This window comes from Peromyscus maniculatus, chromosome 6 (assembly GCF_049852395.1).
Source record: "Peromyscus maniculatus bairdii isolate BWxNUB_F1_BW_parent chromosome 6, HU_Pman_BW_mat_3.1, whole genome shotgun sequence".
Classification (NCBI taxonomy): Eukaryota; Metazoa; Chordata; class Mammalia; order Rodentia; family Cricetidae; genus Peromyscus; species Peromyscus maniculatus.
The window spans coordinates 64489792-64769892 of record NC_134857.1 but is presented as its reverse complement, the minus strand read 5'-3'; the positions used below and the strand labels follow the sequence as shown (position 1 = coordinate 64769892).

The 280101-nt window shown below is 46.3% G+C and overlaps 1 protein-coding gene and 3 long non-coding RNA genes across 13 annotated transcripts in view; 3 read left to right on the top strand and 1 right to left on the bottom strand.

Annotated features, from left to right (window-relative positions):
- LOC143273883 (uncharacterized) overlaps nt 1-1384 on the top strand; it is an 18825-nt gene extending 17441 nt beyond the window's left edge. For 2 of the 3 annotated variants that reach the window (XR_013052141.1, XR_013052143.1), the window contains exon 6: nt 882-1384. This is a non-coding gene — a long non-coding RNA (uncharacterized LOC143273883). The remainder of the gene's footprint in view (nt 1-881) is intronic. The other variant, XR_013052142.1, reaches the window with a different exon arrangement.
- On the bottom strand, nt 315-1614 carry LOC143273884 (uncharacterized). Its single transcript, XR_013052144.1, has 2 exons — nt 1470-1614; nt 315-931 (listed from the first exon to the last, which is right to left on the bottom strand). It is a non-coding gene; the product is annotated as an uncharacterized LOC143273884 (long non-coding RNA).
- Nucleotides 1615-2882: 1268 nt separating this feature from the next.
- LOC143273882 (uncharacterized) lies at nt 2883-27604 on the top strand. 2 transcript variants are annotated; one of them, XR_013052140.1, is made up of 3 exons: nt 2883-4229; nt 16486-16673; nt 24917-27604. It is a non-coding gene; the product is annotated as an uncharacterized LOC143273882 (long non-coding RNA). The 2 variants fall into 2 exon arrangements; XR_013052139.1 differs by lacking the exon at nt 2883-4229 and having other exon boundaries at nt 14726-16673.
- An 89982-nt stretch (nt 27605-117586) lies between these two features.
- Trim2 (tripartite motif containing 2) lies at nt 117587-273381 on the top strand. Of its 7 annotated transcripts, none has more exons than XM_076574319.1 (12): nt 117587-118046; nt 222772-222953; nt 228422-228659; nt 240591-240742; nt 241686-241866; nt 242742-243465; nt 258902-259005; nt 259356-259523; nt 264844-265012; nt 266114-266184; nt 270136-270276; nt 272714-273381. In XM_076574319.1, exons 1-12 carry the CDS (start codon nt 117957-117959, stop codon nt 272864-272866), a joined length of 2373 nt encoding a protein of 790 aa, XP_076430434.1. In that variant the 5' UTR covers nt 117587-117956; the 3' UTR covers nt 272867-273381. The 7 variants fall into 7 exon arrangements, with proteins under 7 accessions (XP_076430434.1, XP_076430438.1, XP_076430439.1 ...); XM_076574323.1 differs by having other exon boundaries at nt 117623-117880; XM_076574324.1 differs by lacking the exon at nt 117587-118046 and adding an exon at nt 118333-118525.
- The last annotated feature ends 6720 nt before the right edge of the window (nt 273382-280101 follow it).

Genomic DNA, 280101 nt, shown 5'->3' with positions numbered 1-280101 from the left:
TGGGTGGGCCCTGTATTCCTGTATTCTGTTTGGTAGCCTGTGGCTCCTGGGTGCCCCCTGGGTGGGCCCTGTATTCCTGTATTCTGTTTGGCAGCCTGTGGCCCCTGGGTGCCCCCTGGGTGGGCCCTGTATTCCTGTATTCTGTTTGGTAGCCTGTGGCCCCTGGGTGGCCCCTGGATGGGCCCTGTATCCTCTCTGGTAGCCTGTGGCTTCTGGAAGGCCCGATTAGCCCACTGAACACGTATCCTTGGGACTTTCTCTCAGCTGTTCTCAAGCTCTTGTCTCCACATGCCTGTTGCTATTTATTTACATCCTTGTTTTTTTTTTTTTTTTTTTGATGGTACTGGGATTGAACCTACTGCTTCCTACATGGTAAGTAATGCTTTACCACTGAACCACATCCCTCCCTTTACTTATTTTTTAACTTTTTATTTTGAGATATGGGTTCACCAAGCTGCCCAGGCTGTCCTTGAACTCAGGTAAGTTTTAAACCTGAGTTTCCTGTCTCAGGCTCCTGAGTAGCTAGGGGTTACAGGCTGGGCTTGTACTACCATGGCTTGGAGTATAGCTCCATGACAAGGTGCCTGTTGATCACGTGTGGAAGCCCCTGGCTTCTGTCCCCACCACTGACATACACATCTTGTCGTAGTTTTTTGTTTTGTTTTGTTTTCTTCTGAGTCATAAGACACATCCCGAGGTATGATTTACTGGGTCAAACGACATAATTATCTTTTTGGCTTTTGCTCTGGATTGCAAAGTCATTTTCAAAAGTAGCTTCTACAGCCGGTACCTCTGTGGGAGGCCAGTGGCTCATATCTCCCCACCCCACTCCTGCTACCATCCGACAGGGGACCGTTTCACCTGCTTCTTTTGGTTTCCAGGTCACCAAGAAAACAAGAAACATCTCATCCATCTTTAACATCATGGTATCCTAGTATGGAAAAGAAAACAAACAAACAAAACAAATACTAATTTAGCACATGGCCGAGTTTCCTGCAAGAATTATTTCTGAGACGTGGGTTCAGATTCCTTCTTCCCATATATGGCTCTCATCTCCAAGTCCAAAACTGCATCAACAAAGCCCTGTTTCTCCAAATCATGTAACATTGCCAAGTCGAGGGGGACTTGATGATATCTTTGGGCAGCCACTAGTAAGCCTAGGCCTCAGTTTACCAGTCTGTAAAATAGTGATAAACAGACTTCCCTTGCAGAATGTGTATAGGGATTGAGACTGTTTTCGAAGAGCCTAACAGAACTGCAATAATTAACAGCTGTTTTTGTTACTTGTAATTCTTCAGTCACTGTGTTTCATACAGTGAGGGGTCTCCGTGTACTCCTTGGTCTGGTTATTTTTTCTCATAAATTTGAATGATTTCTGCACATATTTTGGTTTTATGGTCTTTCATTACACGGTAGAGCTTTAAATATTTTTAAGATATTAATTTTATTTATATGAGTGTTTTGTTTACCTGTATGTATGTACACCACATGTGTGCAGTGCGCAGAGGTGAGAAGAGCGTGTCAGGTCCCCTGGAACCGGAGTTACAGGCCGTTGTGAACGACCACGTGGAGCTGGGAAGAGAACCTGGGTCCTCTATAAGAAAAGCACATGTTCTCAACCCCACCATCACTCCAGCCCAGGCTTTGAGTAGTTTAGGTTTATTTATTTATTTATTTATTTATTTTTGGTTTTTCGAAACAGGGTTTCTCTGTGTAGTTTTGGAGCCTGTCCTGGAACTCACTCTGTAGACCAGGCTGGCCTCGAACTCACAGAGATCCACCTATCTTTGCCTCCCAAATGCTGAGACTAAAGATGTGCTCCACCATGCCCGGCTTACAAAAGATTTTATGTTTAAATCTGTAGGGTTTTTTTTGTTTTTTGTTTTTTTTGTTTTTTTTTTGCTTTGAGATTTACTTAAACTGAAGCATCATTACAATCTGAGGCTTCCAAAGCAGACTTGCATTTTATTCTCATCAACACTCTGGAACATTTTCCAGTTGGCTGGTGCTTCGGCAGCCACTTTGATGTCTTTCCAGTTTCTGTTGTCTTTACCGTGACTTAGAAAATTAATTATTGTGCTTAGGAGTATAGCTTAATGGTAGAGGCTTTGCCCAACACACACAAGCCCCTGGGTTCTCTCCCTAGCACGGCACATGCCACACATTCGTTCTTCAGCCCACTAGCGTGAGATACGCCTCTAACTCTGGGAGTTTGCCCCTTGGCTGCCAATGTTGTGCGGATCTGCTTGAGCTGCTATAACAAAGCAGCAGAGACAGGTTGATTTAAACAATTCTCTGGTGGCTGTAGAGGGCAGAAATCGGAACTGAAGACTGGCAAGGCCTCGTTCACGGCCTCTTCCAACTTCTGGTGGCTCCAGGTGTCCTTGGCCTGTGGCCCTATCATGCTGATCTCTGCTTGTGGTCATGTTACATCCTCTGTGTCTCTCAAAAGTCCCTTTGCTTCTTTTTCAAGGGCACTTGGTGGTGGCATTTAGGGTCTGTTTTGAGTAATCCAGGTTAACCCCATCTCCAAATCCTTAATGTCGTTCCATCATGGACAAAGACACTGACAAGGAGGACCGGATCTCCTTGGGCAGCCATGATAGGATCCACTGTGGGCATTTGGAAAACAGCAGCAGCTCAGATCTTACCCTTCAGGGCAGAGAACAGCGTGCGTCCTGATGATACTCACACAAGGAGCCAAAACAGGGAGTGGTAGACAGCAGGCTCCACAGGGTGAGGTCTAGTCTGAGCTCTGACTTAGACCCTGGGAACCACTGAGGGGAGGCTTCCTGTCCACACAACCAGCACAAGGCTGAGCTCCACACTCAACATAAGTCTCTGGCTTTCTGTGTGGTGGCCGAAATGACTTAGTTAAACACCATTCTCTGCCTCCCTAGCAGAGGCCAGGCGATGAAGCTCCATGGAAGTCACGGACATGGTTTCTGGGAAAAGCCCCCCCACAGAGATAAGTGAGCAGCCTGGATCGCCTTTCCTCACCTTTCTTTCTCTCCTGTGTGAAATGGATGTGTTGGTGGGCGTTGGCTGTCGGCCCCTTATCAGCTCCCTCTTTATCAGTAGTCCTTTGCTCAAATATCACTTCTTCAGCGCTACCTTCTCTGACTGACATCGTATCTGAAGTTGCCTCCGGGATCTCGTCACACCTCCGCACGTAGCCTGGCTTAAGCCTGGGTCCTCGCTGTGCCTCTGACAATAGACTCTGTCTTCTTTCTCCCTCCCCCCTGGATGCTGTCTGAAGTACTTGCTGGAGTACGTGAGAGAGACCCCCGTTGCCTTGCTGGCTGCTGTTGCTGGGGGCATCCCTCGTCTGTGATGGGCGTTAAGTATGCAGGGGTGAGCTTGTGAGGAGCCAGGACAGGAACCAGGGAGAGGGCGCTGCTGTTGGAAGTGTTCTGTGGGGGAAATCCAGGAAGCTCAAGTCGAAATCCTCTCCGGCATCCTTTTCCCTCAGAGGGTAGGAGGCCCCACTGGCGCCCACGCCTGGGCAGAGTGAGCTCCAGTGGGCTGATCACCCAGAGCTGCACACCTGCCATCCTGTGCTGTGTGACTTCCGGCTCCTGAAACCCAGGGATCAAGACTTGACTTGGCCCCATGCTGGGCAGCGGTGGGTGGTCTGAGCAGCTGAGCCGCACCTCCTGAGCGCACCCCATCCCTCCCTGATTGCGGACAGCACACTTGCCTAGGTCTTTGTTCTCATTCCTGGGTCTCCACCGCCAGCCCGGGGTCTCCTTCACAGAGCCTTCTAGATGGCTCGGGTCACGTGAGTACTTTTTCTTTGTGCTAGCATGCCTCTTGTGTCGAGGTGTTGTTTGTCCGCTGTTTACTCAGCTCCTGGTGAGAGGTTCCTTTGTGCTGCTGATCACCGCGTTAATCACTGAGTCACAGAAAAGACGTCGTCTGGCTTCTGTAGGTCACATATTAACTACCAGACAGATGTTTCCAGAGCTGTAGTGATTGCCGAGGGTCACAAGGACAGTTCCGAGAAGTGAGCTGACACACACAAAGCAGCTTTCAGCGGCCACCCGGTGAGGAATCATCATCGCGGGCCAGCAGGGTGAGGGCTGTAGAGCCAAGGCTCGCACCCAGTGCAGTCTGCTAACCCTTCAGTGGGTTAGCATGCCCGTGGCCTGCTGCTCAGGACATCTCTCTGGCCCCAGGACTGAGGGGATGGAAGCCTCAGGGCAGAGAAACTGCCTCCTGCCAGGAAGGTGAGACTGAGCTCTGAGTGACTTGGAGACAGAGGGATGGACATTTGGACCATGGCGACATTACCCCAAGAGTCAGTTTCGGGTGGCCACCTGAGGAGCCAGGAATACCCCTCTCTTCCCACCTGTGGGTAGGTCAGCACAGGGCTTGCCTTGATCTGCAAACTGAGACCCACCCTTAACACAGACCAACCAGTGGGCTGCACCCTATTCCCACAAAGAAATGCGCAATCAGATCTCCACTTGACGTTGCCTCTTGCGCCACAATCCAAATAACCGCAAGGTTCCCCCTCTCTTCGGAGTCTGCTCCAGAGCCAGGGCCTGCCAGATATGGCCAAATGCAGTTAGCCCCTGGAATCCCACATGGCTCACAGGCACAAAGTATGTACATGGGTAACTCGCAAGCAGGATGATGATCCTTGGCATGATGGGTGTGCTGAATCAGCACGGATGACCCGTGTTGGGTGGCAGTGTGAGCATGCCATTGGAACTCCGAGATTGGCCTGACATCTCTGGCATTCAGTTAAACAAAAACTTTGGAGCAGCCTGGCCAGCTTGAGGTCGACCTGAAGGCATGCTGCTAGTTTTGTGATGATATATTTGTTTTAAATCACTGCTTGGCTCACGGGGCCCCCAGAAGACTTTGCTCGGCTCCAACTGCATGCATGGCTGTGTGCTCAGGGAATGCAATTTACTCTGGAGGTTAGCATAACACCACTAGACCACACACAAAGACGCCGTCCAGTGCAGACATCACCTGCTGTTTCAGCCGTGGGGGAACCCCCTCACCTCGGCTCAGGATGTGGGGAGCTGACTTGAAGGTCCTAGGACTCAGGATGCCCCTGCATATGGCTTTGTAGGCAAATTTGCATTTTTTTAAATAGTCAATATTGATTTTCAACTTGACAGGGTCTGGATCACCTAGGAGACAAGGCCATGAGTTAGATCTGTCCTAGATCTGGTTAGTGGAGGTGGGAAGGGCTGAGGTCCCAGGCTGACTAAAAACAAGAAGGCTCATGGCCACTAGCCTCCATTTCTCTCTTGTGGTATTGTGTTCCCCGAAATATTGTGCATGCTAATAAGCTTATCTGGGGTCAGAGACAGAACAGCCACACTATTAAACATAGAGGACAGGCAGTGGTAGCACACACCTTTAATCCTAGCATTCCAAAGGCAGAAATCCATGTGTTCAAGGATACAGACAAGCATGGTGACTCACACCTTTAATCCCAGAAAGCCCCAGAAAGCGAGCCTTTAATCCCAGGGAGTGGTGGCAGAAAGCAGAAAGATATATAAGGCGTGGAGACCAGAAACTAGAAGCATTTGGCTGGTTAACCATTTGGCCTGGTTAAGCTTTCAGGCTTCTAGCAGCCCAGTTCAGTTGAGAGTCATTGGGATGAGGACACAGAAGCTTCCAGTCTGAGGAAACAGGACCAGCTGAGAAGTTGGGCAGGTGAGGTTAGCTGTGGCTTGTTCTGTCTCTCTGATCTTCCAGAATTCACCCCGATACCTGGTCGGGGTTTGATCTTATTAATAAGAACTTTTTAAGATTCATGCTACACTCTCTGCCTCCTAACTGCAGATGTCATGTGACCAGCCACCTCACACTCCTGCACCAGGACTACCCACCATGATGGATTTGGTGGTTTCAATGAACGTGGTCCCCACAGGCCTGCAGGGAGTGGCACTGTTAGGAGGTGTGGCCTTGTTGGAGGAAGTGTGCCACTAGGGATGGGCTTTGAGGTTTCAGAGGCTCAAGCCAGGTCCCACGTCACTCTCTTTTCTTGCTGTCTGCCAACCCAGATACAGAACTCCAGCACCGCATCTGCTTGCCTGCCGCCATGTTTCTGCCATGATGACAATCGACTGAATTGTAAGGCGGCCTCTTCCAAGGTCCTGCAGTTGGTGTTTGCAATTTCATATTGTTGTTGTTGTTCTTTTAGAGAGCTCTTCCTGCATAGAGTAAGAGGTCTCCACACCTAGGTCTGTGCTTGCCCCCAGCATCCCCTCAGTGCCTCACCCAGTTCCCTATCTGCCTTGGCCGGGCCCAGGCAACCTTTCGGGGTGGCTTCCATCTGCTTCTGAGGTTGCTAGGTGTTCCCGGTCCCTTGGGGAGCACCACAGGGCAGCAAAGGGGCCAGCACTCTTGATTCACATGAGGGCCAGAAGCTAAGCCAGAGACCCTCTTAGGGTCTCTCTTGGCCCAACACCTCACAGACAACGGCGCAGAATCACTTCAGGGCCTCGGTGAGTAGAAGCCAAAGCGCCCAGCGTGCAGCCTTGGCGTGTGCGTGGAGGCTGTGGCTCCCTCTGCCTGCTCTGTTCCGGACGGTCCTGCTCTGTGGCTTCCCTCCTCCACCCAGGCTGTCTTCATTCTCAGAATGAAGATCAGCAGAGATGCCAAACGCCTGCTTGCCTCCTCCTAATGCACAGGGACACACCCCATCGTCACCTCATTCTCGCTGGGCCTTCTTGCCTCCAGGCCAACAGGGACACACACACACACACACACACACACACACACACACACACACACAAACACTGCTGCAGACACAGCTCTTCATCTCTGTGAGGGACTGCAGAACCGTGGGTGCATGGTACATAGGCCCTGGGGACAGTCACTCTATGAAGGATAAGACGAACCCCCACATAATAGCCACATTGTATGGCAATAATCCGGAAGGGCTGGTGAACGCAGGCCCAGGTGAGCTGGCTTCTCCAGCGGGGCAATTAATTCCCATTTGGATGGTGGATGGGAAAGTTTTATGAAGCAGGTGGCATTAAAACAATTTAATAGTTAGAACTGGCTGCTCCACCCTCCGGGAAGAACAGATATGGAGTGTCCTGGGTGTATGGCAAGGCTGGGGGAAGCTAGCGTCCTGGCAAGGAGGCTCGAATGGCTGGCATGGTAGGAAGACTGAGGACAGCTGCTCTCTCCCACTCCGGAGCAGAGGATTTCCGAGGTCTACGGGCGCGCCTGCCATGTTGGAGTACGCTCACTAGCCCTTGGCCCTGGGGTGGGTGAGAGCTGCTGGGCACATCTCTGTGTACCAACCACACTCCCTCCCTCTGGAAGTACATTTCCTTTCTTTCTAGAAGGGCCTCTAGCAGCTTGGCTTGCCTCTTCTGACTGTCGCAATGAACACCTGCCTGACTGAAAGAGGACATTGTTTCCCACCTGATCCGCCCACACCTGGGTGGGTGGGGTGGTGGGTCCCACATCAGGGAGCTCTGCCACCCAGCCTGGTGCCTCATGCCGGGAGCACTGAGCAACCTGCCCTGTGGAGGGAGGCGAGGGGCCCCCTGGACTCCAGAAACTGGGGTGATTGGCTAATGAAGCAGTGGGTGTGGCCCTGGCGAAGTAAACAACTCCCTGGGCATTGCAGATTCAGGCTGGGTTTCTTAAAGAGGCAATTATCTTAAAGAAAACTATCCTCAGAGTTTGTCCACCCCTTGCGGGGACAGAATGTCCACCGTGGGGAAAAATGTGGACGATTTCAGCTTGTTTATTTTTCCTGAGGCCCTGGAGCCGTCCACAATGTTAGTTATGGAAAACAACATCCTCCTAGCTGGTGCCCACGGGACAAAGGACTAAATCAAGTGTCCTGAGCAGGGAAGGGAGCGGCCCAGACCTGTCAGTGGGATGAGGGACAGGAAGCCAGCAGTTTCTGCCCTCCATGCCCTGGGACGGGCTGCTGGGGCAAGGCCTGGCCTTAGAAAGAAGGTGGAGAGGTAGCCCAGCTAGGCACAGCACTGAGGTTAGCTTCCAAGTTCAGCCAGTTGTCGAACTTCACACCTTCAGGCAGCATAAATCCCCAGGGGAAAGGAGGCTGGGAGCCTCACACTTTTGAGTGTGTGTGTGTGTGTGTGTGTGTGTGTGTGTGTGTGTGTGTGTCTGCAAGTGTGGTGAGGGGGAGACCCAGAGACTGCAGGCTAGTTAGTAATAGGAGTTGGGTCCTTGGGTATCTGGAAATTCCTGGCCACTCCAGTCTCCTGTTGATTTATCAGTGTTGCCTGCTGCCTCTGCCCTGCTATATAGAACCAGTGTCGTCTTGCTGGGGCTGGGGGTGAGGGTGGGGGAGCAAGGAGCTAGGAATTTGGAAGAGGCGAACTCTCAAAGAAAAAGAGCTTCGAACTTCAAACACTGACATTTTGTCAGACAACCCCTAAACTGCCTGCTCCCACACCCCCTTAGTTAAAGATGAACCAGAAGAGCCACAGAGCTGAAGGCTGAAGTAAATACAATTAGCTACTGGTCCAAAGCTAACAAGAGCTAAAAGGTAAGCTTGGCGTAATTCAGTCAGCTATTGCCCACATCTCAGACACCCATCTGTGGCCCAGGGAGGTGGAGCATGGTTTTTACACCCAAGGCTCACGTCATCCTGGGCCAAACACAACCTTCAGATCTGCGCCACTGAAAAGCTCAATAGAACACACTCACGGCCCTGCCCCTCTCCACGCCCCCGCGCCCCCTGCGCCCCACCCCACAGCTCCTCACCCCCCAGACCCCCGGCCCCCGCCCCCTTTCTCCTTCTTGCAAGGTGAACTACCTTTTCTTTGCACACTGGTTTCCTTAGACGTTCCCTTAACCTTTCTTCTGGTCTCTCGTTGGTCCTCTATCTGGAAAGGAGCTGGGGGGCCAGGCGCCCCTAACCTTAAGCCGCCTCACCCAAGGACAGAGGTGATTTTTCAGTCTCTGGTACTCGTGAGGACTCCCACCCTCACAGGCGTGAGGGACAGCAAATTTCTAGCCTCGTGTCATGTTTTGCCGTTTCTGGAGGCCTAACAGCAAATGCATAGACGCTGTGCCCATTACACGCCCCTGAGTGTGCATGCACCCGGCGTTGTCTGTCTGTGGGCCCCTGCCCGACCCTCTGTGCTGACCTGCAGCAGGCTGATATGGCCTAGCTCTGGCTCAGGCCGGAGACCTTTCTTTTCACTTCCTTTCCCCATTGCCCCCCTCTCCTCTTCCTCCTCCTGTCTGGCTTTTCCAACTTCCCTCAGCGAGGAGGGAAAAATGTGTCCTTGCCACTCACAGGTGGCTTCTGAACCCCAAGCAGGGTAAAGACATTTTCTCCTCAAAGCCCTTTAAAAGAGTGGCCCCCAGCAGAGCAAGGGAGGTGGAGAAGGAGTAAGGTAGGTAAGGTGCCGTGGATATCGCTCTATATAAATAAAACACTGATGGCCAATGACCAGGCAGGAAGTATAGGCAGGACAAAGAGAGAGGAGAATTGGGGAAACAGGAAGAAGGAGGGGGAGACACTGCAGCCACCGCCAGGACAAGCAGCATGTAAAGACGCCGGTAAGCCACCAGCCATGTGGCAAGGTATAGATTTATAAAAATGGGTTAATTTAAGATATAAGAATAGTTAGCAAGAAGCCTGCCACGGCCATACAGTTTATAAGTGATATAAGCGTCTGAGTGATTATTTTATAAGTGGATTGTGGGACTGCGGGGCTTGGGGAACCTGGAGAGAAGCTCTCCAGCAACAGTAAGGTACTGCATGGACCTCAGAGGGTGGGGCCCAGTGCCCAGGTCCTCCCGTGCATCCACGTCTCCAATGGAGTGCAGCCTCACTCACGCCTCTCTCCTTGAGTCACTGGGATCATCTGGTGACCTCACACCTAGTGCTTGGCTCTAGATGACCTGGTTTTTCTGAAAAACTTCCACCGGTCTGCACTTGTACCTGACTCTGTGGGCGGAGAGCAGAGGATGATGGGAACAGGAAGCCGTGTCTATCCACCCGTGTCTGTGCTCTGCCTGCCACTTAGGGTTTGTTTGGGGATATGGAGGACACATTTGGTGCACCACAGCGCCAGATAACCTGGCATTTTCCGATATTATTTCCTCATGATCTCGGGGAGGGGGAGGGGGACACAAAAGTTACAGAACCACAGCCCATTTCATTCTCCAAATGCTAGTGAGTGCCTTGCTCCCAGGTGCTCTGAAGGAGAATTGAGAGGAGACAGCGGCCTAACTGAGGTTTCAGAGGCTTCCTGAGCCAGCACCGGGCAAGCCTACAGTCCCACTCTTTGAATCAGAGGGGATCAAGGTCTTTGTTTCCATGTGAACAGGCAACTTATTCTGGAGCCTAGCGGTCCAGAGTGAAAGACGGTGCTGAAAACGTCTAACTCCCCAATCTGAAGCACCTGGGTCTGCCAGGAGGCAGAGACAGGGATACTCAGGGTCCCAGACGGCAGCGCTTACAGAACTATTTTGATATTTTGGTCCCTGCATGCCACATGGTGTCAGCTCTGGTCATGAGAGCGCCTCTCCTGCTGGCCACATGCAGCCGTAATGACAATCGGCTGTCATAATGCGCATGCGAGCACTGTGTAAATATTTGTGGGATATGCTAACACCAATTGTTTTTCCCTTTCTGCCATCACAGTGTTCTGGGGCCTCAGGAGATCTGCTAGGTGGGGAGCTTCTCAAACAGCAGGAGAAGCACTGAGGTTTGTTTTTTTTTTTCAACCACTTATAACTGAAGGAAACCTTTTTTTTTTTTATGCATAGTTTAGCATTAGAGGAGAATGTTTAAAAAATATCAACCAACTCACATTCACAGCAAGAATTCCAAGTCCAGGGATTGGAGAGATGGCTCAGAGGTTAAGAGCACTGGCTGCTCTTCCAGGGGTCCTGAGTTCAATTCCCAGCAACCACATGGTGGCTCACAACCATCTGTAATGAGATGTCCTCTTCTGGCCTGCAGGCAAACATTGTATACATAATAAATTAATCTTTAAAAAAAAAAAAAAATCCAAGTCCAAAGCAAGGGCCCGAATGCATTCTGTTTTCTCTGGGGCAGAGGTTCTCAAACTCAGAACTCTTCGTGTTTTCAATTATTGAGGAGTCTTTCGTGTTTGAGGGTGGATTAGACAAACCTGGCCCTGTTCTTCCTACTGAGCACAGCTGACAGCCCTGGCACCATATAGAAAACAGGCTGGGTTACTCTCAACGGTAGAGCATTGCTAACCTGTAGGAGACCCTGGGTTCAATTCCCAGTTCGGAAAGTACATTTCAACATCCAAGGACCAACAACATAAATTTTGGGGTTTACTTTTTGCATTGTGTCTTAACTTTGAAGAAAGTATTGACTCAGAAACACCAGTGGCCACAGACAAGAAAAAAAAAAAAAACTTCTAATGAAGCCCCTCTATCTAGCCAAGGCCAAGAAAAGGATATCTTAACCAGACAGAAAAATGTTTAAACAATAACTATTCTACTCTAATCCCAAACCATGGCACTGTGAAAACCCACACCAGCACAGGCTGAGTCAGGAGTCAAGATTTCTCCCCTCATGCAGTGGCAGCACCCTACAGTGACACACACAAACACACCCGTGTGTAAGTGGAGATCACGTGTGGCATGTAAACTTCTACCCATCGACCTGGCAAGGGAGAAGCTGGGACTGTCCTTCCTCTTTGTGGCGCATCCCAGAAAGCTCACTAATGCGTCACGGCATCCACTCTTGCTCAGGGGTAACAATACTCTCGGCTCAGTGTCACTGGAGACAGAACTCATGTCCCTCCCTGTGGGAATGAGGATCATCTGAACTTGGCCTTCACTAAAGCTCCCCTGGAAACTTGATGTCTTATTACTGCCTGTGACTGATGAAGTGAAACTCTCCCTTATTCCTTGCCAGAGAAATCCAGTCAAAGGCATAAAATCCAGAGTCTCATAACATAATGGGAAAGAAAAGCTCAAGCTCAACTCGAGAGGATCCAGGTTATTCTCACTACAGCCACCTTGGTCATGACTGCCATTTTACCTGCCAGGGGAACCCAACACACATCTCAAACTGGACAGGACAAAAAAATGGTTTTGGTGAAAGTTCAGGCAACTTTCTGGCTTGCTGCTGCCCATTTTGTGCAGTTGAACATACAACCCGTTTTTCCTGCCTTAAGGTGCGAGGGTCCAGGAGTCCGCAGTCAACCCTGGATTTGTGTGTCTCTCTCCTTCACCTCACAGCCTCTTCTGCCTCTGGCTGTGTTTCTCATCGTCCATGCATGGCGCGTTAGCTACTTTTCTCACTGCTGTGATAAAATGCCTGACCAAAAGCAAATTTGAGGAGGAAAGGCTGATGCTGGCTCAAGGTGTGAGAACGGATGCAGTCTAGCGTGTCAGGGAAGCATGGAGGCGGGAGTTTCCAGAGTAGGACGTTGAGAGAGAGGAGTCCCTGGCTTCACTTGCTTGCTCCTTTTCACTCAGTCCGGGACCCCCAGCCCACGAGGTGATGTCATCCACGTTCGGGGTGGATCTTGCTCCTCAGTTAAACTTCTCTGGAAACACCATGATGGGCATATCCGGGAATGTGTCGCCCTGGGGATTCTAAACCAAATCGAGTTGTCAGTGAAGATTGACCAACAGAATATTTTCCAAAGAATTAAACCTCTCGGCATGTAAATCTGGGAGAATGATGAGACATAAAAGAGGCATCTTTTTATACTGAAGCTGGTAAAGTGATGCCACCAGCAAACATACGTGTGTGAAAATCAACAACAAATATCCCGGAGTAAATGGCTTCAGAGGTACACAAAGAGACACAGACTCTTCCAGCCGCAACAGGACCCATAGGCGTATGAACTCACAGAGGCCGTGACAGGATTCACAAGGCCTGGTCAAGTCAAAATCCCAGCACCGGGGACGTGGAAGTGAACACAAAGTTCTGCTCCTACCCAAGAGGCTGTTTTCAATGGGTGTCTGCTGGGGAAGGGAATGTCAGTGTTTGTGGTTTTGTTTTCTACTGGAATCTCACTGGGTAGTCAACCATATTCCAGGGAAGTCCCCATGCCCAGGAGTGGTTGGCCAGCACAAAATGGACTCCATAGTGTGTGTGTGTGTGTGTGTGTGTGTGTGTGTGTGTGTGTGTGTACATGTGTGTGCTAGCTTTTGGTATTTCCTTATTGATTTTTTTCTTTCCTTTTTTTAGTTTGTTTATGTGTTTTGATTTTCATTTTTTGTTCTTTGTGTTTTTGTTGTTTTCCCTGAATATATTTTTTGAGAGGAAAAGGAAGTTGAGTGGGTAAGGGGGATAAGAAGGAACTGGGAGGAGGATATGATCAAAACAGATTGTATAAAATGTTTGAATAAAAAAAGCTAGAAGTAAAGTAAAACCAACAATCTAACAAATGTTCACATAACCAAATAGAGGGAGGAAAACAGAACTGAAAATGATAGACATGTCAATAGTTACATCGACTGTAAATGATCCAAATACATCACCTAAAGGATTAGCAGTTGCTAGAATGGATAAAGACACATGGTCCAACTGTATGTTTTCTATAAGAACCTCCTCGCTTCGAACAGAGACAGACTGAAAGGAGAAAAATAGAACTATAGAGGCAATGTAAATATTAATTCTAAAAAAGAAAGAGAAAATAAATGGCCATGTTAATATCATATAGCACAGATCTCAATATCTAAAATAAAAAGGACCTTTAGAACGACAAAAGAGAGTCTCCCCCAAGAGGACACAGCCCTCCTAAAAGGCTTGCATCCAACAGCAGAGGGACAAGATGTGTGAAGCAAGGCCCGGTCAACCTGAAAAGAAAATGTGCAACTTCACACTGAGAGCCGTTGACTTCAGTATCCCTCAGCCATGGATAGAACAACCGGACACAATACCAGCAAGACTGCAGCACTCAGCACCATCAATGCAGGGGGTCTCCTCATAGGACACCCTCCCCCACAAACAACAAAGTATACCTGCTCGTCAAATACCACAGAACACACACCAACACTGATCACTTTCTGCGCTGTAAATAAAATAAAATAAAATAAAATAAAATAAAATAAAATAAAATAAAATAAAATAAAATAAAATAAAATAAAAAACCCTCAACAAATGTACAGGAGTTTGTACACACAGAGGATAGCCTCTGACCAGAAGGCAAGCAGAAACCAAGACCGGGTAGTCACTTGTAAAGTGAGCAGCAGGCTTCTAGATGGTCTGTGAGTCAAGAGGGCGTCCCAAAGGACCTGACAGTCCATGGAAACAAATGAAAATACAGACATCCCAGCCTGTGGGCTGAGAAGGCAGCTCTGAGAAAGAGGAATGAAAGTGCTTTCTTTGAAAACTTAGAAAAAGACCAAAACACACCCACCAAAACACTCACAAGAACGAGGGAACTAAAGAGCGAGCAAAAATCATGGAAGTGAAAACAGAGAGCTCTGTGTTCAAGTCAGGAGACTTTGGTAATGAAGAGCTGGGTCTTTGCAAAGGTCCCACAGTTGATAGGCAGCTGGTAAGATGACAATGGAGGAGGTGGAGAGGCTGGCATCAAGGAAGACCGGAGGGCTGGAGCCACAGGTTCTGCAGGCTGCGGCAGAGGTCAGCAAGGGAGGGGGAGGATGTGAAGAGAAAAGGAGGGAAGGGTGGGGAAGAGGAGGTGAGGATAGGAGAGGGGCGGAGGAGAAGGAAGCAGAGGGGAGGTAAAGGAGGAGAAGAGAGGGAGCTGGGGAGAGAGGAAGGGAAGGACAGAAGGAGAGAGGGCTGGGATGGAAGTATAGAGGAAAGGGGGCAGGCCGAGGATGTGGCATGGCAGTGTTCAAGTCCTTAGTGTGGACGATCGTGCCCTCTCCCTACCTGTTCAGTGCTGTGCTGGAATTCCTAGGCAGTGACGAGACAGAGGAGAGAAATGGACACTATGCAGACTTCATAGGCAGAAGAGCAACTGTAACTGCAGATGACATGGTTGTCTACACAGAAACTCCCAAGGAGGCCATCAAATCCCAGAGTCCATCAAATCCCGGAGTCCATCAAATCCCGGAGTCCATCCTGCAGACAGTAGGGCACAGCCTGTGGAACAGGTTGGTCATTCCTAATCTGAAAATCCCAAACCAAAACTGTTTGACTACTGATATAAAGTCACAAGTAGGAAACGTACACCATAGGACACTGTTCCGTACACAACACTACTGAAAATATTGTGTGAGGTTCACACAAAGGAATCTCGTGTTTTGATTTGGGGCCCATCCTCAGGGTGTCTTATTAAACACATACAAATACTCCAAAATCCTAAATAAAACATAAACTACAAGGTGCTTCAGGGTTTGAGGATTTAAGATGTAAAATAAGAGATATCTAACCTGTATTTCCATGTACGGTTCATAAGCATGTAACCACCAAAACTAAAGACATGCTACCCTTTAAATATCTCAGGTTGAGATTAAGTTTAAAACCTTAAAACCAGTGTAGGATTTATATACTGAGAACCTCAGTGTATTGAAGAGGGAAAAAAAGAGAATAAATGGAGAGATATACTGTCATCAAGGATTAGAAGACCAAAAACAAAGGGGTAAACTCTCTATAAATTTATTCACCAATTAGCACAATGCCTGTTGTGGCAATCTCTTTCTGGGCATGACATAGCTGTTGTTGTCTTGAAATCAGATCAGCTGTGATTGAAGTACATGGTAGAAACAGAGTCAATGAAGGCCACTCTGATGGGGTCTCAGGTGGAAACAGAGAACGTGTTTTCGGATGTGGAGAGAAGGCAACCTGTGTAACAAGATGTCAGTGGATTGGCTGACCTGTGCTCTGGGGTTTTGTAGAAGGTAGAAGTCACCGGTGGCAAAAAACCTGAATATTGAGCAGAGGAGATTTCAGAGTACAGTGTTGAAGGTGTGGCTTGGCTCACTCAGGAAAATGTGCAAGGGGCAGTGAACTAAAGAAGGAGAGAGGAACCAGAGCTTGAAGCCTACTTGCGTTGAATACCTACAGGTCTGTATAAGCAGAGATGCTGCTGGCTTGAAATGAATGGGACAGAGACAAGGATGGACTGAAGGACAGATGTTAGATGTTTGGGATTTGACAGAGAAGATGATCTACTGACAAGCACGTACTATTCCCAAACATGTATTGTTCTCCAAAAACAAAGAATGATGATCCTGAAGGCCATAGGAGATCAATAGGAGGACACATTGCTTTCCACAGACCAGAGTTCTTGCCCTCCACATTGGTTTCTGTGGACTGGGGTCCCCACCCACTCACATTGGTTCCACAAAGTAGAAGTCTCTCCCACACAGATTGTCTTCCATAGACTAGAGTCTCCCTTGCACATTGGCTTCCACAGAACAGAAGTCTCTGCCAGAGCCTTGGGCATGACTCAGCAGCCTGACAGGGTCGTGAGATGCCTGCCTGAGTCTATGGGTCAATGCTCTGAAGAGCTCAAGGGCCAGCTACCCGCAGATCCCAAGTCTGAAGACACAAGATCCTTTTTTTTTACACCTGGTCACCTCTTTCCTCCTTTCTAGTTTCTCCCCCTTGAGATGAGGAATGTCTGCCCTATGGCCATCCCAGCATACATAACTTGTCTGCTTCAAAGGCTCACAGCCAGAAAGGAATTTTACCTGGGGATGAATTATACCTTGAGCCTCATCCATATCTGATGATACTAACATAAGACTTTGAAATTCAGCTTTGGAGTCAAGACTGGAATGAGGTAAGTCTCTGGACTGGTGGGGTGGAATGAATATATTTTGCATGCAAGGATAGATTGAGGAGGAGCAAGCGTGGGGTGCTTTGGAATGAAATTGTGGGTGTCCCATCCCCAAATCAGTTGTTGAAATGAAGGCATTTGGAGGTAATCTGGTTTAGGTGAGGACAGAAGTCATGTGTGGGACTGGTGTTCATAGGAAGGGGTATAAGTGAGTTTGCTCTCTAGTTGTTTTTTTACTCTTTGGGGGCCCACCACCAGCTCCCAAATACACAGAGATTTATTCTTACTTATGAATGCCTGGCCTTAGCCTGGCTTGTTCTAGCCAGATTTTCTAACTTAAATTATCCCATTTCTCTTTAACTATGTTTTGCCTCTGGGCTTTTTACCTTTCTTTATTCTATATATCTTTCTTCTCTTCTTACTCAGTGGCTGACTGTGTGGCTGGGTGGCTGGCTTCTGAAGTCCTCCTCTCCTTCTCCTTTTCTTGCCCCTCCCTCTTCTTTAGATTTCTCCTCTTATTTATTCTCTCTACCCTCCAGCCCCACCTGCTTCTTTCTCTTGCCCTGCTATTGGCCGTTCAGCTCTTTATTAGACAAATCAGGTGTTTTAGATAGACAAAGTAACACAGCTTCACAGAGTTAAACAAATACCATATTTAAAAAATGCAGTGCATCTTTGAATCATTAAACAAATACTCCACAGCATAAACAAATGTAGCGCATCTTAAACTAATATTCTGCAACATTGCTCTTTCCATTCTTACCATGTGAGACACAGAGACAAGGCAACAATCCACAAGCTAGGGAGAGGGTCCCCTCTAGAAGTCACTCTGAGCTGGGCAGTGGTGGCATATGACTTTAATCCCAACACTCAGGAGGGAGGTAGAGGCAGGCAGATCTCTGGTCTGCAGAGTGAGTTCCAGGACAGCCAGGGCTATGCAATGAAACCCTGTCTCAAAAAAACCCATAGAAGAAAGGGGGAAAAAAAGTCACTCTGTTGACACTACAGGTGCTCTTGGACTTTTAGTCTCTAGAAATGTGAGAAAACAAATTTCGCTTGGAAGGGAGGAAGGAAAAGAAGAAAGAAAATGGGTATGGTAGCTTAATTTTTATTTGTCAAAACATGGTGACAACCCACCTGTCCCCCAATGAGTGACTATCTAAACAAGCTGTGGCCTATCCATAGCACGGGGTACGATGATAGAGCAGTGGAATAGGATGAGCTATTGACATGCAAAACCCTGGATGAATCTCCAGACAGTTCTGCTGAGGGAGAAAGGCCCACTCCAGAAGGTTTCATGTGGCATGGTTTTATTCTTGTAACATCCTGAAGTGATAAAATTATAGAACTAGAGAGCTGGAGAAGGGAGGGGGGTGAGGAAGGAGAGCAAACAGCTATGTTGTAGCCATAAGGGTGACAGGATGGCTCTTCGTGGTGATGGGAAGGTTCCGAATTCTGCATGTGGTACCTCATGATAGTTTTGTATGATGGCACCACATTTGCTGAGGAAGCTGAGTAAAGGGTACTGGATAGCCTCTTGGGCTGTTTCTCAGAACTACATGACACTACAACAATCACCTGCTTATAACAGGAGGCAATAAAGCGCATGCTTACATTTGTTTTATATCTACGGATATTCAGTGTATCAAAAGCTAAAAGACAAAAGTGTTTACTTAATTCATTTGAAAGTATAACACAAGTAGATAGCATGCATATAAAATAACTTCCCAAACAAAGGAAAACAAGCAAGAGATGTGGCAGCGTTTTCTGTCTTTCCGACCTAAGGCCTGACTTAGTTGAGGTGAGTAGGATTCTCTTGGTAGCGTCTGTATCCTATCTTTTGTGATACAGATTGTTTTTTGTTGAAGTTTATAGAGATAAGAAACCAACCTCACAATGGACGGTGGTAGCTCATGCCTTTAATCCCAGCACTCGGGATTTAAAAAAATAAATAAATAAAACCAACCAACCTCACGTGGATATATACTTTGGAAAATAGAAGAATGTTTATTAGCCTTTTTAGATACTCACAGATTTTATATGTATGTATGTACGTACGTACACACACACACACACACACACACACACACACACACACACACACTCCTTAGAAGTGACAACTTCGTTGAAGGGACAGTTCTCTTCCTTGAGGAGTCACAAACTGCAATCTGAAACTTCTATCGAAACTTCCATGTATGATCTATCAAAGTCCCTTTGTCTTCTGACTTTCAGTCTTGTGGAACCCCTGAAGCAGTGTGGGACTACCCGGGGTTCCTGGGCTGTTCTTTTGGAACCGTTGCTCTGGAGTTCTCAGCTGAAGACCTTCAGGTGCAGGGGTTGTTCAATGCATTGACGTTGTTCATGGATTCCCCCAAACCCTTTCCAAACACAGCCTGAGCCCGAGCACACGAAATGACTGGGTACAGCAGCTGCACCGCCCCCTTGGGGAGGGTTCCAACAAGGGTTGGCTCTCTGATACCCCCCACGAGGCCCACACCAGTCTGTGTGGTGCTAAAGTGTATCTTCAAAGAGGTGAGGCCCGGGTCACCAGCACACAAGCCCACGAGGTGACAGGTCGGGGCCTGTGAAAAGAAACTTTATTCCCTCCGTCAACCGAAGATGTTGAATGGTTGAAATGGTTGTGCAGGGAGGCAGAGTGGGGGCTGGGTGCCAGAAACCCCACCGCTTCCCCATCCACATCCCCCACAGAGCAATGAAAGGCCTCTTCAGCTCCCCACACTCAGCTTTTCTCTTGACGGGGCACAATGGCTCCCTGCGAAGCCACGCCAATGGACTAGGGATCTCGTTCCCTTTCACGGTGAATAGTATCCCAGGAGAGCTCACTGCCACAAGTTATTATCGTAGGCGATGAACGAGCCGGGGTGTGTGTGTGTGTGTGACAAAACCAGACACCAGTTCAAGCAGGGAGCCCAACGGCAGGTTTCGCAATCCCTTCGCTTTGTTGCCGGTAATGGTCAGCCGCGCAAATCTGGAAGACGGTGAAATGAGGATGCCTGGCCTTTTCCCCCTGCTGTTTTGAGACCCTGCATCCCTGTGTGGCCCAAGCTGTTTCAAACTCATGATCCTCCTGCCTTAGCCACCTAAGTAGTAGTGGAATTACCCACCCACCCTACCCCAGCTCCCAAACACGCACCGTGTTCTGGTGGTAAGGGAGGCGCAGTGGGTTTTATTGTTCGGAAACAGTCTCGGTGAAGCTGAGCTAGGATTGCAAAGCTCCCACAGAGATCGATGGCAGCAGGCTTTCGTTTGTAATTATTATAGCCAATCGGTGTGTTATAATCATAGCCAATCGGTGTGTTATAATCATAGCCAATCGGTGTGTTATAATCATAGCCAATCGCTGTGACTTGGCTTTCTGGAGTTTGTCCTGAGGGAGGCTAGGTAGTGTGTTTACCTGTGAACAACCCTTGGAGTCTGGCCCTTTCTGTTGTCTCCTGATGTTGCCACAGCTAACGCGCAGGATTTCTGACTGCCTGCTTGTTGCGTAACATTCAGCTAATGAGCACGGCCTTGCAGTTAGATAAGAACTCGGCGTTCCAGGCTGTTCTAGAATTCCACAGAACATGTCTGGGATTCCACAAGGGGGAAAATTCAGTCGTGTGCAATGCCGCTTTTTCTGGGTCTCCTACGTTATTCTTAGTTTCATTTGTCACAACTAAGGTTTCTGGGGTTTAACGGATTCTATAATACCTCTTCTCCCTTTCCTTGGAATCTGACTTCAGGACCGTGTTCGCTGCTTTTCTCTTTGTTGCCATTCGCCTGACACAAGTCCCTAAGGAAGCTAGGATTGATTTTGGCCCGCAGTTTGAGGGGACCCAGTTCACCATGGTGGGGAGTCGGGGTGTCTGGTCACGTTGCCTCCTGAGTCAGGAAGGAGAGCAGGTGAATGTTGGTGCTTTACCTTCTCCTTTCTGTCCAGTCTGGGAGCCCAGAGAGGGCATGATGCTGTCCACATTTAGGATAGGTCATCTCTGTCGGTAAACCTTTCTGTGGGTCTCCTAGGTGACTCTAAATGGTAATGAAGACTGACCACTACAAAGCCCAGGCAGCTGAGGTGAGCCACACAGTAAAAATGATCTGAAAGCCAGTTCTACAATCCAGAAATTGTCCTCTGGGTATTGTGTCAGGCCAGATGCCAAACGTTCCAGTCCCTTGAGACATCTTAGAAATTGCCGCATGGACTGTGATTCTAGCTACAGACAACTATGGGCATGTGATTGTTATCCTCCTTATCTTCTCCCCATTCTCATAGGTTTGGGGAGTGTACGCATGCTTTAGAATGCTTTTAGTTAAATTACAGACTAAATACATAGCACCAGGAAACAATAAACACTCCTGCATAACAAAACATTTCCAAGCTCCAGCTGGTGGTCTCCTTAACGGCAGCAATTATACAGTGCTTGGGTTTGCTATAATGAGGCTTGATTTGTGTTTGGGAATCCCTGAGCTATATGTGAATGAAGGATTTTACTGCTTCCATGGTTTATGACTGTTTCCAAGAGGGATATAAATCTCAGCAAGTAGATTCCAGCTCAGGTTAATATCATTCATTCATTTTTTCCCCACTCAAAATTACAACTACTATAAAATATATACTACGCTAGGCTACAAAAACATACTTATTTACCTGTGGTTCTGTAGAAAATGATGCTTTAATACACACTTCTGCATTCCTTATTAAATGCCAGGCACTGCTTTCTATGGTTTCCCATATATCACATCATTGAATCTACTAAAAACCCCATACTGTGGTGGCATTGATTAGTCACTGCCAAGAGTTTACAGTCTTTCAAAGGAGACAGATACCTGGAAAGATAAATATATCCTGGTGCAGTGGCACACATCTACAATTTTGGTACTTGGGAGCCCTAGGCAAGAGATCCAAGAGTTACAGGCCAGCCTGGGATAAATAGTGAAATCTCATCCTTAAAAGGCAATGTTAAGGTCAGGGAGATTGGCCAGGAGGTAAATAAGTTCGATTCCCAGAATCCATATTGCAGAAGTGGAGAATTGGTATCTCCAAGTTGTCCTCTGATATCCACATGTGTGCCGTGGCACATAATACACACACACACACACACACACACACACACACACACACACACACATACTAAATAAATAAACACAGAACAGGGCGATAAAGTCATGCTGGAACAGATCCAAGAGAATTATGAAAACACAAGAAATACAATTTGACTTCCTGCTACTGCCTAGGCTCCTGACTTCTCAGGATTAAGATTGGGTTAAGAAACACTTGAATCAAGCCATTATTCCTTTTATTGATAATCACTTAAATTTGCATGGTTTGAAAACATTCTTGAGAATTCTAACAGATAATAGATCATCCAATATATACAACTGAGCTCAGCATATTTCTAAATAGTAGACTATTACATTAAGCTTTAAGATATGTTTACTTTCTTCTGAAAATGGGGACCGTCTGGCTTCTTCCTTATCTATTGTTTAAATGTGTGTGGAGCCATGAACTTTCCTCTTGGAGAACCGAAAACCCGTGACACTGGCTGGCCATCAAGCAGACCCGGGTGGCAGGGTGGACACCTCCGCCGAAGCTTGCGATGTGGCTGGCACTCAGAGTTCAGACCCCAGACATGTTTCTCTGACTTGACGGTGTTTGTAGAACCCTTTGAAATTTGTTGAAAAATGGGGAAACGCCACATTAAAACAGGTAGAATTGCTACGTATCGCAGTGTGTGTCATTAATTTCAGCACTTGGGAAACAGAAGCTGGATCTCTCTGAGTTTGAAGCCAGCCTGATCTACACAGTAAGTTCTGCCTAGCCAGGGCTAAGGAGAGCCTGTCAAGGGCAAACGCCAAACCAACAAATAACAAACATCACAAAACAAACAAACAAAAACCATGGAAGATTCTTGTGAACACTGAAACTTCTAGCTTCTCTTAGGAAAATGGAGTTAATGACTGCCAGTGTTACAGGTTTCACTAAGATCTGGTGATTTACAGAACAGCTGCCTCCTTAGGGTGTACCTACGTGGTGGTGAATGGATCAGTGGCTGGTAACCAGAGAGGGGACATGAGAAGTAAAGTGGACGGTTGAAGAGGAGGGTGTGTGTGTGTGTGTGTGTGTGTGTGTGTGTGTGTGTGTGTGTGTGTGTAACCGATTCTATGAGGCGTTGAGTGTAAATTTTGAGTCAAGAGAGGTAGAGATTTGCTTGGAGTGGTCAAAATGGGTCAGACTTGTCAGACTTTGCACTTAAGGGCAAGGATCGTGATCTCATTATACAAGTGGTGAGCATGCACTCGGGTTTTAAGCGGGTGAGTCACGTGGCCAAATTTCTATTCCAGCCCGATCATTCTGGTAGCTGGTGGAGGAAGGCCAGCGCATCCAGCCTGCAGGCCGGGTGTCTAGCGGAAGCTCTGTTGTGATTATCTGAGGGGGTGTTTGCGCTCTGGCAGTGACAGTGGACATGGAAAGAAAAATACAAGCTTGGGAGGGACAAGAGAGTGTTGACAAGGCTCAGGGCTGGCAGCACATGTCAGGGAATGGCAGGAGATGAGGATTACACCCACAATTCTAGTCCTTGTCGGTAGGAGGGCCACCGATGGTGGGAGATCCCAGAGGGAAACGAAGGATGTGGAAGAGAGCGTTGGCTGTTGGGTGTTGACTCTGGGTGTCTGGGTGGACGGCAGTGAGGCAGAGGAATCAATCACCAGGACTCAAAGGGAATGACTGTTGGGAGGCAAAGCTTTGGCCGTGACTGGCATGTCAGTGGCTGTCAAACCCGTGAGGACGGTTAGTCCCCCAAAGAGAATATCAGCGAGGAGGGAGCAGAAAGCCAAGGACAGAAGCCAGGGTCACAGCTAGGGCTGCAAAGGCTCTCTGGCTACAACCACGCTCAGCTCAGACCACAGTGTGCTTCCTGCTTTCAGTACCAGGGAGGAGGCTCTCTCTCTCTTCCTCAGCGCTTTCTTCTTCACACCACCCTTCCTGCTCTGAGTCCTTTCTTGCTTTGCGACTTCATCTTTCACCCTTAGGGTTCCTATTACTATAAAATGCACCACATGGAAAATACGGCTACATACACTTTAACATAAGAATAAGACAAATATACTGCAGCCGGTGTATAGAATGGTCCCAATTATATGCCTGACTCATAACCTGGTGGCTTCTCGCCTCCCTCCTCCCACAGGTAATGTACATTATCCTCCATCTGGCTTTGTGTCTGCCTTTTCTGGAGCCTTTGCATTAACGGTATGAAGCTGTGTTCCTTCCCGCCGTCTTTTGTTGCTGGTGTCTTTCAGTGTTACGCCTCTGAGGATCGTTTGGCTATTCGTACAGCACAGCTCACTTCAAATTGCTCTTTAGTCCCCTGGGTACCACAGTGTCCAGTTCTCCTGCTGACACACACTTGGCACGCCCAGGCTCTGGTCACAGTGGCTGTTGTCTTCAGGAGCACTCTTGTCCGGGTGCTAGGTGAGCGTCGGCACCTGCCAGTGAAATGGCCGACTGTGGCTGAAACGCTGGTGTCCCCAGTAGCTGTAAAATTCAAAATCCTCCTGAAGTCATGTTTCTGTGACTTAAAAACAGCATTGCTGTTTTAGAGACATCTATGTTCAGGGTTTGGCAAGATGGCTCATTGGGCAAAGGTACTCATCACATGACTCTGGAGAACTAAGTTCGGTTCCCAGGACCCACAGAAAGGTGGGTGGGAGACAGTTGACACTACAAAATGTTCACATGTGGGCCATGGCACTCTTGATCTCCTATAAATAAATAAATAAATAAATAAATAAATAAATAAAGTTTAATCTATTAAAATCTATGTCCATTAAATAAGTGTTAAACAGGAAAACACCACCCATTGTTCTAATACTCTACAATTTTAAAAAAGTGATCATTTCAGCAGCCTCCTTTTGTGTTTTTACTTTGTCCTCCCACAGTATTTCCCCCTTTAATTAATTTTCCATGTTTCCTTTCACAGATTTACCCTAATGGCCAAAATGCTCTTCTTTCTCTTTTTTAGGATGTTTTCTTTTTCTGCTCCTATCCATTTTCCAATGGCTAATCTCCTTTAACACTCTGTTACATTGTTGAGAGACGGCCACCCAGATCCCATGAAATTCCCCATAGGTGTGTGTGGGTCGTAGTGAAAGTCTGGCATCAGCTGGGTGGGAGGCGTGGTGCCAGAGGCCTCTGGAAAATCCCTTGGATTTCTTTGCAGTGTGAATTTTTTTTTTCTTTTTAATAGTGTCAACTGTGTGATTGGCCTTTGGGGACCAGCGGATACCAAGTCTGTTGACCTCTCTGTCTGTTTCCTGAGGGGAGGCAGATTGCACCTGGACAACTCAGTGTTTCCCTGGGGTTATTAATGGAAACCAAAGAATCATTTTTAAATAGAAACCCTGGCACAGGATCGTGTCCCTGACCAGGCCTTCAGTCTGCTTGCCACTCCCTGCTGAAACCACATGCAATGGCTGACCCAGAAAGAGCAGACCAGAGCTCCCAAGACCTGGCCACAAAGGAAAACCCTCCCCCAAAAAGGGGTCCAGGAGGGATGCACAGATGGCGTAGACCCACTGAGTGCCTCTGAGGCCAGAGATGCTTGGATTTGGGCCTGGTGCCTCTGGGCTGATTGTTGTATCTCCCTGTGGCCTCCGACAATTAGTTTCTGAAGGTCTCTGGAGGTCGATGAATGGAGAGGTGCCCTGGGCAGTGACTCCTTCAGGCTTGTTGCCAGGCTCCTTCTCTAGGCCCCCAATCCAGAATCAGAAGAAAAGAGTTTAAAAGGCTGCTGCCTGGGTGGCATCCCGGTAATTCTTAAGTGCTGAAGCAGGCATGTGGCCTGGGTGTCAGGCTCTTCAAAGCTTTCCAGATGATTCTAACAATGAGGCCAAAGCCTAGAGACTACCCACGGACTGGCTCAGCTATCAAGAAATCCTCTGCTGTCTCCTGCTGTGCTACCATTGACTGAAGCCCACCCACCCTGGACCAGGCTCGGTGCTCAGCTCTGAACACGTTCATTTCACATTGGTCCAACCTTAGGTAAGGAAACAAAGGCTTGGAGAGGTAGAGGGACAGCCAAGTTCAGGTTTGAATTCCAAGGCTCTGATGCCCATGTCCGCCTGTGCGCACATCGTCACTGAGATGCCCTGTAATTAAAAATGTGACAGCAATTCAGATTTTTGAAAACTGAGGTGACAAACAGGCAGCAAGTCCACCTCACCCCAATCCACAGGATGCCTTGCATTTTATCTTCTCTTGCTGTTCATTTTCTTCTGTGGTGGAGATGGAATTGTGCCCGGAGACCGGCGAGACTTAGATGGGAGGGAAAGGGCTTGGAAAAAGAAGAAAGGGTGCTTGGGATCTGCTGCTTCCCTTCTTGGGTGCCTGCTGGTCCCAGGGGACTCTTTGGATTGGAGCTCCTTCACAGCTTTCAATTGCCTTAGGATAGGTCGCATGTACTTACAAAAGCACAAAACAAACAAACCAAAAAAACCCCCAATCACTAAGAGTTTCAACTTTTCTTACCTTCACTTTAACAAGAGCTTAAGGATATGTCTGTTGTCAGAGTCACACATTAGCAAGTCGTATTTAAGGAGAATTAAAAAGTCAAGCCACCGCTGGGAGAGACGTTTGCAAAAGACGGACGTGATAAAGGACTAGTGTCCAAAGTATACGAAGAACTCGCAAACTGAACCGTAAGAAAACAAACAACCCAATTAAAAAAGGAACAAGGAACAGACAGCTCCCCAAAGGAGACACCCGGATGACAAGCGAGCAAACGAGACAGGCTCCACAGTCATGTGTCACCAGGGACACAAACATTAAAGTGTGGAGATACCACGGCGTGCCTGCTAGAACAGCCCAGATCCAGAACACTGACAGCAACGGATGCTGGCCAGGGTGTGAACAACAGGTTTATCATTCATTGTTGTAGGAATGCAAAAATGACTTTGCTGTTATCATTTTCTTTGAGTCAGAGTGTCGTGTAGTCCAGGCTGGCTTTGTAGCTGAGGCTGTCCTTTAACTGATCCTCTTGCCTCCACCCCCAGCCCTCACCCAAGTGCTATGATTACAGGCATGCACCACCATGCCCAGCTAAACACCACTATTTCAATAAACATGTACAGGCCTCAGCAAGTAAGCAAAAGGGTCCACAGGATAAGCAGGAATGTGAAATGGTTGGACTGCTTTGGAAAACAGTTTGACAAATTCTTAAAAAAATAAAATAAACATTAAACATATTCTCACCATATGACCTGGAAATCACACACTTTAGTTTTTAACCCAAAGTAATTGAAAACTCAACTGCTTACGGAAACCTGCATGTAATGTTTGTAGGGATTTATTCTCAATTGTCAAAATGTGGCAATAGTCATGCTATACTTTGTTAGGTGAATGGTGAAAGAAACTTTGGTCCACCCAGATGATGGGAGGCTGTTCAATGTTGCAAAGATATGAGGTTGAGGCTTTATGACATGAAAAGACACAAGGAACCTTCCAACACATCCAAGGAAAGACGCCATCTTCACATGCTCCAGTCTCCCATGATGTCAGTGAGCCGATGGTCTGCAGACAACATCATGGGCATGTCAGGGGACCAATGATTGCTAGGGTTGGAGAGGAGAAAGGGGCACATGGGCAGATCACAGAGAATGCTGAGACAGTGAAGCCACCATGTACGACAGATGTGACAACAGGGGACACATTATGCATTTGTCCAAACCTCAACACCAGAAGTGAGCCTGAAACTGTGGGCTCCGAGCAGTCACGACATGTCAGCCTAGGTCCCTCAAGTGTAATAAACGTACTGTTCCAGAGGGGACGTTGATAGGGAAGGGGCGTGTTTGTGGGAGCGGGAGAAATGTGGGGAATGCACCTTCTCTCCGTTTTGCTGTGGACCTAAAACTAAAACAACAGATTTTTAAAAATTGAACTGTGTAGTGGAATCTCTATTCGTAATTGTGTTTTCATTTTTTGGTGTGTGTGGTAGGACTGGGGGGTGGGGGGGAGAACTAGGCATTAGGAGCATGGTCCCTTTTTGTCTCTCTGTTCCCAGCTACCATACACAAGCAGCTTCCTCTGCCCTGTGCTCTCTCTTGGACTTACTGCCTCACTACAGACCCAAATGCTGTCAGGCAAATGACCAGGGACTGTGAGCCAAAATCAGCTTTTTCTCCTGGATTGCCTCGGGTACTCTGTTACAGTAGCGGAAAGCTGACACACACGCGCTGGACAAGCACAGGCACTTGTCCTCACGCTCTCCCAGCGTCACTGCCCTTTCTCGGTCCCGGGATCCTGACCCTGCAGCTGCCCCAGTGGCCACCCCTACCCAGTTCTGGACCAGCTCCTGGGAGTGGACTTACAACCGGTTGTAGGCGGTTCTGGTGTTCCTAGATGCCTTGACCTAGAACAAATTACTTCACTTCTCTAACTCTGTGTTTCCTCTGCTGTGTCATGAGGATAATAACAGTGCTGCTTCCTGTATGGAGGGCTATTGCGCATTCAGTGGGAAATGAATGTCAAACCCTGCTACAGTTAGCTATTGATAACTATGATTATGGTGAGCACGGTGATGACTCACAGCCCCACCCCGCCAGGATGCTTGGAGGACTTCCTATGGTAGTGTCCAGGGGAGAGTCCTGCCTCAGGTCCAGTCTAGATCCTAACTGCACACTGGCAACATGGGTGTCACATCCTGGATCCTCGATGACATGCTTGTGCTTGGAGGACTTCCTGTGGTAGTGTCCAGGGGAGAGCCCTGCCTCAGGCCCAGTCTGGATCCTAACACTGCACACTGGCAACATGGGTGTCACATCCTGGCATCCTCGCTGACATGCTCTGTTTCTCCCGCTGATCTGAAGAACTCAGCGCCATTGCTGGCACCATCTCACTGTATTTCTTTTCCTTATTTCTATAGCTTAAAAGCACGTGCTGCTCCAAGGTGCCTTGCTCTCTCACCAGACTGGCTCAGGATGCCCATTGATGCCTCTGACCAATACCTTGGCTCCAGCAGGGGGGAAGTGCCCCGATTTGAGATAGGATGCAGACTACCTTCTGATCTCCGTATGCCCCGACCCCAACTCAAAACTCCACGGAATCTGGCCTTGTCTTTGGCCTCATCCTCACTACACTGGAGATTCACGATGGAAGGCAAGGCAGCTCACAGGTGGCCTCTGCAAACTGTGGAATTTGCCTGTGTAGACAACTGCCCAAGATGAGTTACATCCATAAAGCTGAAGGTTGCGTGAATAAAGCTGCATTTCCTGAGCCTCCCCCACCACATTTCTCCAGAAAATTTCTCCACTCTTCCTTCTAAACTTTCCTGTGTATTGACATAGGACTGAGACACATTCCCAGCTCAGAGTTTGTTTTGTTTTATTTTTTTCCTTTTATCCTCTGGAGCCTCCCCCCTTCTTGGCTCCCAGGTATGGTGGCACATTCCTATAATCCCAGCACTCAGGAGGCAGAGGCAGGAATCTCTGAGTTCCACAACAGCCTGGTCTATATAATGAGTTCTAGGCCAGTCAGAGCAACACAGTGAGACCATATCTAGAAAACAAATAAACAAATTGTACTAGTTCACGTTTTATTGATGTGATAAAACATTCTGTCCAAAAGCAACTTGGGGAGGAAAAGGTTTGTGGCTTACACTTCCACATCACACGCCATCATTCAGGCAAGTCAGGGCAGGAACTGAAGCAGGGCAGGAACCTGGAGGCAGGAGCTGACAGGGAGGCATGGAGGGGTGCTGCTGACTGGCCTGCTCCCTACAGCTTACTCAGTCTGCTTTTTATACATCCCAGGATCACCAGCCCAGGATAGCAATCCCTGCTATGACTGGGCCCTGTTGAGCACCCCTTATCAATAGTTAATTGAGACACTTACAGGCCAATCCGATGGAGGCATTTTCTCAATTGAAGTTCATTCTTCCCATGTGATTCCAGCTTGGGTCAAGTTGATTAAAAAACAAACAAACAAACAAACAAAAACAACAACTTAACCAGCGTACAAACAATGTCAAGTTGAGAAAAAAATTTAAAATTTAAAGAAAACAACTAACCAGAACACATAAACAAAAACCAAAAGAATATTTTTGTTTTTAAATTTCCTACCTCAAAGATTTAGGTTACATATAAGATACATAATGAGGAACACAGATTTCAAGACTATAATCCAGTGAAATGTTGCACTTCTCACACACATGCATATCTATATATAAACACACACATATACATGCATACATGAGCTACATATACAATCTTACCTCTCAGGTAAGATACAAACACTTCCAGTATCCCATAAGCTCTCCCATGCTCCTTCTCTGCTAATGTCATATCACCTCACACACAACTTTGATAACTTTATCAACACAGGTTGTGTTTTTGTTTTTGTTTTTTCCTGTTTTTAAAACCACATTAGTGGAACCAGGTAATACACAGTCACATGCGTATGACCTAGTACATGTCTATGCAGGTCTTCATGTTGTGTATACCAGTGAGTTTCAATTGCTATATGTTAGTCTGGTGTATGAATATTCCATTTTTAATTTTACTACTGATAGGCATTTGGGCAATTTGCAGTATGGGGCTGTTTGGAATTAACTTGTTACGGACATTCATGTACATGATTCATGTACACTCACTTCTCTTGGCTGTAACCCCAGTGATATAATTGACAGCTCCCAGGGCACACATAGGTTAACTACAGCAGATATTGCCAAAAAGTGTTCCAAAATCTTGTACTAATGTATACTCCCACCAGAAAGGTGAGTGGATGATTACTCAATGTCCTTGTCAACACTTCCTCTTGTTACCCTTGATTTTAGTCATTTGGGTGGGTGTGTAATAGTATTTCGTTGTTATTTTAATTTGTATCTCCTGATGAATAGTGTGTTAAGTGACTTTTATATGCCATTGGCCACTTGGAGATCTTGTTCAGCAAGGTCCCTGCTCAAATGCTTTACTCACTGAAAGAGAACAGATTGTTAGATCTGTGCCACTGGTCTCTGCTTTTACTGCATACCCCAGGCACTAACCCATTTCCGGGTGTGAGCATCTCTCCTCTGTGACATGCCTCTTCCCTCTCTTAATGCTCTCAGTAAAAAAGAGGCTTTTTAAATTTTAATGTAGTCTAGTTGATAATATTTTTTCAGTGCTAGCATTGAAACCAGAGACTTGTGCCTGGTAGGCAAGAGCTCTACCGTGAGCCATACCTATCCCCATAATTGGCTTAACTCTCTGGTAGCTTTTAAATTTTTTCTTTGCATCTGTCCAAAGGTTTCAATATCATATGTCTGCATGAGAGGCTTTTTTGTCATTGATGATCCAGTTCACAACACAGAGATTCTTTCAAGTTGAACACACTTATTCTTCAGCTCTGAAGGTTCTCAGCTAGCTGACCATTGTCTCCCTTCTATTCTCTCTCTTGGAGCTTTAGAGCTGGTTATTGTAGATTCCTGGTCTCTCACATTTTCTTTTATACTTGTTATCCCTCCTCTGTGGGCTACATGTTGGATGTTTTCCTTCAGTTTGTTTGTTTGTTTGTTTAAAGTGTGCATTGTGCGTGTGTGCACATGAGCATGTATGTGCATGCGTGTGTGTGTGTGTGTGTGTGTGTGTGTGTGTGTGTGTGTGTGTATGTGTGTGTGTGATGAAGTAGCCACAGAAACAGAGAATGATTTAGACGCAGAAGCCAAGAGAAGCTCCCTGGAGGAGCAGCAATGACCATGGACCACTGCAAAGGGGAGAAAAGACTAGGTATAAACATGGGCTCCTGTCCCGAGTCCCCCTGAGGTGATGACGGAGTCCTCAACTTGCAAGAGAGGAGGGGATGGTGGTGTGAAGCAAAGCAGAGGACGCCACTTCCTGAGTGAAAATCTGGCAGGGACACAGGGACCAAATGACACTGATTACAGAGAAGACGCTGGAGTGCGGACCTCAGCCTGGAGCTAAGACCTTATCTCTCTGCCTGCCCACCTGTCCTTCTGTCCTTCCCACCTGTCCTTCTGTCCTGCTTGCCCCCGTCATTCTGGGGATTCTAAAGCAGTTATTTTCTCACTGGGTAAGTTCTTTTGCAACAGGATAATTTTCTCCAGTCTTTTTCCTGTTGGTTTAATTTGGGCTTCATTAACCCCCGAGAGTTCTGATTTTGAGTCTGGGTCTTAGCTTCTAGATGAATTGGATAAGGAAAGATGAAAGAAAATCCGCCCGTTCTGTACAAGCAAGAGCGGGGGTGTGATGCTTAATTTTGGCCGTCTTCACCTCAAGTGAAGAATTGTGGGCGTGTCCATGGGGCATTTTCTCAATTGTTAACAAATGTAGGAGGGCCCAACCCATCGTGGGCAGTACCATTCCTAGGCAGCTGGGTCTGGACAGTGCAAGCAAGGTGGCTGAAAGGGAGCTTGAGAACAAGTCTCTAAGCAGCATTCCTCCACAGTTTCTGCTTCACTTCCTGCCCCAAATTCCCTCAGTGATGGACCATCACTTGGAAGTGTAAGATGAAATGATCCCTTTCCTCCCCGCACCCTCCCCCCCCCCCCCCCCCCCGGTGTTTTTGATCATTTTATCACAGCAACAGAAAAGCAAAGTAGGATGTGTGGTAAAATGTGAGCCATAGAGAATATGAGAAGGGGGGTGGGGAGAGGCGGGACTCGGCCAAACAGGAAAGCAGAGAAGACAGAGAGAAGAGGGACGGGGTAGAGAGGTGGAGAGCACATGCCAAGAGGGACAGGTTAACTAAAGGAGGTGCCACAGGACCTGACCCTTGAGCCTCAGAACGATACTGCTGTGGTCAATGCCCCCCACGGCAGCAGGTCTCTGCAGACCCTCGACACTCCCTGCCAGTCCAGGCTGCTACTGACCATCCTCCTTAACCTTAGGGGTATCTAGTCATTATTGTGAGCTTCGGGGCAGTAGAGTGACTTCAGGATCCCTCATCCAAAAGAGGTTCTTGGGTCTCCAGTGTGTGAATTATCACTGACTTTCTCTTCCTTGGACTGAGAGCCCTTGGGTTCATCTCCCCCCAACCCCGACATTGACCTTTGGTAGGGTCCTTCATAAGGGACAAGCCCTGAACACAAGGGGCAATCCTTCCCCAGAATCACATAGTGGATCCAGTTTCAGGTCTTCAGCTGTGTCTACAGAGTTGGTGAATGGGAGGAACGCCACCGACATGGCTGTCAGAGACGGTGGCTACTGCAGTGAAGAGGACATAGGGTCTCTTTGAGTCAACAACAGCTTTTGTGACTTGGTCCTTGAGTGGGTGGAGTGTCGAAAGCCCAGCTGGCAGTCAGAATCCTTAGCTACAGCTGAGCTGCAAAAACAACAGAGAACAACAGACAGCTGAGCACCCCGCCTAGGCCGCTGGCCTCAAAGGCACCCTCAAAGGTTCAGGGGAGAAAGCCCGCATGTGAGCTCTCTGGAGAACAGCCTCTGGGGAGCTTTGCATTCATGGGGTCCAGACAGAAGTGCTGAGTCTCCCCTAAAGTAAGTGTTTGGCTGAAATGAATGCATAGAAAGCTCTAGGAAGGGCCTTGCGCCTCTCCTCTGCTTCTGCTGGTGGACTAAAGGATTCTCAATAGAAACTGTGGGGGCAGAGCAGCAGGGGAGAGGGAACGGGGCCTTTGTTGAATCCTCTCCACCAAAGGAGGGATGCATTTATTTAAATTGCCACCTGTGAGCCTGGAGAGGTGGCTCAGCGGTTAAGAGCACTGGCTGCCCTTCTAGAGGACCTTGGGTTTGATTCCTAGCAGCCATATAGTGGCTCACAACTGTCTTAACCCCAGTTGTGGGGGATCCCAGGCCCTCTCCTGGCCTGCTGGGGCATCAGACACATACATGGCTCAAAGACATACATGCATACACATAGAACAATAAAATGACTCAAAACACTGAATTGCCGTTTGCTCTTTACGACCTTGCCAAGGATCCATCTCCTCCAGGCAGTTTCCTTGGTCCTCTGCACTTCTGACCCTCCCTCCCATCCCGTGGTGCCCTCCTCTGCATTCCCGGATCCTGAGCACAATATCTATTACCACCAAACCACACTGTGCTGTGATTGGTGGTTCTGCTGTTACTCTCTGCCAACTGATCATCAGTATCCCTAGGCAGGTCTTACCGTTTGACTTCATGCTCCAGCTTCTATCGGGTGGTCCAGCACGTGCAAGTAACCATTGGACTTCATTGTTCTTAGAAATGTTGGGATAGCTTATTTTGATACTAAGAAAATTGATTATCTTAAAAAGTCTCTACAGGTTAAGAATTCTTTATATGTAGGATCACATGTGTGGTTTAATGTGCCTGACACCTTGTCCATCATTACTGGAATCCCACAAGCTGGGCAGGCATGTCTAAAGCTAGCCAGGAACCCCAGGGCATTAGCGAGGAGAAAACCTGCCCAGCCTCTGCCTGTGCAGCTAGCTTGCAGATATCTCCCACTAAACTAGACATGGGCCGTGATGCTTAGTTCTCATCAGTTTGACGCAAACCTAGACACACTTGGGAAGAGAGAATCTCAACTGAGAAATTGCCTCTGACGACTTAGCCTGGAGGCAAGTCTGCCAGGCAGTTTCTTGATGGATGGTTGATGTGGAAGAGCCCTGTGCCCACTGTGGATGAAGCGACTCCTGGGCCAGTGTTCCTGGGTGGTGTAAGAAAGCAGGCTGAGTGAGCCGTGGAAGGCAAGCCAGTAAGCAGCACTCCTCCATGGCCTCTGCTTCAGTTCCTGCCTCCAGGTTCCTGCCTGAGTTCCTGTCATGACTTCCCTTCATGGTGGACCATATTCTGTAAGGTGAATTAAACTCTTTCCTCCCCGGGTTAGTTTTGGTCATGGTGTGCGTCACAGGAATAGAAAGCAACAAGGATAGGAGCTCTTCACTCTGGAAATGTTTCTTACTGGGGAGTTTCTCCTGGATAGCTCCCCTCTGAGAGTCTAGAACCATCTAAACAGAACACCAGGGGGGTTGAAATTGCCGTTAAATAGAAGATCTTGAGATGTTTCCCGACACCTTCTTCCTCTCAGAGCTGCAGGGCATGGAGTCTTGGCAGAGGTGCCCACCGTGGGCCCTTTGATCCCCACACTGGGCAAGGCACCCTCCTCACAAGTGGTGGCTGCTACTGTCAGTCACACCCCCTTTCTTTTCATTTTGGAAGTGGGGAGAAGCACTCGCATGTTACCATTATCCAAGTTAACACCTTGCACTGGAGGCAAGGGCTGGGCTGGGCTAATAACTTAGAGGAGGCCAGGCGGCCTGATGAGTAGCCACCACAGACAGGACTGTCAGTCAGGCCACGCTACCTCCCACTTCGTGATTTCACTCAGCATCTGACTGTTCAGAATTGCCTTCAAAGCTTCTGGTTTATGTGTCCCAGTTGCCAGCGCCCCTCCAAGAAGGACGTGAGGTAGGACAGCCTCGGTTCCCCAAGGACTCTTTCCTTCTCTTTGAAGAAAACAAGGAACAGGTAACATAAATGAATAAAGAAATAAATACAATAAACCAGGAAAAACGGGATAAGTTGCCAGATAAACCACACATTTCCAGTTAAATCTGAATTTCAGATAAGCAAATAGTTATTTTTTTAACATACTTATGTCTCAACAATTGTCTAGGATATGCTTACATTAAATATTAATTATGGTTATATAAATCTGCATAACTATACACTTAAAAATAGTTAAGGTGGGCCAGGGAGATAGCTCAGCAGGTAAAGGCCAGGCCCTCTCTGACAGCTTGAGTTTGATCCCTGGAACCATGTGGTGGAGGGAGAGAATTGACTCCTGTTAGTTATCCTCTGACCTCTGCATGGGTGCTGTGACACACACACTCACACACACACACACACCTTACACACACCACACACACACACACACACACACACACACACACACACCTTACATACACACACACACACACACACACACACTAAATATGTAATGAATTCTAACTAAAAGCAGTTAGGATGGTTTTTAAAGGCTGTGCGTGACATCTGAGAGACTGGGTGCCCCGAGTCTCTGTGTGCCAACCCTGATGGCTGTCGAAGGGAAGGCAGGATGTCCCTTCCTAGTATTTCCTCCCTGCCAGTATTATACACATAGTCAGACTCTTCTGGATTTGAAAATTGGAATCAGGCTCCTCCTGAGAGAGAGGATGAGCCCCAGAGTCTAGGAGGAAGATGAGATTCTGGATCCAGAGCCCGGGAAGCCACAGATCCTGCGGAGGGGCCCACTGGGGTGCCTCATAGGCCCACAGAGGCTGCCCTCCAGGGAGGGAAGAGAGACTGAATCCCAGGTGCTGACAGATCTGTAGGATGGGCCCTGGCAGAAGCCAGGAATCAACAGCCTGGATATAGCTGTCACCACCTCCTTGCCTGCTGGCAGTCACACCCATCTCAGGGCTGCAAAGCCATGCTTAGGTGCTCTTGAAACTGAAGCAACCCTCAGCCACACAGAGAAAGTCTGTGCTTAGCCAAAATACCAGAGTGAGCGACTATGTTTTCCTGTTGACTCTAGGATAGACCATAGGCTCTCTGTCATTAGTGAAGTCCCCTCATGCATTGAGAACAGGCTTCTATTTAGAAAGGGAAGACTAACAGAAGGATTGTCAAGGCACCCCGAGGAAGGGCAGGGATGGTAAAAGCAAGTTTGTTTTCTGTGAAGGGGAAGGGCTGGAGACATCTGCAGGGAGCGGAGTTGACTCTGTGTGTGTGTGCGTGCATGTGTGTGTGTGTGTGTGTGTGTGTGTGTATGTGTGGTATGCAGTGTGTGTACATGTGTATGTGTATGTGTGGTGTGTGTGTGTGTAAGTGTGTATGTGGTGTGTGTGTGTGTGTGTGTGTGTGTGTGTGTGTGTGTGTGTGTGTGTGAGACAACCACCTCTCTCCTTCCTGGATGTTCAGAACCAGTCTTTGTACCACAGAAACACACAGTCACATTGTAAAGGTGAGATAAGTCTGCTGGGAGCTTCATGTGTGGATAAGGCATGCTGTGCACTGAAAGCCTGGTCCTGTGTAAGGTGGTGATGTCGTGGGAACACCAAGGAATGAGTCTTGGAAACCACAGTCATCAGGCTGTGGTCTGTGATACTGTGGCACAGATCAAAAAGGAACTTGTTTAGGTGGCTGACAGGTGAATGCTGGTGGGCAGAGCTGTGATCGTTGTCCGAGTTAGCCACGTTGAGGATTTATATGAAAAAACACACTTAATACTTTTATGTTGCTCATTTCTGAAATAATAAAAATCTTTATACCTATAAGTAAACATCTCATTTCAACAAGGTCTTGATCCAGTACATAGTAGGTGCCTCCAATGCACAGTAGGTGTTTATCTACTTGGTTGCCTGTCAGAGCAATTTAAGGGAGAAAGATTTGTTTTGCCTCACAACATACTTTGATCCATTATGGTAGCAAGAGTTTGGAGCAGAACTACTTACATGGCACTGGACCAGGAACAGGAGAATGGGACCAGACAGGGAGTCACATGGTCCTTCCCCTGTGACCCACCTCCACCAGCTAGGCCCCTCAACTTCCCAAAACAGCACCAGAAGCTGGGAACCAGATTCAAATACGGGAGCCTGTGAGGATCACTTCAGATTAAAACCATAATCTAGTGTTTGTTGAATGACTAAAGGAAATAAGACAGAGAGGTCAAGTACTCACAAGAAAAACCAAACAAACACACAAACAAAAACCAGCCAAAATCCATTCCCAGGGTTGTTATTTTTCTCCTTTGAAGTTTGGGTTTTCATTTTCTGCCATGTTCAACTATGGCATGGAATAGTAAATGATAGATTATAGAAACAAACTCTTCATACATTTCGAATTGCGTTGTACTGTACTGAGTGGAAGGAGGAGGTCTGGTACTGGCCTGATGTACCATGCAGGGTGGGAGCGGTCCCTGTCGGGGTGCACGCTGCAGGTGCTACCTGCCTGCGAGCCACTGGCAGCCCCTCCATCAGCCAGACGGCCTGGTTTCTGAGTACCTGTGCCCGGGGCATCCTCAATTTACCCCAGGATGACCCAAAGCACACAACTAGTAGGGCCAGTGGCCCAGATCTGACCAAGAGAGACTGGGAAGTGGAAGTGCTAAGGCACGATAAGATTTTAAACAAACATCATTTTAGACAGGTTTCACTGTGTGGTTCTGGCTGACCTGGAGCTTGCTCTGTAGACCAGGCTGGCCTTGAATCCAGAGATCCTCCTGCCTCTGCCGCCTGAGTGCTGGGATTAAAGACATTTGCTACCAAGTCCTTATCATAATAAGGTATTGGAGGGGGGGAGACTATAACTATTGTTATATTATTTTCTTACTTTCATTTCTTTTGTAATAAAATATCCTGATGCCGGGCGGTGGTGGCCTATGCCTTTAATCCCAGCACTCGGGAGGCAGAGCCAGGCAGATCTCTCAGGAGTTTGAGGCCAGCCTGGTCTACAGAGTGAGATCCAGGATAGGCACAAAACTACACCTAGAAACCCTGTCTTGAAAAACCAAAAAAAAAAAAAAAAAAAAAAAAAAAAAAAAAAAAGGCTGAAATAAAATACCCTGACAAAAAGCAGCTCTGGGGAGAAAGAGGTTTCTTTCAACTCACAGTTCCAGGTTATAGCCCTTCATTGTGGGAGAGTCAAGGCAAAAACTTCACACAGCTGGTCATATCATATCATAGTCAAGAGCAGAGGATATGCATACACGCTCACCTGCTTGTGCTCAGTTCCATTTCTCCACACTTACACAGTTCTGGACCCCCTGCCTAGGGAATAGTACCTACCGTCCACACTGGGCTTGGTCATCCCACATCAATTAACTTAATCCAGACAACGCTGTGAAGACATGCCACATGTGACCCGATGCAGACAATCCCTCACTGAGCCTCTTCCAGGTGATTCTAGGATGCATCAAATGGACATCTAAACATGGCAACTGTCAGCATCGTTTTACCTTATCAGTTATTGTTGTTTATCCCAATACGTATTTACATGGGAAAATAGCGTACACGGGGTTGGTACCCTCTGTGGTTCCAGCCGTCTGCTGGGACCATGCCCCCAGAACAAAGAGGACGACTGTAATTTCAGGAAAATCTTACCACACAGGCCAGTGCTTCACATCCTTTCAAAGCAAAATGCACTGATCAGCACTGAGCTAAACCAGCTGCCCCTCCTCCCAGAAGTTGGTGAAACAGAACTGCCCAGATTTTCCTGGTGTGTGTGTGTGTGTGTGTGTGTGTGTGTGTGTGTGTGTGTGTGTGTGTGTGTGTGCTGGGGTGAGGGATGAGTTCAAGAAAGTGATTTCAAGGAAAGCTCCCAGCCCCGTTCCCAGCTGTCTCGTGGCTCTCTGCCCCAGGCCTACAGTGGCATCGGCTCCCCTGTGGGCAGCCTGGTTCTGCAGCTGGCCTCCTGCCCTGCTCTCCCCGAAGCAGGTTCTCACAGGGATTACTGCCCGCAGGGCAGCTTTCTCCCTTCCTCGGCTGGCCGTGAGAGCCACAGCCTGGCTGCCCTCTGCATCCTCTTCAGAAAGCCCCACCTGTCTCTGGCCCACCCAACCTGCAGGGCTCCACAAAGCTTTCTGGAGTGGAGGCTAGGGAAACTGAGGTAGTGGCTGGCCCCAGGACTGACCTCTGGAGGCTGGGCCCTGCAACTGGGGCCTTGGTCCATCCTTCTGCTGTCCCTGACGCGGCAGCTACTTTGGGTCCATCCAGCCGGGGGAAGGTATTGCTGATGCCCAGCAGAACCCCTGACCTGGACCCCTCTAAGACAAACATGCATCCAGTCGAGACCTGAGCCATGAGGAAGACACCCAAAGATGGACACAGAAGATCTTGGCCGCGTTTACTGGCATGCAGGGGATAGCACCAGATACTCTGTGGGGCAGTAGGTACTCGCTACTTAGGCTGATGTGGAAGGGACTGTGGTCATTGAGGCATTTTACTGCTGTATAGGGAGATGAGATAGGAAACAGAGCCCTGCTCAGCGGCTTTCAGCTTTACCTGGGCTCTTGTTTGTATGCGTGTGTGTGTGTGTGTGTGTGTGTGTGTGTGTGTGTGTGTGTGTGTGTTCTCAAGCTTAAACTTTCAGAGTTATATAACCCTTCCCCTTGGCTAGCCACCAAACCTCCAGATTAGCTGGAGGTTCCCTGTGCGAGTTGGCAGTTGGCATGGGCTGAGCCGTGTGACCATGGCGCTTCCTGGGACTGATAGGGGCTGCTCTCTAAGGAAGGGCCTGTGTTGTGGGTCAGAAGAGAAGAGCTAGCAGGCAGAGCTTGATTCCTGACCTGGAAGAATTCAGATCAATGGTCATTGCCAGTTCTGTAGCAGGAGCCATCTAAAGTTAAGAATTGTATCTTTTTTTTTCTTCTGGAAAAAAAAAAGTCCTATGCATTGATTGAGACGTCTACACTAGTAGGAACTACTTAAAAGAAAGTAAAATATTCCGGTTATTCAAGGTCTCATGTGAATGGTGGCTTCAACACTGGTCAGGAGCTCTGTGGTTCCTGGAAGCCTCCTTCCTCCTCTACCGACCTCCTTCCAGCCGCTGATGACTATCAGCACTCTGGTTCTTTCTGTCCGGTGTTCCACATGGTGAGAGGCAGTGTGGTGAGAGATGATGTGCCCACCAGACATTCCAAACCTCTGTGTGTGTGATGATTCATGTCATCGTGGCCAAGGTGTCCAGATGTTTGGTTTTAAGCTTATTCTGGATGTGTCTATAAAGATGAATTTGGGCTGTTTTATTTCATTTTGTTCAGGGTGATACTAACATGTTGGTCTTGGTGTAAAAATCTGTTTATTATTTATAGGATGGGTGAGCCTCTTCCAGTCAGTCGATGGCCTTAGTGGAACAAAGATATAAGAAGAAATTCTGCCTGAAGACTGCTTTGGGGTTGTGAGACTTTTCCAAGGGAAATGTGAACAAGGGTCTATTCGCCCTAGATAAATGCCCCCAAAGGGAGTGGCACTCTTGGGAGGTGTGGCTTTGTTGGAGGAAATGTGTCACTGTGGAGGCGGGCTTTGAGGTCTCGTATATGCTCAAGCTTTGCTCAGCGTGATACAGAGTCTTCTTTTCTGTTGCTGCTTTCTGATCAAGATGTAGCCAGCACCATGTCTGCCTGCACGCTGCCATGCTTTCCGCCATGATGATAATGGACTGAATCTCTGAAGCCGTAAGCGAGCCACCTCAATTAAATGTTTTCCTTACAAGAGTTGCAGGGGTCATGGTGTCTCTAAATAACAATCGAAATCCTAACTAAGACAGATGGACATTTCATTTTTAATTTGGGTGCAGATTGTGTTTTATTCTGTCCTGGAGAGTTTCACTTCAGCATCAGCACGTGGAAGCGTCTACTTCCCCCAACACTCGCCAACACTGGCCTGGGAGATTCTTTTTAAACTTTGCCAATCTGATGAACCGGTACACATGGGAGTCTTTATCTGTTTTTTTTTTTTTTTTAAAGATTTATTTATTTATTATGTATACAGAAGAGGGCATCAGATCTCGTTACAGATGGTTGTGAGCCACCATGTGGTTGCTGGGAATTGAACTCAGGACCTCAGTGCTCTTAACCTCTGAGCCATGTCTCCAGTCCTATCTGTGGTTTTTGATGACTTGGGAAATTGGGCACGGTTCTTATATTCATTGGCCACCTCTCCTCTTGTATCCTTGTTCTGAAAGGGTATTATTATTTCATTTCTCACTTTCGAAAGGACTTTAAGTCTTAAAAAAAAAAAAACTAACATGTATTTTTATTTTCACTTATTTTTTGGCAGTATTGGGAGTGACCCAAGGTCTTGTGCCTGCTAGGCAAGTGACATACCACTGAGCTGTACCCTGAGACCTTACCCTTCCATAATATACAGTTCAGCACTGAGGGACACACTCCCATTACCCCTCTGTAAATGCAGTTAAATCATGGGGATAGACTCACATTATTGTGAAACCAGTCCTTAGGACATATTCCATCCTGCCAAACTAAAACTATAAACTGAACAATAGCTGCCCAGTCCTTTCCTCTATCCCTGGCGAGCACCATTCTCCTTCTGGCTCAGAACCTGACTCCTCTAGAATTGCATCTGAGTAGAACCAGGCAGTATTCATATATTTTAAGGCTGAATCTTTTCACTTAGCACAATTTCCTCAGGTTTACCCATGCTGTGGTATCAGAAATCATTCCCTCTTTTTTAAAGGGTGAATAATGTGTGTGTGTGTGTGTGTGTGTGTGTGTGTGTGTGTGTGTGTGTGTGTGTGCACTCAAGTGCATGTGCATGACACTGTGCTCATATGGACGTCATAGCACAACCCTCTTGAATGGGTTCTCTCCTTCCACTGTGTGGGTCCTGAGGATCTACCTCGGGGTGTCAGGGCTGGCAGCAAGCCCCTTTACCCAGTGAGCCATCTCACCAGCCCACACATCGTTTTAGTATTCATGTAAGCTTTCTATTGAGTGTATCTTGGAATGTAATTACTGAGTTATAGGTATGTGTATGTAGTTTTCTGAAGTTATAGGGTTTGCATGGCTTCCCAAACTGTATGGGACTCCTAGTTATTCCTCATATCTATTCACAATGAACTGTTCTATGACTGGGCATTTTGCACTGGAGTGTGGATGAAGTTTGTGTGCTTCTGACTCGACTAGGGATGGAGCTGAGCCTGTTTCAGATGCATGTTGGCTGTGTGTATATTCTTTGGTGGTATGCATGCTAAAGTTTTTTTTTATTTTTTTAAATAGCTTTCCCCATTTTTTCTTGGCAATTTGAAGGACCTCTCCTCCCTGAATGAGTCCTTTGTCAGAACCACAAGCGGACAGTCCCTTCTGTCATCACGGCTATCGCTCCACTCTTACAGTGGTTTCTTCCAGGGAGCAGACATTCTTCCTTTTGATGGATTCTAATTTGCGATTGTTTTCTGACGGTTTTCATGTACATCCCCCACTATTGCTAGGACACTGGCCCACGTTGCCGTTTGAAAACATGATCACTTTCCCTTTCATGTCTTAGCTCTACAATCCATGTGGATTTCTATTTATTTAGTTTGCGTGTATGCATGTGTATGCAGGTGCAGACCATGGCGTGCACTTGTGGAGGTCAGCCCCCTCCTTCCACCATGTGAGGCCTGGAGATCCAACCCAGGTCTTCAGGCCTGGCCGCAGGAGCCTTTACCTGCTAAGCCTCTTTCGGGCCCTAGAGGAATTGAAAACAAAATGTTGTTGAGACGGAGGGTCTTGCTAGGTTGCCCAGGCTGGCCTCTGACTTCTAGACTCTAGGGACCCTCCTGCCTCAGGCTCTGTAGTAGCTCATTCTGTAGGTGTGCACCATGACCAGTTTCGAGTTTACTGTTGTTTGTTTGTTTTTAATGGTTTTGGAGACGAGATGAAGAGGCTGTGTTTGTTTGTTTGTTTGTTTGTTTGTTTGTTTGTTTCCTTTTGATTTCTTACCATCCAGTGTTTTCACACCACCCTGCTTATCATCAGCCAAGGGGCCTGGCTGGTTTCTGCAGTCTCTAATCCGTTCTAGTCCCCTTTCTCAGGGTTGTCCCATCTCAGGCTGTTCCCACAGACAACTTTCTAAGGGTCAGCCTGTCACTTTCCTGGGAACCACCAAGGAAACCAAGAAAAACAAAGCTGGGCACACCTGCTAGGGATGATTCTTGAGGTCTGCAAGGAATCTGTGCATCAGTTTGGGGAGAAACTGATATTTTCCCCATATTATATCCTCCTATGGTTCAGAAAATCCTTTGATTTTAAATTTTCTTTTTTTTTTTTTTTTTTTTTTGGTTTTTCCGAGACAGGGTTTCTCTTGTGTAGCTTTGCGCCTTTCCTGGATCTCACTTGGTAGCCCAGGCTGGCCTCGAACTCACAGAGATCCGCCTGCCTCTGCCTCCCGAGTGCTGGGATTAAAGGCGTGCGCCACCACCGCCCGGCTGATTTTAAATTTTCTTTACTATTTCCAAATAGTGTTTGTTGCTCTCTCTATTGCTTCATAATGCTTGGTTAGGTTTATTCCTAAATATTTTATTTTAAAGTGTATCTGTAAATGTTATCAACTTTTAAATTTAATTTCCCAATGATTAGTTATGACTATTAAGAAAGAAAACTGATTGACTTCCTAGCAAGAAAGTTATTGTTGCCCAGATTTAGGGTGGGCCTTCCCACCTCAAAAGATCCAATGGAGACCATCCCTCAAAAGTACGCCCAGCTGTTTGGGTTCTAGTCAAGCTTACAACCATGATTAGCCATCACACCTGGTATTTGCAAAAATGGCAGAAGCTCTAAGTGATGTCAGTGTTTCCAAGGATGATTTGCTCAGCATCTTCTGGGTAGAGGGAGAAAGGCTCCACAGTGGTTTGAGTGAGAATGTCCTCCACAGGCTCACATATCTGAACACTTGGTCCCCAGCTGGTGGCGCTGTTTGGGGAGGTTATGGAAACTTTAGGAGGTGGAGCCTTGCTGAAGGAAGCATATTACTAAGGAACAGGCTTTGAAGTTATAGCCTGGCCCCACTTCCTATTCTTTTTCTCTACTTCCTGTCAGCTTCCTGCTCCCGCCTCCATGCTTCCTCCTCTTCCTTGCCATGATGACCTCCACCCCTCTAGGACTGTAAACTGAAATAAACCCTTTCTTCCCCAAGTTGTCTTTGGTCATGGTATTTTTAATCACACAATAGGTAAGGAACCAACACAAGCTCATATAATCTAATTCAGGATTCATCTGTGTCTAGTTGGGTTGGTCTTTGCAAAGTCTTGTCCACTTCTGATTTGTCCTCACTCTAAAGTCTAACCCCCTCTGAGACCCAGTGAAAACCCAGATCTTCACACTGCTCCTTCCTTAGCAGCCCTGGCCTCCAGCTTTGGTCTTAGATCCAGTGAGACTGTCAGCGACTCTGCCCCTGCCCAGAGCCTGCCCAGAGCCTGCCCAGACCCCGCCCAGACCCCGCCCTGACCCTCCACTGCCACTTCCTGCTTAGCCTCCTCACCTTCAAGGCCTATACTGTTTAAAACATCTGCAAGTAAAAAGCCGCTCAGACTTTCGGGCTGAATTCTCTTCCTTTTTTTAGGTTCTGATATGGCTTCAAGTTCTGCCTACCATGGGACCCTTGAACACAATGTCTGCCTTCTCAGCCCATGAGATGCTGAAAGCTAAATCCAGCCAGTCTATCTTTCGACGTTCATGCTCCTTCTGATGAGCAATGTCCATGGAGAGGCACACTTGTGGGAATCCTGAGCTCCTCAAACCTCTTGTTCTGACGTCTGCATTTCCGGTTTTACTGCTCTCTGATACCTTCAAATAGGAGTCCATCTTATTTTTACTTATTTGTTTATATTTATTTAGAAACAAGTTCTCATGATGTAGCCCTGGCTGACTGACCTCAAACTCACAGAGAAGCACAACATCCTATAATTCTAACTCCAGGGAATCTGATGCCCTCTTCTGATGCCAGGCACAGATGTGGTGCACAGACAAACACACAAAAACCAAAACCAAACCAAACCAAACCAAAAAAAAAAAAAAAAAAAAAAAAAACCACCCAACAACAACAACAAAAATCACACACCAAAAAACAAACAACAAAAATAACAATAATTAAATTTTTTTAAAATCTTGATTCAATTTGAAAGTATTTAATTAAGAATATTTGCATCTATGTTCTTCAGGAATATTGATCCATAGGGTTCTTTTTTGTTGTGTCCTCATCTGGTTTTGGTGTCAGGATCGGGCTGGCTTCCGAGAGTGAGTTTAGTAATGGCCCTTCCCTTACCATAGTCTGAGGAGACTTGGTGTGTTAATTCCTTAAAAGTCCGTGGGATTCAGCTGTGAATCTGTCTGGTCCTGGCTTCTCTTTACTGGGAGACTGTAACTGCTCCAATAACATGACTGGGTGTAGGTCTCTTTGAGCTGTTGACATCGTCTTGGTCTAGTGACGATAGGCCGTAAATGGCCAGAGATTTCTCCAGGGTCTTCCAACTGTTGTCCAGTGGTGCTCTGGATTTTGTATCTGTTGAAGTGGTGCGGTTTTCATCTCTCTCTCCTTCTATTCGCTGGTTCACATAAGTGTGTTTGGCGATCTTACTCATCTTTTCAAGGAATCAACTCTTGGTTTCAAGACACTCTCTCACAGACATGGCCACAGGCCAATCTGATCTGGGCAATGCCTTCACTGGGTTCCTTCTTCCCAAGTGACTGTAGATTGTGTCAAGCTGACAAAGATAATTAAACAGGACAACTTCTGCGTAGCCTACAGCCAACTGCTTCTTAACGTTCTCTCTAATTTCATCTTCTTTTTTTTTTTTTTTTTCCAAGACAGGGTTTCTCTGTGTAGCTTTGCGCCTTTCCTGGGACTCACTTGGTAGTCCAGGCTGGCCTCGAACTCACAGAGATCTGCCTGACTCTGCCTCCTGAGTGCTGGGATTAAAGGCGTGCACCACCACCGCCCAGCTCTAATTTCATTTTCTGCTGCATGACTTTTCCTTGGGTCTTTGCCCTCTCCAGCAAGGTCCGTGCTCCGTGCTCCTCATCTGTTTTCCCTCTGCTCGCCCAACGTAGCCATTCCTTGCATCTCCCTTCCTCCTCTCCTTTCTCCTTCCCTCTTGGATTCCACGTTTCCACTTACACAATCACCTTAAGGAAAACAACACCCCAAGTATATCTCCTCTTCCATGTCCATTCCTGACTCAGAAGTCTCGCTGCTCCCTTGGATTTCCCACCACCATCTCCAGCTAACCTGCCTCAAACAAGTTCACCCCAGATCTTTGCTGGCTGTACCCTGCCTGTTAAATGCCCAAGAAGCTCCCTTTAACTCCAGCCTGGAGGGCTGTGGTCTTTATCGTCTCCTTTCCCATCCCCTTTTCCATCAAGTCAAACACTGTTTTGTCAGTCTCTAGAACATGCTTTCCATGTGCCCTTCTCTCAACAGTACCCACTTTAAAAAAAAAAAAAAATCTATTTATGCTTTTTTAATTTATCTGTCTGTCTGTGTGTATGTGTGAAAGTATGTGCACACATGTGTGTGAATATCCATCCACAGAGGCCAGAAGAGAGCGTTACATCACCCTGAAACTGGAGTTACAGGTGGATGTGAGTGCTGGGAACTGAACTTGGGTCCTAGGCAGGAGAACCTGGCACTCTTAACCACGGCATCATTTTGCCAAGCTCCCTCCCACTACCACCGTCAAGTTACTGCTTTGACCGACCATCAGATGTCTTGGTTCTTTTTTTAAAACCATGTACTCGTGTGTGTGTGTGTGTGTGTGTGTGTGTGTGTGTGTGTGTGTGTGTGTGTGTAGGGGGTAGAGGGGTGTGTGTACATGTTCATGTCACAGAGTATGTATGGAGGTCGGAAGACAACTTCCGGGAGCCACCTCTCTCTGTTTTACCACATATGTCCAGGAACTGAGCTCAGGTCACTGAGCTCAGGCTCAGTGGTAGGTACCTTTACGCACGTTGCCATCTTGTTGGTTCTTGTTTCTACATCTTTCAGTTTATTTGCCTCATTGCCGCTAGGCTGATGTTGCGTAGTGTCCATCAACTGAAGGACTAAGCTGGCTTTAGTAATGCTACCTGCTGGTTAGTCTTAGATTGTTGACCATGAAATTCAGAGCTCCTAACTGAATCCAAGGCCTTTGACTCTGGCCTGAGAATCTGGACCCTCTGGCTTCAATTCATTCACATACCCTGTGTCTCAGCTACACACAAGCTGTGTCCTGCAACACAATAGTGACCTTCAGGAAGTGAATACTGTCCCTTGATAAAAATGCTCTGTGGTAATTGAATTTAACCAAAGGCAAGCAGTTTTCTTGCACAACTTCTCAAAGCCTTTACTATTCTGATGTATATATAGAGAGAGCCTTCAACTGAGAGGAAAATTATATGCTATTTCTCAACACTGTTTGAACACGAATCCCATTTAAGGGGTCACCACTTATCTCACAAGATGCCAGTGTTCCAAGGAACACATTTTCAGACGAGCAAACACAGATATCTCTTTATTCCCCAAACGCTCACATTCTCACACAGTCCTCTCAGATCAGGGCTGTGTTTCTCCATCAAGGTTGCCCTTCAGGGGACATTTAGCAATCTTTCTGGCTAGCACAGTGGGGACACCACCTAGAGTGTTGGAGCCAGGGTGGCTGCAGATTCTAGAATATTCATAAAAAGTCCCCACAGCCTGCTCTCTTCCCAGGGACCCTTGCTGTGTGAACAGGTGTGGTCCTTACAGCCCATTCCACCAACTCGCAATTCTCATTGTGTGGTGGCATTTTTTGTGGGACTATGAAAATACCCTTTTAAGATTTTGTAACATTTTCCTGGTGTTTTCATTTTGGATGATACAGTGGCCATAGCTTATATTTTGCCAATGCTACTCGGCACATGTTAGAAATGTCAGAATTATTTAGTCCGAATTATCCAGTGTCCACTGAACTTGGAGGTGTCTTTGCAACACATTTCTTTTCTTGAGCCTTGTGCCCACATTGGAGAGTTCCTCAGGCCAAGAGGAAGCGTGAGCCATTCCAAAGTTCTGGATCTCACCTCAGTTAGCCAGGAGCAAGCAGAGAGGCACCTCACACCAGGCTCCAGAAGAATTCTTATAAAGAGAATACCAGCAATGGGACATTAGCATTTTAATTAACAATTTTAATGGCTTCCCCCAAATAATCCCCCTGATTTGGAAGGATTAAATCCCATTTGACAAAACCATTGATGCATGTGGAGAGAAGTCTCATGTGCTGCTCATTGCTACAGCAGGACGTGGGGGGGGAGGGGTCTGCAAGGTGCACACACAGCTGGTGGGAACTGCTGTCCCCAGGCCAGTGAGAACAGCCCTGACCTGCAGCCAGGCTCTTAAAACCAGCAACAAGAAGTTGGGTGTCATGTCAGGCCTCCCGAGGTGATGGAGAGGAAAACACTCTACACCCACCCTTAGCCGCAACGAACTGACAGCTTCGTTTCCTTGTGCACTTCATTGTCTCCCTGTCTACCTCCCTCCATCTCTTTCTGTCTCCTGATTCCCCAACACACCCCAAGCTGTTAGTGATTCGGTATATTTAGATGGTGCCCAATTTATAATCCAAATATCACCAAAGAAGACACAGCAGGAAAGTATCCCTGTTAATGAGTTGAAAGCATCGATAGTATTAAAATGTCCGTACTACACAAAGTGATCTGCAAACTCAGTGTCATTGTTGACAGAAATCCTTACCATCACGCCTTCAAAACGATGGTTTTCTTTTTTTTTTTTTAATTTGATTTTTTATGTGTTTTAATCTTGTGTAAGTCTACATGTGGGTATATGAACATGAATGCAGGTGCCCTCAGAAGCCAGAGACTTTGGGTCCCTGGGAGGTGGAATTATAGACAGCTGTGAGCAACCTGTTGTTGATGCTAAGAACTAAACTCAGGTCCTCTGGAAGAGCAGCAAATGAGCCATCTTTCCACTGAGCCATCTTTCCAGGCTCTAGTTTTTTTTTTTTTTAATTTAATTAAACATATTTTGGGTGTATTGTGTACATGTGCATATGTGTGTGAACACCTGCTTGCTTCAGTTTTTGCAAAGGTCAGAGGTCAACTTTCAGGAACTGGTGCTGCAGAATGTCTTTCTGTACACTGTGAATATGTGTTGCTCTCATTGGTTGATAAATAAAGCTGTTTGGCCAATGGCAAGGCAGAATAAAGTTAGGTGGCACATTCAAACTGAAGATGGAGATGAAGAAGGGTGGGGTCAGAGGAGATGCTATCGAGCCACCCAAGAAGGAAGATGTGAAAATACCTGTAAGCCACAAAGTCACTTGACAAAACATAGATTAATGGAAATGGGCTGAGTTGAGTTGTAAGAGCTAGCTAGCAAGAAGCTTGAGCCATAGGCCGTACAGTTTGTAATTAATATAAGCCTCTGTGTTTACTTTTTAAGCAGCTGTGGGACCACAGATGGGAGAGATCCGTCCAGAGAAAACTCCAGCTACATTTGGTGCCCATACGTGGTGGCAAGAGTTTCCACTTAACACCTGAGAGAACTTAAGAAGAGATTTTAGAACAGTGCTAAAAACAGCTTCCTAGTTGTGTCTCTCACACATGACTCGGCGATGCCTCAGAGTGAGGCCTTGAGCTACAGCATGGCAGGTTCTGGGCGTGTGGGCTTGACCTACATATTACAATTTTAAATGAGTTGCATAAACATAATACCCTAAACGAGAGTAGAAATAAACATACAGTATAATAAAATTAACTTTAAATTTGTATCACTAAGCCAAAAACTATACTAATGTAAGATATGTAAGATTAATAGTTGTTTTTTTGATTAGATTCAATAATCTACCCTTTTGTATTATCATTTCTATAAGTTGGTTCTCATCTTCCTCTTTGCTGGAGGCAGAAACTCTTGTTTGTGTGTGACTGCACTCGTTACCTCAGGCTAGCTGGCAGGCAAACTTCCAGGAGGGGTGGTTCCCCTGTCCCAGCCTCCCGCCTCACCAGAGGAGTGCGGGGATACACATGTGTGCTCCTGAATCCAGCTGTTACACATAGCTTCTGGAGATCCCAAACTCTTACCCACGAGCCACCTTTCTGGCCCCCACGTTTTCAACACTGATTTCCCATGCATTACTAGCTGGTGTCCCCACAGTTCTCTGTCAGTGAAACCCGGTCTCCTCCGTTTGCTGCACTGTTAACTCAGCCACTTTGGGGGTATGAACTCACAGCCTTTTTTTGTTGTTGTTGTTGCTTAATTGTGAAACAAATGTTTATTGGAATTTTTCAAATTAGTTGTACTTCATGTAGTTGTAATTCATGGTAAGTTCTCAGGACTAGAGTTTTTCAGTGACTTCAAACTTCAGGTCTTCAAATCTGAAGGTAGGAGAAGTATTGACATCTCCTTTGTCAACCATGTCTTTAAGCTTTGAAAGCTCTGCTCAGCCCTGCTGCTCCTCTGGGCCAGTACCAGCAGGTCCTCTGATATGTGCCTTTGATTTGGACTCTCGTATCCCATCCAGGATGAGTTTCTCCACAGAATCAATTCCTTATTGAACACTACTGCTGTCACACCAATGCTCCTCTGCAAATGCTCTGAGATGGCCCACCACAGGACAGAGGGGCCCTCAGAGCCTCAGAAGACCATGGTGTCCTGCGCTGCTTGCCCTGGGTCCCCATCGGCCACAGGCGCCGCCGCAATTCTAGACTTTTGTTTGTAATGGCTTGTGACTCACTTTTTCCCTCTCCATTTTGGTGTTTAAGTTGTTCCAGGATTGGCTAGTAGGAGCCCCCTGCTCTGTTCCTGGTCCTTGTCCCCTACCGAGTTTAGAGCTCTCACTCACTGTATGACAGAGCAATACGTTTAGAAAAAGAAAGGAAGAAAAGTGAAGGGCTTGAGAGGGGTGGAGAGATACAAGGAGGGGCCCCGTGAGGAGAAGGACAGCGCAGGGGCAGACCCGGGGATCTTCTGTGAGAAGTGCCCATCTCCCGTGACTTAGACCAGAGTGCTGCATGTGAGAGACCATGGGGACTCCTGTGCTCTGAGACCTCTCTTGACAGTTATAAATGACAGAGACACAACCCAAGAGGAGCTGAGGAGTGGAGAGGGAAATGTCCCTCAGTTTTGGGCATCCGTTCAAGCATCTAGACACAGCTTCATTTAAAACGATTCCATATTTTTCAATTGTATATACATGTCTGTGTATACTGCACACATAAAAATATATGTATATAATATATATTATATATGGATATCACACACACACACACACACACACACACACACACACACACACACACACTTGGTCAAGTGTATGTTTTCATTCTTTGTATGCACCGTCCCCCCCCAACCCCAGCTCTGCTTGCCTCTCTATTCTGTGTTGACCTGGTTTGGGCCAACCTCTTTCCCCAAGGAGGCAAGAGGGCCTCCTGAGCCATTCGACATTAACCATACTATTTTCTAACAACTCCAACAAAAAGAAACCTCTTTACCGTGGCTGGGACAAAGGTCCTGCCATGTCTCTGACTGGCTCAGAGTGTTTCTGTGCCCGGCTGGGTAGCACTGGCTGGGTAGCACTCTCGTCAACCAGGCCTGGGCCATGAACTCTCCCGTAGAACAGGAAGTGTGGGTGAAGCCTGCCAAAACACACAGGCTGGAAGCACAGAGATGGCTGGCTCCCCCAGGAACTCTGGGGTGCACTTAACCACCATGAGAAAAGAAAATTTGGAAAGCTGACGGAAAACCTCATCCATTCATGACCACTCTGAAGTGGGCTGATTAACCAAGGTGCAGCCATTTTGTCAGGAAAGCCCTTCTGGGGTGATTGATTGTTTGTAATCTAAGAAATAAAACTTGCCTGAAGAGCAGAGGAAAGAGCCAGCCACAGAGTTAGCCACAGAGGTCAGGCAGTGGTGGCCCACACCTTCAATCCTAGCCCTCAGGAGGCAGAGGCAGAGAGCAGTCTGGATTTCTGTGAGTTCAAGGCCACACTGGGCTACACGAGATTAATCCAGCCTAAAAGAGAAACAGAGCCAGGCAGTGGTGGCACACACCTTTAATTCCAGAACTTGGGATCACACACCTTTAATCCCAGCACTAGGATGGTTGAGATAGGAAGTGATATGGCTGGGCAGAGAAAGGAATATAAGGCTGGAGGAGACAGGAACTCGGGCTCTCACTTTCAGGCTGAGGAGTCCGTGAGGTAGGAGGTGGTGGCTGTGGCTTGCTCTGCTTCTCTGATCTTTCAGCTTTCGCCCTGATATCTGGCTCCGGGTTTTTATTATAAGACCGATTAGGATTCGTGCACCACCCTCCCTCCCTCTGCACAAGCCCCTTTACAAGGAAGAAGTCCCCGAAGCTCCTTGGAGACTGAGGCCTCTGTCCATCTGTCCTTGCTGCTGGCCTGGGACAGAGGACAGACGGCTGGGGAGCACAGAGAATGAGTGTCGGCCCAGCCCTTCTTCCTTAGGAGGCCTTCCATCAGGACCGGCTCCCCATTTCATCATTCTCCCCTCAGCCTGGCAGGTCCCACAGGGACACGTCTGTCACAGTGTTGTGTTACGTCATGTCAGATGGCAATCGAAGGAGCTGTTAACTTAAGCTGACGGAGAGCTGTGGCAATCTGCTTATCTGGCTGCCACCCTCGCTGAGTAAAGGGCCATTATCGGAATTATTCACACAGTGTTACAGCAGTTGGAAGTCTACAGATTACTCATCACATCACCCTCACTTTAGTCACTCGGCACAAATGGGACCTCAAAGGAGACTCCCCTCCCCTCTCGCCCCATGAGAGGCCACCCTTCCCCCCCACCCCACACCCACCCAACAGGAATGTAACATCACGTCAGGTCAATCTCCGGTGTGCCTGTTCCATGCCCGGGATCTACCTTCTGTGTTCCTTCCGCAGGTGTGAGCCGTCATGCATGAGACCCCTGTTGAGATGCCTTCCAATTAGACCCTTTTTTGGAATGGTCCTGCCCATACTGGTGCCCAGTGGTCCAAAGCTAGTCAACTGACCTAGAAAATTCAGAGCCGTTTTCCGAAAGGGCTGCCTATTTCACACAAGGGGTGCAAAGGAGAAAACAGGGTTCGCAGGTCGAGGATCTTCCGAGAGTCCATAGACCCCTCCCCAGCTTGCTCACACGAAGCCAACCGTGATCTCCACCCTGGACACACCCCTCCAACGCCTCCTCTGCCAACAAGCCTCCACCTGCAAGGCAAACACACTCAAGAGTTCACCCGACACACGTACCTTCCCATGCAAACCCAACAAAATTGATGGCAGAAACTGTGGGAAAGAGGCAGGAAGAGAGACTGTGGTTAAGAAGGTGGGTTCGCAGGCGTGGGCTTCTTCATTGCCACCATCCAATAATAACATGAAAGAATAACACGGACTGAACTTGAGGGCAAGCAGGGCAGGAGGAAGATCGAGGATTAGCGCGGATGGTGGGAAGTCTCTTTAATCTGTTTACTGACTTATTCTCAAGACGTGTCTCCAAGGGCAGCTCTGTCCTACGTGAAACAATGCTTCAGAACCAAGCAGCGACTCTCACTCCCCCTCTGGGTTTGACTGCCCCAGAAAACAGCGCCTTCGAAGACGTCTTTCTTCTGGGGGCCTCTGATTTGTCCCAGATTCTCTCATGGGCTCAGGGGTGGACATCTTTATGCACGTGTGACATTCTCCTGTGTGTGTCTCTGCATCCCAACTTCCCCCGATGATAAAGATAAAAATCCTAATCTGAATAGGGCCTACCCCGATGACCTCATTTTGACTTGATTACATCTGTAAAGATCAGATATCCAAATAAACTCGCTTTCTGAGATACTGAGGCACAGTGGACATCAATCTGGATCAAGGGGGTGTGAGTATGGCCCAGATCCACCCATGATTCTCTGGTTTCCCCGCCACCCATCCAGTGTGTTTCTGCCCCCCCAGGCAGTGCCCTAGTACTAATACATCATCATTTTTCCTTCAAGCCTTTTCAGTGGCTGAGTATATCTGACAGACTGTGCCATCTATGGCTTATGCAAAGATCCGGAAATTGGAGGCATGAGACCAAAGGCTTGGTCTTTCTCTCCCTCAAGATCTTGAAGCTATTGGCTGCTGAAGGCTAGAAGGAATTCTGAACCCCTCAGGGTGATGGAGTGTCCCAGCAGGGCTTCTTCTTTCTCCAGGTCTCCTCAGTCCAATTCTGAGTAGTCTGAGGCTATGACAACCTGCTTGCCCTACAAGGATGCTTGTATTAGCAGCTTTCTGACACAGTGACAAAATACCCCAAATAAGCAAGTTACGAGGAGGAAGATTTATTCGATTGGTGGTTTCAACCTCCAGTCCCTTGGCACCATGCTTTTGGTCCCGTGGCAAGGCAGGAAATCATGGTGAACTGCTGATGGTGTAGGAGGCTGCTCCCACTGGGGACAGAAAGCAGAGAGAGGGAGAGACAAGAAGTGGCCCCAGGTCCTACTATCCCCCTCGAGGGCATCATGTCTTTGATGACCTACCTTTCTCCTACTAGGCCCCACCTCCCGGAAGTTCCACTGTCTTTTGGTAGCAGCATAGGCTGGGCCAAGCTGCTCGCACATGGAACTAGGGGATCATTCCGGATGGGAACCCCACGGCACAGCTGTGGGACGGCAGGTATCCTTGAGTATGACTCTCCTTTGGCTGTTTCCTGCCTATTTCCGTTCCAAAGAGCATCATGAGACTGTGGTGCCCTGCTAGCTGAAGTCCAGTGACCTCCGCCTTTTGAAGCAGTGCACTGATGCGCCTGTCTTTGGGCTTTGCCACTGGGGTATGTGGGTGACCCCGCTTGCTTTAATTACTGTCCACCAAGCAAGTGAGCGATGGGGGGGGGGCTTCCCTCTCTTCTCCCCTTCCTGGTCCCTAACGAGGAAAACCAAGTCCGTTGGTGCTGAGAAGCCTCCTCCCCTGCTCCACAGCGCCCCCACTTTGCACCCCTAAGCCCCCACCCTCCACCCCCAGCCGTGAGCGAACCTTTTGAGCTGGTTCCTGTTTCATCTTCTTCCTGTTAATTAACATGAAGTACCTGCTGCTGAGAAGTGCCAGGCTATTTAGTTCAGAGCAGACAAGTCTAAACACAGGCCGGCCGACTGCAGGAGAAAGGAGAGGAGAGACTCCTGGACGCGGGTTCCAACACTGCGGGGAAGCGGGTGTCGGCTGATAGCGCGCAGGGCTCAGGGTCTGAGTGATCATCCTTGTCGGGCGGCCTCACCAGTGTACAAACTAGAGGCTCTCCGTGGGTGGAAGGTCTTCTAGAAGCATTGCTTGCCCTCAGTCCCTTGTCCCGGCCTCCCCTTCTCTTCCCGAAGCACCCACAGAAGCTCTAGCCTTTGGCTCATGTAGGTTTTACAGAACGGTCACCGTGACAACAGCATTTTCTCCTAGCAAGCAGGACTTTCCAGAGTGAGGGTATGCCCTTCGCACCTTGTGGGGACCTAGGAACAGTGCGGAGCTGGAAGGGAGTGGGCAGAGGGGAGGCTCATGCAGCTGGGACCAGGGACAAAGGGACCCCCAGAGAAGGACTTCACTTTCTTGGGAATTCTGCCCGGAGGACAGCCTTGCTCTGTGGCTACTGATCAAAAAATGTCAACTTGAGGTCGCTTTAGTCACTGCCATCTGCCAAAGAGGACAAAGGCCATTCTGTGGTCAGGAGCCCAAGGCAAGAGGCTGGATGTGGAGAGGGGGAAGTGTGTGATGCATACCCTCATAAAAAAAAAAAAAAATGGTCTTCAGTGATGGAGCCGGTTTTCCCTGAGAAGAGGAACCTGGTGGGACGGATCTTAATGTGTCTCTGCTTTACTGCATCACAGTCATGGGAAGAAAACCGTGTATAAATCAGGATTTCTTGGGTACATTTGCCTGCTAAGAAGCCTCACGACTGACTGGGAGGGTGACACTCAACCATTCAATGATTCTTTGTTTCATGCTGAGAAAGTCCTCAGAGGGGGGTTACCTCTGGGCTTCCTATTAGCTGCTGATAGAAAATTCAGAGGTGTAGGTCCCCGGTAGAGCCCCACTTAGTGTGCCCAAGGCCCTGGATTAAAATGCCAGCACCCGCAAAATGAAACAAACACACGGATGAGTACTTTCAATCAACCAGTAGTAAGGCACTCCAGAAATCTGCATATTCTGAGACTTGCCTATGTCTGCTTCCCTGGCCACACAGCCTGGCTCCCTGGAGCCTCCAAATCACAAAACCAGTTTCCTGTGTGCAAGGCATTTGCATCTGAGGCGAAGATTTATAGGAGACGGCCACCAGATGGTGTCTTGGTTCTCCCCAAGCTGTGTTCCACTTGCTTTGTTCTCTTCCTGAGAGCAGACATTATGACACTTCTTTGGGAAGAACAGTCAATTCCAGGGGAGGTGGTGGGACCCGCGGAGCCACAAGTTATCATTTTATTTAACCAGCCTGACGAGACGCCAGGCTCATAAACACAGGAAAGCCACGGCCGTTGGCCAGGAGTTAATGGAAGAGCAGATTTCTTCACACAGTGGGACGTATCCATTAAAGCCCTATCGGCTCCCGACATGCAAGCCTGACTCAGGGCTAATTGCTCCCCACTGGCATGTCGACGCTGGATTCAGAGTTCACTTACAGCTCTGAGAGTCTGGGCAAACCCTCTGAGGAGGGACCGAGGACTCCTCAATCTTTATATAAACCTCAGTGGCTTTCAAAACACATGTTTTTATTTTCTTTCTTCCTTTTTCTTTTAAGACAGGATTTCACTGGGTAGCCTGTGGTAGATTTGAACTCCCAGCTGTCCCCCTGCCTCAACCTTTTCTGGTACTGGGACTGTAGGCATGTGCCACAATGCCCAGGTTAATCATTTCAATTTTTAAAAATTGCTTTTCAACAGCTGACAGGACTTGTTTCTCTTTCTGTATAAAACGGGAATTTAAGTTGGGAAACTGTCACAGAAGAGCTTGCTGACTGGGACAATGGACTACCTCCTGTTCTTCTCAAAGTCAGAAGTTAGCCCAGAGTCCAGGCCCAATTTCTCACTCTGCCTGTGGGGGAGGGGGAGTTGGGGGGGACGACGGCGTTACTGAAGGGGGGCAGTGTTACTGAAGGAGAGAGTGACCAGATGGGCTCCCAGATGCTCCCAGATGTTCTCAGATGATTATGAGTCTATACTACAGTAGGGGCAGGGGTAACAATGACCTTGCAGTTTGAGATTCTGTCCTCTCCTGGAGAAACAGTTCCGTTTGCCTCCTCGGACTTGACGTTCTCTCCTTGGAAGTCCATGACGTGTGGTTGTTACACCAGCTTTATTAACATGTACTCACACGCTTCTTAGACAAATGTTAAGATGGAAGAATCTTGGTCTCCACCATTTCCCCTTCACTTCCCAAGTCTCCACGCATCAAAGTCCCGTTTCCACTCTCCAAGGTCTGTCTCAGAGCACGGAGACGTGACAGGCATAGTTAGTGTGACCAGCACATCTCTTACTCTAGCCTTAGGTAAGAGTCATTCACGAGGGCAACTCTGTGGCTTCTCAGGCATGCTCATTGTGAGCCCAGCTGTACTCTCCAGCTGGTTCTCCTTGAAAAGCCCAGCTAGAGGCTCAAAGCCTCAGTCTGTAGGAAGGCCACTGTCACAACCACATGTCTATGTGGGCAAGCCACGCCCAGTTTATCTTCAGACATGGGCAGGAGGCTGTCGGTCCGAGGCTTCCGCCAGAGTCTTAGAAAGGGGATTTGAGCGGGCAACCACGGTCTCTTGCATTGATTAAGAAAATCCATGCTGGTGTGGCAAGTATCTACTTCTTTTAATTCTTTTGCGTGCCCGTTCTATCTCTTTGCAAGTGAAGAGCTCACTGGATCCACCCCACAAGGGGACCCAGGGTCTCCTGTCAATTGACCAGCGGCTATGGCAATACTGAGCCCTTCAGAGTCAACCCTATCGGCTAAGCTCTTGGCTCTGCCACGTGGAAGCTGTGTGGGTTTGCACCATGTACCACTGGGAACAAATTTCCATTTCATTCCCACGCCAGTCAGGCAGGGATGAGGGGAAATTGGGCTTCCCCCTGGAGCGCCGGCAAGCTGTGGTACGACTGGCTGTGCGCCATCTGCTGGTAGGCGGAGGTAAACCGACTCTTCAGGAGAAAATCAGGTGCTCTGATTTTCTTGGAAGGAAATTCAGAGTTTAAAGGGATGACAGATTTGACTGAGTTCTCACAGTAGTAGAGTCTGGAGGTTAAGAGCAAGAATCCTGGCGTCTCCGAGTCTAAATCCTGCCTTGGCAGTCAAGAATGAGTGTAACCTTGGGCAAATTTCGAAACTTCTCACTAATCAGTTTTCTTATCTATCAATTGAGGAGCATAATGCTCACTACCTCAGGGTTTTAAAGAAGATTAAATTAGGCAGTGCATGTGGAAGTGCTTAGCACTGTGTCTGACCCCATATGAGGCATACGGCTAGATCATTCTTTGTCCTGCCGCTGTTGACTTGTATTGACAATTTTTTCTTAGGGATGACGGGATTCAAATTAGTTGTTTAGGTTTCACAATTAGAGTGAGGCACCCCAGACAGCATGGAAGAAGATAACACCAGGGAGACAGGTGCTTGGCTTTAATGAAAGGGCTTTTGGGAGCCATCATGGGTCAAAGTCCTTGCCGTGGACTAAATGGGCTGAATGAGAGAAGAAAGGGGACCTGAGCATGGGGCTTGTGTCCCAGAATAAAGAGGCTGCTGAGGGACAGAAAGTCTCACCTGACGTCACCTACACATGTCCCAAGAGACCTGCTGGAACCCGAGAGTCCAGACTCTTCTGTGGCTTCCTCTGGTTTTGGAATAATGACATTTAGAAAGACCGCTTTCTTAGATCTATGAAGACTATTTTTCCTAAGGAAGCTTGAATATTCCCAGTCCTTTGTGACCTGGCCAGGAATTCTGTTGGCCTGAAGTCTGGAAGCAGACACCAGCCTGCTTCACCTCCCCTTCTCCAGTTCACTAGGAGACATTCTGAGCGGCTGACCCAGGCCGAGGAATAAGAGCCTAAGCCAAGCACCCACAGATGCCAGCCTCACAGGGCACAGAGCAGGGCAAGAATGGGTCTGAGGGGGAAATGGAGACAATCACGCACATCTGATAGTTCTGTGTGGGTGTGCAGAGGAAGTTGGCAGACAAATATTATCTGTACTCAGTTTGAAGATGTTCTTTATGGCCTCATGTGATGCTTGCATTTTACTGGTACTATTTTCTTTTTTATTTGTTTTGGGTTTGGGGGTTTCATGTAGCCCAAGCTGGTCTCAAATTTTCTATACAACTGAAGTTAGCCTTGAACTCTTGATCTCTTTGCTTCTCCCTTCAGAATGTTGGTGGTTATAGGCATGCACTACCATAACCAATTGGGCACTGTTTTTTAACTCTCTCTCTCTCTCTCTCTCTCTCTCTCTCTCTCTCTCTCACACACACACACACACACACACACACACACACACACACACTTTTTTAAAAAAAAATCCTTCTTCCTGCTCTTAGGGTGTGTATGACACAGTTTTTAATATGCTTGGAGTTTTAGACACTTAGGTGGAAATGGACAGGGAGACAAGTGTGCCTTGGAGACCATTTCCTGCAGCCCACCCCCCACAGCACTGCGCCCTTCAGCAGGCGTCCTTCTGTAGAGCACTGGGGAAGGAGAGAAGAAAACAGAGGTAAAACGGGTTTTCAGAGAGGGCAAGAAGACAGCTAGCTCCATGGGTCTACTGTGGCAGCACAGGTAATTTCCTTCACTCCTCTCTTTTTTTTCCCAGGCCGTGGATGTACTCATTTAATCCATTAGTGTTGTTGGGTATACCGTCTGGACCAGGTACCATGCCAAGTGCTGACAAGCAGCTCATAGGCTTGCCTGAGAGGTCCCACAGTCTGTGCTGCCCTGGTACTATCCACACCAAGCAGTTCACACCCCACAGTGACGCCACCTTTCTGGCACAGGCCTGTCTGGACCACAGAGAGTCCCAAGCCGGGTCCTGAAAAGTCAGGGACGCCTCTGCACTGACTGATTCAGAGGCACAGTTGGAAGACAAGAAAGCCTTAGATGAAGTAGAGGAGGGGGGGTGAGACCCAGGTAGCCAAAGGGCATCTTGGGAAAAGAGGAGGACTCAGGGTCTGATTCTGGGGGACAAGGCAAGGCATATGTACAGAAGGCTGGGAGAAGCAGGCGGTGCCATACTGGAAAGGACGTATGGACAGACGGCCCCTCTTCAGCTTTATTCTAAAGGGTACAGGGCAGTGTCAAGTTTTTCCATGAAGAAGTAACCTAAAAACACCAAAACATTTTAGATTTATTTGTACGTATATGGGAGGTTTTGCCTGCATGTATATGCACCGTGTGTATGCCTACAGTGTGCATGCCTACTGTGTGCATGCCTGCTGTGTCCCTGTCCTGAAGAGGGTGTCAGACTCCCTGGAGCTGGAGATAGGTGATGGTGAGCCACTGCATGGGTGCTGAGAGTCGAGCCTGGGTCCTTTAGAAAGGCAACAAGTGCGCTTGTCTCCAGCAAACAGCAGTTTCAGCCCAGTCACGGCGTAGATTAGTCACAGCGGCAGTAAGATAGCTAGCTGGTGGCGGAGAAAAGAAGCAGAGGCTTCTGGCAGTAAGCTGCAAAATCAGTGACCAAGGCCTGACCTGGTGTCAGTAGCAGAGGAGATAATAAGGGGCATCAGCTTCTCTAAAGCGAGGCCCGGGGAAGATGGCATCCAGGAATGTCACTTTCGGCATCTGCCCCAGGTCACTGGATTTTTCAATTTGCACTGTGCAAATTGAAAAATTGCATAGGCCATCCAGTTCAGCATGGGCAGGGCAAGAGCTCCCTCTCAGCGGCCACTTGCTGTGGAGCGTAGGGCTTCTCCTCTCTGTACACAAATTCATAATTGGTATTAGAGAGTGACAGGGGGCTGGGGGAGGGGTGGTTGCTCTCAGCAACACTGAATGCAACCAGACCGTGCTGGGACACATTGTAGCAGCAGCAGCAGCCTGGGAAGATGGGCTCCCAGGATCTAAAGTGGAATCGGCAAGGTGTTTCAATAGGGTATTCCATATGCCTAGGTGCCTTTTCTATTTATTTGTTACACTGGGGGTTGAACTTATGGCTACATGTATGCTGGGATAGTGCTCTTTTAAAAAAAAAAAAAAAGAAAAAAGAAAAGAAAGAAAAAGCAAAAGAAAGAATTTCATTTTGAGCCAAGCTCTTTCTGAGTGGCCCAGGCTGGCCTTGAACTTACAATTCTCCTGCCTCCACAGTTGCTACTACTTCGGGCACGCACCCCTGCACCTGGCTCCCGACGCTTTTCAGTCTGAGCGCCCTGCCCATCATTGCCTTACTCAGGTGAAGGGGGCTCTGGTTCCGCCGTTTCCCCACCTTCCACCTTTGGTCAGATGACTCTGCTGCTACATTCCTCCTGGGAGCTGGTGTGGAAGAGGCAAAAGGGAAGCATGCCCCGCAAACCCACTCAGCCAGCTCACCGGGTTTCTTCCCGACTGGCTGCCTGTCAAGTTGCTTAGCTGTGCTTTAAATACAAGGCCTTGCAACAGCAGCGAGACCTCCTCCGTTGACAGGAAGAACTTTCCCTACCTGGGCTGTGGCTGCTGATCATTTCCTTCTGGAAATTCTCCCCAAATGATGAGTCTCAGGTGGATGACTTATGGGGTACTTACAGGCTGGATTATGGAGGGTTCCCCCACCGGCAAACAGAGAAGTAGGTAAAGACTGGCCCAGGCCTCTCAACCTGCAAAGCCTGTTTTGCAGTTACCAATGGTAAGATTAAAGCATATGGCTGAGAATTCTGACAGTGTCTAGTTTTGTTGTTGGTTTTTTTTTTTTTAAGCCAGACAACAAAATAGCTTAAATGCAATATAAATTTCCTTGCAGGATGTAGAAAACACGAAAAAACATCGAAGGAGAAACTGGACATCAAAACAGCCTGTGTCAGACTCCTAACTGCACAAGCAGAGCACTGTTTTAGAGAGATTTAACAGCAGTTACCGGATGATCCTAATGAAAGCAATTCAAGGCCCGTGCTTTGGAAGTGAACGTTTCCGGGTTCTTAAAGCTTGCCTTTGGAGTTTGTAGAACCTATCTAGGGAAGGAGCCATGGGGTTCTCTGGGAAGGAGCAGGGTTCTCTGTGTGATACACTCTACAGCCCAGTGGAGATTTGCAAGTCAGACCTCATTTGCATCTAATTCTCAGGATGGAAGTCACAACAGATTACTTCAAGGTGAAAAATTCTAAAGACGCTTGGAAATTTCTTCCATTACACCAGGACAAAGAAAACAAAGCAAGGAACTAAAGGGGGACTGAAAACTTAGTCATGTGAATGTGCAGAGCCTAACACATTTACAGCAGTTCCAGAGAGGGACTGTCATGCACTGCCCTAGCAAGCCCCTTCGGGGCTGGGCTAGTTTGATTCAATATGTTAATGGATGTTAGATGGACTCATTTCAGACCTGGTCCCCAGCTCCTAGCTACCCCATCCAGCTGGGCACATAAGACACTGTGACACCAAGAATGGTACATTCCTTTAATCCTAGCCTCCAGGGTGGTTGAGGCAAGAGGATAAAGTTGGAGGCCAGCCTGGGCGACATTGCACAGTCCTGTCTCCAAAGGGAAAAGAAAAAAAGGGACAGTGACATAAGTAACATATTGTTGTAGATGGACAATGTGGCTTTCACTTCATTGCTCCAAGACAGTTACATGTGCTCCGTCCGTTACATCTGGATTTCAGCTAGCAGGTGAGGAGAGGGTGTGTAGACAGCATGCCCTACACTTGACGGTTGCATTTCCAGTGCATCCCTTAGCCAGAAACTGGGTTGCCTGGTCTCATCTAGTTATAGAAAATGTTAGGAAATGCGACTTTTCTTCTGGTCAGTGTGGCTTCAAACACCTTCATAAATATATGAATCTCCATGACTACATAAATAAGCACTAACCATGGCCATGGACACAACAAATGATAGCATTGGCCTCCCTTGGGCATCTGCAAGGTGTTTCAACATTTGCCTTAGAGACAGCTGGCTTGAGATTCCAGGATCTGTGATTCTAAGTACAGGAAACTGTTCAGGTGGGGATTCTTTTCACCAACACAATTCCAGCTGAGGGGAACTGCTGTGGGATGTCTTTGGGTATGCTGTGAATATGTGTTGTTCCCAATGGCTAGTAAATAAAGTTCTTTTGGCCTATGGCAAGGCAGCTTAGAGGCAGGTGGGAAATCTAAGCAGAAAGACAGGAAGAAGGCAGGGAGAGATGCCAGCCCGCCACCCAAGGAACAACATGCCAGCAGAGTGGCAAAGCCACAGAACACATGGCAAAACATAGATTAATAGAAATGGGTTAATTTAAGATATAAGAGCTAGCTAGTAAGAAGTTTGAGCCATAGGTCATCCAGTTCATAATTGATATAACCCTCTGTGTGCTTATTTTGGTCTGAGTGGCTGTGGACCAGGCGGGACACAAGAAAACCTCAGACTAAGGGGACAAATGAGCCTGTGGTTGGAAAGAGCAATATAGCCCTGGCTCCTCCAAGTAGAGGTAGGAGAGCATCCCCCTGCTCTGTCCCCAGGTCCCTGTGGGGCCCTGGCCTTTTTTCCTGTTGACCTAGAGGCATGGAACCCTATTCCTAGCTGTCTCCTCCGGACACCCACACCCACCATCCCCCGCCCCGCCCCAGCCTCCCTCTCTCCAAACCACTTGCTGACTTGCTCAGTCTGAGTTCTCTGTTTTTGTGTGGTAAGGTTCTTCTGCTGTCATTTGAGACAGCGTCTCATGATAACCTGAAATTCACTATATAACCAAGGCTGGCCTTGAACTTACAATCTTCCTGCCTTGGCCAGAAGGCTGGGGTTATAGGAATGTACACCACACCACACTGGGCTCTGAGCTAGATAGTCTGAAGCTCAGTTTTTAAGTTATTTATTATTAGTGTGTGTGTGTGTGTGTGTGTGTGTGTGTGTGTGTGTGTGTACACGTCCCCCCCCCCCAGTGTGGGAGGCGAGCATGGATGTAGAGGTCAGGGGACAGCTTTGGGCACTCAGCTGTCTTCACCTTCATTGGCTTCCAGGGGTCAAATTCGGCTCCCCAAGATGGCTCTGCAAACACCATTACCTGCTAAATTATCTCATTGGTCCCTACTCAAACAAACCAACAAAATTTAAAAACCCATTTTTGTCTTTGGACAAGGTTTCCCTAGGGCCTTGGGTTCCTGTGCTCAAGTGATTTCCAACCTCAGGCTCTCCAGTACCAGGGCTACTGGCATGTTACCATAGCCGGTGTCTCAGGGTTTTTATCACTGTGATGAAACACCAGGACCAAAAGCAGCTTGGAGAGGAGAGCGTTTATTTCTCTTTCACTTCCAAGTCACACTCCACCAAGGGAAGCCAAGGAGGCAGGAGCTGAACGGTCCCTGTTTACTGGCTTGCTCAACCTGCTTTTCTTATAGAACCTAGGACCAGCAGCCCAGGGATGGCTCCACCCACAATGCACTGGGCCTTCCCACATAAATCACTAAATAAGACAATGCCCCACAGGCTTGCCTACAGCCTGATCTTACAGAGGCATTTTCTCAATGGGGGTTCCCCGTCTCTCAATGACGCTGGCTGTGTCAAGTTGACATAAAACTAGCCAGGACACTTTTCTCTTGCTACTGCCACAAGACTATACTTGAAACCCTTGTGATTTTTATTAAAAATCACAGCAGACATGAAGGAAGGAAGAGAGGGAGGGAGGGAGGAAGGAAGAGAGGGAGGGAGGGAGGGAGGAAGGAAGAAAGAGAGGGAGGGAGGGAGGAAGGAAGGAAGGAAAAAAAGGAAAGGAAAGGAAAGAGGTAAGGGTCAGATGCACACAATGAAGGAAAAGCATGAGGCTCCAAACACCTCAGGGCACAGAGCAGCCATGCTCTCAAGAACACTAGCCGGCAGCCCTCCAGCTCAGGCCCTCCTGCTTGGCTCCCTGGGCCTCTAGAATGATTAGCAGGGCCTGTACTTACTGAAGTTGGGAGTGGTGTCTCTGGGGCCATCTGAGTGGCAGCCTGTCCTAACCATAAGGACCAGGCTTCTCAGGGGATTTCAGATGACTAGTTTAACGTCACAAAGTGGCTTCTTTGGACCTCCATGGGCAGACACTCTTACAGAGGCTGGAATTTAAAGAGGGAAGGAGGGACCCAGAACAGAAGGACACATTGACAGACAGCAAAGGATCACCTACCCAAATGGACAGTCCCTTCTGCCCACATAACCCTAGCAGGCAGGGCTGGGTCAGAGCAGGAGACGTTGGGTCATTCAGGGGAGGGGTCTCTCTTCCAGAAGATCTTTGTCAGCTTGGTAAGCAGAGCCCAGGTCACTTCAGGGCCCCTCTGCCAGGACCAGGGGGCCATGCACATGCCTCTTCTGTGCTCTCTCTGTGGTGGCCCCCTGCTACAGATTCTAGGGCTTCTGTCCCCCAAGGCTGCCTGTCACTCAGTGAGGAGCAGCCTGCAGAAGGTTACATTTTTCAAATTCCCAAGAGAAGCCAAAGACCGGGGATGGCAGTGTAACTCTCTGAATTATAAACACAGGCACCTGTTCCAAGTGTGGAAGCACAGCATGGACCCTCGGAGGCAAAAGGTGAAGGAGCCAGGCCCTGCCCGTCCTCAGGCTTGAGAGAAAAGCTCCGAAGCTGAAGTGGGTGGGGGTGTGGGAAGGATCGAGCCCTACCCATCCCCCTGCCCCCCCACCTTCCCTGGGTCTCCTGTGAGCAGGAAGGCTGGGATGAGTTGACAGGGAAGGGTGAGGCCAGTGGGGATGTGGTACTCACCCAGCTTCTCCAGCAGTCGGGACTTCCGGTCTGGAGGTTTGTCGCGGGAACGGACACTGGCAGTGGGTTCAGTACACCAGGCTTCCTGCCTGGCATTCTAACCCTTGTAACCTTGGCAGCCACTTCATTAGATCAGTCCTGCTATATGACCCCCCCCCCCATCTTACAGATGAGTGAACTGAGCACAGAGAGGTTGAATCACTTGCCCAAGGTCACACAGCCAATGGCAGAGCATGGTTCCAGATGCTATCTGTGCTCTTTAGTGCTAATCCTGAGAAAAACAGGACTCTCAGCTTTGGAGGTTAACTGTGGGAATCCTGGAGAAAGAGGAACCAGAAGGTTGGAGAGAGATGTAACATGCCCTGATTTTTTTTTTTTAAACAAAAAGTTTATATTAAAATGTTAGTACAAGCAGAATGGTGGTGGCACACATCTTTACTCCTAGCACTCAGGAGGCAGAGGCAGACAGATCTCTGAGTTCGAGGCCAGCCTGAGCAAGTTCCAGGACAGCCAGGGCTACACAGAGAAACCCTGTCTCAAAAAACAAAATATGTGTGTGCGTGTGTGCGTGTGTGCGTACTCTCCACCTTACTTGCCAAGTAGAGACCCCCACCCCCACTCCCACCCCAAGTATGACCTGTTCACTCTTCATTTCCTCCTCACCTGTGTGGACTTTTTTTTTTTTTTTTTTTTTTAGATTTATTTATCATGTATACAGTGTTCTACCTGTATGTCTGCCTGCAGGCCAGAAGAGGGCACCAGACCTCATTGCAGATGGTTGTGAGTCACCATGTGGTTGCTGGGAATTGAACTCTGGACCTTTGGAAGAACAAGCAGTGCTCTGAGCACTGAGCCATCTGAGCCTCTGAGCCATCTCTCCAGCCCCCGGACATATATTTTTATTGTTGTTGTTGTCATATCCATGGTACCCACAAGTACCATGTCATACGGATGAGTAAGTTCCAAAAATTTATATAAATGGCACTATGTTTAATGTGACCCTCAGAAACATCTGTTGTTTTCTTTTTAACCTTGTGTCTCTGAGCCCGAGAGATTGATCTGTGCGGGCACACATAGCTCATGTTCATTATTTTTATTTTGCTTTTGGTGTTGTGGAGGTTTTGGTTTTTTTGAGATGAGGGTGTTGGAGTAGAATGTGCTCAAACTCCAGATGTGCACACACGATCCATTCCAGCCTCAGCTTCCAGCGAGCTGGCAGTGTGCACTACTGAACTCCACTTCCGCCTTCCATTCATCTTTTTTATTTGTTTGTTTGTTTAGTGCAAGGGATGGAGCCCAGGGCCTTGTGCAAGCGTGCTTGGCAGGCGTTGTACCGCTGAGCTTCATGTTCAGTCCTGCCCATATCACTGGAGCATAATATCTAATCAAGAAGGCCCACAGATCCGCAAGTTCAGCTCAGGGACTTTGTGGGATGCTTACACTAGTAAACCACCTCACAGCCTAAGGAAATAACTGGAGGTGGAGGTGTGTCTCTGGGGATAGAGGGATCTCCTGGACTCACCAGGGCCTCCGGTCAGTTCCCCCAGCATTGCACAAACTGGGAGTCACAGCACATGCCTGCAATCCCAGAACTCTGGAGGCAGAGGTAGGAGGAGAGGAAGTTCAGTGTCACCCTGAGGGACTGGAAGGTAGGTTCCCTGATAGGCAGACAGATAGGGAAAGGAGCCTTGACTGGGTAATAAAGGCGGTGAACTTCCAAGATGGCCGGCTTCTTCCTCCCCCTCCTAACCTGAGACAAAAACCTGACTGCTTAAAACAAAGGACGGGTGGGCTCTCCTCCCCAGCCCCATGCCTGTGGACAAGAATGTGTTTACGAAAGTTGTGGACACACCAGCCTCCCCGTCTTTGTCCAAACTGACGAACCCTAACCTGGGGGAGGGAGCCCCTCAAAGACCCTTCAAACCCAGCACCTCCAGGAGAGAGCAGGCTTGGCTTCCCGAGTCCCCATCCTGCTTTACAGAGGGTCTTTCTCCGTGTGTGTGTGTGTGTGTGTGTGTGTGTGTGTGTGTGTGTGTGTGCCTTCCTGTGTGTTTCTTCACCTCTAATTCAAGCTTTTCTCCAAACTTCCTCCCACCTCTGTCCCCCAACCCTCTCCCTCCAACCCCTGTACACCCTCCACCCCGCCCACCCCACCTCTGTTACCTGTTTCCTGGAGATTTCCCTTGCCTTTTAATTCTTGAGCTGGCAGAGAAAATGAACCTCATCAAGATCCCTAAATGGTAACAATCCTTGGCTACAGAGCAAGGTGAAGACCAACCTGGGCTACATGAGACCCTGTCTGAAAACCAAGACCAAAAAAATAAGATAAAATAAAATAAAAATAAAAGTAAGTCTAAGCCTAATGCCATTCTAAAACAACTTTGCAGCTCTAATGAAATGAAATGGATATTCACCAACAGACCAACTCCAGGATTTAGAGACCTCCCTCATAGACTACCTCACGGTCGTCCGTTTTCATCCCGAAACAGTATTCCACGATACGAGCACACTGCACTGTTAAATCCCTTTACTTGCTGGTGGACTCTGAGGGGTTTGCACTTTCTTCACAGTGCTGCAGGGGTGCACACCCAGGGCTCACAGAGGGTGGGTGTGCCATCGCTGGCCTTACACAGCCTTATCCGGGGCTCACCCGTTCTGCCTGCAAAGCAGGATGTGAAAGTCGCTCTCCTCCATGGCCTCATGGGGCTCCGAAGTGGAAGGTTTGCTGTGTGTCTCCTAACCTGAGGAGTGGGAAATGTCACTGATGAGGTGGAGCATCTCTTTATGGGATTTTTCAGGGTTCCTCTTTTCTGAATCTGTTAGTCATGTCTGTCAGGTTTTTTTTTTTTTTTTTTTTGGGTTGTCTCCATGTTTACTGATTTTTAAGGACTTCTCTATATGTTCTAGACACGTTTCCTATATCAGACTTTTATGCCTCAGTTTTCAAAAGAAGATTCGTGTTATGGACTAGAGGCTTACTGAGTGTGATATAAACTTCTAGTGAGATTCTAGAACAGGTCAGTAGGTAGATGATTTCTGGCAACTGAGCATGAAGTCGTGACCATTGGGAGGAATCTAGATTACCAAAAACAAGTCGTGCCAGACTCTCTAGCTTGTCTTGGCCAGGCTCCAGTTGCCAGCCACCACCATTTGAGTGACATGCGTGAATTATGAGCCACACAATGCTGCATGTGCATCATTTCATGTGGCCGGGGAGATTAACATGGCCACCACCCTCACTGTACAGAGCAAAGGAGTGCCCTTGGCTGGCTCAGCAGTGAATGTGGAGGGTTCCTGGGGCTTCAGAACACGGAGAGCTGAGGTGTTTGTGGTGGGATTTTTGTGAGGCCATAACTCTGGCCTTGCCATAGAGGAAATGTTGAATTGTAGACATTAGATAGATCAGTTACTACTACTCTGTCCCATGAATCCCTCAGGAATTTTCTGGAGACTTTCCCTAGGGCTGGGTACTGACCCACTGAACAGCCTCATTGATTTCTCTAAAAGGGACAGAGGTGGCATGCAAATCATTTGTAAGTGGCTTGAAAGTGAATTTGGAGAATAACATCTGATAACCTAGATTTAACCTAGATGAGAATTTCTGGAGCTACATCGAAAGGGTCCAATTCATTACCTCATCTCCCCTTCCCCATCACCAAAACCCCTGCTAGGGAGGAGGTGAGAGGGGCAGGCAGCCCTAGGAGGCTCAGGAAAGGCTGGGGCATCCCCACCAAGCGGGAAGTGGGAGACAGAAGCTGACCAGGCCAGGTGCAGAGCCAGAGGAGCATCTGTGTTCAAGGCCAGCAGGAACTGGGGAGCTGGAGGAAAGAGGAACCCCTGGAAAGGGAGCTGGGCTGGTCACGGCCCATGTAAGATGCCCCACGTGTACCAGGACAGGCTTGTCCAGCAATCCCTTATATGAGACAGAGCAGAGAACACTTCTATAATTTCATCCTGATTCCTTCCACTACATGTCAGAAGGACAGTCAAGGGTGGTGCCGCAGAAGCACAAAGTCCCACGGGAGGCAAGGAGTCAGGCGGCTGGTGAGGATGAGGTTAACTGAAAGGTGAGGCTAAGGGAGGGAGTTTCACATTTACTCTGAGCCAAAGTAAGGCGCAGAAGTTTCCTAACTGTTTCTCACACGGGGAGGGGGAAGGGAGCGTTGGAAAAGTGTGTCAGAGCCGACTTTCCTTCCCGTTGCCTTCAAGTCACAAAAGTGATGAGTTTCGTTGTCATTTTGGGAAAACGCAGCCAAGAAGGAAGAAAACGAAGTTTTTCCACGTGTGTCTGTTGCTGGAGAGCTTCTCTCCAGGTTCCCCAAGCCCCGCAGTCCCACAATCCACTTATAAAATAATCACTCAGACGCTTATATCACTTATAAACTGTATGGCCGTGGCAGGCTTCTTGCTAACTGTTCTTTTATCTTAAATTAACTCATTTCTATAAATCTATACCTTGCCACGTGGCTGGTGGCTTACCGGCGTCTTCACATGCTGCTTGTCCTGGCGGTGGCTGCAGTGTCTCTCCTTCAGCCTCCCGCTTCCCAGAATTCTCCTCTCTCCTTGTCCCACCTACTTCCTGCCTGGTCACTGGCCATCAGTGTTTTATTTATATAGAATGATATCCACAGCATGTGTCCAACACCATGCAGTTGGTGCTTTGTGATCTGCTGTTGTCCAAATGCTTGCGTGATCCCTAAACTCACACTGAAACCCAACAGCAAGGGGGCGCTATTGAAGTAGCCCTTGGGAGCTTCGTGGGGCAAGAAGGTAGTACCCTCACCAGGGATAGGCGCCCTTATAAAAGACATGGAGTGTTTCTCTTCTGCCGCAGCAGAACCCAGGAGGAAGATGGCTGTCCAAACCAGGAAGTAGCTCTCACCAGGTATGGATAGGTGGACCTTGAATTTCTTCGGTTCTCAAAACTGTGAGAAACAAATTTCAGTTGTTCAGCAGCCTCTCAGCCCGTGGTGCCTCATTAGAGTCGCGTGAGTGAGCCCAACACTGTCTCTTATGGAGACTCACCCACATTCTTCAGCCTTATAAGGTGCCATGGCTGTTCAGCATTCCATCACGAGTCTGTTTTATAATTTATATAGCAGACCCATGTTGTTCAACATACACGAATATAAATCCTGAGATTCAATCTGGACATTATTCTCGACAGACAAGTGCCCGGGCTTCAGCTCTGCCCCGAGGTCCTCCGTCTGGAGCCATAAAGTCATCTGCATGCTGCAGCAGTCAAGTCCCCAGGTGCTGGGAGCAGGTGTGCCAGGTGACAGGGCTCCATCAGCTTGCTCAGCTGTCAGAGGGAGTGGTCCCCTGCGGCCAGCCACAGCGAGGCTGTGTGCTGGGCCATTCCACCCCTCAGTTCCACCCGCATTTCCAGGCAGTTGTCCTCACGCTTAGACGGTACCCCGGGGTACCACTGTCCCAGTGCCCCAGTCCTCAGAAGAATGCCGTGCCTTTGGTGTCTTCTCTGCTCGTCCCTTTCGTGTTTGTGTTAACAGAAACAAACTCACCCCCAGGACAGTGCTTGCCTAAGCACACCCTCTCCAAGGGCTGTTTCCAAATTCTATTTTTTCTGGCTTTATTATTTCATTCTGGCTTTATTATTTCATTTTCTTACTTTTGGGTGCCAGGTATGGGACCCAGGCCCTTCTACACACTAAACACTTGGCTTTACCGCTTGGCTACCTCGGCCTTTTTCCCCTTAACACCCACGGCTTATTGAAGCTGTGTGGTCTAGCTCTGGCCTGCTGGTCCTAGCCTTTCTCCTTTACCAACAGCTTGTCATTTCCCTCTATTAAAAACAAACAAGTCTGGATCTGGCTGCTCAGGCTGACACATTTCTCCTTAATGTTTTCACACCCACGTGAAGAGGTCCGTTCACCCCAGAGCGTCTCTCTTCCTGGGTTAGTTTCTTAGGGGCTGCTCAAAGAAATCCCTTCAAATTGGGCGCCTTAAAAATCTGTTCTTTCACAGTTGTATAGGCTGGAAGGCCAAAATCAAGACATGTGCCGTCCTGCTGGCAACATGGGGAGAATCTTGCCTTGTCTCATCCACACGGCCTGGGCTGTGGCTCAGGAATGCCTGTCTCTTCAGGGGCCTTCTCTTATGGGCCTTGCCTTTTTGTCCTAAGGACTTTAATATACAATGTGACGATATAATATTAGCATGTAAGGAAGCTGAACTAGAAGGATGATGATTCCAAGGCCAAGGATACATAGTGGTACTGTGTCTCCAAAGACTGGGTACGGGTTGAGGGGGTTGGGGGCAGATTTAGAACTGATTTCATTTAGAAGCTGTTGGCTAGCTTTCTGTCACTGGGACAAGACACCTGAGATAACCAATCACCTTAAAGGGGACAGGGCTTCAGTCCGTGCCTCTTGGCCTACTGCTTTGGGCCTGCACTGAGGCCGCACCTCATGGATGGAGTGTGTGGAGGAGGCCTGTTCTTGTCATAGCAGCTGGGATGTAAAAAGAGAGAGAGAAAGGTACCGGGGTACCAACATCCCCTTCAAGGGCACAACTCCAATGACCACACTCCCCTCCACCATACCCTGCCTAGATTAGACCACCTTCTGATAGTACCACAGGCTGAAGAACAAGCCTTTCGCACGCAGGCCTCTGAGCAACACTCAAGATCCAAACGGTAGCAAAGGCCCACCTGGACAGTCCAGGAAGACGGCGTTTCCAGATCTTTCACTTAATTCTATCTGCAAACACCCCTTCAGAGCCACAGTTCCGAGGTCTAGACACGTGCTGTAGGTGGTGCCGTTCAGCCCACTTTGTGCTTTCTTTATCCCACTCCCCTCCTCAGCCACTCCAGTCTCACGCCATCATTGTCCTGCCACAGTTATCATCTCCCCTGTCTTAGTTAGGGTCTCTATTGCTGTGAAGAGACACCATGACCATGGCAACTCTTAGAAAGGAAAACATTTAATCGAGGTAGTGGCTTACAGTTTCAGAGGATCAGTCCATTATCGTCATGTCAGGGAGTATGTCGGCATGCAGGCAGACATGGTGCTGGCTCCATCTTGATCAGAAGGCAACAGGAAATGGACTGTCTCACTGGGCATGGCTTGAGCATATATGAGGCCTCAAAGCCCGCCCCCACAGTGACACACTTCCTCCAACAAGACCACACCTACTCCAATAAGGCCACACCTCCTAATAGGGTGGTTTTCTTTCAAACCACCGCATCCCCCATCTCTAAAATTTCAGTCTCAAGCATCCTTCCATCACTACCTTCCTCCCTCCCGGTTCTCCTGTATTCTAGGTGAAATGAATGATAAGCGGTGCTGGTGGCAGTGCTGGTTACCACCTGGGAAGGTCACAGTCACGACAGAACCCGGTATTAGTTTCAGAGCTTTATGGGGGCGGGGGCAAGAGAGAGGGAAGCACATGCAGAGAGAGAGAAGATGGTGGGGGAAGAGAGAGCAGACAGAGAGAGAGGGTGGGGTCTGAGTCACAACTCTTTAAGGCGCAGATGGGCTTACAGAGCCATGCCACGCATACGCAGATTATGTGACCACGCTGCGCATACGTGGTCACTAATGCACACTGAGGACGTAAGACGCAAGACCCTTTGCGTAACTCCTGAACTGCGCATGTGTGGTCATGCTGCTGGGGTGAGGGCAGAATCCTAACACTAGGACCCTATCCCAAGAGCTCCGATGGGTCGACATCACTGCCTTTGGGGAACCCATCTCCCCCTCCCTCCTCAGTGTACTCTTTACCCATTCTGACTACCAGATCCACTTCTGTGGCTGCTGCCTGGTGGACTCCCTCACTCCCTCGCTTCCCAAAGTCCTAATCACTGAAGGTCAACCAACCACACATACATAGTGAGACCCTGTCAAAAACCAAAGCCAAAGCCCACAACAACAGCAACACCATTGTGTTGGGGGGACGAGGGAAATGTCTCTCTGGGTAAATTGCTTGCCTTGCAAGCATGAAGACCAGTGTTGAGACCTCATAGCATACCTTTTTTTTTTTTTACAGGGCAGCCAGCGGTGTATGACTGTGATCGCAGAACTGGGGGTATAGACAGGTCGATCCCTACAACTTGCTGGCCAACCAGATGAGCCTAATCAGTGAGTTCCAGGCTAGTGAGAAGCCCTGTCTCCAAAAACAAGGTGGATGAAGCCCAAGGTTGACCTCTGGCCTGTACATGTACCCATACACTCATGTACCCCCACACACACCAACGTGCACACAACCATTCACATTTAAAACTTTTTTCAATGCAAAGGGCACATTTCTAGTTTTATCATAATTTAAGACCCTGATTTAAAAGTGTTTTAACAGTTTCTGGCCACTGACAAAATGCCCAAGAGAAGGAACTGCATGCAGTAGGGGCAAAGACTGATTTGGACTTGCAGCCTCAGAGTTTTTAGTACCTGGTCCCTTGTCCCATTGCTTATTGGGCCTGTGGTGGAGCAGTGATCTCGGGGAAAGTGCTTCCAGCTGCCCTTGAGGAAATTGACCATGACAGGTCACGTGATTGGGTGAGTGACTTCACTTCAAATTCATGACAAGCCTCCAATGGATGTGACCTAAGTGCTCAGGTATTTCCATTATGGGTCTCTTTTCCTGTCAAAGGGTTCATACTTTTCCCTCCCATCCCCCCACAAAGATGACTGGTGGCCTGCTTCACACACAGTTGGGAAAATATACGCCATCAAGGTGCAACTCAATTCCCTTCCCACCTGCACACCTACTGACACATTCACACCTCCACCTGTCTAGTCACACTACAAGCATTCTGGTCTTTGAAAATCCATCCCTCAAAATGACAGCCCAGGTGAGTGGCAACCACGACAGGGCCATCGACGCCCTGGATTCATGCCCACGACGACGATGCCTGCTACAGGGTAAGCATGAAATGTTTGCCAAATTAAGAATATTCTTCTTCCATGTACGTCTTTTCATTCTGCCATCAATATCTTCTCTACGGGGTTATTGTTACTAACATATCAATATGTGGAATATAAACAAAGTCTGCCTATATTTGCCCCAGCCCATCCTCCTCCTCCTCCCAAGCTCTACATTACTTCAGAGCAAAGTTCTCCAGACTAGTGTAGAGCATGCTGCCGTTACCTCTCTCCTGCATGAGCTTCCCACACTTTTTGTCTGCCCTTTGGTTCCATGTCTGGCTTCACCGTTCCTCTAAAGTTCCTTTGCCGTGGTTATCCATGACCTCCACGTTGTCAAACCTGATTTCATTCAAGGTTGCCACCTCTAAGGCGAAACACAGCTGGCCACTCCTTTCCTCCAAGCTTTCTTCTCACTGGTCTGTGAGTCAACAAATGCCATGATTCTCCTCCTGTCCCAGCAAACACTTGTAAGCAGCCCTCATCACTAGGTCACCCTCCCCAGGGATCTCCACACCAACCCACATTCTCCCCTAGTCATTTGTTCTTGGAGTTTACATCCCTGGCTTTAAAGGCCATCCACTTGCTGAACACATGTTAATTCACTCCTTCAGTTGAATATTTCTGACCTCCCGACTTTCAAACCATCCAAATATGGGTTTGGTACCTTCCCTGGATATTTCAGAAGCAACTCAAACTTAACATTTCTTTAAAGTTACCATTGATCCCCACCCCTCACACCAAAACACTCCCTCTCTCAGGCTTCAGGATGGTGCACTTATCTCCATTTCAATATGTCTCAAGGCCACCAAGTAGCTTCATCCTTCAGGAGTGTTGTGTCAATCCCAACAGCCAGAATAAGACCATTACCACAATTTGAGCAGAATTTGAAGCAAGTTTGATTTTTATGGGGGTGCCTTCTAGTCAGGTTAAAGAGAGTAGCCGTGAATCCACCTCTTGGCCCCCTTTTAAGGAGTAAAATCAGGAGTAGGTTTACAGAAGGAAGACAACGGGGCAATAGGAAATGAAAAAAAGAAAAAACTTAAAAAACATCACGTGATCACCTGCCATGTGATTAGGAGGGGTCAGGGAGAGTCAGGGAGGGTCAGGGTCAGGATCTTCTCAAAAAACAAATCAAGGTCATGGGTTGGGGAAGGTCAGGTTCTGGGAAACAGCTACTCAGTTCTCACAGTAAATAGAAGCTTATTTTTAACAATACAGCATGATGGCTTCTGTCTTCAAAACGGAGTCAGGCAGGTCCCTCAGTTGCTGGAGATAAATGCCTCAAACAGAAGGTGCTGACTGCTTCTAAGAGTGCCAGTGCCCTTCGGTATCTATGGAGGCCGACACCCAAGGCCACAGGTGCTCAGTCCTGTATATAACAGTATTTATTTGCACAAAACCTATGCAATACCTCATGTACTTTAATCGTCTTTGAGTCACTTATAATGCTCAACATACTGATAAGCAAATAATGACCATGCTGTGCTACTTAGGGAATAATGATAGGAAAGTGTGTGTACATGTTTAGTACAGATGGAATTTTAGTTTTCAAGTGCTTTTAACCCACAGTTGGTAGAACCTAGAGATGCTGATGCCAGGGTATGAAGGGCCATAGTCTATCGGGGTCTCCACACCAATCCAAAGGAGTCTTTGAAGTTCCTGACTTTGTCAGATCCAAAGCTATGTGAGGTTCCCTCTGTGTCCATGCTTTCCCTCACACGAGTCTTTTCCCAGCTGGGGTCCTCACACAAGTCGGCGACACCTGGGAGATTCAGGCACAGACACTGAATGAATAGATTCCAGGAAGTCAGAGGACCCTGGAGACAGAACTACTGAAGCCAAAGGGCTCCCTGAGGCCAGAACTCAGCCCAAGCCCTGCCCAGCACCACTGAGGATTCCACCCATGCCAGACTCTCAACAGGGCCACTGCCTGCCCGTCAGCCTCCTTGTGCCTGGCTCTGTCACTGAGTCAAGCTTAAACTCTTGGTCATCTTTCTGCTACTGTGACAAAAGTATCTGAAATAGTCAACTGGAGAGGAAGAAAGTGTTGGAATTCTCCTCACTCCAGCTACACGACTGCACACTCGCAGTTCAGGGTCTTGTGTCTTACGTCATCAGTGTGAGCGGTGTGGTCACTGCGCCTTAAAAGCCAGACGCAGACCCCACCCCACCCCCCTCTCTCTGCTCTCTCTCTGTTCCCTCTCCCCCCACCCCACCATCTTTCTCTCTCTCTTTCCTCCCCAGGCCTGGTCCTTTTATCCCCACCTCCCTCTTCCTCCCAATAAAGCTCTCTGTAACTAGGTAGTCGTGGTTGTGGCTCATGACCTTTCCGCCAGTAACCAGCGCCACCACCACCACCATTTATCAGACCTTTCAGAAAGATTGTGTGTTTATTTTCAAATCCGAGCAGTGCTTTTAGTTATAGAGAGCGATCGGTTCATTATGGAATCCTCATACACAGATACCATCATGCTTGTCCTTATTCACCCTCCCCTTCCCCACAGTACCTCCTCCCCACTTGCTGGACCCCTTCCCTCCCTCAAATAGTCTCTTCTTTGCTCTCACACCACATATTTTCAAGTATACTTTCTATTTTTTAAGTTATGTGCTTATGTGTGCATGCACACATGAGAGCAGTGCACTCAGAGTCCAGAGGGTGGCGCCAGACCTCCCCTGCAGCTGGAATGGTAGGAGGTTACGAGCCCTCCACATGGTACTGCAAACCATGCTTGAGTTCTCTGCAAGAGCAAGCAATATGCATTTGTAATCTGTGAGCCCTGTTTCCAGTCTCCATCTCCCTTTCTTATCATCCCATTTAGACTCCTCATCTCTCAAGTCCCCTTTCTATTTTCATGTTCTAATCACATATAAGTACATGTACATGCATAGACATATTTCCACACACATGACAAAGTTGAATCAAGATTCTGTATAAAAGAGAAATGTGACATTTTTCTTTGAATGTGGCTTATTTTACTTAACATAGTATAGTTGTTAAGGCAGGAGAGAAGGTCTTTTTAATATCTTTCTTTTTAAAAAATTTTCTATGTGTTCTGGCTATTTTTATGTCAACTACAGTCATCTGAGGGTAGGGAACCTCAGTTGAGAAATTGTCTCCATAAGCTCAGGCCATAGGCAAGCCTACAGAGCAATTTCTTAATTAGTGATGGAGGAGGTCCCAGCTCATTGTGGGTGGTGCCATACCTGGGCTGGTGGTCCTGGGTTCTGTAAGAAAATAAGCTGAGCAAACTGTGATGAGCAAGCCAGTAAGCAGTACCCCTCCGTGGCCTCTGCATCAGCTCCTGCCTCCAGGATCCTGCCCTGCTTGAGTTCCTGACCTGACTTGCCTGAATAATGATGTGTGATGTGGAAATGTAAGCCACAAACCTTTTCTTTCCCTATTTGCTTTTGGACAGAATGTTTTATCACATCAATAAAAAGTGAACTATGACAGTTTGTTAATTTGTTTTCTAGATATGGTCTCACTGTGTTGCTCTGACTGGCTACAAGAACAAGAAGCCAGATGGTCACACAATGCATCCACAGTCAGGAATCAGAGGCTAGGTTACAGCCTCAAGGCCCCACCCTCTGTGGTCCCACCCTCCTGAAGGCGGCCTAACCTTCCCAAACAGTGCTACCAGCAGAGGACCAAGTGTTGAAATACATGAGCCTATGGAGCAGATTTCATAAGAAAATCACCACAGATGTGGCATGTGAACAGACATGGAACACAGCTTGTACATGGAGAAGAAACATGCAGACTAAGGTTTAATTGTGTTGGTTCAGAGCCTGGCTGGGAGTCTGTCCTACCTACCATCTTTTTGTCCTGCTCAGCAAGCTCTGCATTCTGTGTTCATGTTGGAGCTTTCTTTTAATGTTCTGATAATGAACTCAAGGTCAACATTTTGTCCCTTTTTAATCAGAGGCTGCGAGTACATGGCAAACGTCAGTCAGTGATAGGGCATCACTATGTCATTGTGAAAAACAACCAGGAAGTTTCTCCAATGGATTCTGCCCTGTTTTCTCCCTCTGCCCACCCTGGGTGAGGGAAGGGCCTGGTCCCCCCCCCCCCCCCCCCCCCCCCCCCCCCCGCCAAGCATTGCATTACCACCTCCACCCCTGGCCTCGACAGTGGAAACTCCCGCTACCATTTCTACCTGCACAGGTAGTCTGCTTTCAACTTGGCAATTAGTCCAGTATTTCTTTCCACAGGCAGGCGGTGAACCCTGCCCTAGTTTCTGTGGGCTCGTGTTCACCAGCTGTAGAACTGGACCTTCTCTACCCGGCTCTTCAGAGGTATTTAGCAAAGGTGGTGAGATGATGTGGCTGCTGTTCTGGTGTCCTCGGCAGCCACTGGCATGGGCAGCTTCACACGGGCATGTTAGAACAGCTCTGCCACGAGTTCCCCTTCCTCTCTCCACCTCCACCGACGGAATCAGCATCTCTGGCAGCAGATGCCAGGAAAGAGCATCCAGATGACACCAAGCTGAAGAGCCAGCCCACAGGAGCCAGGGAGTAAGGGCAGTCATAAGACTGGAAGGTGCAGGTCTTGGTCCACACACTGCAGGGCAAGTGGCGAGGAGGTGGATACAGTGGGCAGGGAGAGGTGGGTGGGGTTCTTATCTGCTCCACAAGTGGATGATGACTGTTACGTGCAAAATCCATGCCAGAAAACAGTTATGAAATTCTCAACCAGGCCGGGTGGTGGTGGTGGCGGCGGCGGCGGCGGCGGCGGCAGCACACGCCTTTAATCCCAGCACTCAGGAGGCAGAGGCAGGCGGATCTCTGTGAGTTCAAGGCCAGCCTGGGCTACAGAGTGAGTTCCAGGAAAGGCGCAAGCTACACAGAGAAACCCTGTCTCGAAAAACCAAAAAAAAAAAAAAAAAGAAAGAAAAAAAAAAAGAAATTCTCAACCAAAACTGTTAGCTAAATAAATGTTAAACAGAGGTAGGGAAAAGGCATATGTGTGTACCTGTGTGTATATGTGTGTGCCATAGTATGGGTGTGTGTATGTGAGTGTGGTGCCCACAAAGGCCAGAAGAGGGCATTAGATCCCCTGAAGCTGGAGTCGTAAGTGGTTGTAAGCCACTTGATGTGGATGCTTGGAAATGAACTTAGGTCCTCTGTAAGAGCAGCATTTGTAATAATTTTAATTTGTTGGTTACTAATGAACTAGAACACATTTTCATTAAAAATTTAGACATATTTATGTGTATATATATTAATTTATTTTTGTGTATGTATAAGAGAAAGGGATCTTACTAGGTAGCCTAAATTGGTGACTTCATGTGTGTACCACCATACCTGGCTGGTGTTTTCATTTGTAAAAAGCCATACATCTTTCCACCTCTGGGAACTGTTAACTCCATTTTCTTTGCTCTTGATGAGGAGTCCATTCCTGCTACAGATTTTTTTGTTTGATAGACTTTTTTCAAAATTCTTGATGGCACCCTCCATAATCCCATAACGCTTATATTCTGCATGCCTGAAAAACCAGTACCATGTGGGTGATGCCAAATTCTGCTACCATCACAAGAAATAGTGTGGTGGTTTGAAAGAAAACGGCCCCCAAAGGGAATGGCACTATTGGGAGGTGTGGCCTCGTTGGAGTCGGTGTGATCTTGTTGGAGTCAGTGTGATCTTGTTGGAGGAAGTGTATCACTGTGGAGGCAGGCTTTGAGTTCTCCTGTATACTTAAGCCATGTCCAATGAGACAGAACACTTCCTGTTACCCACAAGATACAGGACTCTCAGCTCCAGCATCATGTCTGCCTGCACGCCACCATGTCTCACCATGATGATAATGAACTGAACCTCTCAAAATGTAAACAAGCCACCCAATTAAATGTTTTTCTTTATAAGACCTGCCGTGGCCATGGTGTCTCTTCACAGCATAGAAACCCAAAGTAAGACCAATAGTCAGGCCTCTTGGGCTACAGCTGTAGCCCAAGGGAAAGGCAAAGCCAAACAAACAAGACACATCTGGGCAGCCCATTTCTAGCACTCCTCACCAGCACTCCTGTCCTGGAGCCTTGGATTGTAGATGTAACCAACCGTCTTATTAAATAAGAAACACAGAAACAATGTAAAAGAGAAAGCCGAGAGGTCAGAGCTCAGAGCTAAAATCTCACCCTTCCTCCTGCTGTCCCAGCTTCGCGAAAAGAGACCTACTTCCTCTCGGTTCGTATTTTTAAAGTATGTTGTTCTGCCTTCTCATTGGTTGTAAACCCAAACACATGACTGCCTCGTCACTGTCTGAATGTACAGCCCCCTAGGTCTTAAAGGCATATGTCTCCAATGCTGGCTGTATCCCTGAACACACAGAGATCTTATGGGATTAAAGGCGTGTGCCACCACCGCCACACTCTTGCTATGGCTCTAATAGCTCTGACCCTGAACACACAGATATCTATGGGATTAAAGGCGTGTGCCACCACCGCCACACTCTTGCTATGGCTCTAATAGCTCTGACCCCCAGACAACTTTATTTATTAACATACAATCAAATTAATATTTCAGTACAAATCAAAATAATATTTCAATACAATTAGATTACCACCACATTTCCCCTTTTCTATTTTAATAAAAAAAAAAGCAAAAGGTTATGACTAACAAAAGAAAAACTATATACAAAAGTACAATAACTATATACAATATATACAAGTAATAAATACCTAAACAGGTATTTGACGAATCAGAGAAAATAATTCCATTATCTATCCTATTTTGATAATTCCAAGATGTATCTAATGTACTTTCTATCCTAATTAATTTTCAACTATAATTAACTAATCTTCAACCATAACTAACTAATCTTCAACTCCCTCAGAGACCCAAGAAGGGAATAATATTAGCTAACAAAAATAAAAACAGGAAGTGCATGCAAGCAACTTCCAAAAAAATTTTGTGAGTTGACAGAAACAGCCAGCTGCCTGGGCAGTCACCTGAGGTTTCTCCGCAGTGTTGGGGCATCATCTTCAGCCTATAGGCTTAGTGTATCTGACAGACTCATTTGTGAAGTAGGATGTACACAAGGTCAACAGTTCAACCTCACATTGGGTGAGAGCAGTCCACGTACCAGAAACACCTGAATTCCACTAGTGTCCTGTCATGATTCAGGATTTTAAATTCTGGAAATTGTTGACAGTTTTTTAATTCAGCTGTCCATTCTTCTTGGCTGTGTATATATGGCTTCATCTCAGCATCCCCTTCTTCTCCACATCCCTCTATTAAATGCCAGTCTACTTTTGAGAGGCATGAGCTTTCAGCTGCTGTTCCATTGTACAACAGAATCCATCGGCCCTCTGCCTGTTAAGCTGCCTTCGAAGAAAAGGGCACCGTACCTTTTCCGGATGCGAAGGCCACTTCAGGGATGGGGCCATATTGTCCTGGCCTCAGAAGATGCCTTTTGATAAAGCCATAACCACACTTGTTTTGGCAAGAATCAGTAGTCCCTTGTTTCGTGATCTGTCTGTCCATTTTGTCCTGTTGATTCGAGGATACTTTGTTGTCCAGTGGCTAACTTTTGCCAGAATGAAAGTTGACTCCATATGCAGTTTCTTCAATGCCCATATTTTCTCTAAAGTAGATTGGTACTGCCAGGAGCCGACATGTCTCAAAAAAGAAAAATTTTCTAAGTTATTAAAACATTTTAAATGCCATATTCTGTAGATCTCTGAAGGGTTTGAAGATGACCTGTCTAAAACATCTCTGCTCAATTTTTAAAACATATCCAATATGACTACAAGTTCTATGATAATGTCTAACTACTAGCTTTCATTTCTTTATATCCTAATAGTTGATAATAATAACATTCAAGGATCAGAAATTTGCATTACATTGTTAAATGGATGGAATAAATACAATTAGAAATATACATATAGCATTTTCTAACAATATCAGTTTCAAATTTGTGTACAATATAAAACAATTCAATCCAATGTAAAGTATTTAAAACTAGTAATTGTCTTTCTCTTTTCTTTCTTTTTTTTTTCTTTCTTTCTTTCTTTCTTTCTTTCTTTCCTTCTTTCTTTCTTTCTTTCTTTTTTTTTTTTTTTTAAACAAGAACCTTAAATCTAATCTCCTTTGCTTAGCCTTTTTCCTAACCCTTGACAATAACTTGTAACCAACCCCCCTAAATACTGAAAATTATCCCAGACCCAGAACCCATTAAAAAGACCAAAAAACCACCTGCCCCACACCACCTCTTTGGGAATGTGGGCGTCGTATTCTTAAAATTGCTTCCTGCTGGGTATGGGCGAAGTTTTCTTTATCCTGAAAGAAAAATTTTAGGTTAATTGTCAAATTCTAAGAGAGGTAACTATATCCTTCACTATCCAGTCTGTGTATAATGCCAAAGTTCAGGGTTTATCTCAAGTCCTTATTCAAGTAGTCTTTGAGACTGGATCATCTCAGCTAGTCATCTCAAAATTGCTCTGAGCACCTTGTAGTTCAAAGCTGATCTGTGGATGATGTTTGTCAGCTTAATGATATTATTATTGTCCACGTGGAATTGTTGTTGTTGTGGGGCCCCATCTTCTTTCTGGAGACTTCAGTTGATATTAGGCCTGGCCGTGATTTCCTGCAGAAAACTGATAAGAGACTCGAACACAAAAACATATATATGCAGCTAGCCTTTTTTCTAGAATTAGTTAGTACTCTATGTGACCATTCATATCTTAACAAAGTTTAAAATGTATATATATATATATTAATCTTGTAAATTTTGATATAAAATTTATACTTTGAGAAAAGTTTAAAGAATCAGAATAGAATCAAAGAGTTGAGATTAGTAATAGAATAGTCCCTTAATTAATTTTGCTTTTGTCCTGTACCATAGCAGAAGATGGCTCTTATTCTGGCATGATACAGGGAGTCTGCATTTTCCTTTTAACAACATGCTTGATTTTAAAGAAGGAGAGAGCCATTCTCCAACTCCAAAGTCAGCTTTAAATTTTAATTGAACTGGGACTGTTAGAAGACCAATAGTGTTAAATCTTTAGAGAAAAGCAGAAACAAACATTTAGGAAGACATAAAATTTTTTTTTTTTTTTAGATAATATATACCCATACACCGTTTCACTCTGTTTCTTGGGATAGATGATTTGTCCCTTTTCTTCAGTTGTCTCATTTGTCCAGTGTTCTTCAGATTCCTTAACCTTCATTCTCCTAAAAGACAAAAACAAAAACTTTTCCCCAAGACTAATTTTGGGGATGTTCCTTTTTGGCAAGTTATTATCTGATGAAATGAAAAGGCATGTTTTATTGATACAAGTTAGTTTAAATTGGATGTTCATGCTGGTTGATGAACTATCACCTCCTCTAATTAAGAGGTCTCTCTTGTTCAAATCGAACCTTTATCAATTTTGATGGTACCCACAGCTTATCTTCTCCTGTAGAAACAAAAGCAAAACCACGTCCCCAATGTAATACATACCCTGGTTTCCATTCTGAGGTCAGCACATCCTTAAAGTATATAGGCTGATTTAATTCTGTAGTTTTTTCTATTATCCAATGTCTCTCTGCAGCTGTTGTTCCTTTCTCATTGGCATTCAGAAAATTCAAAGTTAGAAGAGCATTATGCAGTCTATTTCTGGGGGTTTTTGTTACCCATTTCTGTTTATTTAGCATATCCTTTAGAGTTCTGTTTGATCTTTCTATAACTGCTTGACCTGTAGGATTATGTGGTATGCCTGTAATATGCTTTATATTGTAATAAGCAAAAAACTGTTTCATTTTAACAGAGACATATGATGGAGCATTGTCAGTTTTGATTTGTGCAGGTATACCCATGATGGCCATAACTTCTAGCAAATGAGTGATTACAGAATCAGCTTTTTCAGAACTCAAAGCAGTTGCCCATTGAAATCCTGAATAAGTATCGATAGTGTGGTGTACATATTTCAATTTTCCAAATTCTGCAAAGTGAAACACGTCCATCTGCCAGATTTCATTTCTCTGAGTACCCTTTGGGTTACATCCTGCTGGTAATGGCGTCTGATTGTAGAAGGAACAAGTAGGACATTTCTTTATTATTTCTTTGGCTTGTTGCCAGGTTATGGAAAAATCCTTTTTTAAACCTTTACTATTAACGTGATGTTTTTTATGAAATTCTGAGGCCTCCAGCACATTTCCTATCAATAATTTATCAATCTCTTCATTGCCTTGTGCTAGAGGGCCTGGCAGACCAGTATGGGATCGAATGTGAGTTATATATAAAGGATAATTCCTTTTCCTGATTGTATCTTGTAATTGAATAAATAGTGAAGTTAATTCTGAAGCATCAGGGATAAATTCTGCAGTCTCAATATGTAACACCACTCTTTCAGCATACTGAGAGTCAGTTACTATGTTGAGAGGTTCTGAAAAATCCATTAATACCAACAAAATAGCATACAATTCTGATTTTTGCACTGAATTATACGGACTTTGAACCACTTTACTTAAATTTTCTGATTTGTAACCTGCCTTTCCTTCTTTGTTGGCATCTGTATAAAATGTACGAACTCCAGATATGGGTTTTTGCCGTACAATTCGAGGCAAGATCCATTCAGCTCTCTTTATAAGATCAATTCTATTGCTTTTGGGATATTTGCTGTTAATTTCTCCCAAAAAATTACTGCAAGCTCTTTGCCAAGGTTCACTTTCTGTCCATAATTTTTCAATGTCCTCCTTAGTTAATGGTACGACAATTTCTGCTGGGTCTATGCCTGCTAATTGACGAAGTCTCAATTTTCCTTTGTAAATCAAGTCAGAGATTTTTTCCACATAAGTTTTTAATTTTTTATTTGGTTTATTTGGTAAAAATATCCATTCCAATATAATATCTTCCCTCTGCATTAATATTCCAGTAGGAGAACGCCTAGAAGGTAAGATAACCAAAATGCAATCCAGCTTTGGATCAATACGATTCACGTGTCCTTCATGCACTTTCTTTTCTACCAATGCTAATTCTTTCTCAGCTTCAGGTGATAATTCTCTTGGACTATTTAAGTCCTTGTCACCTTCTAAGGTTTTGAACAAATTAGTCAGTTCATCATTTTTTACCCCAACAATAGTTCGTAGATGAGAAATATCTCCAAATAATCTTTGAAAGTCATTAAGAGTCTGTAGTCTATCTCTCCGAATTTGCACCTTTTGGGGTCTAATTTTTTGTAGCTCTATTTTATATCCTAAATAATTAATAGAATCTCCTCTTTGTATCTTTTCAGGAGCAATTTGTAATCCCCAGCGAGGCAAAATTTTCTTTACTTCTTCAAACATTATTTCTAAAGTATCTGCATTTGAGTCAGCTAGTAAAATATCGTCCATATAATGATAAATTATAGATTTAGGAAATTTTTTACGTATCACTTCCAATGGCTGTTGTACAAAATATTGGCACAGAGTTGGGCTATTCAACATTCCCTGTGGGAGGACCCTCCATTGAAATCTTTTAACCGGTTGAGAATTATTATAAGTAGGCACTGTAAAAGCAAATCTTTCTCTGTCTTTTTCTTGTAAGGGTATTGAAAAGAAACAGTCTTTTAAATCAATAACTATGAGAGGCCATCCTTTTGGTAACAGAGTAGGCAAAGGCATCCCAGATTGTAGAGAACCCATTGGCTGAATTACTTTGTTAATTGCCCTAAGGTCTGTTACCATTCTCCATTTACCAGATTTCTTTTTAATAACAAATACAGGAGAATTCCAAGGGCTGGTTGATTCTTCAATATGCTGAGCATTTAACTGTTCTTCTACCAGCTCTTCTAAAGCCTGGAGTTTCTCTGTTGTTAAAGGCCATTGCTGGACCCATACAGGCTTGTCTGTTAACCATTTTAAAGGTAGAGCTGTTGGTGTCTTTGGAAGATCATCAGTTATTGTGCCCTGTTCTTGTATAATATGGATGGCTGGTGACCACTCATTAGAACAATATCTTCTAATATTTCTCTCAGTAACATGTGCTAGTTTATGATTTGTTTCTGAGATTGGAGGGATGTTAATCTGAGTATTCCATTGTTGCAACAAGTCTCGACCCCACAGGTTCATAGTTATGTTAGCCACATATGGTTTTAATTTTCCTCTCTGTCCTTCTGGACCTATACATTCGAGCCATCTTGCACTCTGTTTCACCTGAGATAATGTCCCAATTCCTAACAGTTGAACGTTTACCTCCTGAAGAGGCCAAGTTGGATGCCAAAATTCTGGTGCAATTATGGTAACGTCCGCACCTGTGTCTACCAGACCAGACAACAAAACACCATTTATTTTTATCGTTAATTTTGGTCTTTGTTCATTAATAGAAGTTTGCCAAAAAATTTTCTTTATGTTTTCTCCTGAATTTTCTATTCTCTCTGTTTCATCATTCTGACCAGCATGATTTATTCCAATAGGCATTTGGTTATTTAATCGCTCTCCAGAGCAGGCATTTCCTCTATGGCTGCCGGAAAGGTTTGAACTGGATTTGCACTGGGGGCCTGCCTGAGGCCCCTCTGGGAGTTTCCCGAAGACTGAGGCAAAGGATTACCCTGTCTGTCCTTTGTTGATCTACATTCGTTGGTCCAGTGTTTTCCCTTACCACACCTTCTGCATACTCCAGAAGGAAGGGGCATTCTGTTGCCATTGTTCCTTGAAGAAACATTGTTTCTGGAAATGGCCTGTCTACAGTCCCTTTTCAAATGTCCTTGCTTTCCACATCCAAAACATCTAACACTCCTCAAACCTTTTGAAATTACTTCTCCTACCCATGTATCATCATGCTCATCAGCTTCAACATTAATTGTTTCTCTAATCCAATCTTCCATAGGTGCAGATCTTGCCCTTAATGGCCTGATTATTCTTTTGCATGCTGCATTCGCATTCTCAAAGGCCAAAGATTCAATTATTGCCTTACCAGCTTCTGAATCCGAGACCGTTCTCTTTACTGCTGAAGCCAGTCTTTGTAAAAAATCTGTAAAAGACTCTTTTGGGCCTTGCTTCACCTTTGTAAATGACTCAGATTTTTTTCCTGGTTCCTCAACTTTGTCCCATGCATTCAAGGCTGCCGTTCGACATAAAATTAGGGTTTGGACATCATATAAACATTGTGCTTGTGCTGAAGCATATTGGCCTTCCCCCATAAGCTGATCCTGGCAAACTTGTACTCCTTTATCCCTCCATTGTTTTTCTATGTTTTTAGCCTCCTCCTTAAACCAAGTCAGAAATTGAAGTCTCTGGCTGGGTTCCAGAATACCTTGTGCGAGGTCCCGCCAGTCCTGTGGTACTATCCTATTATATGTTGACCAAGTGTTTAACATTTGCTTTACATATGGGGAATGCATGCCATAAGATACTATTGCCTCCTTAAACCTTTTTAAATCCAACATTTCAATTGGAGCCCAAGTATTTTGTGTAGCCATTTGATCAGGCATCTGCTGTACTGTTACAGGATAAATTAAGGGTGACTGTGTGAAAACAGGCTTTCTTTCTGCAACCTTATGATCCCGACTTGAAACAACTTCACTGTTAATTTCTTCTGTCTGAATTTTTACAGGTTTAACAAGTTCTTCTAACGCTGTTATCCTGGCACTTAAATTGACTATCTTTTTAAATATTAAAATGTGGATTATTATAGTGATGAGGTGCATAATTCCACCAATACTAATATTATATAGTTGTTCCATTGCCAGACTGCCTAAAATTTCGAACAAAAACCAATTTTCTTCCAATGTACACATAAAACCCATTTGTTTTTTAATGTGGAAAAAATTCTCTTTTAGATAGTTTCCTTTAAAATATCTGATATATTATGACTTACCAAATCTGCGTAGAACAGTAGAAATCCGAGGGGATTTTCAAAGCAGCCACCTAGTGTCCCAGGTGTAAATCCAGAGAGAGAGAGAGAGAGAGAGAGAGAGAGAGAGAGAGAGAGAGAGAGAGAGAGGAAAGAGAGAACGCACAAGAAAGCGTAGCCGGCTAAAGCTTAAATGCAGCCACGTGTTCCCTCTTGTGCCGAGTCAAGGCTTGGGTCTGGCTTCCTTAAGCTCCGACCACGTGCGTTGGCTTTACAGGCAGGGCCCTGTTCGGCAGGGCAGGTCTGAGTTGTTTGTAGCACCGGCTTTAGGCAAGCTGCTCACAGACCTAGGCCCGGGCTAGAAGTTGCTACCCGGACTAGGACGCCAGCAGCTCGGACTAAGAAGCCGATCGCCACCGGCCGCCGTGTGCCGCCGCTGCCGCCGCCGCCGCCGCCGCCGCGGGCCGCCTGCCGCCCTTGCGGGAAAGCGGACCTGCCGCCAAGCCAAGCAGTTTTTAATGGATTCTTGTCACGTTGGGCGCCAGATGTAGATGTAACCAACCGTCTTATTAAATAAGAAACACAGAAACAATGTAAAAGAGAAAGCCGAGAGGTCAGAGCTCAGAGCTAAAATCTCACCCTTCCTCCTGCTGTCCCAGCTTCGCGAAAAGAGACCTACTTCCTCTCGGTTCGTATTTTTAAAGTATGTTGTTCTGCCTTCTCATTGGTTGTAAACCCAAACACATGACTGCCTCGTCACTGTCTGAATGTACAGCCCCCTAGGTCTTAAAGGCATATGTCTCCAATGCTGGCTGTATCCCTGAACACACAGAGATCTTATGGGATTAAAGGCGTGTGCCACCACCGCCACACTCTTGCTATGGCTCTAATAGCTCTGACCCTGAACACACAGATATCTATGGGATTAAAGGCGTGTGCCACCACCGCCACACTCTTGCTATGGCTCTAATAGCTCTGACCCCCAGACAACTTTATTTATTAACATACAATCAAATTAATATTTCAGTACAAATCAAAATAATATTTCAATACAATTAGATTACCACCACATTGGATAGGTGAGCTCTCGGTTCCTGAATGTCCTCACGGCACTTTCCTACTGCCCCGGGGGGCACACTGTCTTCTTAATGCCACTCATCTCTTTAGCAACTCCTGCCGCTTTGTTTGCGTTTGTTTACTCCACCTTCCCTGACCAAAACTCTCCACTCCTGCTCTGCTCCTTCACTTCCAATTCCCACTGTAAACATGGATAAAAGTAGCCAGCGACAACCATGCTACACCCTGAAGGCTGAGTTGCCGTCAAAGATCCTCCACCCAATCCATTGCTTTTGAACTTGTAAGCCTCCATCAAAGTTTCAGGACACATGTAGAACATACACAAACCCTTTGCCAGAATGCAGCATGGCCCCGATTCCCAGTTTTAATTAGAGCGTTTGTTCCTATCTGAGATCTCATTAGCACAGTCCTTACTGTCTACATGTCTCCTGGCATTATGGTATTCTGAACTCTCATCAGAACGGCCCCTTAAGACATTAATGACATTCTAGGGCATCTGCACACTCTTCCACATTCCTCCCACAAATCAGTTCCAAAGCTGAAGAACCAGATAGTCAGGTTTTGTCACAACTCCACCTCTGTTATCAGTTTTGTGTGCTAGGTACCTTAATGTTGTAATGAGCACAGTCCTGACAGATACAATGTAGGGGGAAAGGGTTTATCTGGGATGTCTTAGTTAGGGTTCTATTGCTGTGGAGAGACACCATGACCACAGCAACTCTTTAGAGGAAAAACCTTTAATTGGGCCTGGCTTACAATTCAGAGGTTTAGTCCATCATCATCACAACAGAAAGCATGGTGGCATGAAGACAGGCATGGTGCTGGAGAGGAGCTGAGAGTCCTACATCTGGATTCACAGGCAGACGGAAGAGAGAGTGACATTGGGCCCGGCTTGAGCATCTGAAACCTCAAAGCCCGCCCCCAGTGACACACTTCCTCCAACTAGGTCACACCTACTCCATCAAGGCCACACCTTCTAGTTGTGGCCTTCCCTAGGAGTCTGTGAGAGCCATTTCCATTCAAACCACTGCATGGGCTTCTGATTTCAGGGGGTTTCAGTCCATCATAGGCAAGGCATGGCAGAGGGGCTCAGTCCCCAGGAGTGGGAGCATGTGGCAGAGGCTTTATACAACATAGCCGTGAGGAAGCACAGAGCGTGGGGACTCAGCTGGCTGGTTTTACATCAGCTAACACAAGACAGTCATTTTGGAAGCAAGAACCTCAATGGAAAAAAATGTCCCCTCCACATTGGCCTGTGGGCAAGCCTGTGGTACATTTTCTTGATTGTTGATTGATGTGGGAAAGTCCAGCTCACTGTGGACGACACTACCCCTAGGCTGGTGGTCCTGGGTTCTATAAGAGAGCAGGCTGAGCGAGCCAGTGAGCAGCACTCCTCCATGGCCTCTGCATCAGCTCCTGCCTCCAGGCTCTTGGCCTTGAGTTCCTGCTCTGACTTTCCTGGATGAGAGGCCACAAGCTGTAAGAGGAAGTAAGTCCCTTCCTCCCCAAGTCACTGTTGGTCATGGTGTTTTATGACAGCCATAGAAGGCTAAGAGAGGGCGGGTATAATCCTAAAAGTCCTGCCCAGTTCCACCGCCTCCCAAAACAGCATCGCCAGTTGGGGAGCAAGCATTCAAATCACGAGGGCTGGGAGACATTTCAGAGCCAAACCATAACATAGGTTATTCAACCAAAGCTGTCTACCACCTAGTTTCTTCTCTTCAGCATGCCTGCTGAGCTTACCACGTAACCTGTGCTCTCCAGAGCCACACACAGGAATGAACACAGCACCCTGGAGACAGGGATTTCGAATGCAGATCCTTCTGGTATGTGTCCTCACTCCATGGAATGGAAAAAAACCAGCACCAAGAAACACTGACCTCCAGTACAATTGGCCACATCAGAAAAAGGAGGGCCCAAATGTGTCTTGATAGATAAGCTTATAGACATAGAAAATAATTGGTGAGTTTTGACCTTGACAGTATATATATTTTTTCAACCACTCTGGAGACATTTCTAGTCTGTGATCTAAGTTCTACAGTAGGTTAATTTTATGGCAATTACAGAGGAATCCATTTTCCATTTTCCCTAGCTTTCTAGGTTCACCTAGGAATTATTGACCTGAGAAAGTGGGAAGAGAGAGGGTTTTCATTGTGTTTAGGTTTTTTTTTTTTTTTTTTTTTTTTTTAATGTGTTGCCTGGTATGGGTCACTCTTACAGGTTGTAATCTCCTAGAATAGGAGAATTCCCCAAATCTGAAGTAGCCTAGAGTGTCACAATGCTAAAAGCTTTAACTCTTCCGGTTTAAAGGTGAGGTCATGGAAAGGTACGGTGGTTTTGACCCAGAAGTCTCCTTTATAGCTAAATATCAAGTGGAAGCTGGCATCGCTCCATGAAGATATGAGTGAAACCTGGAGCCCGTAGGCTGTGAATTCCTTGAGTGCTTGGAACACACCTCAGCACATAGTCAGTACCCAATAAATGCTTCTAGAATGAAGGAATGGGAATGGACAAGCCCAGAGCACCAGCCAGGAGCCTTCCACCCAAGATCCTCATCGTGAACCCCCGTTCTTGAGGAAGTGACTCAGAGCTGCTATCTGATGGTGGGTGAGAAAGTATGTGTCTCTATCGGCAGGGTGCAGAGCCAAGCGGAGCTCACCACCGGGAAACCATGTGTGCTTTCATGAGGGCAGAGCTGACTATACAGACATGCTGGTCATCTGCCATCTTTGGATGCTGGGCTGTCTTGGCACCAAGGCCTTCCAGGTAGCTTGAATTTCGAACTTCATCACTGAACCAAGTAATTTTTATGTGCCTACTGTGTGCAGCCGGTACAATGAAAATGAGGTGCTGGCTTGCATGGATGGGAGACGGAGTGAGAGAAATAACACTCAGTGGGAACTGTTCTAGGACCGGCAGTGTGTGGCCGGGTCCACAAAGCGGCACATAACTCAGAGCGGGAGGTCAGGGAGAACTTTCTAGAAGAGGCGAGAAGTGAATCAGAAATTAGGGAGTTCAGATTCACTGTCGAGTTGTAAAGCTGAACACCTCTTCCCAGCCCCCCTCCACATGGCTCCATAGTCTCTGATGGGCGTTGGAGTCACAGGGTGTGGCTGGCGGTTAGTTTTATGTGTCACCTTGGCTAAGCCGTGGTACATATGGTGCCCTGTTGCTTGGTCAAATGCCAGACTAGCTATTGCCCCGAAGGCAATTTTTAGATATGATTCACTTCTCTCTTTTCTCTCAGTGCTGGGGACTGAATCCGGGGCTTCATTCACCCCAAGCCTGGGCTCCATCACTGACCTGCAGCCCCACCCCCTAGCTGACATTAAGCCAGGAGGCTGTGAGTAAAGCAGATTGCTCCATAAACGGTGGGCCTCGTTCAGAATGATGAGACTGAAGCACCCCCAAGGCTGGGGGTGGGAACCCCCTCCCATGACAGTGGGGAATCTTGCCTGAGTGTCCAGCCATGCCTACACATTTCAGACTTGCTAGCCCTACCCTACGGTGTCAGGAGCTACCCCCTCCCCCACTCACACACACTCCACACATCCTGTTGGCTATTACTCTGTAGGGTCCTGATACAAAGGGCGTTTTATTTTACCAGTGGGGTTAGTGGGCCCGAGTCCTAGCTGTGTGCCTTCAAAAAAGGACATGGACCTGGACATGGTGGCGCACGTCTTTAATTTCAGCACTCTGGAGGCAGAGGCCTGATTTACACAGCAAGATCCAGGCCAGCCAGAGCTACACAATGAGACCTTGTCTCCAAATAAAATCAAAATTCGAAAGGATATGGACCGCAGGACCACTGCGGGGGAAATTAACCCTTTCTGTCTTCTCTTCTGCTGTGCGGGCGGCAGGAATTGTGCATGCTAGGTTAGCGCTCTATCCCTGAGTGCCACACTGCCCTGCCCACGTCTCATTCCCAGCCTTCTTTTGCTCTGTTAGTTCATGAACTCTGGGGCATCATCAGGGCCCAGGATATCCTGGCAGATTTTGGAGTATCTGCTCCTCAGGTAACCTTCTTCCACCCCAATGACCAATATTCTTACTCCCAACTCCCCTGAACCTCCAATCTGAGCTATCACGTGGTTACTCCTGACAGCCCCACCTCTTGGGTTATCAGAGTCAGTAACTCCTGCTGGAATACACTGACTACCCTTGGTGGCTCCATGGTCACTTGCTAGATAGACCCCAAAGCACATGGAATATTTTTTACAAAGTGATTCTTTTTTATCCTATGTGCATTGGTGTTTGGCTTGCCTGTATGTCTGTGTGAGGATGTCGGTTCCCCTGGAACTGGAGTTATAGACAGATGTGAGCTGTCATGTGAGTGCTGGGAACTGAACCTGGGTCCCCCGGAGGAACAGACAGTATTCTTAACCACTGAGCCATCTCTCCAGCCCCTGCACATGCAGCATTTTAGTAGTATGAACTTGCATTTTGAATCTCCAAAAACTTGGGACTAAAGGTTAGCACCCCTCTAGTTATCAAGAGTTTTGGGCTGATCACCAGCATGTTTTTCCTTCTCCTTCTTCCTCTTCTTCTTCCCCTTCCTCCTCCTCTTCCTCTTCTTCTTCCTTAATGGGTGTGAGTGTTTTGTCCACATATATGTCTGTGCATTACGTGTGTTCCTGAGGAGACCGGAACAGGGCATCAGTTCCCCTGGAACTAGAGCTACAGGTGGCTGTGAGCCATCATGTGGGTGCTGGAGATTGAACCTGGGTCCTCTGCAAGAGCAAAAAGCGCTCTTAGCTGCTGGGCCCTCTCTCCGGCCTCCAGCAAGCTTCCTGTCACAGTGTGTCTGATTTCCACCATGATTCCCCATCCCTGCTCCCGACTGGAGGTTTTTCATCTCGTCTCCTTGGTTTCTGGTGTAAGGACTGGAACACAGCGGAGGCTTTTGAAGTGTGTGCAGAATGCCAGCAGCAGATCAGGGTAAGGGTGATGAGGATGAATCCTTGACACATCCTTGGCCTCACTCTAGGTGTGTGTGCCGTAGATCACTTACACACGTACTCTCTGTGCTCACCACAGTCTTAGACATGCCCACCATTGCTCCCATTTTTCAAGGGTCATTTTCCTTAATTTTTAAAATAAGGATCAGTTTTATAATCATACACAGTGAGAACAAAGCAACTTCAAACTTGTGCTCCTGTGCCCCACAGAGCACCCAACAAGCCTGTGGGGGGCGGAAGACTCGGCTCATGGCTTCATTTTCCCAGTGTCTTCACGGTTGGAATGGTAAGGGATCGATACCCCATCCTTGGCATTCTGAAGAGAGCACCAATTGAGTTGTGAGCTTGGGGGTGGGCCTCCGACCTGCCTTGGGTGACTCAGAGACTCAGTTTCCTTGTTTATAAAAGGGCTAAGCTAGGTGACCAGTGGCATCTCTCTCTCTCTCTCTCTGTCACCTAAATGCCATTGAGGTTGTGGGTGGTTATTTTGACCCTTTTGCCCGGGCTGTTGAGTCTATTTGCAAGCCCTCTGCCATGGTTTCCATAAGCCATTGGTTGCTTCAAATCCCTCTGAGACGCCAAAGGAAGTGAAGGGTCTCAAGGACCAAACGCACCTTTGCTCACAGCTTCTTTCCATGACCTCAGTGTCTCAGATCCTATAGCCTGCCCAACCACAAGGACCCCAGATGGAAACTCATGAGCTACACTGTGACAAGAAGTAACTGAAGTGAGCCTGGCCTGGTGGCACACACCTTTAATCCCAGCACTTTGGGAGGCAGAGGCAGGAGGATCTCTGTGAGTTCGAGACCAGCCTGGTCTACAAATCGAGTTCCAGGACAACCAGAGCTACACAGAGAAACTCTGTCTGGAAAAACAAAACCAACCAACCAAACAACAACAACAAAATTAGTGAAGTGATTGAAAGCTGTGCTCAGGGGAACAGCATGGCTCTGTAGGGGGTGTATTGGGGTCTGTGGGCCTAAGCTTAGTCCCCTGGTTTAAAAGACAGGGAACCAAGGCAGCCCCATTTGGCAGGTAGCTGGTGTGAGGAGTGATACCTGGGCACCCACTGATGTGTCCCTCCTAATTGTTCTTGGAGGAACCCTCCTGGAAGAGGGGAGGTAGGGACACCTGAGTCCTGGATCAAGCCCTCACAGACCCTCACCTGAGCCATTATCCCCATCAAGGAGGATGCCCCAACCTGGTACCCAGATGCAAGGAGCCTTTTCCCAACGCCCTGGCGGCTCAAAGGGAGACTCACTTCATTCAATACTTTAGGTCTCCTGGGCCAAGAGATACCCATGTAGATAAAACTCCAGGAACTCGAAAGCTCTTAAGGTAATTATGTCTAAAAATATCCCCTGGAAAGGCGTGCTGAATTAAATGTAACACTATGAAAGAAACCCTAAGAAAACCCGGCAGCAAAGCTTTGGCAAACAAGAAGACATGGTTATTTGCCTCCGGTTCTGGGTTTTTATCAGGCACTGTCACGCATCATTGCAGCTCACCAAAGCTCCTGCCTTCTGCTTTGGTACACGGGGGGCCCCTTAGCCCCACCTAAGCTGCCTCCAGGGAGCGCTGCTGTTTGCTGCACGAAAGAAACACAGAACTAGGAAACTGTCAATAGCAGAATCTTCAAACCCCGTAAGTAAACAAGAGCCTTGAGTGTCCCAGCATGAGTTTCCTGGCGTGAGTGTGCTCCTGTAGGGAGGTCTTGCTGGCACCGTGTTCCTGGATGCTTGCTGTTTCTTAAAATTGGACCGTGAAAGCTGTCTGATTAAGTTTGGGTAGGGCTACTCGAGCGGACTAGGTGTGTCTTCATTGGTAAACAAGAATAAACCAAACAACAGGAAGCTGGGCACAGTGCTGGGAGAAGCGGGGATGTTATCGCCACCAAATAGGAATAGTGTCAGGATTGAACGCCTTTTCTGAGAAAATGTGTGTCATTCTGAGAAAAAGAAAACTCGGCAAATCTGAATGCAGAATCTACAGACGACATCAGGGTGAATCATCACACCAGGCAAACAGTATCTTTGAAATAAACTTTCAAGTTTTTATTTTGTTTCACATTTAACTTAGTTGCAAGTAGGCATGCGCATTCTGGGGGTCGAATGATCTTTACAATGTCCTATTTAGCCCATCTGTAGCAAGCTGGGACGGAATCACGAAGGTTCCTGAGGTAGCACCGAATATTGGTTTTCTTTCGTGGTTTGAAATTTTCCTTTTCCCTCCTCATTTGGGGTGACTTTTGTTCTTGGCTGCTCAGCTGTGGCCCAGATGCTCCCTTGAGCACCCTGGAGAAAGAGTGACCTCTTGTGGTCAATGCACTAATTGCCGATTCAGGAAGTAGTCTGCTTTCCCAAAAGGCCTTATTATATTTGAATATTCTTGGCAGAGAACTCAAAAGAAAATTTGATGCTCTCTGAACTCAATGACACATTTTTATGTTAAAAGATAAGATGGCTTACTTTAGAATTTTCAATGTGATTCTACAGGGCCAGAGAGTCTATTACTTAATAGTGTTCCCTAAGAAGTTACGGGTTTTCTTTATAGCCCAAACTTCATTTTTAAAAGCTAATGATTGCTGGGGGGTGGGGCAGAGCTCTGTGGTAGACCTCGTATCTGACACGCATGGCACCCTGGGATGGATTGCTAGCACCATAACCCCCCATTACGCACACACCACACACCACATACCACATTTAATGCCTTTCCTTCTGGTCTGCAGAGAGAGTTCTAGACAGCCAGGGCTACACAGGGAAACCCTGTCTCGAAAAAAACTAAAGGAGGAGGAGGAGGAAGAGAGAAAGAAAGTAGGAACAAGATGAATAGCAGGCCTGTGGGTCATTTACTTTCCGTAAAGTTAGCGGGATCTTTCAAATCCCTATAGGGTAAGTTAATGCTTATAAATGCCAAGTCATATTACTGTTTTATGCAGTGGTAATGTGTCATGAAGTACCCAAGGCAATGTCCTTTGCAGTCCTAACGCCGCTGATCAAAGATGAGGTGTGTCTCTCGCGATGTCTCCAGAGTGAAAGCCGCAGAAGTGATGCTGTGAGTTAGCTGTTTGACACTCAGGGAGATGGCAGGAGGCTTACGCTTTCCTCAGGCTTATTGGTGAGCGGTCGTGAGCAAAACCCAGGCTCACCAGCCACCAACCTAAGCCTTTGGCCAGACCCTAGAAGTGGGTAAGCGTGGCAGGAACCAGATGAGACCACCTGAGTCTGGCGTTGGGTACCACGTCTTATATTAACTGTTCAGCATTGCCCGTCACCAACCACCCGATCCACTTTTGTTTCTCATCTCTTTTATTTTCACTGTAAGATACATCCTAGAAATCCCCCAATGTAGAATGTGGTAAGTGATCACACGGTGAATGCATGTGTAACAGAAAAAGTAACCATCGTTACTAAAATGCCGGAAGCCCCTCTACTGCATGGTCAACTTCAACCGCCCCCTCCCCAGACAGGATCTCTCCTGACTTGAACTGCAGCCACTTCCTGGGTCTCTATCGTTGGTCACCCACACATGCCAGTGCTATAGTTCAGCTTGTACCACTCCGCTCCCTACAACTGCATCAGGTCTCCTTGGGGTTGGTTGAACTTCAGCCTTCCTTTTTTATTTTTTTTTTTACTATGATTCGAACCCAGGGCTGCACACAGGTTGGGTGTGCACCCTGCTATATCCCCAAAACCCCTTTCACTTTTTATTTTGAGATAGCATCTTTTCAAGTTGCCCAGGTCTTAAGTCTTCCTGCTTCAGCCTTCCCAAGTGCTAAGATCACAGGAATGTGTCACCATGTATCTCTTGAGAACATCTCAGTGTCTGTGGGTCACTGGCCAACTGCTCTGTGTAATAGCCGTTCCTCTGTACTTAGTCATTCTCTGCACCTAGTGGGGACACACACACACACACACACACACACACACACACACACACACACACACACACACACACACACACACACACATTCAATTAGACGGACCACAGGCTGGATCAGACGCTTGTTTGATCCCCATGCAGACACTAGATGGCGCCATGTCCTTCCACACTGCCCAGGTTGTCTCTGAAGTCATCAACTGTGGCTGCTCAAAGGCTGGATTCCTTCATCAGTCCCCGAGGTCTTCAGAAGGGTGACATCTGAATTACACCATTTGGAGACTGGGGATATAGTTTTGGTGGTAGATCACTTATCTAGCATGCATGGGGCCCTGGGGTCAATCCTCAGCACTAGAGAAAAAAAATTCGGACTTTACATTTAAAAAAAATTCATTAGGCTATGTTTTTCAGTTGATATGTAAAAACATTAAAATTGCACATATTTCTGGGCTTCTGTGAGCTCTCTCCCTTTATTTCTCATTACCAACAGAGTACTTTTACAAAGTGTGGACCCTCATGTGGACATGAACTCAGTGATACAGGTCATGGAGAGAGCTTGGTCTTCTTGTTAACGCTATGTAGTTTTCAAGAAAATGGATCCATCGCCGTGGTGGCGTGGGAGCACAGAGGTCCCTTGTCATGTTAGCCTTCAAGCAGAGCAGTTTTGATACTTACTGAATCTGCCTGCACACAACTGCTCCAAACAGCACATAAAGATGACGGTGGGTGAAGCCTAGGCCTGTGACCTGAGAAGACAGATCCTGTTTTGTGTCCCTGGAAGTGGAGCCTGTGTGAGAATCCTGTAACTTGGACAATGCCACCTTAGAAAGCCCACACACGGGCAAGATGGCCACCAGTCCCAGGGCATCTGAGCTGGAGTCCAATCCACCATTTGTTCTTCCTAGGTCGCAGATACTGAGGCCATTCCCAGCAGGCCCAGTGTGGAGCTCTGAAGTATGGAATTCATAACCGTTTTCACTGGACACAGAGCCTTGGGGGGGGGGGACTGCTACAGGGGTCAGCTAATCAGACTCCTTCATGTTACCCTCGGAAGATGACCCGTGAGACTATGATACTCTGTGGAACGCACACATTTCAGAATAGCCCGTTGCCGGCAGTCACTCTGTATTGTGACACTCCAGTTGTTCCTTATTTGGGTAATGGAGTCTCTGGAGATCGGTTCTGGGTCCTTTTCATGTCATTTTGGTAGTCTTTCATAGCTCACATGTATTTGGTGTGGCAGGGTGGTCCAGCCTCATCTTACACTGGGATTTAGCCGAAGATCCAAGGATTGCTGTGTTGTCTGAGAGATTGCTTCCAGCCTCCTCAGCAGACAGACCAGGTGTGCTAACGCCTTGTGATTTCACACTGAGAATTCCAGTTGAACTCAGGACTCACATTTGACTTAACCTTCCTGTCATCTGTCTGCGTTCCCTTGGACACTGGACATGGCTAACATTTCTCTGGCACACTTACAATCTCTATGGCATTACTCTTCTGCATTTATTCTCTTTTTCCCTTAAGAACTTTCCATGGACTTTGACCTTATCATCCAATGATCCTTTGTCAAGCAACATTAGTTTCTTGTATATTTTAGAAGGGGGCACAGTCGCTTTCTCTCCTCACAAAGCTCTCTGGATCTCTCTCACCCCCCCCCCCATTTCCTACCATTTTGCTTGATGCTGACCATGTCCCCCCATTGTGAGCTGTGGCTGTTACGCCTGGTCTGTCTTGTGGCAGCTGGTCCCTCCCCCAGCTGGATTGCTCCGGCTCCTTCTGATTGTTCTCTGGGTGTTTCTGAGCTTGAGGTGAACCTCTGGACTGCACCCATCACTAGACAGTTCTGTCCCTCTGGACTGCTGCCTCAGCTTGCCGAGGAGCCCACTGACCAGCTACTTTGAGATCTGTTCACACGGCGCCGAGGGAGCTGTTTTTGCTTTTTTTTTTTTTTTTTTTTTTTTTTTTTTTTAGTGAAAACGGCTTAACTTCCAGGCTTATTGTATAAGTACTCATAGGTTTGGGGATTTGCCTAGTTTTATTTATTTATTTGTCTGTTTATTTTTAATGCTGGGAATGAAATCGAGGCCTCACACAAACAAAACAAATAGCTTTACCACTGAGTTACATCCCAACCCCATTTTTTTTTTTTTTTTCTGTTTTCAAGAGGGCTGCCAGCAAGGCCGTCTACCCGGAATCCTTCTCAGACCACTGACGGTGAAATCAGTTCTCCTCATTTGTCTTGCGGGTTAGTTGCGTGGTGCAGATTCGGCGTCAGATGCCTCGCAGGTCTTCCTCTCTCCCTGGCAGTTGGGTCTGACGGCCATGGAGCTCTGGGTTAGCTCCTTCACGTCAGGTGTCAGCTGTCCCCAAGACTGATGGCTCAGCAGGTCCACTCGAGGCTCTGCCCACAAGGTGGACCGTGGTGAAGTCACTCATGGCTCCTCCTGCCCAGCGCTTTTACACCACCCGCTCTGCAAACGCCTAGACTACATGTTCTGAGAACTTACATCAGGTGCACTTTTCACAGATTCCAAGGGAAAGGATTGAAAAAAGAAAGGCCAAGTGGGTACCGTTCGTCAGGCCCTGCCAAGGCACGCCGCTAAGCAAACACTCCACGTGCAGCAGAGTTAGGGCAAGAGGTTATTGGGGGAGGGGGAGGGTGAAAGAACGAAGGCTGTGTCGGAGTGGGGACCTGAGAGAGGCAGACAGACAGACAGACAGACAGAGACACAGAGGGAACGGGGAGGAGACAAGAGAGAAGAAGAGAGGAAAGAAGAGGCAACAGATCGAGCTGTGCCTGGCGGGCACTTTTAAGGGGTGCACGCGCCGTGTAGCTGACGGTGGAAAGGTACCTGGCCGCCGGTGATGATGTAACTGCTTCCGTGGCAGAGGCAGGCTGCTGCTGGTGAAAACGAACACCAAGATCTCCCTTGGAGTCCCCTGGGGATAGGATGCCATGGACTCTAAACTCTGCATAAGCTCACCCTCTGTAGAACAGGAGAAGCCCCCGTAGGGACCCATCTGCCCTGAGCACACCATCTTAGTTAGGGTTCTATTGCTGTGGAGAGACACCATGACCATGGGCAACTCTTATAAAGAAAAAACATTCAGTAAGGGCCAGATTACAGTTTCAGAGGTTTAGTCTACTGTCATCATGGTGGGAAGCATGGTGGCATGGAGGCAGACATGGTACTGAAGAGGCAGCTGAGAGTTCTACCTGTGGATCTGCAGGCAGCAGGAAGAGACAGTGAGCCATTAGGCCTGGCTTGAGCATCTGACACCTTAAAGCCCATCCCCAGTGATACACTTCCTCCAAGAAGGCCACACCTACTCCAGCAAGGCCACACCTAATAGGTTTTCTGCCCACCCCATCACCATCCCCATAACAGGTTTTTCCACCAATGCAGTAAGCCAGATCGAGCCAAATTGAAAAAGTATAAGAACAGGTTTATTTGAGCAAAGCAACTCCCGGGTAGGGTCTCCAGTCCCAGAGATCAAGGCTGGAGAAGACGCAACCACAGACAAAAGCAGGGGGACTTTATAGGTTGTAGGTGAGGCCTGACGATGTGTCCACCACAAGCTGGGTTTGTGCCCAAGTATGGTCAAAAGCTGAGCGCTTAGGTGGGCACTTGGGCGGCTGGCAGCTTCAGGGGAGGAAGCCGTAGTAGTGGCCAAGAATGTACTACTGAGCTTTTTGGTGCCTTTCCTTTGTTTGAAGACTCTCTGAATGGGTGGGGTTTGGAGAGAGAGACAGGAATGGGGCTTTCTGGATCATGCAGGTGAGCTGGAGGTTCCAACCACAAGGCCACACCTCCAACAGTGCCACTCCCTGTGAGTCTGTGGGGGCCATTTTCATTCAAACCACCGCATACCCTAAGTTATAATTACTTACTCAATGAGCATTGAATAAGTGCCAGCTGTATATCTGACACTGTGCTGGGTGTTAGAAAAAATAAGACTGAATACAGCCTTCTCTCTCCTCCCTGGGTGTAGAGGACATTAGCAGCTGTCTTAGTTTGGTTTCTATTGATGTGAAAAAAAACACCATGACCACAGTCACTCTTATAAATGAAACATTTAATTGAAGGCCTTGCTGGAGTAGGTGTGGCCTTGTTGGAGGAAGTGTATCACTGGGGATAGGCTTTAAGGTTTCAGATGCTCAAGCCAGGCCTAATGGCTCACCATCTCTTCCTGCTGCCTGCAGATCCACAGGTAGAACTCTCAGCTACCTCTTCAGTACCATGTCTGCCTCCATGCCACCATGCTTCCCACCATGATGACAATAGACTAAGCCTCTGAAACTGTAATCTGGCCCTGACTGAATGTTTTTTCTTTATAAGAGTTTTTTTTTTTAGTGTAAACGGCTCTGGCTGTCATGGGAAAGCCCTAAGGTGCTCAAACCTCTCCTACTCAGAATACGTTTTCCTTGGGAAATACTGCAGGGTTTCAAATATATGGAGGTCCTAGACATATATTTGTCTGTTCTCCCCTTCTACCTTATTTGATTTATTATTATTATTATTATTATTATTATTATTATTATTATTATTATTATTAAAGACAGGATCTTCACTGGCTAGCCTTGGCTGGCTTGGAACTTGCTATGTAGACTGGGCTGTCCTGGAACTCTTAAGATTAACCTCTGCCTGTCTCCTGAGCACTGGGATTAAAGGTGTGCATTACCACACCTGGCTCTCATTTGAGATTTTAAAGAGTGGAAAAAATAAGGAACATGGACTGTGAGTGCAACTAAAAACACCAGACAGATGGTTTAAAACTGGAGTCTACAGAGGGGAAATGCCAAGTAGGTGTTTCTGGAATCCTAACGAGTTTTTGGGCCAGTGCAGAAATGTCTTCTCTGATGGCCAGTGCAGTGGCTGAAGCAGGGAATGCATTGGCCCTTTGCATGGGGCACCTAATGTCGAATTACATCAGAAGTCCACCGAGCCCCACAGAGCCACAGAGAGAAAAGCATGGCATGCTTGCACAGGCAGAACTGTGTTTTGCAGTAACTAACCCATGTGTCTTCTTGGAGTAGACAGAGGAGAGCTGGACTGCGTAGCAAAGGGAGAGAGGGTCCATCTTGGACCGTCATCAGCTAGGGTACCAGAGGATCTGCTTGTTCTGGTCAGCACAGCATTGCTGAAGTGCTGAGAGCCAGCCCTCTCCATGTCCAAATGCCTGGACCAGCCGTGTTGGGGCAGAAGAGCCTGAGCGGCACTCGGGGTTGCAGAGTCTCCCCCCTTCCTATTGTCACTGGGCCCGGTCTCAAAGTCTTAAACGGGGCTGGGGAGGTGGCGTAGTGGGTACAGCACTTGCTGTACAAGCGTGAGGACCTGGGTTCAGATCCCGAGAATACACATAATGCCACATGCACAAGCATGTGTCTGTAACCCCAGTACGAAGTGGGAGACAGAGACAAGATCCCCAGAGGCCCATGGCAGGCTAGCCTCATGGATACAAAGACAAACAAAATACCCCATCTCAGACAAGGTTGAAGGTGAGGAAAGACATCTGAGGTTGTCCGCTGACCTCCGAACATACACCCACACTCACACACATAAAGACACACATATTATATGTGCATGCACACATTATATGTGCATGCACACACACAAAGCTTAAAAACATAAAGTTTAAACAGGCATGGTAGCATGTGCCTATAGTGGCAGCTACCCGAGACAGTGAGGCAAGAGGATTATTCTGGAATTTGAGGTCAACATAGAAGGTAAGTAAGTAAACAAACAACAAACAAACAAAGATATGGACACCTTTGAGGTCTGGCCCTCTACAATTCTGCTTCTCCTGGCTCCTGGCTCCTGCCCCTTCTCCGAACCCCAAACGCTGAGAAACTGCACATGACTCAAGGTTTTGAGAAGATGGCTAAATAGAGTGTTGTCTTAACTAGCCCAAACTGCCAATTACAGATTAAAACAAACAAACAAACAAACCTGAGGAGGGCCTGGTAACTGGAGTCTTTCTAAATTGAATTCGGCTTAGTATGTCCTTGGGGAGCTGTAGAGCTTTACAGACTGTTTCAACAGAGGAAGGAGAAGGAGAAATCTCTGAGGATGCTTTCCTCCATGGTGTTATTGAGTTTTAAAAGGACTCTTTTCTTCAGGATGGACTCAGGAGCATGGGAGAGACTAACCTCAAAATTTTTTAGTCTGAGCCAGATGTGGTACCAGCAGTAGGGAAGATGGGTAGGAGAAACCATGACCTCCAGTCTAGCCTAGGCTACATAATAAGTTTGAGGTCAATCTGAGATACATGATCAGACCCTGCCTCAAAAACAATCACAGCTGTATCAAAAATTCAGAGAGGCAGAAAGTGAGTGAGGAAGGGGGCAGATATTCTTTAGTCTGAGTTACTGGGAGATGGACAGATGGTGGGTGGGAAGGGTAAAATGTCAGTAAGACCTCAAATGTGCAGACCTACAGGGCTGTTCTCTTGCTGAAGCAGCTGGATGGTTCCTGAGGGAAGAGGCCTCTGAAGTTACCTCGGCAGGCACTGGGTCACTGCACTGTGGGACAAGCCACACCATCAGCTCTAGCTGTAAGCCTCTGCAGATCCAGTGCCAAATGAAAGGAAGAAGAGCCCTCAGGCTGGCATCTCTGTGCCCTGAGAACAGCTCTGGGTTTCCTCTGTCTGGGCACACGCAGTCTTCACCTGCGCAGACAGCCCTAGTCCTGAAGTGACAGCTGTACGATGCCTCAAGGACTTTAAAGAAAAGCCACCGCTGGTGGAAACTCTCCTTTCTCTCTTGTTTCCTGCAGGGCAAGTTCAATCCTTCTCTCTTCCACACGCACGCTCCTAAGTGCCATACTGGGACATAGTTTGAGCAATGAAGTATGAAATGTGCCACAAAGAGTCTTGGGTAAACTCTAAATGTATCTTTCACTCCAAGTCTGAATGTACAAGCTAACATTCAGCACGGAAAGGATGGGGGTGTGTGGGGGGGAGTATGTGGAAGGACTTGGGTGGGAAGGCATGGGTTTTAACTGACAGGAGAGGGAGAAGAACAGCATCAATGTGCAAAGCAACTTTCCCATCTCTGCAGTTCCTGTGTCCAGCCCCAGAGATGAGAAGGGGACACCCAGGACAGCGGTTCAGTTACTGAAGGACCTTTTCATGACCTCTGGTTGGATGGGGGAAAGGTCATAGGATGGATTCCTGGGTGATTTCAACTGAAGCATCAGAACATGGAAAGCTCACTCGGAACACAGACCTTGCCATCAGATCGAGCTCGGTCACACTCGGACTGTGTGACCTCTTGGCCCCTCGGGACTCCAGTCTCTGTGTCTTCCCAGTGGAACTGAACAAGTTCCTGTACTGCCTGAAGATGGAGTGAGGCAATTTATGCCACAGTGCTGAATGCAGAGTAAGTGCTCACAGCCCACAAAGCATGTTCACTATGGTCATTTGAGACACATCACGTGCTGGGGTATGGGGGAGGGAACCACTCACTTCCACTCATGACTGATGCTGGATTTGTGTCAAAACCACTGCCTGATGAAATGTGCCTGAAGTGTGGCACGTCTCCATCCAAGGATTTACTCTTGAGCCACTGGTGTGTAGGGTTTGAATATGAGCTGTTCCCTCACAGGCTCATTTGTTTGAGCATTTGGTCCTCAGCTGGTGGTACTGTTTCAGGACTTTGTGGAATCTTTAGGAAATGGAGCCTAGGTAGGCACAGGACCTTGAGGCAGGGCTAAGGGGGTTAAGCCCAACCCAGGTTCCTGGTCAGCATCTCCTCCCCCTACACTGCCTTCCATGGAATTGGCCTTATCCTTGGGTTCCACCAGGCAGCCCTGACCCTTGCTAGCAGCCCGGGGTGAGGATCTCCATGCATTACAAATGGCTGTGCAATTCTAGAATTTGTATCCCCGTACACATTACTTAGGGTAAAAGCCACTGGCTGCTGGGAGATAAACAGGCTTATTTTCCCCAAAGCCCCAGCATACATCTGCTCCTGGCTGCGGCCTCTGATTTGATTAGTGCCAGTCTTTAAAGGATACAGTGGGAGTGACGGTGGTTTGAAACTGTTAAGACCTCCTCTTGGGACTTGGGATAAATTCAATCCCACCCAAGTCAAATTGCCTCTGAAAACGTCAGGTCTCATTTCAAGAAGTATAGATATAGGATTACAAATAGCAGTGGACAGTATGTTATATATTAAAGTGGTCACCAGATGGGCTGGGGGTATATCTCAGAGGCTGAGCACTTGCCTAGGATACATACAGCCTTGGATTTAAGTCCCAGTCTTGCAAAATTATTCTTTTTTAAGTAGCAAATACATGGTTTGTGGCTACAGGTTTGTGTACTGTTCATGATGGGCAGAGCAATAAATGTCTGTCTCTCCTGTGATCGCCCCCCACCCCCTCACCCCCACCCCCCACCCCCTACCCCCCACCAAGAGATCTTAATAAGTAGGAAGGAGGGATCTGGGTACTTGCTCCTGACCTGGAAGGGAAGTGGGTATGGTGTCTGTAGATAAATAACTGAAGACCAAGTTCAAATAAATAGTGAGTCTAATTAGTTCCTTAGGAGAAAAATACCCACTGCCTTTCACCTCATGCCTCTCTCAGAGTCCACCCACAGCCTGCCCCTCTGCATTCTTTGGCTTCTGTTAACATCCAGCCTGATCCCAAAGGGCTTTGCCTCTGATACTCACACTCTTTTTTCTTTCTTTCTTTCTTTTTTTTTTTTTTTCCCAAGACAAGGTTTCTCTGTGTAACAGCTCTGGCTGTCCTGGGACTTACTCTGTAGACCAGGCTGACTTCGAACTCACAGAGATCCACCTGCTTCTGCCTTCTGTCTACTGAGATTAAAGGTGTGAGCCACCACTTCCTGGCCCCTCACACTCTTAAAATGGCTAAATGAATCACGTGTGCTTTAAAAGGACTACCTGGGATTTCAAGGATTCAAGGATTAGCTTGAATGGAGCAGTGTCCTGAGTCTGCAGGGCCAGAGAAGACTGGAAATGGAAGGAGATGGGCCAGCCAGCCAGCCAGCCAGCAACTCCCAGCACAGCTCCAGCTTCTCTGTCTCCTCCCACTTGGTGGCCCCCTAGTCTGCACTGGGCATCCATCCCAGATAGGAGCAGTTAGAATAAGCAGTTCCTGTATTGTAGTGGAGCAAAAAAGGTTCCTAACTGTCCAACTTTCAATTCTATGTAATGATTATCTAAATTATTCTATTATTAATAAAAACTTAGTCAGATATGGGCTTAAAATCTAATTGATCAGAGAAGTGGTGGAGAAGAAACCAGTGATCTCCTCTCTCCTTCTCCCACCCAAAGGCCTACCAATCTTTCTAACCCTTCCCTACCACTTCCTGCATCTCTCTATATGTCCTGGGTCCTCCAAAACCTCTATGGCCAATTCTGGTCAGCTAGTAGCTAGTCCTACCTGCTGATTCAAGGTAAACTTTATTGGCAGTCTCGAGAGTATCAGAGCATGATCAAAATACCCCCACAACATTTCCCCCTTTTTGTCTAAATAAGAAGGGAAGGTTTTAACTCTAACACAGTAAAACTATATACAATAAGAAATACATTCACAATGTTCAGTCCATTTACATTTGGCAAATTCAGAGAAAATACTCCATTATTTATCCTATCTTAGTGAGTCAAAAATTTTGTACCTAATTCACTTTCTATCCTAACTTGCATTACCAATCCAAAACTATCTTTTTAGACCTCAAAACATTTTCTTAGATAAACAACTTAATCTTTTATGTCTCTCAACGTTATACACTTTATACCTCTTTTGTGAGTTTCTTTCCTGAATTTGGTAACACTGAAAACTGTAACTATAAATGTCTGTCTTCAACACCATCAGAGACTTAAGAAGGATATAATATTACTTGAAAAAATAGGAAATGCAGAGCAAGTAACTTCCAAAACGATTGAAACAACAGAGACATCTGGCTGCCTGGACAGTCACCCAAGTCACCGACTCTGCAACATTGGGGATCCATCTTTGACCTACAGACCTAGACTATCTGACAGACCTTGTTGTGATGCAGGGAATTTTGATTTTCTTTCCTTTTCTTTTCTTTCTTTTTCTGCTTTTAGTTTTTGTGTTTCTCTATGCAGCCCTGTCTGTTCTAGAACTGGCTCTGTAGACCATGCTGACCTTGAATTCACAAAAAATCCTGCTTCTGCCTCCTTAGTGCTGGGATTAAAGGCATGCATCACCACTGCCCAGCTTTGATGCAGGAAACCTTGAAGGACTATCACACCTTGTCTTGGCAAAGCTCAGCAGTCACCTTATTTTGAGTCCTGCTTGTCCAATTTGGACAGTGTGCTATCAGCAGTTGAGGCAAGGGCAGTTTCTTGTCCAGTGGCTAACTTTGCCACAATGAAAACCAGTTCTATATGGAGGTTCTTTGATACCCATCATCTTTTTTTGAAATTTCAAATAAGTATCTGTAGTATGGTACACATACTTTAATTTTCCAAATTCTGAAAAAGGAAACACATCCATTTGTCAAATTTCATTTCTCTGAGTACCCTTTGGGTTACTTCCTGAAGGTGGTGGAGTTTGGTTATACAATGAACAAGTAAGACGTTTCCATATAATTTCCTTGGCCTGTTGCTAAATGATAAAAAAAAAAAAAAAAAAAAAAAAAAAAAAAAAAAAAAAAAAAAAAAAAAAAAAAAAACTTTCTTCAAACCTTTGTCATTAACATGTGGTTTCATATGAAATTCTGAGACTTCTAGCACATTTCCTACCAATAGCTGATCAATTTCATCATTACCTTGTGCTAGAGGGCCTGTTAGGCCCATGTGGGATCAGATATATCTATATCTATATCTATATCTATATCTATATCTATATCTATATCTATATCTATATCTATATCTATATGTATGTATATGTGTGTGTGTGTGTGTGTGTGTGTGTGTGTGTGTGTTATAAGGGATGATATCTATTTCTGATTATTTCTTGTAATTGAATAAATAACAAAGTTAATTTTGAATCATCTGAAAGAAGTTTAGTAGTTACAATATGTAAAACAACTCTTTCTGCATATCGAGAGTCAGTAATTATATTAAGATGTTCTAGAAAATCTAATAATACCATGAAAATAGCATATAATTTTGACTTTTGAACAGAATCATTGTAGATGTATCCAACAGTCTTATTAAATAAGAAACACAGAAACAATGTAAAAGAGAAAGCCGAGAGGTCAGAGCTCAGAGCTAAAATCTCACCCTTCCTCCTGCGGTGTCCCAGCTTCCCGAAAAAGAGCTATATCCTGTCTGTTCGTCTATTTATAGTATTTTGTTCTGCCTTCTCATTGGTTGTAAACCCAAACACGTGACTGCCTCGTCACTGTCTGAATGTACAGCCCCCTAGGTCTTAAAGGCATATGTCTCCACTGCTGGCTGTATCCCTGAACACACAGAGGTCTATGGGATTAAAGGCATGTGCCACCACCGCCACACTCTTGCTATGGCTCTAATAGCTCTGACCCCCGGGCAACTTTATTTATTAACATACAATCAAAATCACATTTCAGTACAATTAGATTACCACCACAAATCATAATGGTTTTGAGCCACTTTACTTAAATTTTTTGACTGCTTTTCCTGATTTACTTGCATCAGTATAGAATGTAGGGGCTCCAGAAATTGGTGTTCCTCATACAATGTGAAAAAGGATCCAATTAGTTCTTTCTATAAACTGAAGTCTTTTGCTTTTGGGATATTTGTTGCTAATCTCTCCTAAGAAATTACTGCAGGCTCTTTGTCAATGTTCATTTTCTGCCCATAATGAGGCAATTGCAGCATTAGTATATGATACCAAGATTTCTGCTGGGTCTATTCCTGTTAACTGACAAAGTCTCAATTTTCCATTCAGAACCAATTCAGAAAACTTTTCTACATTGGTCTTTAATTTTTTTGCTCTGTTTGTGTGGTGGAACTATCCATTCTAAGATATTATCATCTCTCTGTACAAGAATTTCTGTAGAAGAATGTGTAGAAGGTAGTATAACCAGAATACAATCAAGCTCCGGATCCAAACAATCCACATGTGCATCCTATTATTTCTCTTCTACCAAAGCCAATTCTCTCTCAGCCTCAGACTATTTAAGTCCTTATCAGTTTGAAATAAATTACTTAGTTCTTGAGTAGGTCATGGTCAGTTAATACCTCACAGCAACTTTTTAAAGTCATTAAAAGTTCATAATTGATCTCTCCTGATTTGCACTTTTTGTGGTTGAATTTTTTTAAATCTATTTTAGATCCTAGGTAATTAATAGAATCTTCTCTTTAAACTTTTTAGGAGCAATTTGTAATCCCCAAGAAAGCAAAATTTTCTTTACTTCTTCAAATATTTTTTAAGATATCTGCATCTGAATCAGCTAGTAAGATATCATACATATAATGGTGAATTATAGATTGAGGAACTGTTTACAAATTCTTTCCAATGGCTGTTATACAAAATATTGACACAAGATGGGCTGTTTAACATCCTTTGTGGAAGAATTTTCCACTGATACCTTTTAATAGGCTGGGCATTGTGAAGGCAAATTTTTCTCTATGCTGTTCTTGTAAAGGTACAGTATAAAAAAAAAGCAGTCTTTTAAATCAATCACTATAATAGACCATCATTTGGGTAATAGAGAAGGCAAGGGAATTTCAGGCTGTAAAGAGCCCATTGGTGGGGCTGGAGAGATGGCTCAGAGGTTAAGAGCAGTGACTGCTCTTCCAGAGGTCCTGAGTTCAATTCCCAGCAACCACATGGTGGCTCAAAACCATCTGTAGTTAGATCTGGTGCCCTCTTCTGGCCTGCCTTCATAATGCAGGTAGGATACTTATATACAAAATAAATAAATCTTTATAAAAAAAAAGAGCCCATTGGCTGGATCACCTTATTTATGGCTCTTAAATCTGTTAACATTCTCCATTTTTCCAGATTTGTTTTTAATGACCAAGGACTGGTCAATTCTTCAATATGTTGACTAACTAGCCACTCCTGTACCAGCTGTTCTAAGGCCTGTAATTTTTTTAATGTCAAAGGCCATTGTTGCACCTACACAGGTTTGTCAGTTAACCATTTTAAAGATAGGGCTATTGGTACCCTTGAAAAACCACCAGCTGCTATTCCCTGCTCATATACAACCTGAACAGTCTGTGACTGTTCTTGATAATACCTTTTAATATTTCTCTCAGAAGCATTATTTATTTTATGGTTTGTTTCTGAGATTGGAGAAATGTTAATCTGTGTTTTTCATTGCTGCAACAAATCATCTCCCCATAAATTCATTGCTATGTTAGCCACATATGATTTTAATTGTCCTTTCTGTCCTTTTGGCCCTGTACACTTGATCCATCTTGCACTTTGTTTTACCTGAGATAAAGTTGCAATCCCAAGAAGCTGAACATTTACCTCCTGAAGAAGCCAATCTGGATGCCAAGATTTTGGTGTACCAGTAACTTATTGTTACATCTGCACCTATGTCTACCAAACCCTCTATTTCAGTGACATTTATATGTATTTTTAACTTTGGTCTCTAATCACTTACAGCAGTTTGCCAAAATACTGTTTTCAGTCATTCTTATATAGTAACTGGATAAACTAAGGTCAGTTTTCTAATAACCTTGGACTGTCCCTCTTCAGTTTGATCACACAGTGGTGTTGTAGGTTCTGGTCTAAATTCCTCTGTCTGTGTCTGAATACTTTTCTTATTTCATTGCTGGGGGATGTCGTTCTGTATGCTGTGAATATATGTTGTTCACATTGGTTAATAAATAAACTGCTTTGGCCTATGGCAAAGGCAGGAAAGGAGAGAGACAGGAAAGGGAAAGGCAGGGTCTGGAGACAAATGCCTTCCTGCTGTTTAGAGAGCAGCATGTAATGGCACACAGGAACATGTGGTGATACATAGATTAATAGTTATGAGTTAATTTAAGATATAAGATATAGCTAGCAAGAAGCCTGAGCCATTGGCCATACAATTTGTAATTGATATAAGCCTCTGTGTGTTTACTTGGGTCTGGGCAGCTGTAGGACCAGGCAGGACACAGGAAAACTTCCAGCTACATTTCATTAGTAAGTCCCTCTAGGGCTTGCATCTTATCAATCAAATTTTTTATTATTTTCAGTAGTAAGTCTTTTTAAGGATTGTATCTTTTTTTTTTTTTTTTTTTTTTTTGGTTTTTCGAGACAGGGTTTCTCCGTGTAGCTTTGCGCCTTTCCTGGAGCTCACTTGGTAGCCCAGGCTGGCCTCGAACTCACAGAGATCCGCCTGGCTCTGCCTTCCGAGTGCTGGGATTAAAGGCGTGCGCCACCAACGCCTGGCTAGGATTGTATCTTATCTGTCAAATTTTTATATTTGGCACAGTTATCAAACCACTTTTTTAAGGATCAAATATGAATTACCAAACTGATAATAATTACAATCAGTATTATGTCAATCTCAGCTAAGTGTGTTATCCCCTCATTTATTTTTTCCATTTTCAAGCCAGCCATAGTAGCACTAAACAGGTTCCTAACTTTATCCTGTATTATGATATTTCCAATTCTTTTTTTATTTTTGGTTTTTTGAGACAGGGTTTCTCTGTGTAGTTTTGGTGCCTGTCCTGGATCTCACGCTGTAGACCAGGTTGTCCCCGAACTCCCAGAGATCTGCCTGCCTCTGCCTCCCAAGTGCTGGGAATCATTGCCACCACCCCCCCGCCCCTTTTTCTTTGTAAACCTAATTCTCCTTTAAGAATTCCAGTTTCTCACCAGATGTGCTGCTGATGAAAGCGAAGGTAGGGTTTGTGAGGGTGACCAGCTGTGCTGGTGGTGCTCAGCTGGGGGAGGGGTGCAGCTATCTGTTGCTGCTCAGCATGGCCGGGCAGAGGACGTACACGGTGCATGGCCAGGCCCCTCAGCAGCTTGAGGTGGTGGCAGCCACAGTAAAAGTCCAAGTCCTGATCCAGTGCGAATGGGTGTCGAGGAAGCCAAGCTGGCCTGGGTTGGTACTCTGGGGAGGAGGTCCAGGGAAAGCCCACATGGCGGGAAGTGAGGGAACAGGCCTGGGGTGGGCAGCTAACCCCAGCTGCATTTGGAGCTGGGGCTGGGCAGCAGCTGTAGAAAGACTACAGTAGAAAAACCCTGGACTCGCACAGAGGGCCTGTGGGGAAGGAGACAAAGCCAGCCGGGCAGAGAGGTGGTGGGTTTACCTTGGCATGGTTTAATAATGCCACTCCTTGGGTGCCAGATGTAACAATTATCTAAGTTATTCTATTATTAATAAAAACTTGGGAGTCAGCTATGGGATTAAAAGCTGATTGATCAGAGAAGCAGAGGAGAAGCGACCAGTGACCTCCTCTCTCTCCCCTTCCTTGATTCAAATGGCTTGCCAATTTTTCTTACCTCTCCCTACTACTTCCTGTGTCTCTCTACATGTCCTGGGTCCTCCAGAACCTCTATGGCTGATTCTGGTCAGCTATTAACTAGCTCCAGCCCCTGATTCAGGGTAAACTTTATTGGCAGTCTCAGGAGTTTCAAAGTGTGATCAAAATATCCCATAACAAATCTAGTCTAGAAAATATTCTGGTAATGGAGTTGAAGGTGACCACAGATGAGCTGGAGAGAGGATATGGGCCATATTTTCCAGGTTTCATGATTGCTTTGTGACAGGGCGTGTTTATTCAGCAAACATTCATCAGCACTGAACACATTCCCAGCCCTAGAATACAGTAATAATCACAGGATGCATGATGTATTGGTGTGGATGTGACTTGGGGTGTCTAGAACAGAGAGGCTAGGCAGTTACCAAGTGGCCATGCAACACCCTTAAACATGCAGGCAGGGCCTGGAGGTGCAGGACAGGGCAGAGCATTTGTCTAGCATGTGCTGGGCCCCAGCTTCCATGCAATAGCAGAGAGCTTTAGAGAGAATTAGGGAATGGGCAGGGGGAGGGAGGAAGGAGGGAGGGAGGGAGGGAGGGAGGGAGGCAGGGAGGGAGGGAGGGAGGGACATACAGATACATGTAGACACAATTAGGAAAGTCTTAGCTGGAGCCACACCTGGAACTGGGTGGTAGAGTGCCTGCCTACCAGGCCTGGATTCTGTATTTAGCTTGGGGTGGGGAGGAGAGGGAGGAAGGAAGAAAGACAGATTAATTTTGTGGATTGTGTGTGAGGAGAAACTCCTGCTATATGAATAAAACAACTTAAATTGATGGATAAAGTATACAAAAAATAATTGCGTCTGTTTTGTTAAGATTTGCTATGGGCTGGAGATCCTCGCTGTCTTAATTGCTTTTCTGTTGCTGTGATAAGACACCAGGACCAAAGTAACTTGTAAAAGAAAGGACTTATTGAGGGCTTATAGTTTTGGAGGGTAGGAGTCTATGACCATTACGGCAGGAAGCATGAGAGCAGGCAGCAAGGCGTGGCACTAGAGCAGTGGCTGAGAGCTTATATCTTGATCCACAAACAGGAGGCAGAGAGAGAGAGCTAACTGGGAATGATGTGAGCTTTTGAACCTCAAAGCCCACCCCTAGTGGGACACACCTCCTCCAACAAGGCCACACCCCCTAATCCTTCCCAAACAGTCCCACCAACTCGGGACTAAGTATTCAAGTATATGAGCCTATGGGGGGCATTCTTATTAAAACCAGCACACTCACCAAAACAGCTCTTGAAATTCATGAGATGGTAAGAGGCAGGACCTTTAAAGGGTGATGAAGTCATGCCAGCAGACCTTCAATTCATGGGTTAAATTGTTAATAGGGAAATGGTTGTCTCAACAGTGGGTTGGTTACAAAACCAATTTGGCTCTGTCTTTCAGTGTGTCCCTCTCACAGCTGTCCACCCTCTGTCACCGTCCATATTACCAAGGAACACCTCATCAGATGCAGCCCTTCAGCTTTGGTCTTTTCAGCCTTTGGAACCATAAATAAACTAAATAAGCTAAATCGACCTGCATTTTTGTAAATTGCCCTGTCTTCGGTATTTGGTCATAGCAACAGAAAATCGTCCAAGACTAGTATGCTACATACAATGATTTTTTGTTTTGACTGGACAATTCAGTGAGTATCTGCAATGTTCAGAGTCATGTAACTGGCACCAGAATCGGCACATACAGCATGCTTCCCTCACTGCACAGAAATCTCTCCCCACCTCCTCCAGCCCATGGCAACCTCTGTTCTGTTTCCTGATATTACAGTCTTGCCCTTTCTAGAGTTTCTTAGAAGTTAAGGAATGCATCCCATAGTAGCCTTCCATGTCAGGGTCCCGTCACTGGACACAATGCCTAGTGTCTCTCCATGCTTTGTCTATGTCAAGCACACGGTCCTCTCTGTTGCTGAGTGTACCTGCACTGATACCACATGTGTTCTCTTGATTCATCTCTGATGGGCATTTGAGCTCCTACTGGCTTTTAGTGGTCATGAACGAAGTTGACACAAGTAACAGCCTACAAGTCTTTGAGTCGGCATGTATATCATTTTATTCACCCAGGATAGTATCTAGGAGCAGAATGGCTGGGTCATGTGGTATGGTAGCAGAATTCTAAGAATGACGACTCTCTCTCTTTTTTTTTTAGATTTATTTATTTATTATGTATACAGTGTTCTGTCTGCACATATCCCGGGAAGCCAGAAGAGGGCACCAGATCTTATTACAGACGGTTGTGAGCCACCATATGGTTGCAGGGAATTGAACTCAGGACCTTTGAAGAAGAAGCCATGCTCTTAATCTCTGAGCCATCTCTCCAGCCCCCAAAAGTTCTTTTTTCCCCCCCCCGGAGCTGAGGACCGAACCCAGGGCCTTGGGCTTGCTAGGCAAGCGCTCTACCACTGAGCTAAATCCCCAACCCAAGAATAACTCTTCAAGACCCCAGGTTTCAGCTTACTCCTTCCCTTCATAGTGAGGGTAAACATGATGAGACACTCCTTCTTCAGTTGTAATATCTCACAAAGCAAATGGAAAATGGTCTGAGTGGACCTGTGGTGCCTTAAGCCCCAAAGGAAGCCATACACATGAAGCAGGGGGTGTACTGACGTGTTTTCTGTTGCTATATCAATATATTTGAGGCTGAGGGCTTTACGAAGCAGGAAAGATACTTGGCTCCGTGCATGTGGCATGAAGCTCTAGCCTCTCCAGTGTGTAGACAGCCATTGTTGGACTACCTAGCCCATGTTACATAAGAAAATCCAATAAATCCCCTTTGTAATACAAACGCCCATTCTATCGGTTCTGTTCTTTGGAGAACCCTGACTAATATGATGACTATTTTCTGTCAGTACTTTGAAAATATTCTCCTGGCTTCTGCCTCACTGTTGTATGGATTGGTCACTTATAAAGAAAAAAATGTCAACGGTCATCCAATTTTCTCATTTTTCTAGATGTCTAATCTGTGGACTTTATTGCACTGTCTGACTTTAGGCAGAACATTGCTAACACTCACTTGCTCTTCTGTACGGGCGTTTGTGTAGCCTTCGCCCAGGAAGCTGCTTTCCAGTTGACTCTTCTCATGCTGTCTTACTTCCGTCACAGAGTGCCTACATGTGGCTTGACGAGTTTAAGCTTCTTACCCAAATCTCAAGATGGTAAATGCACATTCAGGTTTTTAATAAGTGGGGTAAGCTTTCCTAGGCCCTAGCTTTCTCAGACAATGAGTGAAATTTTGTAGCCACGCGCTCCTCACAGCCGGAGTTCTTGAATGTCTGCGCATGACATCATTCTTGGTTAACTATTACCTCCACGAGGGATTCCCTCTGTTTCCAACATACTTAGGGGCTTTTACTTATTCCAGCCTGGGGCCAGTTCGTGCTGGGAAATCCCTTTTAAGCATCTTAAACAGATTGAAAGAAATACACTAAAAAAACTATGGAGTTTGTTATACAGGCAAGTGTAAACTTGCTTGGTAAAGAGGGGTGCAGCGACAGTCCCCAGTCTGTGACACCCAGGCTCTTGAGGTTCAGCCGGCATCCCCCTAATATCTCTGTTTTCTTATCCCTGCCCTCCCAACCAGTCCCTAGCACAGCCCTGAATCCGTATTTAAAGCAGCATCCATTGACATTATTCCTGGCACACCCAGAGCTGGGTCGCTGTTGTCAGGGCAACAGCGTGTCTGCAGGGAGCACCAGCTCTCCAGGGTTTCCAAGGCAACCACTCCGCAGAGTGGAAGCAGGTGCAGCGCCCAGAGTAGAGCCCTGGGGCGGAGCCAGCTGGGGTGAGGACCCTTGGGGGATCGAGAGGAGTGGCCGCTAGGCTGTGGTGTGCTCTGATCGGCCTTGTGCTTGCTCTAAAACATCACTTTCCGTGGAATATTCGGCTTTGATGGTGCACTTGCAAAACCGAACCGCCGATTCCTCCCGGCTTGGTGTACCCAGCTTGTCTCCAGCAGCCGCTTGCGCTTTGGAAATGGTCCAAGTGGATGAACTGCAGCGGAACATCCCCACACAGTAAGGTCCTGTTGAACAGAGTCTAGGAACAGACGAGGGAATTGATGTGCGCCACTAAAACGTGAGGCGTAGTTGCATGGGCTTGTTGCGCATCGCCCAAGTGCCCAGGACGTCCGTCCCACCAAGGCCCCGGAGTCAAGTAGGAAACCCGGCTGGAGGAAGCCGCGTAAGGTCCTTTCCATTTGAGATGCAGGTTAGCTCACCTGCCCAGTACTCGCCTCTGGTTTGGTTTATTCGCCTGGTTTCCTGAAAGAAACGCTGCCAAGTGCATAGGCAGGAAGAGAGGTTTCTGGAGGGTTCCTTGACATTTAACCTTGGCGTGGTGGGTCCCTGTGCGATCTTTCCTAGGGCTGAGACTGGGAGACCGCGGTGCAAGGCGCCAACTTGGTCCCCGCGCCTGTCATCTGCGGCTCCTCGGGGGTGTGGGGGGGTGTGGGGGGGAGGGGCGGGCTGTCTGACACAGTTATTAAACCCGGCAGCTGCGTTGGCGGCACCGGGGAGCATTTTGGGGGAGCTCGCGGAAAATAAGGGGCTGCCAGCTGGCCGTCTGCTCGTCCCTTCTCGCTGCCTGAAAGGCGGCCCGCAGAGCTTCCTCGTGGTTCGATTGGGGACTAGAGTTCGGGCGCTTTGGCAAACACTTGAAACGTGAGTACAGGCCACCTCGGCGGTGGCAGGCGACGGGCTGGGAATGCTTCCGGCTTGGCGACAGGACCGGCTGCGGTGGGAGGGTGGATGGATGGGGGGCGGGGGCGAGCACACTCTCGACGCACGTCGCCACGCCTCGTCCGGAGGGACTTGAGCTCCGGGTTGGTAGCATATCGCGCGTGAGGACCGCTCCTATATGTGGACCCAACACAAAAGAAACTTAGGCCTAGGCAGCCGAGGTGCAAAGTCCTGGTCAGCCACTTGGGAAATTTCGCAGGAAGCCTTACACTGTAGGGTTGGCTCACAGCAATGAGACATAGCTTACGCTGTCCCGTCCGTGGGGACCTTTGTGCACTGTGCAGGGAGTCCCTGAAGCCACCTAGCTGCGCGGCATGCTCACTGCCCCTGGGTCTGGGTCCAGGTAGGATTTCAGAGTAGTGAGAGGCTCCAAGCTGTTCCCTTCCCTGCACGTGATGTTTGTTCCTCGGGGCAGGCTTTTTGTTTGTTTGTCTTTTTTGGAAAGACCCCAATTTCCTCCTTTCTCCACAAACTATGAATGTTGTAAAGGGTATGATAGGTTTTGTTTGATGTTGCCATTGCTTGTTAGAAGAAATCTTGGCGTTCTTTTTTATCTTTAAAAAAATCTTGGCTTGTTTTTTATATTTAATTTGGGCAAGATTTTCAACTTTACAGACCTGGCAGCATGCAAGGCCTCTCTGTGGTCTCTGAATGTCTTGAGGAATCTGGCTTTCCCCGAGGTGTTCTGAAAAGTGATCAACTCAGTCCAGTGGCTCCTAAATGCCATGTCCAGAGACCGGGCTGCCCTTTGATGTTTGGCTCAGAAACCTGCGCTCTTATATTTTTGGTTGTGAGCCTAGCCTTTAATGGCTGAGCCATCTCTCTAGCACTCGGGATCTCTGTGAGTTCGAGGCCAGCCTGGGCTACCAAGTGAGTTCCAGGAAAGGTGCAAAGCTACACAGAGAAACCCTCTCTCCAGAAAGAAAAGAAAAAAGAAAAGAAACCTGCGCTCTTGTCTGGTCCAGTCTCCTGCTGCCTCCTGCGGTCTCTGTGCAAAGTTTGTTTCTGTGTGATTTCTCCTTCCTTCCTTCCTTCCTTCCTTCCTTCCTTCCTTCCTTCCTTCCTTCCTTCCTTTTTCTTTTTTTCTTTTTTCTTTTTCTTTTTTCTTTTTTTTGCGGGGTGGGGGAGTATTGAGACAGGGTTTCTCTGTGTAGCTTTGCACCTTTCCTGGAACTCACTCTGTAGCTCAGGCTGGCCTCAAACTCACAGAGATCCGAATGCCTCTGCCTCCTGAGTGCTGAGATTAAAGGCCTGCGCCACCCCCTTACCCTAGAAGGTACCACAGATCCAAGACCAGTACAGGTTGGGGATGCCAGCCATGATCAAGTGCTGGAACTTTCCAGGTTACATCTCCTCAGGCATAACCCGGCCACGGAAAACAACTTTCAGCTCAGCTTAACACATAGGCTAAGGTTTGGGCAGATCTTCCAATTCTGTTTTCCCTGAGTAGCTCCTGTCAGCCTGACCTTTCAGGGTTGTTTTAATAAGAGCAAGCAGGACAGGTGCAAGCAGAATGGGGGGTGGGGGTGGGGGGTAGTTAACACTCAGAAAACCAGCAACCAAATATGGCTTGGAAACTCAACTGATTAGAAATTAGTTCTCATTTATAAGGAACTAAAACTGTTATGGATGCACATGTGGACCCTCCAATCTTACACATGGGATTTGGGGCCCTGACTCCAAATCAGAGCTGGTATTTGGTGCTTGAGTTCTCAGTAAATCTTGATTTTCATCCCATGGTGTGGTTTCAGTTCCTTGTTAATAAAAATCAGATTATGACCAAGTTAAAGTGTTGTGAAAAACAACTGATGTAGTTCTGAGATACTAAGTGTGACATGGATCCAGAAATAAGCCTTTCTATTAACTTCTGCAGTAGAATAAAAGGATGCTGTTCCCAGTGTCTCCTGATCTTTACAGGAAATGTGGAAAAATGAGTGGGGTATTGAGAATGGGACAGCCAAAACAGTGGAACAGAGACCCCAAAAAACCAAGGCTGTTTTAGGGAGAGAAAGAAAATAATTTAGCTATGGCCAAATGGGGTTAGAGAGAAGGGAGGGAGAAAAACCAGATTTTGATTGTATCTAACCAAGAGATTCTAAAATGGTGCTGTTCACCGCCTAGGAGCATCTAGAAGAAAATAAGTGGTCACCCACTTTTCATGCCCTAGACATTCTTAACCCTTTCAGGCCTAGCCACCCTTAGCCTTGGCTTCAAACCTTGGGCCTTTAAGGTCATTTCCCAGGCTCAGATTTTAACTCACCTGGTCTGTTGCTGCAGGGGCAGACAGGGAGCAGAAGTATGCAGAGAAGCCATGGCCTGATGGGGTTAACTGTGAGGACAGCAGGAGCCCATTTTCAGGCTAGCCGGCTCTGTGGGAGGGAGCCAGGAGTCTAGCTTTCAATTTGTTAATAGGAAACCACCAGATCTTTAAAGGTTGGCCACTAATTAAAACATCTAAAAGCACGTTGTGCTTGCCAGACAGGATGCCTCTGCTAGAGCTGGCTTACAATCCGGATTGGGCAACCTCACCAGACCTTGCCTTTCCAGAAAAGGGCGCCAGGGGACCAAGGTAGGGTGGGGTGGGCTATCTGTTGCCCCAGGACCCCTAGCTTCACTTCTTGAAGTTTATGCTCTTTCTTTCTTTCTTTGAAAGAAGGACTAAGCTTTTTTGTCCACCCTTCCTTCCTGGAGCTGCAGGTGGAGCATCGGGCACATGCCGGCCTTGTTCCTTGTGAAGGCCCAACACTTTGTGGCCTGTGGTCTCTGGATTATTGAAATGAAGAAACATCCTCTAGTTTGGCTGTGAATTAAAGGAGGTTGGTCTGCAGAAACAGACCATACCTGTCTCCTCCCCAAATTCAACCCCACAGAGTTCCCTGGCAGCTTCCTTTGGAGGTGGAAATGGTCAATGGGGACTGGGAAATGAAGGGACAGTATCAACGGGTCATCCTTGCTGTCTGCTGTGCTGGAGAGCGGGCGTATGGGAAGGGGGGGGGGTGGTAAGAAAACATAGGCTGTCTTATGTATATAAGTAGTACTGACAGGAGCATAAGACCTATTCTCAGTTTACATATATCTTCAATTCCCTTCTCTAAGCCACACAGGCAATGAAAAGTGTTGTATCTGCATTAGTAAAGAGGAAGCATCCAGCGTCGCTCTTCACAGTCTTTGTTGGGTGCAGAAATGACTCAGGGGACCGATCTACAAGATTGTCTTGTTTGCATTCTCCCTACCTCGTCTTTGGGACATGGCTCTTGTGTTTTGACTTGGTTCTGTGTGGCTTTTGTTCGGGGTGTTTTGACGTATATTAACCATACATATTTATGGGGAACAATTTAATGTTGTGTACATATTTATCTTGTGTAATGATCCAGTGGGGTAATTAGCATACTAAAGTTTCAAGCACTAGTAATTTCTCCGTGACAAGACCATTTGAAACCCTGTCTTCTAGTTATTTTAAAACGGGATGCGTCTTGTGAGCCGCAGGCATCCTGCTGTGTGAACACCAGGATTTGGGACTCTCATCTGCATGCAGTTTTAGGCCGGTGGCAAAGCTCACCCTGTTCTCGTCCCCCTCCTCCCTCAGCCTCCGGGAACCAAGGCCTGCTCTTGACCTCTGTGACATCAGGTCTTCGGCTCCACTTATGAGTGAGGTCATCCAGTGCTTTTCTTTCTGTGTGTGGCTTGTTTCCTCAATGCAATGTCTTCCAGGTCCAACGTGCTGCAAATGACAGGGTTTTGCTCTTTTTATGCCCACATGGCACCCCACTGTACACGTGTAGCGCATATTCTTCATCCATTCGTTCATTTGTGGATGAGCACTTGGGTTGATTCCATAGCTTGGTGACTCTGCAAAGTTTTGTAATGGGCACGGGCCAAAGGTATTCCCTGGCCATGCTGATTCCATCTCCCTTCACTATCTATGGTGGTAGAACTTCCAGATCACACACAGTTTGGGTTTCAGTTTTTGAGGAATGCTGTCCTGTTTCCCACCACAGCTACACTCATTTCCATTGCCACCGATTGTATCCAAAGGTGCTGGATTCTCACAGCCTCACCGGTCATGGTTTCTTGACTTTTTGATCGCAGACGTGTGAGCCCGGGTGAGTTGATATCCTCTTGTGGTTCTGATTTAGATTCTCTGGTGATCAATGCTTGAGCGTCCCCCTGCCCCCCATTACTCCTTGGTTATTTGTATGTCTCAGTGACCTAGCTTTAACTGACTTGCCATCTTGGTCATAACTACCATTTTGCTTACCAAGTGGCCCTGGCACACATTCTAAACCCTTCAAGAAAAAACAAAGCCATTTAAAAAGTCAACTAAATGTTTTATGCAATGCCTAGACTAGTTTTTTTTTTTTTTTAACCAATGTTGGTCATGTCGATAATTTTTGAAGAAAGCCAGCTATATCCAGCTGCTCTGTCTAGCTTAGTATAACAGACCCCACCCTGCCCTGCCCCCCTCCCCCCCACCTCAGGATCACAGGACCCTCTTCTCTTGCTGATGCCAAAGCTCACCTTTGTTTGTAAGTCTCTAGTAAACTGCACCTTGTACAACTTTGGACAGTTCCTCCCATCCTTTCTCCCACTTCTCAACGTCTTTGCAGCTGGTTCCTTTTTTTTTTTTTTTTTTAATAATCTTTTTTTAAAAATATTTATTTATGAGCCGGGCGGTGGTGGCGCACGCCTTTAATCCCAGCACTCGGGAGGCAGAGGCAGGCGAATCTCCGTGAGTTCGAGGCCAGCCTGGGCTACCAAGTGAGTTCCAGGAAAGGCGCAAAGCTACACAGAGAAACCCTGTCTCGAAAAACCAAAAAAAAAAAAAAAAAAAAAAAAAATTTATTTATTATGTAGAGTGTTCTGCCTGCATGTGTCCCTGAAGACCAGAAGGGGGCACCAGATCTCATTACAGGTGGTTGTGAGCCACCATGTGGTTGCTGGGAATTGAACTTAGGACCTCTGGAAGAACAGTCAGTGCTCTTAACTGCTTGAGCCATCTCTCCAGCCTCCTACAGCTGGTTCTTATACCTGAAATGTGTATTTTTTTCTGAGAAGTGATGTGTCTGGTCAAAATTTTTTGGTCCATTTTAAAATCAGATTCTTTGTTTCTTGTCATGAGATGCTGAAGCTTCCTTATACATTCTGGATTCTAACCCCATGTCAGATGGAGAGTCGGTAAATATTGTCCTCTGCAGTTGGTCCCATCACACTATTGATGTCTACAGATGATGTATGGTCCCATCACACTATTGATGTCTACAGATGATGTAGAGCCTTTTAGTTTGGTCTGTTTGGACTTTTGTTTTCCATGAGTACTTCTGAGGTCTTATCCAGAAAAATCCTCACCCAAGTCGTTCACTTGAAGTACATCTCTATTTTGTGCCTTCATAGTTTTGTGCCTTACCATTAAGTCTAAAAAGACTCGTGGGTTTTTTTGTTGCTGTTGTTCAGTGTTGTGAATCAAATCCAGGGCCTGCACACACTAGGCAAGTGTTTATCATTAAATGACACATTTTAGCCCCTTTTAAATCACTTTAAGTTGATTTTTGTAACTTGTACGATATGGGGAGGGGTCAAGTTTCAATCATTCTTCTACACATAGATATTGAGTTTTCTCAGCACCGTTGTCTTAGCCACTGTTCTATGGTTGTGAAGAGACCATGACCAAGGCAACTTTTATAAAGAAAGTATTTAATTAGGGGCTTTACAGTTTCAGAGGGCTAGTCCATTTTTATCATGGTGGGGAGCATGACAGCATGCAGGTACATTGCTGGAGAAATAGCAGAGAGATTTGTTTACATCCTGATCTGGAGGAAACAGGCAGAGAGAGACAGAGACAGAGACAGAGACTGGGCCTGGTGTGGACTTTTGAAACCTTAAAGCCCACATCCAATGACACACCTCCTCCAGCAAGGCCACACCTCCTAGTCCATCCCAAACAGTTCCACTCCCTGATGACTCAGCATTCAAACATATTAGGGCCATTTTCATTCAAACCACCACAAGTGAACTAAAGAGGCAGGCCTTTCCCTGGTATGTTGGCACCTTTGGTGCAAGGGCTGCTGGATGTTGGGAGGCAGACACTGACTGAGGACACGGTTTTGTTGATAGCAGAACACGTTCTTCTCTCTAGCAATTGTCCCTGCCATTGCGCTGAGATGATGATACCTTGAGAGCCATTTGGGGTGACACTGAGACCTGTCTGAGCAAAATGACAGAGACTCCATGCAGAAGGCATGAGCACGTGCCACGGTCTGAGACACAGAAGGCAGTCTTGTCCATCAATGAAACCAGAAGTCTTTTAGTCCTTCCTATTTTCACATCCCACGGGCTCTGGTACAAGCAAAGCCACAGTGATGTGATGCAGGGGCCATGTTTCCCCCATTGGTGGCAAAAGCTCCTGACATGTCTGAGTCCCTTCATCTGAGCTCATCAAAGTCAAAAAATCAAGGCTGACCACCCAGTGTTTTCACTATTGTTGAGACAGGCAGGAGTTCTGAAGCTAGAAGCTAGAAGCCTCCCACAGAGAAGGGAAAGAAGTAGCACCCAAGTGTCTGGTTGGATTCTTTTTGAGGAAACTCTGAAGTCTGTCTTGGAAGGGTAGATTCCACAGCAGCCTTGACACGGAGGTGGCCAGGATGCCCTGGCCTGGCATACCCATCCTCTCTTGGTGACGGCATCAAAAAATGCTTGACTCTTTTCCTGGAACTGTAGATTATCACATTCCACCCTGCCAGCCTCTGCCAACCTGGACCAGTTCCCAAGGATGAGAGGATGTTTGCTGGAGTGCTGACACTTGTTTGATGTCTGCCAATGCCCACATCTAACCACCAAGCAGCCTCGGGCTCTACCCAGAGTTCCTCTCTCTCTACACTCCGGTCAAACATGAGACCATCCTGCAGAGTGTATGTGGGGACCAGCTTTTCCTGACGCCCTGCCTTTCTTCCTGTGACAGCTCAGGCTGCTTTTTAAGCTCCACTTGCTGCCCCAGGTCCTAGGACATCAACTTCTGTCCTTCTCTGGCTTGACAAGTTTCCTGTCAAGAATCTATTTATATAATCACCATGTAATTTTCCTGAAGGTAGTCTGTCTGGTTGCCTTTCTATTCTAGACCATTCCTGTTGGCTCCTAGTGTTTTAACATATTTGATACTGTTTGAAAGGTTTACGTTAGGATGGAAGGAGAAAGAGAGGAAGAAGAGGAGGAGGAGGAGGAGGAGGAAAAAGAGACGAGAGGCTAAGTTATTCTCCTCAACTTACTCATGGTAGTAGCAGAAAAATCATTATGCAACTGTGTATCCATGACTAATATGGGTAAGGCCAATATTATGAGCTATAATTGGATTTTTAAAATAGTAATCCCATGAAAATGTTATTTTATTAATTATTATCATTAGTAATTACATTATTTTTTTGCTGCTCTGGAGATAAAACCCAGGGCCTGGCACATGCTAGGCAAGTGCCACTGAGTTACATTCCAGCATCATTTTTTTTTTTTTTTCTTTTGGAGACAGGGTTTCACTGTGTAGCCTTGGTTGGCCTGGAGTTTACTATGTAGACCAAGCTGGTCTTGAACTCATAGAGATCTGCTACCTCAGCCTCCCAAGTGCTGAGCTTAAAGACGTGCACTGCTATGCCCAGACCCATTTTATTGTAAAGTGGATTATTCTCATTATTATATAGTGACAAGCTAGAAATGAAATTACCTGTTAATATATAGTTATATATAATAGTCAACAAGAATACAGAAAAAATAACTCTATTAAGGATTAATTACTCTGTTTCTCCCACAAGGATTTTTTTTTTTTTTAGGAAGCATTTTGCAGTTTTTAAAAATTAACTCTTACCAATCATGTTTAGGAGGAAGATTCATGCACAAAAGCCAGACACAGAATAAACAATGACTACGCTATCAAGTACTGCTAGACTGTCAGGTGCCAGGGCAGGTGTTAGCCAGTCCATGCCAAGCCTGGGAAGCAAGGACTGGTACCTGCCCACAGTCAGGTAACTGAGTGGTGGTGCCTGGGCTCCAAGGACTTGTCTCTAACTGGAGAGGGAGGCAGAGGTGGTACCCAGCTGTGGAGGGTCAGGAGGCTGAAGGAGCTGGAGTTTGGGCTCAGACAACAGGGAAGAACATAGGTTGGGTCTCTGAGGCGGGTGATGGGGGGCTGTGGCAGGTGGGTGGAGAGCAATTTGCTGGAGACACTGAGCCCCAGTGTCCTCCTGAAAATGACACAGTCACTGCAGGCTGTTTTAAGGGCTAGGACAATTGCTGTAAAGGGTCCAGCGTGGCTCACGGGGCACAGGTGACTATATGAGTATTGTCATCAGAACAAAGACAAGATGAGACACTGCCAGATTTCACTATGGAAAAATGAGGATTTGGAACTTCCTATCACAGTGGTCATGCACCAAGGGCCACCTGTGCTCAGTAAGAAGTGAGGCTTTCTTACATTCAAAGCTCTCTGAATTTGACAAATTCCTATTAAGACCCTTTGAGTGTCTGCCTGGGTTAATGTCCTCTCTCTTGTCTCTAGAATTCAAATGTTAATACTTCAAAAATTCATTAAAATGCAAACGCATTGTAAGAGGTTTTCTTCTGTATAAATAAATGATAAGTATTTGAGGAAATAAGTATGTTTAGCTTGATTTAAGCACTACATACAGTATATACACATATCACAGCCTCATGTGGTATCCCATTAATGTGCTCAATTGTGTGTTTTTATGCACCAATTGTAAAATAACTTCCATTTAATTTTTAAAATAAACTAGAGCTCTTTCCTTTTAATGTCATCTGTTACAATCGTCTGTTAGCATTCTTCAGCACACCTCCTGTTCTCCCCACTCAAAGGAACGTCATGTCTGCCTACACCCTGCCTGCCTTTTTGTTCTTTTTGCTAGTGTGCTGGTGTGTATTTTGAAGAATGCCATCACTGTTGTAATATAGTTTGAGGATAGAGAAGATACATTTAAATTCTGAGTCTGCACTGCAGACCCAGAACCTGCTAATGCGCTGTTGCTTGCTTGTTAGTTTTCGTGATGTCATAAGGTAGTGGTTCTCAGCCCTCCTAATGTTGCAGCCCTTTAACACAGTTCCTCATGTTATGGTGACTGCTGTGAGCCGCAGAAATGTGAAGCAGGAATTCAGCTGACTATGGCAAAGCTAGTACCTGGAAGAGCAGGGCTCTTCCAGAGGATACAGCCAAGCCTCAAGGAGTCTTGGTGATATTGGCTTTTGAATATATTAGCTGTGTCCTACAATGAATTTCTTGTGGGCTACTGTAGCTTTCCCATTTGATTATTCATTGCGCACAGTTTTCCCCTATTGGGGTATTTGGATAACATCCCAGGCTTTTGTTCTCCTGTTTAGCATTAGACCCAGAAGTTTGTCTTTCTGTAATTATCTCCATTAGCAAGTATCCAGCTAGGGTGTTCTCCAGACAAAAGCGTTTTATCTGAGATACTTCTCAAACATCCAAGGACTGACTGCAGATAGATAAGCATTCAGACCACCTGCTAGTCTCCTGAAGTAAGGTAAATATACATACTGAGACAACCCCCAAGGCCAGGCAGATGTTAGGTACAATGCTTTGTTCTTGTGCAAATTAAGCTTAAACCCTCCTTTCTCCCATAGCCCAAGTCCCCCTTTGACAATTAACTCAGAACAAAAGGGTTTTTACACACCAGGTACATCAAGCTGTGACACAGGCTGCCTAGCCACCGAGTTCACCTCCCCCACCCTACCAGAAAATGGCACAGCTTGGACGGATTTCAGCACCAAGGGAAAAAAAGGCAGTTTTATTTTTGCTCAGTGACTTATAGAATCTTAACATTTTACCTAACCACGCCTAAGACTATAGTTTGAGCACATAAATTCCTTTTTTTTTTTTTTTTGATCTGTTAACTAAATTTAACCCTTAGTTGATTCATTCCCCATGAGTTCCCTTTCCTTTGGGGTTGCTGTGACAGCTGGCAGTTATTGCTCTTTGTGTAGATCTTATCACCTCTCTGTTTGACCCTGAAAGAATTCAAGCCTGGTGGTAACCTTGCCTTGGCCAGAGCATTGCTGATGGCATGGGTATATGACTGAAACCCTCAGAGACTTGGAGGAGAATTAAGATGGGGAAGAATTAAGATGGGAGGAATTAAGATAGGAAGAACTAGATGGGAAATTACGAGATGGGCAGAACTAAGATGGGAAGAGCTAAGAAGGGAGAATTAAGATAGAAATATCAGCCAAGAAAGGAGCCAAGAATGAGAGCAGAAAAGAAGCAGTGTAGAGAGAGAACTGACTCAGCATAAAGTGAACGGACAAAAGAGTCTCGTGTACACAGATTCAGTCAAGAATCTCTCAGCTTAATTAATTCGCCGCTGGTTCCATCTCTTCTGGAACTCTGGGGAAAGACTATAGAGGGGCTGGACCCCTCTGTAGTCGTTGTTAGGTGACCCCCCCCAACCATAAAATCATTTTCTCTGCTACTTTACAACTGTAGTTTTGCTACTTTTCAGAATCATAATGTAAATATCTGTGTTTTCCTGTAGTCTTAGGTGACCCCTGTGGAAGGTTAAGTCGACCCCTCCAAGGGGCGGGGGTCTCAACCCACAGGTCTCAACCCACTGTCATAAGGGACCCACGAGCCTTGCACATGCCGGGAAGCAATCTGCCACTGGCACCATAGCTCTGCTTTTTGAAATGTAACAAATATTTGGGCCTGAGAGATGGCTCCTCAGTAAAGGGCTTGGTTTGCAAACCTGAGAACCTAAATTCAATCCCCAGAATTCCAACAAGAAGCCAAGTATAATGATGCTTGCTGGTAATCCCCGGAGGAAGAAATGGGAATCCCTGAGACTCACTGGCCAGCCAGCCTGGCCTACTTGGCAAACTCCAAGCCAGTAAGAGATGTAGTCTCAAAATAAAAGTGGATGGCGTTCCTGAAGATGACACCTGAGGTTGTTCTGTTGTCTGGCCTCTGAACACACACACACACACACACACACACACACACACACACACACACACACAGCCATATGCATATCTGCACACACATGGAAGAAACATCCAGTCAAAGTACTTCCTGTCTCCGAAAGTAAGAGTCCTTCAGAGGTGGGAGATTGGTTTGAAAGGGTTTCTTTAAACCCGTGTGTCTGGCTCCCGAGACAGATTGTGTGTCCACTATGTGGTCTGTAGTGTACACACATCCCATTTGCATTTCTGGGAAGCTAACAGTGCTGTGAGTACAAGGCCGTATGTTGTCCACAAAGGGTCACATCTGCTCGCTGCTACTATGAGAGGGGAATTTTGTGAAAATCCAGAGGTGGAATCCCCAGGATCGTCTGTTTCCCTGTAATACTAATAATAATATTATCCCTGCATGTGTTCCTATATGCCACGTGTTTACCTTTGGAGTAAAAACTACAGTTTCCCTACACCTTTGGTGGTGTGTTGTTTCCGCCCTGATTCTTCTGTTCACACCTTTCCGGAGCTGCCCAGTGAGTGCATCTTAGAATGTGAGTCCAGCGCAGTCCCTGCATGGTGATTCTGAATACCTTTCTCATGGCCTTTTTAAATATTCTTCTGAAAAATATCTCCCAGCTCTTTCCCTCCCCTGGCCTATCATACCCTTTGAGTTGGTCTTGATTGACATAAGGGGAGGAAGCTGCCTCTGCATTCTGGTATTTCGTGGGGATTTGCCCCAATTCCAATGTTTCATAATTAGCCAATTTGACCATTTGGCCCTTTTCAATATGCAAACCCACACTTTTCTGAAAGTTTGTGGGGAAACACCCAGCTTCCCCCCTGCATTTCCTCTGCCCTCCCTGCTGGGACTCCAGCCCACTGAAAATCCACACATGTGCTCCCCCTGTGAGTTTCTTCTGTGCTATGCCACGAGAATTTCTAAAGTGCTCTCCCCGCGATCTGAGAATACCCGGTCTCTGTTTCACAGATGCGATAGCTCTGTGCCGTGAAGATAGTAGAGTGACTTCATCTTTCCCCTTTGTTTCTGTGTCTCCGACTTTCCTCTGTGGTTTTAGTTTTGACTCGGCCTTTTTCTTTTCTCTGTGCCCGGAGAGCTACACTGGTAGACTTTGTAGGGTGACCTGGCAATCAACCAGGTTTTCTTTTAGTGACCCCAAAAGGCAGTGTGGGAAGGATTTTTTTCTCTAATGAGACCATTTGGTTTCTTCTAAGTGTGAAAAGCAACTCGGTGCTGGGTATGACTCAGTGGAGGAGGCTTGCCCAGCACATGGAGGCCCTGGTCCCTCCTCCTCCTCCTCCTCACTTCAGGGCAGGGGAAGGGGATGCCTTCGGAGAAGTCTTCTTGTTTGGGTAAATAAAACAGATTTTGCGGTCTTGTTTGTTTGTTTTTTGAGACAGGGTTTCTCTGTATAGCCCTGGCCATCTTGGAGTTTGTTCTGTAGACCAGTCTGGCCTTGAACTCACAGAGATCCAGCTGCCTCTACCTCCTGAGTGCTGGGGTTAAAGTACACTACCATGCCTGGTTTGATTTTGGGTCCATGCCTTTAATCCTAGCACTCCAGAGGCAGAGGCAGGCAGATCTCTGTGAGTTCGAGACCAGCCTAGTCTACAGAACTAGTTCCTGGACAGCCAAGGTTACCCAAAGAAACCTTGTCTTAAAAACAAAACCAAACACAAACAAAATAGAGCACAAAGGGAGCAGGTCCAGACACACAGTGTGACCATAATTTTAACCGAAGTCTTCCAGAGTTAAACTCTGCTGAGAGTCTGCAGATTAAATTTCTCTTCTAAAGTGAAAACTATTTTTTCAAGTTTTTCTTTTCTGTTTATACTCTGGTGTTTGTACACATCTGCATTTGTGAGTGTGTGTGTGTGTGTGTGTGTGTGTGTGTGTGTGTGTGTGTGTGTGTAGGGGGCATACATTTGTGTGCATGTGCATGCAGGTGAATTCACATGAAGCTCGAAGCTGATATCAGGAATCATCTCTGATGGCTCTTCCATTCCACCTTATTCAGTGAGTCAGGGTCTCTCAGTCAAGTCCAGAGCTCACCTGTGTGGTTAGTCTGTCTGGCTAACTTACTCTGGAGATCCCCTGTCTCTGCCTTTTGAGTTTCAGATGGGCCACTAGGGCCCATCTGTTCTGAGGATCTGAACTCCAGTCTCGACACTCCTATGACAAGTGAGCAATCTCTCCAGCATCAGTTTTCATTGCACTTGCTTATACACACACACACACACACACACACACACACACACACACACACACACACTTCTGGTACCTTTGTATGCACATTTTTCTTCTCTTTAAAATGTTAATGTATGTACAGCTAACCATGTTTCTTTATTTTAAAAATCATCATAGATAAACCGAGAAATAACTAAGTGTCACCACAAATGGCAAATGACACTTGTCCGTAATACTCCGCATTGTCCCGACACCTTCTGTCTCTGTCACCGCTTTTGAGACAGAATGTCGGTCATCAAGCAGCTTTCAAAAGCAGGATTGAAGGGCATGGCAGCTCACACCTACGAACCCGACATTCAAGGAACAGAGGCAGGGTGGCCGATGAAAGTTCCAGGCCAACCAGGTGACATAGTGAAGCCCTGTCTCAAGAAAACAAACAACAGAGACTATAAAGGTCTGCTCCAGAGGCTTCTGCCAGACTGGCCCCTTCCAGGGGTGGTACCCACAAGAGTCTCTCTCTCACTGTTGTGTAGGTTTGACCAAAGTCTGTCCTCTCTTCATTACTTTTCCTCAGCATTTGTGTCTGCAGATCCTCCCTCCTAGAGTCTCTTTTCTCCCATGGGATTCAGGCTCTACTCACCCCCAATGCAAGAAGTGCGGAGAGGGACCCAGCTCACTCTCAGTATCCACGCTAAGCTGCAAACACATCTCTAGGGAAAGACCCCACTGCAAAGTCAACTGTGCAAATGAGCAAGACTTCTAGCAAACAGTGTTTCTTTGCTTTGGGGGTAGACAGTTCTGATTTTTTTGTGACGGAAAACTTCGTTCAGAATTCTTCTCCATATCACAGTTTGTCATTGTACCATGCTAAGTCCCCGCACAGTCCTCAATGAGTTGTTTGTTGAGAGCGCCTTCCCTTCTGATTGCCAAGTCTGAGAACAACGCATTTCTTCAGCAGGCCAGTCACGTGTGCGTGTGTTCCTTTGTGCTTTCATTGGCCTGGTTGTACGCGGTAAAAGAGCACATTCTTAAAACCCAGAATTGACCGTGAGGAATAAAAAGCCAGAGGATCCAGTTACGCTCTTCATCTTCCTAGACACTGTGTTGTCCTTGAGCTGCCAAGCCCAGGCTTTCAACTGACCGAGATCTTCTGGGTAGTAAAGAATAGACCCGGGATCTGAACCGAAACCTGCTGCTGCAACGTCTATATTCCTGATATCACTATACAGCTTAATTCCACCACGTGCATTCGTCAGGCCCTACAATAAAGTAGTGTGTGTGTGTGTGTGTGTGTGTGTGTGTGTGTGTGTGTGTGTGTGTCTGGGAGTAGACCCAGGACTTCACCAGTCCTAGGTGAGTATTCTTCCACTGAGCTACACCACAGCTCTGTGCAAGGATTTTTGCTAGCATTTATTTTTAGTATTGATTTACCTACGTCAGGGAACTAGTTAAATGAATTATGCTATATCCACAAAAGAGCAAGCTGTGCAATCACACACATACAGGCTGGAGATACAGTATCAAATATTTTCATAAGGAAAGTTATCTGCGATACTCTATTCATAGGAGGCAGACAAATCATCAATTGTGTATATTATTTTATCCTATCAGAGACTGTTTTCACAATGTATTTGTCAAGAAAACAGCTGGTGTGATAGTAATTTGCTATTATTTCTGTGTGATGACGTGATAGGTGATAATTAAAATTTTTTCAAAGAGCATTTGTTTTTTAATTAAAAATGCATAAATGGCTATACATTAGTCTTAATAATATACATATTAGGTAATCGTGATGTTTGCTTGTTTGCTTGCTTGTGACACAGTCTCATTATGCAGTCCAGGCTGACCTTAAACTCCAGATCTTCCTTTCTCAGCTTCCCCAGGGCTGAGATTGCAGGCATGTGCCAACATGTCCGTCTTAATATTCATAATTTATTGAGATTACACTATAGGCTTTGAAATAGCTCAGTGTTAATTCTTCCATTTTTTATAGCCAGTTTAATGCACTGAAAAGTACAAAATAGTCTTTCTCAGACTCTCTATATAATGATTTATAACGGCTGATTTAACTGCATTGTTAAAATGTTTTTAAGGACTGGAGAGATAGGGAATGGCCCAGCAGTTAAATAAAAGCACTGGCTGTACAATAGTGAGAACTGGAGTGTGTACGCCAGCCTCCGCATAACAAGCTGGATGTTCCACGTATGCCTGGAACCCCAGCTCTAAGGCGGGAAAAACAGAAGGATTTCTGTAGCTTGTTGGCTTCCAGCCTAGCTGGTGAAACAGGTTTAGGAAGAGACCCTGCCTCAAAGGACTAAGGGGAGAGTGATAGAGGACATTTGATGGCCTCCCTGGCCTCTGTATGCATGTACAGGTATGCACACTCATACACACACATGCGTAGCATGTACACACACAGAGAGACACACACAAAATTTTAAAGCATTGCCTTTTCCAGCTCTAATCTAGAACTAATTAAAAAATGCCTTAAGAGAGTTTCACTGATACAAATCCTAGAGCAGTAGAAGCATCTCATTCTCTTTACAAAGTCAGTATGTATTGAAAAGAGGTTGTTACTCGGGCACAGCTCAGGCTGATATGACCAGGTAGCTTCTTGAAAGAAATCGATCCCGGTGACCGCCTGCCTCAGAGGATGCACACTTGCACACCACACTTTAATGCATACATAGCATACATCCTGTTGTGTACCTAATGAGCCCAGGGAGACCCCAGGATGGGTTAGCAGGCTCTCCAGTGAAAACTTTACATTAGGCTCTGCTTACCACACTTGACCTGCAAGTGGATTTTGATTTAATTCCATTTGTCTATTTGGGGTAGAATTCTGTTGGTGACCATTTGAGACTGCTTTTATTTCCTGCCTCCACTTCCTAGTGGTAGCCATTTTTCAACCTGTTATTTTCCTTGTGTTATTTTTAAGTTTTATAGAGCATATGGTTGTATTTCTGTGTGCGTAATGTCTATGTGAATATATGTGGATTTATGTGATGTTTTGTGTGATTTCTAGACCACAACATTTATGAAGATTTTCAAAATTTGTTCAGGTCCACCGGTGTGTGTGTTGCACATGCATGCACACATGTATGTATGCACATGTGAGTATAGGTGCCCAGGGAGTCCAGAGAAGGCATTAGATCCCGAAAGCTGAAGTTACAGACAGTTATCAGTCACCTGATGTGAGTGCTGAGAACTAAACACGGGTCCTCTGGAACAAGAGCAAACACTCTGAACCATTGACTCATCTCACCAGCTTGTGTTTATTAAGATTTTAATGTCAAGGAAATCCACTCTGCTCAGAATGCCAACTCTGGGAAGTACTTCTCTAGTTTCCAGATAGCCTACAAGTGCTCCTTATTTACATTTTCAGTGATGTTCAAATGTCCATACATGACATCCGTCATGACCAGATATAGTACTTGTGAACTGTGTGCATTTCCCACTATCTTACAGTACTTGTTGTGTACAAATCCCGGGTTTGGCCATCCACACAATCAAGGACAGTCTGACTTCATCTGCATCTGCAGATCACAAGTGTGTGTGCTGTGGCGCTGTCCATGGAGGGACCCATAGTGACTGCAGCTGGCGAGTAGATGGCACACTTCCAGCCCCTGAGTAACAAAGTGAATGGCTTAATTGTCGGGGGTAACAATGTTAGGTTTTTAAGTGAAGAAGCAAAATGGGAAAGAGGAGGAGGAGGTGAGGGAGGAGGAGGAGAAAGGTTGAGGAAGAGGAAGAAGACAAAACAGGACCAGGCTTAACGCAGTGAGAAAGTAACTTATTCCTAGTGGAATAAACCATTTAAAACTTTCCAATTTTAGTCACCAACTAATGTTGGAGGGAAAAAAAACACATTTAGAAAAATCAGTAGGATGATATGGTGCTCTTTGAGCACTGTGCTGGATCGTTTTATGCTAACCTAACACAAGTTAAAAGTCATCTGAGAGGATGGAACCTCAACTAAGAAAATGCCTCCTAGAGGCTGGTGGAGCGGTTCACACTTTTAATCCCAGCACTTGGGAGGCAGAGGCAGGCAGATCTCAGAGTTCAAGGCCAGCCTGGTCTACAGAATGAGTTTCAGGACAACCAGGGCTACACAGAGAAGCCTTGTCTCAAGCCCCTCCATCCTCCTACCCCCCAAAAAAGCTTCCATAAGATCTGGTTGTAGGCAAACCTGTAAGGCATTTTCTTAATTAGTGATTGATGGGGGAAAGGCCCCGCCCATTGTTGGTGGTCCTGGGTTCTGTAAGAAAGCAGGCTGAGGAGCAAGCCAGTCACCGACACCCCTCCATGGACTTTGCATCGGCTCTTGTCTCCAGGTTCCTGCCCCGCTTGAGTCCCTGTCCTGACCTCCTTTGATGATGAACTGCGGTGTGGACGCATAAGCTGAGTAAACCCTTTCCTCCCCAGCTTGCTTTTGGTCGTGGTGTTTGATCCCAGCCGTGGAAACCCTAAGACAAGCCCTAAATGAGACAAATAAACAGGCCCCTCCTGGTGAGCCCCAGGCTGATGGAGAGGACACATGTGTGTGGGCACATGTGTGTGAGGGGGAACTACTTCCAAGCATCTGCCACGTCGGGGCTGGTTTTTCACACCACTAAACACAGGCTGGCAGGCGCCAAGCAACTGCCTTTTGGCTACTGAACACACCCACCTCAGAGCAAACTGGCAGGAAGTTGTGGGGGTTTTATTCCTCCCAGGAAATCTGGCTGGGATCAGGGAGAGCCTATGAACCCTACTTAGGGTCCTCATATGGCTGTACAGGTCAGCCCCACACAGCAGAACCTAGCCCAAGTCACAGGGACAGCTGTCCCTCATTTCTGTCCAGAGCAATGAAACAGGGGTCACTTTTCTTTCTTTTTTAATCCATGGTGTGTGTGTGTGTGTGTGTGTGTGTGTGTGTGTGTGTGTGTGTGTGTGTGAGTGTGTGTGAAGACCAGGGGTCAACGATGTGTGCTTTTCTCAATTGCTCTCCACATTATTTCTTGAGACCGGGTCTCTCACTGCACCTGGAGATCGGTGATTCCGCTAGACTAACTGGCCAGAAAACCCTAGAGATCTTCCTGTCTCCTCCTTCCAGCTCTGGGATTACAGGCACACGCCTCTGTGTGAGTGCTGGGGATCTGAACTCAGGTTCTCATGCTTGTTTAGAAAACACTTTACCAACTTCGTCATCTTTCCAGCACCCTTTTCTTTTGAGGTCCTGGGGATCCAGCATACGGCCTTGCACATGCTGAGAGAGCCTGTTTACCACTGAGTTACACCTAACCAGTCGGGGACATCTTCCTCTAATGACATAAAGGGCTGCTGGTGCGCTGTCCAAATAGCAGGAATGTCAGCTGTAATTACTATCAGTAGCTAGGTAGGACTACGTTAGGCCTATTTGGTCTTTTCTTTTGTATATAACATTCATAATTAGTCTGTAAAGTGAGTGCCGATGCTGTGGTTTGAATAAGCATCTCCCTAAGGCCCCTGTGTTGGTCTTCAGCCCACAGCACTGCTGGGCCATCCAGGTCCCCACGAGGAGAGTAGTTTTGTTCTATCATGTGTTTCCTGCTACGAGGTGCTGCTGCCTTACCATAGCCCACACCTTTCAGGGCTAAGGAACCATGGACGGAACCACCTGGTCCCCTCCCCCCCCCCCTTCTCAGCAGCTTTCCTTGTGGTGCTGGGGGTTGAACCCAGAGCTTTGTGCATGCTTGGCACAGATGTGTATGGAATGTGTTTGGCCCAGCCTGTGCCGGAAGACACAGGGAATCTCAGGGTCCAATCTGCAAGGGGGTGATGAGTGGCCTTAAGATAGTGAGGGAGACTAGATGGACAGTGCTCTTTAGATGGGGCAGTGAGGGAGAAATTACAGGCAACATCTGGACCTGAGGAGTGAGGATCGGGAGAGAAGGGAGCCTGGGAGAGGGGCAGTGAGGGCACAGTGTAGAGACAGGGCACGCTGGTGACTTAGAGCCAAGCCATTGTACCAAGGCAGGAGGAGGTCAGAGGGCTTGTGGGTTTGGCATGCACAGGAGCGGGAGGAGGGTGGATTTTAACCTGGACACAGTGCACAGTCATGACTGTCATGCTGTGAGCCAGTTGCAGCCAGTGCTTAAAAGCCCCATGCCAGTTTGGCCCGTCACCACCCTCCCTGCGCTGTGCTGGCAGATGAGCAAGCCTTAGGGGTGCTGGAAGGATGAGGAAGGTGGGGCACTGAGGATTCTAATTCCCAGTTCAAATCCGAGGGAAAGAAATGTAGGGGGCTGGCACTCCACCACACCTGTTCTCTAGCTTCCAGGCTGAGCAAGCCGGGCTGGAAGCTGGCTCCCGTTCTGAGAGCGCTAGCAGCCTCAGGGTCTAAGGCACCCCAGCTCCAGCTGCATGGAACCTCCCAGCCTCCTGTTGCTCTCTTGACTCCAGGTCTCAGAGAAAACGGGGAGCTGCTTGTAGTTCCTTTTCTCCCCTTACCCTTCCGGCGACTGGTCCTAGCACTCAGTGTGAAGATGCAGCACTGCGCACGCACGGAGGAAGAGTGGCCAGCACTCAATGATAGAACACTTGCCTGGCATGCATGAGGCCCGGAGTTCCAACCGAACATAGCCCCTCCCCCCAAAATGATATTTGAGACATGACAAATGTATGTATGATCTTGATTAGATCCTGGACTGGCAAGGACATTGTTGGGACAATTGGACTATGAACTGTAGATTAGGTAACAGATTGTGCCATAAAATTCCAGGGTTCAATAACCAGTGTGTGGGAACTCTTGTCCTTATTCTTAGGGATATAGTGTAGACAGTTCCTTGTAAAGTGGAGGAGAGTGAGGTTGGGGGAGGGAGGGAGACTGTTGACAGAACGTTATTCTCTGGTTTGTTTGTTGTTATTTTGCTGTAATTTTAAGCCTTTTTTATGCTCTCAATTACATTAGTCAAGGCTCAGTGAAGCTGGGACAGAAAGTTTCCAATGGCTGCTTAGTCAGTAGTAAAATTTGTTTCTCTCTCAAACAAGAGGAATGCAAAGGTGGATGGAGAGTCTGCTCCATCTCTTCAGCCACTGGCTTCCACCTCTCTTTTGTACAGACCAACAGGAAAAGGAGGCCTGCAGAAAGTGGGGGAGGAGCAAAATGGTTCCTGATGTTAGAAGACATGTTTCCTCAAAACTGTCACTTTATATTTTCTCCGACACTCTTGGGCCAAAATAGCCCCAGAGCCGAAGGTAGCTGCAAGGGAATCAGGCAATGATGTCTTTATTCTGCACAGTCCTGACCAGCATACTTAAATGTCAGTAGTTCCACAGTGCTCAGCGTGAAAGAAGCCCCTGGCTTCACACCCCAGTACCACAAAAAAAGGGAAGGGAACTAGCAGGCAATTAACAGTCTCTACCCAGCCAAGCCCCACAGGAAGACAGCTTTTACCTGGCAGCCTCAACCTCAACAAGGCTTCTCACCCTAGAGCTCTGCTGGGCATCAGACTGACTCAACCTCATTCATGCTGCTCAGTTACTGCTGTGGGTGATGGGCACCCATGGGGTGTATTCTACAGTCCTGCCGTTTCAGGCAGACTACACTCCCACACCACTGACCAGGCCAAACTCCATGGACCAGCCACTTTATTTGTTAAAGATTAATCTGTCATCTGGCATTTATTCAAGAAGACAAGCTATTTTTAAAAACTGAGGTGAAACCGAGTTTAAAAAAAAAAAAAAAAAAAAAAAAAGGCTCCAGGGCCTTCTGGCGGCTTCCAGGCTCCGGGAAGAGGAGAAACAGTCATTGTACAATTGATAGAGGGCACAGAGGCCTATTTTGTAGAAAGATAGATATGCTAATAGCAGTCTTTCTGTTCCCTTGAGATGCTAACTTCCAGGCAGGCAGTAATCTATTTTATTGAAAGGGTATCATTTTTGGAGTAGTGAAAAGAAAGGAAAAAAGATCCTTGGTCAAAGAAATTTGAGAATCTTACACCATACACACCCCTTTCTTGGCAGGTCCTGATACAAAGACATGTTAAAGGTCCCGAGAAGTCCTGCTGTAAAGAATTCTTTTTGGTTTCCCAGGCTCAGTCCACAACTCTCTCTTCAATATCATCATCTATTTGCTTCTGACCAAAGAGCTTACCTTGGGAAACACTGTGTCTCAGAGTCCACACTTTAGTGCCTTCAGAGAATCCTCAAACACTGATTCTGGCCTCTTCTCCTTTTGAGTTTTATGGAAAATGGAGTCCCTTCTAGCACAGTGAAAAGGTTTTGTTCACATGCTGAACACAGACTTTTCAGTCTCGTCGAGGAAGGGTTTGACACCTGGAAAGTGGTTTTTGTTTTGTTTTGTTTTTAAGATTTATTTTATGTGCCTCGGTGTTTTGCTTCCATGTATGTAAGTACCTCACGTGCATGCCTGATGCCCTTAGAGGTCAGAAGAGGTGTCAGATCCTCTGAAACTGGAATTACAGGTATTTGTAAGCCAGTATGTGAATGCTGAGAACTCAACTCATGTCTGCTGTAACCACTGAGCCATCTCTCCAGCCTGCACCTGAGAGTTTTTAAAGGAATATTTATGTGTGGCAGGACTTGGCAGCAGTATCTGGACTGTGACTCTTAGGTCATCCAAGCTCTCTGCAGCACTCAGAATAGGGACCTCAATGAAGTCATCCAGATGTGCTGGGTCAAGGATACTTCTTCAGGTCAATCTTGTGAGGTTTTTGTTGCTGATTCCCTATGGCTAACTTGGAGAGGACGGTAGCCTGGAGCTCCTCTATCCCATGAGCAAGTCTAAGAACACCCCAGAGTTGCATGTAAGTGGGCGAGGAGATGACAGTTACCTTCAATTTCCATCTGAACCCATCTATGAATAAGATGGGTCTGCTCTGTCTTCAGAGAGCTATAAGATAACAAGGCAACCTGGCCTCCGTGGAGCTGGTTAACCAACTGCAGTGATTTGTGCCCAAGAAATTAAGAGTCTCACTAACTCCACCCATTTGGGGCCCATTTTTAGTAATTTTGCTTTAGGGTAATGTGCGGTCTTTTGTGCAGCACACAGCACAGTTCACATGCTGCCTCATTAACTTTCACCTTCCCTAGGATAAGGGCTGTTATTCCCACCAGGACCCCGAGGCTCTAGGCAGCCTGGGGCTACGCAGCTAATTGGCACATGGCCAGGAGCACAGCCCCGACTTCCTGGTGTTGGATCTCAGCTGCTAGGGCTGAGAGCCTTCAAAAGGCAAACTTTGGAAATTGTGGTCTCACCCAGAGATATTATAAAAGTGCCCCTTTGGAACCCCTAATCCCACTCCCCTGCCAGCAAGGGCCTAACCACTGAACCATCTCCCTAGCCCCCGAGTTACGCGCTCAGGAAAGCTCGGTCGTGTAGTCCATGTTGACTGAAGTATGACTATGTGACTGTGCATATTGAGTGTCTACTTGTCCAGGCAGAGTCCTGAATGGTAGGGAAGCCTTTGTGGGTTCTAGTTACAGTTTGGGGGATGAGAGGATAGTTCCTGAGAATAAGGAATAAGTAAGTGGCCACGAGACTGCCAGGGTCAAGATCATGTGACTGTTGATCTTCTCGGCTGTGAGAGACCCTACACGACTACCTCCCAGTTTTGGGGTAGCTCTGGATTTCTGCTGTGTGTTGGCTGCTTTTGAATCACCAGGATCCAAACACTGGACAGAAGCAAGAAAGGAAGGGCTGACTTTGGTTTTCAGTCTGTTGTGGTGGGATTAAGTTATGATGAGCTGGAGGAGGAGGAGGAGGAGGAGGAGGAGGAGGAGGAGGAGGAGGAGGAGGAGGAGGAGGAGGAGGCACAGCTCCTGTGCATGGGAACAGTTGGTGGGGTCATGGTGGCAGGCATGTGCAGTGGGGGCTCCTCACATGACTGTGGGTCAGGAAGTGCAAAGCAGGATTGAAGGAGGAGCCAGCTATAACCTTGGGAGTCCTGCCCCTTAGGCACCTTCTCCCGCCAGACAGGCCTCACCTCCTGAAGGTTCCACAACCTCTCTAAACAGGGCTACTGGCTGGGGAACAACGTTCAAAACATTAGCTGGTGGGGGGACATTTTAGATTTGACCCTGAGAAACCTTCTCCTAGGCACAGAGACAAGACAGGGCGCGCTGCAGCCGGAGCATAGCACACAGAGCGGAAGGGGCATGTGGACTCAGCATCCAGCTCAGACACGGCAGTTGCTCCAATGGGTGTCATCTTGACTTGGCGTCCTCAAGCGCCTGTTCCCGCTCAGTGCTTCTCCTATCCAGATGTCCCCAGGTGACTCTGGAAAAGGTCTTGTAAAGAGTATGTAGGGCCTTTCCCTGAGAGCCTGGTGACTTCGTGCTTTGCTTGTTAGAAATGCTGCATCCTCTAGGAAGTGAGTGGTGCGGCTGACTCCTAATTAGCAGCTTTGCCTCCTCGTCTCGCATGGCCTCTGCGTCTTTGAAGGAGAAACAGGAAAAGGGGCTGAGAGTGGCCATTGGCTACCTGGGTCCACAGAGGGCTCTCGGCAGTCCATTTTACAGGCAAGGAAGCTGGAACCTCTCGATGGATCATAAGTGGCAGGAGAAGGTGAGGAAGAGGGTCTTTGACTCCGAAGCTAAATGGGAAGGGGTGGTGGTGCCATGCAGGGGATGGGCACCTCCCAAAGCCACAGTGGTTAGTATGGGCCCTGTAGATGCTGGAGAAGTTTTGCGGTTGTAGAACTTGGACATGGTGGGTAAAGACATGGGTCCACCCCAGGCTTCCTAAGGCTTAACTGTCCACATGGGTCAGGAGAGGTGTGTTATGTCGTCACAAAGGTGGGAGACTGTAGCTAGAGTTTTCCTGCCTGGCCCACAGTCAGGACAAATCTTTGTCACCCGCCAGTCCCACAGCCGCTCAGACCCAACCAAGTAAACACAGAGACTTATATTGCATACAAACTGTATGGCCGTGGCAGGCTTCTTGCTAACTGTTCTTATAGCTTAAATTAATCCATTTCCATAAATCTATACCTTGCCATGTGGCTGGTGGCTTACCGGGTCTTCACATGCTGCTTGTCCTGGCGGTGGCTGGCAGTGACTCCCCCTCAGCCTTCTGCTTCCCAGAATTCTCCTCTCTCCTTGTCCCACCTACTTCCTGCCTGGCCACTGGCCAATCAGTGTTTTATTTATTGACCAATCAGAGCAACAGATTTGACATACAGACCATCCCACCTGGAGGCCATTGCCCTGGTTCAAGGGCACCTGCCTCATGTAGCGTGATGGCGGCCTCCTCATTTATAAGCGGTATATATCCCCTAGGATTGTTATCAGGATTAGTGAGTTGATTCACATGAAAAGAACAGCAGCAGAGCTGGGAGTGTAGCTCTGTGACCAGGAACTTGCCAGGCATTCATGAAGTTCTGGATTTAATGGTCAGCACCACGAAATAATAATAATAATAATAATAATAATAATAATAATAATAATAATAATAATAAAGTAAGATAAAACAGCAATAGAAACCCGCCTGTGGCAGGCATCCATCAGCCTTAACATTTAGTAGAAAGAGATTGTTTTCAGTATTTAGGATGTGTACAAATATAGAATATTCATTGTATGACCTTCTGTGTGTCTTCTCAAATCTACTAGATGTCTCAGAATAGTTTAATTCTTGGGGTTACAAAGAAAATCTTGTCACTTACATTCTGCCCAGGCATACTGTCCTCCTCTTGTTCCGCGTCTCCATGGTGCTCTGCTGTAGGCCGCCACACGGCTTCCTTCCCTCTGCCTGGGGTACACTTCCTCCTCCCCATGTGCCTGTACCCTCTGACCACTGGAGTCAGCCTCACTGTACCCTTTACCCAGTTAACTGGAGTGATCTGTTCAGAGCAGACTGGGATCTGGTCTAGTGTCTAATTTCACAGGGAGCTTGTTCCTGATGAATTTTCTCTATCTAGCACAATGTGGGATCAGGTCTTAGAACAAAGCTGGTCCCGAGAGCCAAGCAGGTAGTACCCCAAAGCCTTATTCTGGGATGTGCAGAGGCTGGGTGAGGACTGGGGACACCAGATCAGAGCAACTGAGTTTGCACCAGGAATCATCTGAGGGGCAGGACATCAGTTTCATCTGCAGGCGAGGAAAAGCCAAGGGTGCCCAGCCAAAGTCCTAGAGTAGGGACCAGTGGGAACACACTGCGCAGGTGTAGATCTGAGGCCCATAGGCACCCCACAGTCCTGTCTTCTGGTTCCAGCCCCACCACCCAGGCCCTCTTAAATTGGGCTAGTTTCTTCACCTGTGAGTTGGCCCTTCTGGGTGGTGAAATGAAAACAACAACCTTGCCCACTTCACAACGATTACAGGAGAAGGGCTGGAGAAATGGTTCAGCCGTTAGTTAGGAGCACGCGCTCATGAAGAGGCCCCAGGTCCTGTTCCCAGCATCTGTATGGGGGCTCACAACCACCTGTTACTCCAGTTCCCCAAATTCCCCAAATCTGGTGCCCTCTCCTGACCTCTGTGGGCCCCAAGCATGTAAGTGGTACACACACACACACACACACACACACACACACACACACACACACACACACACAGAGAGAGAGAGAGAGAGAGAGAGAGAGAGAGAGAGAATACTCATAAACGTAAAACAAATTAAAATTGTTAAATATGTAGCAGATATTTTGCCTGTATGTATGTCTGTGCACCACATTCATGCCTGGTGCCCAAAGGGTCCAGAAGAGGGCATCAGATTCCATTGGACGGGAGTCAGGCAGTTGTGAGCTGCCATGTGGGTACTGGGAATTGAACCTGGATCCTCTGGAAGGGCCGCCAGTGCTCATAACCACCAAGCCATGTCTCCAGTCCCACAAACAAATCTTTGTAAGAGAGAGAGGTTACAGGAAAGTCAGGGTGTACACACCAGTGAGCAAGAATGTGACGTCAATGGGGGCAACCAGGGAGCCAAGCTTCATCAGGATGGATTTCAGGAGAGACATGGGGGGTCAGGGACCTTCACCTTGGGAAGGATGCCAGCTCGGGAGACAGGCATATCTGAGTCAGCTAGGGCTGCCTTGGCCAGGCACTGCAGGCAAGGTGACCTAACAACAGATGTTTACACTCTCAGAGTTCTGGCAGCTGAAGTCTGAGGTCTGGGCTCCTGTGGGCTTCCTGGAGAGGATACTCTTTCTGGGCTTACAGTGGCCACATTCTACCTTCTCATGGTGTGCTCACAGAGCCTTTCCTCTGGTGTTTCCTGCTCATGGGGGTGGGGGAGGAAGGGAGGGCTAAAGGGAGGGAAGAGGGGAGATGGGGAAGGCAGAGACCAAAGGAAAAGGGGCAAGCTCTCTGGTGTCCCTTCTGACAGTAATCCCACTGGACTCGAGTCTCGTCCTTCAGACCTCACTGAACTTAATGACTTCTGATCTCTAAATACAGCCTCACCAGGACTTAGGGTTTTGATGTGCATGATGGGAACAAAAACATCCAGTCCTTAGCAAGGAGGAAGAGGAGGATGAAGAGCCGCAGACCCTGACTTGAGAATCTCACATGTTTCTGTTCGCTGCAGTGGCCTTTTGGCTCCGTTTCTAAGCTTACTTAAAACAAAAATAACCTTGACCATAGAGACTTTAAAACCTCCCTGGTTTGACAGTACCCAGCATAGCCTCCTGCAATCTCCATACAACCTGGAGGGTTCAGCCTCAGAGAGGACAGTCGGCCGCAGAGGGGGGTATGGGGAGGTGAGGGGATTGGGGGGTGTTTCCCAGCATCAGCACCTCCCTTTTCTATCTGCAGTGATATTGGCACCTGTGACCTGCTCAGCTATGTCTTCCAGTTTGAAAGGAGCCAGGCCAGGGCAAGGAACGTAGCTCAGTGGTAGAGCAACTGCCCGACTCACGAAAGACCTCAAGTGCCATCCTCAGCACCGCAGAAAAAGAGCCAAGGCAAAGCTTTATTGAAGAGCTAATTATCCAGCGGCAGGCACTGGGTTTCTGCTTCATCCCCGGCAGTGTACTTAGTGGTAGGGACCATCCTAGGATGAGTTATGTCAGTCAAAGGGGGTGCACCTCCACTCTCAAAAGATTCATAAGGACTTGGAGAAACAACGGATACTTGCACGCACGCACAGACGCACAGACACACATGCACAAGCACCCGGGAAACTTCACAAGGAGAACCAGAGAATCAGAAGATGATTTCAGGACTCCTAGGAGCCAGTTAACCATAGCCAGGATTGATTCCTCTCAGGATGAGTCCAGTGACGAACACTGGGTCTTGTTAGGCAGGCACTGATTGGGAGGTTGTGAAGGCGCACAGATAGTTGTTATTAAACTTGATCTTTCTTATGTGCAGAGGTACAGGAAACTGCCAGACTAGTGGTCCTGAGAAAGCAGTGATTCTGTCATCTGTGGATATCTAGCAACATCTGGAGGTATTTGGGACTATCAAGAGTGATGGGCCCAGTGGGAAGTGCTATAGAAATTGAGAAAGTAGAAGCCAGAGACACGGCTTACATCCTACAATGCCCACAGCAGCCTCAAACACAGGATTATTCATCCCAGAATGTCAACAGTGCAGAGGGAGAGAAACCCAGCTGCCGTCTGAGGGGGCATCTGGAGCATGGCAGGGTATGGGAACTGGGTCTTTTCATGTCCTTGGGTCTCAGTTTATCTGCTTGTGATGTAATGATCTCTTAGGTTACATTTGGCTTTACCATTGTGGGATTGAGTAACTAGAGAGAGCAACACGAGGCTGTGAATGTCTCTAGGCAGCTTTTCAAAGAAAGCAGAGGGTTTTCAAGGGCTTTCAGGTCACAGTTCTAAACGTCAGGCCAATCTGTGGAAACGAACCACTTCACCGTGTGCCCAGAGCTGGAAGGACCTTGCCCTTGGGTGCTGCCACTCAGGGAGAAGTCTTACCAGAGCTCCAGGGACAGAATCTCCTAAAGTTACCCGGGACCTCAGATCCCAGCCAGCACTCCTGGGAGCCTCTTGCCAATTATTGTCTGGGCTGCCAAGTCCTCCAAAAAGTACAGCTTCCCCAAACCTGAGCTGAGCCGTTATTCCATGTCCTCAAGCCACACCTTCTCCTCTGTCTTAATAGCCAAAGGACTGTTCTTCCAGATGGGAGTGAAGGGCTTGATGGGAGAGGAGGGGCCGGAGCAAGCTTCGCCTGCACAGGGAAGATGGCTAAAGGAAGCATAAACCACCAGTGGTGTAAGAACAGAGTGATGACATCATACTCACTGATACTCTCCAGTAAAAAGTAGTTTCCAGTGTAATCCCCTCACCACAGAACAGCAGGAGGTGCTTATGTACTATAAAAGAAAATCCAATGTTGAAAACGCAAATCATGTTCATAGAACATATGTCGAGGAAGAGAAACCTCCGTATGAAGAGAACACCAAAGATCTGTCATTGTATCATATGGTACATACATGTGATGATTTTGCATATCAGTGTGTTGAACAATATTTTCATGAAATGTCAGATATTTGTTCAACTGTATGTACAGTTACAGAGCGCTAAGACAGCTAACCTTGATCTCTGGTCTTCATACAAACGCACAGATGCACATACATGCATATGTACCTGTGCACACACATGCACATACATGCATATGTACCTGTGCACACACATGCACATGCAAAGTACACACAGAGAGACTAGAACAATGCAAAATAATTTCCCCTGTAAACCAGGGGCTCTAAAGTGGAGAAAAATTAGGTGCAAAGCAAAGTTAAATCCACCATGAAGGACTGACTTGAGGAGTGATCAGTAACTCTTTTATGACTCTAAAACTATTACCTACCTTGAGGGCTTCCTTGGATCTTTGAAAAGGGTGTCTGTGTGTCTGTCTTAACTCAGATGGAGGGGTGCTCTCTCCCCACCCAATGACAAGGGAGACACCAAGAGGGCCACCGAGAGATCTTGGTTTTCATTCTGGAGATTGGCAGAACACGTGACTGCCAAGAGAGGAAAAAAAGGGGGATTGGAGAAGCTGGTTCAGGAGCCATCTTGTCATCCAGCTGTGAGCAAGAAGACAGAGTTTAGCAGAGGCCAAGCAATCCTCCTCTGAGGGGCCATTCGGGGCCAACTCAAGGGTCGCACTCAAGGGGGCTGTAGAGAGGGTGACTGGATCTGACAGAAGAAATCCTAACAAGGCAGACTCCTGGAGGGCCAGACACCGAGGGTCAATGTCAGCCAGAGAAATGGAGAGCACATCACTGGTATTTCAATAGGAGGTTCAGAGCAGGGCCATCTCAAAGGCCCCAGAGATCTTCAGGAGGCTATATGCCAACCTCAGACACATCGGCCAGGTTCTGAACAAACAAACATCCTGTTATCTCCGTTCCCAAGGACATGACAGTCACCTCCCTTCCTTGAGCCAACTGGAGAAGGAAGGAAACCCTGAGCAATGGGAAGAGGAAGCAGACTGTAAGAAAGAGAAGAGGTCAGCCTTTCCCTCTCTCTCCCTCCAGGCTGTAATCCTACAAGAGCTGGAGGAAGAAGCTCCAATCAGATGAGAGGGGGAGGAAGCTCTTATTAGCCCGGATAGAATGTTCTACATCTCCTGGACGGCTCCAGAACTTACAGAGAATCGAGTACAATCATTTTCAGCCCGCACTTCCTAAGTGTTGACAAATAGAGACCACACAATACACATTGCCATCATGTCCATCACGCCCGCCTCTCTCCCTTCAGAACCACTGTCCTGTGTCTTCTGCCACCGCTGGTTGCTTTGCTTTTGACAGACTCTATTCATGTTGCCCTGACTGGCCTTGAACTTCCAGACTCAAGAGATCCTTCTGTCTTAGCCTCTCAGGGACCCAGGGCTACAGGTATACTCCATCACGCCTTACTTACTTGTGGGGCTAAGGATGGAGCCCAAGGTTCTGTGAAAGCTCATCAAGCACTGTACCATGGACATATGCAGGCAGCCAGTTAGCATTGGCTTGGGTTTTCTCTAGTTGCAACTAAACAGTGCACCTTCCTGTGGCTGGCTCCTTCCCTCGGCTTGCTTTGGAGCTGTGTTCCTAGTGTGTGTATCAGTAGCTTAGCTTTATTCCTGAGTGTGGCTGTATGAGAGTTGTTTTGCATTAGCCTCTCCCTTCTAGATTTGGGCTATTATTAACACATCTAAGGACTATCTAGCTGTGTTTTCATTTATCCTAATTAAGTGGATAGGAGAGACATTCCTAGGACTCAGGATGTTTGCCTTTATAAAACACTGTACAAGTGTCGTTCCTTCAGTGGGTGTGCCATGCTGTATTCCCTGGCCATATGGAAGAATCCCAGTGACCCACAGCTTTGCCAACTCCTGGCACTGTTGGGTTTTTAAGTTTTAGCCATGTCATGGATGTGTAGTGGCACCTGATTTTTATAAGTAATGATTAATACACATCTTATCATTTGTCTCTTTGGCTGTTTCTATGTTTTCTTTTATGAAATACTCTTTCAAATATTGCCCTCCCCTTTTGAGACAGGGTCTCCCTATGTAGCTCTGGCTGTCTTGGGACTCACGATATAGACCAGGCTGGCCTCAAACTCACAGAGATCCACTTGCCTCTGCTGGTATTAAAGGCATGTGCCACATCACACCCAGCAGCCCCTTTCTTCAAATTTTTCTTAATGAATAATATGATTCTGAATGGCACCAATAGATTTCTCAGTCTGTGACTTGCCTTTTCATTTTTTTTTTTTTTTTTTGGCCAGTACCTTTAATGAGCAAACATCTAATTTTATTAAAGTCCTATTTATCAGTTTCTTTCTTTGATTGCTTTGTTTTGATTGTAGGAATCTTTTAAAGTGCTGAAATGAGATTCTGCTTTTAGAGCTTAAATGTTTAGAAGACTTTTAGAAACCTAAATAGACTTAAAATCCTAGGGCTCCGCCTAGGATCCTATCCGAGGGCAAAGACCGGCAGCCCGCAGCCTGCTTTGAAGAGGTTCAGTGAGATAAACGTGCTTTGCAGCTGCATTTGCACGCTTACCCCTTTCTGTAATACCACACGCATCTGGGACACATATCAGCCCATCAGCCTTCTCTCCACCTCCTTGCCCAGTTTCCATGATGGAGGTAACCTGGCACTCGAAGGCATTCATGGTGTGGTGGTTTGAAAGAAAATGGCCCCCAAAGGGCGTGGAACTATTAGGAGCTGTGGCTTTGGAGTAGCTGTGGCCTTGTTGGAGGAAGTGTATCACTGTGGAGGCGGGTTATGAGGATTCATATATGCTCAAGCCATGCCCAGTGAGACAAATCACTTCCTGTTTCCTGTGAGCCAAGATGTAAGAACTCTCCGCTCCTTCTCCAGCACCATGTCTGCCTGCATGCTGCCTTACTTCCCGCCATGATGATAATGGACTAAAACTCTGAAACTGTAAGTGAGCCACCACAATTAAACGTTTTCCTTATTAAGAGTTGCTGTGGCCATGGTGTCTCTTCGCACGGTATGGAGTGATTGGCATCCCGCCTTTGTGTTCAGAGTCTATGGCCAGCCTTGGAAGGTAGAGAGACTATTCTTTTCAGTGCATTTCTGTGTTCTGCATTCACAGAGGGAAACTGGCTTAATGGAAGAGCCCCCAGAAAAGGCAGAGTTTCATTTCTGAAACTCCAAGTTTTATAACCAGGAAACCCAAACTCTCTTCCTGAGCTGGCCCTGCCCTTCAGTCCCACCACCTGTCACTCCTCCACACTCACTTTATTTATAGTCACTCCCTCATATGTGACTGCATTTGTGCTGGAATTGAAAATTGTGCCATTTTCTCTAACCAGAGTATTGCTTGCTTCTTGTGATACCCAGTAAGACCCTTGTATAGAAGCTGGTATGGTTTGATTCTGAAATTTCCCACAGGGTCATGTTGAGAATGTCTGTTACCCAACCTGCTAGTGCTTTGATGGAGGTTCGGGGTGGGGTGGGAGATTGTGGGGCATTTGGGAGGTGGTACTTGGCTGACCAAAGATGGTCACTGGAGGAATCACTGGAGCTTGCTAACTGTCAGCCTAGCTCCAGGTTCAGTGAGAGGAGAGTGATAGAACAGGCATCCTCCTCTGGCCTCCAATCACCCCTGACTAGAGCCAGAGAAAAATTATCTTAGCTTGGGTAGACCATGAGCAGGCTCACACAAGCAGAACCATGGTTCCAGGGTGGAAAGGGTCATCCCAGACGAGAAGAAAAAGCTAAATTCAACAGCCACCACCCACGGGATGCTTCGAAACACAACACAGACACATGAAGTCCTAGAATTAATCTCAGCACCAGGGAATAGCAACAAAACAAACTCAAAATCTACCATACTGAGAGGCATGGAAAGTCCTAGGTGGAAAACATCTCGATGAGAAATGCATGGCTGCACAAGTGAGGGTCGTGGGCATTGGGTGGGAATCAATGCTCTCTGCTCTTAGCGGTGTGGGCAGACTGCGGCTGTGTGTCCAGCTGCAGGGAGAACCCGCTGACTAACTCCCCTGCCTTCTCTTCCTTCCCATTTCCTCTGTCCCTTCCAGCCTCTTCCTCCTTCCCTTTCTTATAATGTTTTGGTAATGCTTTTCTTATTTTTCCATCAGTTGGTTTGCGTCTTCATAGCACAGACAGACAGACAGACAGGTGGAGGATTATTTTATTCACATGTTCCTTGGCTTCAGTAGTTTCTGAGACCCAGGGTCACACAGTCTGTCGTGGAGGAGGTAGCAAGCCTCTCCAGGTGGAAGATTTCTCCCACAAACATACCTGACGTCATCACGCTGCAGATCAGGCCTAATTGCTTCCAGTTTGTCCTACAAGGAAATCGGGAGAGCAGAGAACACCCCTCCCTTTTACTGAGTACACTGTTACTTTACATTTTAGATATAAACATTGACTTTTCAAAAACTTTCATTTTTCTTCTTATTCATCTCCTTCCCCCTGTTTTCTGCCACCCCCTTCCGCTGGTCCCCTACTCCCAGATAGTCCCCAGTTCTGCTTCCGTGCCACATGGATTACTTTTCGTTCCCTTTTTTCCTCCTTCTCCACTCCCTTAAGCTCTCTTTCTCCCCTTTCAATGGCTCCCCTTGTACTTTTATCACACACAGACACACAGACACACAGACACAGACAGACACACACACAGACACAGACACACACACACACATGCCCCCCACAGAGAAAAAGGAAAAGAGAACCAGAGACAGACAGACAGACAGACAGACAGACAGACACACACACACACACACACACACACACACACAGAAATTCATGTCTAGTCCACAAATGAGAGAAAATACGTGGTATTCCTCTTTCTTACTTTGGTTCATTCTGCTCAATGCAACAATCTCTGGTTCCATCCTTTTCCTGTAAATGTCATGACTTGATTTTCCGTGGTGGCTGAATAACTTCCACTGCACATATGTACCACATTTTCTTTATCCCTCCAGGTGTGGGTGGGCATCTAGAGTCGTTCTATCCTGATTGTGAATAGTGCAGCAATAACCATGGATGCACGAATGTCTCTGTGGTGTGTTAATTTGGGGAACATGCTCAGTAGTTCTATTTTTAGGTTTTTGAGGAACTCCACACTGAGGACCACAGAGGCTGCATCACTTTGTGTTCCCATCAGGATGCACCAAGGCTCCTCTTTCTCACATCCTTACCAGCATTTGTTGTTATTCTTGATGACAGCCATCCCGATTGGGTGAGATGGAATTGGCATTTTCCTAAGGATTTCTGAATATTTATTGGTCATTTGTACCTCTTCTTTTGAAAACTATTCTGTTCATTGGCTATTTATAGATTGGATGATTTTGGAAGTTTTTGTGTTTAATTTTTATAGCTCTTTATGTACTCTAGATACTAATCCCATCTACTATATAGTTAACATTTTTTTCCCCAACATTGTACTTAGTGTTGACAAATGAACTTCTCTTAATCCTCATGACAGTCATATGAGGTAGAACCATTGTTGTGCTGAAATTGTGGCCAAACCAACAGGCACAGCACCAGATCAACAGCTGATATGGGGCAGCTATCCTTCATCTTCGCTCTCAAACTTCACCAGGCTGCCTACTGTCGATTACATAACTGAAGTGTACTCAGCACACACACAAGACTGGACAGATTTGGGTTCCAGCAACCACAGAGAGCCTTCTGGATGTTGAAGAAGAGGTAGAGGATTCCATCCAACTGTAGGAGAGATGGCATGGGAGACTTGAAAGCAGTCAAAGAAATAAAAAGAGGAATGTGCGCAAGGCAGCAGGGACATAGGGTCAGATACACAGAGAGAGGCTCAGGGGAGGCTGACTGCGCAGGCCGACTGAGCTAAATTAAAATTTAACCAGTGGCTCAGAAGGACTCCTCTTCATGTCATTCAGGAGCCAGCTTTGGACCAATGGTGTAAGCCAAACAAGGAATTGTGGGTTGGGCCAACACAAATGAAAGCTGGAGGAGAGGAAGGGCAAAAGCAAAGAGGGAAAGCTGGAGAGAAACAGATTCCCAGGAAATTAGCATCATCTTGAGTTATCAAATGACTTAACAAAACTCCTTTGAGAAGTAAATAAACAAATCCATATACTCATGTACTAGAACACCACTCGGCCATAAAGACAAGGCTATTTAATATACCAAAAAACACAGATCAATCTTCAGAATAATCAGGTGGGATACAAAAAGCCAAACATAAAATCATGCTCTTTTTAATTGGTCAAGGAAAGCTCTGACTATGGATAATTAAAACTCGCCCAGCTTAGACAAGAGAGGTTCCATTCACATACAATGAATAGGATTGGTGTCCCTGTAAAAGACAACCAAGGGGCAGGAGAGATGGCCCAGTGAAAGCTTTTGCAAGCTCAATTCCCAGCACGCATGTAGGATAGCGCATAATTGCCTGTAACTCCAACTCCAAGGGATCCAACACCACGTCTGGCCTCCCATGGGCACTGCATTCATGTGCACAGGAACCCCCCTACACACACACACACACACACACACTCACAACACACATGTCCATACATGACTTTAAAAATACCCAAGATCCCCTTTGCTCTTCTGCCACGTGAAGTCACAAGAAGAAAGCTGTCAGTTAAAGCAGCTCCCAGCAGTCATGGAACCTGCCAGAACCAGCTTCCTAAAGCAGAAGAAATTCATGTTGAGCTGGGCATGGTGATGCACACCTTTAATCCCAGCACTTGGGAGACAGAGGCAGGAGGATCTTTTTGAGTTCAAGGCCAGCTTGATCTACATAGTGAGTTCCAGGACAGCCAGGACCACACAGAAAAACCATGTCTTCAAAAACAACAACAGCAAAAAGAAAGAAATTCATGTTGTTTATTACCTCCTAAATTGATGGCATTGTATTATTACAACCAAAACAGACTAGGACAGCATCATTTAAATATCTTATTTATTTTTATTTATTTAAAAGTAAAATGTAATGTCTGTGTGAAAAAATGCACATTAAGCTGAGGATTTGGATTCAATCCTCAGCTTAAAAAAGGAGAATGAAGGGGAAAAAAACAAAAACCATCTCGATGGTAGAGTACTGGCCAGTAAGGTCTTGGGTTCTGTCCCCAGCATGGTCCCCAAAATCTTTAAAAGAAAGTAAGCCACTAGGGGAGGCTGGGCTCCAGAAGTTGACTGGGCTTCGGCTGTGGCAGGGTTGGGAATCTCTGCCCACAGGCAGCTGAGACTCAGGTCACCGGAGAGTTGGGGAACTAAGGCACAAGTTTTTTGGATCAAGGGCAAAATTTTAATTGGCTGGTGAGTGTCTTCAAAGGGTGGTTTTCTGAATTACATAATCGAATGGCTTGAGATTTAGAAAATAGAGATGCCGCCCGCACATACTCACACACACAATTTTCACGGGGCACAGACAGCTCTGCCTCTGTAATTATTCTGTGTTTTACTTTTTTTTTTTTTTTTGGTTTTTCAAGACAGGGTTTCTCTGTGTAGCTTTGCACCTTTCCTGGGACTCACTTGGTAGCCCAGGCTGGCCTCGAACTCACAGAGATCCGCCTGGCTCTGCCTCCCGAGTGCTGGGATTAAAGGCGTGTGCCACCACCACCCAACAGCAGTAGGCCAGTGCCAAAAGGCTGTGATGGCCGGGAAAGAAACAGGCTTTCTCACAATCTTAGTGCTCAGAGTTCTCCCTCCCTCCTTCCTCCCTTCCTCCCTCCCCCCTCCCTCCCTCCTCCTCCTCCTTCTTCTCTCTCTTTCTCTGCTTATTTGGTGGTACTAGGGCTGGAGTGTGGGATCTCACACAAAGACCTTACACTTAGCCACACGCCCAGCCTCCAAAGTTGTTTTCTTGCTGAAATGCCCTGAGAAGTCTTCTCTAGGTGTTCAATGTCACCTCTTCCTCCCTATTCTCAGGTAATTTCCTGTTTCAGTTTCCTGACGCTGGCTCACTTGATGCTTATTGTAAAGATAATAACCCTAAAAAATTATCCTTTCTAATCTACTCGGGATTTTGTGTTAATTCATAGCTAAAGAAAACCCCTCTAGAACCCCTTCCCAACACCAGCTGACGCTCATGACTTTTGACTTTAAGGTACAGATGACCTTCTGCAAAGAACCTAGTTTGCCTTTAATATATGAAGGTCATAACATTAGGGGGAGGAAGGGGGGAGGGAGGGAGGGAGGGAGGAAGGAAGGGAAAGAGAAGGAAGAGGGAAGGAAGAAAGGATAGAAGGAAGGAAGTAGGAAGGAAGGAAAAAGGGAGGAAGGAGGAAGGAAGGAAGGGAGGGAAGAAGGAGGAAGGAGAAAGAAGCATTAGAAATAGAACTCAGCTTGGCAGCTAGGAAGCCTGGGTGGGAAGGGACTGAAGAGAAGCCTGGTGGTGCTAGCACGTATGGATTCAGGGCTTTGTGTTACAGTGATAATGATGCTCCAGACCAGAAGTGATAATTATACAACGCTGTCTATGTCTCATGTGCTCTATACTGCACTAGACGGCCCCAGGGAGGTCTGAGCACCGACTGCAGCTAGGTCTGAATTACTGGAAAGAGCATCCAGTCATTGCCCCACCCCTACCCCAACACGTGTACACACACACAACCACACACACACACACACACACACACACACAGAGAGAGAGAGAGAGAGAGAGAGAGAGAGAGAGAGAGAGTGTGTGCTGGAGCTGAAGGGCAGAGCCTGCTGGATGGATTAGGCCTAGGCCATTTCAGCTCTCGAGTTCCTGCCCACAAGGTCTTCTTGCCTCCCCTGGGAAACATAATGAGACATCAAAGGTTAATGTGTGGGCCTGTCCTTTCACCTCCCTCGATCCTCAGCCTGATAGTGTGCTTCACTAAAATAAACACCATGAGCAGAATCCTCTAACTTTGGTGAGGAAAGGGTTCATTTCATCGTAAGCTTCCAGGTCACAGTCCATCGGAGGGAAGTCGGAGCAGGAACTCAAGGCAGAAACCTGGAGCAGAAATCATGGTGGAATGTCGCTTACTGACTCCTGTCCATGGAGGCAAGCTCAGCCAGCCTTACACAGCTCAGGCCCCAGGGGTGGCACAGTCCACAGTGAGCTAAGCCTTCCCACATCAGTTAGCCATCAAGACAATTCCTCACAGACATGGCTGCCGGCCAGTCTGATCCAGACAGTTGAGACTTCCTCTTCCAAGGCAATTCTTGGTTGTGTTGAATCGGCAATAAAAACAGACCATCAGCTCATTTACCAGGGTAAAGAGCTGCGCAGGAATTAAGATTTGGATATGAGGTACCTGTCACAGGTTTATGTGTTGAGTTGGGGAGAATGGACCTGGCTAGGGTCAGAACTTTGAAGGTTATATCCATTCTCTGGTCCCTTCCTCTCTTGGTGCTTCCCATATACCAGGAGGTGAGTAGCCTTATGTTCCTGTCACCTCGATGTTCTGTCATAGTCCGTGGGGCCAAGTAACTGTGGGCCGACTCTTCTGAGACCCTGAGGCAAACAAAAAACTTCCTCACGTCATTTCTGTCTAGTACCTCGTCACAGCAATAAGAAAACTAACACAGCAGACCTGACGTGGCGCTTGCCCGGGAGGCTTGCTCGGAAACTGCCGGGTTTATCAATGATTCACTAGAACTCCCTGATCTCTTCCTCTAGAACGAGGGCCTTCCTTGATCACCAAAGTCCACGAGTCAGGGCCAAACAGCAGAGGACTGTGCCAGGATGGGGGGGCAGCCATTACTTGAAGGTGCTAGGAAACCTCGGTTTCAATGAGAGGAGCCCAGGCTGCCTCACCTGCCCTTGTCTTTGGGTCAAGCAGAGGAATGGTAGGTACATCTGTGCTGGAGGCCACCGGAGATGTTCAGTATTCATCCAAGCATAGGGGAGGTCCAGAACAGGTGGATTTGCACCGTACAGTGGAAGAGGAGGGAGCCGTCTCTGGGAGTGGTCCACGCTGATGAGCTTTGTTCCTGGACTGGACGAGAGACGTAACCTCCACCAAATCCTTTCCTCTCCCATGCATGTGTCTGCTGGTGTCCCCTCAGAATCCAGGAGCTCCACACAGAGCTCCGTCTCCTTCCTTGAAGGAGACCTGTATTTGAGGTTGAGGAACCCACCCAGACATCCCTGTGAAAGAGAGATCCTCTTAACAACCAACCCATACAGGGTCTGACAAGAAGTGAAGTGGCCTTCCCTGTGGCCACATGCAAGGCAGCTGAAGACAGGGCCAGTCTAAGTCCTGAGCTCCTCTGGGTTCTGCCAGCCCTGACCTTAGAGAACTACAAGGTCAGAGACTCCTGGCACAGTGAGCTGCCAGCAGCCCTCAGCCTCTGCGGGGAAACACGTCTCTAAGGCACACGCGAGAACCTTCTGCAACACACAGTAAGGCTGTGCAGGCTTCATGTCATCCAGAGCTTGATCCTGTCCCTCTGGAGAGTTAGTACATCCAAGATGCTCTCCACCACTGGGTCCAACCTCCCACTGAGCTGATAGATGGGTGCTGAGAGATAAGGGAGATCTTGTTCCGCCCCACCCCCCACCCTAACCGTGGCAGCCCAATCAGTGTGGATGTGGACTGCATGCCTAGGTAGTGCTTATAGCTAAAGCTTTCTTCTGGGTACTTGGAAAAACCAGTGTATCATGAATCGGACACAGAGCTGTCGTTTTGGGCACTGAGAATGGGGAGAGTGGAAGGCGTTGTAGCAGGTGGGTGGATTGGAGGGAGAAGCATTGATTTGGAGGGAGAAGCATTGACTTGTGGGGAGAAGCATTGGCTTGGAGGGAGAAGCATTGACTTGTGGGGAGAAGCATTCACTTGGAGGGAGAAGCATTCACTTGGAGGGAGAAGCATTCACTCGGAGGGAGAAGCATTGACTTGTGGGGAGAAGCATTCACTTGGGGCCCCTCTGCAACCTGCATTCTGAGGTCAGGAATAGCGTCTGGGTTTCCGCAGTAGGATTCACGCTTGTGCCATACTTGAGGGGATTACCCCTATGAAGACAGTTGTTAAAGGTCAGAAGGAAAGAGAAACTCAACTTTAAACAAAGGCACTGCCCTTCCTGTTCAGGGTTCCTTACTCCCTGTCTCCCCTGCTTCAGGGTGAAACACAATATCTTAGGCAAACAGAGCTCAAAGTGGCTGATCATTGGCTCCCATTGTCCCCTGATACCACAGCCCCTCCCTCCCCTTGGCCTGAGCTGACAGGCTGTTTATATATTTTTTTTTTCCTAAGGGCCACCCTTTAACTGACAGTCTGATGACTATAATGGGCTCATTTGTCTGAGGGCAAAAGGGAGCCAGAGTCCCTAGTGCTGAGGAGGCTGGGCCGGTCTCTGATGCCCAGGAGTGGCCGTTATGGAAGCCAGGTAAGAACTTCCCCCTTTGTGATGAGTCTTTCTCTGGGCTGGCTGGTTAATCTTGGGCAGGGAGGGAGACAAGCTGTGACTGAGTTGCTAGCTTGGTGTCACCGGTTTTCAGTTCTTGTCTGCAAAGACAGAGGAAAAGACTAGTCCTCCGAGACCTTCCCAGAAAGTTTCTATGAGCCTGGTCCACCCAGGTGAGGAAGGCGAGAAAGCCCAGAACTAGGGGGAGGAAAAGGCAGATCTGGCACCGGAGCAGCATCACCGAGGCTGAGCAGGAGACATTTCCCCCCCACATGCTCCCGGGACTCAGCCTTTCACTGGTCCAATGCAGCTGTTCACAGCCTGACGCTGCCACAGTGGGGAATTCTGGAGCCTGCGCACCTCGGCTGACCCCTTTAGAAAGAGTTAATATCTTTTAGTATTTTCAAAGGGAAGGCACAGTGGATTTGTCATAAACAGATCCATTCAGAAATGTGGGAACGGTTGTGAGCCAGCCGGCTGCTGTAAAGTTTAACTGCCCCATAAAAGTGCTCAAAGGGTACTTGGAATAAGGAAGAGCCCCAGGCGAATAGAGAGTTTGTTCTTGATTACTGGAGTGAAAAGGCTGTGGGTGGGAGTGGGCCCCCTGTTGCCCCACCCCCACCCCCTGTGATGATGGTTCAGAGGACAATGTGAGGGGGGGGGGGAATCTGACCGGGCTTGGGCGGCCATGCCGCTGTGCTTTCTGGTTCCTGGTTCTGGTTTCCGGGGCTGTCTGGTTTCTTCATCTTAGCCCATTTGGCGGTAGACACCTGTCCCAGCACAGAGCTATGACGGCATGAAAGTGATGGGTTGCAGGGCACCCTAAACCCCCTTCCCCCTAGAAAGCGTGTTAGGACCATCCCCCAACCTCACCCCCGCCTCCTGCTGAGCGAAAGAAGCATCCCTGGCAGCTTTGATCAGACACTGTGTCCTTGCCTTTCTGAGGAGCCTGGTGAAGTCGGTGTCTTTGGTATGGCCAGGAGTCTGATAAGCTGTAGAAGGGAGGTCGGTGAGTCCCTGATGTCCTTGCTGTGCTTTCTAAATCCCTGGCTTCTCCCATGCCCAGGTTTCAAACGTTACCTGGATACAGCGCCTTTAGAAGTGTAATGCTTTTGTGGCACCCGATAGAATTAGATCGGAAGGCAAAAGTCAGTTTTCAAGTAAGCTGGACGCAAAGCAGCACAATGTTTAGTCCATTGTATGAAAACACAAAGCAGTTTGCAAGCAAGGCCAGGGCTCCTGAGTGCGTGGTCTGAGTGAGAGCCCAGGAGAGAGAGGGAGGGCTAAGTTGCTCTTTGGAATAAGCTAGTAAAGAAAGAATTGACTCTGAAGATGAACTTGAGACTGCCCAGGGTGGGGTAGGGCCAGGACAAAACCTCCCGCCCCACAGCAAACTCAGTCTTTGGGGGCACTGTATTCCCACACTCCCATCTGACTGGATATCTTTGCGTTTCTGAAAGCACAGTCCCCAAAGACTGCCTCACCCCAGGGGCTAACTGCAAGCCCTGGGGTGTTCTTTGTGCTACAGGCCATCAGCTGTAAATCAGAGGTCCCAGCAACCTGGGAGGTGTGGTGACTAGCATATAACTGTGTCTAACTTTGTGCTATAACTTGGAAGTTCTATGGCTCTTACCCTCAAGTTCGGTGAGTTGTTAAAGAAAGGTTTGCAGAACCCAGGGACAGGCTTTAGTGTCTGCTGGCCTATTGTAAAGGATATAATGGAGAACACAATCAGTCAGATAAAGAGCTGCAGGGGGTAGAGGTGGGATAGGGAGGGGGTCCCCCCAGCACCTCCACCTGTTCGGCAGATGTATCATGGCTTTTGTTATTGCTGGGTTTGTTTTGTTTTATGGAGACTTCATTATATAGGCCTGATTAGTTAGATACTGCCCCTGGAAACTGAGTCAACTGCCAGAACCTTTGTGCCTCCTGGAGGTTGGTATTGGTGCTGCAGCAGGAGTGTGGCTCATTCCCCTAACAATCAGACCCCTTCCTGAGGCTTCTGGGAAGACCTCAGCCTTTATATGCCCCATGAGCACACAGAGATACCTTTTCATGTTGTACATCTTAGTGGCTTCAAGAACTGCTTGCCAAGAAACAGGGACAAGAACACACACACACACACACACACACACACACACACACACACTTCTCATTCTAACCCTCAGTATCACACCTTTGCGAGGATTTACACTTCAGGTCATCTCTCACACATATTTGTACAAGTTGCATACTGTTTCTGTGTCCCAGTTCCCAAATCTGCAGCATGTGGCTAGTCCTAAAAAGGGCCAGCTAAGGAGAGGTAGTTGGGACCCAGCCCTGCCACATTGGTGGGGGTGACCCCAGAAGCCCAAGGCCAAGGCAGAAACTCCAGAGCATGAGGCTAAGAGCAAGAGCTTTGATTTAGATACATCCAGGTCAACTCATACCTTTGCTGTTTTGTGTAATATTGGGCGAGTAATCTACTTTTCTAAAGTTTCTGACTGGACCATTGAGAGGCTTAAATGTGTCCATGTGTAAAGAGTTTGATGTATAGTGCTCAGAATACGGCAAATCTCGGATAAACTCATTTATTTCCCAGCTACCAGCACTCAGCAAGAGGCCTAACCATAGACTAAGTTTTCGGAGTGCCCCTCCCCTGCCAGGCTTAATTGAAAATTCTGGGAAAAGGAACGAGTGAGTCAGCAATGCAACGTTATATTCTCATTTCTACACCATGCTGGCCAGCAGGTGACTCTGTATGAAGTGTGTCCCTCGGGCCATTATGATCTGGTCTCCCCACGAGACAATGTCTCCCAAGTCCTCTCTAACTCTTGGTCCATGGGTAGATATAATGGAGCTAGCTTATACCTCAAGCAGCTGAACTTAATTTCAGGTCTCCAGTTTCGACCAATGCCGAGGTGTCCTGGGAAAGTCCCTCCCCCCCTCCAATCCCCTCACTTTCCTCATCCAAAAGTGGCCATCACAGTGTCTACCTCCTGGGATAATTTGGGGATGGGGAGGACAGGAAACACAGACACCTCCAGAATACTTGACTTTGAGTCATTCCTGCACCTTCCTCCATGAAGCACACTCCCATTTTGATGGAACTTTCTGGATATTTCCAGAGGTTTCCCACATAGAATAGGTTGAAATAGTCTCTGAGTACAGAAGCCTGGTCCTGCCAGGCCAGGTTGGGAGCTAAAAGCCAATCTCGGACAGAGGATGAGAAGTAAAGGCCACACCCACATCCCAGAAAAGCGGCCCTTTAGAAAACCCAGCCTCAACTCCCCCTAAGACTGACAAGAGAAGTCATTTCTTTACAGGGCTCTTTCTGTAGAAACCCCTAAGAAAATGGAGGCCCCCAAACCAAGGGTCTAATACAGTGGGATCAAGAAAACTGGTAGCCATCTAAGGAACAGACAGCTTGGTGACCTTTTTGCTCCTGGGGTGGTCATAACGGAGCAAGGGGAAGTCACAATTCGGATTGTATTCGTAGTCCTTGGACTTCATAGCTTGCTGCCTGCTTTAACCTTCAGACAAGTATGCATACTCGGTAAGCACCGTTTCATCATCCAGGGACAGTAAAGGCACCCACCAAACAAGGACAGAAAGCACAGCAGTGCTCCCCAGGAGCCCCAGGCATCCTTTCACCCCAAGCCACTCTCTGGGAACACATCTCTTACCTCACCTCCTGCCCTGCCCGGCCTTTCAAGGGCTCTGAGTGCCAGGAGGGTTTTCCCACTCTCCACTGCAATTCCCAGCAGCACTGAGCTTGTAGGGTTGAGATGAGGGATCAGCATACACTACAGCCTGCAGCCAACCCCTCAGACTGTTGACTCTAGAAACCGCAGGGCCTCCAAAGGCCATCGCAGACATCACACACACGCTGGCGGGAGCAGGTGTCATTCTGCAAGAATGATGTTTATTCTCTGCAGGTGTGTGGAAGACCTTGGAGTCTGTAAGCCTGTCTGTAATCCTGCTACTCCCACGGGGGCAGTTGCCAGTGTTGACCTTTGATAGAGCAGATAGCCTGCCGGAGAATCTCCAAGGACAGACACTTACGGGAAGCCTTCCCTCTTACCTCTCCCCCTCTTCCCAGAAGAGAGAGATGGAGAGTTTTCTGTTCTGTTTCCTCGTATTGTGCTGGGGGCATCACACAGGGTGTCCTGCATGCTAGGCCACCCTGTTCCACTAAACCTAGATCTAAACTGAACTTTGAAGCTGTTAATTAGCTCAGAACCGTGTGTCATAAAGGCCACCGGCGTGCTTCCTAAGACAGTATAATGTGCATGGTTGTGCCAGCTACGCCTGGTTGTAACATCCGTCCATCACTGATTCAGTTTTAAATATGGAAGTCTTGCTTGAGAGTGTCCCCAGACTGCACCTGCCCCCCACCAACATGCACACATTGATGCTGGAGGTGGGGGACAGCACTGGAGGTGGGGGACAGCACTGGAGGTGGGGAACAGCACTGGAGGTGGGGAACAGCACTGGAGGTGGGGGACAGCACTGGAGGGGAAGGACAGCACTGGAGGTGGAGCACAGCACTGGAGATGGAGCACAGCACTGGAGGGGGAGGACAGCACTGGAGGGGGAGGACAGCACTGGAGGGGGAGGACAGCACTGGAGGGGGAGGACAGCACTGGAGGGGGAGGACAGCACTGGAGGTGGGGGACAGCATTGGGGGTGGGGTCAGCACTGGAGGTGGGGACAGCACTGGAGGGGGAGCACAGCACTGGAGGGGAGCACAGCACTGGAGGGGGAGCACAGCACTGGAGGTGGGGGACAGCACTGGAGGTGGGGGACAGCACTGGGGGTGGGGTCAGCACTGGAGGTGGGGACAGCACTGGAGGGGGAGCACAGCACTGGAGGGGAGCACAGCACTGGAGGGGGAGCACAGCACTGGAGGTGGGGGACAGCACTGGAGGTGGGGACAGCACTGGAGGTGGGGGACAGCACTGGAGGTGGGGGACAGCACTGGAGGGGGAGCACAGCACTGGAGGGGGAGCACAGCACTGGAGGTGGAGCACAGCACTGGAGGTGGGGTCAGCACTGGGGGTGGGGTCAGCACTGGGGGTGGGGTCAGCACTGGGGGTGGGGTCAGCACTGGAGAGGGAGCACAGCACTGGAGAGGGAGCACAGCATTGGAAGGGGAGCACAGCACTGGAGGGGAGCACAGCACTGGAGGGGGAGCACAGCACTGGAGGGGGAGCACAGCACTGATGCTGCAGGTGTAGGACAGCACTGGAGGGGAGCACAGCACTGGAGGTGGGGGACAGCACTGGAGGGGGAGCACAGCACTGGAGGTGGGGACAGCACTGGAGGTGGAGGACACCACTGGAGGTGGGGACAGCACTGGGGTGGAGGACAGCACTGGAGGGGGAGCATAGCACTGGAGGTGGAGCACAGCACTGGAGGGGAGCACAGCATACACTGACTTTTCCTGCCCATCCATATCTACCATAACTTTTCATTCATAGTGAGGCAGGCAAGCAAGGACCGTAGTCACTCCCAAGGAGCACTTGTAGTAGCACGCAGTAATGGCAGATGTTTCACTAAAGCTAAAGCTGTCTTTGTCTAAAGCTGTGGATGTGGTGATGGACAAGTGGCTTCAAGTCAAGTACAGATGGGTGGCCTCTGCCTGCTCCTAAAGTCCTGTGAAGTCTGCAATGTTCTCTTCTGCTGTGGTGCCCAAATGCTTTCCAGGCAGCTGGGCACTAATGAATTTCCAGAGTACCCAGTAAAGCCAAGTTCTTTTGATGTATCACTGACCTCCAGGTTCTTTCCCTGGAATCAAGGGAGCAGAATGAGCTGTGAGCTTTAGGGTTCTCCCTGAGGCCTAGAGCACAGGCTCTTCCCTGGACATAGTTCTTTTCTTGTGACTGTGTTTTGAACAAGAAATAGCAGCCATCGGCATTTTCTTAGGGCTGAGAGTCCTTTCAATCCACCCTCAACTTGGATAGCTGTCGTGTCTCTGGATCCTTTCTGTGTTGTGGGCACACTGGGGGCATAACATAAATATTAATTACTGCTGGTACATTACCAACAGAAAATGGAAAGACCCCTATAAGGCAGCAGTGACCCTAGAAGTCCCAGAAGCTGTGTTGGATATGTGACAAGGACAGATAGTGACAAGACATTAAAAAGCAGCTGTCTTCCCACACTTAGCACTTGCAATAAACCAAGGATGCCATTGTCTGAGCTGTCACTGACGCTGGGGGAAAGCAGGGGGATGGGGCCAGGGTAGGCGCCCCTGCCTTCCATATGGGTTCTGAGAATACTGGTCTCTGGTGGGAGCCTCCTTTCCTACGGGGAGGCTGCACCAACCATGGTCTTTGAGCTGCACACAGACTCTGGTGCTGTCCCAAGCTTCTGGGTGTGGCCTTTGAGTGCAGGGTCCTTGGGGAAGGACCAGCTACTGATAGTGACAGGATCTGAAGTCAGTAGTAGCTCAGGGTAAGTAGCAGGGCTTGGTGACCAGCAACCCCCATCCTCTAGGAACCGAAGTGATGGGGTCAGAAAGATATCTCAGTGCCTGTAGTCTCCAAGGCTACTTGTAAACCTGTTTCTGTAGCAACCATGTCCAGCTGTGTCCTCAGCCCCACCCTCTGTGCTAGGGGCAAGAGGTAATGCAGGAGGACTCTGAGTCCTTCTTTGAAAGTTGTCACTGCGTATCTTCCCTGCTACATGGGTGTAAACTTATCTTTCTTATTCCCTTCCTTTTAAAGTGTGAAAAATCCAGTCAGTCTGGGGAGGAGGGAGCTGGCAAGGAGAAGAGCGTGTGTGGTAACTGGAGACTAAAACCACTGCGGCTCCTGTCTTATTTGTTGCTGCATTGGGTGTTTCTGCTTGGGAGCCCCCCACCCCCACCTGACCACTTTCTTTCAAACAGGGCTATTTGCTCTGATGCTACCCATGGAGCATCTCTCTGGTGCCCTCACATAATGATTGTAGTATCCAGACCCCGGCTGGTAGATACTGTGTCTTCTGTTAACTAAAAGGGAACTTGAGTTGGGTTCTTCTTGCTTTCTCGTTCCAAGCAATGTACTTTCCCAGCCCCTGACTGGGAAGCCCGGATACAGCCCCAGGCTGGCTGCAGATGGAGTTGCTGACAGAGCTCAAGCTGAGATTGCTCTGAGCTGTGTCAGTCAGCTGTCCGTCACTGTGAGAAATACCCGCAGTAAACAGACTCTTAAGTAAGAAAGCCTTATTTTGGGTCACGGGGTCACAAGTTTTAGTTGCTAGTTCCCTGTCACTGGTTGCTCTCAGTCTAGGGCTGGCATGACCAAGAAAGACACCTGAGACTGACCTATGGTTTCCATTCACACGAGAACATACATGTGCACACAGACACTAGACAGGCACAGACCTCTGAAGGAGCACATAAAATAATGAAGGAGATGGGTTGTATGTGCATCATAATAAGGTGGAGAAATGCTGTCAGGACACTGTGTGTGTGTGTGTGTGTGTGTGTGTGTGTGTGTGTGTGTGTGTGTGTGTGCGTGTGTGTGTTCCCAAGACATTGTCATCCAAGGCCAATCACACTTTATAATCAGGGAAGGGTAGAATTTAGACTCAGGAAAGAGAAGAAGGACCACAGCAGGCTCAGGAGGAACCACCGTCACAAAAGGGGCATGAGCTAAAATCGAAGGAGGTTTTAGAAAATATAATTTCATCAGGTGGTACGGGAGGAAGCGAGGGTCAAAAACTAGTGCTAAAAAAGTCAGTGGTCTTGACAACCTGAGCAATATCTGGTGTCACTAATCACCTGGCTTGTCCTTCAGCTTTCCAACACATGCCTCCTTTAAGCACTAGAACTCTCCCTTCCTCCTCCATGAAGGCTTTCTCACTTCCCAGGAAATGGACAGGTGGGAGTTTCATTCGGTAGTAGGGCACTTGCTCCAAACACTCAAGGCCCTGGGTTCAATTTCCAGTGTGCAAACACACACACACACACACACACACACACACACACACACACACACACACACACTTCCCTTGAGTCCTCAGAACAATTCCAATGCCTCCTTCATAGAGAGGCTTACAGAAGCTTAACTGTGTGTTTTGACCCTCACGCCCATTAGCCATCTGAGACCTTGTTACAGGAAACAGTTTTGGCTCCCTCTGTGCCAAGGTGGTGTACATAACCTGTGTGCTCAGCTAACACTGGCCACCCCTGTGGCGGAGGAACAGGCTCTTCCCAGCTGTCTCATGCACACATCCTTCAGGTAATCTGACATTTTAGCTCCTAGGCAGGTATAGACATAAAAAGTGAAATTAAAGCAGTCTATGAAGAAGCAGGTCCCAGTCACCGAGCAGTGGTGTCAGGCAGCTGATCCACCATGGAACGGTTGACCTTGAACTTGACATGCCCTTGTAATGCTAGTTAGTTCATCCCAGGGTCCCCAGAACTTTCCCTCACCAATTCACAACCTTCATCACTGATTCCCAGAAGAATTCCACTCCTCTGGTCATAAATCAAATACCAGAGAGTCCCCGCGAAGGCCTATTTAAGTCACTAACCTTCCAAGAGTGGCTGTTGGGAGACGGATTGAAGATCAAGGACTACATAAGCCTTGTTTGGGAGTAGGAAGTAAGGTGGGAGAGCTGGGCACAGCAGCACCTGTCTGAGTCCCAGCTGCTCCGAAGGTGGAGGAAGGAAGGGGGGTTGCTTGAGCCGGGGGAGGGCGTGGAGACCAGACGGGGTGATGCAGTATGTCCTGCTCCTTTCCCATCGCAGATGAAAAGCTGTGTGAGCAGAGCGGGGCTGTACCTCGCGGTAGGGCACCTGCCCAGTGCGCACAAGGCCCTGGCTTCACTCTTCAGCACAGCCACATAAAATGTAAAGTCTTAAACGAGACGAAGACCAGAGCTGAATTCCATCTCCTGCGTGTTTGTTGTGTTCCAAGCTTTTTCAAAGCTTTGTGGAGAGTGTTGAAGGTGATCCAAAGATTACACATGGCATCAGTCTCGCTGCAAGGACCCAGGGGCTTTGGCACTGTGACCGAGGGAGGTGTGGGAGGGGAGGAGTCTAGACAGAAAGGGGCAGGTGTTAACCATCAGGGCTTGACACCAGGGCTAGATACACAGACGTGAACTGGAAGGTTGTCGTCATGCCCGTATTTGTGGCCGTGTTCATGGCAGCCATTGGCACTTCGAGCCTGTGCCCAGGTAATACCTGATGCATGATGGATTCATATAGAATAGAAACACTTAAGGAAAAAAATAACAATAAAAGTTCCCCGGGTGGTGTTAAATGAAGATACGGTCAGACAAGCTGATGTGTGTGTGTGTGTGTGTGTGTGTGTGTATGACTGAAATTTAATAAAATCCTCTTGTATTTTCTGATCCTCTTTCTCACTGTTTGCACCCACAGCGCCTCCCCTGCTCATCTGCAGTGGATTCCCTCCCCTCCATCCTCTGCTATAACTCTGCTCACAATGGGGGGGGGGGTGTGAATCTAATGAGTTAAACTGTTCTCCCCCAATTCTATGTTGAAGTCTTCACCCCTGCCCCCATACCTCAATATGTGCTATTTTATGGAAAGAAGGTAATTTCCAAGTACAAGATAGAAACAGAATGCTGTCGTTAGATCTTAGAATGTCTCAAAAGGTCTATGTGTGGAAGGTTCGTCCCCCAACCCCAACTCCACCCCATCCCCTGATCCTGTTTCTAAGTACAGGAACCTTCCAGAGTTGGGCCTAATGGAAGGGAGTTAAGTCACCTGGGACGGCCCTTGAAGAGGACTTCGGAAGCCCCGTCTATGTGTCTCTCCTGGTTTCCTGACCACCATGGGTAAACGGGCATCCTTGTCGTGTGCTCAGTCACTGTGTCTCACCCAGAGTCAAAATAAGCCTGTCCTCATTAGACGTTGATCGCTGTAGGCATTTCGACATCATGACAGAAAGCTGCCCGACACGTGAGGACGAAGGTAATTAGTCAAGTGCAGGAATTCTGGAGTAAGCTGGGCCTCTCACCTACTACGACTGGTGTCTTACAAAAAAAAGGGTACATCTGGTCACAGACGCCCCCAGGGAGAGAGTCAGGGGAAGATCAGCACGGACCAGACCGTGCCACAAGCGAAGGAGCCATAAGAAGCCTGCCAGAGGCTCCAGCAGGCGCTGGCCTTTCAGGAGGAAGCCCCGCCCATTGTGTGGACCACAGGCTACCACACATTTCTGCTGTTTAATCTTCTCAGGTCCTGGTATTTTGTTTTGGCAGCTGTAACAAACCCATACGGTGCATTCTCCCCTGCTCTGTATTTACATGCAACTTCAAACCACACACCCGCCTGGCCTGTCTTGCTTAGCCAGAGGTCCCCAAGACCTCAGACATCTGTGTGGTTGGTTTGCATTAGTAACCATGCTCAACTTCTGTGACATCAGTCTGTGAACCCACACACGGCCTCTCCGGGTCCTCTTTCATTTTCTTCTACCTACCCTACTGCTCAAGGGACAGACCTAGGTGACAATCGGATACCTCCTTTATAATATCCCCTCCCTCCCTGCACCGAGCATCAACTGCCAGCTTCTCTTGCTCTCACTGGAGCCTTTCCCCTCCGTTTCAAACTCACCTCCCCTCCCTTCCTAGGTTGGACTCGCCTTGTGAAATTCTCTTTCTGCTGTGGAAATCGTACAGCATCACTCGCCAGCTTGACATCTCCCAGAGGGTCCCCTTAGCTTCCAGCCAAATGTCAAGGCCCCAGTTTACCGACAAGAACAGTGACCTGACTCCCTTACCATCCACCATTGGGCATCTGTCCCCATGGCTCCCGTTCTCCCCACACTGCCGCACTCAGGATCAGTTCCCAGCCTCTTTGTTCCTGAAGCCCGCTAAAGCTCCAAATTTCACACGCTTGGTGGGGAGGCCGCGGCAACAGCGGGGGTCTCCGGATTCCGGAGTGATTGAAATCCCCTCCCACCCCTCACCGCGCGCGCGCCCCGCATTTCTTTGACAGTAATTTTGCGGGATTGGGAAATGGCAAGTCCTCCTGGCCTAACACGCACTGCACCAGACCGCACGGCACTTGAGAGCAGCGACTTCATGCTTTCTCCTAAGTGAGGAAGGGAAGCATGGAGAAGGCAGCTCTTTTGCCCAAGCCGTTTCCGAGAGTGAAAAGTCAGCCCACAGAGACCGCACTTCCTCATCGTTTTCAGCGCCGACGGTATCATGATTGACTCATGGAATGGAATTAAGGCAAACGCCGAGCTTTCTCCCCTCCGTCACGTTCAGCAGGGTTTGCTTTCAATACCGAATGCCGGGTGGTGGAGGCCGGCTGCTGCTGCGTTGAACTCGCTCAGCCGGGTGCAGCTGAAGTCACTTCCCCTGCGGGGACAGAGCGTGCTTTAGTGGGGTGGGCGGAGTGGGGGGTGGGAGGGAGGATGAGTTTTCCGCAGTAGACCTGAAAACCCAGCCAGCCGCGGATTGGCGCATCCCAGCTGCGGCCGCCTTAGTCATCCGAGTGGTTCTGGAACTGGGCACCAACTTGCGTGTTTGTCCCCGGCTCTTTGTGCGCCGATCAGCTGTGGCGTGGGCTCTGGCATCTAATCCAGGATTTGCCTCTGCGCGAGGCTTATGGAAGACAGATGTCTCGCCGCTCTGGGACTGAGCACAGAATGGAAGTGACCCAGAGGGGAGCTGCCTGGCACCGACGACACGGAGGGAAGGCCCCGGCAAGGCCCGCGGGGCCAGCTCTGTTCCTCGCGTCGGTTCTCTCGGCTGAGCCTGCAGCGTAGACGGAGTCCCGCGAGCCAGCGAGCGGTGTGACCTTGAGACGGCGTGGGGCGGGAGAGCGGGAGCCGGGGACTGCGGCCACCTGAGGTCGGGGCGCAAGCAGCAGCCGCGAGGGTCGCGGTAAGTGTCCCTGCGAGCGGCGGCGAGCCGGGCGAGGGCACCCGGGCTTGGGGGGCGGCTTTTCCATGCTGTCACCCCACCAGCACTGTCCCCCGAGTCCTGCGGAACCCCTGCCGCCCCTGACTTATGAGGGACGCTTGCAAAGTCATTTGGCCCTGGAGAAGAAAGCAATTCTGCAATCTTAAAGCTTGGAAGGGGCAGGCTTCCTGTCCCCCCCCCCCCGCCTCCCCCGCCCCCTCCAACTTTCTATTTCTTTTCCTTTCAAAAAACGTTCTTTCTCTTAGAAGGGACTACTCAGGTAGATTCCCTTCGGATTAGTTTCTGCACTTACCCTCTGGCCAAGTGCATGCTACACTTTAATAAACACTGGTTTATTAAAGGGGGGAAATGTTGCCATTTGGGGCTTTTTGATAGATGGACGTTGAAAACTGCATGCAGCTGTCAAGAGGTAACGGGTTGGGGGTGGGAAGGAAGCCCGTCCTAAGACATGCCTGTCAGATGCTTTAAAGCATTCGGTGAACCCCAGATCCTTCCCTACCTGTAATCCAGTCAATTCCAGCGAGCAACTGACTCATTTTCTGCAACCCTTTACTCTATTTAGGGCAGAGACAGGATTAGATGCAATCGTTTTGGGGGATTTTGGGGTGTATTTGTTTATTTTGAGAGGCTGGAGATCAAATGCCCCGGCTGCACTAATAGGCTACTGCTCCAGCTCACAAATGCTTTTTAAGCAGGTCCATTTCAGAGCACTTGGAGTTCTGGGAGTCTAGAGACATGAGAGGTTATTCTTGTGACAGCATGCTCATCTGTGTCCCCATACCCCCCCCCCAAAAAAAAAACAGTTTGGGGCCCTTTTTTCTTTAAGATGGAAGTTAACCTTCACATCTGTATTCCTGGAATATGGTTATAAGCTCAGTACAGCATAACTAGTATTTCCAGATTCCTTTATGGGGGCGGGAGTTATCGTGCTGGATTGTACATGACCTCCAGTCTTAGATTTCCACTTGATTTCACCCTTGGCGGAGCTCACGCCTGCCCTTCAACTCCAAAGAACAAAAGAGCAGCAATGATTCAGAGCCCACCACATCCTTGACCAAAGGCATAAAGTATTTTATAGACGTTTTATGGCGCGTATTACATTTCCATCCTGTTCAAACACAGGCTCATATAATGATTACAGATCAATTATAAAAAGAAAGACTCTGCCTCCCTTCTGCCTTGGGTGAATATGGATTTTGATGAGCTGGGCAGGGCCTTCTCAAAAGGTTCACACCATAGCTCACTGGCTTCATATCATCGTTGTCTTTTCCTAGCCACCTCCTTTTCCTTCCCTGCCTGGTCTGCAGAATTTCGCTTCACTCAGTTACCATGACCTCATTTTGGACTGTGGTGTGTGTGATGCCATCACCTTTCATCAACATTTGTTTAGGTGAAAATGTTCCTTATCTGTATTTTCTGAGAACATTTACCCAAACCTAGCCTTTATTTTATTTTATTTTGTTTTAGAAAACTCTCTATATAATAAATAGTACTGTATTGTCAAAAAAAATGTAGCTTCCATATCTTTAATTATTCTTTTATCATATGGGCTTGTATGGATTATTCTTTGGTGAGATTGTAGTTTCTCTTTCATACTGAAGTAAAGTGGAAGGAATTTCTCATAGGACACTAAATATAAATGGGTTAGAAAATATAATCATTAACATCTCATGCTCTGACCTTTTCTTTGGTCTGCCCTTGGGTTGAATTTCATCCATTGACTCTTCAGGAAGAGGCTGATAGTCACATGCAGGTCAAGAGTGGTCTGTTTATATGCTTTTCAAGCTACAGTGATTTACTACTTTTCAAATTCTTCACCATGAAAACCTGGCCCATTTAGTGGAGATACCCAACTGGGTAATATTACAACTTCCAAGGAAGCTTTGGCAATGAAATCCCAGGATCCTGGACTCCTGGAAGGATGCCATAATATCCTCTTTTCCTCACCACTGCTGAAAATAAGCTTGTTTAGTTTATCCCGTATCTGTCTTGGATAATAAACATGTAAAAGGCAGTGTTAGCTTGATCATTTTGCACACTGAAAGTTTATTCTGGCAGGTTCTTCAGATATGCTTTTATATGCAGCTGCTAATGATGAAGGTTGGGACAGTGATAGTGTCCTCGAGAAAAATCACTCCAGAGTGTCTCCTTGAGTGGCCTGTCTGAGAGAATTATCTTGAAAGCCTGGAGGCAAAGATTGAGGTCTTACCAGACTGTCATCAAAGTTGGCTCCTGGCATCCATGGCTCCCAAAGCTAAGGTTCAATCAGCTGCAGGTGTTACTTTGTTGCTGACATTCATTATTCTGTGAGACCTATCGTGGTCGAAAGTCCTTACTGAACAACAACAACAACAACAACCTTTTTGTGTGGCCATTACTCCCTAAACAATACAATACAGCAGAACAGCAATTCAAAACTGCATAAGTATTACTTGTGATTTGAGATGACAAAGTGGACAGTGGATAGGCATAGCTTATGTGCAAATAGTGTGTGGTTTCAGAGAAGGGACTGCATGACCTGCAGAGGTTAGTGTCCACAGGGGTGAGGATGCCCTTGAACCAGCTCCTTCAGATGCTAAGGAACTGCTCTATATCTTATATTCTCACATATGAGCCTTTAAGAATGAATGGCTAGTTAGCAAGTCTTTTAAGAAAAACATCCCCACAAGTTATCTGTGAGTTCAATGCATTGTTTTCTCTGGAAAAAGGGATATTAAGTCTCATCGTATGGAGAGTGTTTGATCTTTGGGTCAAAAGAACTGACAACTGCAACTTTTAAGGTAAATAGAAAATTAGGGGGATACACCAAGCCAATGTCTACTTCCGGTTGGGCTTTTATGTCATTTGTGGGGTTTGATAAAAGGTGAACCTCAGAATTAGTGCTTATGTTGGCACATATCAAATCTTCTCTACAATGGCTACTTCCTACCTTAAACTCTGATTTTTGTTGTCTATCCTGCCATTGACTCTCAACTTAATGATAGAACAGAAATATCCTCTCTCTAGAATTTTCACTATCTCCATTTTGCCTAACATACTGTATGTCTATATGAATTTATTTATGCAGAATGGCTGACCCTGGGAGATTAGAATGTTCCTTGGGTCTGCAGATGTAGAGGGCACAGGTTGCCTCCTGGCATGCACAAAGCCCTGGGTTTCATCCCTAGCACCACAAGAAAAAAAATTGCCTTTCTTGTGTCCTTGAATCAAACAAAATCAGTGTATCTGTCAGCGCTGCTATCAACCTATGGTGGATTAGAAATGTGCCAAGGGAAGCTGCTGATGCAGGCTTCCTTCTGCTTAACTGTAGCATATGAATCCACCCGAGGCATCCCAGCTTCCTGATCTAGCTTCCAGAAGCAGTTTGCAGAGGATGCTAAAAACAGTTGGAACTGGAGTACTGGGAAGTAATTGGCTTTTTAAAACACTGTCTTCGGTGTGTAAATGTCTCCCAGGTTTCAAAACGTCTGTTCTTCCTGGGATACCCCCTTTCTTTCCTTTAAATGCATCCCTCAATTTAAACTAAAGTATCAAGAGAGTTAAAATTGTTCTTAACTGTTTATCTCCCTGTTGGATCTAGACCAACACTGTGGAATTCTGTGTTGTTTCTCAGAATGGTGATTTTGAGATCCAAAAATATGACAAGTTTCAGACTTGGGCTTCTGTTAAGCAATCCAATGTGAGACCAAAGAGTGGTGGGGAAGTGAGAAAAAACCTTTGTGCTTTTTTTTTCATCAGCAGCATATTTATTTCTCATAATTTGGAGTGTGGGAAGTCCAAGATAAGGCACCAGTAGATTCTGTAGTGGCAGGGTTCTGGTGAGTACCTTCTTTTCATATATATGTGCCTTCTTGTGGCTTCCTCGGTGTGGAAAGGGCCAGGCAGCTTGCTAGGTCCTCCTTTATAAGCACAATAATCCCATCACGAAATTACTTTATTGGCCTCTTCAGTTTCCCAAGGTCCCACCTCCTGTGCTATTAATTACATTGAGGATTAGGTTTTAATATGAATTTTTTTGCAAGTTTTAATTGTGCATTTTTATTTTTAAAATTAAAAAAAATTGCTTACTATGTGTATGGCAGGGAAGGTAATGCCATCCATGATGCATGTGTGGAGGTGGAGGACAACTTTTGGGAATCAGGTCTCTCTGTTCACAGTGAGGATCCTGGGAGATCAAACTCATGTTCTCAGGCTTGATAACAGGCTAGAATGAACTTTCGTTTGGTCTTTGCCTCAGGGCCTCACACCTGCTAACAATGAATTCTACTTCAAGCTCCTCTAAGTGTTCTTTTATATTGTTCTGCCCTGTCTGACAGAAGGAAGGAAAGGTGCCTTTCGAAACCCCTCTAGTCTGTCAGCCAAAGAGATTTATGGAGAAAATATCACATTTCAAGGCCCTGCCTTATGACCTGGAAGTACAGCCGTCGTTATACAGATGTAACGGTTTATACAGGGGAGTCTAACCCTGGAAGGCATTTTCAAGCATTGTTGGTGCCTTTTGAGTAGCTACTAGGGAGCCTCCTTCTTCTGCTTAGCCACAAATTTCCTCCAAAGCCTTCCCTCCAGGTGGGAATGGTGGTACACCTCTGTGTTGTGTTGACACTACTATTCCTGTGGAGTCGTGAACCAATGTCTACTCACCCCAGATAGGGAATCAACTCCAGATCAAAGTTAAGGATACTACTGAAGTCCAGTTTGGTGAACTAATGAGTTTGACTGGGGTTACTTACAGGAGCAGAGGTGACTCAAATACAGCTGCATCCCCCAACCCCCACCCCCACCCCAGCATGGGAGACAGCTCACCAGTGTACTGCACCGCTTACAGGTAGCTCAGGAGGTTGGAGAGTGTCTCTTTGAGGCACAGGTGGTCTGAGCTGCTTCTGGACAGGCTGATCTCTGCTTCTTCCAGGTGGCTTGGCTAGCCCTTACTTCTTTAGACAGCTTGGGTAGTCTCTGTTTCTTCCTAGTGGTGCTGAACTGAGTCTCTTCTAAAGAGCTCAGCTTGTCCGAGAGTCTTCTGGACAGGTCAGCTAGTCATTGTCTCTCTCAGGTGGCTTGGCTGGTCTGAGAGTGTCTCTCAGCAGTCCTTACTGCTTATATAGGCTTCAGGAGGGAAGGGCCTAGCATATTTGGTCAGTTTCAGGGACTTCCTGAGGCGTGAGTTGTTTACTTCCTGAGTTTAAGGTGTTTCCTTGCAGGACAATATGGCCGACCTTTCCTTAGAGTCTCCAGTATCTTTACAAACATCCCTCTAACTGGAGGTTTGCGGGAGGAAATTCTACCACATCACCCTATCATCCCACCCAGCACATCCCTCTGCACTTAGTGGCTGGGGCAGATCCACTGAAGTTTTGAGGCCAGCCTAGATCTACGTAGTGAGACCTTGTCTCAGAAAAGCAAAACAGTGCAGTCTTCCTGGAACTCGGAGACCTTTTTGGAGGTTCAGATGTAAACACTACCTGGAAGATGCTAGAGGACCCTGGCGTTGAGATATGCTTCCTTTGGTGGTACAAGGTATTTTCTTGGCTCTTTAAACATAACCAGGGTGTTGTGGCAGTTGCTGCTTACTTTCAAGACTTTTGCTAGGTACAGCCTTGCTCCCAGGGGTTACTTCCTCAGATCCTAGCCAGTTTCGCAGTGGCTGTGTGTGGGGTGGGTGGCTGCAAAATGACCCATAATGGGAGCGTGGCTGGAGGGTAAATGATAGACACTCCTGAGCTTTGCAATAATTGAGAAGATGATATCAGGCCCCTGCAATCATGAAAATAGCCTCTCAGACTAAACAAAGATGAAACCGTCTCGTTCTCTTTGACTACATGCCATTTATTTAAATTAGCGTTGCACATTCTACAATGGTCTGAAGCCCTATTATGAAGCCAACCAACTGAATGAGTTTTCTGGGCCTTTGCTTAGGGATGAGAAAGGTTTTAGCCACATTGGACAGGATTTGCATCTGGTTAGCTCCCCTGTGTGCCCGGGGACACTGAGCACAATAGAGAATGCGAATCTATCTTTTCAGCCAGACAGTCTGTCTCAGCTATGATTCTGCTGGGAATTATAGTGGCAAACGAGGAGCTTGGGTGAAGTGGGGGGCATCAAGAACTTGCAGGACACTCGAAAGAAGGAAAGACTGAGGTCAGGCCTGAAGCCTCTCTTTCTCACAGTTTGAGACGGGCAGTACAGTTCACCTTGGCTGCAATGGTCCAACTAGACATTTGGTGACCTCCTTGGTGTTACCATGTGAACTACTTCCGACTGGTCTTTGGTGTGCAACGTATGTCCAGGGTACTTCCTTTCACCTGGTGCACTGAATTCTGTTTCAGGAAAGCAACAGAATAACCGTGTTAGTCAAAAAAAATAAGCTGGAGACTCAAATCTTGTGTGCAATGTAAATGCATACTTTGGGTCCTCCTTGAACCAGTATGTTGTTACATGGCCAAAGAATAATTAGTCTGCCAAGGAGCGTAGACCAAGATCGCTCACAGGGGATGAGAGCTGCAGGATTAGCTACTTGCTACCCACAGACACCCATGTGAATCTTAGATGATGCATCGGACGCCCTCCCTCCCCTTCCACTCCCTGCAAGTCTGAGTCACGTCTGCTCACTCACATCCTAGCCTTGTAGTCAGTGCCTCTGGCTCTCTAGACCTCCGGTCCCCAGCCACGGTGCTCCGTGGAGACCTGTAACGGCGGAGCAGTGCTGAGCAGCTTTAGGACAGTTTTCGGTGCGGGACCAAGTGAGCACCGGTGAGGCAGACTAAGCGCAGCAGACTAGATGCTCACACTCGGTTTTCACAGCACTGTCGAGGCCGTTAGGGGTGTCAGCGCCGCGATGGCTGCAGAGAACAAACAGCAAGGACCGGACATCTTTTTTTTCATCCAACTCTTTGCCGGTAATGAACCCAGTGATCAAAACCAAATTTAATGAAACCAAGTTTGCAGAGTATGGTCTCCAGATCCCTGCCATTAAAATTCTTCTTTGCAAAGCTGTTTCCCTTTCATGAGAACAATACGTTAGCCATCTGTGTGGCACACACTCTGCAGCACAAATGAGCTGAGCTGATAAATGGTCTCTTTCACGCCAGTCATGCGGCTGGCATCCACTCTGGGTACAATGAAGTGACAGGGAGCCGTTTGCCCAAGGGAGGGATGAATGGAGGCCAATGCCATCCTTTTTGTTTTTCCGTATTCTCAGCTATAAAGTAGCAATTACCCTTGGAGTTTCCTTCATCTCCTGCCCTCGGCCCCTCCAGTTCTCAGTCCAGAAGCCTGGAGTACCAAGTAATCCATGCCTGAAGGCTAAAACCCACTCTAAGCTGCCAAACCAGTCACCAAAACAACTTAAAAAGATCTGGTAGGTGTGGCTCAGGGTTCACCCCTACACCAAAGAAAACACTACCAGCTACATGCCCAACCCCGTCTCACTTGTGAAAACGGTTTCATTACATGATGTAATACCAGGTTTCTCAGTTATTCCCTTTATAAATATTTCGCTTGTAACTCACATAAAGTGTTTTACTTAAACGAAGATTCTGAATGTTTAATGAATATTGATTACAGGTCAAATTCATACAAATTCATATTACCTGCCTGCTTGCTTCCTTCCTTCCTCCCTTTCTGAGACAAGGTCTCACTGTGTAGTGCTGACTGGCCTGAACCTCTCTATGTGGACCAGGTTGGCTTTGAACTCACAGAGATCCACCTGCCTCCTCTCCCGAGTGCTGGGATTAAATGCGTGTGCCATCACACCTGGCTTTTTCTTCTTCCTTCCTTGCTTTCATTCATTCTTTCTTCCTGCTGGCATTGAACCCAGAACCTTGTCACGCTAGTGTGAACTCTACCACTCAGCTCCACGCTAGCCCGGCAACATCATGTTACTTTCTAAAGACCCTCCAAACAGCCAGAATAGGGATTTTTTTTTTTTTAAAGAATTTGCTTTCAACAGTGAGAGCAGTTTCTGTCATGGGGGAAGACAGATTTATGGGGTTATAAAATTGAGAATTCCATCTGCATAGGAGCTGGTGTGCGTGTGCAATGTGGAACAAAATATTCTTGGCATGCTTGAGACTTATCTCAAACAGGATGTTCCATGCTAAACCTCACTCGAGAAAGAACTGAGTAACGTGCTTTCCCTAGACGTCTCCTAAGCCATTTGCTCTTTGTCAGGTCTCTTGAATGAACACATTCACCAGAGTGACCTTTAGTCTTCTCCCAAGAACCAGTCAGGCTTCAACCTCCCTTCCACAGACATTCTGTTAGTGCCCATTGATGGCCGCTCAGGAGGGCCGGGGAGGTACAAAAGACCCCCAGACCTCCTGGTTGTACCCCCTGGAGACCACCCAGGGCTCAGCCTGTGACTTTACACACAGTGACTGCTGAAGTAGTTCAGAGTTCAAAGCCACAGCTTCAGAATTGTCACATCTTGGTTCATTCACAATCTTTGGCCAGGGTGTAAAATCCGCAGAACAAATACTGAAGGAGATCTGGAGCAGTGGGGGCTTCCCCCCCCCCCCCGGACCCCGGATTAATCATAAGCCACACCCAAACACCTGCTTGCACAGAGAGATCCTGTATGAAGTGGGAAAGAAAAGTTAAAGTGGCTGCTTTCTGACTGACAGAAAACTGCAACCGATGACCTTGCAGGTGTGATTTTTAAGAAGAGAAGAAGGGGAGGTCTGTGTGAGGATGGGCCAGGATGGGGTGGTAAAGGAGATGGGGATGAGGGAGAAGGGAAATGGGAAGAGGTATTTGTCCCCAGGACGGCCTCTGGCTAGAGGGAGACAGGTGTGCCACATAGACAAATGGCGGTTTATAAAGGGAGGGGGAACCCCATGTTAGGATGAGGTGTTTAATTTCAACTGGGCGAGTTAATTAGGTGAACCAAAGGGGACTTTTGATGGCTGGACTTCAATATTTGATAGCTGGACTTCGGTAGTCAGCCTCAGGAGGAAGAAGTGGCCAAATAAGGAACTAGACCTTGGTGGCTAGCTTTAGGAATATAATCTACTGGTTTTTTTTTTTTTTTTTTTTTGTTGTTGTTTTGTTTTTGTTTTTTTTTAGCAAGGCAGAGGAGATGGGAGAGAAGGGCGAGGCCTGCCAGAGCCGTGCTCGCCACATTCAAGCTGGCCAGAGTTCCTTCGAATAGCAAAGTGACAGAGAAGAAAGTTCAGCTGAGAGGGATTGGAGGCCAAGGCCAGCTTCACCTGCCTAGTGAGTTTGGGGCTATCCTGAGCTAAGTGAGCATTGCCTCAAAATATCTCCTCTCCACCAAAGCATTGACTTATTCACTTTAAAACAGAAACAGTTAACTTAAAATTAAAGCCATGTGGAGGTTTTCGTGAAGAAAGTTTGGTGGCTGAGGCTGCAAACACCAGACATGTGGACTCTGTGTCTCGCCGTACTTCGTCTTGTTTGAAACGGGCAGCGAGGCCAACGGCTCTTCCTTGACCTGCGGTGCTCATGGGACAAACGACTCTGAGACTCTTAGTTCAATTTTCACTCAGTTTTCCCAGCATGCTTAGCGCTCTGTGGTTAGCTTTCAGTCTTAAATCCAGTGGAATTCACTTAAGAAAGCAATAAAACCCACCAGCAAGCAAACATTGAACTCTTGGCTTAGGATAATACATGACCTAGCGGATACATGTGTGTATGTACCGGAGTGGTTTACTGGAGACTGTGGGTGATTTCTCCCTAGAGCCTGGGACTCTCAAGCTGCCAGGAAGAGTGAGCGGACAGTCTGCGGCCTCTTTCTTATTCTCGAAGGTCATCCTGTCGCCCCACTAGGATGTGCTTGGCCATTTTCTTCATTCTTTGTACCACTCTTTATTAGTCGTGACATTTATTGGCCCCGGTGGCATGAATCTAGAAGAACCTGCTTCCTCAGTTCAAGCTCATAATTCCTTCAGTGTGGCAGTTAACTAGTTGGGCTCCCTTGGCACTGAGATGGTAACAATGATTGACTCTCAGGCTTGAGAAAGACTTACTGTTAATAAGTCCCCTTCAGGGCTGGGGGCGGGCGGGGCTCAGTGCAAGAGTGCTTGCTTACCTGTGTGTGCCAGACCCTAGCTTCCATCCCTAGCCGCAAGTAAGGAACAGAACACACACACACACACACACACACACACACACACACACACACACCCCATTATCTCTGTGACACTTTTGTGTTGTAGCATGTAAGAAGGAAAGCTCTGTGAATCTGAGCGACAAAAGGAACATCAGTGCCCCCACCTGAGACAGCCTTCTCACGAGACTTGATGCTCAGTGATTCCCGATGATGAATGATATGTGATAGAGTAACACAAGGAGTCAGGAGGGTCGCTTAGTGCTGGAGCACTTGCTTAGTGCACATGAGGTCCTGGGTTTCATCTGTAGTGATGATAATAATAATAGAATCATGAAGACTTTAAATGAAAGTGTCTTAGGGTTTCATTTGCTGCGACGAAGCGCTGTGACCAAAAAGCAAGTGGGGGAGGAAAAGGTTTATTTAGCTTACACTTTCATATCACTGTTGATCACTGAAGGAAGTCAGGACTGGAACAGGGCAGGAACCTGGAAGCAAGAGATGATGCAGAGGCCATGGAGGGGTGCTGCTTACTATGCTGCTTATTTATTGGCTTGCTTCCCCTTTCTTATAGAACCCAGGCCACCAGCCCAGGGATGTTACCACTCACAATGGGCTGGGCCCTCCTCGTCAATCACTAATTGAGAAAATGTCTGACAGCGAGATCTTATGGAGGCTTTTTCTCAATCAAGTTTCCCTCCTTTCGGATAGCCCTAGCTTGTGTCAAGTTGTCGTAAGACCAGCCAGCACAGAAAGGATAACTCACAGTGAGAACATATGAAGAACATAAGAAGGCGACCCAAAGAGTGCTTTCCAATAATGGTGGGAAAGAGACGTGGGGAGGGCTGGCTGGGCTGTTAGGAAGATCCCAGGTAGGGATCAGCAAATAGGCATGTGTGAGGATAGCCTATCGAGGTCCGTGTGAGGATAGCCTATCGAGGTCCGTGTGAGGATAGCCTGTCGAGGTCCGTGTGGAGAGGTCACGGAATGAAGACAGCATCAGATCAAAGAGGCTCTTCATGTGGCAGTGATGGTCAGGCACACAGAATGCATGGGTAGTGCTGACTTTGAGAGCTATGATAGAGACTGGTCTATGCCTCTCACCTGATAAGGTCACCTGTGAAGAGACATCAGCCATCGCAGAGACTTTCACGGTGTTGAGCAGAAGAGTGAGGTTCTGATAGCAGAAAGTTCTAGCAAAGGTAGACCGAACATAGAATGGCGAATGCACCAAAGAGAGAAGAGATATGTTGGCTGGTGAGGGGGGTGGAGGAGAAGAAATATGTAAAATCCGAAGGAAGAATTCAAAAGCCTTAAGCAGTGGCAGGGATGGTGTGTTCTGGATGTGACACGTAATGGCCCGGGGCACCCACACTTCTTCTGCTCCCTCTGACCCTGAGCACTGAGAAGCCAATGTCCCTGTTTTCACAGTTTGTGGCTGAGAAGGATTCAGGGAGAGGTCTCTCTCTCTCTCTCTCTCTCTCTCTCTCTCTCTCTCTCTCTCTCTCTCTCTCACACACACACACACACACACACACACACACACACACACACACACACACACACCCCGGGGTCTGCGGCTGCCAGAGGCTGGAGGTTGAGGCTCAGCGCCATGTGTGTTAGACCTGGGGGGTGACACAGGCATGTGGAGCGGGTTACTGGGCCAGCTGTCTTCCCTTCGGACATGGATTTGGGATTTATATGCATAGCAGCAGTCCTTTAATCCCCAGAGTAGGTGGGCTCTCCGAGAGGGGGAATATAGAAGCCGAGCCTGGGGATTGCTATTTTAGAGCGTTCCGGACTTGGGTGATTGCCAAGCGCCAGCCCATGAAGCATTTACAGAAGTCAGTTGACAGAGAGCAGAGGAGCCCTACAGAGGAAGTTTTTACACCCGGATGCCCGAGAAGGCAGAGAATGGCCTGAGTACTAGGGAAGACTGATTTGTAGCCACAGTGAGGAGAGTGGGAAAGGAGGAAAGATCCCAGGATGGCGGTGGCGGCGTTAAAAAGGGGACAGGAGGCTTTTACGTGAAAGCTGTGAATGTTCCTATCTAGGGGATTTAATGGATCGACTCATGGTATCAGAGGCTGGCCCCAAACAACTCTGTGAGCCAGAGACCTTAGGAAACCGGTAGATTCCAAGTGCACGTCAGAGCTGGAAGTTTCAGAACCAGAGGGACCAACGAAGCTCCTCAGAACGAAAGCCTGGGAGTCCTATGTGGAGCTGTTAGCATGATTCCTGTGTTCAAAGGTTGAAGCTTATGGAGTTTGAGGTCCATGAGCCACAGACGAGCAAAAGTGCCTGCATCCACTCCGGAAGAACTGATAGTGTAGAGGCATGTGTCCCTCCCTCCCCACTCTTTCTCCCATGGGAGCCCCAGCCTAGTGAATGCTTCAGTCCTGGCCCACTTGGATCCTCTCCTCTCAATTTGCTCTCTCGCCCACACAACCAGCAGTGAGCTTTATCACTTTCCCGGGAGCCTGCCCACCCAGCCAAGCCAAGGGCCAACATTAACCATCAGAGGGGGTGACTGGGTGGTAGGTGGGCCACTTGGAAGGAGTCATCTGCCTCATTAACACAGACAAGGAGCATGCTGCCTCTCCCTGTGAAACAGAAGGAAAAGGGAGAACACTTACATCCAGGGTCCATGATGTATTTGGGGATTGATTCCCACTGACCTATCAGCAGAGCCATTTCCTACTGAACAAGACGTTACTGTCGTACTCTGTAGATTCTGCTCCAGAGGTAATAATTCTATTGCAGTTGCTGTCTGCAGGGATTATGCTAAAGAGAGCGAAAGCACGGAGCTGCTTCGGGCTGTGTGCCTAAATCCGACTGCCATGTAGCACTATGGCAATTTTAGAGCAAATAACTTCAAAATTCTCTGAACATCTGCCTCCCTTCCTGCATAACAGAGGAGGAAAACTTGGCAGCAGAAATGTCTTTAATCCCCACAAAGACTCACGACAGCCGCCAATGACTCGGTGTTTAAGAACTAGCTTTCACAGACGTGTGCTCCAGGTCGCGTTCGTTCGGCAGAAGAGACCGGTGCTCCTCGGTGATACTGAAGCCAAGTCTTCCCTTGGGTGTCTATGATGTCAGTTACACTTCCCCTCCTCTTTGCAAACCTGCCGTGGGCACCCAGACGCAGAGGTGGGAGGCAGAAGGGCGTTAGACAGCCTTTCTCAAGCTGTGGCTTTCGTGAGTGGGTTGTAAATCAAGTCCTGGAGTTGCAGCCAGTCTATTTTAGAAATGGAATACGTGCCAGGCGTGGTAGCACATGCTTATGATTCCAGCACTCTGGAGGCTGAGGCAGGAGGATCATATGAGCCATGCCAGCCAAGACTTTGTCACGGGCACATAAATAAAAGTTGAAGATTAAAAATGAAATAGCAGAAGGTGTAGGGCTGAGTATGATCTCATACAATCTTCGTTTCGGTGAAATATATGTCTATATTGTACCCAACATAAAATACTGGATTACAGTGGGAAACAGTCTATCCTATAAAAATCATGGCGGTTATCAACTTTATTTGGCTATTGGAAGGATTGAACATGGAAGGCTCTGTGTCTTTTAATGGTTAATGTGCTTATTATAGTGGTCTCTTCTGCCTAGATTTAGATTTCTTTCCTGTCTCTAATCCTTGTTTAATATCCAGGCCTTTCTCCTGAGGTTGGAACTGTGAACTCAACAGCTGCTGACATTTCTGTGTTGTTCACAAACATTTGGAGCACAATATGTCTGTCTTAGTCAGTTCTCTGTTGCTACAACCAAATACCAGGAAATGGATAATTTGCAAAGAATAAATGTTCACTCAGTTGGTGGTTCTGGAAGCTGGAAAGTTTGGGGTCAAGAGGCTGCATCTGGAGAAGGGGTTTTGGCCGATGGGGACACTCTGAAGTATCCTGAGGTGCCAGAGGGCATCACTTGATGACTGAGGCATGGAAAAGCAACAAAATCAAACTAGCTTCAACAGTAGACCCCCCCTCAAGATAATGCATTAATCTGTGGGCCAGTGATTCTGCACTGGTGGCCCAGTCACCATGTAAGGCTCCCAACTGGTAATACCTCACAATAGAGATCGAATCTCAACATGGGCGTCCGTGGGGATATTCAAGACAAGTAATGCTCAAACTTGAACTCAAGGCATCGTCACTTTCTCTCTCTAGTTGTCATTTACCTTCCTGTCTTACCCCAAAGCACACAACCCCCCTCTCACCTCTCACCCAGGCAACCTGAACAGCCTTCTATTGATTCTTTTTTTTTTTTTAACTTCTTTTTTTTCTCATATGAGTGCTCTGTCTGCATGTATGTCAGAAGAGGGCATCAGATCCCATTAGATGTTTGTGAGCTACAATGTGGTTGCTGGGAATTGAACTCAGGACCTCTGGAAAGGCAGCCAGTGCTCTTAGCCTCTGAGCCATCCCTCTAACCCCTCCTATTGATTCTTTAGGGGTGGAATTCTGTGGTGGTATTGTGTTCCCCAAAATATTGTGCACCCTAATAAACTTATCTGGCGTCAGAAACAGAACAGCCACTAGATACAGAGGCCAGAAAATGGTGGCACACACACCTTTAATTCTAGTATTCCAGAGGCAGAAATCCCTCTGGATCTCTGAGTTTAAAGCCACACTGGAAACAGCCAGGCATGGTGACTCACACCTTTAATCTCAGGAAGTGAGCCTTTAATCCCAGGGAGTGATGGCAGAAAGCAGAAAGGTATATAAGGCTTGAAGACCAGAAACTAGAAGCTTTTGGCCTGGTTAAGCTTTTAGACTTTTGAGCAGCACAGTTCAGCTGAGAGGCATCCAATCAGCTGAGGAATTGTCAAGGTGAGTTGGCTGTGGCTTGTTCTGCTTCTCTGATCTTCCAGCGTTCACCCCAATAACTGGCTTCAGCTTTGATTTTATTAATAAGACCTTTAAGATTCATGCTACAGAATTCTAAGCCTGGTCACCATCTCCGTTCACTGGCTTACTGAACCTTTCTTGCCTGGTCGCTCCCCCTAGGGTGTCTGTCCCTTTCATCCTGGACTGTTCTGAGTCTTCAGAGTGCCCATGGCTTTCAGGTTAAAGTGCACGGCCTTCTCCCACCCCAGCCTTGAACTCCATCCTCTAGTATTCCTCATCTGCTCCAGTCAGCCTTCACCCCTGTAGCACACATTCCTGCAGGTGGCCTAGGCCTAGAATGTTTCTTCTTTGTGTTAGCTGGGTAATGCCTGCCTCTCGGGGATCAATACAAATTGGGTTTTTGAGTCAGAAATACTCAGGTTTGAAGTCCCTAAACAGTGTATGGTTGCTTTGTGACTCTGAAGGTGGAACGGATGTAAAGAGGAAGCAGCAATGCCTTGGTGATAATTAATAAGTTACTGTGTGTAACAAACACTCTCTGGACTGGGGATGGGGCTTGGTTAGTAGGTTACTTGGCTTGCATGAGCAAAGCCCTGGGTTCCATCGCCAGCACCACATAAACCAGGGGTAGGGATGCATGCCTGTTAGCCCAGTACTTGGGAGGTAGAAGCAGGAAGACCAGACATTCTGTCTCATCCTTGATTGCTTAGTAAGCTGAAGCCCAGCCTGAGATACATAAGACTGCCTCACACAAATGAGCAAACACATTAATTAATAGAACATTGTCTGGGCTGGAGGGCAGAAATCAGGGCACAACTCATGCCTAGGATGCATAAGGCATTAGGTTCATTTCCAGTGCTGCAAACAAATATGTAAGCAAAACCAGTCAGTGCCCAGAACACACCACACACTTGCTAAACAGCTATGACCGATATTTGGTGTGTGATGATAGTTATTTTTAATCTTTAGAAAAGCTTAGTTTCCCTCAACCTGCACCAGAGCTGCTGTGTGTGAGTTTGCTAAAGACCCTGCCTCAGTTGTTCCTTCCGACCAGCGAACATTTCCTAGTCTTCTTTCTTTGACCAATCCCTGCTCATCCCTCGAGACTCAATCCAAGTGTCTCTCATCTTGAACCCTCCCAGGTACCTTGCGTTCACCTCCATCAGAGCTCTCACCCCCAAGAACCATAATGCTTTTTTCTCCCTGGACTCTCTCTCCACATGCAGCTCACCACCGTAACAAATGCTTCCTCCAGTGTGCAGGTACCTGACACAGAAAACGCACAAAAATGCTTACCTGAAGATGAGTGTCTTGGTCTGTTTTCTGGTGATGAAAACAAAAGGCCACAACCTGGAGAATTTAAAGTAAAGAAATGTATTTTGTATAGTTAGGAAAGCTGGGAAGTTCAAGGTCAAGGGACCCAGACTGCTGAGCACATATTCTTGCTGGTGAGGATTCTGCTGAGTCCCAGGACAGGGTAGGGTGTCACATGGTAAGACAGAAAAGAAGCCGGGCAGCTCACTTTATAACAAAGCCACTCCTGAGGTAACCCATTAGCCCTTTAATCCATTAACCCAGGATTGATTAATCACCTCTTACAGAGCTGCCGGGACTCGTCACTTCACCTCACAATGGGAATTAAATTTCAACACGAGTGTTGGTGGAGACATTCAAACCATAGTGATGAATGCATGAAAGAGCTGGCTGGTGTAATAACTTCCTGATTGGTGTCTGTGCCTGCCTCCTTCAGGAAATTCATCCCGTTGATGGCTGGACGTTTAGTGTCCCAGCCTTTTGTTCCTCTTGTCCATTGTGCACCTAATATAGAAGAGCAGGCCGTTCCCTCTGAAAGTGCCCCCTGCTTCATTCTCTGGTGCCTAGCCACGCTGGGTCTTCCTGTTCGGAAACATCCAGCGCCTTTAACTGTTGACTTTTCCCTGAATGGCTTCTGTTTGTCTCCCAGCCCTTCAAAGGCCTCTCAGATGTTGCCACATGACGACTCCAGACCATGCTCTTACCTATTGTGTAACCAACGAAGTAGTTACCTGTAGTCTTCCACTGCAGCCTGTTCCTTTCATCCAGCAATGTTTTCACGTGTTTCTTCTCACTGGCAAGTTCTTAGAGTCCGAGGATCGTGCTTTAAGCATTACTGCAAACCCAGACTCCTGGGACGTCAGTTGATTGTCATTTCTCACAAGTACTGTAGGAGTGAACTGAGAACCAGCCCAACCTGGGTCTCTCGTTTCTGTCCACTGGGTTAACTTTGGAGACCAGGGTCTGAGAGTTTCACTCATTCTTTGACTCTTAAAAACATCTCCCCTGACTTTTCAGGGGTGCTGTGTTATAACTGCATGGCGCTAAGGCCTTTTGTAAACAGTTTTGATTGATTGATTGATTGATTGATTGATTGATTGATTGGTGTCTTTCCTAACTAATAAGTGTGCCTTAAGGCTGATGCATTGTTAGTTTCGGGTACGCACAATAATATGGCAGAACTAAGAGAGTGTACGAAATGTCAACATGTGGATATACAGACACGTCGGTGGGCTGCTGTGTCCATACATTGTCATCCACGCCAGCACGGTGTCCCACAGTCCCGCAGTGTTACAGACCCTGGGACCTAGCACTGTCTCTTCTGCAAAGAGCTGCTTTCCCAGTGACCCAAGCTTCTCCCAGCATACATGCTGGATGGCCTGTCACAGTGAAGAGTGACAGGGGCCAGCACTGGGTTCAGGTGGGACAAGGCTCAGTCTCTTTAATGCACATGAAACAGAACCACCTTCCTCGAAGAAACAGGGGCCCCAGAAGTTGGATCCTATTTATTTGTTCTGTCGTGGTCCACTGGATCCTCAAGGAGAAGGTGAACCTAGAGCAGTGGTTCTCAACCTTCCTAACTGTGATCCTTTAATACAGTTCCTCATGCTGTGGTGACCCCCAACTATAAAATTATTTTCGTTGCTACTTCATAACTGTAATTTTGATACTGTTACAAATCATAATGGAAATAGCTGTGTTTTCCAACAGCTTTAGGCAACCCCTGTGAAAGGGTCAGTCGACCCCTTTGGGGGTCGCTACCCCTAGGTTGAGAACCACTGGCCTGGAAGAGGCGCTGGCAGACAGAGCATTTGTGTAAGTGTGTGTGCCAGGTGACACTCAGAAGCAAGCTGGCAAGCCACTCCGTTATCACAGCTCGGCAGAAGGCCTGTCAGTTCCCAGTCACTCAGTGTTTCAAAGGGTGTTCCCCCCTCTCAAACTAAAAAGACACAACACATGGCCTACAGGGCACATTTCCCAACATGGGCTCAAGCAGAGTCCAGTGAGGGAAAAGGTGACAAATTGTGAAAGATCACATATGCCCTTCCTAGAGTCAGCAAGGACATGCAGCATACACAGGTGGCTAGCAAAAGGTCACTCACTAGTGTCTTTTGTAGGTGGTCACAAATCAGAACAAAAGGAGAGTATGTATGTAGTCAGTGGAATCATTTCTAAAGAAAATTTTTCACACAATTAAAATATGCCCACATCACAGATGGAGAACATTTGCAAGAAGGAATCATGTGAGAAATGATGTTCCAACTCACCATCTGCAAAAGACCCATGAGTAGAGTGCCCCCCCAACCCAAGCCACTGACTAGAGACTGGGTGGACCAATGGGTAGAGTACCAACAGCATGGGCCACTGAAAACAGACAGAGTGGACCTGTTGGTAACCCCGCCCCCCATCACAAGCCACTGAACCCACTGCTAATAACACCGAGGTGATCTTCCCGTTAAAACCAAGTTGATAGCTTCTTGGCCCTTCACATGTTTGGGTTTGTCTAAACTGGGTTAAAAGGTTGAATTTCAACCAGGTATGCACTCACGTTGCTTAGTAAAACATTGACTTCAAGTGTTACACCCTTTCAGAGTTAAGATAACTAAGCCCTGAAAGTGCCATCCATCCAAAATACATCCAGCATGTCCCTCAAACGTTTGGGTAGGTTCTCTTCTCTTATTTCTAATAAAGCGGTTCTTCAGTCTCAGTTTTATTCACATATACCCAGTCATGTGCCATGTAGTGAAATTTAGGTCAGCACTGGGCCACACCTACAGTGGCGTCTCACAGGTTTATGATGGAGCTGAGCCTAGTGATGCTGAAGTCAGCACGATGTGCAATGCGCTTTTTCTATGTGGGCAGAGATGCTGTATGAACAAACCCACTGCCCCGCCAATTTCACAACCCGATAGCACACAGCTACACACAGTGCAGAGGACTTGACAAGGATGAGAGGTGTGTGTTTTTACTATACTCTACCCCTACTGTTATTTCAGAACAACTCCCGGCTTGTTTATGGTGGGCACGTGTATGTGTGGACATGTGTGTGAGTGCATATACACGCATGCGGAGGCCTGCGGTCAGCATGAGGCATCTTCCCCGATAGATCCCCACCTTATTGTTTTGAGGCATGATCTCACACTGAACCTGGGGCTCACTGAATCAGCCGATTGACTGGCCAGAGAGCTCCATGGATCCTCCCATGCCTGCCTTCCCAGAACTAGGGTGACAGGGTGCGCAGACGCACCTTGCCTTTTTGGTTTTGTTTTGTTTTTAACATGTGCTGAGGCTCAAACTCAGGTCCTCCTGCTGACACAGCAGGTATTTAACCAACTGAGCCATCCCCCAGCCCCCAGCCCCCCACTTACAAAAAAGAAAGATTACTATAAAACAACGTGCCACAGCACATGAGCAGTGACCCCGGGACTTGTACTTTCCATGTCTCTTCATTGCACAGTTTCCTCTCATGCCTGGTTTAGACTCCTGTAGTTTTCTTTACGGCAGCCCTGGGGACAGTAAGCAGTGCCATATTTGTATGTATGTCCACTGGAGCCAAGGTGTGGTCACCTATACTGTTGGGGTATCTGCGGGTTTACTCTGTAATATTACAACCCACCATGAAATCAGCTGAGGACTCATCTCTCAGAACTGTCTCCATTGTTAAGAGATGCATAACAGTGTGGGGATGCACGCCTTTAATTCTAGCACTTGGAGGCAGAGGCTGGTGGATCTCTGTGAGTTCAAAGCCAGTCTGGTGTATATATGGGATTCCAGGCCAGCCAGGGTTACTTAATGATACCCTGTGCAGAAAGAGGTGGGGAGATTATTCTCATCTTACAAACTTGTCTTGAGAATAAAATAAGAATATTTAGCATAGAATTTGGTATCTGGTAGTTATTCAATGATTCAATTCCCCTTTCTTTCTACATGCCATTGTAGAACAAGTAACTGATGTTTATTGAGCACTTACTGCCTAAACTTTGGTATATCTGGAACTAAGAGTTCACTCTCTACTAACACAGACAGACACTTGAAGAAAGAATGTGGTAGCAACTATAAGCGTCCATGCCAACATTGCTGGTAACTTAAAGAGAGTGTGCAGGGTTTCCCTCTGTTAGGAGAGTTTTCGGGGTGTGACGCCTCCTAGTGGAATCTTTGACAGAGGAAGAAAAGGTAAGGGGGCAGCATTCCACACAGAGGAGAAACACGCACAAGATGTAAAGTTTCAGGGCTGGGGAGATAGATGGCTCTGTGGTTAAGAGTGCTTTCTGCTTCTGCACAAGGCTGTAGTTTGGTTCTCAGCACCACAACACTGGCTCACAATCACCAGCAGCTCCAGTTGCGGGGGATCTGATACCTTTCTCTGACCTCTGCAGAAATCTGCATGCACATGATACACTTACTCATGGAGGCACGCACACATACACGTGTAAAGAAATGATAAGTAAAAACTTTTTGTTGTTATTGTTTCATTTTTTGAGACAAGGTTTCTCTGTGTAGCCCTGGCTGTCCTGGAACTCACTCTGTAGACCAGGCTGTCCTCAGACTAAGAGATATTGCCTCTGTCTCCTGAGTGCTGGGATTAAAGGCCACCACCGCCCAGCGGTAAAATCATTTTATTAAATGACATAGTTTCATTAAATGGCTCAGGACTCCTAGAATGAGTACCGTTGAATCCTAAAGCCACGGTGGGAAGTCGGCATGGATCCAGCAAGTGCAGCAGTTCCAATGCCAGTCACAAGCAGTGGCACTGCTGAGCCTATGCACCCTGAGCTTGGGTCTTGAGGGGCTCTCAGTGTCCATGGTCTGAGGTGGCCGGGATGCCCTAGTCACAGTGCGGATGTGAGGCAGAAGCGATAGACTCTCCGGTACAAAAACATAACCCTGTGGATTAAATCATGCTCTCTCCAAACTCACATGTCGAAGCCCTCACCTCTACTGCTGTGGCGTTTGGAAATGGAGTCTGTGCTGGGTAACTAGGGTTAGGTGAGTTGGTGCTCGTTTCCTGTGGTTAGAACATAGGGGACTTGGATAGAATTGTTTCAGACATTTTATCATAAAGACAGTTCTGGGTCTTTGCTGTCTTGCCTTTCTGTTGTCCTTACTCTAATTTTTCTTCCAACAAAAAAGTTGTCCTCTTCCTGGAGTCGTCAAAGAGTGAAGTCTCCAGACTGCTCCTCCCGACCCCTTCCATGCAGCTCTTGCGTCTAGTGAGCACCTGGGCCACTGCTTTGTGAAACTGGAATAAGAAAATGAATGAATGGCTGAGTGAGTGTGTGAGCGAGCGCCAGAAACAAGGGACCCGCGCCGTGTGTCCTTCTCATCCTCTCTTCTTCTGTCTGAGCTTTTCTTCTTTTCAACACCTAACATGGCTTGTATTGGGTGGTGACCTCTCCTTCATTCATCCTTGTCTTCATTAGAAGCAAAATTTTAGGGACAGTGAGGTGGCTGGGCAAGCTGAGGCGCTTGCCGCCAAGCCTGATGATCTGAGTTCAATCCCCAGGACCTACAAACTGAAGGAAAGAACCACGTTGTCCTCTGACCTCCACACTTGTGCCGCGGCTTTCACACAAGCACACACAATACCAAAATAATGTTTTATGAGCAAAGCTCATATGAACTCAGAGACTGAAGCAGTGTGAACAGGGCCTGCTAAGATCTGCACCAGGGCTCTGAGTATATATTATAGCTTCCGGTTTAGCGTTTTTATGGGATTCCTGAGTGTGTGAACAAGTAGTTATTTTATTCTTGTGTCTTCTCTTAGGCTCTTGTCTTTCTGTCTGTTTGTCTTGTCCAACTCCGATGTGACAGTTTTTGTTTTATCTTACATTTTATTTTATTATATCTTATTATCTTCCCCTAGAAGCCTGTTTGTTTTCTAAGGAGAGACAGAAAGGGGGTGGATCTGGATGACGGGGAGGTGGGGAGGAACTGGGAGGAGTAGAGGGAGGGGAAACTGTAATCAGATATATTATGTGAAGGAAAAAATCCATTTTCAATAAGAGGAAAAAATAAAAAAAAAATTTTAAAGCAAGATTTTAGAGCACTATAACATGGCCATGTCTGGCAGTACTCTGACTTTCTGCTCTTGTACATAGGGTCCCTAAATAAAAGCTGGATAGCATGCCTTTGATATCTTGTTTGGGTCATATACAAAAGGTCACTGCTGCTGAACTGTGTGTAGAAACAGTTGGGCTATTTTTGAAAATATTTTCCTTTGGTAATGCTGGAAATATTTAAGGACAGGCAATTAAAAAAAAAACAAGATACATCCTATTTGGTAGTATTTTGCTTTCAATGTGGATTTGGGGCTCTAATTTGCTACAGTTTTACATAGTAGTTTGAACTTTGAAGGAGCTTTGCAGGAGAGTAAAAACTACATCTTTGCATAAACAGTAATCGTCTCTTCAAAAGTAAATCTCAAATAGCGTTTGGTGGAGCTGCTTTTTCTAGTTGCTTGTTTTTACAGTGCTGGGGGTGGAACCCACGGCCTTTATCAGGCAAGCATTCTACCCCCGAGCTAGGGCATTGTCTTTACGAGTTAAAGTGCCGTGAGAGGTCTCTAGGAAGGAATGGTGTCCTTATTACATCTTCCCTATCATCAGTCAGTTACCGAGACAGTTTACAAGAGCTCACAAATTCAGAACATGTAAAGAGCAGGAGTGAAGGGCAGGAGTCAGGATATGGGTTCTCTCTCCAGCAATTAAAAAAAAAGTGAATTAGAAAATGTTCAAACGATGTTTATTTTTCATTACTTCCAGTATTTACATGTATCCAGTAATCACATAGACATGTAAATGTGCCATAAAGCACACTTCAGTGCCTAAATGTGTTAGTTATTTTTCTTGTTGCTATGACAAAAGAAGACTTGACCACAGCAACCTAAGGAGCAAAGGGTTCACTCTGGCTGACGGTTTCAGAGTCCATCATGGCGGGGAAAGCCCGGCGGCGGCGGCAGGAGCGGGAGGCAGCTGGTCACATTGCATCTGCAGTCAGGAAGCAGGGAGCCATGAATGCTGCTGCTCCGCTCTCTTTGACTTTTTTAATTCAGACCGGGACCTAACTCACGGGACTGCACCATCCACATTCACAGTAGGTCTCTTCAGTTGAACTCCTCTGGAAACACTCTCCTAGACCCATCTGGAGGTGTGTTTCCATGGTGACCCCAAACCCAGTCAAGTTGACGGTGAATATGAACTGCCACACAGATGAGCATATTTTCTGTAAGCAGTGTGACGACTGTTCCCACAAGTCTGTGCCACCCTTACGGAAGCTGGGCTGTCCTCGTAGCTTGCTAATGCCACTTTCCCAACAGAACTCATCTACAAAGACAGTCCAAGGGATCTTTAGCAGACAGGCACCGGATCGTCTGACTATTTCTGAAGTGCCTCATGTAAGAGTCCGGTCAGTGGAACTGTTTCTTCTGGGCGGTGATGGGTGACATTGCCCTGGGTGATGTTCAGGCAGGCAGGACACTCAGTCATTCTTCATGATACAGTGTTTGAGACTACAGTATGTGCTGAGTTGCCAAGTCACCCATGGAGGGTGATCCTGCCCCCCATGGAGTTATAGGTTGATGAGAGCAATTGCTCTAACCAAGCAAATTGGTCATTACAACTGTGATAACTGTCAGGAAGGATTCAAGTGATATGATGTGGCATACATGGGTGACACTTAGGATAGGATGGTCAGTATGGCCTCAGCAAAGAGGCATCGTGTAAGGATGGGAACCTCACACCAGGAGCTGCTGCATCCCTCGCAGAGACCCCTTCGTTTTGCTATGAACCGAAAATGGTAACATCCTGTTTTAGACTTAAGATCTCAAAGGTTGGTCTCAAGGTCGAGGGTCAGTTTGCTCCTATAGAGCCAGATATAGATTAGAGAATGTGAAAGGGAGACTTAGACTCTGGAGGCCACAGGGAGGTTGACTCAACACTGGCCCTGGAGGAAGTAGAAAATAGAGCTAGACTCTTCTCTTATGAATAAGTTTTATGGGAAAGTCAAAATGAAGGCCAGGCTCTCCTGTTTCTGCATGCAAATAAACACATATTAATACCTTAAAAAAAAAAAAAAGAGTGAAGTAGGAGGACTTAGGCAATAACTTAGTTGCATGCTTGCCAAACCAGCACAGAGACCTAAGTTCTGATCCCCAGCACCCAGGCGTGGTGTTGAAGACCTGAATTCTAGTGCTGTGAAAATAGAGATAGGAGAAGCCCTGGAGGCCACTGGTCAACTATTCTAGACAACAAAGACAGGTTCAGGGGATCCTGTCTCACAAACTAAGGTGGAAGCCAGGTATGGAGGCACATGCCTTTAATCCTAGCACTTGAGGCAGACAGAAGCAGAGGGATCTCCATAACTTAGAAGCCAGCCTAGTCAACGTAGTAAATTCCAGGTCAACCAGAGCGATACAGTGAAACCCTGTCTCAAAAAGGGGTGGGAGTGGGGGTCTGGACAGATGGCTCAGCAGTTAAGAGCACTTGCTGCTCTTGTAGAGGACCTTGATTCGGTGGCTTACAACTATCTATAATTCCAGTTCTGGGGACCCAATGCCCTCTTCTGACCTCTGCAGGCACCAGGCACACATGTGGTGCACATACATTCATTCAGGCAGGACACTCACACACATAAAATAAATCTAAAAACAAGTGGTCTGGAGTGACAGAGGAGAACACTTGGCGGTAGCTTTTAGTCACCACATATATACACTCACACATATGAGCATGCACACACCATGCATATACACTCACACATATGAGCATGCACACACCATGTATATACACTCACACATATGAGCATGCATACACCACGTATATACACTCACACATATGAGCATGCACACACCATGTATATACACTCACACATATGAGCATGCACACACCACGTATATACACTCACACATATGAGCATGCACACACCACATATATATACTCACACATATGAGCATGTACACACCACATATATACACTCACACATATGAGCATACACACACACAAAAGTTTAAAAAGAAAGAGAAAGTTTAAAGATAAGTTAGAGTGGGACAGTGGTGAGGCCTTTAATCCCAGAACTTGAGAGGCAGAGGCAGGTGGACCTCTGTGAGTTTGAGGCCAGTCTGGTCTACAAAGTGAGTTCCAGGACAGCCAGGACTGTCGTACAGAGAGACTCTGTCTTGAAAAACAAAACAACAACAAACCCAAGCAGAATGAAGAACTGGGTTGTAGCTCAGTGATAAAGCTCATACCAAGGTCTTGAATTTAACCACTAGCACCCCACCCCTGCCCCAAAGGGAATAATACTGAAACCCAATCAGAATGAGAAGGGGAGAACCAGATACCCAATAAAATGATGCCAACCATCACATCTGTGTTTTTATCACTTCATCCTGTTCCCTTTCCATTAAAAGGCTTCAACAGTCAGAACACCTGCTGACTAAAGCCCCTACACACACACACACACACACACACACACACACACACACACACACACACACACACGGATTCCCACGTTTGTGTCAGTGCTAGATTTTTACAGACAAGGCCGTTTTGAGGACCCGGCTTCTTAACTATAATATCTGTGTCTTTTTGCTTTGCTATTCCCGGGAGTCTGCCTTCTCCGTGAATCCCCTTCGAACAGGATGTTATGGTTTATTTTTTCTCTGCCCCTGGCCTGGTGGCTGGCCGAATCTTTGACCTTTGAGTACCACAATCCTTTGTGCAGGGTTCCGGTTTCTCTGCTATCTTGGGAACTCCTGCTGTGTGGCTGCAGTATCCATATTCACGAACCCTGAGCCATTAACGCCTCTAGATGCCAGCTGTGGGGGGAGAGCCTTTTCTCTTCTTCAACATAGTTTTCTCGTCTCACTTAGAAAGACTTCTTGTTCCTTGTATTACTGATGATCTCTGTTGTGGAGCATTCTCTATGGAGCTAGTTATCATGAGAGCAGAGCAGCCCTCAAAGGCCTTCAGGGCCTCAATATCACCAGGAGAGGAAGGTGGGACAAGTGGAGAGAGGCATGGATGGGAGGCTGGCATGAGTTCCCCGAAGGGCTTTCCTCCTTAGTTGTGTGGCATGAGAGAGTCACGATGTCCCCACAGACCTGTTCCTTTGTCTGTATAGTGGAACTCAAGCTGGCTTTACACCCAGACAACCTGCTGTTCTGAAGCAATGTGGGGTGGGAGGAGACAATGATGGGTAAGAGGTGTGAGAGGGCACTTTTTTCCCCTGCCCCTATCTCTGTGCTGGGATGGAACAGAGGTTCAGAATATGTAGTTGAGCTATGGCCTCGTTGTTTGGAGAAGGTATTTTGTGGTATTAAAACAGCTGGATGAACCATCTCTAAGGTCCTTTCCATCTGTGAAAGATGAGTTTTGTGCTTCCTTTTGTTCTGATTATTGGAGGAAAGGCCTTGCCAGCCTAGGGGACCAGGCCTGGGGCCGGGGTGGAGCCCCAGAGCTCCCTATGGGCATCACCACAGCAAGACCGGAAGCAGTGGTATGTCTGGGCTCAGGGCAGGGTGCTGCATGTCACAGCAGGGAGTGTGCAGAGCTACTCATCTTGTTCAGAAGACCTTCCACTATATCACGTCTTTTAAAGGCTCCCCAGCTCCCAGTAGCACTGCAGACTGTGGACCAAGGCTTTCACCACATGGGCCTTTGAAGACTATGTCCACACGGAAGTAGGTGGAGTTTACGCCCTTGGTCCAGGCTGTGTGGTTCAAGTCTTAAGATCTATTTGTCAAGGAAGTAGACATCCTCCCTTTAGAAGGCGTGAATGCTGCTCTATGTAGGAAGGCAAAGGGGAAAGAAAATGTCAGTTTTTATGACCTGAGGTTTGTGGGGGTTTTTAATTTTTTTTTTTTTTACTGCCCTGAGGAGATTCAGTCATTAAGAGTACTTGCTGTTCTTACAGAGGATGGGGTTTTGTTCCCAGATCTACATGGCAGTTAACAACTGTTTGTAATGCCACTTCTGGAGGATCCAACACTCTCTTCCGGCCACTGTGGGCACTGCATGCATGTGGTGCCCCCAAAATACATGTAGACAGAGCACACACACACACACACACACACACACACACACACACACATAAAATACAATTAAATGAAATCTTAAAAATTAATATACACTATTTCCTGTTGATTTTTTCCCTCCTGACCCCCACACCCACCCTGTACCCTTCCATGCCCACATACTTCTCCATGGGTAGAGAAGGAGCACCAAGTGCTGTTGCATACCCTGATCTGGTTCCGTTCCTTTCTCCTTTCTCAAGGAGCCCACGTCTTGCTTTCTGTCTTCATCAGAGACCGGTTAAAACATAAAGGCAAGTTGGCAGGGAGCAAGCTGGTCACTGTGACTCAGAGTGTCCAGGATGCAAATGTCTCTCGTATGGCTTGAATAAGAATGGCCCCCATAGGCTCATAGTTTTGAATGCTTGGTTACCAAGGAGTGCAAAAGGGGTTAGGGGCATCAGGAGGTGTGGCCTTCTTGGAGGAAGTGTGCCAGTGAGGCTGGGCGCTGAGGTTTCCGAAGCTCACACCAGGCCCAGTGTCTCTCTCCTCCTCTGCCTGAGGACCGGGATGTACTCAACTCCTGCTCTCATGCCATGTGTGCCACTATGCTCCTGCCACGCTCCTCACCACAATGATCATGGACTAACCCTCGGAAACTGTGAGCCAGTCCCGAAATAAATGCTTTCTTTCATAAGAGTTTCCTTGGTCATGGTGTCTCTTACAGCTGTAGACCAGTGACGAAGACAATTGTGTTTTTCCTGGAGGAGAGGCTCTCTGGAGTCAGTAGTATTGGCATGACATTCAGCACTGAGGGCTGTTAGAGGGTCTGTTTGGCTGGAGAAACTATTCTTTATCGAAGGATAATGGCTGGGTGCAGATGACTCCTCTAACGATGTGCAAGAGCAGATTGGATTTTTGGATGGGCTTTATGAGAAAGGCCTTTCATTTCCTCCGGTTCATGGGAAGCAACTTTAATTATGAATTGCAACGCCTCTGGATTAGGTAGGCATTTTACATTATTGAGGAATTTGTGGCCTGCAAGAAACTTGATATAAACCTAAAACTGAACATCTCAGATTTCAGAAGAAAGGAAAGCAAAGTGTTCTATTTCTATCCACAACCATTTAAGAGGGGCAGGGAGAAGGCAGGGCAAGAAGGGAGTGTGCATTATCCTTGGGGTACCTGAGTGTTTCACAGTGAATTCATTTGTGATCTGATTTTCATATTAATCGAGCTCGCCCTTTCTAGTAGGTTCTTCCTGCCCTCCTTTGCACTCTCCAGCTCTCTTCATTAAACATGCACCTGCCGCTTTCTGCCCATGCTTGTAAAATCTAGTGAGCCTGTGGCCCTTATTCCAGTGTTTATCACAGCAGCTTCTCAGCTCACAGCACCAAGAAACAAAGTGTGTACACAAGTGAATCCTTGCATCTGTCAAGAGCAGCATGCCTCCATCTGCAAAGCCCAGATTGTCTTCTCCATGTCTTATCTTGTTGACTAGTGAATGGGAAGTATTGTTATCTTGGCTTGTGCACACGTTAAGTGAAGGCATTACTTTCGCGTGTGAGATTTGTGCAGTCTTTGGGTTGGGTTCTGTGTTAGTTAGTCTGGTTTGCATCTTAACGTCTATACACTGACTCAGGGGTATTGAAGACTCCCTGGTAGATTTTCCTGGGAGGTGTCAGCCATTCACCAGGCTTAAGCAGGGGTGAGCAAACCACCCCAGGGGCCAATGCCTGGCTCCTGACCTGTTTCTGCATAGTCTGTGTGCTGGGGATGGCTTTTATGTTGACTGTCAAATGATTTTGGAAAAACCAAGATTAAAAAAAATATTCTTTGATGTGAAAGTTAGGTAAAATTTAAGCTTTCCATGTTCAGAAAAAAAAAAAATTTTGTTGGCACACAGCTGCAATCACTTGCTTACCCATTTCTGTGGCTGTTTCTCAATAGAGTAAGTGGGTAACTGCACTGACCTTGTGTTGATCCAAAGTCTGAAATGTTTACTCTCTGGCTATTTACAGAATGTGTGCCTGACTCCTAGGATTGAGTAGGTAAGGCAGCAAGATTATGGGACATTTTTGAGTCTTGTTATGTGCTAGGCAGTGGGCTAACCGTCATTTAGGCATTATCTTACTAATTGTCACAGTACACAACCTCTCTCTGCATGTCTCTCTGTTTCTCTGCACTGCTCTCCAGCTTCTAGGGAAGCACTTGGTCCAAAGAGATTAAATAATTTGGCTCTCATGTAGCCGGAAGTTTCTCCAGTCCTGCCCAGCCCCACAGCCCTGACAAATCTCTCCCGCCTGAAGTCCTGTAGCTGCTCATAAAATAATTACTCAGAGGCTTAATATTAATTATGAACCGTACAGCCCATGGCTCAGTCTTCTTGCTAACTAGCTCTTTTATCTTAAATTAACCTGTTTTTATTAATCTATATGTTACCACGTGGCCGTGGCATTCTTGGTCCTTGGGCTGGCTTGGATTTCTCGCCTGCCTCTAAGCTGCCTTGCCATAGGCCAAAGAATCTTATTTATTAACCAATGGAAACAACATATATTCACAGTGTACAGAAAGACATCCCACAGCACCCCCATATAGCTTGTCGGTCCCAGAGCTGAGGTTCACACCCATGTCTGTCTGATTCTAGAACCCAAATCCTTACCCACAACAGAAGCTATCCAGTCAGCTAGAACAGCACCCATTTATCCTTACAGGTCTGTGGTAGGGGATTCAGATAAAAGACATTTGGGATCTGACTTATTTTTATTACTTTTATTGTAATAAGGATTTTATGCTGATCTCTCATGAAAGTATTTCAGTCCCTTAGTGGTAGAGACCCTTGTGTGGCCCAGCACAGTGCCCTGCACATTACAAACACTAAATAAAGTTTGTTGGATAAAGTTAAGGGTAGGAAGAGGTCAGGAGGTGGCACAATAAACCAGGAAAACAAGAAGCAAGAAAAGGTAGAAAGACATTGAGGAAGTCTTGGGGTACATCTGCCTGGCCTTGGTCCCAGTGGCATGACCCCAGGACTCACAGGCATGGGAAAACACCTACCGGTAGGTCAAAGCAGAATGTTATATTCATTCCCTCTGCTGTGACCCAGCTGTTCCATTCTCCAGCTCCTGTGCCCTCCCCTCCAGTGGAACTGTGGCCTCCTGGCACTGGGCCCAGACACACTTCTAATCTTTGAGGGTACTGGGTAGGTCAGCCTTTGCTGCACTGTGTCCATTCAGAAGAGGATATGGAAACAAATCACAAGAGCTCCATGTCCAAAAACTATGGCTGACATCAAAAGGCATGGCTTTGACTCTGGAAAGAGACCAAAGGAGCTCTGCCTCCTCCAGTCTTTCCAGGAAGTCTGCTGGCTGGAAGGGAGAGAAGCTGGTGCCAGACTTTCTCTAAAACATGAAGCAGTGGTATTGAACAGAAGCTCTCTCCCTTCTTGAGGCTGGTCTGGCACGGAGAGTCCATATGAGGAGCCTCCAAGATCCACAAGCAAACACCAGATCACCTGTGTCCCAGCCTCGTGGAGATAATTGTGCTAAGTGTGTGGGAAGAAGCAGTGGGGACTGAGGCCAGCCTGGTCCAATGAAGTGTGCAGAGAAGTCTGTCCGCTCTCATTTGTTATCATTAATATCTTTAATGAAATGAAAATGAAAATGAGGGGTTATCTATTATTCTTTGGATTGTTGTTGCTGTTTATCCTATCATTTGACAAGATCTCTCTACATATCCCACTATGCTCACAAGTAGTACTCTTGATCACCCCGCCTCAGCCTTCTCAGTGCGAGGATTACAGGTGTATGCTACACACCCAGCTTTAATCTATCCTTACATGCAATAATCAAAAGTTTATTGAGTCTTACGTAAGTCCAGAAGTATGGGTTCCTAAATAGACTAGTCAATCTGTTAGAGGCTTCAGTAATAATAGTAGATTATATGCTGACTGCCTAGAATTGGCTTTCCGGTTTGCTCCCTCTAGCTTGCTCAGCTATCTTTCTAATAGAGCCTAGACCCCCCCCTGCCTAGGGATGGCACTGCCCACAGTGGACTGGGCTCTCCTATAATTAGCAATCAAGAACCCCTCCCCCAGGCATGCTCACCGGCCAATCTGATGGAGACAATTTCTCAATTGCCACTCCCTCTTCCCAGACATTTCAAGTTTTGTCAACCAAGATTAGTCATCACACTGTTATTATATTAATAAGAAAATGGAGGCATGCCATTCTGGTGGGCATGGTAAACTGGCAGGCTGTCTGCTCTGACCTACTCAGGACAGGAACGATCCCTTTGTTTAGCGTATTCATGTTGTATAGGCTAGCCACTGGTTAACTGGCAGCCTCGTGGTTAGTAGATCCATCAGTGCTTGTGTTTAAATACATTTCTTTTAACTTGCAAAAGCCCCTAAGTGCAGAAGTTGTGCTGTTGTTATTTTAGTTATATCAAAGTGAAAATATAATGTACTTCCTTTAAGAAAAAGGGTAAAAACTTATTCTAGGAGACAACACATCCACATAACTTGATTACAGTCTATTGTTACTGTTTTCTGTTTTTAATTAGTTGTTAACTTTTTTATTTTTTTTTATTTTATTTATTTATTTTTTTTTTGGTTTTTCGAGACAGGGTTTCTCTGTGTAGCTTTGCGCCTTTCCTGGAGCTCACTCTGTAGACCAGGCTGGCCTCGAACCCACAGAGATCTGCCTGCTTCTGCTGGGATTAAAGGCATGCGCCACCACCCGGCAGTTGTCTACTTCTTACTGCTCCTAATTTCTAAGTAAAATTTATCATCAAAGTAAAAGTTATCACAGATCTGCATGTACTTATGGGAAAATGTAACACATCTAGGGTTCAGTGCAATCCGGTTTCAGGTATCCACAGGGCTCTTGGAACACATAACCCAAAATAAGGGACCCACTGTAGAGAGAATCCGAGCCACGCCTTAATCAGAGCCACAAGCTGACATTTACATTAAGATTCAGACGGATTGCCGGGCATTAAGATTCCCTCCGGAGTCAAAGGCAGGCAGATCTCTGTGAGTTCGTGGCCAGCCTCGTGTACAGAATGAGTTCCAGGACAGCCAAGGAAGGCTACACACAGTGAAACCATGTCTCGAAAAACCAAAAGTAGAAAATAACAATAAAAAATTCAGGCGCCAGTCCTCAGCTTATTTCCCCCCCAGACAAGGGACCTATTTAACCACCCCCTCGGCTTAAAGCACTGAGTTACTGGACGCTCAGTAAACTCACGCCTGTTTTCTGCAGAAAGGCACTTAAGTCCACAGATCGGGATCATCCACTAAGACTCTGGAACCCGGAAGGGCCGGAGAAACCCGAGCCTTAGTTCCAGAAGTCTGGAAAAGGGCGTCAGCTGAGAATGCTGCGGGATGTCCATCCAGGGCGATCCCAGTCACTCATAGTTAAGAATGCTGTCATCATCGCAGCATTCTGCCTGTTTCCGCCGGCAACGCCCATCTCTGCCGCTTGCCTCAGTTCTACAAAAAGGTTTTAATTCCTTGTGAGGAATAAGGTTAGCCAACGAGACTCACCGAGGGAGGGAAAGGAAGAAATTCTACAAGCAAAGCCGTCACTTTCTGGGAGCAGAAGGACAGCTTGCTTTAACTGAAGCTGAGCTGGCTTCCTGGGGAGGGACTTGTTGCCATAGAAACGGGAGGCGTGGCTACGCAGAACCACGAAGTTCCTGGGGCTGTCAGCTGAGGTTGTCCCTGTGATTTTTTTTTTTTTTTTTTTCTTTCTTAATGGTAGAGCCCAGGAGGTGGGATTGGTTGCTTAGTACAGAAGAACGCTAACCAGGTTCTCTCTGATCCCCTCCAGGATCAGATCCCCACACTGGGGTGAAAGTACTTTATTGTGTGGATCGCAAGAAAAGAATGTCCTTAAGAGAAGGCAGCCGCCCAGCTAGGAATGAGTAGCCTCTCACCCAGTCACCCACCTACTGTCTCCTGCGGGCAGTCTGGGCTGGGCTGGGCCTCTGGGTGTGGTCAGCCGCACCCACATGGTTGCTAGGCAGGTTCACCAGGCCATATCCCGGCCTTCACTGGAGCTCTGGCTTGCAAGACATACAGGCCCCGGGCTCCATCGCTGCACTAACCATCAGGGGCTTGGGCTACCTTGAATTTAACTGTTAAAATGAAAAGTATGATCGCCCGTTTGTCTAGAAAAACAAGCGCCTCTGATGTGCATGTTAATGTCGCCCTGGATAAACTGTATTCATGTTTCCAAACGCACGTCCCTGTGCAGGTGGAGGCCAGAGGACAACCTCAGCTGCCCTTCAGATGCTACCACCTTGTTCTTTGAGACAGAATCTCTTGTTGGCCTGAAATTCAGCCAAGTAGGCTAGGCTGGCTGGGAACAAGACCCATGGATTCTCTTGACTCTTCCTGCGCTCTGGAATAACAAACACAGGCTGCTGTGACTGGATTTTTCTTTCAAAACAAAACAAACAAAAGCATGGGTTCTGGGGACCAAAGTAAGGGCCTCCTACCCAGCCCAGCACAGATACCGTCAGGAACCTGTAGTAGAATATATTATTTTAAGGTGTGTTCCTTTTGTTTATGTTGCATTTGTTTAACTCTGTGAAGCTGTGTTACTGTGCCTGTGTAAAACACCTGATGGTCTAATAAAGAACTGAACAGCCAATAGCAAGGCAGGAGAAAGGATAGGCAGGGCTGGCAGGCAGAGAGAACATATAGAGGGAGAAATCTGGAAAGAGAGGTCGAAGATCTAGGAGCCTGAAGGAGGAAGACGCCAGGGGCCAGTCACCCAGCTACACAGCAAGCCACAGAATAAGAGTAAGATTAGCGGAAGTAAGAGAATGGGAAAAACCCGGAGGCAAAAGGTAGATGAGATAATTTAAGTTAAGGAAAGCTGGCAAGAAACTAAGCCAAGCTAAGGCAGGGCATTTATAATTAAGAATTAGCCTCCATGTGTGATTTATTGGGGAGCTGGGTGGCAGCCCCCCCCCAAAAGAGCAAAAAACAAAAACCCCCTGTAGCTGGAGTTTTCCTGCTTTGCCCACAGTCAGGACAAATCTTTGTCACCCGCCAGTCCCACAGCCGCTCAGACCCAACCAAGTAAACACAGAGACTTATATTGCTTACAAACTGTATGGCTGTGACAGGCTTCTTGCTAACTGTTCTTATATCTTAAATTAATCCATTTCCATAAATCTATACCTTGCCACATGGCTGGTGGCTTCCCGGCGTCTTCACTTGCTGCTGGTCATGGCAGCGGCTGGCAATGTCTCTCTCTGCCTCAGCCTTCCGCTTCCCAGAATTCTCCTCTCTCCTTGTCTCACCTACTTCCTGCCTGGCCACTGGCCAATCAGTGCTTTATTTATTGACCAATCAGAGCAATTTGACATACAGACCATCCCACAGCAACCCCCAACATCAGGAACCCACAGAGAGCACTTAGTATTGGGGAGATTCCATTCCAATGGTGGGAAGAAGACATTCAGCTTTGAATTATAGACAGCAAACAATGGCAAAAACCAAAGAGCACTTAGCTTGCTTTTGCCTTTGGTGTCATCGGAGCAGAACAGAGAAGCAGCCGGGTTAGACTCGTGGTGAGGACTGGTGTGTGTCACTCACTCTGCTGTATGCAGAGAGGGGAGCCAAGGCGGATAAGAGTCACCTCGCTGCCCAGAACTCCCAGTCCCCTTTCCCGCCTCTGTCTTCTTAGCTGTGTGGCAAACTCACATGTCCGCCACTGCTCAGCACAAACAAGGCAAACGAAGCGCTTCCCATTGAACTACAATTCTAGAATTATAAGGGAAGAATGTGGGGGAAACCCAGGCGGCTCTCAGGCCAGCCTGCGTCAGCCTAGGTGGGCTTCACGCCACCACGTTTCCCAGTGTAGATAATACAAGTTGAATTGTGTCCCTCCCCCCCCACACCCAAAGGCATTGAGGCCCTAACCCTTGATACCTAACTTGGAAATGGGATCTTTACATACATAATCAAGTTACGATGAGGCCATACTCATAGTGGGCCCTAATCCAATGTGATTGTTCTCACACGAGAGCAGAGACATGGAGAGGAAAATGCCAGATGACAACAGAGATATACAAAAAGATAGTCATGTTAGAATGGGTAACAAGACTGAAGTGATGCTTCTGCTTATAGCCAGAGGACACTAGGGGGTACCAGAAACCGGAAAAATGCTCCCCTAAAGGCTTCACTGGGAACCTAGCCTTGTCAACACCTTGGTTTTGGATATCTGGCCTCCAGAACTATGAATGAATACATTTCTCTTGTCTTGGGCCATGGCAGTCTGTGGGGCTTTGGCACTGCAGTCCCAGGAAATGAATAGCGTAGGTAAAAACACACTTGATCTAAATGAGCCTGTGCCCTAGCTTCCACACATGACATTCTAAGTTCCTGAGATGACATATAGCCAAGACTGCCAAACCACAGACCCCAGTTTAGGGAAAGGGAAAGGTCATGAAGACTGAGATGGGAGAATACACTTTTCAGTTAAGAAAATAAGATGATGAGAACCACCAATTGTAGAGGAACTGGCTATCGGACATAATGCTAGATGATTACTAGCGGAGCCACACAGAGGCACCCATTAAAGAAACAGCCTCAGTTCCATTGTTCCGGGCCCACAGGAACTCCTTTCTGTGCAGGATTATTGCATTCAGTTTTTGTTGTCTGTTCAGTATGAGTCACCATGGGAAAGGTATGATGAACTCAGAGGTCATTGACAGAAATACAGGGCTTGGAGGGAGAAAAGCCATGGTTTTGTTGTATTTTGCGCTGGGCAGACTCCACCCAAACATGTCTTCAATTGGGGTACTCTGTCTGGGTCCCCTTTACTGCCATGATTGCTAGCTGGAAAGAGCTGTCTACAGCCTCGGATCCGATCCATATGACTATGAGCTAGAGGCAGGGAGCCTTGCCCCCAGGGGTGATTTCTAGAAGCTCTGTTTCTATCATTTATTTTTCTGTGCCCAACACACCAGCTGGCACATAATCATTTGAGAACAGGACACATATTTAGTGGCAATACCAACACCAGGCCAGTTCTGATGTCAGTTCTTGGGTTGAAACAATTGTTCCTTACTGCCGTCCTTCTTAAGAGTTGGACAATGGTTCTCACAAGAGTTCTTCGAAAGCAAAATGAAGTAAGGATTACACCAGGCAGTTTCTAAGCTTTCTGGTTTCAGGTTGCCCACTTTTCATCGGATATATCCCTTATGTCACTGAGACAAATACCTCTTGAACCAGCCGGTTTTGTTCTGCTCTGGAATTGCCTGGTTACTCTCTCTTATCCACCGGGGGCACCATAGCACAGTTTACCTCTTCTATATAGCAGCTACTCCTCCTTCGGCTGGGCACTTCACTTTTCTAAACTTTAGTTCCTACTAGAATAATCGTACTACCTACTCCTGCCTTTTGGGAGGTTTGCTTTGAAGTTCAAGGAAAAAACCTATGATGAAAGCCCTTTCTAAACTCTAAGTCCCTCATAAGATTTGCCTCTCTCTAATGGCCTCTGGTCCAATTATTTTCCATTTGTGAGATGAGTGTTTACCTTGCATCACATCCTGCCACTCATTGCTTTGTAGGAAAACTTCATCATTCTGTGTCCACCATTGAGTATCTATTATGGGACAAGCCTTGCACTGGGATCTGGGAGGTTGGAAGTAAAAGACAGAACCTTTCACAGCTTTTTGTCAGAACTTGCGAGAGTGGCTCCCCCACCCAATTTGGAGGTGAGAGGGTCTCGTGGCTGGAGGAGGAGCCAGAGAATCCTCCCTGACTCGAGTGGTAACTTGAAGGGCTGAGAGGGAGTTAAGTAGGGGAAGGGGGTGGAGAAGATGTGTGTTTTTGCAAGAACAAGTGGTGTGTGAGCCTGAGGAAGAGGATTTCCCAAAGGAGATGCTGTTGATAACATGGGGGGTGAACATGCTTGTGTGGGACTCTCCCATGCATTGAAGGGTGTTTGGAGCCCCTGTGCCTAGCCCCAAATGTCAGTAGGGCACCCACTCCCCTCCATGACAGCCAGATGTACCCTTCAGAGATGCATATCCTGGCAGCCCATCCTAGGGTGTGGTTTTATTCCCTGGTTAAGGGTCACTTCTTCCTTACATGGTGGAATATCTTTGGAAGGAGGGTTATAGCTAAGGACTCGAGACGATGCAGAATAAAGAAGACAGCAATGGCCGGGTCATAAATAGCTTTTTATATTGTCCCAAGTAGTTTACTCTCTGGGAGAAACTGCCTTGCTTAAGAATAGGTAGAATGCATTTCAAGTGCCTTGAATTGAGCAAATCTTCATATTCTGCAACATCAATAAATTTTGGGTCATGGGATTCCACAGTCCCACCAACCTTTCTAGGTATCAAATGTCTTGGCCATATGATTATGCACAGTCTATGTATTTCCAAAGTGCATATCGTAGTCAAACTGACTGATGACACCTAACTCTGATTCAATTGAATAGAAGGACGGGGAAGGGCCAAGGCAGCCCAGGGGCATTAGTGAGGTGTGCCTTTATTGTTTGCTGTGGAGCTCAAGTACAGCACCCTGTGCAGGGCAGTCACTTACACTGTCACTTACCTGCAGCTCTAGTCCTCCTTCTGTGCTGAGTCCCCACATCTGGCCGTAGGAGAGAAGAAAATAAACCAACAGCTGTAGCTGGAGGGCTTCTCTCCAGGTTCCCCAAGCCCCGCAGTCCCACAATCCACTTATAAAATAATCACTCAGACGCTTATATCACTTATAAACTGTATGGCCATGGCAGGCTTCTTGCTAACTGTTCTTATATCTTAAATTAACCCATTTTTATAAATCTATACCTTGCCACGTGGCTGGTGGCCTACCAGCGTCTTCACATGCTGCTTGTCCTGGCGGTGGCTGCAGTGTCTCTCTCCTCAGCCTTCCGCTTCCCAGAATTCTCCTCTCTCCTTGTCCCACCTACTTCCTGCCTGGCAACTGGCCATCAGTGTTTTATTTATATATAGAGCAATATCCACAGCAAATAGCCATTACCGCCACCCTGTACCTGTTGCCTGGGAGCATCAAGAAGATGCTGTGGCCTGGTAAAACCTCCTCCAGCAATCCCTGGCCTCCAAACAGCAGAGCTCAATGCTAAGATGTGCCTTTAAAGAAGGCTGCCATTTTCCTATGGCAACCTTACTTAGTAGGCTCCAGTCGAGCTCCCAAAACCCATCCTATGCAGACAGTAGTAAAGCCATAGAGACCGGGATATTTGGAATGGGGCTAGCCTACATAATGCTACATCTACAGAAGGAATATTCCCATCCAAGTAAAAGATTGAAAATAAAATATAAGCCTTGTATTAGTCGATGTGTTATCACTGACAAATACCCAAGACAAACAGTTGCAATGTGGGAAGGTTTGCTTTGGAGATTTCAAACCATGGTTGTTTGGCCCCAACGCTGTAGGCGCGACAGAGCAACATGAGAAAGGGATGCAGTGGAGCAGAGTTGGTTACCTCAGGTCAGCCAGAAAGTGGGAGCACAGGACAGAGGGACAAGGTTCATCTTTTCAGGACACGCTCACCTCCTAATTCTACCACCTCTCTATCAATAATACCATCAGATTATGAAGCCATCATAATGGTTAATTGCTCGATAAAATCAAAGCGCTCACAATTCAGTCACCTCCCAGAAGCCCTGTCTCCAAACCTTAGGACGTTGGGACCCAAGCATTTAATACACGAGTGTTTGGGGACACTTTCTATCCAAAGGACTCCCATTTGTCCTCTCACTCTTGACTCTAGCAGTACTTATCCAGGACTCTCAAGTCCAGCGAGTCAGCTGACCTCCCAGCCTTTGCTTAGGCTGTTGTCCTGTGCAGGAATACCTCTGCACATCTCTCCTGTGGCTGCCCAGAGCATCCCATTCCTCTTGCTCTCCGGCGCTTCCTCTTTTACTATATAACTGCCTGCATGGCAAAGTCCATCTTCTGTATCTGGTTGTGGCATAAGGGCTCAGAGACTGTTAAGCTCTTTATGTCCTCAGGACCTACTCAGTGCCTGGAACACACTAGCTAGTCAATGAGTGCCCCTTCTTTAATGACAAGCCCAGCAATAAGACTGAGGACCACCCCCACCTCCTGCCTCATTTCTTCACCATCATTTCCCAACGTATCAAGTTAGACACCTTTGTGATGGCCTGTTTTAGGAAGAGGGCTTTGTAAACTGGTATAGGGGGGACCTGCTTGTAGTTTTAAGAATGGTCCTAACTGCATTATAAACGTCCGAGGCAGAATATATGTTCACATAAAACCTGTACACAAATGTTTATTAGCAGCATTGTTCATAACAGTCCCAAGTCAGAAACATCCCTGTTGTCTACCAACGGGTAAGAACAGATCATTACAGCTGGGCAGTGGTGGCACACACCTTTAATCCCAGCACTCAGGAGGCAGAGGAAGGCAGATAATCTGAGTTCAAGGCCAGCCTGGTCTACAGAGTGAGTTCCAGGAGTCAGGGCTACACAGAGAAACCCTGTCTCTAAATAAATAAATAGTAATTATAAAGCTCTACCTCTGTACATCTGTACAATGGGATATTGTTAATGAAGGGAATATAATACTGATGTATGCTGTTGTGGATGAACTTTAAAAATGTGCTAAATGGAAAGGACTGGACATATATTACTATATTTTACATGATTTCATTGTCATGAATGTAGAGCAGAAAAATCTATTTGTATTTGAGTCCCCTACAAGTAGAAATCTACAGAGACAGAAAGTAGATTAGAAAATAGATTAGTGAGTTCCAGGACAGCCAGGGATACATAGTGAGACCCTGTATTCTTTTTCTTTTTCTTTTTCTTTTTCTTATCAAGACAGAGTTTCTCTTGTGTAACAGCTTTGGCTGACCTGGAACTCACTCTGTAGACCAGACTAGCCTCAAACTCACAGAGATATACCTGCCTCTGCCTCCCAAGTGCTGGGATTAAAGGCATGTGCCACAACTGCCTGACTGAGACCCTGTTTTTAAAACAAACAAACAAACAGAAAACAAAAAACAAACCACAAGCTCCAAAAACTGTACAGTGTTAAATGTCATACCCACAGTGGCATGTCCCTACACTTCCAAGACCTGTTGATGTCACAGAACTTTCAACTCTGCATCCCACTACTACACAAGATAACCTTCACTGATCTCTGGAGTTCAGGCTCTTTCAAGAGCTCAATGCATTGCTTAACTATATGAAAAGAATGAATGCCATCAAATACACAATCATATTATTTAAAAAAAAATGACTAGTGGTTACTCTTAAATAAGACCAGTACGGAATAGTATTATTGTCTGCCTCTGTTGCTGTAAAGAGTACAGTTGTGAATTCCACTCTAACACACAAGGTTTTTATTCTGAAGTATGTATTACAATATAAAGACATAAACACTTGTTGGCCATTTTGTGCTTTTAATATTTTAGGTACATTTAATGACTTGACAGGAAATCAAGTTATGAGCCCAAGCATAGTTTGTCAGGTTTCTCAATACATAACTGAAAAAGTTCATCACCAGAAACAGAACAGAGTCTGTTTTCCCCTGAGTCGGAGTATGTACCATCTACTATTTGTTTTTCTTCCTTAACGATTAGAACTAGAAAGAGCAGAGAAATGTCCTCTGTATTGTTTGACTTGGTGGAACTGGGTGGCACAAACCTTTTCCTGGGAGATACACTGGTTGGCGTGGGTAGAAGAGGCTGTGGAGCCGAACTGATTTTGCATTTTAAATAATCTGCCTTCTTTCAAGCTACCTGCAACGTTCAAAGAAACAGATTTTAGTTTAACTGATGAAAATGCATGCTGTCACACCCACCCAAAACACTGCTCTAAATCTGAACTTTTCATCGATTCTTCCTTCTATCCTTCCTGCCTCAGCACTGGCTTATATGACCAGTATATCTTCTTTCTGATTCAGAACACCCTTGGGTGGGTATCAGTCTTGTCTGTACGGCCCCACAGACTCGTGCTCTCCACGCCTCCTGGGGTTAATCCTGCAGTCGGGTTTGGGGATGGAGCCTGGCGGCCTTGCACCGGAGCATGCTAGCAGCTGACTGCTGACTCAGAGGGGAAAGCCAGCCACCCGCGAATCTCTTTGCAGCTCGCTGCTGCATCCCTATCCCACAATCCCTTGCTGCAGTGTGGCTTGCTGCAGTCTTTTCAACAGACGCTGAGAAAAAGATGTCCTGTAAGATAAAGATTGATTGGTCTGAATACGGAAGGGGGTCTCCTACTTGTTAATGACCCAGAAACATTCCTGCCGACTTTCCTGAGCCTTCTCTCATTTCCTCCATTTTTTTCTCTTCCTCTGTCCTGTTCATGAGCTGGCACATCTCTACTTAGAGCAGAAGATAATGCTGGGCTTCTGATGATGGCTGCATTGCATGGTAGGGAATTTTAACCAGTCTCTTTGCGTGGTGCTTCCAAACTTGAGACAGTAGCAGAAACGTGCATTGTTCTTTTGGGTGGCGGCGGAGCTGCAGCGATAGCCTGGAGGGGATGTCTTTCTTTACCTCGCTGACTTTTCTGTTTATCGGGAGAAATGGGTAGGTCCTCCGTGTTATGATTGCTTGCCATTATTTCTGGGGGATAACTGCTCCTACTGTTCTCACTTTCCTTTCCTGGTGATGCTGCATGCTCCTTAATTTAAAAATAGAGAAAGACCCACTCTTTGCCTAAACAAAAGCATCAAATTAACAAGTACGGGGAGAAAGCTATTGTGAATGGATTAGAATTTTATCCTTATTCGCCTCTATTTTAGTGTTGTCTGGGTTTGTTTCAAGTAGAATTACATTTCCTGCATCTTGATGTTGGGATGAAGTATTGAATTTGCAGGGTTCCTTCCTGGCTACTCCTAGGTGGAGGATGTGCGATTCTACCCTTCCCCCACCCGCCTCTCTGCCCTGGCGTGAGCTCCTTGCCTCTGAGTTACCATTGGAAACCCATTCATTCATAATGCATGACTGGACCCCCTGGATTCTAGATGCCATTGAGAGCTGCAAACACACATGCATCGAATATTTCTTTCTGACAAATTTTCTTGCCGTGGAAGTACAATCAAATCTGGGTGGAGCTCAATGGAAGAACTACATAGAGCAAGAGAAATCCCTGGGTTGGCCTTAGTTCTGCTTCCTCGAATCATGGGTAATTTTTGTGTCAGAGTTTTTTTTTGTTTTGTTTTTTTCTACAAGAATGCCCCACCCTGACATTAATCCTCATTGTACAGTAGGAAAGCCAGTAGGAAGGCTATTTATTTCCAACTAAAAATTGAATGTTGAATAAATGAATTCTGGAGCCATAAGAAATTTTTTTGTGTCTGAAGAAAAGATAGGTTCAGTGTCTCAGTTTCCAAGACATAGACTCAGAATGAGACACTGAAAAACCTCTCCGTTTTTCAGCTTCTATTACAGCTGCTCTATTCTCCATGAGTAAATTGTTGGAGGTTTTTCAGACACTGCAATACGTAAGGAGAGTCATTTGTTTGCTCAGGTCCATAAGTTGGACTCTGCTTTGCATAGTGTGAGCTGATTTTTTCAGAGCTCTTCCCTTGTTTTTAGGCAGGTGTTTTGCTGTCACCGTTCTGACCCACTGTAGTGTTCAATAATTCAGGCCACTGGCGGGCCAGCCTGCAAGCACACAATGAGAACTTTCATGTGTGCAGCGGCATGAGGAAGCGCCTCTGGTACCCAGCCCTCTGGCCACCTCGAAGGAGTTCTTCTAAAAAGACAAGCCATTTGCAATGCAAAGATTGCAAGACAATGTAAAAAAATTCTCTGACGGAAGATTGATGAATGCACCATAGTTAACCCACACATTTTTTTAAAAAGACAGCCACATCTGTGCACCTTTTCACCTCTAGGAAGGTCTCAATCCTAAGGTAACTTAATTTTTTAAATGTACGGGACAACAAAAGATTAGTGGATGCTATGGGTTAGAAAACAAAGTAAAAACACTTATTCTTTGTCTCAAAAATGAAAATACCCTTCATTTGGGTAGCTTTTGACATTGATTTCGATAAGTTCAACACTCTTATCTGCCTGTTATGTAGGAACCCTAAATGTGAAGCGATTTTTTTTTTAATTACCAGAGCTTAAATGTTAAGAATCTTCTTGCCTCTGTTCATTAGTTTTCTGATAAGACTAGTGCTCTAACCAAGTGTTTTTCTATATTAAAACATACAGAAGAGAAAGAAATATTTTAGGTTTTAAAAAAAATGCTGCAAATTATCTTTGTGTGCCAGAGAGGGGGCGGGGAGGCTGTGAATGTGTGCGCGCCCCTGCCTTGTTGAGGATCCGACACAGGGCCATGTGCTTGCCAGACGAACACTCAGAGAACAACACCCCCAGCCCCATCATAATCTCCTTCTTCAAAATTTTGAGTCGATTGCTTCTAAATTGTAGCGGAGTGATTAACTTGAGCACATCTGCAGTGGCTTTAAAAAAGGAAAGCCTTGGCTGCCATCTGTTACTTGACTACCCCGGGAGTGCTTCAGGTCAGAGCACGGTTTGCCACACGGCGGCTCTGAGGGGTTTCTGAGTATTTCTATTGTGCAGGTTGTCTGAATTCAAGGGATCAGGTTTCCGCCTGAAACTTGGAGCCTCAGATTAGAACCGAAGAGTGCGGGGTGCGGGGGAGCCAAGTATTCGAATAGCATCACTTGAAGAGCCATGTGTTGCTACTTTTGGTATGCCAATCTTTCTAGCCACTGCTCTACCTTGTTCTGCCTGGAGTTTGGGTCTCCTCCCTTTCTTTGTGAAGCCCCTTTTTTCTTCTTCTTCTCGAAACTTATCACTTGAAGGAAACACTTGCTCTAGCAGCAGAAACAGCGTGCTTCCTATGCACCGAGGCAAGGGGCGGGTTATTGTCACACAGGCCTGTGTCTGGGGACTTCTGAAGTGAAGCACTTCTCTCCCTTTTTGTCAGCCCCTCCCAGCTCCCAGAAGGGATCCCCGCCCCTTAGCAACATGGCTGCCCCCTGCCTCTCTTGAGGTTGTAGAATACTCAGCTGCTTTGGGTAGCCCCCAGAGGGAGCCTAGGGGAGCCCTGGCACAGTGATGGATGTGGGGAGAAGAGACCCCACTCATCTTGATTGTCCCAGGGCATCCCGAGGTAAATGTCAATTAGCTCAGCCAGCCACTTGACACTCCTCACACAGACTCAACCCTTTGGGACCTAGAAAGCCCAAAGAAAAGCTTAAGAGAGTGAGGACTTGCGGAGTTCCGCTTAGAGATCCACTTCCGTATAATAAAGCCTCCGCATCGTGGGACGTTGTCACACATCCATCCATCCCTGGCTATACAAGGAAAGCTTTGGGGAGCTTGGGCACACCTTGGCCTGGAGACAGGCTGAAGTTAAAGGAGAGGCTCTCACCCTTCAAATGTGTGTGTGCGTACACACACACACACACACACACACACACACACAGGAAAGAAAGGATCTTGGCTTCTAATTTACAGAGTGGCTCTCCCGGGATCAGGCTTGATTTAACTGAAAGTGGGTCACCCTGTTTTCCTTTCGCAGGAAGACTGCCCTCTTTCTTCTAGCTGAGTCATCAGTAACAGTACCAATCCAAGTATAGATGAATGATAGATAGAGCAGACTCCTAACTTAACCCAAAGATCCTGTCGGGTGGAGCGGGGAGATACAGTGCACATGTGCGTGTGTTCGTGTGTGCCTGGGTGTGTAGAGGCCAGAGGTCGGTGCCTTCTTTGGTTCCTGTCCACCTTATTTTTTGACACATGGGGTCACCAACTGGGCTAGCCTGGCCTGTGACCGAGTCAGGGTTCTGCTGTCTCTGCCCACTAGACCTGGGATTACAGGCATCCCCACCATGCCCTGCTTTTCCTAGGAATTGAACCTCGGGTCCCCAGGCTTGCGTGGCCAGCCCTTTACTGACTGAACCATCTCTCCAGCCCCTAAAACACCTGTCCTTTACATGGGGCTTCACCTGTGCCTTGAGCGCCGGGTGTCCCCTGCCCTGGGGTAGCATGGTATCCATTATAATGACAAGTTCACCATTTCCTTTCTATAATCATGTCGGGGGATTTTGTTCTACTAGAGAAGCTGATTTTTTTTTTTTTAACCATCATTATCAGCTGAAGAACTTTTTAAAAAATGTAAGCACATTATTAAAAGAAACTCAGCAGAGAGGTCCAAAGACAGACGCCGAGCCAGGAGTGCCATGAAGCTGGTGTGCAGAGCCAGAAGTGAAGTCGGGCGTGAGCATGCACACCTGTAGTGTCAGCACTCAGGAGGCTGAGTCCGGAAGGTAATGAGTCTGAGCCAGCCTGGGCTACCTAGTGAGACCCTGTCTGAAAAAAGAGGAGGAAAAAAATGGAATTTTGTACTTTTGGGATGGTGCTGAATAAAGTAATAAAGTATAGCACAGCTTACAAATCATATGCTTCCACTGTATTTTTCAGCCATCTTCCCCAGACCGGCCTTGCCAGTCTGGGCTCCCTCCCTCCCTTCTAGCTTTTTTCCCCCCCTTCCATTCTCCCTTCCTATTCTTCCTCAAGCTGGTGTCAGCAACAAAACTGGACACTTTTCTCATCTGAGTGGTGTAATTTGGGGTGAGAAGCATGCTCTGGATCTTGGAACTGCAGACACAGCATTCTCCTCTCGTGTCGTCTCCTATCAGTTTTCCCCCCATGTGGTGGTAATTCCCATGAAACTGGAGGAGACTCGAGCAAGTGAGCCAGGGAAAACAGGAGAGTGGATGTGAGGGAAGAAAGGCTGGGGCAGGGTTTTTCTGTGCAAGGACTGTGTTTCCTGTTTGCCGGGTTGCTTTTCCCCACAACATGCCATGTTTAGCTGGCAAAACCGCCCTTAATGAGGGCCTCCTGTGCCAAGTCTGAGGCTGTTTCCGGCCGTGCATATGTGTCCTCTGTCGTTTTCCAGGCCTTCCTCTGAATTTGTGAACATGTTAAAATATGTTGCTAATACTTGGATGATAACGTGTGTTGGTAAGCTTCAGACCGTCACACCGGGAGGCAGGCGACACTGACAGCATTCACCACAGACATGCTTTGTCACAGAGTCTAGCTTCTTTTCCCCACTGTCATGCTTTAGGCCACCAGCAGCAGCACACTGTGTTTATTCAGAAGTGAGTGACCATGGAGTACCAGGCACACCCTGCTCCAGCTTCTGGGATAACAGCAGTGTGCAGACACACGCCCCTGTCCCCGCAAACATTCCATGGCGGGATGAGGGAGCCGTGCAGGGGTGGGAAGATGATATGCGATGTAAATAAATCGCATATTGTGTCAAGAGAGGTTTTAGTCCGTTCTTTCCTGTAACAAAACTACCAGAGACTCCGGGGTTTTCAACAATTGTTTCTCCGGGTGCTGGAGGCTGGAAGTCCAAGTTCAGGGAACCAAGACGGCAGGGTTCTGGAGAGAGCTGCCCTCCAGCTTTGCAGACAGATGGCCTTCCCTTTATTCCATCCTCACATGGAGAGAGAGGGGCGGGGAGAGAGAGCGGCATGCTTCCTTCATGCCAGGAAGCACAGTGGGAAACATGCCATCAACCCGAATCTGCTGAGGAGTGCGCACAGAACAGACAGCCCTTGCCCAGAGTGCCGGGGATGACCAGTTCCTGGTCTCCTTGACTCAAAAAGCAATATGGACGTGGATTCTTGCCTGGCCCCCTTTCTCATCTGGGTCTCTGGAGTGTCAAGACCTTTCCTACCCACATAAGCACCAGAAGTCTGCAGGATAATGGAGACAGAAACTCCACCTGCTGTCCCGCTCAACTCAGATCCTGTCGTCAGGGCTCCATCCTCAAGTCCTAATGCTCTCCCACAAATGACCACAGTCTCCAAATTACATTAGGAGCTAGGGCTTCAACATACGAATGGGGGCAGGGTGGGGTTGTTGCTGCACAAACATGGGGTCCATAAGAGAAAAATAGGCGTTTATGGAGCCAAAGCCAGCAAAGACAAGGGATAAGGAAACCGTGTGATCAGGTTGAGTAGGAGACTCCCAACAAAGCAGTAGGGGATGGGGTCAGAGATAGGGGTGGGAGCAGGGGCGGAGGCGAGAGGGCCTCTGGAACACTCCAGGGAACTTCAGCTTGGTTTCATATAAAAGCTCTTCTAGCTGGTGAATGTCAGTGTATCTGTCTAATATAGACTGTGTCATAGAAAAATGACTTTTGACCAGGTATGCTGGCTGGTGGCCTCTAACTCCAGCACTTGGAAGGTTGAGATAGGGGGATTTTTGAGAATCTGGGTTGCATAGCAAGACCCAATTTCAAGAAGAAAGGCTCTTCTACCTTCCCCTCGGTTGGCCTTTGGCCAATGGGTGTGCCCGCAGCTCTGCCTGGGTTCCATGGATGGTTTCTTCCCCTTAATTCTGCTGATCTCCAGCAGAAGAGCAGTTCCGTCTCTGATCGTCACTCTCCTGCCTTGATTTCTGCCACATCTGTGGGTAGAAAGGGTTGCCAACATTTTAGAAGCTCAGATAGGGAGGGACGTCCCAGGAGAATGTAGTTAGGTACTCATTGCTGGTAGTGCTCGAGCCCTTTGATTAAAGACTGTCGCCTACTCGGAGGCCTAGAAGCGTCCCACCATGCACACTGGCTCATGCTGTGCCAGAGTTCTTCCAAGCACATTGTCCCTTTAGGAGCAATGAAGTGCTTTCCGGTTAGTGCACATCCAGAAATATTCCCGGAAGTGTTCTTATCCTGGCAAAGCTGGGGGTCTTGGGGGCTTGGAAACCTTTTGTGTTGATTGTGGGAGTTCTAAAGAGCAAGATGCCTTCAACAGGTCACTTGTGACAGATCTGCGGCATTGTCATGATTTTAAATTAGTGTTAATGAGTAGGCATAATTAATTTACCGTGTAAATGAGCAACACTAACAAAGACATCATCATTCACCACAATAATTACCGTAGAATTAGAATCAAATGTGTTTTTTTAAGCTTTAGAGCATAAAAATGTTGGTTTAAGGGATTTTATTCCATAAATATATATCATTTGATCAAAACAAGGTTTTTAAAAAATAACTTAATCCGTATGTGTTCTCTGCCCCTCCATCCCTTCCTTCTGCTGTGTTAGCCAGCATTGCTGAGCACGTGACGGTCACATGAAAAACATCAAACATATTCAAGGACAGCTGAGATAGCTCAGCAGGTAAATGTGCTGCTGCCAAGCCTTAGCCCTCTGAGTGGAAGGAGAGAAACGACTCCCGAAGTTATTCTCTGACCCTCCACATGCTTGCTGCGGCACAGTCGCCCCCTCCCCCACACCCTCCAACACAAATGGGTAAATAAACGCAACTTTAAACTTTTAAAGCTATCAAAATAAAATTTAGTTGGCTTTCCGCCCCCCAAAAATATTTATTTTTATTTTATGCATATGAGTGTTCTGCCTCCATGGATATCTGTGTATCACATGTATGCCCTGGAAGCCAGAGCGGGTGTCAGATCCCCTGGAAGTGAAGTTACTGTTGTGAGCCACCCTATGGGTTCGGGGATCTGAACCCAGGTCTCGGCAAGACCAGCAAGGGTTTGTAACTGCCGAGCCATCCCTCCAGCCCCTATTTAATGATAAACTTAACAGAATGTGTGGGAATAAGGGCTCAAACCATATACTGAATGCTGAGTATGTGTTCTCTCCTGGAGCTGCATCTCCAGCCATCACTGTCATTAAATAATAATAATAATAATAATAATTAATAATAGTAATAATCGAACCCTTAGTGGATTTCTGTTCAGGAATTGTGTTGCTTTCTCACAGTCATGCAAATTTTACTGCCACCCAAGAGAGCGTGCTGCCACTTTTATGACACACACAAGTGTCACCCTTGTTTAAGATTAGCTGTCAGAGGAGGCAGAAAACCTGAAACCTGAGCTTTCTGCTCCATTGATCTTCCGGGATGACCTTGGGTAGGTCATTTCAACCCTCCGCTTTGGTTTGCTCATCTCAAGACAGACAGTGCTTTCCTTCAGTCATCTGATGTCACAGGGATGTGGTCGAGCTCCGAGAGATGAACCGCCCGCCCTTCATCCCATCAAGGAACATCTTTCTCCAGCTCTTCAGGGAGCACTCCATGAAAAGTCTAGCTGCCAGTGATGGCCAATTAGATATTCCTGCCTCCACTGCCTCACCATGCAGGGAGCTCTGACTGAAGGTGATGCTCCTGCCTCACAGACATTCGCCAGGTGCCATTTGTTAATCAGATTCCTTTATAAACCCGTCATGGGAGTAACTCTGCTAAAATGGATCTTGACAGGGTTTTATTTTTTAAATTTTATTTTTAATTAAAATGTAATTATACCATTTCCTCCGCTCCTTCTCCTCCTTCCCACCCTTTTCCATGACCCTCCTCTCAAATGCATGGCCTCTTTTTCTCTAATTATTATTATCATAGCTACATAAAAATATACTAGACAGTGAAAGTGGAAAACCCAGTGTGAAACTCCATAGCGTCAGAATGCCTGTTCCTAACTATGAAGAAGTTCATTGAGATGTGTAGACTTGGGATCTGGTTAGTTTTGATGCGTGGTATCTATTTTATCTGCACGTGTTTAATAAGTATAAAATTAGAATAAATATGAAATTAGTCACATATATACATATAAAAATGAATAAATATATAATTATAGCATGCTGAGCCCATTGGTATTGCCTGTATGTATATGCTGTTAAGGCTGATGATAATAATAATAATAATAATAATAATAATAGTAATAATAATAATAATAAAAACCCTTGGTGAATTTTTGTTCAGGAATTGTGTCGATTCCTCACAGTCAAGCAAGTTTCACTGCCACCCAAGTGGCGATAAAACTCGGATTGTAAGATCCAGAGTTTTCTTAATAAAACTTGGGGCTGGCTTACTTCAGAGCACTGGCTTTCTTTCAGAAGACTGGGTTTCGTTCCCAGCACCCACGTGATGGCTCACAACCATCTGTAATTCCAGTTCCAGGGAATGTGACACCTGCTCCTGGCTTCTTCAGGCACCAGACATGCTTGTAGTGCACACACATGCATGCAGGCAAAACACTCATATACATAGAATAAAAGTAAATAAATCTTTAAAGCAAAGAGCTGAAGAGCATCTAAAAACATTGGTTGTTTGGTGAGGCATGAGAACTATCATTCGTGTTTGGAGAAGAGGGGTGCCCACAGAGAGCATCGGACTGCTGATGTTGTAACTACGTGCTGTAGTTCCCAGCTTCAGACACAGGTCACAGACCAAGTTCTAGCATCAAATGTAAACCAAGCTTCCAGAGCAAAGCCTTAGCAAAACACAAGGTCAGAGTGGTGGGCAGCTTAAGAGATGCAAAGGCTGTAAGTTTCAGAGATACCTATACTATTGTTGACCCTGTAGTGTGTGTGTGTGTGTGTGTGTGTGTGTGTGTGCGCGCGCGCGCGTGCACAAAAAATGAATAAATTTTTCATTTCTTTTATGTTGATGATGAACTAGTTTTTGTCTGCACTCCCTCCCTCCCCCCTCCCTCCCTCCCTCCCTCCCTCCCTCCCTCCCTCCCTCCCTCCCTCCCTCCCTCCCTCTCCTCCTTCCTACCTTCCATCTTTGCCTTGAGAACAAGAGGCCTGTGAGCACCACCTTACCAAGAGTTTCGAAAATTGAGAAGTGAATTTCGGCTCAACCCATGCTAACTTTTTGAGATAGGAGCCAGAACCTTGAAGGTAGTGGCCGAGTTGTGTCTGTTATAACTTCCTGCCCAATGGACTCTGCTTTCCTCTCTGGGGTCTTTGTGACATGCGCAATCGCTTCCTATTTGAAGCTTCCTCTGACTTCTCTTTTCCCTCCAAACGTACGGAGGTGAGGGAGATTCCTTTATGATTCCAGGGACTGCCTCTGCCTTCTCTCCACTCTGTTACTAGATAGCCCAGGTTACGGAAAGGGGTGGGCTCTGGGGCTGTGCAGTGGGGAAGCCAGAGGGAAGCCTGGGTCTGTGAGCTTTGTCAAGCCGGGTTAGCTGTGAAGACCCACCTCATTGCAGCCCCAGTACCTGAGAGCCTTCCCCACACTTCAGTTTGGAGGGAGAAATGCCCGTTACAAATGGAAAATTCATGTCCATTTTAGACAAAGAGGGGGAGATGGCTCCTTTGTGTGTGCTGATGTTAAAACGCCCAAGTCTGGTCACCTCCTTGGGTTTTGCACCTCTTTTTTTTTTTTTGGTTTTTCGAGACAGGGTTTCCCTGTGTAGCTTTGCACCTTTCCTGGAACTCACTTGGTAGCCCAGGCTGGCCTTGAACTCACAGAGATCCGCCTGCCTCTGCCTCCCGAGTGCTGGGATTAAAGGCGTGCGCCACCACCGCCCGGCCCTCTTTTTCTTTTTTTTAAATGAAACTTCCAAGCATGTAGAGTTAAGAATGCACACACACACACACACACACACACACACACACACACACACACACAAACAAACAAGCGAACAAACAAAATAATGCTAACACCAGGACTGCAGAGACCGCCCAGCGGGTAAAGGTGCTTGCCGCTGATGCTGAGGACCTGGGTTCAACCATGGGATCCACATGGCCAAAGGCGAGCCAGTTCACACAAGTCGTCCCCTGACCACCACACGTGCACACAAACAAAACAAGTAAATGTTAAAAAATAAATAAATTAACATCAGTACAATCTGTATAACTTCCCCCGGGGATGTCTTTCATCAGTTTATTTATAGGCTCTAGGTACATAAGAGGAGATAAGGATTTTCCAATGACTGCATATTGTTCCTCAACAGGTTTCAGTTAAAATAACTCACACCAATGTGGTGTGTTTGGCAGTGGCGTCTTCTAGTCCCCTCAAAGTATATCCTGAGTGTCATCTGAACATAAAAGGCAAATGTGTATCTAAAATACAGTCGTGAGTAAAGGCATGGGCTTAGCTGTGTAACTGCCCCCTCAGCTGCCGCTCACTTTTAAACTCAGCAAACATCTTCTTGTAGGACACACCCTCTCCTGATCTGTTGTCTGTGTGGAGAAGATGTCATTATTTTATTGTTATTTATAGCACAAACAAGCTTGCTATTACTTCCAAAGTAATGAGAGCTGGCCTGGTTATTTTGAGGTCACTGACATTGGTGTCTACCTGTGTTTAGAATGGAAGAGCCCAGGATTGGTGTGCATGTGTTTTACGGGGTAATCATGTGTTTTTCTTTTGGCTTTTCTCTCTGACTGCAGCAGCGTGCAGGGTCGAGGACAGCCGGCCCCCCATGTCAGTGGTCTAGGATGGCCAGTGAGGGCGCCAGCATCCCAAGTCCTGTGGTGCGCCAGATTGACAAGCAGTTTCTGATCTGCAGTATATGCCTGGAACGGTACAAGAACCCCAAGGTCCTGCCCTGTCTGCACACTTTCTGCGAGAGGTAAGCTTCTTTTGTGCTCCCACACTCACCTGCTCAGGCCCTTTCCCAGGACTCCACTGCTCCCCAAGGGGGACAATGCCTGACTTGTGCTCCTAACAGACATCTAGGAACCCAGTCAGGAACTGCCAGTGGCTTACTTCATTTCAAACGATTACAAGTCTGAGAAAGCATCCAGGAACGGACTGGCTCACCTCCAAAAGACAGAGCTAAAGAAAACACACTTCTTACTTGTCTTTCTTGAAAGAGTGTTTCAGTTGCTATTTCATTTTAAAGATTCTGTTTGTTTGTTTGTTTGTTTGTTTGTTTGTTTAATTTTGAGGCAGGCTTTCACTATGTAGACCAATTTTGTGCCAAAAAAACAAACTTCCAAATGGAAATGTCTTAGAAGCCCAACATTCTCTCGGGATCAATTGGTGCAGCCAGGAGCAATTGTGTCTCACATCAACAGAATGCTAAGTTATTTAAATACCATATTACCAGGCTGACCTTGAGCTCACAGAGAATTGCCTGCTTCTGCTTCCCAAGTGCTGAGATTAAAGGTGTGTATCACTATGCCTGGCTAGGATTTTATTTTTATTTATGTATATGTATGTGTGTGTCTGTTTGTCTGTCTGTGGGCAGAGGCCAGAAAAGGGTGTCAGATACCCTGGAGCTCGAGTTACAGGTGGTTGTGAACCTCTGGCTGAATGTGGGTGCTGGGAACCACACTCGAACCCTATGTAAGAACAACTAGCACTCTCGGACACAGAACCACTTCTCCAGTCCTTTATATACACTTTTATACTCCGTGGCTTGACTTACTATGTTTTAAAAAAAGCCCATAAGGATAAGAAGTTTGTTTCATGACCTGCTTGGTGGCCCAAGCCTGTAATTACAGTACTTGGGAGGCTGAGGTAGTAGAATCTTTTTTTTTTTTTTTTTGGTTTTTCAAGACAGGGTTTCTCTGTGTAGCTTTGCACCTTTCCTGGGACTCACTTGGTAGCCCAGGTTGGCCTCGAACTCACAGAGATCCGCCTGGCTCTGCCTCCCGAGTGCTGGGATTAAAGGCGTTTGATTTTGAAGATAGTCTGGGCTATTGAGAGCTTGTCTTTAAAAAACAAAACAAAAAACAGAATCGGGAGTGCTGGCGCACTCCTTTAATCCCAGTACTCGGGAGGCAGAGGCAAGTGGATCTCTGTGAGTTCAAATGTCTACATAGTGAATTCCAGGACCGCCAGGCCTATGTAAAAAGACCCTGTCTCAAAAACAAACAAACAAAAAACCAAAACAACAACAAAAACAAAAACAGGAAGAGAAGTTCTTAGCATGGAGTTTACTTGTGACTTATTTTAAGCGTGTCCTTAGCAAGGCTTTATAAATACTGTTCTTCAAAATGAATGAATACTCTAGCAATGTTGAAACATATGTTGTTAAATACATTTTTCTTACTTAATAGATGTAATTAAAATAGTATACTTCCTATTTCTAGGTCATGAACTCAGTGCTTTCAATGATTTCAAATAGATGCTGATTTTATTTACCATCCAATTCAAAACACATTTATTATTTAACTGGTGATTTAAAAAAAAAGAGTTGATTTACTCTGAAGGGTCCTGCTGCAGCAGAAAGACTACATCCTTGATGGCGGTGATGGGTAGAGGGAAGGTACATGTGCCTCTCAATAGATGTTGTGGGGTTTTCCTTTCATTTGGAATTATGTAGTGGGTTGTTTGTTTTAGTGATGGTACATATCTCACACCTGTGCTTTTTATTTCATTCATATTTATCCAAGTGCTTTGTAATTCATATCCTCCAATAATTAAATAGTGATCATCCCCTCCCCCACCCCAACGCTGACTGGGCATGGCCAAATGCAAAGCCCAGAGAACTGCCACTCTGTCCCTGGGTACAGATAGTGACACCATTACTTTATTTGCAGCAGTCACCATAGCCTGGCACTTACACAGTATGTACCGGCTGAGAGTCACTCAGTCCATGCTCAACAGAACTGCCTAATCCCTGTGTTTATAGCACCCTCTCAGGGGCTTTTTTGATACCTCTTTCTTAACCATGTTAGGTAAGAAGCAACACTTCTGAGCTGCCCAGGGTCCACCCCTGCTAAGCCTTGCCTCTGTCCAGCAATGCATGGCAGAGACTCATGAGATCCTACTGTAGGGAGTCCCTGTGGGATGCATTAGACTTGTTCTAGCAGTGTGCTCATTGGAGCGGCTCCTTTTGACAGTGCTCAGCAGCTTTCCTTAGAAGGTTTAGTATTTTATAGAGAAAAGTTGTACAGCTGGTCACTTAACCCAGTGTCTTCTAAAACACCATCAACAAGGCTGAGAAGGAGAACAAAACTAAACATCTCCTGGCCAGTTATGAACTCCCAACCATTCCAATTAATACATTAAACCAGGGACAGGGTTGGAGAGATGGCTCAGAGGTTAAGAGCACTGGCTGCTTTTCCTGGAGGTCCTGAGTTCAATTCCCAGCATCCACATGGTGGCTCACAACCATCTATAATGAGATCTGGTGCCCTCTTCTGTCATCCAAGAGGGCACCAGGCAGGAGACTGTATATATAATGAATAAATAAAGATTTATAGCCGGGCGGCGGTGGTGGCGCATGCCTTTAATCCCAGCACTCGGGAGGCAGAGGCAGGCGGATCTCTGTGAGTTCAAGGCCAGCCTGGACTACCAAGTGAGTCCCAGGAAAGGCACAAAGCTACACAGAGAAACCCTGTCTCGAAAAAAAAAAATATTTTAAAAAATAAATAAATAAACCAGGGACAAATGCTGGACATCCAAACTCCACAGGAAGCCATGGTAGTAGAGCATTTGCCTCACCAGGGAAGGCTTCCCTGCAGGAATGATTGCTAAGCAGACCCCCCAAGAATTAGTGAAAGTTAGTTAAGAGAGGTGAACAAGAGAAGAGAATGTCAGATATGCAGAAGCGTCATCGTAAGGGACTAGGAGATGGGGAGGATTTAAACCCCCATGGCTGTGACTAGGAGATGGGGAGGATTTAACAACCCGCCCCCCACCCCCACCCCGTGGCTGTGTTCTTCAAATGAAGAGGTCAAGGACACTCCAGGGCTAGATCATAATGTGAGAAACCCATGGTCCCACATGTGGAATCCCATCTTGCACAGAAAGAACAGCAGTCGCCCTGGTGGGTTTTCATCTCAGCTGGGAGGAGACAGGGATTTGCATGGTTTGTTTCTCATTTTAACAAGGTCACTCTGACTGCAATATGGAGAAGGCTTCCAGAGATTAGCATAGATGCCACGTGTAAAGCCCTTGCCCAAGTCTAAAAGAGAATGTAGAATAGACATGAAGAGAACTGGAGAACTGAGGAAGGCTTTTAGAGATTGACAGGCTCTAATGATGGGGTGGGCGAAGGAAATGAAGGACAGGAGGGGAGCTGCTATTTGATGAATGACTCCTAGTCTCTGTTTTACTTAGATGAGTGGATGGAGGTACCATTCATCAAGATAGGATGAGGACATGGTTTGAGGAAGAATGTTGGTTTGGTTTGTTGCCTGTTAGGTTGTATGACCCCTGAGACATCTAAAAAGTGTCAAAAAGGAGAAGACACAGGGCTTGGAGAGGGTATCTGTCATGGCGCCGGTGTGTGGGTTCATGAGTGTCCATTGAATGAAGACTCAGAGGTACCTTAAGAATGAATCTAGGAACTGAAGAGATAGCTCAGTGATTCTTCCAGAGGACCTGGGTTCAATTTCCAGCACCCACATGGCTGCTCACAACTGTCTGTAACTCCAGATCTAGGGTGCTAAAACACCAATGTACATAAAATAAATATTGAAAAAAAAAAAAAAGAATGAAGCTAGCCTTTCATGACTGCAGGGGAATCCAGCCTTTAAGGATTGAAGTCTTTCCCTTCGCCCAGGGCATTTTTATTTTTCTCCATATTTACACTTTTGCCAGTTGATTTCCATATGTTCAAAACAACCTGAAAGAAGCTTCCAAAAATACAATGCCAAGTACAAATTTCTAGATTCATCAGGTTCCAGAGTTTTCTGGGTTTCCTGAATCAAGTTTTGCATAGGCTTTGTATCCTTGGGAGACTCTCAGATAAGATGCACACAGAGCAACAAGAGAAGCAAAGGGTAACCGAGAAACAAAAGATGAATTGAGGCTAGGTGCTAGCACTCTGGAGCCAGAGCAGGTGCAGGCCAGCGGGGATTCTCCCCCAGGTTTCTGTCTGTTATACTCATAACGGTATGAGATCCCAGAGGAAGAAGAGGTTTCAGGATGGATCTGTGAGTAACACCAAGCTTTGGTAACTCAGAAAACATAGAGGAACAGACGCCATAAAGACACAGGAAGATGATCCAGCACAAAAGGAAGTGGGGGCAAAGTCAAGCTTGCTGAAGGTCGGTTGTCTGGTAAAATATGATTGCAAATGCCTCTTGGCCTCAAGTATCATTTTTGACTTTAGCAGCTCTGTTTCATTTCTGGCAGAGACTTGGTCCCAATGAGCTTTGAGACTCTCACCAGCTAATTCTACTTGTTGTTACTTTCTTCATCTGGAAAATAAGAGGCCACATTGGTGGTTCTCAAACTCTGGCTAAGCAGCTGGAAAACAGTGTACAGCATAGTTTTGGGGTTGTTTCTGCAGTGCTTGAATGAGACCTATGCATGCTGGGTAGACACTTAGCCACTGAGTTGCAAGCCCAGCTCCAACTCTAGTTATTTAAAGGTTAAATTATGATATCAAACTGCCTGGGTTTGGATTCCCACTCTAACCCTGACCTACTAAAGAAAGCTAGGCGAGGTCCTTAGCCCCTCTCTATACCCATGTTTCTTCATTGTCCAAAGGGGTCATAATGGTGCCTCCTCTATAGGTTCAGGAGAATATTTCAAATGTAGTTTGTATTGTTAATACATTTCTTTCTTAACTAACTGGATGAAATGTGTGCTTCTTGAGGAGAAGCAAGAGATGCGGTCATTTAGTCTGTGTGTCTCATCCTTGCTTCAACCGAATATTTCCAGTCAGATTTATATATATAATTATGGTTTTGTGTCAACTGAATTTCAATGTTAACGAACACATCTGACATTTTCCCACCAACTGCAAAAGTCTACACATTTGTGAGCTCAATGCTTACAGAACAAGGCTTTCCAACCTTTGCTATGTATGTGAGTCACGTGGGCATCTGACCTGGTAGGTCTATCAAGTTCCTTGGAAGGTCAAGGTCACCTGGTCTTGAACGAACCACACTGTGACGCTACAGAAGTCTGTGACATTTTTTTCCTCAAGCACAGCCATTTGTCTGGTCAGTGTATGGAGCCCGACATGAGGACAGGTTGGTTCTTGGTCTCTGAAGCGTGATTTCTCTGGTACAGGACACCACAAAGTAGGTGTCTGCAAAGTGGCCCATTGTCAGCCATTGTTGATGGGAATGTGGATGGTACCTGCAGAAGTGGCCTGCTGTGCTGACTGCCCTCATGTGTATTCCCAAACAGGTGCCTGCAGAACTACATTCCAGCCCACAGCTTAACCCTCTCCTGCCCGGTGTGTCGCCAGACCTCCATCCTGCCTGAGAAAGGGGTGGCTGCATTGCAGAACAACTTCTTTATCACAAACCTCATGGACGTGCTGCAGCGAACGCCCGGCAGCAATGGCGAGGACTCTTCCATCCTGGAGACGGTCACTGCTGTGGCTGCAGGAAAGCCACTTTCGTGCCCAAACCATGATGGGAATGTAAGTGAGGCAGACAGCAGGCTGCCTGGGGGACATGGTGGCTGTGGCCTTGGGTAGGCTTCAGGTACACACCTCAGAGAGTCTTCATTAAAGCAAAGATTATTAATAATATATTAATAACAGTCTGAGAAATGACTAATTAAAAACAAGTTTTTGACCACCCTCAGACTCTTTTTCCTACTCACTTTCTCTAACCAGAGTTATTTATGGCATAAAATCCGTCTTCATCATCTCTACTTGGAATATATTGTTGTGGTCCTCAGGAGAAAGAGTCAGTTGCTGCTTCCAAGCTAAGCACACTCTGACACAACACGCAAGTCAAAAATCATGGATACGGATTTAATAGCAGACAAGCTCTACAAATTGAAAGTGATTGCTAAAATGCTAATTAATTACAGCTTATTTTTCTTGGAGAAGAATTTTCCTCATGTCTTAGATCCTACTCCTTAGGAAGGAAGAAATGAAGTTCTGTCCATCTCTGATAAAGACTACAGATTGTGAGTTGCAAATGTACTTCCTGCTTCTAGCAAGCAGAATAACTGTTATAAATGCAAATGGGCCTATAAGACTCATCAAATAACTGACTCACAGTAGCTCTGTGCCTGGAAGGGACAGGGTAATGTCACAGCTAGAAGCACAGGTTTGTGAGTCAGCCTGGCTGATTCAAACCCTGCCTTAAAACACATTTCCTGCCTCCTCAGCTTTAGTGAGTTTATTAAACTCTCGCTCCCTTTTCTGTGTAAAGGAAGTAATAACGGTTTTTACCAAATAGAATTATTCAAAATTGGAAAATGAAATGTTTTGATGATATAAAGCGCATAGTAAGCTCTCAGTAAAGGTTAGCTGTTAAAATTATTTCTTGATCCAGGCGTGGTGTGCATACCTATAATCCTAGCACTCGAGAAGCTGAGAGAGAAGGATGATGAGTCTGAGACCAGCCTTGGCAATACAGAGAGACTCTCTAAAAATACATACATACTTCTTAGAGGTTGGATTGTAGCTCAGTGGTAGATTGCATGCCTAGTATCTTAGTTAATTTCCTATTGCTGTGATAAAACACTATGACCAAGGCAGCTTATAAAAGAAAGCATTTCATTTGGGGCTTGGGTTTCAGAGTGTTAGAGTCCATGACTATTATGGCAGGGAGCATGGCAGCAGACAGGCAGGCATGATGCTGGAGCAGTAGCTAAGATCTCATATCTTTAGACACAACCATAACTGTGAGGTAGATAGAGGGACAGGGAATCTTATGAGTCTTTTTGTTTTGTTTTGTTTTTTGAGACAGTGTTTTACTGTGTAGCCTTGGCTGTCCTGGAATTTTCTCTGTACACCAGGCTGACCTTAAACTCACCTACCTCTGCATCCCAAGTACTGGGATTAAAGGTGTATGTCACCACTGCCTGGCTCACAGGAGTCGTTTGAAACCTCAGAGCCTCTTCTCAGTGACACACCTCCTTTAACAAGGCCAAACCTCTTAATCCTTCCCGAACGGTTCCACCAGCTGGGGACCAAGCATTCAAATACATGAGCCTATGGAGGCCATTCTCATTCCAACCATTATACCTATCATGGGAAAGTCTCTGGATTCAATTCCTGGCACTGCTCCCTGTATTAGATGATGATGATGATGATGATGATGATGATGATGATGATGATGATCATGGGAAAGTCTCTGGATTCAATTCCTGGCACTGCTCCCTGTATTAGATGATGATGATGATGATGATGATGATGATGATGATGATGATGATGATGATGATGTGGTGGTGGTGGTGGTGGTGGTGGTGGTGATTTGGTGTTAGGAATCAAACCCAGGGCTTTCTGAATGCTCATGCCCTGTCACTGAACTATACCTCCATCCCTAATGCTATATTCATTCTAAGCAGTGACTTTATTCACTGTTCCCCTTAAACTGGCCACTTAAGAAGTGTTTGAAGCTAATTGTAATATAAACCCCACCCCCAGTGTATTATAAACCACCAGCAGCGCAAGTGGTTGTTAGAGCCGAGCATTCTTCCTCAGCCGTTGACTGCTTCTCTCACTGCACTCGCCCACTCTGCTTCAGCCGGCCTGGCCTCCTTAACCTCCTCAGTGGCATTTCTGCCTTCAGCTGGCTGTCCCATTCCTTCTTCCCGCGGTGTCCCATGCCTTCTCTCCTGTGGCTTGTTTGCCCTTCACCTCCATTCCCCATTTCCTTCCCAGAAATTCTTTTCTAGCTACACTCTCTGAGGCAAGCCACCTCTTTTTTGAGACAGGGTCTCACTATGCACTCCTCACTGGTCTAGAACTGTCTATGTAGACCAGGCTGGCCTTGAACTCATGGAGATATGCCTGCCTCTGCCTTCTGAGTACTGGGAAGAAAGGCATGTGCCATCATGTCCAGCCACCTCTTGATAGCAATTTACCTTCATCATGTCACTTCCTATTCTGCCCTATGGCAATCATAATGTCATCTGTGGGCTGTTTGTTCATTGGTCTTGGAGCTCTCCCTCTAGAATGAGTTCAAGTGGGCAGAGACCTTAGCGCTGAGAATTGTATCTTCAGCAGACTGCTGCACAGATTTGCCAGACACCCGCACTCGGCTTCCCAACGCAGTCTGCAAGGCACCTGTAAGTGACCCTTCCTTATCCATAGACAGAGAGTCTCAGGCTTGGACAGGTTAAGCACCAGTTTGACTAACACATCATTGAAGCTAGACCTAGAATAAATATCATCCTGAGCTTTATGATAGCTTCAAACACAAGAAGACATCATGCCTTGCACATCTGTAACTAATTAGTAGTACACCAAGCTAGTAATAACACCAATGTATAACATATACACTATAATCCAAGGGAGACTAGTGTGTATGTTTTACCAAAACAAGCTGAAAAGTTTCCTCCTAAAGCAGGTTGAATATTACTTTTCTGCCCCCTTTCCTTATTGGCTCAGAGCGAATACTGAGGCTCTCTGCCTGGATTCCCATCCTAAGTGCTACATCTAGGAAAACGTTTCTGTCAGGTACAAGTTCCTGTAAAGTTTAGTTCAGTCACGGGGCTCCCTGCAGACCCTGCTTGGTAGGGAAGGAAGTCTTAGGAACACTAGGAGTCCAACTGTAGGCACCAGCCTAGATTTGAACCGGTGGTTGTGTAGAACGTCAAATAAATGGCACTTGGGAGGATAACATGGTAATCAATGTAAAGGTGTGGTGGTGTTCAGGAATGGTAGGCAGCCGGGGCACCTGGAACATGAAGTCTGGAGGTGAGGCCACAATACAGCTGGGCGGGAGAGTTGCAGGGAGGAACAGAAAAGTAGCTCGGGAGAGATTGTGACACACTGTGATACCATCAAGAAAGCACTTGACCTAAATTCCAAAAACAGCACAGAACATTAAACCTTCAGAATAGGAGGTGAACAGTTGACTGTCTGAAGGGTGGACAGAGTAGTGAGACTGAGGCTGGGCATCGGGTTTGCATTTACTGAGATGTCCAGCTACTGTCGGTAAGTTGCAGGACTGCAGAGTATCACTGAGCCCAGAGCAGAAGACGTATTTCAGAGGAAAGAGGATGTTCATGTGAGAATCTGCCTGCCTTGGACGTTCATGCAGGAATCTGCCTCCCTCACACAAAAACCTGTGTGTTTTAGGAAGATAGTCTGTTGAGCAAAGCTGAGATTGGGAGAACTTGAGCCACTGAAATTGACCGTATAACTAGGCCACAACAAAATGTCAGTGTATTTATCTCCCACCCAGTATACTAAAGTTAAACTGGCAAGTGTTCATGGAAAAAACACAAAATGTCTTTTTGAAGCTCACCACTCTTTAATACATAAAGTGAGGGCAAAACAGGGCTATATAAAACACAGAATTGGGGCCTGGAGAGATAGCTCAGCAGTTAAGAGCACTGGCTATTCTTCCAGAAGACCCAGGTTCAATTCCCAGTACCCACATGATAGCTCACAGATGTCTGTGACTCCAGTTCCAGGGGATCTAACACCTTCATGCAGGTAAAACACCAATGCACATAAAACAACAACAACAAAAAACCATACAGAAGTGAATATTTTACCATCTCGTGTATGGGGTAAATAACTCCATATATTTTTTTTTAAAGGAGATTTCTGTAGGTTAAATAAGTATTTTATTTTATTTGAGAAGAATGCAACTTAGGAAGTTGGAAGCCTGGTATGTGGCCTATATTGTGAGTTCAAAGACATCCTGGCCATATAATGAGGCCCTGTCTCAAAAACAAACACACACAAAAACTCAAGAAGCTAAGAAAAGAACAACAAAGTAAATTATGAAACGTGGAGGAAAGTAGTGTGTGAGATTCTTAGTATACTCCTGAGTAGTGAAAGACAAAAACTTCTCACCTAATTTGTGCTTCATTTATATGCCTGATACCAAAACCTAGGGAAGACAGAAAATGAAAGCTATTAATAATTTAACTTATAATACTAACCATAAAATTCTTAATGAAAAGGCCTCAGAGAGTTCTTTATATGTAAGAATACTGACAAGGAAAATATGATTATCTCCAAAGAAATTGAGCAAAGATCTTAGAAAATCCACAGGGAAAGCATAAATGGCTAAAAGAAAATCGCATTAGGGAGGTTAGGCTTCACAAAAAATAATTATCTCTATTCTATTTTCTTTTAAAAGATGATAACCAGGGGCTGGAGAAATGGTTCATCAGGTAAAGGCGCTCACTGCACAGGTCTACGACCTGAGTTCAAACTCTGCACCCACAGAAGGTGGAAGGAGAGAACAATGCCACAGAGTGGTCCTCTGACCTTAGGTCTTGTGGAAAAAAGAGTAAATTGTTCTTTAGAAAGGTGAAGTCAGTTGGGCCCAAATATAACAGGCATTTCAGATAGCCTCTCAACTTTTAATTCAGCAATTCCACTAACAGAATTATTTGTAAGGAAATCATGGATAAGGTGATGATTTCCAATAGGAATGTTGTATTCTATATTAAATATTGACTTTCTATATTATAGTAAAAAATTGAAATAATATAAATTTACAATATTAGATACCTGATGAGGTTATTATCAGCCCATATAACTGATTGATGTGTGACTATTAAAGCTGATTGATTGATTTGATTGATAGATTGATTGATGGATGGGTACTAAGAATTTTTAGCTAGGGTAGAGCACAGGCTTTATCAAAACTTCACTCACAGCCCCAAATCGATGTCTTTGAAACAAATGACATATAACTGTTGGTATATGTGAATATATTTATGTTTAGACTTCTGGCTTTTCTCTGTGAGACCACAGTGTATACAGTATGCACAGTACACAGTATATGCCATATGGATACAGTATCTACGTGGTGTGTACAGTAGATACAGTGTATACAGTATGGAAAGAAGAATGACATTTTGTTCAGAAGGGACAGAGTTGCAGAGAGAATGGAAAAGTCTGCTGTGTTCTACTGTGCTGTCAGCCCAGGGTCTTCAGGGAGCCAAGAAATGGCGATGGGCCAGAGAGATGAAAAGACCAGGACTTGGAGGAAGGATGCAGTTATTGGGAACTTGATCCTGGCCTCAGTCTGAGGCTCTGTTAAAGACCGTTAAACATTGGCACACCTATGTACAATTTACATTGAACCCATCTCAAACTAGCAGGGGATGTGAGAGGGTTGATTCAAAACAGAGGAGACTGAGATGGAGGGAAGCTGTGGAGTCCATCTGCTGGACTAATCCACTGGAGGCTCTGATCCAGCAGGAAGGAGGGGGGGAGAACTACATCAAAGGAGTTGATTGGCACCAAGCTGGGGTTGCCAGGCGACGACCGCAGGTCTGAGATTTTGGCAAGGATGTAATGGTGCCCTCCACTGAGGTGATTAACTCTAAAATCGCTATGCACTAGGAATGGTAGTGTTGCCTATAAATCTAGCACTTGGGAAGTTCAGGTAGGAGGATCACAAGTTCACAAGTTCGAAGCCAACCTGGACTATGAAGCAAGACCCCCATCTCAAAATAATGGGGTAATGGGTGGAGCTTGTCACCCACTCATAGGGCCCTGACTTCAAACCACAGCATGAAAAAAAAGTGAATAAAATTAAAATTACAGGATTTATGGTGTAGCTTGTGGTAGAGCATTTGCAAGGCCCTGGGTCCCCTCCCCAGAACCTCAGAAATAAATAAAGAGCAAAACAACTGAATTTCTATAAAAGACACTCTCTTTCTTAGGAAAACTAAGGAAGGAGGGGTCTCTGGCTACTGTCTGGTGGACAAATTAGAAAAGAATTCCTAGGTTAGTGACACATGTCTTTAATCACAGCACTGGGGAGGATCTCTGTGAGTCTGAGTTTGAAGCCAGTTTGGTCTGTATATTGAGACCCTGACTTACAGGGGAATAGAAAGGAATTCCTGAAGATGCTTTTCTGAGCCCACTTCAGCACCAGAGACCCTTGGATGCTAGATGCCCTGCTAATTCCAGCACCTCCAGAACCATTAATGGTTCTTCAGGTTCAAGTCCCCCCTCCCCTCCTTTCTGCCAAATGCAGGTCATCCCGTCACATCAAAAGCTAAATCTGTCTAAAGGCTCTGACCCTCCTTGAGGTGAACGAAGAAGTTGGAAGTATGTTCTGAGCACTTCCTCCATGCAGAATCGCTGTGAGTCTTCAGGATCATAAAATTTATGAACCAGCGAGAGGCCGTGGGGAATTAGCAGCACATATCTTAGTGTCTTAGCTCTCTGTAGTCTGGTCATAGACGGTAGGAGTTGATGGCTACGCTTTGAAACGGGAATGCTCATTGCATATGCAAGCCAAACGCAGTATCCCAGATAAACTGCTGCAGTTAATTGCCATGGGTAAATCTTTAAGAACTGGTTGAGCGTATGAAGGTTAATAAAATCAGGTGATTAACAGCAAAGTGGGGTGCTGCCACGCTGATTAGCACCAGTGGATGAAGGCCTGTCACGTGCTGAAATGCTGTGCGCTCTGCTCATTAAACCGCCGGGACCGCTCTGCCAAGTCCTAAAGAAAACAGAATGACAGCCGATGATCTAAGAGGCTCTTTGCTCTTAAAGCCAACACTTGAGCTCATGCCTTGTGATCCTGGGGAGACACATGACCAGGGAGCCCTGTCAGTGTTCAGGGAGGCTCCGTCCCACAACTAACAAGGATGTTGACAGGAAGGGGAATTCAGGGTGAGTCTGCCCTCCCCTCCCCCATCAACTGTCAGGATCCCCACAAAGGCCTCCAGATTGGCCACAGGCCTGGAGCATCCTTTTCCCCCTAGGAATGCAGGTGGCCCTGCCATCTCCTCTGCTGATGGACACAGACGGTGACCACCTGTCAACACCAATAAGCTCACCCCGGCCTCTGGCCGCCCTCCCACCCCTGGGGACAGTGGCATCATCTCTCCAGAGGTGGATGAGCTCAGCTGAGGGGCACACAGTCACCCCACCATTAGTGCCAAACTCAACAAGCCTCAGCTGTGAAAGCCTAGAATGAGCATTTAAGAACCACTAGCTTTCGGCACTTCAAAAGATGATTCCAGAGTTCTTTCTCCCAGGACACACTTGGGGTATTGAGTCTCAGGTAATGAACACTTGCTGCTGTCAACTCTAAGGCGCACTCAGGGTTGTTTTTTCTTTTCTTTTAAGGTAAAAATCACATCACATCAAAGTCAATATTTCAAACACTTAAAAGTATATAGTTAGTGGGTTTTATATTCATAAAATTGTGCAGATATCACCACTATCTGGTTCCAGAAGATTTTCATCACCCGCAAAAAGTAACTCCACATCTATAAACAACCATTTTGGCCTGGTGATGTCACATGCCCAGGTCATGATTTTCATATGTGACTCTCCCTGCAATCTTGGGATAAATCCTACCATCCTTTTGATGTGTGGTTGGGTTTTGTTAGTTCATTGCACAGGATTTTTTACCCAAATATACAAGGGATATCAATCAGTCTGTTATTCTTTTGCAATACCCTTGGCCCAGTGAATTAGGAAATGCTGCACAAACACATATACATACACATACACACACACACACACACACACACACACACACGACTCACTTTTCTTTTATTTTATTGGAGACAGGGTCTCACTATATCACCTTGCCCTAGAACTCGACTACTCACTATGTAGACCAGGCAAGCCTTACACTCACAATGGTCCACCTGCCTCTGCCTCCCATGTGTTGGTATTAAAGGTGTACACCACCTCAACCTGTTCCTCTTATACTTTTTAGAAGCATTTGGGAAGGATTGGAATAATTTTTTTCTAATAATTTATTATTTTTTTTTATCTTATGTGAATTGGTGTTTTGCTCATGTGAGGATGTCAGATTTCCCGGAGTTGCCATGTGGGTGCCAGGAATTGAACCCAGGTCCTCTGGAAGAGCAACCAGTGCTCTTAACTATAGAGCCATCTCTCCAGCCCCATGAAATAATTTCTTATCTAAAATGCTTGGCAGATTCTGTCAGTGAAGCGTTGGATCCTAGGTCTTTCTTTGATGCCAGTTTTCTGACTATAACTTTGTTAAGACTTGTATTTCTCCTATGCATCTGTTTTGGTAGTTTGGGTGTTTCTAGAAATCTGTCCATGCCATCTAGGCTATTCAACCTGCTGGCATCTAACTATCCATAGTGCCATTATAATTCGTTATAATTCTTTATGTTTCCAAGATATCAGTAGCAAAATCTACATACTTTCCCTCCTGATTTTAGTAATTTGAGGCTTCTTCCTCTCTTGGCCATCTAAATAAAGTTTTTATTCTTCAATTTATACAATTTCCATCTTATCAGTTACACACTTCTCTCTGTGACTGTTGTGTCTGATGCTAAATTAGCTGCCCAGATCCTTTTCAGTGGTAGTTCACAGAAAACTTCTTTTTCTACACCTTTAGGTTAAACATTCAGTTTGTTTCTTTGGACATTTATTTATTTATTTGATGTTGGATTTGGTGCCTTGTGCATTTGGGGTAAGAGCTCTATCCTTGAGCTATGTCCCCAAACATTTTCATTGCTGTTTTTGCCTTTTAAAGATTTCTTTTCTCATTTTTAAGTGTGTGTGTGTGTGTGTGTGTGTGTGTCTGTCTGTCTGTCTGTCTGTCTGTCTGTGTGTCTGTCTTTCTGTGTGTGTGTGTGTGTGTGTGTGTGTGTGTGTGTGTGAGAGAGAGAGAGAGAGAGAGAGAGAGAGAGAGAGAGAGAGAGAGAGAGAGAGAGAGAGAGAGCGAGCTTGGGAGTGGAGGTCAGAGGACAACTTGGCAGAGTTGGTTCTCTACTTTCACCATGTAAGTCCTAGGGATGAAACTCAGGTCGTGGGGTTTGCTTGCAAGTGGGGCCACTAAGCCATCTTGCTAGCCCTCAAATATTATCTCTTTCTTCTTTCCCCTTTCTTCTGAGACTTCTAGGTTGTGTTACTTTTTCTTTACTTTTTTTTATTTCTGCCCTGTAAGCTGAAATGATTTAATTTCACCTTTACTGATTTTTCTTCTCCGGCCTGCTGCTCATGTTGTCTGGGAAACCCCTCCCGTGAGTTTTACATTTTAATTGTTATACTTTCCAGTGCTGGGATATTTCTGTTCTGTTCCTTCTTATAATTTCTGTGTCTCTAGCTGGGGGGTGGTGGCACACATCTTTAATCCCAGCACCTGGGAGGCAGAGGCAGGTGGATCTCTGATTTCAAGGCTAGTCTGGTCTACAGAGCTAGTTCTAGGACAACCAGATCTATACAGAGAAAACATGTCTCAAAAAACAAAACCAAACAAACAAAAATTCTGTCCCTTTAATATCCTCTATTTGATGAGGCATCATCTTTGGCTTCATCTAGCTGTTTTGTGTGTGTGTGTGTGTGTATGGTTTCTTTTAGTTCTGAGACTGTCTATAAGAGTTGATTTAAGCTCTGGTAAGTCCAATCTGGATTTACTAAGAGACAGCTATTATTAATTTATTTTGGTGTGGACCATCTTCGCTTTTAAAAACTTGAAATTTTATTCTTTTTCTTTGGTGTATATGGGTGTTTTGCCTGTGGTGTTATGTGTATGGGTGTATGTCTGTGTATCATGTGTGTGTAGAGCCCACCGACACCAGAAGAGGTTGTCAGGTCCCTGAGACCTGAGATACAGCTGGTTGTGAGCCACCACGTGAGTGCTGAGAGTCAAACCGGGTCCTCTGGAAGAGCAGCCGGGTCTCTTAACCTCGGAGCCGTCTCCAGCCACCTCTCTCTCTCTCTCTCTCTCTTATTTTTTATGACTTATCATTTTTTCATTAGAAATTAAGGCATTTAAAATACTGTGATGAAGGGTGTACATGGTGTCATACACCTTCAATTGTAACTACTTAAGAGGCTAAAGCAGGGAGGTGGTGAGTTTGAGGGTAGCCTGGGCTACAGAGGGAGATTCTATCTTTAAGAAAAAGAAAGAAAGAAAGTATTGTAGCAACTCTAGAAATCCTATTTTCTCTCTGTTATACCTTTTTTTTTCTTAGTGACTTTTCTGGACCAGTTTTGTAAAGGTTACATTTTTGTCATGTGTAACCACTGGAATATGTCCCATTAGCTTAGCTTAGTCATCAGTTAGTGATATGGCCGAGGTTTCCTTACTCAGTAAGTCCACTCTCCTGCCACCAGTTGTTGAAAATATAAATTAAGAAGAGTGGCTGGAGAGATAGCTCAGTGGTTAGAGCATTGGCTGCTCTTGTCGAGAATCTGGGTTCAATTCCCAGCACCCACATGGCCACTTAGAATCATCTGCAACTCCTGTTCCCAAGGATGGGACCTGGCAAAACACTCAGACATAAAGCAAAATAAATAGAGTAAGAAGGGGTTAGTAAGCGTAGGATGATGGGCTCTGGTCTTGATGACGTTTTTTTAGATTTTTAGTGTCCATATAAGACTTCATGTCCTTTTCTTTCCTTATAATTTCCTCCCCCGTCATCTCACTTCTCAGACGGCGGAAGACATTGAATTCAGAGCAGAAAATGCAAGTCATATGGCATAGTGTTTGTGATTTCTAAACACAGTGTGTACACTGACTAACTTCTAAATAAACATTGCCACGGTCTAACCCCTTCCACACTCGAGGCGGCCCTCTCTTCTCTCACAAGCAGCATGTGGCAGTTCAGTGTCGGCCTTGGTTGACATGGGAAATGCAGTGTCAGTTTTAAATAAGATTCAGGAGCCCTTCTGGATCCCCAGACCTCTTCAGAGGACCCACAAGGTGCATACTGCATTCATAGCACGGAAATAGAAAGGTAGCACTTGTCTTTTTTACTCTCTTTCTCTTAGGTGTGTGTGGTGGAACTTCCCGGAATCTGGGTGATGGGTTCTGTCATCATAGAATGACACAGAGACAGAGGAGAACTCAGATGTCTCTTATCAAGCTGAACACTGCCGAGATGTGCTGAAATGCAAAGCCATGCCGTGTTCCTCCCAACATTTTCCGTCTTGCAAATATTGTTTTTCACCAATTATTATTATTTATTAGCCAACAGTAGTATTTAAGTGGCTTCACTTTCAGTACATTAATAAATAAATTTTTGTTTCATTTTTAATATGACAAATATCCATGGGAAGGAAAGAATCCATAGATATCAAAGCTCCTTTTTGTTTGTTTTTGAGACAGGGTCTCACTGAACAGCCGTGGCTGCCTTGGAACTTTCTATGTGGAACACGTTGGCCTGGAACTTACAGAGTTCCATCTTCCTCTGCCTCCTGAGTGCTAGGACTAAAGATTTCCACCACCATGCCTGGCTCAAAAGCTCTTTTGAAGTCCTCAGTGCTTTACAAAGAACTTAGGTTCTGAGGCCCACGTGTCTGAGAGCCACGGCAGCGGCTGTGGAGTCAGATGCACCTCTGCTTGAGGCCTGTCATGTCGAAGCTTAGCCCCTGTGATGCCAGCAGCTTTCATGACTGAGAAGGAAGGGGGAGCATGTATATATACGCTTCCTGCAGAGTAAGCGCTCTGTGTTCCCACAGGTGATGGAATTCTACTGCCAGTCCTGTGAGACGGCCATGTGTCGGGAGTGCACCGAGGGGGAGCACGCGGAGCACCCCACCGTACCCCTGAAGGATGTGGTAGAACAGCATAAGGCCTCACTCCAGGTCCAGCTGGATGCAGTCAACAAAAGGTGCCATGCCCCTCCAGACTCCCCACCCCTCCCCATGTGAGGCCCGGCCTCCACGTCTGGTATCTGAGATGGTAGAGCCGTGCTAGCCTGTATATATGACTCTGTATGTCCTACGTTCTTCTTGATCATGAGATCTCTGAATTTCCTGCCTCGAACCAGAACCAAGGTTTTCCTGAGAGCTGTTGCCATACTTCCGGGCTGCGGTGGCGGCTGGGATGGCTCTTCTCTGCCGAGCCCCATACAATCGTGCTGAGCACTGATTGCTCAATTTTCCTAGAGTGTTTGTTTTCGGGTTTTTTTTTTCCTTTGGCATGGACACAAATAAAAGTAGTACCATGTCCTTTATGAGAGAAACCGAAAAGAAGACATCAACAACCAGTTGAAAAACGAGACAAAATAGTCAAAAGTCTCAGTGAGAAAAGTGTAGTCTTTCAATGTTACTTAAAGGAACTTGGATACTTACAAGAAGTTCTCCAGATACTCTGAGTTAAGCTAAGTTTATATGACTGGGGAAAAAAATGATAAAGCTAGACATATAGATTATAGTGGTTCTTTACCACAGGCAATTCTGACCAACCCCACCCACCCAGAATGCTTGACAATACCTAAAGGCATTTTGGGGTCCTAGCATTGGTGGGGTGGGGATATGCTGTGGGCATTGGGTAGAGGAGAGAGCACTCTAAACATTAAACTGTTAAACATTCTATGTGCACAAGGCAATCTTCTATGACGAGGAATATCACACCATCAATAATTAACAGTCTATGGTTGAAGACAGACTGAAAGAGATGTGACCCTGAAAGTCACATTGGTTCTATTGCTTTTTAAAGATGGTGAGAAGCAGCATAGAAAAGGCATTCTGCTTTTAGAGAAACTGAAAGGTGTAGGTAGACTTTGGAGTACTTCTGGGTTAATGATGGTTAACGACTCTCCTGTCTCTCAGACTCCCAGAAATAGATTCTGCTCTTCAGTTCATCTCAGAAATCATCCATCAGTTAACCAACCAAAAGGCCAGCATCGTAGATGACATCCACTCCACCTTTGATGAGCTGCAGAAGACTTTAAATGTTCGCAAGAGCGTGCTGCTCATGGAGCTGGAGGTCAACTATGGCCTCAAACACAAAGTAAGGTTCTGCTGTCCTACAGGTTTCCTGTAGGAGGTGTGCCGCCAGGGCCGCTCCATTCAGAGCACCGGCTTACTGTGTTCTAACAGCAGCAGTGGCGGCAGGGGCCTACACAGGTCCTTAAATGTCACCACTGTGCTGTGAACTCCTGTTTTCATTTAGTAGAGAATTCCCCACTCACCCCCACCCCCGTTTTTCTTTTGGCAAAACTGGGATTCTGTGACCTTCTGTAGCAATGTATCGTTTGACATAAGGAGAGGTTGCATATCGTGATGTTTTCAGGGTTTAGAGTTGCCTGGAATGTTTTCCTCCCTTAATTATAATGTGGGAGAGTCTCTTAACTGCTCTCACCCACACCAACCTGTTCCTCAACTTCAAAGTGGATCCTGACTGCAGCCTTTGTTCAGGCTGTTCACCAAGCCGCCGGGGAGGAGAGCTTCTGGTATTCAAATGCGGAGACTTCTCAAATGGTTGGTTTTTGTTCCTTGAGGTGGTGACCAGGCAGCTCTGAAGGTTAGGGAAAGCCACGGAGTAATGACTATTTCACATCGAGCAGACAGTTTGTGTTGCCACACTCTTGGTAGTGTCCTTTCTGCTTTGCCCCGTGTAAACAGATGACCCAAGAAAGGCACGTGTGGGTGATGAGGCAGGGTGAGGCGGAAGGGAAATCTCCAGAAGGCACTGGAAAGGCAATTTAGCATTTTGCATGGGTTCACTGGGTTAAATGGAATGCAGCCGGTGCGGAGCCACCTGAGTGGGCGGGTATAGAAGCTGGTTCTTTTGGGCGGAGGGCTCTGCCCCAGCTCCTTGGCAAGCGTCCCGCAGGCCGCGCTGTGTCCTGTAGGAAGTGCTCACTGCTTCTGTGTACCTGGCAGGTGCTGCAGTCACAACTGGATACCCTGCTCCAAGGCCAGGAGAGCATTAAGAGCTGCAGCAATTTCACGGCTCAGGCCCTCAACCATGGCACGGAGACGGAGGTGCTGCTGGTGAAGAAGCAGATGAGCGAGAAGCTGAACGAACTGGCGGACCAGGACTTCCCACTGCACCCGCGCGAGAACGATCAGCTGGATTTCATCGTGGAAACCGAGGGACTGAAGAAGTCCATCCACAACCTAGGGACCATCCTCACCACGAACGCTGTCGCCTCGGAGACGGTGGCCACGGGTGAGGGCCTTCGGCAGACCATCATCGGGCAGCCCATGTCCGTCACCATAACCACGAAGGACAAAGACGGAGAGCTCTGCAAGACAGGCAACGCGTACCTCACCGCGGAGCTCAGCACCCCCGACGGCAGCGTGGCGGACGGAGAGATCCTGGACAATAAGAACGGCACCTACGAGTTCCTGTACACCGTGCAGAAGGAGGGGGACTTCACCCTGTCCCTCAGGCTCTACGACCAGCACATCCGAGGCAGCCCGTTCAAACTCAAGGTCATCCGCTCTGCCGATGTGTCCCCCACCACCGAGGGCGTGAAGCGGCGCGTCAAGTCCCCTGGGAGCGGCCACGTCAAGCAGAAGGCTGTGAAGAGACCCGCCAGCATGTACAGCACCGGCAAGCGAAAAGAGAACCCCATCGAGGACGACCTGATCTTCCGAGTGGGTAAGGAGTGAGTGCTGTGCCTGGACTGAGTGGCTAGGGGGCCACCCGGCAAGCGTTCCTGCCAGTGGGGGTCCTACACTTCGGAGGAGCAGGTGGGGGAGCTTTTGGTTGTAGTAGGCTAGCTTCTGTAGGCTCTTTGCAAATGTTCTTCTTCCTCCTCCCCCCAACTTTTCTCCTTCTCCCTTCCTCCCCCTCCTCTCTTTTCTCCTCTCCCTTCCTCCTCTTCAGCCTTCTCCTTTTCAAGAAATAAGTACTGCCAGTGAGAAACTGAAAATAAGCAAAAAGAAAAATAGAGAATCCCCAACATTCATAACCTGGATAATTTAAAGGATTCACAGAATCACTCTCACTTTGGTGGGAGTGTCTTTGGAGGACTCCTGCCTAACCCAAAGGCAGAAAGAGCCTTGCCTCAGGCAAATACTTGTATTTATGTGAAATCTGTGGGCTTGGGCAGTAGCAGACCCACAAACGGATTTCTAATACCTCTCAGTCCCAACTCGTGCAAGGAGTGGGAGACCCGTGGGGGCCAGCTGTGCGGGCAGCTGTGTGGCCAGCCAACCTTGCAGAGAACAGCCCCTAAGACTGCAGGGTGGAGAAGGCAATGGCTTGGGGATGGAGCCAGAAGGTGTAGCCTGAGCTCAGAGATGGGAATGCAGAGTTGCCCCTCCCTCTGATTTATTGTCTGTCGCTCTGTACTTTTATGTTGGTTTTCACTGCTTTCTTTCTCAAGAGAAAGAAGCCTAAACATAAATCACAAAGGGCTCAGTCGTTCTTAGGGAAAATAAAAGCTTGCATTTTGTTTCAAAAAGTACCTGCAGCCTGCAGCCTACCTCCTTCCCCTGTGGTGTCTTTTCCTGCAGCCTACCTCCTTCCCCTGTGGTGTCTTTTCCTGCAGCCTGCCTCCTTCCCCCTGTGGTGTCTTTTCCTGCAGCCTGCCTCCTTCCCCTGTGGTGTCTTTTCCTGCAGCCTGCCTCCTTCCCCCTGTGGTGTCTTTTCCTGCAGCCTGCCTCCTTCCCCTGTGGTGTCTTTTCCTGCAGCCCGCTCCTTCCCCCTGTGGTGTCTTTTCCTGCAGCCTGCTCATCCCCCTGTGGTGTCTTTTCCTGCAGTCTGCTCATCCCCCTGTGGTGTCTTTTCCTGCAGTCTGCTCACTCCCCTGTGGTGTCTTTCTTGCAGTCTGCTCACTCCCCTGTGGTGTTTTTCCTGCAGCCTGCCTCCTTCCCCCTGTGGTGTCTTTCCTGCAGCCTGCTCACCCCCCTGTGGTGTTTTTCCTGCAGCCTGCTCATCCCCCTGTGGTGTCTTTTCCTGCAGCCTGCTCATCCCCCTGTGGTGTCTCCATCCCAGGGCCTGAGAGTGCTACACAGTCTGCTGACTGGCACACCTAGAAGGAAAACAGATTTTTCTACCGCAGAACTTCCCAGGATGGGAATCTGCTGATATGCACTGTGTCCTGTGAAAGGGAAGGATTAACAGTGCTGGCCAACTTTTCCCATCTGTTTTCCATGGACCAGCCTGGGAAACTAAGGCTCCGTGGAACATTTGTGGGCTGAGTTGCCCAATTCGTACTGTGAATCGTGGTAAGGACTGTGGAATGACATATAACTTGTCTGTTCAGAGCTTGCCTTTATTGGCCACCTGTGGGTACGGGGACAAGCTGGGACAGACACGGGACTGGATCCTGCCACTCCAGTTCCTCCACTTACGCCTTAGGCATATATTTCTGCGTTCCCCAACTTCAGCTTCCATGTCTGTAAAATGCAAAATTGTCCTCTAGATTCTTCCATGTTGTCACACACACACACACACACACACACACACACACACACACAGAGAGAGAGAGAGAGAGAGAGAGAGAGAGAGAGAGAGAGAGAGAGAGAGAGAGAGCGCTAGTAGTATTCTCTTTGACACACTTTCAAATACTTTGACATTTGGTTTCTTTTTTTTTGGGGGGGGGAATCCTAGTCTTGGACTATGTTAGTTCTATTTTTAATTCTATGAAGAACATTCACACTGTTTACATACATAGTGGCTACAAGTGTGGTAAGGTTTCCCTTTATCCACATCTTCATCAACATTTATCTAGTCTTTTTGATGGTAGTGGTTGTTTTAATTTGCATTTTCCTGATGGTTAGTAATGCCGACCACTTTAATATACTTGTTGGCTACCTATATGTCTTTTAAGGAATTTAGATATTGAGATCCTTTGCCCATGTTTAAATCACATTGTCTTTTAAAATATTATTATTATTATTATTATTATTATTATTATTATTATTATTTGTGTGTGTGTGTGTGTGTGTGTGTGTGTGTGTGTGTGTGATGTGGGGAGGGGGCACAAGTACCTTAGTGTGCACGTGGAAGTTGGAGAACTTCGTGGTTGCTTCTCTCCTTCCTCTGTGAGTTCCAAGCTTCCAACTCAGACCACTAGGTCTATGTGATAAATCTTTACCTGCTGGGCCATCTCACTGGCTCCAGTTTGTCTTCTCACCATTGAGTTGTTTGGAGCTAGATGTACTGGTATACTGCTGAGGCAGAAAGATTGAGAGTTCAGGACCAGCCTGGGTTGCATAAGCAATCATTCTCTTAATTTCTTCTTATATGAGCCTAGCAAAATTGGTAACAAAAGCAAAAACATTAAACTTAAAAATCTTCTGTTTGACAAACAAAACAATCCCCAGAGTGAAGAGATTTTTAAAAAAAGATTATGAAATTTTTTGGGTTCCTTATGTATTTTGGATATTAATGATTTACTGGATGTACGGTTGCCATGAATTTTCTCCCATTCTGTTTTGCTTTATTGCTGGTGCTATTGGCTCACACCTAAAAGCACCGATGCTTAAGCCAGTGCCATGAGCTTCCCCCTGTACCTCCTCGGGTGGGATTTGCAGTTTCAGGTCCTAGGCTTTGAGTCTAGAACCCAGTTTGAGTTGCTCTTTGTGTTTGCTATGAGGTCAGCATCTAATGATCTGCGTGTCGACATCTGGATTTCCCGGCACCACTTGTTGAAGGGACTCTCCTGTCCCCATTGTCTGTTCTTTGTCACAGATCAATTAACCATAAACGTGTGGCTTTATTTCTGAGCACTCTGTTCTTTTTTTGGTCTGTTGAGTTTTTGTTTCTGAGACAGGGTCTCACTTTGTGTACTGTGCAGCCCAGGCTTGCCTTAAACTCTAGAGTTTCCTGCCTTGGTCTGCCAAGTCCTGGAATTATAGGTATGTTCCATGATGGCCTCTGTGCCTTGTATTCCAGTAATATATGCACCTTTTTGATCCTAATATTATTCTGGTTTTGTCCAAATAGTTTTGAAGTAGATGTTGAAATCAGATAATGTAATGCCTCTGGCTTTGCTCTTTTTCCTCAAAATTGCTTCAGCTTTTTGGAGGTTTCTGTGGTTACATATGAATTTTAGCATTATTTTTCTACTTCTGTGAAAATGTTATTGGAATTTTGGTAAGGATTACATTGAATTTGTAGATTACTTTGGGTAGTATGGACATTTTACCAGTATGCATTTCTAATCTATACTGGTAAACAGAATATCTTTTCACTTATTAATGGCGTCTGAAGTTCTTTCATAAATGTTTCTTGTTCAGTGTTCAGACCTTTCATACTATTGGTTAAAAATATCCCTAGAGTTTTTGTTGTTTTTTTAATTCTTTAACTTCAGGTCCTAATCTAGACTCAGTAGTTGGAAGTTTTTCTGTGTCCTGCCCAGTCCCGCGGTCGCTCAGACCAAAATAAACACCCAGAGGCTTATATTATTTTTAAACTATGGCCATGGCAGGCTTCTCACTAGCTAGTTCTTATATCTTAAATTAACCCATTTCTATAAATCTATACTTTGCCACATGGCTTGTGGCTTACTGGTACTTTACATCTTGCTTCTCCTGGCAGCTGCTAGCAGTGTCTGCCCAACTCTCCTTTCTTCTCTCCTATCTTGCTTAGATTTTCCTGCCTGGCTCCATCCTGCCCTGCCATAGGCCAATGCAGTTTTATTTATCAACCAATCAGAGCAACACACATTCACAGCATACAGAACGACATCCCATAGCAAGACTGTAGTAAAAGTCAGCACTCATGATGAAGTAATGAAGCTAAATAAACAAAACAAAACATTTTTAGGGCACCTGGTACCTTATGCTAAGTAATGAATATATTATAGAGATGACAGAAATGTGATCTCCTTTCTGAGCTTACAATTCTGGTGTGACTGTGACAGATACATGACCAACTTGGCCAACTACTGAGAGCTAGTGATGGAAAGCTATAATAATGAGTTTAAGCCAGAATTTAATAGGACTTAACTCAAGTCAACAGATGGAAATAGCATACAGGCAGAGGGACCAATGCAAAGAGCAAAGGAAAGGTGAAGGAGAGAGAATATGATTGATAGGTTCATATCACAAACGTCTTGTACTGAGAGAGTGAAGATCAGAAGAATGAAAAGTGAATGTGACTGGACAAATCTGTGTGGGAACCCAATGTTCTTCAAACACCCTCTGTGTCCTCACACTTGATCACTCCCAAGCCTGAATCCTATTACTTTTCTCTTTTAAAATCCACAGTGATTGCTATTATTTTTTATACCTCTGTCTTACTACCAACAAGACTGTAAATTCCTTGAGGTGAAGGACAATGCCATTATATCATCTGTCATCCCCAGCAGTACTCAGAAGTCCACTGGAATAGCATCAAGACATAACCTACATGATCTAAATACCCTTTCCTTGGGCCAGTGAGATGGCTCAGTCAGTAAGGGCACTTTTTTCCCTAAGCTTGGTGGCCCAGGTTTGGTCCCTGGAATAATTCTTTAATTATTTAATTATTAATCAGGAGCATCAAGGAAATGTTAGTGATACAAGTTAAAGGAACTCAAGCTGGGCATGGTGGCTCATGCCTTGAGTTGAAGATCAGCCTGGTCTACATAGTGAGTTTCAGGACAGCCAGGGCTATATAGTGAGACCCTGTCTTGACTCCACTCCTCCAAATAAACAAACACACATACACACAAACCAAAACCAAAACAAAATAAAAACAGGTTAAAGGAATTCTAGATGGTGATTAGAAGCAGGATAAGGGAGCAGGCATTTTTTGAGTCAGGTATTCATCTTACTGATAGTAGTGTTTTCAGTTCCCTTAACTCTGCAATATAATATACCTGTGTGTGTGTGTGTGTGTGTGTGTGTGTGTGTGTGTGTGTGTGATTGAAATAAATAATATTAGGTATGCTGGAGGCTGCTAGCACTAGCTTATTTAATAATTCTATAGTATTTACTTGAAATCACCAAGGATCATTTATTCTTTGGAAATGGGCAAATGCCACGAATCAGAGCTCTCTCTCCCCCAACCCCTCAGTCCTGCTCCTCAAAAGCAATATTATCAGGATAAGATATAATTATCCTTACCACAGAAGGAACACATACTTAAGGAAGTGAAAGCTATGCCTTTTAAACACCCCTTAACTTGTGTGGTTTTCCAAAGTTGAGTACTGTGGTACCTCCCATACCTGACAGCTTAATTGAATGCCCAAGTGAATATAACACAAGTGAATTACAGTGTCTCTCAAATACTGAATTGGAAAATAATTCTGAATGAGTTGAGAGAAGGAACTCAGAACTCCTGTTGACAACAGTTTCTGGAAATGCAGAAATTGCTTTCTGGGTTTGCTGACTACGAGTTATGAGCTGGTGTAGTCAGTTATAAAGAGCATCATTGAACAAAGGGGAAGTGGAAGATGTGGGAGGGAGGGAAAGAATCACAACTGAATTGTTTCAAAATATATAATTCATACACCAACCTTCAATGAGTTGGTAGAAAATTGAATGAAGCACTCAGTTAAAATCCGTTGTTTTAAATGGATGTGCAGGGCTGGAGAAGCAGTCTATCTCAGAGCTTTCTTCAGGCTCTGGGATTGGTCCACTAGCATATAGAATAAAAAATGTGTATAGAATAGAAGAGAATAGTATTCGGGTAGCATGTGCTCAAAGAGTTCTCAGCAATATACTACATTATTTTATGTCCCTCTTCTAGCCTCACCTCTGTAAGCCACCACTCATTTTCTTAAAGAAGTGATGAAGGAGGTCCAGTTTATGAGCTCATTATAAGATTCCTACCAAAATATATTGTGAGAAATTAAGAAATAAAGTAAAATAAGAAAAAAATCTAATTTATATCGCATGCCAGTTATGATGATATTCACACAAGAAACTGGCCACATGTCTGAAAGTCCCTGGGTGATGAATTCATTCCTTTGATTTGTCCAGGAAATGTTCAATATATCTCTCCCTCCCTCTCTCTCTCTTTTCCTCCTCCCCTCCCTCCCTCCATTTCCCTCCTACCCAAGGAGATAGCTCAATCAATAAAGTTCTTGCCCAGCAAGTATGAATTTGTTTCCAAGCATCCACATAAAAAGTTGAGCATGATACTGTATGCCTGTAGTTCCAGTGCTGGGAGAGGGGCAGAGACAGGATGATTCCTGCCTGGGGCTTGCTGGGCAGTCAACCTAGCCACGAGCCCTAGGTCCCAGAGAAAGACCTTGTCTCAAAACATAAAGTGGACAGCTCCTGAGGAACAGTACCTGAAGTTGACCTCTGGCCTGCACTGGCACATGCGCGCACACGCGCACACACACACACACACACACACACACACACACACACACACACAAATATGTTTGTATACACACACACACACACACACACACACACACACACACACACACAAATAATTATAATAAAGAGTTCCCTTGGGAAAAAAAAAAAAGATTTCTACCTCGGTCCCTTGAGAATCTCATCCTCAGGAGCTCTCCCTGTATTTCAAGTAGAAACAAGATGTAGTTTATAGTTACTGTATTTGTTAAGTACTAGGCACTGTGCTGTGTGTTAATCAGCTTTCTGTTTCTGTAATAAACATCTTGAGATGTTAAGTAAAAAGAGAAGGTTTATTTTGGCTCACAGTTTTGGAGGTTCCAGTAAATGATTGGTTGGTTGCATTGCTCTGGGTCCTTTGATAAGGCAGCACCTCGTGTTGTGGGTTATCCGACGAAGTGCTGACCTCATAGTGACTGGGTAGCAAAGTCAGGAAGACCAGGAGCTGAAGACCCCATGTCTTCCTCGAGGTACACCACCAATGACCTAACTACCTTCCACGAAGCCCCACCTCTTAAAGGCTCAACCACCTCCTGCTAGTGTTGTAGGTGGAGGACCAAGCCTTCAATACTAGAGCCTGTGGGTGACTTTCCACCTCCCATCTTGAGCACACGATGTCAGAGTGCAGCAGGGAACAGGACAGATCTTACTCCTTCACTTGGGGAGCTCATGGTGCAGGGAGGGATACAGTCAAGCAGGTCACAGTGCAATAGGGGAGGGTGCAGTTATCTAAGAGATTTTAAGAGGAAATACTGCTGCCCTAGGGACCAGCCTTCAGCAGCTCAGGAATTGAGGGGGAACCATGGAATTGAATTTTCTATTGAGGGAGTGAAACTCAATCCCCTGGGACTGATGAAAAAGGGGAAAACACACATACACTTTCAGGATCTCTCCCTCTCCCTCTTCCCTCTCCCTCTCCCCTCTCCCTTCTCCCTTCTCCCTCTCCCCTCTCCCTCTCCCCTCTCCCTCTCCCCTCTCCCTCTCCCCTCTCCCTCTCCCCTCTCCCTCTCCCCTCTCCCTCTCCCTCTCCCCTCTCCCCTCTCCCTCTCCCCTCCCCCTCCTCTCCCCCTCCCCCTCCCCCTCCCCCTCCCCCTCTCTCTCTCCAAGACAGGGTTTCTCTGTGTAGCTTTTGGAGCCTTCCTGAAACTCGCTCTGTAGACCAGGCTGGCCTCAAACTCACAGAGATCTGCCTGCCTCTGCCTCCTGAGTGCTGAGATTAAAGGCGTGCGCCACCACCGCCCGGCTATCTCTCATCTCTTTATTTCTTTTCTTACCTCTCTCCAGATATATCCTTCTATATGTTGTTAATTGTTCCCTCACAGCTTATATACCCCAGCCAAGTCTTTCAAGTGGTATAAAAATTACAATGTGGTCACTGTTCAGCTGGAATCTCCGGCTCAGCCTTCTCTCTCTCCAAACCCCGCCCTCTCAGAAAAGCCAGCAGGAGCCCAGTTCTGCATTTCTGGTGCAGGCAACAGCTAGCTGCTCAAGACCCCACCTACCATGATGCTCTCCCCCTCTCTCCTCCCCCTGCCCCTGCCCCAGTGCCTAGAGGGCATTTAAGACCCCTTCTTCAGAGCAGCCATGTGATTTCTCTCCTGCCCTCTTTGCCTGGCCTCATCTCTGGGGGCTGGAGGATTCACCCAGGAGTGCTTTGCTCAAATATACCTGGTCTTTTACTTTTTAATTTGGCTTGATCTGGCTTACTGCATTGGCAGAGAAACCTATTATTGGGGTACAGAATACCTATTAGTTGCATTCTATTTTTCAAGTGAATGATTACAATGAATACATGTGAAAAACATGTTTCCCATTTCCCTTACATGTTTAAACATTTTATATACCACAGGTGAAAAATAAATGATTCCCAAGAACCCACATACATTCATGTCCAAGCAGCTCGTTGTAGATTTAACAGAAGTGTAAGGAAGCAAGGTATTTTTCTCAGCCAGTTCTTTTCCTGGCAGGCTGCGTTTTGCAGTTACAAGGAAAGGATCAACCACTTTATTATTTCTCTTAAAATGTAATCTTATAAAAAAATCTTAAAAGAATCAAGCCGGGCGTTGGTGGCGCACGCCTTTAATCCCAGCACTCGGGAGGCAGAGCCAGGTGGATCTCTGTGAGTTCGAGGCCAGCCTGGGCTACCAAATGAGTTCCAGGAAAGGTGAAAATCTACACAGAGAAACCCTGTCTCAAAAAAAAAAAAAATCTTAAAAGAATCACAAATCTAAACATTTATATATAAAAAAGTCAGGTCTACTTTCAATCCTCAGGGTGCACACTCATTCATCAACAGTTTTTTATATCAGGAAGCTGAGGGCAGAAATGGGTACAATCACCCTTGATCACCAACCCATCCTAGCAAGAAAGGCACATCAGCTAATAATAACCTAACTGTCTTTGTTCTTGATTTTTGGCCTCAAAGAGTCCCTCACTCAACTATGTGCCTTTCTAAACTTTAAATTGTTCCCCAAGATTTTCTACCTCAAAGCCATTAACAAAAACATCTTAACCTAACCTTAGGTCATTATTTAAAGCTTTATTTTAGCTGTGCTGCACACCAAAACCCATGAACGTATCTCCCAACATTAAGAGTAAAAGAACTTGAGCTAGCTTCTGGGACTCAATTGTCTTTCTTAATCATTAACCTAAACCACAGCCTACATGGCTCCTCCTACCTGTGCAACATTGTTCTTGTTTTCTATCCTCTGCAGCCCCTGCTCTATCATCAGGGGTGGGGGCTGCACCATGTCCTGCCATTCCCTATATTAATTTTCCCACTAAACTAATCTCTATCACAATCCCTTACTGTATTTATTAAAAACTCTCAGTCATCAAAATTCTATTTAAACTAGCACTATTATTGTATAAAATCACTGCTTCAGTTAAACAGTACAGCTTAAGAGGAAACCATCATCATAATAATCCACAGGTGAACATGCCCCATAGAACGGGATATTTCCATGAGATAATCACACTACATTAAAGGCAGTGGGGATCCCCCCACATCCATTCACACCATGCCAGATACCAGAGAAAAATGGCAGCAGCAAACATGTAAAGACACAGCAGTAGCAAGAGACATTCTGGAGCTGAAGCCATGGGGGGGGGGGGCTTGCCTAGCAGAGTGTCACCCATCAGTAATTTGCTTCTTGGTAGGCCAATCTTCTGAAGCTCAGTTGTGACCTGCTGCTCCTCTGACATGGATACCATGTCAGCCCCTACCAAATGATCCATGTGAGCCCCCCCCTAAAAAAACTGGCATGTTAAAGTCTAAAAAGAAACAACACAGGATTGGAGAGATGGCTGTTGTTGTAAAGGACTGGAGTTCAGTTCCCACTACCCATATAGGATGGCTCAGAAGAGCCAGTAACTTCAGCTGCAGGGGCGTCTTTTGGCCTCTGTGGGCACCTGCGTGCGTGCGCACGCCCACACACACACATTTATTATTATTATTATTATTATTATTATTATTATTAGACAGGGCCTCACTATAAATCCCTGGCTATTTTTGAACTCCCTGTGTAGGCCAGGCTCAATTGGAACTCACAGATGCAACAGATCTGTCTGTCTCTACCCCTGGGTGCTGGGATTAAGGCACGCACTGCCACAGCTGGGGAAAAAAAAAAAAAGTGTGTGTGTATTGGGAAAATGCAGTTTTGTTTTTTCTTCCGTCTCTGGTTGCCTTTGTGATGTCTAGCTCCAACCTCCTTTATCTGCACAATGGAAATGATGCTCTTTGTTCTGCTGATTCATGGGAGAGAATTTATAAGAAAGTGCTGTGCAAATTGCTGACCATTTCATTTTCTCATGATGCAACATGAGTTACAATTTACTGCCCGCCATGAAGTTTATTCGTGAATTCACTTACTTAGCAAGCATTAACTGAGCGCCTGCATGGTTGGATATCCTGTGTTAGACACTGATGGTTTTTAGCGGCACTCTTACAGAATCCACTAACAAGAGTTTTATTGAGACAAGGAGAAAGGGATAGACGTGATCAGGCCTGTGGAAGAACACATGTGAGAAGCGGGGTGGGGGGGGGGGGTGGGGGGGGGCGGGAGGACATGGGGCCTATCTTTTAAGGGCCAGCTTGCGCCTGTGCACACAGGCCCATGTGGCTACTCCATCCATGTGCATAGATCACGTGGTCGCACGGCGCGATTACAAGACCACGCAGCCACAGGGCATGGGTGACATAGGACGCCCATGACCTGGAAATGACTAGGCGGAAATGACTAAGTGTCCCGCCGGGTGTGCGCAACCGTGGGGGCATGGTTGGAATTCCTATCAGACACTATTCTTGCCTCAGTAACTTTTTGGTAGATTCTTTCATTCAGAGAATCTCGCATACTAATTTGGGGTGGGTGGTGACAGGAGATACATATTATTGGTCCCCGGCATTCAGTTTAGGGGTTCACCTCCTGGGCATTTGGAAGTGGTCAAGGGGCACAGGGCTCAGAAGCTGTTGGCTTGAAAATCCCTCTTGTGATTCAGAGGCTGGCTTAGCATCCAGAAGAAAAAAATAGTTTAATTATCTTAAGAGATTATTCCCAAATTATTTATAACTTCCTTAACATTCTGTTGATTAGTAGCTAACACAAGTAGTTGTGAAATGAATCTATTTACATTAAACGAGACAGGAAAAGACTGGATAAGTACTCTCTATGTATGTGTTGTTTGATATATCTGTGTTATGGAAGAACTCATTTTCATTACATATTTTCAGTGTGTGTGTGTGTGTGTGTGTGTGTGTGTGTGTGTGTGTGTGTGTGTGTGTGTGTACACCTGTGTGGCCAAGGATTGAACCCAAGGTCTTGAACGCACTAGGAAAGTGCTCTCTGACTGAGCTGCGTCACCAGACCTCCTCACTCATGTAGAATACCGTAGAGAGAAAGGAGAGGCTTGCCTGTAGACCAAACAGAATTTCCTAAGGAGCTGGAAATGTAAAGCTGCATCCCCCCAAATTTCCAACTTCCATAATTTCTATCTCCTTCATTTTCATGATAAGCTACTTTACAAACACTTGAATATTCTATCCTCACACCACCACAGCATTGCTCAGCATCTGCTTCAGTTTTCAATAAGAAGTAATCCACATCAATTGTCCTCCAAGAGGACGCTGATGCCAACGTCTAAGCTTCAGGAAAAACACTCATCCGCCATGCTTTCCAACACTGTTCATGAAAAAGAAACAGTGGTGGGATTGCTGACAAGACCAAAGGTGCTCATAAGAATGAGGGCAGGATACAGCACAGGCCTGTGCAAGGCTGGGGTGGGGCACGGTTGGTCTTCAGCACCTGAAGAGAAGGAAGGGAGGAGGAGATGGGTAGAGAGGGAGGTTTTACCACAGTGAAGTTTAAATGATCGCTTCTTTTTGTTGTTGTTGTTGTTGTTGGTGGTGGTGGTGGTGGTGGTGGTGGGATATGTGTGTGTGTGTGTGTGTGTGTGTGTGTGTGTGTGTGTGTGTGTGTGTGTGATGTGTGTCTGTGTAAGCATGCATGTGAATGTCAGAGGACAACGTTTGGGAGGCAGTTCTCTCTTTTATGTGGGATTCGGGACAGGACAGCTTGCAAGTCCATGGAGGGTGATGCCTTTTACCTGCTGAGTGGCCCTGCTGAGCCTGCCAAACCTCTTTTCATCACTGTGCTTTGTCCCAATGCTCTGGTGACCCAGTTCTCTCCTTCAGTGCAGAAAGAATCTTCCCACCTCGGGTTCTGACTGGGTTAACATGGAGTTTAACTAAATGTCTTCCCCCCCCCCCCCCCCCGCCCCCGCCCCAATACAGTTATTTCCCATTTCTACTGATGCTCAGAAATGTGGCCTTATTTTTGTACAGCACAGACACGTGTTGGTGTTCTGGGCCCCTATATTTCCCTTGTTCCAACGTCCCCTGTGTGTTTTGTGAGTCGGTGGAATCTTTTTAACAGGACAGTGTTGGCTTTCAGGGACACTGTTCTCTCCATTTCCTGACACCCACTGAGTCTTCTGGAAACACAATGGCCTTTGTCCTTCCCAGACAGACAAAAGGTTAAAGGAAGGAGATCCGCAGGTGGTATCTGTCCCTGCCTGCACCTGAAGGACAGCAATCCCTGTTTATCTACTGTGCTCTGGTGTCTGGCTCTCCCCTTGTGTTTCTGGTCACCCACACGTGAAAGGCTCCACAGCACTGGGGTTTCCTTCAGGTCATTTCTTTTGTTTCTGTTCCATTCCTAGTAATAAGCCTCTGGCTCTAAAACAATGTATTGATGATGATGATGATGATGTATGTATGTATGTATGTATGTATGTATGTGTGTATGTATGTATGTATGTGCCACTGCATGTGTGGAGGTCAGAGGACAACTTGAATGTCTGTTCACTCTTTCGCCTTTTACATGGTTTCAGGGGTTGAATCCTGGTTGCCAGCTTCTGGGACTGACCTAAGACATCACACCCATGGGCCCCAAGACTCTTGCTTTCAAATTGGTCATGATGCCTCCTTCTGATAACTTCATGCTTTTGTTTATGAATTTTTAAACTTGTTTATTTTGGGACATGGACTATCTGTCTCACCCCATTCTCCTTCTTCACCCCATCCTTGGGTGTGCTGGGATTCTGGGTGTATTTTTGAAAAACAGGGGTTTAGTTTCTTACTTTTCTTAGAAGCATTGGCCTTACTGTTATGAATTATTCACGCGTGGGAAACCCCCAGCTGGCCAGGCCAGGATATCCCACTGTGCAGGGAACCATGTTGGCATGCTGGGCAGATGCGCTGCAGGCTGGGGGGTGACCCACTCCATGTGGGCATGGCGGCGGGGAGGTGGGTAAACATTCACAACCCAGACAGTACATCCGTGTGGAAACGGTTTATTATAATAGACAAAGAGAAGATAGGAAAGAAGAGAGGAAGAGAGAGAGAGAAAGAGAGAAAGGGGTGGAGTTTTTACTTAACTTCTTTGTCAGGACCCAGAGCGGTCCCAAGGGGAGGGTCAGAATATTAACACTTACCACTTTTAAAAAGATGCTTGTAAAGTGAACAACGTAGTATTCTTACTTTTCCTAGTCCTCAGTTGTGCTATTCCCGTGTCCAGTTATTCAGACATCAGCAGGGAGGCCCAGAACAAACCACATCAGTACATCTCTCTTTACACTTTCTCATCTGTATCACCAGATACTAACTCATCTTGTTTATCTGTTTATTTATTTTTATTTGTCTGTTTGCTTGTTGTGAGCCTGGCTCTCACATTTGTTGTCCAGGCTGGCTTTGAACTCCTGGGCTCAAGCAGTTGCCTTGCTGGGGCTCCATTTGGGTACCCCAGTGCCCTGCTCTTACCATTTTAAAAACATGTTCACTCATTCTGCGTTCATGCTTATTTCAAAGATCCTTGTGGATCAAGTGGTATGCCTATGAAATAGTAGTTTCCTTCATGATGCAGGGCTTTATCTTTGGGGATCTGAATTTTTTTTTCTCTCATGTCTGGAGACATTAGACACAGAAGACACAGAGGAGCTTAAGAGGGCCCGGACCTTGGTACAAGGATGGCCACTGCAGTCTGGTGAAAACCAGCTGATCCAAAATTGTCCTGCCTAGCAATTCTATTGTTGATTGGTTCTGGAGTTTCATCCATCACCGGTTTCAATCCTAAACTCAGTTCCGTTTCTGAAGAGTCAGTTCCCAGGCCAGCCTTCAGCCTGAGCCTGACACCAGCCACCTCCGCATGCCCTCCTGGCTTTCCTCAAGCACTGGATTGACAGCAAAAAAATACTAAACTGCTCTTTTAATATACATTAAGTGATCATTTGTTTTTCTCACTAGGAATTAAAATTTAAGCTTTCTAAGTCATTTTTAGGTACTTTGTCTCTTTCCACCCATTAACATTCAGCGATCTTTTGAAGTAAAGGGGGATAACTGTGAACATACCAATGGGACACTGTCGCTTTCCTTCTCTCTTTCTCATCTGTCCTTGTAATCAGAGTCCAGTGGCCAAGTGTGGCAGGTTTGACCTGACGCCCAGGCCTATGGAGACTAAGGCAAGGGGCAAAACTCAAGGTCAGGCTAAGCCACACATAGTACGACCCTGTCAAAACAAACAAACAAAAAGACAAAAACAAAAGAAGTCATCAGGATTATACATAGCTAACGAAGTCTTAGAGAAGAATGCAGAAGTGGATCCAGCGTGTGAAAACCACAGGGCTCATTCATACATCTGTGGCTTTAGGGTGCATTATGTGCTATGAAGGCCAAATGTCTCGGCTTGACCTGAGAGCTACTGAGGAAGAGTGAGATTCTGACAGAACTCTAAAACACACTCCTCTCCTGTTGTAACTCCATAGCTGGAATTTTTTTTATTATTTCTTTGTGAAAGCTGAATATATTTTAACCACATTAATATTCAGCTACAGATTGATTAGAGAAAATTAGCACTCGATTAAGAATGATTTTGCAGGTCGTGGCGGTGGTGGTGCACGCCTTTAATCCCAGCACTTGGGAGGCAGAGGCAGACGGATCTCTGTGAGTTCAAGGCCAGCCTGGGCTACAGAGTGAGTTCCAGGAAAGGCGCAAAGCTACACAGAGAAACCCTGTCTTGGAAAACCAAAAAAAAAAAAAAAAAAAAAAAAGACTTAATTGTTCTGAAGGAGAAAGTGAGTAGTCCATGGATTAAGTCATCCACATGGCCATGGGTTCCATCTCTATCACAGAAAAGAAAAAAGACAATGTATTCTCAGGCTACTTATCGAAGCTTGAATTATTTGTTTGCTAACCTAATTACTTGTAACTTAGTTTCTGTGCTTTTCTCATTTATTCTTAGGCACCAAAGGAAGAAATAAAGGAGAATTTACAAACCTTCAAGGTGTAGCTGCATCTACGAGTGGAAAGATATTAATTGCAGATAGTAACAACCAGTGTGTGCAGGTACAGCCCTACGTGTGTGTCTTTGACTGCTTGTGTTGGCCAGAGATAGGTGTGTATACTTGTATATTTTAGATTCAAGATAAATGGGGGGGGGGGGGGGAAGGAATATGCAGACTTTTGTTTCTGTTTGTTTTAATTTTGTTTTCTTGTGTGTGTGTGTGTGTGTGTGTATGTGTGTGTGTGTTTGTATGTGTGTGTGTGTGTGTGTGTGTGTGTGTGTGTGTGTATGGGGGATTTCTTAAGCAACATTGACATGTTCTGATCTGTAGTGTATTTGGCAAATGCCTTTTCCTGTCCTGGTGATTTCTGTGCTACTCAGATTCTAATGAGTGTGTAAATTCACTGTACAGATATTTTCCAACGATGGGCAATTCAAAAGTCGTTTTGGCATCCGAGGACGATCACCCGGACAGCTACAGCGGCCCACTGGGGTAGCAGTGCACCCTAGTGGGGACATTATCATCGCGGATTACGATAACAAGTGGGTTAGCATTTTCTCCAGTGACGGGAAGTTTAAGGTAAGAGTGACCACCATTGGCCACTCAACAGTAGAAAGAACAAAAATTATGGCAGTAAATTATGTTTTTCTTTGTTTAAATCCAGTCTAGTCAGTATTCCTTAATTCTTCATATGGGGTCATCAAACTCAGTTTTACTAAATGAGAGTAACTGTGATAATTTTATAAACTTGCCTTCTTTCTCCCATATACACACACATATGCACACATTCATACATATATACACATACATATGTACACATACATATACATACATATGCATACAGATGCACATACATGCATATACACCCATACATATTCTAAATGTGACTTATTTTATAAAGCAATAGTTTGCTTGCTTGCTTTAAAAAAATCATGTTTATTGGAAAACTGTATTGGTTACCTTAATTTGACTTTAAAAAAAAAAAAAGCCCCCTGCAAAGGATGGTAAAGAGGCAGTTTGTGATTCTCAAATGAATTTCCAGAATGTCACAGAGTGCTTTCTACTTTCTCAGGCCTGTGGTGGAACACATGGGAGAAACGACATTACAATGTCCATTTCTCACCTTTAGAACGTGCACAGGTACCTGGAAGGAAAAATCCTCACTCACAAGGAATGTCAGCCATACGTTATTTGTTGTTCCTGGGAACACAACATTAAAGAATGTCGAATACAACTAGAAAGGAAAAGAAAATGGAGGCTGTAGAGGGGTGACGCCAGTTCTCCTCCAGCCTGGGGTCCTGTCACGTGATATGTGCTATTGCTCTGCTATCCTCTTTTGCAAAATGTAAAAATGGTGTCTCTGTTAGTTAGCCCTTCATTGCTGAGACAAAATGTCCAAGAAAACCAACTTAGGAAGAATTCGGTCCACAATTTTGAAGGCTTCAGTCCACAGTCACTGGGCTCTTGTGGTCACTTTGGTCCTGTGGCGAAGGGACACATATGAGGGAGGGCATTGCTGACCTCATGGCAGCAGGAACGCAGAGCAAAGAGGAAGTGATCGGGGCTCCACAGCCTCCTTCAGGGATCTGCCCCGGTGACCTCCCTTCTCCCACTGGGCCCTGCCACCGCTCAATAACACCAGTGGGGACCTTCCTCAGTGGGGTCTTTGGGAAATATTCAAGATCCAACCATAACAGCTCCTGTTCCCTCACAAGTCACCAAAGAGTAGGGTAGCCCAGCAGTGACAATAGCCTTCTCCTCTGAAATGTCACCAAAGAATTGCTGCCACTCAGCCCATCTGTACCTATATCCACGAGACTATAAGACACCAGGTCAACGGTCCTTTGGAAGGCCATGTGTAGCATGCTTTATACAGTCCCTCACCCAGTCTACGGAAGGCTTCTAATTGATCTGACAACATGGACTTTCCCTCAGCTCAACCCCTGGAATCCCATTTCTGTGTTTTATTAACTTTGGCCTTTGGAAAATTAAATCATTTCTCTGAGTACTTAAATTCAGAGTGTGAAAACACTTATCTCATAGGATTTGAGTACAAAGTAAATGCGATTTTGTTCCTGGATTTTTACACGCGTCTCATGTAAGAAATGATCTTTTCCATGCCCCTTGTAATCCTTTCCAAAACATAAAGTTTGTGCCACCAGCTGTGACTCGGACTTCATGGCCCCAGGCAAGTGTGTGGTGGCCACCACACCACTTCCTTCCCTGAAGGGAGTGTGTTTTCCTAACCCATTCTGGAATCTTTAAGGCGGGTCTCAGTCTCTGATTGCAGGCATTTGAAGTCTTTGGATTGCCCCAATCATCTCACGACATTGATGAGATAATATTTATGAGATGAGTGACATATGTTTTTACTCTCAGATTAGAGCCTTTGTTTTATGTGAGGCAAATAAATGACTGTCCTTGTTAACACTGAGCATGGGTATTGAGTAGACCCTGAACGTTTGGCTCCGCTGGAAATAGCCCCATATAACAGTCATGTGTACAGAAAGCTCTCTCACCTTTCTGTGTCTTCCAAACACCCAAATGTGACGGCTCTGGTAGGAATATGAAGAAAACCGGTGGCTGTCTTCTCAGAAGTCCTCTAGTTTGGAGAAAACCTGCTTATTCTTGTTTCATCCTCCAGCAAAATGAGTATCGATCTGTACATTGCAGCCAATGCTGCAGCAGCTTTTGCGTACTAAGCAAGCGTTTTCTAGCTAAGAGAGAAAGACTCCCTGATGGGGATGCCTCACACACGACTTGATATTTCAATACTTACAATAAATACTTGGAAGAACTGGGCTTAGAGTTGGGCACTGCTGGCAGTCAGTGCAGTACACACTGTGGAGCACTGCTGCCCCCTAGAGGACAGAGGGGAGGATGTTGCCTATTGCTGCAAGAACCTTTTCAGGACAGATGTTGATTAGAACCCATTAAGGTGAAGGGATAGCACATGCAAACACTTGAGTTAAAAAAAACACTGTAAAAAAAGTTCATCCAGGTATGCAGGCTACAATAATCCAGAGATTATTACTTTTGCTTCTTTAATGGGACTTAGTGAAATCAGCAGAGTAACTGTCTTACCTTTTACCGCCGCAGTCTTTATGTATTTCTTCCTAATTATCTCCAATGTGTAACATCTTACTACCGTTTTTTATAGACATCTGTCTTGTAGTCTAATATTTATCACTCTCTGTCTCCTTTAATGTCTTCTCTTTCATGTTCCCTCGTGGCTTATACCTTCCAGCCCATCTGGGAGTCTTTTGTAATCAGAAAAAAAAAAATATATATAAACACAAATATGGTGACCTTTATGGGTACTGTACTCTAAAATGTCTCAGCTTTCTCCTCTTCAACTTGCAAGCCATTCATTGGGTTAAGTGCTCTCTTTTAACTGTCTAATGCCCAAATCTGAACTATGTTTCTTCCTACTCTAAGATAGAGAGGAAACACAGGGAGGCCAAATGCATGGCTCCTTGTTTAACTTGGTAGAATTCAGTGCAGCTGAGTTGGAAACAGTAGTGGGAGGTGGCAGAAAGGGACTTTCGGTTTCAGCTTTGAGTTGTGCTTGTAGATCTGCCCAGTCGGCGTCCTCTGGTAGAACTAAGATAATCCTTTGGCTTCTGTTTTCATCCGAGATAATTATCCACTTGGTATTATGTGGTTGAGTCATTCTAAGTAACTGCTGTTGTTTATAATGTTAAGTAGCAGTCCTATTAGGCAGTGATGAAGAGAGTGCCAGCTCTCCTTTTGATCTCGTAGGATCCCTTCCTTTCAGACTTGAAAGAACGTGAGCAATTTCCTTACATGCCATTATGTTAAAGACGCTTTGATCCTTGGGCTCCATTGCAGCATCGGAACCAAACTTACACAAGGCATTCCCTGGCTTAAGACAAGATGTTTCCTTTCAAAGTACTGGTGTCTCTGCTCTAAGGAGGTCACACCTGATTCTCCATCATTTTGTAAACTTGGAAGAATAAAGATTCACCTGAAAAGTCCGATTCCGAGAAAACGCCATCGCTGTATAAGGAAATTAAGAACACATACGTGGAGGCTGGAGACACAGTTCAGTGGATGAAGCATTTGTTGCTCTTATAGAGAGCCCAGAACTCACACGTGCCTCACAACTCTCTGTAACTGCAGTTCCAGGGGATCCCATGCCTTCTTCTGACCTCCGAGGTCACCGAGCACACACATGATGCACAGACATACATGTAGGCAAAACACTCAAAAACTCAGGACAGACCACTTTAAACACAATTGCCTGGAACGTACTACAGATTATATCTGGGAAAGCATAAAAGCAAGGCAGAAGGCCATATCCAGATTCAGGCTACGCTGACCAGGTTGGGTTCTATAGCTGTGTTCTGACATCCAACAAGAATAAACATATAAATTGAAAATGTAAATGTTTGTCACAGGAGACACGAAATCACGTCCAAGAACAATCCAGGGAACAAAATGCACCTGAGGTAAAAGGCCCTCTGCCTTTTTTTCCTGGAGCCTCTCCTCACAGTTCCCCAAGGTGTTGTTCAACGTGGATTGTTCTTTTGACCGTGTTCTGACAGTTGAATCAACAAATACAGAACTAAAGTGTATGCAAGCATATGGTTGGTTAAAAGAGCAAAAACAAAAACAAACAAACAAACAAAAAAAAACGAACGCTTTGCTCCCCCTACTAAGCACCATGAAAATGGGAGGGTGCAGTCATGACTGGGTAACTGGGGAGATGGCTCCGTCTGTAAAGCGTTTGTTATGTAGGCATGGGAGCCTGAGTTTGATCACCAAAACACAAATGCTGGATGATAAATGTGTGCTGGCGAGGCTGGGAAGGGCAGATCCCAGGAGATCCCTGGCCAGCCAACCTGCCTGGCTAGCAAGCTATAAGCCAATGAGAGACTCTGCCTCAAAACACAAGGTGTATGTCTCTTGGTGAACGACACCCAAAGTTGACCTCTGGCCTCTACACACATGTACCCCCCCCCCACACACACACACACTTAATAGCCATAATTAGGTTAGCTTATAAATAATTCCAGACTTTTGTTTTTTAATGCGCTAAACAAATATTTGTCGAGTACCATTTATGCACCAGTGAGTGTGGCAGGCTTTGACTACACCGTGGTGGATGGAATAGATGTGACTTCCAACCATGTAGAACTTAATTCTCCTAAGATTTAATGGCACATGCCTGAGATTTTAGTAATGACCGTGATATCTAACAGCAGTAGTGGTGGCCTCTGGTGACTGTTTGCTATTACTTCGCTTACACTAAACCTTTGACATTATTTTATTTATATTTGTTTCTAAAATGACATTGGATATTATTAAAGGTGCTTTTAAAAACTTTTTAGAAAAAATATCAGGAATCTTAAGGTTAAAGAGAGTGAGGAAATCTATCAGTGCAACTTCAGATGTGCTGGAAGCAAGCAGCAGGAGCAAACATGTCTTTCTCTAGACATGTGATCTTTCACCAACTGTCCATTTAGAAGGGTACTGTGGCCCAAGTTTGGTGGCAAATGCTTCTTAAAAATAAGGCTTTATAGCCGGGCGGTGGTGGCGGCAGCGCACGCCTTTAATCCCAGCACTCGGGAGACAGAGCCAGGTGGATCTCTGTGAGTTCGAGGCCAGCCTGGTCTACAGAGCGAGATCCAGGAAAGGCGCAAGGCACAAAGCTATACAGAGAAACCCTGTCTCGAAAAATTAAAAAAAAAAAAAAAAAAGTTTTATATAAATGCCAGTAGCAGATGTTCTGGGACGGAGATAACATTGTTCTACGCGGTACTGAGAACATTCGAGCAAACGATTTTCTAAGATAACAACTAACTAGCTTCAGGTTGGTTCGGTAATGCTTTGAACTTCGACGTCCATATTCAGTTTCTGCACTTGTTTCTAACAGACAAAAATTGGATCGGGAAAACTGATGGGGCCCAAAGGAGTCTCTGTGGACCGCAACGGACACATTATTGTGGTGGACAACAAGGCGTGCTGCGTGTTCATCTTCCAGCCGAACGGGAAGATAGTCACCAGGTTTGGTAGCCGAGGAAATGGGGACAGGCAGTTTGCAGGTACACTCGATGGTAATATGTAAACCCCCTTTTCTATGCCTCTTTTGCTCACACTTGCATGATACTTGAGCATGTTGAAGATGCCCCGTCCCCGGTGTGCGTGCTGGCTTTGGGGGAGAATTCTGGGGGTGGGACCAAAGCGGAAGCAAGGTAGACACTTCCCAGTTGTCCTGAGAAGGCTCAGTCCAGAGTACAACCTTTGTACGATCTTTTACCGATTGCTCTTCACACAGCAGACACTGGATTTTCAAATATGTGTATTAAGTAAGATAGTACATTTTAAAATAAACTATTTTTTTAAAACACAGGTGTTTGAAGAACAGCGAGTGGCTGTTTCCTATGGCTGCAGTTTCCTTTAATGAGTCTCAGGATGGGCTTTATTTCCCCTTTGCTGGTTACTATAGGAGGACGGGAGCGTGGACTCTTTGCTGAGAGCAGCGAAGACAATCTTTTTTACTTCGCTCTGTGCAACTTTGCAATCACAAGCTTTTTGGATGTGCACATCTGCACGAAAAGGCTGAGCACAGTCCATTGATTTTCCTTTTCAAAGGATGCTTGCGGGGATTTCGCATTGGCTGGCATCTTCTCTCCGTGGGTTTAGTCTCTCCTTTGTCTGGCCCAGATTCTGAACAGTCACTCAGTATTATACAATGCAGATTTTCGCCTCATTCCCCCCCCCCCAGTAGAAAAATTATATTTTGGAGCCTCTTTCCCAGAGCTGAGAATGACCATGTTTTTCTTTGTAGGACTCCCTCGCTTAGCAAAAAGCAAGAGGTAGTGGGTATGGCTTACAGAGGGTGGTACAGAGAAAGGTCGAGGATACTTCCTGTTTATCCTACTTCCTTAGGGCTGCCCCACTTAGGCCCTTGGTGGGGAGAGGCCAGAGCGGACAGTCACAGGTCTAGAAGCGTGCAGAACCCCGCTTCCCTGGGGCTGGATGTCTGGCTGAGTGCTTGTCCGGGGATTGGGACTCCGGTTCCTTGCCCTTTCTTAATTACGTCAATGTGTTCACCCTGTGCTGCATTGCAGCACCCGCTGTGTTGGAATCATCTTTGCTGTTGGGACCCTCATGTGTTTCCCCCCACCCCTATTTTATTGCAGGTCCCCATTTTGCCGCTGTCAATAGCAATAATGAGATCATCGTTACCGATTTCCACAATCATTCTGTCAAGGTACTGTTCAGCGTTAACTCGTTAACTCTGAGCTGCTCTCACAGAGAAATGGGTCTAGTTGGAAATGATGCACACAACTCTTGTTTGAGCCCCACAGTGGCCTCAAAGCTTTGCCTGCCCATTGCTCCAGGGAGCCTGTGTAAACCGGCCTGGTCTCAGGATGTGGAAGGACTCCTAGTTATCAGCCTTGACTGACTCCAGAAAGAAAGAAAACCCTTTAAGTAACCAAACTGCAAGGCAGGTAGCGACGCGGGAAATGCACAGAAATGGCGGCAGTAGTGCATTGTATTTCCAGAAGGAGGAGATTTCCTGAGGCCTGGGGGATGCAGCTGCAGGGTACAGTACATGCTTATCATGTTACAGGTGCTGGGTTCAATCCCCTGCACCAAGATGAAGGAACCACAGTTCATGACGGTTAGGGGAAACTTTGAAGTGGGGGTGATAGTCAGCAGGAGCAGGATTTTGAGATCAGGAAAGAATTAATGCCTGGCTGGAGGGATGGCTCAGAGGTTAAGAGCACCGACTACTGTTCCAGAGGACCTGAGTTCAATTCCCAGCACCCACATGGTGGCTCACAACCATCTGTAATGAGCTCTGGCACACTCTTCTATATACATAATAAATAAATTAATCTTTAAAAAAAATGATGCCAATGTTATTAAACTACAACTTCATCCACATACAAAAAGCAAAGCCATAAAAATTTTTTCAGCTCTTAGACTGCCTTCTTCCGAGAAATGTGTGAGTAACTAAATGACATAAGCTGGGAAGCATAAACTATAAAATGTTTGTAACTATTAAAGTTCTAGAAGTGATAGTTTCAGGATATAGAGGTGCTACTATAATTATTTAAGCTCACTTTTCATCTTAAGAGCATCATAGCAAAAAATTTGCTTTATTTTTTTCTCTCTGACAGCTGTTGCATGGATGTGTGGGTTCAGTTTCCCATGTTAGAGCAGTTAACAGTAGCCCCAATTCAGGTGATTCTTGCTTAGTAAATGTAAATCTATAAATCAGAGTTAATAAGTAGTCTACTATAGTTTTTTTTTAAATATTTTTTAGCAACCTGCTCTACAATGTAATTGGGGGGATACATTCTAAGACCTCTAGTGGATATGAAGTCACAGATAGCCACAAACAGTCGGGATTCTATAGATACTATATTTTTCCTGTGCATGCATACTTGTGATAAAGTTTAATTCATAAATACGATACAAAAAGCAATTGTGTCAGCTTTCTCTTGCTGTGATAAAATACCACAGAATAACAACTTCAAGCAAAGGTGTCCTTCAGTTCATGGTCTCAGAGTTTCGGTCATAGTCACCTGCAGAAACAAAGCTGCAGAGAGGCTGAGGCAGAGCCTAGGGATAAGTTCTGTCCTCCAAGAGCACGCCTCTGTAACCTACTTCCTCCCGACAGGCCAGGCTGCCTTCAGTTTCTGCCACCTCCTACTAGTCCATTCAGTAATGAACCCGTCAGCAAATTAGTCCATTGATGAGGTCTGAGCGTTAGGATCCACTCACTTCCTGGAAAGTCCACTTCTGAGCAAGCATCCCTGCATGTGGGGGAGGGGGCCTTCAACACAGGGACCTCTGAAGACACATATGAGGTCCAATAGCCGCAATTAACAGTGATAGCTAATTATAAAATAGAACAGTTGTAACAGCAGCCTGCTGTAGGCGCTACTTGAAACTGTGATTTATTTCTGGAATTTCCCACTTCCTTCCCTGCCACAGTTACAGGTAGCTAAGGCCGACCGAGGAAAGCAAAATGCAGAGGAGCTGAGGTACCGCAAGGATTTTGTTTTAATCACAAGACAACTAAGCCTGATAGGCACGGTGTGCATGCCCTGCAATTCCCAGCACTCTCGAGGTGAAGGCAGAGGGGTTGGCAGGAGCAGGAAGGGTCGGAAACTTGAAGCTAGCCTGGGCTACATATGAAGCTAGCCTGTCTTCAATGAACACACACACACAAAAGTCAAACAAACAACAGAAATAAAGCATTCTTTATCCCAATATAAAGTAGATGCACCTGTGCCAAGAAAAATATGCCGGGTCAAAAAAGCAAGCAAGGACCACCAAGATCACGTGCAGAAATCAATAAAGGAAGGAGCATAGGATAACAGTGTCTTCACCAACACAAACACCTGCTCATTGTATTTAAAGCTACAGCATTGTGTAAAAATGGCTACGTGACTAAGAATCGAGGAAGCCTTTTCAACACTTCCTCTTTTTCCTATCCCTTCTCCCCCGTCTTTCCTGCCCCCCTCCATTCCCTCTCTCATTTCTTTCCTTCTTTTTTCTTATTGCTGAAGATAAAGCTCAGGTTTCCATACATGCTAGGCAAGTGCTGTGCCACTTAGCTGTCCTGCTGCATACCCAGCCTACCCTGGCATTTGTAACCTAGCGTGTTAGCAAGAGCTGGCTGTGCTTGTTTCTAAGGAGCCAAAGACGACTCTAAGGTCATCCTCAGATCAGGTCTGTGCTCAGAGCTGTGAACCTCCTGAGGTCCAAGTGTGAGCAACCTTTACTTTAAAGGTGCCCTGACCATAACACTTCTTTTTTTGTTTGTTTGTTTTTTTAAAGATTTATTTATTTATATGTATACAGTATTCTGACTGCATGTGTGCCTTCATGCCAGGAGAGGGCACCAGATCTCATTATAAATGGTTGTGAGCCACCATGTGGTTGCTGGGAATTGAACTCAGGACCTCTGGAAGAGCAGCCAGTGCTCTTGACCTCTGAGCCATCTCTCCAGCCCCCATAACACTTCTTGATTTGTAAGTTAATACGTTCATACATCTAAGCATCACCATAATGGATATTTACAATAACATCCCAGGAATATTTCAGAGCCATTAAGTACCATCTGAAACATCAAGATGAAATTGTTTACTATAGTGTTGTCATTAAATACATTAGTGTATTTAATTAAATGTGTTCAATGTTATTATTATTTGATAGGTATAGCATATCACTAGTAATAAGAACATTCAGTAAAGCCGAGTGTGGTGGTGCACACCTTTAATCCCAGCACTCGGGAGGCAGAGGTAGGAGGATCTCTGTGAGTTTGAGATCAGCCTGAGCTACAAAGTGAGTTCCAGGACGGCCAAGGATGTTACACAGAGAAACCATGTCTTGAAAAACCACAGACACACACACACACACACACACACACACACACACACACACACACACACCTCCCCCTAAAAAAAAAGAACATTCAGTAAACCACAGTAACCCAGTGATAATCACACCAGGCACGAGACCATTTCCTTAAGAGTTCTGTTTATCCTGTACTTGGAATAGCCTCTGTTGGTTCTAATCGTGGTGGCTTTAGAATTTATAAACTCTCCATTTTAACTAGAATACCTTCTGAAATAGATCCTTGTTATTCTTCACCCATGGCCATTGTATATTTGTGCACACATTGACACACATAAATGCCTGCATTCTAAGTACGACATTATGTTGCTATAGTAAAACGATAATAAATCATGAATATTTGGCCTAACAAAAACTTTATCCAAACTGAATAACAATCTCTTCTGTAGAGATGTAGTATCTATTCTTGAATTTTTATTTATTCAGTCAATAAAGCTACTTATTTGAAAATAGAATAATATTTAGTATTGTTTAAAAATAAATATTTCCAGATCTCTTCATAATAGCTTATATTTTTATAGTATCTTGTAATTTATAAAAATAATACAAATACTTAGTAACCAATTGTAAATGGCAGAAAAAAATAAGAGTTGTTTAATAAATAATAAATGAGATTACATATGATTTGGGAACCACAAGTGACAGGAGTCTAGTCTATAGACCACTTTTCTCAGACTTCTCATGTCACAGGACCTGTTATAAATAGCTTGTTCAGATGGCTATTTTTTAAACAATACGGTTGGGGTCAGCTATTTTAAATAAAAGAGTCTTTCGATATTTCGTACAGGTATTTAATCAGGAAGGAGAATTCATGTTGAAGTTCGGCTCCAATGGAGAAGGAAACGGGCAGTTTAATGCGCCAACAGGAGTAGCGGTGGACTCGAATGGAAACATCATTGTGGCGGACTGGGGCAACAGCAGGATCCAGGTACATTAGATGCTAAGGAGTGCAGATGGCCACATGGTTAACAGTGAAAAGTTGCCCATCCCAGGACCTAGGATGTTCTTCCTCCTTGGTTAAGTCATAACACTGTAGATAATCTCATGTGAAGGACCGAACACTCTCAATGGAAAGGTAGACGGAAGGTGACATCATTAGTGTAGAATTCTCTAATTCGGTGCTATTTTTTTGGTTTGAATGTTGTTCTCCTCAGACCCCTAAAGGGCTCATAGATAGGATTCAAGAGAGCCTTTGAACACAAAAGTACTGCTTGGATGTTTTACTAATCTGAAAGTGAAGACTTATTTTTCTTAATTGTGAACACAGGCAACAAGTAGTAATTGCCAGGCGGTGGTGGCGCACGCCTTTAATCCCAGCACTTGGGAGGCAGAGGAAGAAAGGAGAAGTTCAGGTTGTTTTCCTCTATGTAGAGAGCTCAAGCCCAGCTTGACTGACTTCAAACCAAATATATACATGGGTATACTACACATATAATTACTATATTATAGTTTTCCTTTTCTTTGAGACATAGTTTCACTATGTAACCAAAGCTGGCTATGAATCCCTGTGTAACACACAGTTGAAAGAAAATAATTGAGAGTATCAGTATGATGCAACATGCTTTTATTTCATATATATATATACACATACGTACTGCTTAATTACCCGAACAGAATTCTGTATTAAAAGAGACATTCTGGGATGAAGATGTATGTAGCTCAGTTGGTAGAATGCTTGTCTAGTATGCACAAGGCCCTGAGTTCAATTCCCAGGACTGAGTAAGCATGGTGGCGTTGACATGGGAGGTTGAGACAGGAAGGTCAGCAACTTAGGGTCATCTTTGAATACATAACAAGTTTGGGGCTAGCCTGGACTACATGAGACCCTGTCTCAAAAGAGAGAGTGACTCATGAAATCTCTATCATTGTTCTCATCCTGGTGGGTAGGAGAGTCCGATACTTTAAAAGTCAGGAGCTAGGCAAGTTACAAAGGTCCACCAATGCTGTTTGTGTTTTGTGGCCTCATGGCATCTGCCTATTTACATTGCTTCTTAAAACTCCAAGTGGGCCAAACATAGTGGTCCAAAGAAGCCAACCTGGGAACTTGTAAAAGAGGAAATGTTGTAGGTTGATCTGTGCCTATTACTTCAACACAGCAGAACCACATGGACTCTCAGAGCTAGGCAACTTTAAGCTGTTGCCTCCACAGATGGGCACAGTGAACTATAGACTTCAACAAGGGAAAGTGAAATCTCGGTTTTGTCATTGCACACGTGACCGCTATAGTAATATAAGATGTACAACCCACAAGTTCTATGTCAGTGACTCCAGTCACGGAGGGAGCAGGGGAGAAAACAAGAGAAATGTAAACGGAGCCAAAGGTTGTGTGCTAGGGTCCTCACGAGGACAGAGCACATGCATTGAGTGCATGTCACAAAGGGACTTATTACATTGGATTCCATGCCTCAGGTGGGTGAGTCCAGCCATAGTCGTATGTATGTTAGAGAGACCAAGAAATGGTAGCCTTCTTAGTCTACCAGGCCGCTGCCTCAGCGGTCCCAATCTGGCAACTAGGGCCTATTCTAGACCCTGCAGCAGTAGTTCTGAACCTGTGGGTCGAGACCTCTTTGAAGGTCAGATATCGGATATCCTGCATATCAGATATTTATATTATTATTCATAACAGTAGCAAAATTATAGCTATGAAGTATCAATTAAATAATTTTATAGTTGGAGGTCACCCCAACACGAGGAACTATATTAAAGGGTCGCGGCATTAGGAAGGTTGAGAACCACTGGCCTAGAGGATTCTAAGATTCTAAGAGACCCTCAGGTCTTCTTCAGCCTGTGCTGGAAGGCTCAAGAAGCTGGGTTCCAGCTGGGCAATGGTGGCACACGCCTTTAAACCCAGCAGTCAGGAAGCAGAGGCAGGAGGATCTCTGAGTTTGAGGCCAGCCTGGTCTACAGAGTGGGTTCCAGGACAGTCAAAGCTACACAGAGAAACCCTGTCTCAAAAACAAAAATTAAAAAACAAAAAAGAAGCTGAGTTCCAATGTGAGCAGAGGCGGTGGCCGCGACAACGAGGTAGATGCACTTACCAGCCAGAGCAGAAGCAGTAACTTCTCTCTCAGACCTCTTTATTGCCTATGCCACCAGCAGGAGGTGCTGCTGCTCATGCTGAGGGAGAGTTACATCCTCCCCTCCACCCCAGCTAAACTTTTCAGGAAATATACTTACGGATGTTCCCAGAAGCCATCTCATAGCTGTTTCCAGATCCAACCAAATAAACAACCAAGGTTAACCATCAAATATTGTGTGTGTGTGCAGCAGCCTGGACAAACCCAGAAGGTTCTTTACATGCTTTTTAAATGCACGTTCTTTGGCATGTGTAACTTTCATGATGCTCCGATTTTGTGTTTGTGCAGGTTTTTGATGGGAGTGGATCGTTTTTGTCCTATATCAACACATCAGCTGACCCCCTCTACGGCCCCCAAGGCCTGGCCCTAACTTCAGATGGCCATGTTGTGGTTGCAGACTCTGGAAACCACTGTTTCAAGGTCTATCGGTACTTACAGTAACAGCGGACAGCCCTGCACTGAGGTCTTGCACTAGAAACTGGAACAGAGTTTTCAATGTGGGACCAGATTACAATAGGACTTTTCATACTAGGAAGAACCTCTGGTGAACTTTCCAAGGTTATTTCTGAATGTAACAATTTCCTTAAAAACTGCTTATCCAATTTCCGTAATTCACTTTTAGGATTTAAAAAGAATCTCTTCTATTGAATCTATACAAACTGCAAAGTTTTACACCTGTGAACTATGGCTCATAGGACAGGGATTTATGTAGTTAAACTAATTTTGCAAATCAGACATTAAAAAGAATTAGCATATCTGTTGACCAGTGAATGAATGGTAAGCCTTTGCATCGAGCTTCCAAGAACAAAACTTGTAGTTACCTATTTTATTTAACTTCGGTCACAAGACCCAAGGGACCTTCTAACCTCACTTTTACAGTAGATGTTATTACTCTGATGACATTTTTTGTTTTGGGTTATCAACAACCATATATAAATGACTTTAGAAAACTCTAAGGCTGTCTTGCAAGATCCTCCCAGCTCTGACTCAGGGCCCTCTTGAGTTGAGCCCATCAGAATCAATGCAAATTTCCCAACCTTTCTGGGTTTGATCAAAGATCTTTTTTTGTGTGTTCTCCTTACCTTCTCTTTCTGCTCACCTTGCATCAGAAAATGAAATATATTTTCAGGAAAGCCTGAAATTCCCGATGCTTTGGAAGGCATATGGCAAAAGCAAGGGGGACCCTTTGGTTGCTAGCCTCAGATCCACACACTGGAATGTAACCAAGAGAACTCATGTTCATGCGCCATGTGTTCACATGTCTTTCCTCTTCCACATCACGAAAGCGAAAGCTTTACCTCCTGCAGAATGTCAGCACATGTAGTCGGACGCCAGTGTCCTAGGACAGAGAGCCATAAGCAGCCCTTTGGAGGACAAGATGGTGTGAACCAAAGGCATGTGATTGATTAATGATTTCCCCTTAGAGAGCAAGTGTTACCAAAGTTCTGTTGAGCATTACAGGTATGGGCATGTTATGGTTATTTATCATTGTTTAATGAATAGTAGAGGCATTAAGGGACAAGTATACATGGTTAGGGTAAGATAGAAATGTATTATACATATTATATAAGTCTATATATATATATAGTTGAATCCTTGGTGTGTGGAAATGGGCAGCACTCTGACAGACAGAAGCATTGCCCAGTCATCCTTCAGCACATTCCCTGGCTGCTGCAATCTGAAGCCGTCCTTGCGAAAGGAGCCCCACAGCGAGTGTAAACGTTGCCACTTTCCAGCATGATGGTGATGCCCGCCTTCCAGGCAGCAAATGGCCTTCTTTTGCTTTCAAAAAAAAAAAAAAAGAAAGAAAGAAAGAAAGAAAGAAAAAAAAAGGAAGAAAGACAAAAGAAAAAGACGTCTTGAAAAACTGAGTTTGAGTTACCTTTAAGTATAAATGCATTTTTTGAGAAACATTACCTGTCATGGATACTATAAAATAAGACATGGTCTGTTTCCACTGACGGATTTTTCTACTCAGTTCTACCAAACAGGAAAGTTGTGTTTGATGTGTTTGATGATGGCTTTGGGATTTCTTTCATTGAAAGCACCTTAGATATTTACTGTAAGAAAACACTTCCCTTACATACATATGACGGTGTTTATGGCTTGTTATCTTAAAATTCTAATGTTCTTGATACAGGAGTGTTACAAAATTTAGACGGGAAATCTAGCTACCTCCAATGATCTATTTAATTTATTATGTCCACATCAACATCTGGGGGACGGACGGACTTTATTTTCAGAAGACTTACATTTGGATTTAGCTTGTTATTATTTTAGTTCTGTAGAGTTTTAAAAATTCAAGCCTGTCTGAGATTAGACATAAAATTCAATACCAGTTTAAGAAGTGATAAATTAAGACTGCTTCTGAATACCATGGAATAAGCCTTTGAGTTTATGTTTTAATTTTTTTTTTCTTCATTTTGGGGATGGAACCCTTGGCCTCAGAAATACTTAAGCAAGAGCTCTATAGCTAGGCTGCTCCTGCAGCCCAAGTATTCAGCATGAACTTCAATATTTGTATCTACAGACTTCCTACCAGGGGCCAAGAATGCATCTAGGCACTGGGACCTGAGGAATGTGTGAGAGAGACAGGCATCTCTGTCCTCTTACAGCTTATATTCTGGCGAGGGGATTTTGTAGTGCTGTTTATTAATAGTCTACCTGCAGATTATTTCTGGGCTATTTAAAAGAAAGGGTTTTTTTTTTATGAGTAAATTAATTTTAGTTAATTTTCACAAGCAGAAAACATTTTTTCAAAGAGTTTGCCACAGGTTTGTTTGTTTGTTTGTTTTTCTTGGAATGGAATCCAGGGCCTCAGACATGCTAGGCACATGCTCTACAACTGACATGTGCCTTCAGATTGCAACTATTAATTTGAAAATGAATTTACGGAATGAGTTTTTTTTTGTGCAACACTGAGCTATTTGTGACCTGAGAAATTAACTCATAAACCAATCAGTCTCATATATAAAATATCATATCAGGCTTGGTATCTCAGTAGGAAATAATACAAATTAAGGTGTCTTTTAAATACATGAATATTGGTACAAACTGGAATGAAAGAACATTTAATTTAGATCTGTTTCACCATCGGCTACTAAAGCACCCGCTGTGGGCACTCCAGCAAACACTACATTCTGCATTTGGGTATGTGTGTGCACTTACTGTATTTCTTCATGGTAAGCATACTTTTTGGGGGAAAGTGCTGCTGCTAAGACACAAATAGACAAGATCGAAATGAAATCTTGTCTCGTTTGATGGGAATGGTTTCTGGTAAACTAAGAAGGATTATTAGGACTAAGTGGCTTTTTTTGTTCTAGGCTGCTGTTACTGTTATTTATCTCTGCCAACTGTATAGAACCCGTTACACACTCATGATACATAGCACGGAGAAAATAAGCATTCAAATTTCCCTTGGGCACTAAGGACAAAAATAGCTTCAGTTAGGTTTTATAGGTTAATGACAGTGTGTCTTCTCCAACATAAACCTCCCCTGCTGGACACGGGGTGGTAGGGAGTCACTTGACCATCCAGAAACACACTACTAGAAAGCCTTTAGGACTGTGTGTCAGTTTTTTAACGACGTGTAAGATTTTGATGAAACTTTAGTCTCCACGACTAAACAAGCCCCTGAGTCTCCTAAACGTGACAAAATTTGAGGCAATAAGTACGCCTGGTCCATGCACTTGCTGCATACCTGCTCCCACTACGTGTACAGGGTATGTAAGTCCTCACAGGGAAGGAACTGGAAGAGCAGTACGTTACCAGGTATATGGAGCCTCACTCGAAAGGGTTAGCATAAATGCTTTGGTAATACCTACGGAGGAAACTGGAGAGAGCAGACCAGCACCAGGTCATCTGTAGACCACTTCAAATGGGAAAAGTCCCGGTGTGCATTCTGACTCTATGACAGCCTCTCTATTCACCAGCTCCTGAAAAGGGAAGAGGGAAGTTTTTGGTGAGTATTTTTAAAACAAGACCTTTCCAAGTAGGATAAAGTTGAAGCTTTCTGATGCAAACCTTATCTAATTCCCCTTAAAATCGATAAAGTCCTAATACCGTTACTTTCTGTAAATGTTGCAGGGTTTTAAAATTTACAATTATTTTAATATTTTTGATAACTAGGAATCTAGTATTGCCATAAAGGAAACGAAGTGCCCATTAAAAATTTGTTTGGTATAAATAAATGCTTTTTTTTTGGTTTTGTTTTAAAAATGACAGTAAGCTACAAATCACGAAGCTAATCTTCAAAACACTTTCTAATGATGTACTGTGTGGTAGCTGATTGTGTGGTCTGTTTGTGGAGAATGTGTGGATGCTATTCATTGATATTCTAGAAGAGATTAATAATCAGCTATGTTGTTCCAATGAATGTACAGCACTTCCATTAACTTTTGAAAGCGACACAGCCTTAACCTCGACGCTTTTGCTTTACAACATGGGATGTTGTGTCAACCAAGTATGCGCTCCTAACATTCTTTCGATCATTCCCAACTGTGCAGCCTTCCGAGCCTGCCCATGAGTATGAAGGCTGTTCATTTCCCTTTTGTTTCTTTGAAGATTTTGTACATTCCACCTTTACAGATCTGTTTCATACATTTTGTGTATAGGACACTGGTCTTGTGCTCTTTGCCATCCATTAATGATATAGCCTCCTCATATGTTCTTTTATGAATCCGAATGCTGACTGCCTATTTAAACAGAAGAATGGACGCTGTGCATCAATGTGTTTGTATGTTCGTAGCTACATACGTACCACAGTATTTTGGATGCTTTAGTCTATAATAAAACTTTAAATTAATTCTGTCTTGAAACATAGGAGAAACAAGAGTCGTGTGTATATCGTTACCATGCACAAAAATCTCAAATCATTATAATAAAGCTTGTTTTCTCCATTTTCAGACTGAATATTCATTTAACAGATTGCTCCCTGAGTGGAGGGGGATGGGGAACGTATCATGTAGAAGACTGCTATACCTCGACTAAACTGTTTGGACTAGAAGGAAAAAAAAAAAGCTGACGAGTTGGGGAAATCCTGACACAGTGGGCAGTGTGTTTACTTAGAATTGTTGTCCTTATAATCCTCAAAGAATTTCAAGATAAGATGGCCTTTTCCTGGTCATGGCAGAAACTTCCAAGGGTCAGTGACTCAAGAGGGACCTCACTACAAGTATTACTTCTCACAACAAGAATTTATTTACACAGCGTTCATCATAGTAAAAAAATCTGTATTATATCAAACTACTGGATGTATACTTCAAACCATAGAACCATCTAGAGTATATCACCATCCTTGGGGAGTCCAGTGTTGGGGAGCTTGATGATACATGTACATGCCTAATCTTCTCAAAGAAGCTTTTTACCACAATCCTCAAATTCAAGAAAATACTTTTCAGACAATGTCTCTGTGTGCAAGTTGTCATGTTCAAACGTTTTCTATTTCAGAACAGATTGGAACTCTGAAAGAGGTGGCCCAAGTTAGCCTTACAAGGAGAGATAAAGAAATAGAAGTTAGAATAAAGACCCAAACTGGCATCCCTGGCTGCTGATTACATAATAATATTTGTTTTATTAATTCCCATCTCTGTTCTTCACTTTTTTATTATTGTTGTTTGGGTTATTTTGAGGCAAGGTCTTGCTGTTTTGCTCTGGCTGGTCTGGAATTCACCATGAAGATCAGGCTGGCTTTCAGCTTGCCCTGGGGCTCCTGTGTCCCACCTGTTACTTTCTCTCTCCTCCAAGCAGGTCCCGTGGCCATCAAGGGCTCTTTGGCGTCTACCAGACTTAGAGAGGAACACCTCCCATCATCTGGTACCTTAGACTGTTGTTCACTTGGAACACATATCACATAAAGCCAGCTGCAACCCTTTCGGGAGCAGCAGGGTCCAGTTAAAGCTGCAGTTTGTCCATGCAGAAGTGAGGGGATGGGCAGGGCAGGTAGACAGACATTCAGTCTTTGACCACCCTATTGTCTTTATGCCTCGTTGCAGTCTAAGCATGCACAGCACACTAGAGTTTCCACTTAGCAAAGTGGAAGGACTACAAAGATGAACAATAGAACCTGTACCATTCAGGAGCTCACAGTCCAGTTGATGAATGTTACAAGTATTGTTACACTTGCACACTAGCAAGTGTGCTATGACCAACAGAATACCCAGGTACTGTTCTAGTTGCTTGGGAACAGCAACAGCCCTGGATTCACTCCAGCACTTAAAACAACAACAACAACTCCTTAGTCTATGGGCTTGAGACAAACGAATATAATGTTGGCTACATTATTTATGGGGTCTGGTGTGAGTTGAAAACACAGAGCCCCTTGTTCATGGAAAGGGGTCTGAAGAGATAGCTGAGAAAGTGTTTGCTTTGCAGATGTGAAGACCTACATCCGCAGAGCCATATGAAATGCTGGGAATGGGCTATGCATTTATAATCCCAGCCCTGGGGAGGTGGAGACAAGCAGACCCTGGGACTTGCTGCCTGGCCATCCTAGCCAACTTGTCTAGGTGTTAAAAGCTAGAGAGCTTGGAGAAGCCTAGCAGACTTCTAGTGTCACTGGGGGCCCAGTATCCCAAGCCCCTGTTCCACTAGCATGGCAACATCCTCCCGATACCACTAGCTGCTGATGGCTATGGGCCATCATTGCCAGGTGTCATCCAGGGTATACCAGGTATGCCAGAGTAAGTCTGTGGACATGCTAGCCATCACAGAATAATTGGGGGGGAGAGATCAGACCAGCCTATGCAGGGGCCAAGACCATCACTGAGAAATGAAAGGAGACATCACTTGGCCTGAGAACTTGTTGGGGCCCGTTTGGCTGAAACAGAATGGGGTGCCAGATTCTAGCCTCCTAGTTAGCTCAGATGGTTCCCATTTTTGATGAGACAGTACCTCTCATCTTCTAGTGTGGGTGAAACTCTGGTTTTCAAATCAGTTAACTCCTCAGCTTTTCCCTCCCATGGTATACCAGACTCAGAACCTATAATCCCAAAGATTGGGGATTTTGCAGTTCGTTTATAAGGATTTGTATTTTAAGTACTTAGGACTGACTCAGGTTCTTTTAAAGCATGCATGAAGTTATAAACTGTCTTCCAGAGACAAGGATCCCCTGCCTACCTGCTCTGTGGAGCACTCAGATTGTCTTGTTTCTTTCCAGAAGCTCACACAACTTTGGGAACTTGAACACAGCCTATTTTACTCATTCGCTGGTCTGTTTGCCATACAACGCAAGTTCTAATTAATGGACGTTTTGCTCAAGTATTTGAATGACTCTGTGCTCTGAAGTCAGACTTTAAAAATGCATAAATTACGTGTATAGAAGAGCAACCTACCAACCCCAACAAACACCTGGAAAACTTTCATACTAAGACTATACACAGATTTCAGTTCTACCTTAAAATGATCAAAAGGAAAATGACTAAAACTGCTTGTCTCTGTATAGAGTCGTTCACTTGATCTAATAAAGCTTATTTTCAATAAAATAACAATAACGATGATAATAATAAGAGCATAGGGTGACAGAAAGCCCTTGCTGTCAGAAAGCCCTGACCTGGAATCCCAGGGTTGAAAAGGAAAACTCAAAAGAATAATTGAAATACAGAGCAAATTAAGAGCCCTAGGAAGTGTTAATAACATCTATGTGATGGAAGCTCCATGCCATATAACTGACAGACAGG

What these genes read in the sequence shown, in the direction of transcription:
- Trim2 (XM_076574319.1), top strand. Translation starts at nt 117,957, where the DNA reads ATGGGCTTGTTGCGCATCGCCCAAGTGCCCAGGACGTCCGTCCCACCA. An exon ending in GCCCAAACCATGATGGGAAT is followed by an intron (nt 228,660 to 240,590) that starts GTAAGTGAGGCA and finishes GTGTTCCCACAG; the next exon opens with GTGATGGAATTCTACTGCCA. An exon ending in ACTATGGCCTCAAACACAAA is followed by an intron (nt 241,867 to 242,741) that starts GTAAGGTTCTGC and finishes TGTACCTGGCAG; the next exon opens with GTGCTGCAGTCACAACTGGA.